The following is a 288,358-nucleotide window of genomic DNA, read 5'->3' as shown; positions in this document are numbered from 1 at the left end:
TTGAAGAACTAAATACACACTAGGAGGAATTAGTTAAAAAACAAAAACTAACCCCAAAGGAAGAAGAAAGAAATAACAAAGATCAGAGCAGAATGAAATGAAATAGAAAATAAGAAAGCACTTGAAAAGATAAACAAAACCAAGAGGTGGTTCTTTGAGAAGATCAATAAAATTGACAAAACCTTAGCTAGATTAACAAAGAAAAAATGAGAGAAGATGAAAATACACAAAATAAGAAATGAGAAAGGATATACTGATATTCTATTCATGAACTATTGTGACTAGTAATTGAAGAAAATGTGGCATTGGTGTGGATAAAGTGGCCATGGTGGCTACTGGGGGTAGGGAGTGGGAGGAAGAGATGTGATGTGGAGGCAATTTCAGGGGTTGGAATTGTCCTGGGGGTGCTGCAGGGACAGTTGCCGGACATTGTATGTCCTCACACGGCCCACTGAGTGGACTGTGGGAGAATGTGGGCTATGGTGTGGACCATTGACCATGAGGTGCAGCGGTGCTCAGAGATGTATTCACCAAGTGCAATGACTGTCTCATGATGATGGAGGAGGTTGTTGTTATGGGGGGAGGAGTAGGGTGAGGGTGGTGGGGGGTATATGGGGACCTCACATTTAATGTAACATTAAAAAATTAAAGACAAAAAAAGTCTAATTTTCCTAAATGAGAATTTAATCATTAACAACTAGCCTATAGCTTAAATAATGTATTTTACCAACCAATTTACTTATTTATCTAATTATTTTCCATTTATTATTTCTTTGTGATTAAACTTAGATTCACTTAAGAAAATACTTTCTGCATGAAGTGTAATGCAAATCAACATTATTCAATAAAATCTTTTAGACACACACAAAAAAAAGAAAGGAGAAAGGAGACATCACCACTGATTCCACAGAAATAAAGAATCTTAAGAGGATACTTTGAACCACCACAACATGGAGCCTAGAGTGTCTACAACTGGAAGCGGGAGGAGTGCATCCAGTACCCATATGGAATCTAAGCCCTCACTTGACATAGATGTGCAATGGACACAACCAATCCAATGTCCACAGAGAAAATGTGGAATGGGTGTGGGAACGGTAGCCATGGTGGCTGCTGGGTGTGGGGAACGGGAGGAAGAGATGAGATGTGGAGGCGTTTTCGGGACGTGGAGTTGTCCTGGATAGTGCTTCACGGACAATTACGGGACATTATAGATCCCCCCAGGGCCCACTGGATGGAACGTGAGAGAGTCTGGGCTATGATGTGGACCATTGACTATGGGGTGCAGTGATGCTCAGAGATGAACTTACCAGGTGCAATGGATGTGTCATGATGATGGGAGAGAGTGTTGCTGTGGGGGGAGTGGGGGGCGGGGGCGGTGGGGTTGAATGGGACCTCATATTTTTCATAATGTAATTTAAAAAAATAAATAAATAAATATTTAAAAAATAATAAATTAAAAAAATAAAAAATAAAAAATAAAAACATTTAAAAAAAGGATACTTTGAAAAACTACATTCCAAAAAAAACAACAATTTAGAGGAAATGGACAAATTCCTAGGAATGCATAAGCAGGCTACATTGACAAAAGAAGAAGTTGACGATCTCAACAAACCAATCACAAGTAAAGAGATAGAATCAGTCATGTGGCATTGGTGTGGAGAAAGTGGCCATGGAGGCTGCTGGGGGTAGGGAGTGGGAGGAAGAGGTGATATGGGGGTGTTTTTGGGACTTGGAGTTATCCTGGGTGGTGCTGTGCGGACAGTTACTGGACATTGTATGTCCTCCCATGGCCCACTGGGTGGACTGTGGGAGAGTGTGGGCTATGATGTGGACCACTGACCATGAGGTGCAGCAGTGCTCAGATATGTATTCACTAAAGGCAATGAATGTCTCATGATGATGGAGGAGGTTGTTGTTATCGGGAGAGGAGTGGGGTGAGGGTGGTGGGGGGTATATGGGGACCTCATATTTTTTTAATGTAACATCCCCCCAGGGCCCACTGGATGGAACATGGGAGAGTGTGGGCTATGGTGTGGACCATTAACTATGAGGTGCAGCGATGCCCAGAGATGTACTTACTAAATGCAATGGATGTGTCATGATGATGGGAGAGAGTGTTGCTGTGGGGGGAGTGGTGGGGTGGGGGTGGTGGGGTTGAATGGGACTTCATATTTTTTGAATGTAATATTTTTTAAAAAATGAATAAAATAAATAAATAAATAAATAAATAAATAAATAAATAAATAAATAAAGACAAAAAAAACCCAAAAACCTCCCAACTAAAAAGAGCCCTGGGCCAGACGGCTTCACAGGTGAATTCTACAAAACATTCCAGAAGGAACTAACACCCATCTTGCTTAAACTCTTCCAAAAAATTGAAACAGAAGGAACATTGCCTAACTCATTCTTTTTTTTAAAGATTTATTTATTTATTTATTTCTCTCCCCTTCCCCCCCACCCTGGTGGTCTGTTCTCTGTGTCTATTTGCTGCATCTTCTTTGTCCACTTCTGTTGTCAGCGGCACAGGAATCTGTTGCTTTTTTTATTGTGTCAGCTCTCCGTGTGTGTGGCACCATTCCTGGGCAGGCTGCACTTTCTTTCGCGCTGGGCAGCTCTCCTTACGGGGTGCAATCCTTGCACGTGTGGCCCCCCCCATGCAGGGACACCTCTGCATGGCACAGCATTCCTTGCGCACATCAGCACTGTGCATGGGCCAGCTCCACACAGGTCAAGGAGGCCCGGGGTTTGAACCATGGAACTCCCATGTGATAGATGGATGCCCTAACCACTGGGCCAAGTCCAAACAAACACACCACAAGAAAGGAAAATTACAGACCAATCTCTCTAATGAACCTTGACACAAAAATCCTCAACAAAATACTTGCTAATTGTATTCAACAACACATTAAACAAATTGTACACCATGACCAAATGGGGTTCATTCCTGGTATGCAAGGATGGTTCAACATAAGAAAATCAATTAATGTAATACACCACATAAATAGATTGAAGGAAAAAAATCACATTATCATATCCATAGATGAAGAAAAAGCATTTGACATATTTCAATAAATTAATTTTTTTAAAAGTAATGATAATATTTGAGGGGCAGAGTAAGGGGCTCCAAAATTCAGCTCATCCTACAGGACAGTTAGTAATCACTAGAGCTAGCTAAAGCACTTGCTTAGGGATCCCAGGAGACCAGAAGAGTATCCCGCAATATCCTTGAAAGAATGGAAGGTGGAGACTGCCCATCTGCAGAAAAGATTCGAGAATACAGCACTCCCACAATGTAGGCCAATGTCCACAGTGCAAGCTGCCTCAGGAGCTATTCCCTGGCTGGAGTTGGGAGTTCCTTTTCTCATAAATGGGGAGGAAGAGATGGTTGTCCACCAACTTCAGGTACTAATTAGTAAACTTGGCTGGCTAAAGTATAATCCTAAGAACAGCTAAAGTTTGAGGTTGTCCATGTTGGAAATAGGCCAGTAGCTGCCATTTTAACTCCACCAACAGCATGAGGGGACTGCCTTCTTTACACCAAGCTCAGATTGCAGCCCTAGCCTAGACTCCAGCCCCACCTCCAGAATGGAAAAAGCTGGGGGGACCTGCACCAGCATCTCTGGGTAACAGCAGGCACTTTTGGACAGCACAGACTAAATAGCTGGACACCTGGGGTTCCATCCCATACTCCAGTAGGATAAGAGAGGAGCTGTGTTTCTTCCATCTCTCCAGGCAACTGCAGACATGTTGAGCCCACACAAACTTGTTTGTTGAGTGCCTTCAGTTCTATCTCCACCCCTGCCACCCCATAGCATAGGAGGGGGCTGGTGTTTCCTCAGCCTCTCAGGGCAACTGCAGGTGCTTTCGGCCTGAGCAAACTCAGCTGTTGGGCACCTGTGGTGGCTCCACTGACACCCACATCCCCGACAAGACAAGAGAAGGACTGTGTTTCCTCAGCCTTTCTGGATAACTGCAGGTACTTTTGGCCTATACACACTGAAGAGTTGGACACCTATAGCTCCGTCCCCACCAAGTAGGAAATGGGGCAAACTGGGTTTCCTCAGCCTTTCCAGGCAATAGCAGGCACTTTGGGCCTATACAGCCTGGACTGGTGGGTACTTGTGAATCCACCCCACCTCTCAATAGAAAAGAAGGGGCGTGGTGTTTCCCTAGCCTTTCTGGACAATGGCAGGCACTTCTGGCTTTCATGGACTGAACTGTTGGGTTCCTGTTTTTCCATCTCCACTACCACCCAGTAGGATAGGAGGGGCCTTGTGTTTCCTCAGCCTTTCTGGGAAATAGCAGGCACTTCCTGCCTGCACAGACTGGACTTTTGGACGCCTGTGGATCCACACCAACCCCTTCATAGGATAGGAGGAGTTTAGTGTCTCCACAGCCTCTCTGGTAAACAACGGATACCTTTAGCCTACAGGAACTGCACTGCTGGGTGCCTGCGGATCCACCCCCACCATGTAATAGGATAGAACGGGGCTGACGCTTCCTCAGTCTCTCCAGGCAATGGCAGCTACTCTCAGTCTACAGGGACTGAACTGTTGGGCAGTCATGGATCCACCCCTGCCACCCAATAGGATAAGAGGGGGTTTGTGTTTCCTCAGCCTCTCAGGGCAACAGCAGGAACCTTTGGCCTACAGGGATTGAACTGTTGGGCATCAGTTGTTCCATTCCCACCCCTGAAGACCAGAAGGGACAGTACTCCCTCAGCCACTCAAGGCAACAGAAGGTATATTTGGCTGTCATCGATTAGAATGTTGGGCACCCCAGAGGGTCCATCCCCACTGCTGGAAGGCGGGTGGCCAGTGCTACATTGGGCTACCTGGGCAACTGTGGGCATTTTGGACCTACAAAGCAGAGATTGCTACCCACACCTGTAGCTCCATCCTCACCTCAGGTAAGGGAAGAAGATGTATGAAGCTTCATCAGTGTATCTAGGCAACTATACACAGTCTTGTCCTACAAAACTTGTATTATTACACACAGAAGTGGCTCTTTCTCAACCAATGGAAGAGGAGAAAGGTGGGAGAAACTTCATCAGTTCCTGAGGCAACAAGGCAGCTTCAGCCTCAACAACTTATAGCACCAACTACATCCTCAACTCCTACTACAAAACCAGTGAGAGAGAAAAGGCAAGAAAGCCCTAAATTTAAGAGAGAAACTACACCCAGAATAAATACAACTAGTAAGCCAGATGTCAAGAACCAACAAAAAATTATGAGCCATACCAAGAAACAGGAAGATATGGCCCAGTTAAGGGAAAAAGATAAGCCTCCAGATGGCATAAAGGATTTGAGACAACTCATCATAGACGTTCAAACACATCTCATTAATAAATTCAATAAGAAGTCTAAAGAGTTAAGGATATTAAGAAGGCACTGGGAGAACAAAGAAGAATTTGAAATCATACATAGAACAATAGCAGATCTTATGGGAATGAAAGGTGGAATAAATGAAATTAAAAATACACTAGAGGGAAGCAGCTGTGGCTCAAGCAATTGAGCTTCCATTTACCATATGGAAGACCTAGATTCAATCCCTGGGGCAAGGAAGGAAGGAAGGGAGGAAGGGAGGGAGGGAGGAAGGGAGAAAGAAAGAGAGAAAGAGAGAAAGAAAGAGAGAAAGAGAGAAAGAAAGAAAGAAAGAGAAAGAAAGAAAGATGGCATCCCATCTCAGACCTATGCAGTACAGAGAGGCTCAGATCCCTTCCCCCATGTGGTAAAACAAGACACCAAAAAGACGATGATGCAACCAGATAGAAAAATAAATACATTAGAATCATATAACAGCAGATTTGAGGAGGCAGAAGGAGAGATCAGTGAGCTTGAAGACACAGCCTCCAAAAGCAAACATACAAAAGAACAGATGAAGAAAAGAATGGAAAAAATTGAACAAGGTCTCAGGGGACTAAATGACAGTAAGAGATATGCAAACATATGTGTCATGGGTGTCCCAGAAGGAGAAGAGAAGGGAAAAGGGGCAGAAGGAATATTTGAAGAAATAATGGTAGAAAATTTCCCAACCCTATTGAAGGACATAGATTTCCATGTCCAAGAAGCACAATGTACTCCCATATGAATATATCTGAATACACCAACTCCAAGAATCAGAATGTCAAATGCCAAAGACAAAGAGTGAATTCTGAAAGCAGCAAGAGAAAAGCAATGCATAACATAAGGGATACCCAATAAGATTAAGTGCTGATTTCTCATCAGAATCCATGGTAGCAAGGAGGCATTGGTATGATATATTTAAGATACTGCAAGAGAAAAGCTTTCAGCTGAGAATCTTATATCCAACAAGAATGTATTTCAATAATGAGGGCAAGTTTAGAATATTCACAGATAAACAGAAACTGAAAGGTTATAACAAAGAGGTTGGCTTTACAAGAAATACTAAAGGGTGTGCTACAATCTGAGAAGAAAAGACAGGGGAGAGAGGCTTGAAAGAGAATCGAGAAATGAAGATTATATCAGTAAAAGTAACTGAAAGTGTCAAAAGAGTGGAGAAAATAAAGTATGACAAATAAAAAGCAAAGGTCAAAATGGGTGAAATAAGAACTGTCCTTACAGTAATAATATTGAATGTTAATGGATTAAACCCCCCAAACAAAAGAGACAGACAGCAGAATGGATAAGAAAATATGAGCCATCTACATGCTGTTCACAAGAGAATCACATTAGACCCAAGGATAAAAACAGATTCAAAGTGAAAGTCTAGAAAAAGATATTCCATGCATGCAGTAACCAAAAAAAAAAAGCCAGAATAGCTATAAACTTAGATGAAATAGACCTTAAAAGGCACTAGTAATGTGCAGTCTGAGGAGGAAATCAAGAAGAATTTCCATTTACATATGTGACTAAATGAATCAGATATTTAAGAATAAACTTAACCAATGCTGTAAAGCACTTGCATTCAGAAAAGTAAAATGCATTGTTAAAAGAAATCAAAAAAGACCCAAATAATTGGAAGAACATTGCACACTCATGGATTGGAAGACTAAATATCATTAAGATGTCAGTTCTACCCAAATTGATATACAGATTCAATGCAATCCCAATAAAAATTCCACCTGCATTTTTTAAATAAATGGAAAACACAATTATCAAAACTATTTGGAAGGGTAAGGAGTCCCAAAGAGCCAGAAATATCTTCAAAAGGAAAAGTAAAGTTGGAGGACTCTCACTTCCAGACTTTAAATCATATTACCTAGCTACAGCGGTAAAAATAGCATTGTATTGGCATAAAGATTAACATATAGACCAATGAAACCATCTTGATGTTTCAGAAACAGACCCTCACATCTATGATCAAGTGATTTTTGACAAACCTGTCAAACCCACCCAGCTTGTAAGAATAGTCTATTCAACAAATGGTGCTGGGAGAACTGGATATCCATAGCCAAAAGAAAGAAAGAGGACCCCTCTCTAATACCTTATATAAAAATTAACTGAAAATTGATAAAAAACCTAAATATAAAAGCAAGAACCATAAAGCTCCTAGAAGAAAATTTAGGAAAACCTCTTCAAGTCCTGGTGGTAGGTGGCAGATTATTAAGAGATAAGAGGAGGGATGAGAAGGACTACTGATGTTTAATGTAGGTAGAAATTTAAATTATCTTTGCTGTAAAAGTATGGACATGTATATAGTTGGTGGTAACACATTATAGTGAGTAGCAGCTTGTTTATAAATGAGAATGTGACTGGAAAGGGTGGTCTAGGTATGTAAATGCCAACTGAAAGAAAACTAGAGAATAATCTAGGGACTGAATAACACAGTGAACCCAGAGGTGGATGAGAATTGTGGTTATGGTACAGATGCAAGAGTGTCCTTTGTGAGCGAGAGCAGATGTACATTGCTATTGCAGGGTGGTGAGACTGTGGAGAAGCATGTGAAAAACACAACTGAAGTGACCTGTAGACTGTGGTTAATAGCAATACTATAATATTCTTGCCTCTATGCCCAAGGTGTACTCTGTTGATATTGGTGGAGTATGGAAAAATTGTGCCAAATGTATGCTATGGACCATGGTTTGTGGTAATAGTCTGATGATAGTATCTCATGATCTGTAAAAATGTTCCACCCACAGCATGGTGTGTTGATGAAGGGGTGTTGTATGGGAGTTCTATGTATGTGCATGAATTGTTTTGTAGGTTCACAACTTCTGTAATAAAAATATATCTTAAAAAAGTAAAAGGGTGGGTTGGGGGGAAAGTACACCAAATGTAAGATATGGACTAGAATTATTAATCAGATTTTGATGATATGCTTTCATAATTTGTAACAGATACCTCACAACAATGCAAGGTGTGGAGGTGAGTTGATGTATGGGACCCCTGTATGATGATATGCATATTTGTTTTGTAAGTTCACAATTTTTACTATATATTTATTGTTTATGTACATTCATGTATTAATGATATAATTCAATAAATTTTTTAAAAATTGAAAAAAAATAATGGGGAATGTCAAAGGATAGAGAAGCCAACAGAAGAGGCTTCCCTTGGCAAATCCAGGGCAATCTGAGTATCAAAACAATGAGAGTATCAGATTAAAATCTAGTGAATAAAATAGGAATTGGTGAGTCCATACTGATATAAATAAAAGAATTTAATTTTTTTAATGGATAGAACATCTAGAGAGATCAATAAGGAAATAGAAGAATTGAACAACATTGTAAGCCAGTTACACCTAACAAACACATATAGAACACCTCACCCAACAGCAGAAGAATACATATTCTTCTCTAGGGCACAATGATCATTCTCCATGGTAGAAGATATGTTAGGTCACAAAACAAGTTCAATATTACTAGCTTTTAGGAAAATTCACATTAAATTGACTATGAGATATCATCTTACACCACATATAATGGCAATTTTAAAAAAACAGAAAACAATAAATGCTGTAGAGGATGTGGAGAAATAGGTATACTCCTTCACTGTTGGTGGGATTGTAAAATGGTGCAGCCTCTGTGGAAGACAGTTTGTTGGTTCCTTAGGAAGCTAAATATAGAATTTCCATATGATCCTTCAGTTCCTCTACTAGGAATATCTCCAGAAGAACAAAAAAATTGTGATACAGATAGACATCTGCACACCGATGACCCAAGTGTCCATCATACAATTAATGAATTTAAAAAATGTGGTATACACATATGATGGAATATTATGCTACAGTAAGAAAAAAATGAAACTGGGACACATACGATAACACAAAAGAATCTTGACATTATGCTAAGTGAAATAAGCCAGACACAAAAGGACAAATAGTGCATGGTCTCACTAATATGAATTAAATATGCAGAATATAGGTTATTAGGAGATAAGAGAAGGGCTGTGAAGGAGTAATGATGCTTAATGTATATAGAAGTTTTAAATAACTTGACTGTAAAAGTGTGGAAATGGATAGAGTCGATGGTAACACATTATAGTAAGGAGCACCTGGTTTATAAATGGGATTGTGGCTGAAAAGGGTAGTCTAAGGATGTAAATGTCAATTGAAAGAAAACTAGAGAATAATCTAGGGACTGAATAACAGTGAACCCAGCTATGGATGAGAATTGTGGTTAGTAATACAAACGCAGGAATGTCCTGTGAACTAGAATGGATGTACATTGCTACTGCAGGGTGGTGGGAATGTGGAGAAGCATGGGGAAATTACAATTAATGTAACCTATGAACTATAATTAACAGCAATACTGTAATATTCTTGCATCAATACCAAAGATATACTGTGCTAATAACAGGGGAGTATGGAAAAAATATGCCAAATGTATGCTATGGACCATAGTTAGTGGTAATAGTCTAATGATATTATCTCATAATCTGTAACAAATATTCCACAACAGTGTGGTATGTTGTCAAAGGGTTGTTGTATGGGAATTCTATACATGTGCATGTGTGTTTCGTAAGTTCACAACTTCCGTAATAAAAATATATTTTTAAAAAGAAAATACTAAATGTTGGTGAGGATTCAGAGAAATTTGACCTCTCATACATGCTAGTGGGAATATAAAATTGTATGACCGCTCTGGAATAATTTGGTAGTTTTTTTAAAAACTAAAAATGAACTTAACATACAACCCAACAATGCTATTCCTGGACATTTATCCCAGAGAAATAAAAACATAAAGTCACAAAAAAATCTGTACAGGCATGTTCATAGCAGCCTCATTCACAATAACCGAAAACTGGAAAGTCTTCAATGGGCCAATGATTAAACAATTGTGGTGCATCTATACCATGGAATAATACTCAGCAATAAAAAGAAATACAATATTGATATACTAAACAATTTAGACAGATCCCAAATTTACTAAGTTGAATGAAAAAAAACTAATTTTTAAAGTTCACATACTGTATAATTCCATTTACATAACATTCAATCAGAGAGTTGGACAAAGTGACTGCCTTCCATGAACCTATACAAATCTTTATAATGACGATGTTAAGGAAATGTATCTATAAATAAAACAAATACAAAAAGCAGTTTTTAGGATGGAAAATGATACTATTAGGGAAGAATCACTAATTTCCCCTTTTTTTGAGGAATGACTTTTCAAAATGGGCTTTTTTTTTGAAAATCAAAAAGTTTTTATTGTCTTTTTTTTAAAGATTTATTTATTTATTTAATTCCACCCCCTCCCCCGATTGTCTGTTTTTGGTGTCTATTTGCTGTGTCTTGTTTCTTTGTCCGCTTCTGTTGTCCTCAGCAGCTCGGGAAGTGTGTGTGGCGCCATTCCTGGGCAGGCTGCACTTCCTTTCCCCGCTGGGCAGCTCTCCTTAGGGGGCGCGCTCCTTGCGCGTGGGGCTCCCTACGCGGGGGATACCTCTGCATGGCACGGCACTCCTTGTGCGCATCAGCACTGTGCATGGGCCAGCTCCACACGGGTCAAGGAGGCCTGGGGTTTGAACAGTGGACCTCCCATGTGGTAGACGGACGCCCTAACCACTGGGCCAAGTCCGTTTCCCTGTTTTGTTTTGTTTTTTTTTTTAAGATACATAGATCACACAAAATGTTACAAAGTTCTCTGCAGAAACACACTTTCCAAGCAGCTGTAGCCTCTTAGTGGCTACATGAACTCATTACGCCTATTCACAATCTTAAATTTGAGAGCAAGAGGCACAGGAGGTCTAAACCAGATATCCCCACAGAGCCACTACCGGACAAAGCTGAAGACTACACCATTTTTCACCCCATTTTAATATCCCTAAAATGAGGGGGACCTTTAGGGTTTGGGGTGGAGGGAAGGATGTCTGCCAGTGCAATGAGGGAACCTAAAAGGCTTCATGCTTAAAAATCCCCTTCCTCTGCTTTATGGTATTTGTATGTTTAAAACGTTTATTGACTGATAAAAATACTATCTGGAAGGAAGGATAACGGGTTTTTAATCAATTAAAACTATATTTAAGTATTTTGGGCAGGATATTTTGTCAGATGTTTCATTCAAGTTTGTTAGTCTGACAAGGGGAAATAATCCAGATTAACAGCCTAGTTCCCTCAGCCATTTTCCTTCCACATGCCCAGGCCTCACACAGGAATATAAAAGGACAATAACTCTTTTAATAACCAGAAAAACAACTGTACCTTTAACAAGCCATAGATGGATTGCAACAAAAGCTATTCATTCGAAAGGAGTTCTCTACCAGTTGCAAACGAAAGGAGTTCTCTACCAGTTGCAAACGGGGGAAAATGAACGATTTGCGGGCAGAAGAACAGTGACTAACCGCCTCAGAATAACGGTCATGGAATAACCGCCAGGGAATAACCGCCTTGCAATAACGGACCCGGAAGCGACTAGAATGACCCCCACCATTCTCACCAGCCGGGGGAGAGGAAGGATCAGCACTTTTTCAGTCAGACATGAAACCACCAGATGGGGCCAGGAGATCAGAGTAGGTACCTTTAGACTTTTGTCAGGGAATTTATCTTCCTAACCTCCAACTCCGGAAGAAAAAATAGACTAATCTTTGCCCACCGCCCACTTGCGCACCCCTGCCTCCAAAACAATGGAAGCGGCTAGTTCCTGATCTTGCCTTACCATGCCTAGCAGCATCCCTGCTCTGCAGTTGCTTCGGGCTTAACATACTACCCGTTTCAAAAGATTGAGTGAGAATTAAATGAGATAATGCACGTAAAACACAGTACCAGGCAAATTCTCAGGTTCACCCCTGCAGAATTAGCAACTCTGGGATAAGGCTTTTCTACTGTTTAAACAAGCTCTCCAGGTGATTCTGGTACATGATATATTGTGAGAATTATTGCTCCAGGAAGAAACCTGCCCACTCATAGCTAACCAAATTTTTATTTTGTTTTAGTTTCATTTTGTCATTATTACAGATCCAATGATTCCGTGGATTGTGAATTATGTTTCCTGCCTGAAATTCTGAAATCATCATTTGTTTATTGAGTCCAGCTATGCCCTCAGTAGCATGGCACATAACAATGAGAAAGAGAAAACCTCTTCAAGATTTACCATGTAGGTGAACCAGAAATAGGAAAAGCTAACTCTACAAGGCCAGATCTAGTCAATGTCAGACAAATTATACAAACAATAAGGAGATCAGAGGCAGGAAAGTTCACAGTTTTAAGAGGGAGGAACCTGACCAGCATGGTCAGTGCCGAGCCAAGCCCACACTTCAAAAATAGCTGTAAATCATTTTCTAAAACAAGGCAGTAGAACCGAATTTAGCTGCCTAAGTAAGCCCCTACCTAAAGGGAAACCCAGACATATTCAAAATTCCACTTTCCTTTAACAGTGCTCCTGAAGTAAAACGTGAAAATATTCATTGCTTTTAAAGGTCTTTTATTTTCTTCCTCCACTCCTTCAGCCGCTTATAGGAAAGGACAGATTTGAGCAATACAGACATAAATACTTAGCAGAAGTCATTATGCAGTATCCTTGCCTAGATGTTCAGAATAGCTATGTACTTTTTACCTTGGTATGGTTAAGTGAAGTTGCTCTAAATGACACTGTGCATTCTTATGGCTGGAAAAATATTCAAGAGACAAAAATGTGGTGTTCTCAAGTGGATTGGCACTCAGTAGACCAAGTCTGATAATCATCAGCATCACTGCCCATTTTTCAAATGGTAACAGTGCCATTACATAAACTAAATTAGGCTGGTTAATTATGAGGCTGGAAGACATTTAGTAGGACTAACAGTGGGACTAAGTGTGCCTAACGCTTAGTGGGACTATTACAGGCAGACAGTGATTTAATGAAAACTAATAGTTCATTTAAATTTCCTTATGTCATTATTCATAATAGTCATTGCAAACATGTCTCATTTTTATTCTTTTTTTTTTTTTAAAGATTTATTTATTTATTTAATTCCCCCCCCCCCCTCCCTTGGTTGTCTGTTCTTGGTGTCTATTTGCTGCGTCTTGTTTCTTTGTCCGCTTCTGTTGTCGTCAGCGGCACGGGAAGTGTGGGCGGCGCCATTCCTGGGCAGGCTGCTCTTTCTTTTCACGCTGGGCGGCTTTCCTCACGGGCGCACTCCTTGCGCGTGGGGCTCCCCCACGCGGGGGACACCCTTGCGTGGCACGGCACTCCTTGCGCGCATCAGCGCTGCGCATGGCCAGCTCCACACGGGTCAAGGAGGCCCGGGGTTTGAACCGCGGACCTCCCATATGGTAGACGGACGCCCTAACCCCTGGGCCAAAGTCCGTTTCCCCTCATTTTTATTCTTAATCACTTTTCATACCAAATAGCAACTGAGAGCATATTAAAAATTTTAATTCCTAGTGTTGTTCACAAATTGGTGTGAAAGAGAAGTTGTTTGGGTGGAATAGACAGGGTTAAAAAATGGAAGGTGTTTGTTAGGAAAAAAATGATGACTAAGGCTTTTGTGTTCAACATCTCTATGGCTCTTAAAGACTAACCTAAGTGCTTACTATTCATACACTAAAGCAGAATATTCCTCCTTTTGACTCCTTGAACATCTTTTCTCTCCTGATCTATTACCACCCCTACCAGTTTGAGAGCCATGGTAGTTTAAAAGAAAGAAGAGGCAGTACATACACAGTAACCTATGACTGAGTCATGTCTGCCTTGATTCTTTCCGTGCATTTTCTTTATTGGCTTCCCATCTAAATACTGCTCATGTCTGCTTCTGGTCATCCTTCAGGATGATAGAATTGGAATCCATGGGAGAGGGCTCTAATCAGCCATAGCAGTTTCCTGTCATTTGAGGATTTGCTAAGATATTTTCCAGACCTAGATCACAGTTGTTCCCTTCTGGGCTGGGAGACATATGAGCTTTTGTGGTATCCTGAGGGATATATGTTTTTGTGCTTGCAGAATACATAAACATTTTCTTTCTTTGCTTCTTATTCCACAGAGATAAACAAGACATGAGCACTCCAACTTTTTAATCATCACAATATCCCCCTGAAAAAAGAGTGGTAAAGGACAAACAGTCCCTCTACTCTGATCTGATCACTATGAACTAACAGGATCAAAATTATGCAGCAGAAGTAAGACTTGCAACCTCAGGAATAATAGGAGAAAGAAGAAATGAAGGTAGAACCAAGAATATGAAACTATATTACTTAGGGGGTCATCTCAACTGATTTTTAATTCAAATGCATTTTTTCACATGCATAAGGTTAAAGTGAAAACATGTCAAGAAAGGACAAAGAGAAGACAAGATGAGACTTGGGCACAGTAAAAGCCATTTGGCTGTGGACTAATGTTTTAAAGCTGTGACTAAACTGAAGGCATCTTAAAGTGTAATGGATAATCCTCTAAAAAATACTGTAGTCCACAATCCAGCACTGGCCAGAATGGAAAAGAATAAGTGAAACTTATGTCCTTTCATGGCTTGAGAAGTCTAAGGATGACTCTATCCCAACTACTTAATCCTCTCTCTGGTTTAATTATTAAGATCAGGGCTTGGTGAGTAAATTAGAGTACTTAGAATCCTAAGAACAGAGCCATAAGCTTTGTGCTGTCACTTTTCTCTATGGAAACAGCAATGTCCTGAAGTAGAAGTTCTCATACCACCTAGTGGTTGAGACTTTATGAGATTATGGAGGGTTGAGGAAAGAACCAACATCTCGGGTCAGACTGGCAGGGTCATCACATCATCTAAACTGATCATAACATCATTCAAAGATCCTAAGCAATAATCTACCCTGATACTACAAAGGTGGGCGCATCCTCTAACTTCTTTTTTTTTCTAAAGAGGGGGTCTTAATGCTATGATTAAACAACAGAAGCTGCTAACGCAGCCCCCCAACTCTCTATTTCCGTTTTATTCAGGCTATCCAGGAAGGGTTTTGAGCAACATTTCTGTTTCTACTTAAATCCAAAGATCTCTTGTCACATAACTGATTCTCTAGTAAGAAACCAAAGAGAAATAGGCTAAGGTGTGAAAATTAAGTTTTGTTTACAAACACAGGTGGTAATTATGTATATGAAAAAAAATTAGACCCCACCAAATTGGTAACTAACATTACTAGATACTTGATGTCTAGCAAAAAGGAAAAGGGGAAAGGAGTTACCAATGGGCTGTGAGCTGGGTAAAATGTAAAATACATATGTGTACTCTCCTAGAGATAACAAAGATTTTTCTTACAGCAGAGATAGTCTGTCATGATTTTGATGTGAAAATGTTACTGAGTTTGCCAAACTGCCACGCCTGTGCTGAGGTTGCTAGGGTTTTGGGCATTGTGACTCAACAAACTCTGCTGTCATACCCCAGGGTCAGAGACAGCAGGAAAAAGCCTGGCCCACCAGTCACGTCTAAACAGCTGACGGGGGTGGCAGCCAGCTGCAGGTGCCCAAGAACTTGGCACTGCCCGGTTCCATCTGAAGGGGCACATCTCCCTTCTGGGTGGCACATTTTCAGCCAAAAAGTCTAAAAGAACTTCATCATCAAGGTAATGAGTTCATAGGTTTTGTTTTTTACAGTTCTTTAAGATTTGGACTAAGAGTGTATCCAAATCTTATGAGGGATCTCTGTCTCCCTCCTTTTTTCTAGGCTAATCATCCCTAGTTCTTAAAAAAAAAAAAAAAGAAACCCAGTCTTCTGACAGTATAGGAAGACTTTTCCTATAACTTTTTCAAGAATTCATAGAGATTCTTGAAGGGAGAGCCCAAAAGATCTTTCGATCTTTCAGGGGGCAGGGATGGCAAAGGGTAGGAGTGTAATATTACCATGTCAAAAGTTAGTCATTAAAGGCTAACTGTTTAAGAAATGTTGAGACAGAAAGGGAGGAAGGGAGGGAGGAACAGGGATAGAAGGAAAGAGAGGTGGCAGGGTGTTGAAAGAAGTCAGAAGAAATTATTTTTCATTCTAAGTAAAATTAAGCTTGATTCTATGAGATCAGGGTCTGGTCTTCCCTCAGACATTGGTCTCTTGATTTTATTTATGCCTGTTAGACTGAGTGTTCTCAGCATTTTAGAAACTTGTTTCATATGTTGAAATCCTACCTGTTTTTTTTTAAGATGACTTGTTATTTAGTCTACTGGCATTGACCTTCGTCTTTTCCAATGGCCCTGAGTAATAAGTGTTACAGCTATTTAAATAATATTATTATATTTAATATATTTAATATTATATTTAATATTTATATTTAATATATTTATATTAAATATATTAAATATTTATATTAAATATTATATTTAAATATTTAAATAATTTCTTTAATGTAATGAGAAACGGTCTAGTTGAACTGGGATTAGCTAGAATTAGAAAGGATGGGAAGAGCTTGGTCCTTTGAAGGTACCCAAGAATGTATAGAGGAAAGTAGAAACAGATGAGAAAATTTAGTAGTAGAGTTGGGTAGATATGAATTGCTAAATTGCTAAATTTAATCCCTACAGTCTCCAGACCCGATTGGGAGGTTGTAAGAGAGGATGGTTGGATGGGAAGAGAACTGATCCTGGAGAAAGGCACACTATTGTTTGTCTATTGGATGGCTGGGAGAGGGATTTCTGATGTCAGAAACTGTCTGACCCCTCTTATCCTTTTAAATTTTCTTCCTAGCCTGTCAGTTTCCTGATGTTCGCCCAAGTCAATATATCCCAATGGTTCCAAATACTTGGTGGTGAGAAATCTAAATTAAAGGAAACTATGGGTTTTGCTAAAAGATAATGATCCGAGCATCACTTGCCTAAGTTCAACCATTTCTCTGTCCTTCCTTTACTGCCCACCCATTAATACCTAGCCTAAACTATATGAATCACAGAGATGGGTTTCAGGAAACTCCCCTCCCCCAGGCAATTTTATCCAAACTAGCCCAGTTTCTAAAAACCATATGTAAGCCTTTTAAATCACTTTTCTTTCTGCTTCCAGATGTCTGATGATATTGACTGGTTACATAGCCGCAGGGGTGTGTGCAAGGTAGATCTCTACAGCCCAACAGGACAACAAGATCAGGACCGTAAAGTGGTAAGATAAAACAGCTAGCCCTATCAAAAATGGAAAGGAATTGGCATGAGTCTCTATAGACATCCTGGGACTGAGCATAGCCTAAGAAGCTGATGTTGAAACTTCTCTAAGCAATCAAAGGTCTGTTGGGGACCAGCATGCTTATATATCACATAGGGACAGATCAAATGAGGGGCAGGGTTAGGCATGTGTAAAGGAAGTGGGGGGGAACAGAGGGATCCTGAGGGGAGGGAGGAGTGGTGGTTGCCTAGTTACTAGCTCCTATTACCTAACATTAGTACATAATAATGTCACCTAGCTACCAGTATATTACAGTAAAGTGGTACCCCTCAGGAGGCCATGATACTTCATGCTTTCTCAAACTTCAAGTCATTTGCATAGTACTTCACATTTTTATCATGTTCGAGTATAGCCCATATTATTAGTTACTTAATGTATATTTTTGCAATCATTTTAAAGTGATTTACATTTAAAAATTTACCCTAAGTAATATTATCCATACTATCACAGATTTGATATTCTGATATGTATTTTTCCTAATGCACAGTACAAAAATGCAACTATTAAACACAGAAATGTTTATCCATGTACTACCTAAAATCTTCTATATCATTAGTAGTAAAAATACCACATTTGGAGAAACCCTTGTATAGTAGGAAAGTGCCCTAAACAGGGAGTCAGGCTACAGGGTAAATGAATTCTAATCCAATCTCCACCTTTGAGTTTAAGTCAATTGGGCAAATCACTTATCTGTTTTCCCAACTGTAAAATGTGGGTATTGTATTTTTTTTCCTTCTTTATTTTTTTTAAATGTTACATTAAAAAGTATGAGGTCCACATATACCCCCCACCCCCTCACCCCGCTCCTCCCACATCAACGACCTCTTTCATCATCGTGGGACATTCATTGCATTTGGTGAATACATTTTGGAGCACTGCTGCACCACATGGATAATGTAGTTTACACTCTCCCTCAGTCCATCCAGTGGGCCATGGTAGGACATACAGTGTCCAGCATCTGTCCCTGCAGTACCACCCAGCACAACTCCAAGTCCTTACAATGCCCCCACATCATATCTCTTCTTCCCTCTCCCTACCCTCAGCAGCTACCGTGGCCACTTTCTCCACATCAATGGTACAATTTCTTCCATTACTGATCACAATATTTCCATAGTAGAATATCAGTAAGGCCACTCTAATCCATACTCTATTCCTCCAGCCTGTAGACCCTGGAATGGTTATGTCCACTCCCCCTCTATATCAAGAGGGGGCATTTTGGGCCTCTCTCCTACAGGTAGGTGATCTCATTTAGGAAATATAGTAATGCTAAGATTCTGTCTGCCTATTAATAATATTGAGCTCACTTTGCTAAAGGTTTACGTGAACTATCTCAGTTAATTCTCACAACAACCCTATGAGGTAGGTGCTATGAACCCCCAGAAAGAGAAAGCAGGGCCTTTTCTCTGGAGTTTTTCTAAATTCACCCTCCTAATTTGATGCAGATATGCTTTGTTGATGTGTCCACCCTAACCGTGGAAGATAAAGATTCAAAGGTGAGTATGCTCTGCTCCGCTCACAGTTGGAACAGGTGGGTGACTGCTGAGGGGATTATCATTGATAGCATGAGGAAGGGAAAGGTTGTGGAAGACAGTGTAAAGGTGAAGGGTACTCAAAGGGAAAGTCATCATTCTCATGAGCCCAAGATTCCTGGTTCTCTTGATGCTAAGTTGCATTTAAGAAGCCACTTTAGTAGATGGTAGTGTTGAAGATAGCATGCCAGGAAAGTGAAGAAAACATCTAAGAGGTTGATATCAACGAAAAATGGTTCTTGAGACTAATGGCTTTGTGAAGGAAGTAGAATTTGTAGGAAAACTTTGTCTCATTCTAAAAAGATTAGCATTAGCATAAATAAAAAGGATAACAGGAGACATCACAATTGTGTTTTATTATTTGAAAAAATTCCATTGAAGTCTGTCATTCATACATGAACATATATAACTAATAAGTGTATAGTAAAAGTTGTGAATTTACAAAAAAAACATGCATATCATCATACAGAATTCCCATACATCACCCCACCACCAACACCTTGTGTTGTTGTGAAACATTTGTTACAAACTGTGAAAAAGCACTGTCAAAATAGTATTACTAATTATAGTCAATATCTTACATTTGGTGTATTTTCCCCCAACCCACCCAGTTATTAAGTCCCTCATTAGTATGATATATTTGTTATAGTTCATGAGAGAACATTCTCATATTTGTTCTGTTAACCACAGTCCATCTTCCACCACAGTATTCATTGTGTTACAGTCTCATGCTTTATACAATCCATTCAAAGTGTATACTCAGTGGCTCTCACTTTCATCGTAGAATTGTGCTGTCATCACCTCAGTCAATTTTAGAATGTTTTCATTACTCCAAAAGTAAAAATCCCATACCCCCTTACACCTCCCCATTGTTGTCCCTTTACTGCAAAAACATTACAATATTTGAAGTGGTAGGGTAGGGGGACAGCTTGGAGAAATCTCAAAAAGCAAGTGTCCAAAAGAATCTTGCCTCATACTTCCATAGGATGCTGCTTGTTCAAGCTCAGGTGGTGACTTAAACCTGGAGAATCTGGAAGAGAAAGAAATTATCGTCATCAAGGATACTGAGAAGCAAGACCAATCTAAGGTATACTTAGCCTCTGAAATTCCACCCCTTCTGATTCCCAAAGTCCAATTCTGAGTCTGAGGACTCTGGGTCAGAAATGATAAGAGGACTATTGTCAAATAGGCCCATAAATATGAATATTATGACATTCTAGAGAACACAAGTCTAAGTTCAGGGAAACAGTACATTCAATGTCCAGGTATCTAATAATGGGACTAATCACAGAGACTCAATACCATCTCCTGAGTCCTGGCATCTATTTCAAACAGAATGTTGCTATTCTGTTTGAATAGCAACAAAGTTATGGGTTAATAAGCAAGCTCCTTTGCGATATTCTTTGCTGACTTGTAATGGACTTCTGTACCCCACATTTCCCAGGGACCAACGAGGAAGAGAGAGGGATGTGGAGTAGAAAGAATACATAATGGCCAAGAATTTGAGAGTCTAGGGCCCCACCTTGTTACCTAAGAGATTACCCACACTGTTGGGTAGCTTAAAGTTAGAAGCAATTACGCTTGCATGCCACTGTCATATACAGAATCTGTTGTATCTATATAAATATCCCAAATTGTATCTGTTATGCCCCTGGTAACCAGAAAGCATTGGAGCACACAAGTTGTGTGCCCTTTCCTATAAGCCTCGAGTGGCTGGTATTGAGACAGACTGACTTTAGAGCAAAAGTGTAAAATATGTCTTATTCTGTGCCCTAGGCTCATAGGCTATAATCAAAGATATCACTTCTGTCCCTAGACACCTTAGGAGTGATAGGAGTGGTCCCCAAGAAAGAAAAAAAATGTTATAAAACATTCTCCATCTATTACTGGTCTGTCCTCCTTCACTAGGCACTATCCATGTACTCTAGAGATTCTTGCCACTCTATTAGAGAATGTAGCAGGACTGCCCAGGATGGAAATTCAATATACCATCCGTTATTGTGTGGGTCTCCATCCACCGCGACAACACCCCATGACCACTTGAACACATTCATATTCCATAGAGGCATGCCCCAGGTGCAGCCCTCCCCACACATTCCCCCACCATGCTGCACCAGTGATCCTCCCCTGCCTCAGTTGCATCCCTCCTGAAATCTAAAACCTCCCCCAAAACAGTCAAAAAATAAAATAGATGAATAAATACAATTTTTTGCATTGTGCCTTTCATCTCCATAAGATCTGTCATCTTTTATGTACATTGACCAATTTCTTCTGTATTTTCCCCCAGTGTCTTTTTTTTTCACTTTGTTTTCCAAGAAGCTTTAGGTTACAGAGAAGTTTTAATATGGAGGAAAGTGTGAGATGGGGAAGTGGTGGGCTATATGGGAATTCCATATATTAAGATTTATCTTTTATTTCTCTCCATCCACCCCATTGTCTGTTGTCTGAGTCCATTCACTGTGTGTTCTTCTGTGTCCACTTGGATTCTTGTCAGTGGCACCGGGAATCTGTGTCCTTTTTTTATTTTTTTGCATCATCTTGCTGCGTCAGCTTTCCGTGTGTGCGGCACCACACCTGGGCAGGCTGCACTTTCTTCATGTAGGATGGCTCTCCTTGAGGGGCTCACTCCTTGTGCATGGGGCTCCCCTATACGGGGGACACCCCTGCTTGGCAGGGCACTCATTGCACACATCAGCACTGCGTGTGGGCCAGCTCACCACACAGGTCAGGAGGTCCCGGGTTTGAACCCTGGACCTCGCATGTGGTATCCGTTGAACCAAATCCACTTCCCACCCTATATTTTTGATGTAACATTTATGTAATATAAAGCTTCTTTAAAAATAAAGAAAAAAAAGATGCAAAAAAACCCCACCAACATTCTCCAAAGATGTGGGGGTTTAATTGAAGGTGGAGGCTAAAATGGCACCTTAAGGGATAAATAATAGCTGGTGTTTATTTTGAAAAGAGCAGCCTGTATTTCCTACACACAATGCAAATCTCCTTGATTGTAACTTAAACCCGTTTGCAAAATGTTAACCTTACTATGAATTTCCAGGAATTCAGAGAAAAGAGAGGAAATGAAGCAATAAAAGGTGGCAAAGAAGGCAATGATACTTCCTTCTTATTGAAAGATATGTACATAGTACATATACACATATACAGATATGGGCATACACATACACAGTCACAGGCACAGATAAACACATGAAATTATACAAAGTGGCACACATATTGGTATATACATTTATTTACATTATCAAAAATAATGTATACAAGCAATGACACATATGCTTGACTACATGTGTCATTAGCAAGCATATGCAGGCATTGATATAACAAACATGTATTGACCTATTCACAATTACTTACGTATGCATATACAAAGATATTCAAAGTATACATAGATGCACTGACATACCCACATGACACGCATGCACATCTATATACACATTGATGCACACAATGCATAAACATACACTCACATGCATTAACACATGCAAGCCTTAATCTAAACAAAGTGACCTAATGGATGGTGGAGATAGCAGCACAAAATTGTGAATGTAATCAACACCATTGAATTGTATGTTTGGATGTGATTAAAAGGGGAAATTTTAGGTTGTGTGTGTTACTAGAATAAAAATTGTTTAAAAACCATAGGACTGTACAACACATTGACCTCTAATGTAAACTATGGACTATAGTTAATAGTCCAATTATGATAGTCTTTCATCAGTTATAACAAAGTTGCCACACTAATGCAAAATGTTAATAATAGGGAAATCTGGGGATATGAGGGAGGGTGGAGTGATATATGGGAACTCAGTATTTTCTGCATGATTTTTCTGTAAACAATTTCTCTATAAAAAAAAATAATAGCCATGCATTCTCAGACATTGGCATACACACATATAAATATACACACACATGCAAAGACATAGAAGGCTATACACGGTCTTGCTGATATAAGATCATAGAAACTTAAAGTGACACATATTCAATAACATACATGCTTGTATGCACCAACAAATATTGACACAAATGCAATGACATATCAACTCATATGCTAACACACATACTCCAATGCCAGAATATGTAACAATGACACACACATTCTCAAGCATTGATAACATAAACGGATGCCCAATTTATTGGCAAAGTCATTAAACAATCACCTATTTACACATATTCATATTTTAGCATACACATTCATTAACGTATTATGTTAATGTGTGAATTCATGGTTTAACATATGTAAAATGCATTTATAGCATCATGGTTCAAATGATTGGATTTATATATTTATGTAAATGAACTCAAAGGGACACATGCTTCTTTACATATTCAAAGATGCTGACATACACACCTCTTTTGACATTCACATACATGTACAAATACACTAATATGTACATATTGGCCTATACAGTAGACATATTCAATATGCATTGACATTAAAAATTCTTATCCAACCTTACATGTAGTCATTCATGTGCACTTATATACACATATGCCCATGCATACACATACTAGGACATTTTCACACATTAGCAATACAGACTGATGCATTCTGTTGAGGTGTGTGTACACATGAATTGATATACTAACATGCATGCATTTGTATATACACAGTCTGGCTTATATACATACATCATTATATACATACATGCACACATACATCAACGCACATGAATCAACACACATTTATGGAGACATACGCAACCTCATAAACATAGATACACCCCTATATGCACAGAAGCATGCACACAACAGACACTGGTGCACATTTTTTGAGGCATATTGAGATAAGCACACATACTCACATGATTTGACAAACATTGATAACACTTGTATATCAGTAAGTGTAGAAATGTAAATATTTATACTGAGCATGATACATAGTTTTAGTTTCTGTCACTTTTAGATTAGAATGTGCATTAATTGATAATGTATGGTTAGTTATACGGTATGTGTTATGATCCCATGCAAATTCTAAAGGGACATGCACCTAATCTGTGCAGTTTAGAAGATTTGTCTTCTTAATAAAATAAGGGAAAGAAGTAGTCTACCCAAATTCTTATGGATAGGTATTCTTTTTTTTAGACGGAGGGATCTGTGTGCCTATTCAAACAAGCTCCCTCTGATCCCATAAGTGTCATCAATTGGCTTCTCAATGATCTCCAGAAGTATGCCTTGGGTTTCCAGCATGCACTGAGTCCCTCAGCCTCTAGTTGTAAACATAAAGTAGGAGACACAGAAGGTGAATATCACAAATTACCCTCTGGGAACTGCTACAGTGTCTATGCTGATCAACTGAACATGGATTACATGGCCAACGCACCTCAAAACCTACATCTAGAAATGACAGCAGCCAAAAACACCAACAATAATCAGAGTCCTTCAACTCCTCCAGCCAAATCTCCTAGCAATCAGAGGGCTGTTATCTCCCCTGATGGAGAATGTTCTATGGATGATCTTTCCTTCTATGTCAACCGGCTATCTTCTCTGGTAATCCAGATGGCCCGTAAGGAAATAAAAGAGAAGTTGGAAGGTGGAAGCAAATGCCTTCATCATTCAATCTACCCTCCCACTGGGGACAAAGGGAAAAACAGCCCCCGCAGTGCAGTGAGCAAAATCGCTTCTGAAATGGCTCATGATGCTGTGGAAGTCACCTCTGCAGAAATGCGGGGCACTGGGGAGGAGGGCAGGGAAGGTGGCCGGAAAACTTTTCTGTATAGTGAATTATCTAACAAGAACAAGAGTGGAGACAAGCAGATGTGCCAGAGAGACAGCAAAGAATTTGCAGATTCTATCAGCAAAGGGCTCATGGTTTATGCAAATCAGGTGGCCTCTGACATGATGGTCTCTGTTATGAAGACCTTGAAAGTGCACAGCTCTGGAAAGCCAATTCCAGCCTGTGTGGTCCTGAAGAGGGTATTGTTGAAGCACACAAAGGAAATTGTGTCTGATTTGATTGATTCCTGCATGAAGAACCTGCATAATATTACTGGGGTCCTGATGACTGACTCCGACTTTGTCTCATCTGTCAAGAGAAATCTGTTCAACCATGGGAAACAAAATGCTGCAGACATCATGGAGGCTATGCTGAAGCGCTTAGTCAGTGCCCTTCTTGGTGAGAAGAAGGACACTAAGTCTCAGTGTCTGTCATATGCATCCTTGAAAGCTGGATCCCATGACCCCAAATGCAAGAACCAGAGTCTTGAATTCTCAGCCATGAAAGCTGAGATGAAGGGGAAAGACAAAGGCAAAATGAAACCAGAACAGTGCAAGTCATTGACCAGTGCTGAGAAAGTCAGTGAACACATTCTCAAGGAGAGCCTGACCATGTGGAATCAAAAGCAAGGAAATCAAGGCAAGATGGCTAGCAAATTATGCCCCAACAGAGAGGAGAAAAAAGAAAAGATCAGCCCTTCCACAGATTCACTGGCAAAGGACCTGATTGTCTCTGCCCTTATGCTGATCCAGTACCATCTAACCCAGCAGGCTAAGGGCAAAGAAGCACTTGAAGAAGACAGTCCTGGTTCTACCATGGGCTATATGGCTCAAAGTGCCCAATATGAAAAGTGTGGAAGTGGCCAAAGTGCCAAAGCACTTTCAATGAAACATCTAGAATCTTCTGGAGCTCCTGGACCATCCACTTCTCTAAAGGAGAATCAACAGCTGGACTCCCAGGAGCTGGATATGTCAAACATTGTTCTAATGCTGATTCAGAAGCTGCTTAGTGAAAGCCCTTTTAACTGTGATGATCTCTCTGAAGGTGAGAATAAGCGTTCTGAACCCAGGACAAACAGAGGAGCTTCCGTGTCCAAGAGACCTGACAGAGGGGAGGAACAATGCCAAGACAATCAAGAACTTGACTTCATTAGTGGGATGAAGCAAGTGAACCGGCAATTTATAGATCAGCTAGTAGAATCTGTGATGAAGCTGTGTCTTATCATGGCAAAGTACAGCAACAATGGGGCAGCCCTTGCTGAGCTGGAAGAGCAAGCTGCCCTGGCAAACAACTCCAATTACCAGGGTAGCAGTTCCAGATGTGGTCATGATGTCATGTTGTCACAGAACTATCAAGACACTCCTGGACCCGAAGTCATTGTCAATAATCAGTGTTCTACAAGTAGCTTGCAGAAGCAGCTCCAGGCTGTCCTGCAGTGGATTGCAGCCTCCCAATTTAATGTACCCATGCTCTACTTCATGGGAGATGATGATGGACAACTGGAGAAGGTAAGCAATGCAACAAGGCACAAGAAAAAAGAGGGTGTAATGGGCAGGGGTGGCATTGTACTTAGAGCACAACATTGGTCCATTTTTTTCAAGTCTATTCTTTACCATGTGCCTCATGAATTACTTTCACCTCTGAAAGAGACACAAAAGTAATGAGGCTCTGGACACCTCAGGCCTTTGAATTTCTGCCAACAGGAGAGGAGAATGAGATCAGATCATTTTCAGTGACCCTTTCAACAAACTTTTTGGTGAAACATTGAGGGGGTAATTTTTAAGTCATATGTTTTGAGATTCAAGGCCCTCAAAGGACTGAAGAGGAAAAAAAGGAAGCTCCTCCTTCCCCCCCTTGAGAGGATAGAAGTTTCAATGGATCCATTTTTTCTTCCCTCTTCCAGAAATTATTTAAACTTAGTCTCTTATTATTTCCCCTATGTTCCTCCTCCAAACTCATGGTAACCACAAAAAAAGCTCAGGTCACAACTAGGAAATGGTAATAGCTTCTTTCTTTCTGTTTTGAGTTTTCCATCAGGGGAGGAAAGTTGCAAAAGGGAAAACACACACCGGACCCTCTACTTTCTTCTCTCCCTCTCTCAATTTTGGATGTGTAGACTAAAGTTCCCCATGTACCCTAACTGGGAACATAGGTTCAGTGCCCACTGCATTCTCACAAATAGTTCAGTCTCCCCAGCAGAGCTAGACCTAGGATTAAGAAAGTAAGGTACCTACCTTGAGTGCATAATTTAAGGAGGGCAATGCAAGTGCCCTGAGAGTGAGTGTCTCCTCAAATTGTATGCCATAGGCACCTCACTTGCCTCACCTTAGTGCTGGCACTACTCCACAGATCCCACAGGGCCCAGCATACCCATAAAACACATGCAAGTTCACTCACTCACGCATACACACACCACAGCTGTGTTTGCTGCATTAGATGGATTCCAGAGAAATCAAATACTGAGCCAAGTATTTTTGGTCCAGGAGCTGAGCCCAGGCAATCCTCCCCACCTCCAATCTCATACTTTTTTAGGGAGATGGGGGAATAGCATCCTCCAGCTTTGACCTAGCAATCAGCACACAAGGATCCAGCATATAGTTAGAAGTATTTATCAATCAAAATTGGTTTTATAGTTTGACTTAAAAGCTCAAAAAATTGGGGAAGGTCAAAGAAGAAGGAAAGCCATGTCAGAGGATCCCGGTCCTGGATATGTGGTATATTTGACTCTAATTCCAGAATCATGGTAGCGGTTGGGGGTAGTTCACTTTGTCCATCTGGGCCCTTTCTCCAAAACCATCAGGCTACTCAGGTTATCTCTGCTCTCTCCACAGCTTCCTGAGGTTTCAGCCAAGGCAGCAGAGAAGGGGTACAGTGTTGGAGATCTTCTTCAAGAGGTCATGAAGTTTGCCAAGGAACGACAACTGGATGAAGCTGTGGGAAACATGGCTAGGAAACAACTGCTAGACTGGCTGCTTGCTAACCTGTGAGCTAACAACTTCTTCAACTCCTCTCCTTCCTCCTCCCGCCAGCAGCGTTCCATCCCAGTTCCAGCACCCCCACCACCAGGCCAGTGAACTACATGCTACATGATGTATTTCCAAATACATGTGAGAAGTTGCACTGTGCAAATACAGGGTGTCCAACAAGCTGGGCAAGAACATGAATAAAAAACCTCAAAAGAATGTTTCATTGTTCTCTTGATCAGATATATCTAAGACAAGGAAGGGGAATGGGTCCAATTCTCAGGACTGGTAAATACAGTGTTGGACTTGTGTCCAGATCTTAACCTAGGTTATTTCCTGAGCATATAAGATACAGGGATGTAACCCATGTTCAAGTCCCTAGATTATCTGTTTTATCCATATAATCTTAATTCACAGTCGATTTAATTTTGCCACCTGTGGCTTTTCTGTTTCTCCCAGAATTGCACAAATAACTTGATAACACACTTTCTAATCTCAAGGGTGCAGTTTCTTAGTCTTTATTAAAAGAGTGTGCAGAAGTACTAGCTTAGACCAAAAACAAGTTGAAGAAAGTATATTACCAATGAGCATTGGCCCCCTTACCACACACCTCGTGTGTGGCTAAATACTATTCAGAACTACTATAAGATCTGATCCTCCCCATGTGTGAATGAGGCTTCCTTAAGTCAGTCCTCTCCATTGATGAGCTTTCATTGTGTTCCACCAGTTTGAAAGAAAAATTTTCTGACAGCCTAAAGCTATAAGATGGTTAATTCTGATTCCCAACATCCCCTTTGGGCTTGCCTACCAAGTGAATTTTGGGACTAGCACTAAGATCCTAGATTTGTTATACACTTCCCAGAAGTTCAGTCAGGATACTAGAATTCATTGCAAATCAGGTAAAGAGTGATTTCAACCCTGTGGCCCTCTTTTAGCTGGTCTGCTTTAGATTTGGTGTGTTCTCCTGGCATACCCTGGCACTCAAGGTGCTGTGACTTAGGTACAACAAGCACAGGATATGGCATCCTTCTGGACTCAAACATCAAAGCTTTCTGCCTCTTACTAGTTGCATCGCCTTTAGTAGTCATCAAGTCTCTGAGACTGTAGACACCGAGCCTGTTTATTCATCTGTGAAATGTAGCTAAAATGTACCCTCACACTGGCTAAGAGGTTAAACTTGAGAATGTGATGTAACAGGCTTTGCACAGGGTGAATCTTGTTACAAATGTAGAAGAGAGAGGAAACTTTACCTCATCAATGCTTTGAGTAGTCAGATACAGGGAAATAAAGGCAGGCCCATTTAAAGCAGGACTTTCTAAACTTCCCAGCCCAGATAAAACTAATCAAACCTTTTCCGTCGCACCCCACCCAATGAAAAGGTTTGGAGTTGAGCCACCACAGATCCTTCCCTTCATCCTTGAAGAAAATCCTTAATAAACAAATCCTGAGGCCTAGACTGCATTTCTGATGACTCAGCCCTGCCTGAGCACAGCTGGGTCTCATAGTACTTTACATCCTTGATTAACTTGGCTCTTGCCTTGTTCCTGATTTTTATTATGAGGCAGCCTTGGGGATTCTTTGGAACATGGAAATCAAGCAAAGGAAGTTATATATTCTGTTAAATTAGGGAGGTTGGGATAAAATGGTCTCTAAGGGCCCTTTCAGTTCTGACATTTGAAGAGTCTAAGAACAAGTTCCTTTTTCATAATTTCTCAGGGAAACTTATATGGATGAGGTAAGTTTGGGGTGAGGAAACTTGATTTTTGCCAGAGCTAACTGACAGAATCGAGCAGAGAAAGGAATGCTTTGGGTCACAAAGAGCCCTGACAAGGGTCTGGAGGAGCTCAATAACCCTGGGGGTTAATTACTGGTGGGTGAGACCCTGACCTTTCACCCCTCTAAATGGAGAAACTATCCCAGGCCTCCTAATAGCAACGTGGCCACGCTCAATGCCAGCAGTTGAAATGGACAAGGACTTCTGCTGAGCTGAGAGCCAGGCATATAGTAGGAAAGGGAGGACAGAGGCAGAAAGAAAAACCGTGATTATCTCCTGGCATATGAGGTGCTTGATATCTCTGGCAGTTTCAGTCTCTCTGAACATCAGACCTCCATTTCAAAAGAAATTTGTGAGCAGAACTTGCCTGAGAGGTTACTAAATCTCCAGGAGGAGGGTGGGGTAAATGAGGCAAGAAGTGCACTTGCCTCTGGTGCAGAATTAAAGGGGGGCTGCCAAAAAAAAAACTTAGTAATCAAGATATAAAAGTTTTAATGCAATAATTTAAAAAATTAAAATCAATGCAAAAAATCCATGAACAAAATACCAAAAATTTTAATTCGAAGCTTTAGTAACTGCCATGCTGAACCATACTGGACCATAAGGCAAAAGGAAAAATCTAATACTGATTTTATGAGAGTAAAGATTTATGGCAGTAACAATATATTTAGAGAATGCATTGCCCTTAAAGCCTATATCAGTACAAAACAGAAACACAATTCATTCTCTGTCTAAAAACCTCAGGACGGGAACAAATAACAAAAAGGCTTAGGAAAGGGAAAATAAAATTTGGAGCAAGGAAAAAACCAAAGGGAGAAAGGAAAAGGAAACAAAGTAAGGCTGATAAACACATAAAGAGTAGCTTCTTGGGAGGAAAAGCAACAAAATTAATAAACCTCTAGCCCACTTACTCAAAAAAAAATAGAAATCTTCAAAGCTTCAATCACTTGTGAGAATGGTGGTATAATGAACTCAATTATTTTTAGTATGCAAAGAGAACTTTATTCTTGGCATGCCAATGGAATGGAAATGTATGCTGTTTACTAAAAATGCAAGATACCCAAACTATCTTCACGAGAAAAAAAAAATGAGGACACCCATATTGTTTCTTTATGCTTTAAAAGAGAAAAGTCTTATTTGCCTAATATAATGGATCAGTAACATTCCATCCATGCTCATAATTTTCAGCACTTTATAAACTATATGAGGGATGGACTGTTGTACAATCCATTTTATGGACAAAGAAGATTTGGGTACTTAAACTTAGCAAGGATAGCATGAAAAGAGAACATTATAAACCAAACCCATTTACCAATATAAATACAAACTTTTAAAATTCATTCTTAACACATTAAAATATGTATCTATTATGACCCCATAGTGTTGATTTGAATAACTCTATGCTCTTATAACACAAAGAAAGCTATCAACACAATTCACATAAGAAACAGAACCATGTAATTATATTAATAGATGCTAAGAAGCCATATAAAAGTTCACATCTTGTTTCAGTTAAATCTTAAAAAACCAGGGGGTAGGACGTTGCAGTGTTTTCTATCTTACTTAACATGAGAATATCTCTCTCTAAACAAAAGCTCTTATTAGATTAACTCGGCTTAAAAACAGACAAGAATGCCCCTGTTAAAATTCTAATTTAAATTCTAAGTTCCATTAATGAAAGAAGAAAAATAAGTTAAATAGAAAAATAGGAGAGACAAATAAAATGCCACTTTTGCAAATGATGTATTTGTACATCATAAGAGTCAAATCCCAAGTACCGGAAGTAATGAATGAGTTTTGCAAAGGTATGAGAAGATTCTTGTGAGCTGTAAGAATTTGCCATGAACTAAAACGGTCCCAGCTGCTTTCTCCCCAGTGCCTCAGAGGCGCACAAAAAGTTGAGCAGTTCTCCTGCACTAAAATCCTTGCAATGTCCGAACATAAACTAAACCTAAAAGAACCAATTGAGTTCCCATATCCTAGAGCCACTCAGCCAGAAAGGAGAGAGTCTATTTACAATAGTCACAATAATACTAAACACTGAGCATTAGGAAGGCAATAGGTGACATTCCCAGTGTTTACTCAGTACCAGACACTGTACTGGGTGATTTAGTCCTTTGAAAATCCTTGAGAGATGGTTTGTTATTTGCTGCATTTTACAGATGAGAATTTCGAGGCTCAGAAAAGTTTAAATGCCTTTTTTCAAGGTCATACAATCAGTAAGTGTGAAAATTGGGATTCAAATCTTGGTTTGTCTCATGTCAAATACTATGCTCTTTCCATTTCATCACACTGTCTTCCTATTAATTCAGAACCCATGTTTATTCTGAAAGCAAAACTGTAAAATATGAATGAGAAAAGGAAAGAAAACAAATAAATAGAAAAATAGACTGTGCTTCTGACTGGGAAAACTAAAGAATTCAACACGTGTTACACAGTGCCAATTAAAATCTTTATGAGGTAATCTCAAAATATCTTCCCCAAGATATTTATTAATTACAATGGGAAAAAATAGTAACTTTACAATGGAGAAACCTGTCAGTCACCACCTAAATTTTAAGATTAACATCAACAGTAATAAGACATACTGATATCATGTATCTCTTTGTATGATGTGATGAGGAAGGCATATCATCTCTGTGGCATTCTTGCCATAACCCCAGTCTAATCATGAGAAACCATTAGACAAACACAGATTGAGGGACAGTCTACAAAATATCTGGCCAGAATTGACCATAAATAGTCATGAGTGAAACATTTTGGGGTGGTGGAAAAGTTCTATATCTTGCCTTAGAAGCAATTTACACAGGTGTATACTCATTAAACTGTACACTTAAAATTGGTGAGCTTTAATTTTTATCTCAATAAAGTTAATTTTAAAATATATTTAAAATTAATAAATACATACAGAAATAAAATTCCCCTTTCACTTCACAAGTTTCTTTACTCTCCTCTTTCCTGAAAGTCTCTAATATAGGAAGTCTTTCTTACTTCAGGCTCTGAGCTACCCTAACTTGCAGCCCAACCTCCTGCTCCTTCCACTTGTCTGTTGTGACTCAGAGTAGGGTCTTAGAAGCCCCCTCTTTATAGAACTTACCTCCCAGATCCAAATTTCATTTCCAAGGTGAAAAGATCTTCAGCTCAACTCTCTCTCAGAACAGCCTTCCTTTACCATCTTATCTCCCACAGTTACTATTTATCATATCACCTAGTTTTGTTTCATTGCACTAACAAATGTATCTTTTTTTTTTTTTTTTTTTTACATTTCATTGCTTATTGTCTCTCTTCTTCCACTAGAATGCTAAATCCAGGAAAGAAGTATCCTCGGTACCCTACACAGCACCTGACACATACTAGCAATTCAATAAATGTCTGTGGAATGAATATAACCATCCACATATTTCAGTGTTCCCTGGTGGGAAAAAAACAGACAAACATTGTATTAGAAAACTTGTAATTAACACTGTGTGATTTTGGCCACATTGCTTAATATGACCAAGTGTCAGTTTCCTTACCTCAAAAAATGGAATGTTAATACCTCTGGAAGTGTTATGCAGATCAAAATGTGCTCTCAAGATGAAAATGTTTGAAAATATGCCTAAATGTACCCATTAATCTTCAATACAAAATAGTAATAATAAAATGTATTGAGCTTTTAATATGTGCCAGACATTCTTCTAAGTGCTTTTCACTGTCATTCAATCCTCCCAGTAACCCTATTAGGTAGGTAATATTATCTCATTTTTCAGATAAGGAAACTTAAGGCCAGAGAGGCTGAGATATGAAGTGGTAAAGTAGGAATTCAAAGATAGATAGTCTAGCTCCAAAGCTTCATAGAACACCAGGTCCTTATCTCTAATGTCACATCTCAGAATAAGTCCTAATAAAATGTAGGTCATTGACATTGGATTAGGCACATCTATGTGGTGACAGGAACATCATCTGAAGAGGGTTGGTTAGTTGATTGAAAGGAACCCAGGCTGTTGGACAGGCTTACGTCTGTAAAAGTTATTGTAGACATAGGCTATGGCCCAGAAGAAGGCTGAAAGCTCTCCCAAGACAGCAGGCATTCCGATAAGAAAGCAGACACAGCTACTGGGACTCACAGACAAAGCAATATCCCCATATGCAGACAGAGGTGATGTGTTAAATGCAGCCTCAACTAAAAGGAACCATGGATACTTGGAGAATTGACTGATTCCAAGGCTGAAGTAGGGAAAGTACAAGATGTATGATGATGTGCATGCTTGTTTTGTAAGTTCACAACTTTTTCTATACACTTATTTATGTATGTTCATGTATAAATGACGTACATAAATAAAGTTTTATTTTTAAAAAAAAGAAAGAAAAATGGTAGGAGAAGTTCCTGGCACCCTTGCTGGCCCCTCCGCCACCCCTTCCCTGTGCAGCGTGGAGCCAGCCTGTGCTCCCATTGTGGGCCCCTGGCACTGTTCCAGAGTATTCCTATAGGCATCTTGGGGTGCCTGTATGTGATTTCACTTGTATGAAGCAATTAGAATAAGCCAATTCATAGATCCAGAAACTAGAATACAGATTGCCAGGAGCCAAGGTGGGGATAGGGAATAGGGAGTTAATGCTTTATTGGTACAGTTTCTTTTTGGGGTGATGGAAATGTTTTGGTAATAGAAAGTGCTGATGGCAGCACAACATTGTGAATGTAACTAACACCACTGAATTACATATTTGAATGTGGTTAAAAGTGGAAATTTTAGACTGAATATTTGTTTCTGGAGTAAAAATTTTTAAAAAGCCCTAATCAGCATAATCAGTGAAACCCAATGTAAACTATGGACTGTATTTAATAATATAATTAAAATAATATTGTTTCATCAATTTTAACAAAGGTACCACACTAATGCAAAGTTTATAATTGGGAAAACTGCGTGTATAAGGGGGTATTTGGAAACTGCACTTTCTGCATGATTTTTCTGTATACTTACAACTTCTCTGATAAAAATAAAAGTAAAACACGCAACCTCTCCAAACAGACAGTGAGTTCGCATTTGCTTGCAAGGTCCAGAGATATTAAGGTTGGGATCGGGAGCAGGAGAGGAGGGAATGAGAGCAAAAGAGTAAGGCTCTACTGGCTGGTGCCCATGCACCCTGGCATGGGAGGGGGCAGTCCCTAATGCTGCCCTACAGTGCTCTGAGAGTCAGAATACATGAGAGGTGGGGAAGTTGGAGGAGGGGTGGGACTCAGGGATATTTGCCAATTGGTAAGAAAGTATTTCAATATTTCAACATGGTTGTACCAGTGCCTAAAGCCTGGATTGGAAATTCTTTACTTTCTCATATCTCTTCCTCAAGCCTCAGGTGCCTGGGAACTGAATTTGAGTTAACATCTAAGGTGAGTACAGCAGAGGAAGGTGTGGAAGGAAGACGGCTCACAAATTACTTCTGGTTCACCCAGCTTTGATCACACTATTATAATGTCTTGTTTATATGCCTGCCTTCCCAGTAAACTATAAATAGCTTGTAATAGATATAATGTACCTCCCACCTACTGGGCAGTCAATCGATGTTTGTTGAGTAACAGCTAATATGTATTGTATGCTTTGTGCACTTTACAGATTCTCTCATCTGATCCTGACAGCACTCCTGTTGGTAGCCCCATTTTACAAATGAGGAAATGAAGGCATAGAGGATAAGAAACTTACCCACACTTAGGAATAAGCAGAGGCAGCCTGATTCTGGAGCCTGTGCCTTTAACTGCTATGCTTTACTTGAGGGCTGATGGGTAGCCATTCCTGTGTAACAATTCAGAGATGAATAAAGCATGGCCTACGGAGACATTTGGCATCTGGAGTATATGCTGTGTGAAAGACAAGTAATGGGTGACAAAGAAAAGTCAGTTGGCATCAGAATATGAAGAGCCTTGTATTTATTTAAAATTTTGGACTTGCTTCTAAGGGCAGTGAGAAACCATTTGAAGGTTTAAACAGGGTCGTGTCAGGGTGATATTTGCCTTCTGAAATGCTCACATGACCTGCTGTAAGAAGGATGGATTGGAAGGACTGCTGCGCTCAACTGTCTTCAGGGTCTTTACTTCCCTTATTTCTGGACATTTCCCTCCCTTCATTTTTTCATTTTTAAAATGCCAGCCCCACTTTTTTGCTGAAGGTCCAAAAGATTAATCTATTCCTAGGTCAAGACATCTCTTAAGAGAGCAGGTGGAGACAGATGGGAGGTGATGGGCTAGAAAACCCCAGCTATGATGAAACCAGTTGAAGGAGAGGGTGGCAGGTTTTCACTTTCTTTCCTGAAGACTGCTTTTTCCCTCATAGCCTGTATTCCACACTCTCACTCCCACCAGAGGTATCAAGATGCCAAGCTCAGTAGACTCCAGACTTGCCCTACCTGACCCCTACAAATGACAAATGAGTGTATTTTCTCTGACCCTGAAATGATTTCACACAATACCTCCCAGAAACTATAAATGCTATCTCAGAATTCTGCAGGCAGGTAAAGCAAAGAAAAACACCCTGACCTGCTAACCTTCCTCTCAGGGGGGTGGACAGGATCTGTCTCCAAGTGATCTTGCTTTTGGAAAAGAAATTCCCCCCATCCTAAATTTCAGGCACCTTTGTGACAGAGTATCTGCTTGAGAAAAGAAGGGGTTTGCCAGGGAAATCTCTGGCACAAAATAGTCCACTTCTGAACCAATAGGACAACTTAGTTCTCCTCATCCTGATGCAAACTCTAGACCAGGCACATGTAGAATAGCATCATACATTTCTATCCTCCTTTGAACACACACTTTGGTTTCCTTCCTACTTCCTTGGCTCTTCCTTTCTAGGCTCTTTCATGGAATCCTTTCTCTGTGCCCATCAGATAAATGTGGAAGTACACCAGGATCTATCTTCAGCTCACTACTCTTCTTACTATCCCCCCTCCCTAACTGCACCTTCTTTGCAGGCCCAGCTGGGACATTGCCAAAGGAACTATTGCCAGGATTGGGATTCTAAAGGGAACCAAGAAACAAAGGAAACAGAAGGTGGATCTAAGATGAAATTTTCACGTTACTTCTTCACCGGGGCCCTGAAACTTTTTAAAGGCAGATCTCCAGGCCCCACCAGGAGAAAGTTCAGGGCCACAGCAAGTCCATGTAAATTTTGAAAACTTTTCCACAAGTGATTTTTCTATTACTCCTTTTTGTTTGGAAAAAGTTCAAACCTACACAAAACTTGTAAGAGTAATATAATGAGCACCCATATACCCTCAACCAGATTCATCAATTTTTAAATTTTGCCACCTTACCTTATCTTGTACACACAACTAATTAAAATGGTTTGTGTATAAATATATACAATTAACATTATATAAAATATTCTTCATTTTGCTGAATATTTGAAATAGTGCAAAATTATGATATTTCATCCTTAAATTCTCCAGTGTGTATCTCCTAGGAACAAGGACATTCTTCCTATACAGTTCATGTACAATTTTCCTTAAATATCCCAATAATGGCCATTATAACTGTTCCCTTCTACCCCTTCCAAAATCCATGAATTGCATTTAATTATCATGTCTCTTTAGTCTCCTTTAATCTAGAACAGTTCCCCAGACATTTTTCTGTAGTCTTTCATGAAATTGACATATATTAAGAGTCCAGGTGCATATTTTTGCATATTTTCCAAGAGATTTTGATCCATAGTCAAGGTTTAGAACAGCTTAAATAGTAGTTGAATTTGGAGAAGTATAATCAGTTGTTGGGGATTGAATCATGTCCCCCACAAAATGCATGTTCAAGTCCCAACACCTGGTCCTGTGTGTGTGTGTACCTATTTGTAAACAGGTACTTTGAAGATGCTATTAGTTAAGGTGTGCCCAAACTGAATGAGGGTGGGCTTTAATCTAATATGACTAAAGTCCTTATAAACAAAGAAAACTGAACACAGAAAGATAAGCCACAGGGAGTAGCCAGAAGCTGGAAGTCAATGGAACCAGTAAAGAAAGAAGACATCGCCATGTGCAGGGCCATGTGATAGAAAAGCCAAGGACCAGGGATCACCAGCAACCAGCACCAGAATGCCTTGCCTTGCTGATACCTCAATTTTGACCCTCTCCTAGTCTTAAAACTGTGCACCAATAAATTCCCATTGTTTAAGCCAACCCATTGTATGGCATTTGTTTCAGCAACTCAGAAAGGAATTCACCACTCAACAAATTAAAGAGCAGGCCTAGGGCCAAAATGGAAATAGCACCAAGGTGAGGAACTGTGTGGAAACTGGAAGGAGGTCAAGATTGAAGTGAGGAAAAGTGGTGAGCTGGGTCAGTTGGACGGCTTAAAAATATAAGGTCATGGTGCTATTAGTCCTACACCTACAAATCCCAAGTATACCCAACAGTTATTTACAATTCGATTTCTTCAATCCTCTCACCAGTCTCCTGTGCCCCAGGCCCTTATATTGAACTTTCCACTGAACGTAGACATTTGAGTATGTACAATGTGTCAGGCACTGTTCTAAGCACATTACATGTATTATCTCTTTTAATCTTCACCACAACAAACCCTCTAGAAGGCAAGATCTATTATTATTCCTGTTGGATGAATGAGGAAAATGAAAAATGAAGTGGAGAGAGGTGGTAACTTGTTCAGGGTCACACAGCTAGTAAATGGTGGCACCAGAATGTGAACCCAGGAAGTTCTGGCTAAAGAGCCCTCACATTAAAAACTTTAATTTATTTAATTTTCATTAAACAAAAATCACTTTTTTCTTTTTGTTTACAATTCTATGCATTTATGTATCTATATATAAATTTATAGATAGATAGATAGATTTATGTAACCACCACAACCACAGTCAACGTACATAAAAGTTTCATCATCCCAAAAACTTCCTCATACCATTCCTTTATAGTCAACCCCCAGGCCCCATTCCTAATCCTTGACAACCACTAATCTCTTCTCCATCACTATAATTTTGTCTTTTTGAGAACATCATATAAATGGAATCATACAGTATATAACCTAATGAAACTGGCTTATTTCATTCAGCATAATGTCTTGGAGAGTCATCCACTTCCTTCTGGCTTCTACTGTTACTGATGAGTAATCCATAATATTTCAAATCATTGTTCTCCTTTAGGTAATACATAATTTTTCTTTGGCTTCTTTCAATACTTTTCCTGTTGTTTCGTTTTAATTTTCAGTAATTTCATTATGTATATGGGTGTGGGTTTCTTTTGGTTTATCCTGTTTAGTGTTTGCTCACATTCTAGAATCTGCAGATTTATGTCTTTAACAAACTTAGAAATTTTCAACCACTATTTTTTCAAATATATTTTTAGGCCCTCATTCCTTCTTGTCTTCTTCTTGGAATCGTATGACATGAGTGTTAGACATTATGTTGTCCCACAGGTCTGAGGCTATGTTCATTTATTTTCAATCATTTTTTTCCTATTGTTCATATTGCATAATTTCTGTTCATTTATCTTCAAGTTCACTAATTCTTTCCTCTGTTACCTCTATTCTGCTATTATGTTCATTTAGCAAGTTTTTTTAAAAATTTCAAATCAGAACTTTTTTATTATAAAAATTCCATTTGGGTCTTCTTCTTATATCTTATTTCCTTGCTGATACTATTTTAAAATTTTGTTTCCAGAGTTTTTGAGATTTCTCATTTGAGCATTTTTAAATTGGCTGCTTTAGAACTCTTTTCAGATAATCCCAGCGTCTGTGTTGTCTCATTGTTAGTATCTGTTGGTTGTTGTTGTTTTTGCCAATATGAGTTGAGATTTTCCTGCTTCTTCATATGTTGAGGAATTTGCATTTATATCCTGGAATTTTTTAATATGATGCTATAAAACTCATATTTCTGAGGCTTGTTCATATACTGTTGAAAATGTTGTTATTTTTTGTTTTTCCTTCTATGGACTGTATTCCCAAGGCCAGTTCAGTTTTCAAAGATTTTTCAGTACTTATCTGGTATTTCCCACATATTCACCAACCAGTGGTCACTCTGGGTCCATGGAGAGAAACCCTTTAGCTCGGTTCTCAAAATCTAGTATGCTAATTAGGATAAAATAATACATGAAGAGATCAAGGTTAAGTCCAAGAGTTAATTCATAAACAGTTTTATGGAGTAATTTACTGAGCTCCTCCCTTTCTACTATCTCCTCAGTACGTTATGGTTCCCTGGGATCCCATTTTTGGTCCTCTGTCTAGAAATAAACCATATCTCTAATTGAGCTGTGTCTGGGTCCAAGTAGGGCAGGGTGGGGGATAGAGAGGGTGGGAGGAACAGAGAGAGACCAAAATAGTGCAATAGAGAAAAATTCAAAGGATTTTGGGCCCTTACTCTTGGAGTTGCAGCTCCACTGAACAGAGAGAAAGTTTCTTCTACTTCAGAGTTTAGGCTTCTCCAGTTTCCCATTCCTGGCTGATATTTTGTCACTGCCATGACTCCAATTGTAGGGATGTCTGGGTCTGGGGCACCAGAGAAAAAGGAATAAAAGAAACTTGGTGATTTCCTCCATTCTTTCTGAGCTGTAAGAGTTCCCTTTTCCACTCCTCAATCCAGAAGTAGAGAATTTCTCATGGATCCCTCTGTCTTCCACAAGAGTGTTCACTCCCAGTTTTCAGACTGTGTTGAGTTCATGCCAGGAGATGCTAGAGGAACAAAAATGGTAAGTTCACTACCAGTCTGGTAGTACTTTTTAAAAAACTTTCTCTCCCCTCCCCCCCACCCCAGTTGCCTGTTCTCTGTGTCTATTTGCTCTGTGTCCTTTGTCCGCTTCTGTTGTTGTCAGCGGCATGGGAATTTGTGTTTCTTTCTGTTGCGTCATCTTGTGGTGTCAGCTCTCCGTGTGGGCGGCACCATTCCTGGGCAGGCTGCACTTTCTTTCGCGCTGGGCGGCTCTCCTTACGGGGTGCACTCCTCGCACGTGGGGCTCCCCTACACGGGGGACACCCCTGTGTGGAATGGCACTCTTTGTGTGCATCAGCACTGCGTGTGGGCCTGCTCCACATGGCTCAAGGAGGCCTGGGGTCTGAACCTGGACCTCCCATATGGTAGACAGACGCCCTAACCACTGGGCCAAGTCTGCTTCCCTGGTAGTACTTTTAATACTAGTGTGTTTCTCTGATCTGCCTGCTGATGTTTACTTTCAGAATTCTTAGATAGTTATCCATGAATTTGCCCCAAGTTTTATAGTCTATTTTAATGGGAGATAAAGGAAGGAATGTGTTTATGCTATCATATCCAGAATTTTTAAATCAGCCTTCACTTTTAAACCCCATGCTGGTATCTCTCTCCACATGCATGTCTCATAGACACTATGAACTTATGTCCCAATAAAATTTCATTACCAATTCACATAGTCTCACCTCCTTCAAATTCCCTATCTTAACCAATGGCACCATCATTTACCCAGTTACCCACACCAGAATCCTGGATTTTGTCCTTAACTCCTCCCTCTCTCTAAAGTCCATATCCAATCATTTATTCAGTCCTTGCTTCTCCCTCTTAATTTCCACTATCTTAGAGTATTCAGGCCTTTATTCTTTATCACCTGGATTAACATAAAATTAAAAGCAGAAAAGTCTAGATGAAACCATGGATTGGGGAAGGACTTTCTAATTATTACACAAACTCAGAAGCCAAAAAAGAAACAAATAAATAAATTACATAAAAAGCAAAAATGCCTGCATAATAACTTTTTCAATTTATATCACAAAGAGATAAATTCTATAACAAAGGGCTCCTACAATTCAACACAAAGTGATTAACAACACTAAAGAGAAATAGGTAAACACTATACATTTCACAGAAAAAAAAATAGTACCTGGTTGGTTTACATTTTAAGTTTTTGTTTTGTTTTTTACTTTATATTATGTATAATTTCAAACATATTCTAAAGCAAACAGAATGATATAATTAACCCATCACCCAGCTTTGACAATCAACCCATGGTCAGTCTTGTTGCATCTAAATCTCCATCCACCTTTCCATTTGCCATATATTTTGTCATTGACTTTATTGAGTTATAATGTATATAAAATATCCATTTAAAGTGTAAAATTCTATGAATTTTGATAGATGTATAATCCATGAAACCACCATCACAAAAATTAAACATTTCCATCACTCCAAAAAGTTTCCTTGTGACTCTTTATAGGCCATCCCTCCCTCTCACCCTGTCTCTGGGCAACCACAGATCTGCCTTTTGTCACTATAGATTAGTCTTCATTTTCTAGATTTTATATAAATGGACTCACATAATGATGTTGATTCATCCCTGTTATTGGATGTATCAATAGTTCTTTCCTTTCACTTTCTGAAACTATTTCTTCATATGGCTGTACAATATTTTATTGATCCAGGAACCTGTTGATGGTCATTTGGGTTGTTTGTACTATTTTGGCTATTATAAATAAAGTTGCTATTAACATTTGTATAAAAGTCTTTGTGTACACACATGTTTTTTATTTGTCTTGGGTAAATATCTAGGAGTGGAATATCTGGATCATATGGTAGGTGTATGTTTAACTTTTTAAGAAACTCTAAAATAATTTTCCAAAATGGTTTCACCATTTAATATTTCCACCAGCAGTTGTAAGGGTTCCAGATGCTTTACATCCTTGCAAACACTTTAGCCAACTCAATTTTTAAAATATGAAAAGATGCTTAACCTCATTCATAACAAAAAAAAATGATAATTAAAAGTATAAGCAGTGAATGACATACTTCAATAAAATTTTATTTTTAAATTAATTTTTTGAAGAATATCACTCATACATAAACATACGTAAACAATAGTGTGTAATAATAGTTGTGAACTTACAAAACAAATATATATAACATCATACAGGACTCTCATAACTTATCCTACCACAAATAACTTGCATTATTGTTAAACCTTTTTAATAATGATTAAAGAGCATTGTCAAAATATTACTACTAACCAAAGTATTTTCCCCCAACCAACTCTATTATTATATCATTTATATATGAACATACATAAACAATTAAGTGTATAGTAAAAGTTGTGAACTTAAAAAGCAAACATGCATAACATCATATAAGGGTTCCATACATCAACCCTCCACCAACACCTTGCATTGTCATGAGACATTTGTTAGAAATTAAGAAAGAATATTGTGAAAATTTACTATTAATCATAGTCCTCATCATACATTTGGTGTTTTTTCCCACAACCCACCCTATTATTATTTTTTAAATATATTTTTTATGACAGAAGTTGCAAACTTATACAACAATCATGAACATATGCAGAATTCCCAAGCAACACCCCTCCATCAACACACCACACTGTGAAGGAACATTTGCTACAGATAAGATAATATCATCTGATTATTGCCATGTCCATAGTGTACGCTTGCTCATATTTTCCATATTGCCTCATTACCAACACAATACATCTTTCGCATAGATGCAAGAATATTATATTATTACTGCTAACCACAGTCCATAGGTCACTCCAGCTGTATTTTTCGATGCTTCTCTACATTCCCACCACCCTGCGATAGACATGACATTTGATCTTGCTCACGAAGGACACTCTAGCATCTGTACCATCAACCACAATTCTCATCCACCTCTTGGTTTACTGTCCTATTCAGTTCCTAGATTATTCTCCAGCATTCTCTCAATTGGGATTTACATAACTAGTCTACCATTTTCAGTCACATCCCCATTTATAAACTAGCTGTTACTCACCGTGTGTTACCATCCCCTCTATCCATTTCCACACTTTTACAGTAAAGCAAATTAAAACTTCTACATACATTAAACATCAGTAATCCACTCAGTCCTCCTCTTATCTCCTTTAAGAATCCACCACCTACCACAAGGTCTTGAAGATATTTTCCTACAATTTATTCTAGAAGTTTTATGGTTCTTGCTTTTACTTTTAGGTTTTTGATCCATTTTGAGTTAATTTTTGGATAGGGTGTGAGATAGGGATCCTCTTTCCTTCTTTCAGCTGTGGATATCCAATTCTTTCAGCACCATTTGTTGAATGGATTTTTCTGCCCAAGCTCTGTGAGTTTGCCAGGCTAGTCAAAAATCACTTGACCATACCTGTGAGGGTCTGTTTCTGAACCATTGATTTGGTTCCATTGGACTATTGTGTCTATCTTTAGGCCAATATCATGCTGCTTTTACCACTATAGCTAGGTAATAAGATTTAAAGTCTGGAGATGAGGGTTTCCTTTCCTTTTTATGATGTTTCTGGCTTTTCAGGACCTCTTACCCTTCCAAATAAATTTGATGATTGTGTTTTCAACTTTTTCTTTAATGCTGGTGGAATTTTTATCTGGATTGCATTGAATCTATACATCAATTTGAGTAGAATTTACATCTTAATGATATTTAGTCTTCCAAGCCATGAGCATGGAATGTTCTTCCAGTTATTTAGGCCTTTTTTTATTTCTTTTAACATTGAGTTGCAGTTTTCTGAATACAAGGGCTTTACATCGTTGGTTAAGTTTATTCCTCTTGAGTTGTAACTGTCATATTTTATTTTCACCACGTTTGACATTTTTAGTTACTTTTATTGATATAATCTTTACTTCTAGACTCTCTTCCAGGCCCTTTCCTCCTGTATTTTCTTTTTCAAGCTCTAGCATACCTTTTACTATTTCCTGAAAATCTGGTCTCTTGTTTGGAAATTCTCTCAGAATATTCTCTTTATCTGTGAATATTCAAATCTCACCCTCAGTTTTGAAAGACAGTCTTGCTGGATATAAGATTCTTGGCTGGAAGTTTATCTCTCGTAGTATCTTAAATATATCAGACCACTGTCCTCTTGCCTCCATGGTTTCTGGTGAGAAATCAGCACTTAATCTTACTGGATATCCCTTAAATGTTATGCATTGCTTTTCTTTTTTTTAATCTTTATTTTTTTAATATTACATTAAAAAATATGAGGTCCCCATATACCCCCAACCCCCTCACCCCACTCCTCCCCCCATAACAACAATCTCCTCCATCATCATGAGACATTCATTGCATTTGGTGAATACATCTCTGAGCACCGCTGTTCTCAGAATTCTCTCTTTGTCTTTGGCATTTGACATTCTGATGAGTATGTGTCTCAGAGTTGGTCTATTCAGATTTTTTCTGACAGGAGTATGCTGTGCTTCTTGGACATGGATATCCATGTCCTTTGTTAGGGTTGGGAAATTTTTTACCATTATTTCTTCAAATATTCCTTCTGCCCCTTTTCACTTCTCTTCTCCTTCTGGGACACCCATGACACATATGTTTGTATGCCTTTTGCTGTCATTTAGTTCCCTCAGACCTTGTTCAATTTTTTCCATTCTTTTCTTTCTTCAAGTTCACCAATCCTTTCTTCTGCCTCCTCTAAGCTGCTATTATATTATTCCAATGTTGTTTTAATTTCATTTATTGCACCTTTCATTCCCATAAGATCTACTATTTTTCTATGTATGCTTTCAAATTCTTCTTTGTGCTCATCCAGTATCTTCTTAATATCCTTAATCTCTTTAGCCATCTCAATGAATTTATTAAGGAGATTTGTTTGAACATCTATGATTAGTTGTATCAACTCCTTTATGGCATCTGAGGCTTATCTTGTTCCTTTAATTGGGCCATAGCTTCCTGTTTATTGGTGTGGATTGTGATTTTTTTGGTGTCTTCACATCTGGCTTACTAGAGTATGTATTGTGAGTGCAGTTTTTCCCTTTAGTTTAGGACTTTTTGCCCTTTCTCCCTTGCTTGTTGTGCAGTAGGAGCCAAGCATGCAGTTGTTACTGTAAGCTGTAGAGGCTTAAGCTGTCCTCATTGCACCTGGGAACCATGAAGCTTCTAACTTTCTCGTTTGCCAGGGATAGGGATAGAGGCACAGCTGTGTGGAATAATCCAAGTCATGCAGGCCTAGACTGTAGTTGCCCAGAGAGCCTTATGAAGCTTCAAACCCCCCTCTCCTCTGCCTGGGATAGGTATGGAGCTGCAGGTGTGGAAAGCAATCTATACAGTGCGGGTCCAAGATGACCGCAGTTGCCCTGGTATACTTCTGATTTTCAATCTGTGCCAGGCACAGTTAACTGCAGTTACCTGGATAGGGAGGTGCAGGGTCTGCCAGCCTCCTCCCTGTCAGTGGTGGGGCTGAAGCCTAGGCCAGAGCTGCAGGCTGATCTGGGTTAAAGAAACTGGTTCTAACAGTCACTGTGATTTTTGGTCAGCCCAGCTTCCCCTCAAAATGGTGGCCACTGGCCTCTTTCCAACTTGGGCTGATTTATACCCCAGCTATTCCCAGGGTTATATCTAACCAGCCAAGTCTACCAATCAATAGCTGAAATTGGTGGCCAACCATCTCTTCTTCCCTTGTTTTCGGGAAATGGAGCTTCCAATTCCAGCCACAGAAAAGCTCCTCTGGCAGCTCATGCCGCCAGAGTAGGATAATCACTGGCCTCCACAGCCAATTACGGCTTGGCTGGTAATTTCCCCAAGAGGCTGGTGCAGGTCCCTGCAGCTTCCTCCCTACTGGAGGTGGCACTTGGGCCTAGGCAGGAGCTGCAATCTGACCTGGATGGAAAGAAGCCGGTCCCCACCAGCACTGAGATTTTCAGTCCACCCCACTTTCCCTCGTGCCAGGCACAGAGTTAAGATGGTGGCTCCCCAGCACTTACTGACTTGGACAGGCTCAAACTTCAGCTATTCTCAGGATTATACTTCAACCTGCCAATTTTACTCACACCAGTAGCTGAAGTTAGTGCCCAACCGTCTCTTTCTCCCCTGTTTTGGGGAAGTGGAGCTTTCAATTCCAGCCACGTAACAGCTCCCCAGGCGGCTTGTGCCTCCAGTGAAGGATGGGCACCAGCTTCTGGGGCGTGGAGCACTCTACTTACGAGTCTTCTCTCCAGGTAGGCAGACTCCTCCTTCCATTCCTTCAGTGTTGCAGGATGCTCTTCTGGTCTTTTGGAGCCCCCAAACATGTGCTTCAGCTAACTCCTGAGAGTTCTGGGTATTTACTGACTGCCCTGTAGCAGGAGCTGACTCTAGGAGCTCCTTCCTTATTCCACTGCCATTTTGCTGATTCTCTCAATAAAATTTTATTTTTTAAAAGAGCCTTCTCTCTGCAACAGTAGGGAAATGAACATTTCTTTTTTATTATTGTCTTTTTAAAAATATATATAAGAGGTTTCCATATACCCCACCCCCACTCCTCCCACATCGACAACCTCTTTCATCATTGTGGACATTCCTTGCGTTTGGTGAATACATTTTGGAGCAGTGCTGTGCCACATGGATTACAGTTTACATTGTAGTTTACACTCTCCCCCAGTCCATTCAGTGCATTATGGCAGGATATATAATGTCCATCATCTATTCCTGAAATATCAGTTAGGACAACTCCAAGTCCCAAAAATGTCCCACATCACATCTCTTTTTCCCTCTCCCTACCCTCAGGAACTACAGTAGCCATTGTCTCCACATCAATGATACAATTTCTTTCATTGCTGGAGTCGCAATTGTTGTTATACCAAGTTCTTTGAGTGAATAAAGAATTTCTTCCAAATATAAAAAAGTACAATGTGACCTAGCAATTCCACATCTAGGAATTTATTCTACAAAAATAGTTTTATACACACACACACACACACACACAAACACATATGCAAGTTTATTTGTTTCATACTTGTTTAAAACAATAACAAAAGATGGGAAATTATGTAAATATCCATTTGTAGGGGATTTGCCAAACAAGTAATAATACCGCCATACAATGGAATACAATGCCTTTGTAAGTAAGAATAAAAGCATTCTTTATGTATGAACATAGAATTATCTTTCAGATCTATTGTTAAGAAAAGCAAGATGCACAATAGTATGGACAGTGTGCTACCATTTGTAAAAAAAAATGTTGGGAAGAATATATGTGTATTTTCTTGTATTTATATATAATGTATACATAAGGAAACTAACAAAACTGACTATTATTTGCTCTCTGACTTGACAGCTGTGTAATAGAAGTGAGAGACAGAGTTTGCTGTATACCTTTTGTCTTTCTGAATTCTGAATCGTGTGAACGTATTGCCCATTTAACAAATTAAATACAATTAGAAGAGAGGGAGAGAGGGTGAGCAATCTACCACTCTGCTCAGGTTAATTATTGCTACAAACAATGCCTGCCCAGAATTTTATCCTCCAATTCTTTTAGAAATGCTGGAAATCCAGATTTTTTTATGTGAAGTTTCTTGATTTTTAAATATTAACTTTTTCACATATTTGAAAAATATCGTGCAGGCCAAAGCAAGCATGTGTGGGGCCAGGTTTGCAGACTTAAGTTGAGTGAAACGGAGAGGTCTGGTCTAAGGTCTGGAATGGGTCCAATGCAGAGGACAAGACACTTTGAAATGTCTCCCATAGATCTGTACAGGGATACCCCATTTTCTTTGGGACCCTGTGGCTTTCAGATAGACTAAGACCGCTCTATCACTTTAGTTCCCCTTATGTCTCCAATCATCAAGCCCCCTTGTTTTGGATTCTTCTATAGACCCAAGCATTCAACTTGCTTTTCTCTCCTTCAGGAGCTGCCAGCCCTCACTCTTTGCCTTGAGCTTCAGCTTTCTCAAGATTGACTAAGGTGTGGGATCTGGGCCTGCAGGTGTCCCTTCTTTGCTGTCCCCAAAGCCAAGAAACCATGGCCTGGACATTCTGATTAATCTGTTATTTTTCATGATTTTCATTCATTCCCCTAAGGGAAACAGAGAGAGATTAACAAAAATCACCAACACAAATTTTGACAAATTTTCCAGAAACTTAAAGTCGTTTAAGTTCTTGTCCCGGTTATTTTGTCTCTGGATCTTTTGCTAGATGCTATCATGAAATTACAGAGGCCTTCTGTTCAATTTTACTCTCAGGATGGAGTTAACTAATCCTCTCATTTGTCTCTGACTGGCTGTGAAAACTTGGACAGCTCATTTAACCTCTGGAGTCTCAGTGCTGTTAACTACTGCCACTCATGATTTGTGAGGTATACAAGAACAATGTCTGCCCTTATGATACTTATGATCTAAAAGGAGACAAAGAAATGCATAAGGCAGTGTATTCTAGGGGCCAAATGAAGGAGCCACCTCACATTGTTGGAGTTTGCAAGAAAGATTGCGGTAGGTCCAGGGGGCTATAGAGCTATGGTTGGACTTAAGTTGAGTGAAAAGGAGAGGTCTTAATTAATCAGAAAGTAAGTAAGAAGAGCATTGGAGGAAGAAAGCAACATGAGAAAAGGTATGGAGGAAGGAATATAAATACTTCCTGGGCATACCTGTGTCTGTAAGTTTTGCCTCTGACATACCATCACCTACAATGATGCCAGCCAGTCTACACCTTGGGCTCCCAAAGCAATCTATTATTCAAAATTAGTTCGTCTGATCACCTGTTTTGGGATTGTGACAGCTACCTCACAGGATGCTAATTTTATAAATAGTCTTATACTGTATTCTGGATATGTTGCATGAATCCAATGGATGTGTACTGAGGTACATGATGGACTGCTGCATAGGTAGGACCTATCCAGAACGATCATTTTTGTAGCAGTATTGCTTTAAATTTTATTTCACAAACACTTATATAGCATTTACTAATGCCAGGCATTATTTTAAGCACTTTAAAATATTAACTCATATTAACTTAAAATATAACTCATATCCTCATATTGACCCCAGGAGTAAGTACTATTATTATCCTCATTTAAGAAATGAGTAAACTGAGGAACAGAGGGGTTAAGTCACTTACTCATGATCATAGAGCTAATAAGCAGCAGAGGTGTGGTTCAATCAGCTTTTATTTATTTTTTTATCAATTGTTGGTTTACAGAAAAATCATGCGGATGAGTACAGTTCCCAAATATCGCCCCCCACACTCACACACAGTTTTCCTTATTATTAACTATTTGGATTAGTGTGGAACCTTTGTTACAAATGATGAAATGATATTATTATAATTATACTTTTAACCATAGTCCAGAGTTTAAAGTACATTTTATTCTTTGTGTTGCACTGTTCTGTGTTGTTGTTTTTTAAATTCTAGTAGATATACTACCTAAAATTTCCTATTTTATCCTCTTTCAAATATACAATTCAGTCGTGCTCATTACATTCAAAATGTTGTGCCAACGTCTCCACCATCCATTACCAAATTTTTCTATCACCCCAAACAGAAACTCCCCATTTCCTTACCCCCCCCCCCCAGGTCCCTGTAACTTGTATTCTACTTTCTGTCTTTGTGAATTTGCATATTCTAACTATTTCATTTTGTGATATCATTCAATATCTGTCCTATTGTATCACGCTTATTTGACTCAACAAGGTTCATCTGTGAACCTTGAAGCATACATGAGAAATTCATTCCTTTTTGCAGCTGAATAATTTGATCAGTTTTAACCATTATGCTCTACTTCCTCTCCCTGCAAAAATCCTGAATGGATGATTGAATTAAAGTCCCTTAAATCCTGTTAAAGACATCCTAAGACCATTCTTTTTTTCTTTTCAATAAACATCTTATTATTTTTTTTTGCAGACGCTTCCTACGCCTTCTGTTTTTCCCAAACATGTGTACATTACTATTAACTAAACTGCAGACTTTATTCGTATTTTACCAGTTTTTCCACTAATGTGTTTTTTCTATTCCAGGATTCAATCCAGGATACTACATTGCATTTAGTTTTAATGTCAACTCAGTCTCCTCTAGTTTGTCACAATTCCTCAGCCATTCCTCGGTTCCCATAACCTTGAAAAGTGCTGGCCAGATATTTTGTAGAATGTCCCTCAATTTGGGTTTGTCTAATATCTTCCTCATGATTAGACTAGGATTATGGGTTTGGGGGAAGAATACCACAAACGATCACATCATATCAAAGGAGTACATAATATGAACATGACTTATCACTGGTGATTTTAACCTTGATCATCTAGCCAAGGTAGTGTTTGTCAGGTTTCTCCACTGTAAAGTTGCTAAATGATTCCACTTCTCTATACATATTGATTAGAAGCAAAGAAGAGAGAACTAAGATCTATCTCCTGAAGGAGGGGAGTATCTAAGTATATGTCAACTCATTCTTTTTTTTTTTAAGATTTATTTATTTATTTTATTTCTCTCCCCTTCCTCCTACTCCCGCCCCAGTTTTCTGTTCTCTGTGTCTGTTTTGCTGCGTGTTCTTGTTTTTGTCCTCTGTTGTTGTCAGCGACACGGGAATTTGTGTTTCTTTCTGTTGCGTCATCTTGTTGTGTCAGCTCTCCGTGTGTGTGGCGCCATTCCTGGGCAGGTTGCACTTTCTTTCGCGCTGGGTGGCTCTCCTTATGGGGTACACTCCTTGCGCGTGGGGCTCCCCCACGCGGGGGACACCCCTGTGTGGCACGGCACTCCTTGCGTGCATCAGCACTGCGCATGGGCCAGCTCCACACGGGTCAAGGAGGCCCGGGGTTTGAACTGCGGGCCTCCCATGTGGTAGACGGACGCCCTAACCACTGGGCCAAGTCTGCTTCCCTCAACTCATTCTGTAAGAAGATTTGTTCCTTCTCCTCCATTTATTTATTTCTTCAATTGTTTATTAATACTAGAGTGGAATAGTGATTTTTATACCTTGGGTTATAATCCAATACTATACTATTTATTAGAAATTATCCTTTTTTCAAATTCATATCCTTACTCTGCCTTTGCAAGTTTATTGGTTTAAAAAACCAGATTTCTTCTTTGTAGTTTTGTTTAAAATAGGGACTACATGTATTAAGTTCTGGTAGAAAATTTGAGGGGTGTGTGTGTGTATACATCCCAATGTATGTGTGTGCACATGCACACATTTAGAACAAATTGAAAATGAGAATTGGCATTTATTAAGTACTTTTTGTGTAGCAGGAGTTGGACTAAACACTTTCCATATACTGTCACATTTATTTCTCCCATTTTACAAATTAGGAAACTGAAGTTTAGTGATGTTAAGTGACTGGACCATGCTTATACAGTATGTGGTGTAATCTTACATAGGAATCCCCTCTGCAAAACCCCCAAGAGTAGATCTCCATCTCTGCTTAAATACTTCTTGTGACAATGAGCTCATTAACTCACAAGGCAGCTCTTCTGTGGTAAGGTTTACTTACTTTACTTCTAGTGAGATTACATTTATCTGGGTAGTGAGATTGGAAGAGGGATAAGGAGATGGTACCATGGGAAGAGCAGAAGATGACAGAGGAGCTGGCAAGAAAAGAAATGCAACTGGAGAGGAAATAGGGACTGAGTCTAGAATGGGGTATCTGGAAACCGATGTGTTTCCCTGGAATTCAGTTATCTGCCAGACTGATAAAGTGTAAGCAGGGAGAGAAAATGTATAGTGACCATCTCATCCCCACCCCATGTCATATCTAACCACTGTTTTCCTCCTCAGGGGATAGCCCTGAGTTATTGTATTACTCCTTTTGCCCGTCTCCAATACATCCATTCTTAGATATAAAATATATTCATTAATTAAATAAACATTTCTGGAGCACCTACTATCTAGACTGGATGGTGTGCGTGTGTGTGTGTGTAGGGGATGGAGAAAGGCCTTTCATTGCTTGTAGTTATTTGAATTAAATTAATTAAAATATGTCTCATTCTTTCTGCCACTGATTTCCTTTTCCTGTCACTTGGCTGAGATGCATCTCTGGTAGGAAAGTACGCAAGGCAGAACTTGCAGCCAAGATGATGGTGTAATAAGGCAAGAAGCAGCCTTAAAGAACTGGGAATGTGGAGAAAATACCCAGTCTGGTTTCTGTGTTTTCATGAAGTCTGGCAGCTTATGGGGGGAGGGGGTTCCCAGACCAAGGAAAGGCTATATCTAGCTAGTTGGCCACCATCCAAGAAGCTGTTAAAATTATTTGACCATATATAAAGTTTATTAAATGGTGCTTTTTCCGCCAAAAGCCTCACTCTGGGCTTGGTAGTTTCAGTTCCTCCTCCTAGAATAATCATGCCACTCCATCCCACCCCAAGATTTGTCTTCTCCTGGACTAGTTTTCCCTGTCTATTTTCGTCTGGGTGGAAGTGGGCGTGAAGGTAGAGAGGACAAGCACTCCACTGGGCTAATATGCTCTATGAGGGTTGCTAAGTGACCCCTGGGGACCCTCTCAGTCCCTACTCCTGCTCCCCAGTGTCAAGGGTCTACAACAGCACCGGCAAGGGTGCCCACACCCAGGGCCCGCCTCCGACTGCGGCTTGCTGCCAGCAGCATTACCCTTCTGCACAGTCTCATCTGCTTGCGGGCTGGAAACTACCAAGGGCCAGAAAAGCCCTGCAACCAAGGCTATTTTGGCGCTACAGATCGCTGCCACCATCTGCCTCTTTGTATTGCAATGTTCATTTCCCAGGTGATCTGAGGCTGCATTCTTGGAGTTCATTAGTTCCTGCAATGACCTTGCTCGCCATCCTCCAAATTTTGCTCCAGAAGGACCTGAGTTTCTGAGCCACCCTTCCTGTGTCCCAAAAGTGAATTCAGAAGGGTCCAGGACCCAAACTTTAGCTTAACTGTGGTCTAGCAGGTGGGTAGCTGTGGCGCTATGTTCATTTGTCATGCCCAGAACTATTACGCTAAAGTGGAGCCTCTGGTGAGTCTGTATTCTCCCACCCCTGAGGCGAAGGACATCGTGTACTGCCACGTTCTGGGAGTGAGCTCTGAGTATGTGGGCCAGAGCTGGAGATAGCGTTGAACCTGGGATCCTCCCAGAAAACGGACTCTGCAGTTCACAATAGCAACTTCATCACTTATCAGTTGTTTAACTCTAGGGCATTTGCCTCACCTTTCTTCATCTCAAGTTCCACTTTATGGGTTCCCAGTAAATGGATATAACAGTTATTAACTCTCAAGGTTGTTGAGAAAATGAAAATTTATTAATAAATGCAAAGTAGTAAGTACATACTGTTATTTTCATTGCGAATGGAAAGAAGGACAAAGGTCTTGGCATTCAAGGGTCTGGTCCGGGCAACAGTTAATTTTGATACAGCCAATGAACATTGTGCATCTGGGGTGTAAGCATTTCTCATGCACTTGCACTTCTCCAAAAATATCCATTCACTTTGTGCTGCAGGATTGTTTTGGTAGACCAGCTGTTTGATGTGCAGGTCCTTTGCATCTATAAATTCATCAGATAGGCTATCTAAAATGTCAGTCATTTTAAAATAGTTTGAAGCAAACTGGATATCATAAGTTTAAACACAGCAGTAATTTAAACTTGTGAAATTGAAATTGGAGTTCAATTAAGTTATGATTTTTGTAAATAAACTGAAAGTCCTACTAACTTGGCTGCCCTATTCTTGTGACAGTTTTTTATTTCTGAAATATTTTTATTACCAAAAACAGAGTCATTTTTTCACTTTCTGAATTTTTGTTGCAGCCTAGATATAACATCAAACAACTCAGGTAGAGGAAGCTCACCCTCTCCAATGATCTTCAAGGTTTTGGAGAAATAGCAAATAAATTTCTGTTTCAAAACAATCCTTTACTCCATTATCATTTTCATTGTATTTCCAAATTAGAGAAGGACATTCTTCTTGTCCCACACTTTTAAGCTACGATTTTATGACAAGCTGACATTTTAACAATTTTGCTGACTGGTAACAATGATGGGTATCTTGAAGGCACATGTCTGAAGAGGTTATTACTTTCTATTTCCATACACTGAAAAATCTCATTAAGTGCTTCTGCGTGTTTTGAAAAAATTGAAAAGTGACCAAAAACTTTCATTGTGAAAGATTCAATATCACAGGTAAGCAAAACACATCCCTGTGTAGCAGTGTTGTATACAAAGTGTAAAGAGCATTTAATAGGTTAAACCTTTTCATTTTCTCTTCTCAGAAGTTTATAGAGTACACAACCAGGAATAAATATCAATGCATTGAATCAAGGAGTGAAAGATATTCTAATATGATAAAAATTAATGTACTGGAAAAAAGCCTGTTAAGTGCTTTTCTTTTTTAACCATCTGATGTTGATTTCTGTATACTACAAATGTAGCTAGACCTTATTCATCTCTAGATCTTTGGTGGTCTTTAGTAGTAATAAGCACATTGGTAATACCCTAATTATCTTCAGCTGGAACAGAAGGCAGGCTTTTCTTTGGGCCAGCCCCTTAGTGTATTTGGCAACCTCAGCTAAAACAGCACAGCCATCATTTGACATCCTACTATACTGGAACCTCACAAAGCAAATTGATTTTCTTTCAAAGACTGCCTTGACTTCAAAGAGATTCAGAATTCTAATTCACTTGCTGCTGCATAAATAAATCATACCTTCAGTTTATTTTAACATAAACCAGAGTGTGACTGCCTCTGAGTTTTCTGTGAGCTTATTTCACTAATGTTTGGTGAAGATTAGAGGCTTTCCATAGTCCTACTTTCCATAGTAGGACAAGGATCTGAAGCCCATCTCTCCTTCCTAATGGTGAAGCATACATTGTAGCAGCATTTACTATGGTCCCTTTCCAGAAATATACCGCAAAAGTGCTTGTTCACGTTGTGCTTTTGTTGGAAGTTTTAATCCTGTAGACTTGTGAGTGTAGTTCTTAATTCTTCATATTGATTATGTGTGTAAGCAAGTCATCACCATATACTAAGGAAGGGTCCTCTTCCCTGTAAATTTCCTACAGATAAGGTTATCTATAAGCACTGAAAAACTCACAACATGCACACTAAATCACAGTGAATACTAATTACACAGGAAGGTAATGCTAGGCATTAGAAGGTGATCATGGGAAACGGACTTTGGCCCAGTGGTTAGGGCGTCCGTCTACCATATGGGAGGTCCGCGGTTCAAACGCCGGGCCTCCTTGACCCGTGTGGAGCTGGCCATGCGCAGCACTGATGCGCGCAAGGAGTGCTGTGCCACGCAGAGGTGTCCCCCGCGTGGGGGAGGTGTCCCCCGCGTGGGGGAGCCCCACGCGCAAGGAGTGCGCCCATGAGGAAAGCCGCCCAGCGTGAAAAGAAAGAGCAGCCTGCCCAGGAATGGCGCCGCCCACACTTCCCGTGCCGCTGATGACAACAGAAGCGGACAAAGAAACAAGACGCAGCAAATAGACACCAAGAACAGACAACCAGGGGAGGGGGGGGAATTAAATAAATAAATAAAATCTTTAAAAAAAAAAAAAAAGAAGGTGATCATATTCAAAATTATAATATTATTTTAAAAACAGAAGCTTAGCTCTTCAGAGACAGTGGAAAGATGTATTAGAATTGCTACAAACACACACAACATGGGCACCCTAAATACTGCTTACAGTGTAATCAGTATGAAGATGAAGTTAATAAGCCTAGGTTAATTGTCTCTTGTGTTATGTGAAAATATCCCTGAGTATAAAACGTTTATGTATTTAATAGATGATGCTTGTTGTGCCATAACTCCAGCAACTTCCTAGAAACTAGTCATTCAGCTGATAAGTTTTTCTGTTGTATTATATGTAAATACCTGAAAAGTAGAATAAATTTGTATTCCTATAAATTCTATGAAATGTGAGGAAGTGCCATTTCTCCTTGTTTATTTTGCTAGTTGAATTGGTTCTCTGTGCTTCATGATATGAATGATCATAATTAGGTTTCTCAAAAAAAAAGTTTATAGAGTTATTGGAATTTTCCAAATTTTGCATTTGAACTGTCTGCTGAATATACAGATGGATGAGCTAAGTCTAGTTTATATTTGGATGAAGTATCAACAATCCTTGGTTTCATGTTTTCTGTCATTTTATGAAAATTGTAATAGAAGTCAACAGGCAATTTGAAATTCCATATTTTAATTAGAGTATCTAAGACCTGGGGGTAACATTTTTTCTTGCCTTGATTCAATGCATCACTTGACATACTCTAGAAAGCATGATCATTGCTAAGATGTGGCAAAATCAATTCCATGCTGCTACCAAAATTTTCCTTTTAGTTAGCCTACAGGACATTTTAGGTAACTTTAGTCAGTTTCATAGACCAATCAAGGCAATAAAATGATAATGCATGTCCTTTCATGTGGTATGCTCTTAGGGGTTGAATTGGGTCACACAGAAAAATATGTTGAAGTCCTAACCTCCAGCACCTCAGAATGTGAACTTATTTGGAAATAGGGTCATTGCAGATGGAATTAGTTAAATTAAGAGGAGGTCATACTGGAGTAGGACAGGCCTCTAACCTAATATGACTGGTGTCCTTATAAGAAGAACACCTTTTCCTCAGAAAAGAGAAGACAGACATGTGGCAAGACAGAGGCAGAGATTGAAATGCTATAGCTGCAAGCCAAGGAACACCAAGGATTGCTGGAAAACCTGCCAGAAACTCAGAAGAGGCAAAGAATGATTCTCCCCTACAGGTTTCAGAAGGAGCATGGGTCTGCTAGCATCATAACTTTGGACTTGTAACCTCCAGAAATGTGAGAGAATAAATTTCTCTTGTTTTAAGCCAACCAGTTTGTAGTACTTTGTTATAGCAGCCCAAGGAAACTAAGACAGTATACTTAATTTAATTCAGTGGTCACTATTTTCAGCTGAGAATTGGTGTCTTTGGGGGAAACTTCTGGTTGATTAGAAGTACTTGCCTATTTCATCATGTACTCATGAGATCCAGTCTCTCTATGTGTTTTAAAATCCCTTGTTCCAACATGCCAAATCCCCAATTTTTCCTCCATATTGTGTAATACGTTCTGTTTTGGTTATTTATTTCTGTAATCCAGTTATATCTATCCTTCCATCTGTCATTAAAATAGCACAGTAGTTTAGTCTTCTTTTTCAGTGATGCTGGCGTTGGTATTGTAATTGTTGGTATTGTTCTTATTTTCGATATCTGAATTCATAGAAAACGTAGTTGCAAAATGTTAAAAGTTAAATTAGTGCTTTCTATCTCTATACAAATCCTAACAGTTGATCCACAGGCAAAGTTGAAGATGAACTGCTAATACTCATGATTATAAAGTACTTAAGTTTCACACTGAAATTGAATCATTCAGAGTGATGCAGTAACAGATGATGCATTATTGTGAACAGCAAATCATGTTGATCAATATTAGCAGAGAGGGATAAAAACAGCCACAGCAGCATGCTGTATCCATTTAACACTAAAAAACTTGTTTTCACCCCCTATTTGGGGGAACACCATAAGGGTTTTGTACTTTTTCCCTAGCTTTTCACACCCATCATCAAAAACTGGGGCTTTTCACATCTCAGGGAGTGGTTTCTCAGAATTCTAGACTTTCAGATCTAAACCTAGAGTGGTCCAGGACAAACCAGAGTAGCTTGCCACCCTAGGTGGTGCTCCGTGAATACTTCTGACCATGTTATATTCCTTTGTCTAGGTGATAGTCACAGGATGTTTTTTTACAATGGTTTTAAGCTGTACATTTATATTTAAGATATTTTTATATATTTGTGTGTTATTTTTCAAATATATATATATTTCAGAAAAAGTTATGTCCTCTGCTTCCCACCTGATAGGTAATTCAAAATAAAAATGACAGTAAACCATAAACTAAATGGAACAAAGTCTAACCAATTTCTGATTTTTCTGATACTTTCTAATGTAAAAATGATTTCAATTGTTATGATGCCTCTACTTTCCTGGTACCCTAATCACACACTTTGTCAATCTATTTGAGGAAATCTGGTATTGCCCCAGATGAATAACATCATGTTAATAGACATTGACAGGCCTTCTAGCCCCAGCCCTGTGTGTCCTCCTGACTTTTTAATTTTTTTTTTATTTTTTGAAGTACTGGAGCCAGGGATTGAATATCGTATGTGGGAAGGTGGTGCTCAACTGCCGAGCCACATCAGCTCCCCAGAGTTGGTTTTTTTTTTTCGTTTGTTTGCTTGTTTGTTTTTAGGAGGCACTGGGAACCAAACCTGGAACCTCCCATGTGGGAAGCAGGTGCTCAACCACTTCAGCCACATCCACTTCCTCCTCCTGCCTTTTATGACTCTTATAGGTAGAGTTACTGGTTCCTCTTCACTACACACTGTGAGTCTCAGTGCTGATCACAATAAATTGGACCTACTTGTTTATTGTTTGTCTCCCAATACTAGACTGAACTCCTCATGAGCCTTGTTCATTCCTGCACCATCAGCACTTTATGGCTAATATTTAGTAAACATTTGTTTAATGCAGGAAGGACTTTAATTGGGTCCAGCTAGCAAAGACACTTCCTGTCTCATGGCCTTCTTGCATCTGCACTATAAACCTGGCCATGTTGGCTAAATCCAGGGGCTGACTCTGACCAACTGACACCATTTGTTTTCTGAGCAGCTACATCATACTAGAATGTAAGCCTAGTATAAAATTCTATTTCTTTAAGACACATTTATTGATGGTCTACTGTATGCTCTGACCTGTGCCTGGAGTATAAAGAAGCAAAACCTAAATTAAAAGCATAATCAAATGCTGACTTTCTGGCAGAGGAAGATTGGCCTATATGAGTCATTTACAGAACCTTCCCATTGATGTTTCCTGGAAATTACTGTTTGGCATCATCTTTCTAGCCAAACAGAGATGAAATGTAGGAGTTGGGTCAATGAATGGAAACATTCAGATCCCAAAGGCATACTATTGGATCATCCTTTCTCTAGTACTCTACTTGCTAGTAATAATAATAGATGTCCCTAAATCAAGAAGCCATAGAGGGTGGAAGTTGAGAGAAATGTACAAGAAAAAGGATGGAGAGACTAGAACCATACAAAAGCAATTCCTAGGATACCAGACCTCAGCAGGACAGAAAAAGAAATCCTAGTTTTGGGTGGAGGGATGACTGCAAAAGTCTAGAAGAAGGCACACATTTTTAGCTTTTTTATTTATTTCTGCTACATGGTCTGGCTCTCCCAACCATAAGAGTTGTGTCAATGGCTTGAAGGGCTTTATTTGGTAAGGGTTTATTTTCAAAGAACAGAATCTTCTCTAGTTAGTTTCAGCAAAAAGATTTATTACAGGGTATTTAAATTGCTCACAGAATTATTAATTGGTATGAAGAAAAATGATGTGTGTTATACTTCCAAGTATGCTTCCAAACCCACACCACAGAACCAGGCTACCTAGGTAGGTGCTACTCCTGCTATGATAAGAACTGCTTGTCAAAAAGGAAGGCAGCATCATAGCTGATAGTTACCGGGCTGCACCATCTCTGCTATGATCTGCACTAGTAAAAGGATGCCTTGGATCCTACCTCTCTCCCCATTTAACTCTGATTCAAATTCAAGTCTTGAGTTAGAACATCTGTTTAGTAGAATTTAAGTCACATCCAGATCCCCAGCTGCAAGGAAGTGTGGGAAAAACATATTTGAGCTTTCCAGTCTCTGAAATACAGGAAGGCACACTATAAGGAGTTGGAATGGATGTTCAGTGAGTCAGTTCACTGGATCTGCCATAGATCCTGACACATGAGATCTGTCAAGGATTACTGAACAAGGATTACTGAATTTAGTCAAGATAATTTCAATTGCAAGTGTTAGCCTCATTCTTCAGCAGGCTATGTTGTCCCTTAGTGGTCAGAAGATAGTTGTTAGTGTCCAGTGCTACAGGTTTCCTTCTCTTTGGCCACTGGAAAAGAGAGAATCTGTGTCTGACCCAGCATTCCCAGCAAAAATTCTGAGGGTGGACCAGCTTATATTGTATGCCCACTCCTGAATCAATCACTGTAGCAAAGTAACTGTTAGGTACTAACTGACCTAGATCAGGGTTAAAATCATATGTAAACAATAAGTTTATAGTAAAAGTTGTGAACTTACAAAACAAACATGCATAACATCATACAGAGGTCCCATACATCGCCCACCAACAACACCTTGAATTGTTGTGAAATATTTGTTATAAATTATTAAAGAAAATCATCAAAACTTTGCTACTAACTATAGACCATATCTTATATTTGTTGTATTTTCCCCCAACCCATCCTATTTTTATTATTTTTAAAATAAAATTTTATTACAAACGTTGTGATCTTACAAAACAGTCATGCACATGTGTAGAATTCCCATACAACACCCCTTTGCAAACTCATCATACTGTGGTGGAATATTTGTTACAGATTATGAAATAATATCATCAGACTATTACCACCTACCATGGTCCATAGCATACATTTGGCACACTTTTTCCATACTCCCCCATTATCAACACAGTACATCTTTGGCATTGATGCAATAATATTACAGTATTGCTGTTAACCACAGTCCATAGGTCACACCAGCTGTATTTTCCCCATACTTCTCCACATTTCTACCACCCTGCAATAGTGATGTACATCTGCTCTCACTCATAGAAAGACACTTGCATCTGTACTATCAACCACAATTCTCATCCACCTCTGGGTTCACTGTGTTATTCAGTCCCTAGATTACTCTCTAGCTTTGTTTCAATTGACATTTACATCCCTAGACTACAATAGGGGATTTTTTGAGGAACAGAAAATTGGTTCCTTGTTTTAAAAATTCAGAAAAGCTCTTATATTCACATGTAATGCACAAATACAGTCTCATTAAAATGCAAATAAAACAAATACAGTGACAATCTCCTCTCCTTGGAACACCATGCCCAGTCCCTGTCACCTCCCCCTATAGGTACATTGCAACACTGTAATTCATATTATAGATGAATCTACAGCTTTTATAACAATTTTCAATTATATCAGTGCATATTGCTATACATACATCATTTGTGCATGAGTGGGAGTGTTTCTCTAGGGTTAATAATGAGAAATGGAATTCCTTGATCAAAGGTTATGTGCTTTTATTTTTTATTTTAATAGTTCCTGCCAAATTACACTTCAGTGTGGCTCCAATATAACACCAGTGCTGTAAGAGAACCCACAGTGCTGTAAGAGAGCCCACACACAGAGCCCACACACCAGCCCACACAAACTGATACACTTCCCTATACTCTAATCAATGGTATTATAAATCTTAATATTGAAACTTAATGGGGATCTCTTTGTTGTGATTTGCCTTTCACTGATTAGTATTGAAATTGAACATCTTTTCGTATGGCTTTTGGACATTTTTATATCCTATTTTGTGAATTGTTGTATCCTTTGTCCATTTTTCAATTGGGGTGTTAGTTTTTCCCTCACTGATTCATAGGATTTCTTCTCAGCATAGCAAAATATTTAATATATGCAGTGATTTTAATTTAAAGGTACATGAATATTTTCAACCTTTTATAAATTCTAAAACTTAGGCAACTTCTGAAACTAAATCCACATAGAATTCTAGTCTAAGTCAGCTATGGTATGGGCATGCACATACAAATATTTCATATACATTAACACTTTTTTCTCAGAGGGCTTCCTTAAACTAGGTCCAAAAATCATGGACTAAACTTCAAGCAAGTTGTTTGTATTAATTTTGAAGGAGACTTTTTAAAGTAAAAATAAGCACATGGTGGGAAGCAGCTGTGGCTCAATCAGGTGGGCTTCCATCTACCATATGGGAGGCCCTGGGTTTGCATCCCAGGGTCTCCTTGTGAGGGCAGGCTGGCTGGTGTACTGCAGAGAGCTGACGGCCCATGCACCACAGAGAGCTGACGGCTGGTGCACCCCGGAGAGTTGATGGCCTGTGTGCTGTAGAAAGCTGGTACAGCAAGATGACACAACAAAAGGAGACAGGCAGATACAGAAGAAGAAAAAAACATGCAGTGAATGGACAAAGAGAAGAGACAGCAAAGAATGGATCAAGCTGCAAGGGGGGAGTAAATAAATAAATAAATCTTTAAAAAAAAATAAGCACACGGGTTGCCACAATTGGCATTACTTATCCCGTCTTTCAAAATACATTTTATATTTTGTGTTAATTTGCACCAATTTTAAAAGTTAACAGCCATTCATTCTTTTTTTATTTTAATTTTTTAATTATTTTTATTTTTATTTATTTCTCTCCCCTCCCCCCCTCCCCACTTGTCTGTTCTCTATGTCCATTTGCTGCATGTTCTTCTTTTTGTCCACTTCTGTTGTTATCAGCAGCACGGGAATCTGTGTCTCTTTGTTGTTGTGTCATCTTGCTGCGTCGGCCCTCCTCGTGTGTGGCGCCATTCCAGGGCAGGCTGAACTTCTTTCGTGCTGGGTGGCTCTCCTTACGGGGTGCACTCCTTGCACGTGGAGCTCCCCTATGTGGGGGACACCCCTGCATGGCATGGCACTCGTTGCACGCATCAGCACTGTACATGGGCCAGGTCCACACAGGTCAAGGAGGCCCAAGGTTTGAACCGCAGACCTCCCATGTGGTAGACAGATGCCCTATCCATTGGGCCAGGTCCGCTTCCCCCTTCATTTTTTGTACTACCCTACCTCAGTAGAGCCTTCTTTCCTACTAGCACTCAAGCTCCCCCCACCATGGCCCTCAGCAGAAAGGAAAAGCAAAACAAAATATGCTGTTGATTTCACCTTATATTCCCCAAAGGCAAAAACAACCGCATTTTTTCCTAATTGAAATCTTACACTAATAAGTTTAGCAAAAAGATGAGTTTCCCAGTCTCTCATTTAACCCATAGTACTGCAGTTCATTTTCTCTTCTCCAAGCAAAATCATATCAAATTACTTATTTTTTAATTGTCTTTTTTAAAAAGATAAATAGATCACATAAAGGATCACCCAAAGGATTCATAATCCAATCTGTAGTAGCACTGCTTCAGAAAGAGTTCTAATGGAAAAAGAAATTACACTAGAAACAAAACTGAGTAATCAGTGATTAAAGTTGTATATCAATAATTGCGTATCCAAATACCTAACTGGGGCCAGGTGGGTAACCTAAATGAATGAAGCCAGTTGGGTGGGCTAGGCTGTGCTGAACTACAGGGCTCAAATCCTATCTAAACAAGGTAGGAACTCATCACCTCCAATTAATTCTTGCTAAGGGCAATATGAGCCTAATGATGTCAAATCTTCCAGTTTTTCAAGGGAAGCCAGATATTTGAACTGGTATGTGAAATCTTCTGATTTGTTAATATTGGCAACTAATTTAAAAGATACTTTAAAATACTGAAAGGGCAGGATGTTGGCAGAGTAAGGAACTCCTAAAGTCAGCTTATGCTACAGGGCAATTCGTAATTACCCAGAGCTACCTAAAGCACCTGTTTAGGGGCTCCAGGAGACCAGAAGAGCATCCTGCAACATCCTTGAAAGAATGGAAGGAGGAGACTTCCCACCTGCAGAGAAGATTCATGAATAGAGCACTCTGCTGAGGCTGGTGCCCATACTCTACTGATGGCACTAGCTGCCTAGAGAGATATTCTGTGACTGTAATAGCAAGCTCCATTTCCCAAAAACAGGGAAGGAAGAGATAGTTGGACACCAACTTCAGCTACTGATTAGTAAATTTGGCTGACTAAAGTATAACCCAAACAAGAGCTAAAGTTTGAACCTGGCAAAGTCTGAAAGAGGCCGGTAACCACCATTTTAACTCCATCCCCAGCATGAGGGGAAGTGGGACTGATTGAAAATCAGAGTGATGGTAGCGACTGGCTTCTTTCCACCCAGATCAGATTGCAGTTCTAGCCTATGCCCCATCTCAACCTGTGGCAAGGAGTAAGCTGGTGGAACCTGCACCAGCATCTCTGGGTAACTGCAAGTACATTCAGCTGGCACAGACTGAATAGTCGGACAACTGGGGCTTCATCCCTGCACCCCAATATGATAGGAGAGGAACTGTGTTTCCTCAACCTCTCTGGGCAACTGTAGGCACTTTCAGCCCACACAAACTGATTTGTTGAACACCTTCAAATCCATCTCCATACCTCCAACACCATAGGAAAGGACGGGGCTGGGATTTCTTTGGCCTTTCTGGGAAACTGCAGACACTTTCAGCCCACATAGACTGGATACTCAGGCACCTATAGCTCCAACTTTGCCTCCCAATAGGATAAGAGGGGAGCTGTGTTTCCTTAGGATCTCTGGGTAACTGCAAGATGCTTTTGGCCCACACAGACTGAATAATTGGACACCTGTAGCTCCAACCCTAGCCCCAAGTAAGGTAGAAGGGGAGGTGTGTTTCCTCAGCTTTTTTGGGCAATGGCAGGCACTTTTGGTCTGCATGGCTTGGATTGGTGGGTACCTATGTATCCACCCATACCACTCAAGAGAATAGGAGGGGTCTAGCGTATTCTCAGCCTCTCCAGAAGAAAGGGCTAAAATCAGTAATCTAACTACACAACCAGAGGAACTATAGAAAGAACAACAAACTAATTCCACAGCAAGTTGAAGGAATGAAATAACGAAGATCCAATCAGTAATAAATGAAATTGAAAACAAAAAAAATAGCAAGAATTAACAAAACCAAAAGTTGGTTCTTTGAGAAGATTAACAAAATTGACAAACCCTTAGATAGACTGACAAAGAGAAGAAGGGAGAAGGTGAAAAAAAATAATAAAAAATGAAAGCAGGGAAAATACTACTGACCCCACAGAAGTAAAAGAGATCATAAGAGGATACTATGAACAATTGTATGCCAACAAACTAGACAATGGAGATGAAATGGAAAAATTCTTAGGAACATACGAATGACTACAATGACCCTGAAAGAAATAGAAATGCTCAGCAAACCAATCACAAGTGAAGAGATTGAAATAGTCATTAAACAACTCCCGAAAATGAAAGCCCAGGACCAGATGGCTTCACAGATGAATTCTACCAAGCATTGAAAGCAGACTTAACACCAATCTAACTCAAACCCTTCCAAAAAATTGAAAAAGAAGGAATGCAGCCAAACTCATTCTTTGAAGCCAATATCACCCTAATACCAAAGTCACATAAAGATATTATGAATAAATAAAATTACAGACCCATTTCCGTAATGAATACTTATGCAAAAATCCTCAAAAAATAATTGCTGATCAAATCCAACAACTCATTCAAAGAAATGTTCATCATGATCAAGTGGGTTTTATAACAGGCATGCAAAGTTGGTTCAACACAAGAAAATCAATCAGTGTAATTCACCACAATGATAAATCAAAGGAGAAAAATTACATGATCATCTCAATTGATACATAAAAGGCATTTAACAAAATATAGCTTTCTTTCTTGATAAAAATATTCCAAAAGATAGGAATTGAAAGAAACTCTCTCAACATGAAAAGGGGCATATATGAAAAACCTATAGCTAATATTATACTGATTGGTGAAAGCCTGAAAACTCCTGTTGAGATCAGGAAAAAGACAACGATGCCCATTGTCACCACTGTTCTTCAATATAGTGCTAGAGGTTCTAGCTAGAACAACCAGATAAGAACAGGAAATAAAAAGGTATCCAAAAGAGAAAGGAAGAAGTAAAACTTTCACTGTCAGCAGATGATATGATCCTATACCTAGGAAGTCCCAAAAAATCTAAAACAAAAGTATTAGAACTAATAAATGAGTTCAGCAGAGTGTCAAGATACAAGAGTAATATGCAAAAATCAATTGTGTTTCTATACACAAGTAATGAGCAATGTGAGGAAGAAGTCAGGAAAAAAATTCCATTTACAATATTGACTAAATGAGTCAAATATGTAGGAATAAACTTAACCAAAGATGTAAAGCATTTGTATTCACAAAACTACAATTCATTGCTAAAAGATATCACAGAAGACCTAAATAAATGGAAGAACATTCCATGGAATACAGATCCAGTAAAATCCCAATAAAAATTCCATAAGCCTTTTCTTTCTTCTTCTTCTTCTCTTTCCCTGACTTTATTTTTTTCCTTTCTTTAAAATTTTTTGAAGTGTGTCAGTCATACATAAGCATACATGAGCAATGCTCTCATAACTCACCTTACCACCAATTACATTGTTGTGAAATATTTTTAATTAATGATGAAAGAGCACCCTCAGAATATTACTACTAACCAAAGTATCTTACATCTGGTGTATTTTCCCCCAACCCACCCAATTATTATTATTGTTATTTTTTATATCATTTGTACATGAACATATGTAAACAATAAGTGTATAGTAAAACTGAACTTACAAAGCAAACATACATAACATCATACAAGAGTCCCATACATCAACCCACCACCAACACCTTGCATTGTTGCAAGACATTTGTTACAAACTGTGAAATGATATTGTCAAAATCTTACTAACTATAGTCCGTATCTTACATTTGGTGTTCTTTTTCCCAAAATCCACCCCATTATTATTTTTTAAATATATTTCTATTATGACGCTGTGATCGTACAAAATAATCATGCACATGCGCAGAATTCCCATACAACACCCCTCCATCAACACACCAAACTGTGGTGGAACATTTGTTACAGATTATGAGATAATATTATCAGACTTTACCACCCACCATGGTCCATAGTGTACATTTGGCACACTTTTTCCATGCTCCCCCATTATCAACACAGTATATCTTTGGCATAGATGCATGAATATTACAGGATTGCTGTTATACACCTGCTCTAGCTCACGAAGGACACTTGCATCTGTATCATCAAGCAAACTTCTCATTCATCTCTGGGTTTATGGTGTTACTAGTCTCTAGATTATTCTCTAGTTTTTGTTTCAGTTGACATTTACATCTCTAGACTACCCTTTCCAGCCACATTTCCATTTATAAACCAGCTGCTACTCACTATAATGTGTTACCATTAACTCTGTACATTTCCACACTTTTACAGTGAAGTTAATCAAAACTTCTATATACATTAAGCATCCGTAGTTCATCTCAGTCCTCCTCTTACATCCTTTAAGAATCCAACACCCACCACCAGGTCTTGAAGATATTTTCCTACATTTTCTTCTAGAAGCTCTATGGTTCTTTCTTTGATATTTAGGTTTTTGATCCATTTTGTTATTTATTTATTTTTATTGTATTTTTTTTTTGAAAATACATAGATCACAAAAAATATTACAATAAAAAATACAAGAGGTTCCCATATACCCCACACCGCACATCCCCAATCCTCCCACATCAACAACCTCCTTCTTCATTGCGGCACATCCATTGCATTTGATGAATACATCTTGGAGCACTGCTGCACCAAATGGATTATAGTTCACATAGTTCACTACCCCCCAATCCATTCATTCAGTGGACTGTGACAGGATATATAATGTCCAGCATCTGTCCCTGCAATATTATTTAGGACAGCTTCGAGTCCTGAAAATGCCCCCACATCACATCTCTTCTTCCCTCTCCCTGCCCTCAGCAACTACCATGGCCACTTTCTTCACATCAGTACTAGTTTCTTCTACTACTAGTCACAATAGTTCTATAGTAAAATACCAATAAGTCCACTCTAATCCACACTTTATTTCTATCCTGTGGACTCTGGGATGGTGATGTCCACTCCACCTATATATTGAGAGGGAGCTTAGATCCCACATGGTTGATGGATGCAATTCTCCTGCTTGGAGTTGTAGGCACTCTTGGTTCCCTGTTGTGGTGCTTACCAACATCACCCCCCTGTTAGCTGACCTGTGTAAGTACAATGAACATTTTGAGTAAATTTTTATATAAGGTGTGAGATAGGGGTCTTCTTTCTTTCTTTTGACTATGAATATCCAGTTCTTCCAGCATCATTTTTTGAATGGACTGTCCTGCCAGAGCTGGGTGAGTTTGACAGGCTTGTCAAAAATCATTTGACCATAGACCAAATTGTTGGTCTGTTTCTGAACCAACAATTTGGTTCCATTGGTCTATGTTCAATGCCAGTATCATACTGTTTTTACCACTGTAGCTAAGTAATATCATTTAAAGTCTGGAAGTGGAAGTCCTCCCGCGTTTCCTTTTTTAAGATATTTTTGGCTATTTAGGATCCCTTACCTTTCCAAATAAATTTGATAATTGTGTTTTCCACTTATCTAAAAAATGCTGTGGAATTTTTATAGGGATTGCATTGAATTTGTATATAAATTTGTGTAGAATTGCTATCTTAATGATATTTAGTCTTCCAATCAATACGCATGGAATGTTCTTCCAATTATTTAGGTCATTTCTGATTTCTTTTTTTTTTAACATTTATTTATTTATCCACCCCCCCCACACACACACCTTGTTGTCTTCTCTCTGTGTCCCTTTGCTGTGTGTTCTTCTGTGTCTGCTTGTCTTCTCTTTCGGTGGCACCAGGAGCCAATCCTGGGAGCTTCCAGAGTGGGAGAGGTGTTCAATCGCTTGTGCCACCTCAGATTCCTGGTCTACTGAGTCTCTTATTGTCTCTCCTCTGTGCCTCTTTTTGTTGTGTCATCCTGCTGCGTCAGCTGTCCACTGGGGCCAGCTTGATGCACAGGCCAGCACTCCACTAGTGCCAGCTCACCGCATGAGCCAGCTTGCCTTCACAGGATGCCCTGGGAATCGAACCCTGGACCTCCAATATGGTAGACAGGAGCCCAAACACCTGAGCCACGTTCACTTCCCCTCTGATTTATTTTGACAATGCATTGTAGTTTCCTTTTTTAAAAAAATTTCATATCTTGTTTTTTATTTTACAACTTATTTTACATAGGCATGTTTAATATCTTTTTTTACTTTTTTATTCTCTTTTTCTGTAAATATACATAGATCACACAAAATGTTACATTAAAAAAAATAAGAGGCTCCCATATACCTTACTCCTCCCACAATCGACAACATCTTTCATGAGCGTGGTATATTCCTTGCATTTGATGTGTACATTTAGGAGCATTGCTACACAACATGGATTATAGTTCATGTTGTAGTTTACACTCTCTCCCAGTTTATTCAGTGGGTTATGTCAGGATATACAATGTCTTGCAATATCTTTGAGGACAACTCCAAGTCCCAACAATGCCCCCGTATCACACCTCTTTTTCCCTCTCCCTGCCTTCCACAACTCCCGCAGCCACTGTCTCCATATCAATGATATAATTTCTTCCATTGTTAGAGTCACAATAATTCTATAGTAAGTCCACTCTAATCCATATTTTATTCCTCCATCCTGAGGACCCTGGGATGGCAAGGTCCACTACACCTCTAAATCTAGAGGGGGCTTAGATCCCACATGGCCGATGGATGGAATTCTCCTGCTTGCAGCTATAGACTCTCTCAGTTCCTTGGTGTGGTGGTTGAACATCCTCACATCCCTATTAGCTGACCTGGGTAAGTCCAACAAACCAGAGAGTAGGTGTTACAACTCTTCTGAGACTCAGGGTCCAGTTGGCACATAGATAGTTCAGAGATTCAAGACTCCTGAGCATATGCCAATGCCACTGCCAGCAACAAGTTCAGTAAAAGTGACAGAACAATCATGTATAGGGAGGACATATCTGAGTCCAACTCCATCACACTCAGGAGCACAAATTCTAAATTAGGGCCCACTCACAAGGCACTGAGTTCCAGAGCAATCTGTCATGACTGTAGGACCTGGGTGTCTCTGTAGCCCTCAGGAGCACCCCTACCTGGGGTTGTATCTACTTTGGCTGTCTCTGAGATCCTGCTGCGATGTGCATAAGTGCAACCCCTCTGATGATACCCGACTCATTTTGAAGTCTCGTAGCCATATGAACTCATTTCTTTTTACCATTTTCCCCTTTTATTCAAGGTCTTTTTCTAGTTGCATCACCAGCTGGTGCTTAGTAGAAATCCCTCAGCACCAGGGGCTCATCTCAGAGAGTCATGTCCTATGCTGGTGGGAAGGTAATGCACTTACATGCTGAGTTTGGCTTAGAGAGTAGCCACATTTGAGCAACATGGAGGCTCTCAGGAGGTAACTCTTAGACACCCTGCAGCTCTAGACCTAGTTGAAATTTCAAACACACAGGCTCATAAGCATAGTCATCCATATCAAGGGCCCATCATTGGGCCATCCTTCTTCACTGGTCTTTGCCCTTGTACTTGGGGGATTGTTGCTGCTCCATTGGGGAGAATAATAGCATTTCCCAGAATGAGAACTCAGCATTCCCTCAATTTTCATGTGATATTCTACACCCTATGTCAATACACAATGAACATATTAACATATCTATAAACCCTGTATGCATACCTTGGAGAACTCCCTCCCACCCATGCATCCCCCATCAATGACACCCCACATTGGTTCTCCTCCCCTGTCATAGTCGAACCTCTGTCTGACCCAAAACTTCTTAAAAAATGAAGTGTAATATATTGCCAAATTCAATTAACAGGAAAATGAAATAGTAATGATAGTTTTAAAGATTAGAAATAGAATGCATTATAATTTAGAAAAGCTAAAATAAAAAGTAAATTGGGGTATTAAAAATTAAAAATATCAATAAATTTTTTTTGCTGTTTTGCCTTTCATCTTTGTAATAGGTGTTGCCCTGTAAGTACAGTGGCAAGGCAATCTCTTCCATTTGTTCCTCAGTGTCTACATCCTTTTTTTTTATAATGCCTTCAAAAAAGTTTTAGGTCACAGTAAAGTCACATATAGAATATAGGGAATTCCCATATACCTAACATTAAACCCTTTTCCCCCTTCCCCAGCAATGATCTTTTTACATGTGTATATTACATTTGCTGCAACTGAGGTACAGATATTGAAACACAGCTGATAACTATGGTTCCATTATGGTTTACATTTTAGACTATACACCTTTATAAATTTTTGGTGATATTTGACATGGCCTGTATCCACATTGCAGGATCATGCAGAGCACTTCCATTTCCTCTTCCAACTATTCAATTCCTCTCTCCCCCTCCCCTTGGGGTCCACAGTGACAACTATGCTTCACTGCTTAAAAGACAAGATTCATAGATAGTTGCAACAATGCTGAGGGCTTGACACACTAGTGTGCCCTCCCCCATTGGGAGGTACCCATGCTCTGGAGAGATACCCTCTCCTCTGTTTGAAAACATCAGGCCTCCCCAGGATAGGCTCATTAACACCTTCCCACTCATTTTATGGGGCTCCACCCTTTGATATATCACACTATGACTTGATGAGTACTCACACACTCCCTAAAAGCCTGCCACAGGTGTACCTTGTGCCAGAAGCCGCCGTCAAACACTTTCCTTACTATATTTTCTAAAGAGTTTTCTCAACTTTATAGTTTGTACCACATACCCGACAATCTCCTGCATTCACTTGCTCCCCCATTCCTCCCCCCAATTCCTTGGACCATCTGACCCATCCTCCCAACCCTATCCCCCTCAAGCCTGAAAAGCCCAACCCAATAGTATCCCTATGCCCCTGTCTTATCCCTTCAGTGCACAACTACTTACTTCCACTTTTTCATGGATTTCACCCATGTGGGCACTGGCTCACAACCTTCCTCTCACCCTATTTCCTGCAAGCCTATCTTCCAGTCTCTAGCTCTCTGAGACAGGTTGATTTGCTTATTCATATCAGAGCAGTCATGTAGTATTTGTCCTTCAATGCCTGGCTTGCTTCACTCAACATAAGGTCCTCAAGATTCATGCATTATAGTTTTCAAAATACAAGTTGTTAAAATCCCTGCCATGGCCCACTGGGTGGACTGGGGGAAAGTGTAAACTACAATGTAAACCATTATCCATGTGGTGCAGCAGTGCTCCAAAATGTATTCACCAAAAGCAACAAATGTCCTGTGATGATGAAAGAGGTTGTTGATTTGGGAGGAGTGGGGTGAAGGGGGTTGGGGGTATGTGGGGATCTCTTACATTTTTTTAATGTAACATTTAAAAAAACAGAGAGAGAAAAAAAATCCTTAGTTAAGTTTATTCCTAATGATTTGATTGTTTTAGTCACTGTTGTAAATGGAATTCTTTTGCCTGACTTCCTCCTTAGATTGTCCATTACTAGTGTCTTTTAAAGTCATTTTATCTGATATAAGTATAGCTACTCTGTTTTTTCTTTTTGTTTTGTTTTGCTTCGTGTTTTTGTTTGTTTGTTTGTTTTTTTGGTTACTGCATGCAAGGAATATCTTTTCCCAGCCTTTCACTTCCAGTCTATTGGTATCTGTAGCAGTTTGATATGGTTATGAATTTCAAAAATAGATGTTGGATTATGCTTGTAATCTGATCTGTACCTGGGCATGATTGAGTTATGATTAGTGTGTTGATAAAAAAAGATAAAAGACATGGCAAAGAACAGAGTTGAGGATTTCTGATGTTGGACTTTTGCTGATGGAGTTTAATGTTGAAGCCTTAAGCTGGAGCCCTGGGAAGTAAGCTCACAGAGGAAAGAGTAGCCAGCCCCAAGAAGAAGCAAGCTCTGGAAAGAAAAGAACCTTGAACACAGAGAGAAGCAAGACCCTGGAAGGGAAGAACCCAGGAAACCTGAACCCTCACAGCCATTGGGAGCCATCTTGATCCAAAACTTAGAAATAGACTTTGGTAATGGAAGTAACTTATGCTTTATGGCCTGGTATCTGTATGTTCCTACCCCAAATAAATACCCTTTATTAAAACCAACCCATTTCTGGTATTTTACATCAGCACCCCTTTAACTGACTAATACAGTATTCTTGGGTCTAATGTGAGTCTCTTGCACACAGTATATAGATGGCTCATATATTCTTATCCATTCTGCCAGTCTGTGTCTTTTGATTGGGGAGTTTAATCCATTAACCATCAATGTTATTATTGTAAAGTCCATTCTTATTTCACCCATTTTGACCTTCAGTTTTATCTATCATATTTTATTTTCATCACTCCTTCGAGACTTTAGTGGATGTTACTGATGTAATCTTCATTTCTAGACTCTCTTCCAAGACTCTTTCTCCTGTCTTTTCTTTTCAGACTGTAGCACACCCTGTAGTATTTTCTGCAAGGCTTGTCTCTTTATTATAAGCTCTCTAAGTTTCTGTTTATCTGTGACTATTCTAAATATCTTCATTTTTAAAAAGACAGTGTTGCCAGATGTAAGATACTTGGCTGGAAGTTTTTCTCTTGCAGTATCTTCAATATATCATACCACTGCCTTCTTGCTACCATGGATTCTGATGAAAAATCAGCGCTTTATCTTATTGTGTATCCCTTATGTTATGCACTGCTTTTTCTTGCTGCTCTTAAAATTTCTTTGGCATTTGACATTCTGATCAGTATGTATCTCAGAGTTGTCGTATTCAGATTTATTCAGATGGGAGTTCATTGTGCTTCTTGGATATGGATATCTATGTCTTTCAATGGGGTTGGGAAATTTTCTACCATTATTTCTTCAAATATTCCTTCTGTCCCTTTTTCCCTTCTTTTCTCCTTCTGGGAAACCCATGACATGTATGTTTGCATGTCTCTTGCTGTTGTTTAGTTCTCTGAGGTCTTGTTCAATTTTTTCCATTCTTTTCTTCATCTGTTCTCTTGCATGTTCACTTTCAGAGGCATTGTCTTCAAGCTCACCAATCCTTTCTTCTGCCTCCTCAAAATGCTGTTATATGGCTCCATTGTATTTTTAATTTCATTTATTGCACCTTTCGTTCCCATAAGAGCTGCTATTTTCCTATGTATGCTTTCAAATTCTTCTTTGTGCTCATCCAATGTCTTCTTAATATCCTTAATCTTTTTAGCCATCCCATTGAATTTATTAAGGAGATTTGTTTGAACATCTATGATTAGTTGTCTCAACTACTTTATGTCATCCATAGGATTATCTTGTTCCTTTACCTAAGCCATATCTTCCTGTTTCTTGATATCAGTTGTAATTTATGGTTCATGTCTTGGCATCTGGCTTACTAGATGTATTTATTCTGGGTACAGTTTCTCTCTTAAATTTAGGCCTTTCTTGCTCTTTCTCCCTTGCTGGTTATGTAGCAGGAGCCAAGGATGTAGTTGGTGTTGTAAGCTGTGGAGACTTAAGCTGCCTGCATTGCCCCAGGAACTGATGAAATTTCTCCCACATTTTTCCTTTGCTAGGGGTAGGGACAGCCACACCCATGTGTAATAATCCAAGTCATGCAGGGCAAGACCATCTGTAGTTGTCTGGAGAGATTGATGCAGCTTCCAACCCCTTCCTCCCCTGTCTGTGGTGGGGATGTAACTGCAGATTTGGGCAGCAATTTATGTCATGGGGGCCCAAAATAACTGCAGTTGACCTGGTAGACTTCCAATTATTCAGTCTGTGCCAGATGAATGTACCTGCATTTACCTGCAGAGGCTGGCACATGTCTCGCCTGTTTCCTCCTTGCCAGAGGTGGCACTGTGACTTCGGCTACAGCTGCAATCCAACCTGGATGGAAAGGAGCCTGTCCCTACAAGCACTGTGATTTTTCAGTTTCCCCAGTTCCCCTTATGATGGTGTCAGAGTTCAAATGGTGGCTACAAGTATCTTTCTGACTTAGGTTCAAACTTTAGCTGTTCTTAGGATTATACTTTAGCTAGCTGAATTTACTAATCAGTAGCCGAAGTTGGTGCCCAATCATCTCTTCCTCCCTTCTTTTTGGGAAATGGACCTTCCAATTCCAGCCACGGAATAGCTCCCAAGGCAGCTTGTTCCAACATTGGAGGAATTGCACTAGCCTTAGTTGCGTGGTGTGCACTACTCAGGAAACTTCTCAGCAGATGGGCAGTTTCCTCCTTCTATTCTTTCAAAGATGTTGCAGGATGATCTTCTGGTCTCCTGGAGCCCCCAGGCAGGTGCTTTAGATAGCTCTGGGTGACTACTAATTGCCCTGTAGCATGATCTGACTCTAGGAGCACCTTACTCTGTAGCCATCTTGCTGGTTGCCTCCACCAGCCTTTTTTTTAATAAATGGAAAATACAATTATCAAATTTCTTTGAAAGGATAAGGGCCCCCCAAAAACCAGAAGCATTCTAAAAAGAAAGAACAAAATTGAAGGACTCTCACTCCTGGACTTTAAATCATGTTACCTAGAGCATGGTAGCGGTATAAAGATAGATATACAGACAAATGGAACTGAATTGATGATTCAGAAAGAGACTTTCACATCTATGGTCAAGTGATTTTTGACAAGGCTGTCAAGCCCATTCAGCTGGGCCAGAACAGTCTACTCAACAAAGGATGTTGGGAGAACTGGATATTCATAACCAAAAAAAAAAAAAAAAGAAAGAGGATCCCTATCTCCCACCTTATACAAAAATTAACTCAAAATAGATGAAAGACCTAAATATAAAAGCTGCAACCATAAAACTCCTAAGAGAAAATGTAGGGAAACATCTTCAAGACTGATGGTAGTTAGTGGATTCTTAAACCTTACACTGAAAGTATGAGCAATGAAAGAAAAAAATGGATAAATGGGACCTCCTCAAACTGAAATACTTTTGTGATCCAAAGAACTTTGTCAAGAAGGTGAAAAGGCAGCCTACTCAATGGGAGAAAATATTTGGAAACCACATACCTGATAAGGGTTTGATTTCCATGTTATGTAACTTTTTATATAACAACTCAACAATAAAAGAACAATTCAATTATAAAATGGGCAAAAGACATAAATAGACATTTCTCCAAAGAGGAAATGCAAATGGCCAAAAAGCAAATTTAAAAATATTCCACATCCCTAGCTACTAGGGAAATGCAAATCAAAACAACAATGGTATATCATCTCACACTTCATAGAATCGCCAGTGTTTAAAAAACAGAAAACAATACATGCTGGAGAGGATGTGGAAAAATAGGAACACTCCTTCCCTCTTGGTGGTAATAGTGGTAATGGAGGTCAACCTTCAGTTTTCATCAATGCCTGGCCCAGGCAATTTACTTTTCACATGGTGGACATCGAGTGCTAAGTCTAGTTCTAAGCCACAGACCCAGGCACCAGCAGGCAGCAGCCAGAGGGATGCCACACCCCTTGCAGGGAGCCCCCATCTATATGTCCCCCCCACTTGCTGCCTACCCACGTATTCCCTGCTGCCTGCCTAAACACTCGACCACTGGCCTGACAGCCCATCCATTGGCCTGTTTACAGGGTGTAAACAAAGCTCTTATCACTTCTTAAAAAAACAAACTTCAGGACCTTTGAAAAGCTGAGTTGAAGAAAGAGTTGAATTGAGTCTGAAGTGCTGATGGGGCTCTAGGCTTATGATCTTCCTCATCCTCAACAGTCACCTACTGCTTCTCCTTTCCCTCCAGAAACTCTGTATCATCCTGCGGATCTGCCCCAGTTCTGTCATCACTTCCTGCTCAACTGGGGGCCTCAAGTCTTGCTGTATCACCTGCACAACTTCACCTACTTAGTGGGGACACTGTGGGTCAACTAGACTGGCAAATACTATGTGTACTCCCACGTTTACTTTCACTTCAGTATCAGGGCTGAGAACAAGGAGCCCTCCCCAGTGGGTCAGCAGCTGATACATTGCATCAACAGTTGCACGGATTACCACCAGCCCTTTCTGCTTCTCAAGGGTATGGCCACCAAGTGCTGGTCATCCACAGTCAAGAATGGCCTATGTACCATACACCAGTAAGGTAGCTTTGAGCTCAGAAGTAGGGCAAGCTCTTCACATCTGCCTCATCCCTCTCTGTGGGCTATATTGATAGGACATCCAATTATTTGGATATTTTCTGACTTTTCTTGTGACCAAGTTCATGACCTGGACATGGGGAGTAACCAGACTGGATCATACTCTTTCTGAGGTGTGAAACCCCAGCATGAGAATGAAAAGAGATCTAGATATTCAGATGCCAGGATCCTCGCCAAGCAACTAGTCCTGACCTTTTGGATGCCCTTCTCCCTCTTCCTCAGAAACTCAATCTATGAGGTCTTTGAAGACCTTCCAAGGTCACCTCTGCCTATGTAGAGACTATGCATCAGAAGGAATAAGGCTGAAGAGAAATCCAAGGATGATGAGAGGCAAGAGACCTGCTCCAGAGGAAGACAACTGACAGCTGCATTCTCTGGGAGTAATTTATGAGACTATTACTCCACTGAGCACTTTCTGTTGGTCCACACCCCGGCAAACAGCATCTGCCTTTTCTCCAGAATATGAAGAGAGTGGAAAAGGTTAACCTGTTGGACAAAGTTGTCATTGTTAAGAGAAGAGAAGAGAAGTGGGTTCTTGCTGCCTCTGAGCTTGATAATTGTGCAGTCCTTTTGTTAGTATCTGTTCCTATTGATTATTTACATCAAATAAATAAGGCCACTGAAAAGACTTTGTCATTCCTTGCCATTTTGTCCTTGCCTACTAGTCTTTCCTAGGAGGACTGAGACTGGTCTTCAAGTTGTAACCATTTCTATTTCCTTCTTTCTTTCCCCTATAATTCTCTCTGGCCCAGGTTTCAACTTGCTTCAGTGGCCCAAGCTTCTCCCTCAGTTTCTTAACTCAGCCTTTTCTCCAGAATATGAATAGAGTGGAGAAGGCTTTGCTGGGACATGGGTCCACTTGGAACTTCACTCAGCCCTCTTATTTGGTCCTTGATGCTCTCCTGGCTCTCCTTAACTTCTTCCCCAGTGAGAAGAATACTGCTCCTATTGTCCTAGGGCTCTCTTGTGAATGATCCAATCATTCAAAACCCAAAGTCCACCACCTACTTAACTTGGCAAGGAGATGGGATGAATAGCAGGTCAATTGTTTAATGGAACTTCCATGTAAGAAAACCATGATAAGAGCTATCCAAAAGTAGAAAAGTGAAAAGGTGATGAATGACTTAAGCACAAGGTCCTAAGGTCACATCCCAATGGCATGGAGTCCCTCTGACATTTGTCATGTAGTATACATTGGGAATGTTGTGGCCATCTGAAAGAGAACAGGTATGCTATGATTTTTTCCTGCCTTTGTGACAGGAAAATTATTCAAATCAAAGTGTGCTACATCCTAGCATGGCATCTTCATGGGTCCTAAATCCTATGGGTTAGGGTGGTTGTTTCCCTGGTGATTCTTCAGTGGGTCAAAGCCTAGACTATAGAGTTAGACCTGTGTTGGATCCCTATCTCTAACCATTTGCTAGTTTTAGGCCCATGGGCAAATCACTTATCCCTCTGTACCTGTTTCTTCTTCTGTAGATTGGGAGCAATGACAGGGTTGTGAATATTAAATGAATACACAAAAATGGCACTGCAACATGAATGAACCTTGAAGACATTGCGTTGAGTAAAATAAGTCAGATATAAAATGGCAAATATTGTATGATCTCACTTATATAAAATAACTAGAATAAGCAAATTTCATAGAGACAGATAGTAGATCATAAGTTACCAGAAGCCAGTGGGGAGGGAAAGGGGAAGTTATTGTTTTAATGGGTGAAGTTTTTTTTGCGGCAATACTACTACCAAATTGTGCAAATGAAAGTGGTTAAAATGGGACATGTTGAGTTTTCTAAATGGTAGCCGTTATTCTTAACAAGAAAAACTAAACTGAATCTTTTGATTAAAGGAGAAAGTATTTAAGTATATATGCTGCATCACCAGGAAGAGAGAGGAGCCACACAGTGAACACCTGTGAACTGGTTATTCCACATTGCTGTTCCCCATAAGAAGGGCTATCATATAATTTATTACCCAAACTGGAACACATTTAAAAGCGAAAAGAGGCTATTCATAATTAGACTATGACCGCAGGTATAAACTGGGTCTGGCACAGGTATAAACTGGGTCTGGCCCAGGACAATGTAAGATGTGTGATCACTCTGCTCACAGGAAATATGGTATTAATGTCATGAAGATGTGGGCTTTAATCCATGGTCTTGTCTCCTAGGAACTTGCCCAAATAATTTTGGCTTTCTGAAACTCAATTCACTCATCTGTAAATCGGGGACATAAAAATCCACTACACAGAATTGTGGGTAAGGATCAAGTTCCTTCAGATTGTATGTAAAGGAACTGGAAGTTACAGGTGCCTAACAAATGTTAGTTGTCTTTCCTCTCCCTTCCCTCTGACCCCACATCAGGCCCATCTAACCAAGCCCAACCTTGCTATGCCAGTAGGATGCTATGCCTCAGAATTCCCCGCTTGCCTCCAGCCTGACAACCCTTGGCCCAGGCCCTGCCCATTCAGAAAGCTCAGTTGTTAGCAATCCAGTCCCTTGGCCTGGCTAAATTAAAAGGAACCTAGTTCCTTTGATCCTTTCTGTCCACATGTGCTTTCAGTTTTAGAAAACATTTTCCCATCCATCATTTCATCATTTTGTCCCAGGAATCACATGAAATACCGGCCCAGGATTTCTCCCACTTGAGTGAATGTATGAGTTTACACTGGTTTACACTATAGTCATGCTGAAAGCCAGTACTTGGTAGATTCTTTTTGATGATTTTAACTGTCCTATTTAAGACCATTCTTGAGTTTCATGGCTATGTGACAGCATGAATATTGATTTTATTTTTAATGAAATTTGTAGTTATTTTTTGATTATCAAACAATACCTGCTCACTGCAGGACATTTAGAAAACACAGGGCAGTGTAGGAAGAAAATAAAAATCTCCTGAAATCCACCATTCAGACACAAGTACTGTTTCCTTCCAGACTTTTAGAGTAGCATGCATAATAGCTATAGTAATAATAGGGAATATTTAGTGTTTACTATCCATTTGCAAGCTCTATACTAAGGGCTTTGCATTTCTTTTTATTTTTTTATTTTTGTTATTTCTCTCCCCTTCCCCCCTGCCCCGGTTGTCTGTTTTCTGTGTCTGTTTGCTGCGTGCTTCTGTTGTTGTCAGCGGCACGGGAATCTGTTTCTTTTTTTTTTTGGTTGCGTCATCTTGTGTCAGCTCTCCGTGTGTGCAGCACCATTCCTGGGTAGGCTGCACTTTCTTTCACGCTGGGCGGCTCTCCGTACGGGGTTCACTCCTTGCACGAGGGGCTCCGCTACGTGGGAGACACCCCTGTGTGGCAGGGCACTCTTTGCACACATCAGCACTGCGCATGGGCCAGCTGCACATGGGTCAAGGAGGTCTGGGGTTTGAACAGTGGACCTCCCATGTTGTAGACGAATGCCCTAACCACTGGGCCAAGTCCGTCGCCCATGCATTTCTTATCTCATTTTAATATTCACAACAACAGTCTGAGGAAGCAGATGTGGCTCAGGTGATAGAGTCCCCGTCTACCATATTGGAGGACCCTAGTTTGATCCCAGGGGCCTCCTGGTGAAAAAGAAGAGAAAGCATGTCTGCATAGTGAACCAGTGCCTGTGTGGAGAGCTGAGTGCCCACACAGTTAGCTGAGTGCCCACATGGTGAGCTGAGTGCCCACGTGGTGAGATGAGTGCCCTCATGGGTGTCTTGTGGTGAGCTGAGTGCCACCCATGCAAGTGCCCACATGTTCAGCCAAGTGCCCACTTGGCAAGCCAAGTGCCCACACAAGTGCTCACATGGTGAGCCAGTGGCTGTGTAGCGAGCCAAGTGCCCATGCAGCAAGTCGAGTGCCGGCGTGGTGAACCAGTGCCCTCGCAAGTGAGTCACACAGCAAAGATGATGACGCAACAAAAGAGAAACAAAGGGGAGTGTCAAGGTGAAGTGCAGCAGAGACCAGGAACTGAGGTGGCCCAACTGACAGGAAACATCTCTCCATATCAGAGGTTCCCAGGATTCAATCCTGGTGAATCCTTGAGGAGAAAGTTGAGAAGGGAAGACAGAAAAGAGAAATAGATACAGAAGATCTCAGAGTGAATGGACACAGACAGCAAAAACAGCATGGCGGGGGAGGGGAAGGGGAAGAAAAACAACAAAAAAATCCACTATGTAGTTCATAGTATAATTTTCTTCATTAAAATGGGTGAATTGAGTCACAGAGAATTTAAGTTACTTGCCCAAAGTTACCACAACTATTGACACTGGAATTTTAGTGCAGAAAATCTGCTTCTGTAGTCCTGATCTTTTTTTTTTTTTTGAGTCCTGATCTTGACCTTTATGCTCAGTGATCATATGTGTTAGATATTTCTTCCTAATGAATAATGCAAAATGTGACTTGAAGCTATGCATTTATCCTTCTTTGCCATACTCGTTACTTTTCACCAGAGCTGCATAATGTCAGATATGTCTCTCCTCTAGAAAAAGGGGTAGAAGCCAGGGACAGGCCTAATATCATGCAAATGGAGAAGGAGAAAAGAGGAAAATGAAGAGTTGAATGAGATAACCTGCAAGCTGAATGCAGCCAGTACCAAGCAGAGTAAACCACAGGAAGCACATTTTCCATGAACTTACAGTCTGCAACAAACACTTTTGGAAGCCATTCTCCAATCTTCTTGCTAATAGAACCCCAACATTGATCAGGTAACAGACTGGGATCTCTTGATCTAAAAAAAAAAAGTGGTTCAGCAGTAGGAGATGAGCCATGATTAGTTTTCAATTACAGCAACCAGTGATTGGCCCCAATTCTGGCCTGTATAAAGAGAGGTCAGCTGGGGAACTTCCAGGAAAGGTTTACCCCTCCACATGATGATCCATTCTGCCTCCCCAAAGTTTTCCCTTTATATCTCATCAGCACCATGAAACTAACAGTCAACAGAGAACATAAAATCCCTGCAACTTTTCAAAAGAGATTATAAACACTACTCAAGCCCATGGTAAAAACCTACAAGGATGGGAGAGGTTGAACAGCCAGAGTACATAGAGGGAGAAGGATTCCAAACAGATGCTAAAGGGCTGAACCAGTGAGCTTTGGCCAGAGGATGAGGTGCAAAAATAAATTCAACTTGGGTATGTGCACACCACCCTTAGGACCAGAAGAATAGAATCTATTACCAAAAAAAAGAGAGAAGAGGTAGCAGACAGCCAGAAACATAAATGGCCATTATTGGGATCATCTACTATTAATATTTTTCAAGATTTTCTCATACATTATCTGTAATGGACATCCTTTGAGGTATCTGCCAGGTCCACAATCCTCCTTCTCTGATAATCAGATGTCTCCCACCAGTAAGGGTGGGATCTTGCCAGCCATGCTGTAATTGTACCTCCTGGGCTAAACTTATTGGGCCATACAGGATCCCTGATCCAAGATAGGACAACCAGATTCATTCCATCCTGGGAATTTGGAACTGAAATTCAAAGTTTCTAGTCAGTCTCCATTGGTCACTTAAACCCTGGACGTGTAAACTCAACAGCAATGGGGAAGCCATATTTATTCAAGTGCATGGAAAAGCAGAGAAGGCAGGGTTGCAAAGAGAGGATTGGAATGGATATGGAAAGACAAAAGATATGGTCTGAGAGAGTGATTAAAAGAAACAGTGAACTGCCCTGATTCTTTGTCTTTCCAATTCATGGCTTTAGTCTCTCTTGAAATATGGCTATACTTACTGACCTTGTATTCCATGTAACTCCGTACATCCTATAATAAACGCTCTTTTTATTTTGTTTTATTTTTCAAAGATTTATTTTTATTTATTTCTCTCCCATTCCCCACCATCCCCCCCAGTTGTCTGCTCTCTGGGACCATGCGCTGCGTGTTCTTCTGTGACCGCTTCTATCCTGATCAGCGGCACCAGGAATCTGCGTCTCATTTTGTTGCATAATCTTGCTGTGTCAGCTCTCTGTGTGTGCGTTGCTATTCCTGGGCAGGCTACACTTTTTTCACGCTGGGCGGCTCTCCTTACGGAACGCACTCCTTGCACATGGGGCTCCCTTACGTAGGGGACACCCCTGCATGGCAGGGCACTACTTGCACACATCAGCACTGTGTGTGGGCCAGTTCATCACATGGGTCATGAGGCCCTGGGTTTGAACCTTGGACCTCCCATGTGGTAGGTGGACGCCCTATCCATTGGGCCAAATCTGCTTGCCACACTCTTTTAAATTAAGCTAGTCAAGTAGGTTTCTGTTGCTAGCAACCAGAAGAGCCTTGGTGAAGGTACTATATCTTCAGACCAAATGTGAAGTCGAGGTTTTATGCTCATTTTACAGATGAAGAAATGAAATACCCTCAGAGATAAGCTGTACGGTATAGCTGAATAGACAATGGTTCATGTTGAGGTATGCCTAAGGCAGGCTGTGTAACCTTGGGAAAGTCACAGAATTTCTCTGGACTCTGAAAAATATCTGTAAATAATCTCTAGATCTCTTGAGTTTCTTGAATTAAAATCCACTTAAAAAAACAGGAATAGCTGAATTGCTTTTTTTCCGATGGAACGTCTCCCATGACAAGCATGTGACTGTATAGGACCATTTTCTGTGCTCCCATAGCCACCTGTGCATACCCATTATAGCCCTTCTAATAGTGTATTGAAATTGCATGTTCACTTGCCTGTTTCCCCACTAGACTGATACCTGGGGAACATTGTTGAGGAGTGACTGGCACACATTGGGTGCTCAATAAATGCATGTTGAGTAAATAAGAGAATGAATGTCAAATTTTGATTTGTTTCTTTCCTGCCTGACTACTTCCTGTCTGAATGTTTCACATGACACAATTAGACTCTAGAAAAACAATGCTTGTAGGTAGAAAAGGACTTCTTCCTAGTCCCCTCCCTCTTTAGAAATGAACCTACCAGTCCCCAGTGTGGGAATCTAGAAGAGAGTAGTAAGGCCAAAGAAGTAGGTAGGTGTCAGAGTACACAGAGATTTGGTAAGCCTTAATGTTAAGAACTTTGGCCTTTATCCTTAAAAGCAGCAGTTTTCAAGATTTGTATCTAAGGACCCCTTTACAGTAAACTCTTAAAAATTATTAAGGACTCCAAAAAGCTTTTGTTTGTGTGGGCTATATCTATTGATATTTTCTATATTAGAGAATAAGCTGAGAAATTTAAAAGTATTTCTTCATTCATTTAAAAATATTAGTAAGCCATTATATATATATTGTCAGTTTACAAAACAATCATGTATAAAATACAGGATTCCCATACATCACCCCACCAAGATTCCCATACACCACCCCACCACCAACACCTTGAATTGTTGTGGAACACTTATTGCAATTGAAGACAGGACTTTTAAAAAAATTGCACTGTTTTTAATAGCAGTTACCTTTGATGCAATTGGTGAAAGATTATTAAAATTAGTTCTCTCAGCCATTAGTTACATTTTGTATATTTTTTCCCATCTACCACCCTATTATTAGCATCTTCTGTTATATAATTCATAAAGCAACATTCTTATACTTGTGCTATTAACTATACTCCATTGCCTACAATAAGGTTCACTGTGTTGTAGAATCCTATGTTTAATCTTTTAATTTTTACTCTAGTAATACATACATCCTAAAGTTTCCCCATTAAACCACGTTCACCCATATAATTCAGTGCTGTTGATTACTCTCACAAAGGTGATACAATCACCACCATCCATTTATAAAACTTTACATTCCCATCAGCAATAAATGAGTGTTCCTATTTCTCTACATCCTCTCCAACACTTGTAGTTTTGTTTTATTTTAATAGTGGCCATTCTCATTGTAGCTTTGATTTGCTTTTCCCTAATAGTGATGATGAACATCTTTTCATGTTTATTATAGACATTTGTATTTCTTCTTTGAGAAATATCTGTTGAAGTTTATTGTCCATTTTTTAATTGGGTTTTTTTAAAAATTTATTGTTGAGTTTTAGGATTTCTTTATATATTCTAAATATTAAACCTTTATCAGATATGTGGTTTCCAAATATTTCTTCCTATTGAGTAGGTTGTCTTTTCACTTTCTTGATCAATTCCTTTGATGTGCAAAAGCTTTTAATTTTTAAAAAAGATTTATTATTTATTTTATTTTATCCCCCACTCCCACCCCAGTTGTCTGTTCTCTGTGTCTATTTGCTGCGTGCTCTTCTTTGTCCGCTTCTGTTGTTGTCAGCGGCATGGGAATCTGTGTTTCTTTTTGCTTGCATCATCTTGTTGTGTCAGCTCTCCGTGTGTGCGGTGCCATTCTTGGGCAGGCTGAACTTTCTTTCACACTGGGCGGTTCCCTTATGGGGGGCACTCCTTCTTACGGGGGGCACTCCTTGCACGTGGGGCTCCCCTACGCAGCAACACCCCTGTGTGGCAGGGCACTCCTTGTGCGCATCAGCACTGCACATGGGCCAGCTCCACACGGGTCAAGGAGGCCCGGGGTTTGAATCTCGGACCTCCCATGTGGTAGATGGATGCCCTAACCACTGGGCCAAGTCTGCTTCCCAAAAGCTTTTAATTTTGAGGATGTTCTATTTATCTATTTTTTTCTTTTGTTGCTTGTGTTTTGGGTGTAAAGTCTAAGAAACCATTGCCTACCACAAGACTTTGAAGATGCTTCCTTAGATTTTCTTCTAGGAATTTTATAGTCCTAGCTCTTATATTTAGGTCTTTGATCCATTTTGAGTTCATTTTTTATATGTTATGTGATAGGGGTCCTCTTTCATTCTTTTGCATATGGATATCAAGTTCTCTCAGCACTATTTGTTGAAGACACTATTCTCTCCCACGTGAGTGGACTTAGCAGCCTTGTCAAAAATCGATTGACCATAGACATGAGGGTCTATTTCTGAACTCTCAATTTGATTCTGTTGCTGAATATATCTATATTTATGCCAGTACCAAACTGTTTTGACCACTGTAACTTTGCAATATGCTTTAAAGTTGAGACATGTGAGTCTCCAACTTCATTTGTTTTTCAAGATATTTTGACTTTTCAGGGCCCCTTACCCTTCCAAATAAATGGGATAATTGGCTTTTCCATTTCCACAAAGTAGGTCATTGGAATTTTATTAACCCCTGAGATGACTCCCTTGCTGTTTGTTTGGGTTTTTTCTTTTTCTTTTTTTTTCTTTTTTCTTTTTTCTGGCTTGTTGTCTGCTTGTTGTCTGTTCATTGTTTTTCTTTAGAAGGCACCAGGAACCAAACACGGGACCTCCCATGTGGGAGGTGGGTGCTCAACTGCTTGTGCCCCATCTGCTCCCAGCCCTTGGAATTTTGATTGGGATTGTGTTAAATCTATAAATCAGTTTGGGTAGAATTGACATCTTAGTGATAATTAGTCTTCCAATCCATGAACACAAATATTCTTCCATTTTCTTTCATTTCTTTTACCATTGTTTTGTAGTTTTCCATGTAAAGTCTTTTATATCCTTGTTTAAATATATTCTTAGTTATTTTATTATTTTTGTTGCTACTGTAAATGGAATTTACAAAAGGATGAATATTGTATGCTTTGCTATTATGAAATAAGTATAATAAGCAAATTCAAGGAGTAAGTCTGTTTTTTGAAAAAGGAATGAAGTATCGATACACACAACAACATGGATGAACTTTGAATACATCATGTTGGATAAAATAAGCTAGACACTAAACAACAAATATTGTATGAGCTCACTGATTTGAAACAATTAGAGTAAGAAAACTCATAGAGTTAGAATCTAGAATATAGGTTACCTGAGTTCCTAATGATGGAAATATTTTGGTAATGGATGGTGGTGATGGTAGCACATTTTGAATGCAATTAAAAGCAGTGAATTGGGGAGCCAATATAGTTCAGTAGTTGAGTGCCAGCTTCTCATAGCAAGGTCCCAGGTTCAATACCCTACCCCCAGTACCTCAAAAAAGAAAAGCAAAAAATAAAAATAACCACTGAATTTACCTGAATGTAATTAAAAGGGGAAAGCTAAGATTTTATGTATGGTAATAGAGTAAAAACATTTTTAAAAATCCGTGGAACAACACTAAACAAACTGAATCCTAAGTTAACCACAGAATTTAGTTAATAGTACTGTTATAAAAATGTGCTTTCATCAACTGTAGCAAATGTTCCCCACCAATGCAAGGTCTTGGTGGTGGGTTGTTATATGGGAATCTTGTATTTTATGCACTATTACTCTGAAAACCCACAACTTGTGTAATAAAATATATATTTATATATAAAGAAGTAAAGGTTATGGGGAAAACAATGAAAGAACAATATGAAAATTTCTCTAGAGAAATAATGGCCTTGAAGAACACAATAACTGAAATGAAAAATTTCTTAGATGGTTACAACAGAAGTTTGGAGGTGGCAGAAGAAAAAATAAATAAACTTAAAGACAAGACAACTGAAATTATATAAGCTGAGAAACAGAAAGATAAAAGAATTTTTAAAAATGTACTGAGCCTAAGAGTCATGTGAGACACTATCAAGTGTACCAGTATACACATTATGTGCATCCCAGAAAGAGAAGAAAGAGAGAAAGGAGTAGAAGGAATATCCAAAGAAAGAATGGCAGAAAGCTTGCCAAATTTAACAAAAGACATAAATATGCACATTCAAATAGTCCAATGAATGTCAAAATTCAAAGAGATAAATTAAAAAAGAACCACATCCAGACTCAGCAATCAAATTGTCCAATGTCAAGATCTAGGAGAGAGTTCTGAAAGCTACAAGAGAAAAGCAGTTATGTACAAGGGAATTCCAATAAGACTAAGTGTTTATTTCTCATCAGAAACCATGGAGGCAAAAAAGCAGTGGTATGAAATATTTAACATGGGGAAAGATTGTCAAATTGTCAATGTATTAGTCAGCCAAAGGGGTGCTGATACAGAATACCAGAAATCGGTTGGTTTTTATAAAGGGTATTTATTTGGGGTAGGAGCTTACAGTGACCAGGCCATAAAGCATAAGTTAATTCCCTCACGGAAGTCTATTTTCACATGTTGAGCAAGACGGCTGCCAACTTCTGAGAGGTTTCAGGCTACCAAGTTTCCTCTGGGCTCAGCTCCTCTGTTTTTTCCACAAGGTCAGCTGTAGACTATGAGGCTCTCTAGGCTTTGCCTCTCTCCACAAGGTCAGCTATAGACTATCGGGTGAACATCTCTGTCTCTCTCCCTGGGGCTCCAACTTAAGACTTCAGCATCAAACTCCAACAATCAAAACTCCAACATTAAGAACCCTCCAACTTTGTCCTTTGCCAAACCAAGGGTGGAGGTTCAATGCCCTACTGGCACAAGAGGTTTAATCAAAAGTTGGAATCAACCCAAATGCCCATCACCAGATGAATGGATAAATAAAATGTGGTATATACATACAATGGAATACTACTCAGCTTTAAGAACGAATACACTACAAACACACGTGAAAACATGGCTGAATCTTGAGAACCTTAGGTTGAGTGAAGCAACCCAGGCATTGAAGGACAAATACTACATGACCTCAATGATATGAAATAAGTAAACCAAGCTGCCTCAGAGAGCTAGAGACTGGATGATAGGCATAAAGGAAATTGGGGGGTAGAGGAAGGATGTAAGCTGACACCTACATGGATGAAATCTATGATAAGCTGGAGGTAAGTATTTGTACAAGCAAGGGATAAAATGGTGGAATAGGATTACCTTTGGGAGGGGCTTTGCTGGCTTGAGGGGAGCTAGGGATGGGAGGATGGGTAATAATGCCCAAGAAATTGGGGGAGGGTGGGGCAACATACGAACGTAGGAGATTGTCAGGTATTTGGTCGAGAGTATAATGCTGAGAAAACTTTTTCAAAAATATAATGAGGAAAGTTACCTGTTTAAGATGCTTAATGGGGATAATGCCACACAGGACAGGCTCCTACGGAGTATGTGCATGCTCGTTTTGCCATAGTGGGTTATAGCATCGGATAGAGAGCCATATAATGAGAGTAAAGGTATACCCACATCCTGGGGAGGACTGATGGTCTCAAATAGAGGGAATTGTATCTCTCAAGAGAAATGGTGGCTCCCAGTGCATTAGGGCAGTTGAGCATGTCAAGCCCTCAACACTGTTGCAAGTATCTCTGAATATGGCCCTTCAAGCAATGAAGATTGACTGTCACTGTGGGCCGTTAGACAAGGGGGAAAAAGGTATTGAATAGATGGAACCAATGTAACTGTGTGGGCAATAGAAGTGTTCCACAAGATTATGCAAGGATGGATATAAGACATGTTAAATTACACCAAAAATATATAGGGGCTGATAGGCTAAAATGTAAATCATAATGTAAAACATAAGGTAACTAAAAATTTAGAAAATTGTATAGTCTAAAATATAAACCACAATGTAAACCCAAATGTTACCTCGTTTGAAAGCTATTGTCTCAATAGCTGTACATCAGTTTCAGTAAATATAGTATGAATATGTAAAAAGATTATTGCTGTGGAAGGGAAAAGGGTTTTATGTTGGATATGTGGGAGTACTGTATATTGTATATATGAATTACTGTGATCTAAAACATTTGAGAAGATAAGCTTAATAATTAGGAAAAAGAAAAGAAAAAGATAGGACATAGACACTGAGGAAAAGACAGAAGTAGTTGCCTTGCTAATTTGCATACAGGGCAACACTTATGGCAGTGATGGAAGGCAAAACATCAAAAATAAAGCTTTTACATTTTGTAATTTTTTGATACCCCAATTTATTTTTACCTTAATTTTTCTGAATTAATATGTATTCTAGGGAAACGGACTTTGGCCCAGTGGTTAGGGCATCCGTCTACCATATGGGAGGTCCGCGGTTCAAACCCCGGGCCTCCTTGACCCGTGTGGAGCTGGCCATGCGCAGTGCTGATGCGCGCAAGGAGTGCCGTGCCACGCAAGGGTGTCCCCCGCGTGGGGGAGCCCCACGCGCAAGGAGTGCGCCTGTGAGGAAAGCCGCCCAGCGTGAAAAGAAAGAGCAGCCTGCCCAGGAATGGCGCCGCCCACACTTCCCGTGCCGCTGACGACAACAGAAGCGGACAAAGAAACAAGACGCAGCAAATAGACACCAAGAACAGACAACCAGGGGAGGAGGGGGGGAAATTAAATAAATAAATAAATCTTTAAAAAAAAATGTATTCTATATCTAACCTTTAACTCATCACTATATTCCATTTTACTATTAATGGAACCTGGCAATATATTGTGCTTCACTTTTGAAGAAGTTTTGGATCACAGAGAGGTTCAACAATGGCAGGGAAGGAATACTGGTGTGGGATGTTATTGACAGGGGACACATGGTTGGCAGGGAGTTCTCCAGGGCATATATCCAGGAGACATAAAAATATTTGGATATTTTTATAGTGTTTACAATTAAAAACAACAACTGAGGGAGTGCTGAGTTCCTAGCCAGGGGAGCTCTATCACAGTCCCTAACTGAACAGCAACTATCCCCCAAGTGCAATGGCAAAGACCAAAAAAGAAGGAAGGTCCAACAATGAGCTCTTGATACTAATGACTATGCGTGTGAGCCTGTGCACCTGAAATAAGAAGAAAGCCTAGAGCTGCAGGTGCCTAAGAGTTACCTCCTGAGAGCATCCGTGTTGCTCAAATGTGGCCAGTCTCGAAGCCAAACTCAGCATGTAAATGTGTTGCCTTCCCTCCAGTGTGGGACAGGACTCCCGGGGATGAGCCTCCCTGGCACTGAGGGATTACTACCAAGTACCAGGTGATGATGTAACTAGAAAATGACATTGAATAAAAGGGTCAACTCGGACCAGCAGAATATCTCAGTCTACATATGATACCAGGAGTTAAAAAGGCTTTTTGACCTGAATAAAAGGGGGAAATGGAAAGAGCAAATGAGTTTATATGGCTATGAGTCTCCAAAAAGAGCCAGGAGGTTATCAGAGGGGTTGCCATTATGCACACCTGAGCAGAGTCCCAGAGACAGATAAAGTAGATACAACCCCAGGTATTGGTTCTTCTGAGGGCTGTGGAGACCCGGAGTTTCTGTGGTCATGGCAGATGGAGTTCAGTGCCATGTCAGTTGGCCCTACTTTGGAGTTTGTGTTTCTGTGTGATGGAGCTGGACTCAGATGAAAATGAGCCCCCATCATATCTCTTCTTTCCTCTTCTTCCTACCCTCAGCAGCTACCATGGCCACTTACCTAAAGCACAAGCAGCTAAAAAAGTGTAGGTAAGTGGCACAGTTTCAAAATTAAAAACTTTTGTTCATCAAAGGACTTTACCATTAAAGTAAAATTACAATCAACACAATGGGAGAAAATATTTGGAAACGACATATCTGATAAGGGTTTAATATCCAGAATATATAAAGGAATCCTTCAACTCAACAATAAAAAGACAAACAACCCAATTAAAAATGGGCAAAAGACTTAAATACACTTTTCTCCAAAGAAGATATAAAAATGGTCAAATAGCACATGAAACGATGCTCAACATATTAGCCATCAAGGAAATTCAAATCACAACCACAATGAAATACCATTTCACACCCACTAGAATGGCTTCTATTAAAAAATGGAAAATTACAAGTTTTAGAGAGTTTGCAGAGAAATAGAAACATTCATTCATTGTTGGTGGGACTGTAAAATGGTGCAACCACTGTAGAAGACAGTTTGGCAGTTCCTCAGAAAGTTAAGTGGAGAATTACCCTATGATGTGGCAATCCCACCTCTAGGTATATACCCAAAATGTTTGAAAGCAGGGACTGGGAACAGATATTTGAACCAGTGTTCATAACAGCATTATTCACAATTGCCAAGAGACAGAAGCAACCCCAAGCATCCATCAATTGGTTAATGGATAAATAAAATGTGCTTATGCAAACAATGGAATATTATTCAACCATAAAAAGAAATGAAGTTTGGTCATGCAACAAAATGAATGAAACTTGAAGACAGCATGTTAAGTGAAATAAGCCAGACACAAAAGGACAAATATGGTATGACCTCCCTGATATGAAATAATTAGAATAAGCAGATCCATCGAGTCAGAATCTAGGATACAGGTTACCAGAGACGGGGATGGTGGTAGGGAATTGGGGAGTTAATGCTTAAATTGCATACACTTTCCATTTATGTTGATTGTAAAGTTTTGTAAACAGATGGTGGTGATGGTGGCACAATATTGTGAATGCAATTAACAGCACTTAATTATATATATGAATGTGGTTAAAAGGGGGAAATTTTAGGTTGTATATATGTTATAGAATAAAAGTTTTAAAAACATAGGACTGTACAACACAGTGAACCCTATTGTAAATGATAGACTATATTTATAAAATTGTTCTTTCTTGAATTGTAACAAATATACCACTGTAAAGTAAGGTATTAATGATATGGTGGTATATGGGAACTCTGTATTTTATGCATGATTTTTCTGTTAAACTACAATTTCTCTTATGAAAAAAAAATTCCAAAAATTGTTGCAGAATCTCAGACTCCACCCCAGAACAGTTGAATCAGAATCTTCATTTTAACAAGGCTTCCATGTTAAATGTTCAGAAGTACTGACCATGGTCTTTGGATTCAGTTTTGTTTTGTTGTTTTGTTTTAGTAAGTTAAGGAAGAAAATGAATTGAAATGTAAATGTAAAATGATTAACGATGAGTGCCAATTTCAGAAATATGCAAAAAAGTGAATCATAGAATTGAGGAAATATGGTGGTTTCATATTCAATTCAAAGTAATATCTATTACTTTTGACGTCCATGATGATGATGACAAGAATGGTTAAATTTAACATTCATTGAGCACTTACTTTTTTTTTTCATGTACCATTCTAACTGCTTTCCAGGTGTTACCTCATTTAACTTTCAAAATAATCTAAGCCTCACAACAAACCTATGTGGCAAGTATTATCGTCATCCCCATTTTACAGTTGAGGAAACTATAAAGCTTTGGTTGTTTAAGTGACTTGCCTAAGTTCACACAGCTAGTAAGATTTTTTTTTCCTTTTTTTAAATTAAATTGTCTTTTTTTAAAGGTACATAGATCACAAAAAAATGTTACATTAAAAAATATAAGAGGTTCCTACATACCCCACACACCACGCCCCCACTCCTCCCACATCAACAACCTCTTCCAAAATTGGGGCACATTCATTGTATTTGGTGAATACATTTTGGAGCACTGCTGCACCACATGGATTATAGTTTACATTGTATTTTACACTCTTCCCCAGTACATTCAGTGGGTTATGGCAGGATATATAATGTCCAACAGCTAGTAATTTTTGAAGCCAAATTTTCAATCCGCATGTCTGACTCCAGAGGTCATAGGCTTAAATCACTACATTGTAGTGCCAGCTGAGATCTCCCTGATCTTCAGAGATTTGGGGAAATCAGATCAAATACCCATTCCATACCCCTCCCACAATTTCTGCAAATTCTCAGGGGATTATGTTCTCATGGTCCTTTCTGCCTGTGGTTTCCCTGTCTCACTTCTTCCCACCCCTACCCAAGCACCCTACATTCCTGCCAACTGCTTGACTCTCCTTCCATTTCCTTCCCTCTGTTTCTTGCTTCTCCCTCCTGCCCTCTTAGAAGCAAAACCAATTCCTTTCTTTGGCTCATATATAACCATTCAATGAGAGAAAGGAAGAAAGGAGGGATGCAGATAGAGTGATATTTATAGATTTGGTGTAGTTCCTATTTTGATGGCTTCTTTTCTGTTTATCTTTGTTAATTACAAAAGCAATACAAGCTTGTAAAAAGAATGCCAATATATAAAAAGTAATGAATGAAAATATTGCTCTAATCATTTTCCCTAATTCTACTCCCTAGAGGTAAGTACAGTCAATTGTTTGGTGTGGATCCTCCCATACGTCAACTGACAATTTTTCTCTATCCCATACTTGGAAAGTTCACTGTTCCCCCCAAGATTTCTATAATCTCATGGTCACTTTTGGCCTGAAGAACCTGCTGTTGCTGAACTATTTTCCGTACCATGTACATCTTACCTCCTGCGGCTGATCTTTTCTTCCTTCTCTGAAGCAAACCCTCCATGACACTCAGTCTCTATCCCTTAATTTTTACAAAAATCAGTCACAGAAAGCATTTGTGTGTGTAGCAGACTTTAATGAGAGCTTGGAGCAGTGGAGGGGAATTGATACTACAGCAAGACAAACCCCTTAACTCTTAATATTTTGTATCCTTGACTTATAGGGAAAATTTCACTATTATTTCTGCCATCTTGCCCAACTCCCCAGGACCTCAATTTCCACATAAGAAAAAGATTATCAAAACAGTTTACTGTAAGTATCTTTTAAAAATAAATTAAATATATATATATTTTTAAAAGATGTTTTCCTGGCAACCTGTACATGTATACAAGCATGCCCACACTCCCATCTTGAGTGTGTACTTTCACTTTATACTAAATTCTCCTGCTACTAAATAAAATATTTTTTCCTAATAAAATCTATCTCTCCCTAGGAGGAACAAATTAATATAACAAATATCCACCCCAGTTATTACATATACAAATATAATTTTTTTACTTTTTTTCCACACAATGGGAGTATATTGTACTAAATTTTCTGTAACTTGCTTCTTTCACTTATCTATAATGACTATCCTTCCATACCAGCCCATACCAATAATTCATGAACTACTCCTATATTGATATATATTTAGATTATATCTACTTTTCCATGGTACATACAATGCTGAGATTAATATGTCTTTACATAAATCTTTGCACATTTGTTTATTTCTGTAAAAATGTTTACCAGAAGAGGAATACCTGGGATAAAGATATGTGAACTTACAGTTGGAAAGATAATGCCCAATTGGCTTTTATAAAGGCCGTATCTATATACATTCCAATCTACAGTGTCTGAGACTATCCCTTTCCTGTACTCTTTCTAACCCTAGATAATCTTTTCTTGATAAAAATCTTTTTTATCTTAAATTATATCTCTTTGATTATGAGTGAAATAATGTTTGTGTGTTTTTATGTGTTTATTGGTCATTTCTGTTGCTTCTGTAATTTCCTTTTAGATTTTTCGCCCACCACCACTCCCCTGCTGTCTTAGTTAACTGCTATAACAAATACCACAGACTGGTTTGTTTAAGCAACAGGAATTTATTCCTCCACAGTTTTGGAGGCTAGAAGTCCAAATTCAAGGTGTCACCAGCAGAATCATGGTTTCTCTGAAGTCTGAAGAGTTTTAATCCATAACTCAATCTCTGTCTAAATCATGTGGCCATCTTTCTCCTTTGGTCTCCTCCTACTCCTGTGTCCAAATTTCTTCTGCTTGTACCGACCCCAGTCATATTGGATTAAGGTCCACCCTGATTCCTTAACGAAAAGGATCTTTGAAGAGTCTATTTACAAAGGAATTCATTATTAGTACTGGGGCTTAATGAACATGTCTTTGTGAGGAACACGATTCAATCCATACCATCTACCATTAGTGTTTTGAACTGCCCCCACCCTCAATTCCTTCTATCTACCTCAGGCTCAAAACCAGGCTCCATAATACACCCCCACCACTAGATACTTCAATTACCTTATATTATTGAAATGTTCTATTTTATCTAGTATACTTCCCATCATTCTTTTTTTTAAAAAATTTATTTATTTTATTTATCCCCCCCCCCCCCCCCCGTTGTCTGCTCTCTGTGTCTATTTGCTGCGTCTTCTTTGTCTGCTTCTGTTGTTGTCAGTGGCATGGGAATCTGTGTTTCTTTTTGTTGCATCATCTTGTTGTGTCAGCTCTCCGTGTGTGCGGCCCCATTCCTGGGCAGGCTGCACTTACTTTCGCGCTGGGCGGCTCTCCTTATGGGGTGCACTCCTTGCGCGTGGGGCTCCCCTACGTGGCAGGGCACTCCTTGCATGCATCAGCACTGCACATGGGCCAGCTCCACACCAGTCAGGGAGGCCTGGGGTTTGAATGGCAGACCTCCCATGTGGTAGACGGACGCCCTAACCACTGGGCCAAGCCCGCTTCCCCCTCCATCATTCTTAATATGCAAAGCAAGCTGCTTTTTTAAAAGTCATCCTTTCAAAGAATATTTAATGAAATGGAAATCAAAATTCTTCAAAAGGTTTGGAAAATACAGAAAGAAAAATGCAACTACAATCCCACCTTTGTGTAACCCATGTGTGTTTTGCTAAAGTTGAAATAACAGTGGGATATAATTTAGTTCCTCACTTTTGGAATTTATCATTGGATTATTAATAACCCTGGGCCTTTTTCACTGACCCAGTGCACCTTTGCTTTCCTCCACTCCCTCAACACAGATCCTAACCTATAGTTTTGGTTCTTTCACTATGCTTTAGTTAAAGGGGAATTAGAATCTGTGACTTAAGGGAGTTACAGATCCATTCCTTCTAACCTGGTCCCCAGAGCCACCATTTCCTCTAATCTTCCCCAGAGATGTTGCAGGTGAAAACATAGTTACTTAGCAGTCACATGGCCTGAGGCAGGTCCACAGAGGTAAAGCTCCTTTAGGCTTGGAGCCAGGGCCTGAAACAGGCTGGAGGTGGCTGGAGATCAGGAAGTCAAAAGCCCAGGAGAGAAATCCTTCTGGCAGAAAAGACATCTGTGGAAAGCAATCTGCTCCGTTAAATGTTAAATGGGAGGGAAAAAAAGAATATAAGGCACTAAAGGCCAACAACATTCCAATTCTATTTGTGTCTGTGTATAAACTGTCATATACAGAAAAATGTAGAAAAGTAATAAGAAGAATTTCACCAAAATGTTAACAGCAATATTGTTGGGTGAGGGAATTATAGATAATATTACTTACCTCACTATAATTTTCTGTATTACCAAGTTTTTTACAATGAACCTACATTTATTTTATAATCATAGCAAAAGGAACACTATAGTTTAAAAAGCAGGTTGTTGTTTCCTATGTGTCCCAATGCTATCTGTTGATCAGTTAAGAAGTGAATGGGTGGCGGGTCTGATCTCTGGATTCTAATAGCTTCATCCAAGGAAGGAATGGGAAGGGATCCATGTATCTATTATATGCCAGGCAGTTTCACACTTAATCTCACAAAATACTCACAACAAACCTGTAAGATAGATGTTTGATTTACCCATTGTATAGCAACAGTAATATTAATTGAGAACTTACCGACTTGTAGGCACAGGGCTGTGCAATTTACATGCATTTGTTCATTTGATCCTAGAAGGCATTATCGCCATTTTACAGATGAAGTAAATAAGGATTAGGGATGCTAAGTGACTGGCTCAAGATTATACAACTAGTAAATGGCAAAGCTAGGATTCCAACACAGTTCTGGTTGATTACAAAGATTGTGCTCTGCAGGGAGGAATAGACATTCTAGCTGTGCCATCAGAGAGGTTTATTCTCCTAGATAACTGAGACTTAGTCAGAATGGACCAGTTGTTTGCATAGGTCCATGACATATGGTCATTCAGGTTATGCAAAGGCATGCATTTTAAAGAGGTGCCATTTGTATCATAAGTATCATGGATTTTTGTTTTGTTTTGTTTTTGGGTTTTTTTCCTGTCTTTATTTATTTTTTTAATATTACATTTAAAAAATATGAGGTCCCCATATACCCCCTCCCTCCTCCCCCAACTCTTCCCCCCATAACAACAATCTCCTCCATCATCATGAGACATTCATTGCATTTGGTGAATACATCTCTGAGCACCGCTGCACCTCATGGTCAATGGTCCACATCATAGCCCACACTCTCCCAGAGTCCACCCAGTGGGCCATGGGAGGACATACAATGTCTGGTGACTGTCCCTGAAGCACCACCCAGGACAACTCCAAGTCCCGAAAATGCCCCCACATTTCATCTCTTCCTCCCATTCCCTACCCCCAGCAGCCACCATGGCCACTTTCTCCACACCAATGCCACATTTTCTTCGATTACTAATCACAATAGTTCATGAATAGAATATCAGTAAGTCCACTCTAATCCATACTCTATTCCTCCATCCTGTGTACCTTGGAATGGTTGTGTCCACTCCACATCTATATCAAGAGGGGCCTTAGATTCCACATGGATGCTGGATGCAATCCTTCTGCTTTCAGCTGTAGGCACTCTTGGCTCCCTGGTGCGGTGGTTGACCTTCTTCAACTCCATGTTAGCTGACATGGAGTATCATGGATTTTTAATAATTTTAATATTACAGCAAGTTTTTGGGAGATAGCAGTAATGTGTTTTGTTTATCAAAATCAGTTGATTGGGAATCAGCTGTGGCTCAACCAATTGGGCTCCTGTCTACCATATGAGAGGCCCTGGGTTTGCTTCCCAGGGCCTCCTTGTGAAGGCAAGCTGGCCTGCAGAGACCCGAAGGCTCACACCTGCAGAGAGTTGGTACAGCAAGATGATGCAACAAATGGAGACAAGCAGATGCAGAAGAATGTGCAGCAAAGCAAGGGAAGGGATAAATAAATAAAATAAATCTTTTTTAAAAAATCACTTGATTACAAAAATTTCCAACAGATGAAAGTGAATTATACTAAAAAGGCAGCACCTTTTACTAATTTACACAAAGTTTCCTTATGGACTAGCAGTAACCTCTATTATGTTCCTCCACTCTGGTGGCCTTGGAGCTTACCTCTGTACAGGTACCTAAGCTTTCTTCCCATTTAAAAAAAATTTTTGATTGTTGAATCAGGTTGACTCAATCTCTTTCCTTCAATACTACCAATTTCTCCTTAAAAGGAAGTCATTCTTTCCACTAACTTGTTAGGACAGCATGAGAACTAGCTTCTGTTTCAGTTATGGCAGAGAAAATCATGTTGACATCTACAGGCTTAAGGCAAGAATTCGGGACATCATAGCTGTAGTACTGGTCACAGGTTCACTGCTCAGACAGAGCTCAAACTCTAACAAACCAACCTTATAGGATCACTTCCAGGTTATCAGCCTATAAGTTGCAGTGACCACCTCACTGCTACCCCTCTTCCCCCTTACCAGAGCCTCCAACAACTGAAATTACAGCTTACTCTCTGCCATCTAGGTTTGGAAGCAGGTCAGGAAAAAGCAGCAGAAAAATCAAGAGGCAAGCCAGGACAGTGGGTCATGGGATCATACCCTGGATCCAGGGATTCTGACATGAGAACCCAAGGTCATAAAGATAATAGTTATTCTGCCCTCACATGTCTTTCAAAATAAAAACAGCACTAAATTAAAAAAGCAAGGGTAAGAAAATCTAACAAAACTTATTTTTCCCAGATGGGTTTGATGCTTTTATGAAATAAACATTAAAATATTTTATTTGTTTTGGTGCCCCTACTTTGTTCATGTCCTGAGCATATGTCTTGTATGCCATTGGATAATCTAGCACTATATGCTCCTGTGATAGTTAATTTCAGGAGTCAATATGACCAGTTATTTGGTCAAGCAAGCACTGGCCTAATAGTTACTGTGAGGGTATTTCATAGATAGATTTAAATCATTAGTTCAATTCTACTGGTTACATCAATAGCTGATTACATCTACAATCAAAAGAGACTGTCTTAAGCAATAAAAGGTATCTCCTCATCCAATCAGTTGGAGGCCTTAGAGCAAGAACTGAGGATTTCAGCAGTCAGAAAGAAGAATTTCTATCTCTACTTCAGCTAGCCAGGTTCTTCTGGGGAAATCAGCATCACCTTCATTGAGTTTCCAACTTGCAGCCTGACTTATGGAACTCAGATTTGGCCAAACCCCATGGATACCTAAGCCAATTCCTCTGTGTGTGTGTGTGTGTGTATGTGTGTGTGTATGTGTGTGTAGAGAGAGAGAGATGATTCTGTTTCTCTGCAGAACCTTAACATAGCTCCCATACCACTTGCTCCACTATTGGGTATACTAATGTCTCAAAGTGAACATCTTGAGAATGTTATATCAGCAGAAACACCACCAGCTTAGACTGAAGGGTACAGAAAGAGGACAAAAGAAAAAATGTCGTTAGACAATTTCCCCTCCCACCCCGCCCAAATCTACAGCTGGCAAAACTACTCAGCTGCAAACACATTCTATCCTTCATGTTAAAGAAAGGATGGCTCCGAGGGCAGAACCTAAGGCCCAGAGGATAGAGTTGAGGGCCACAGGATATTCTCAGGCATTAGAATCTATGGAAGGGGGTACATGTAGCTCAGAAGTTAAGTACCTGCTTTCCATGTATAAGGTCCTGGGTTCAATCCCCGGGTACCTCCTAAAAAAAAATCTAATGGAGCCACACTCCAGACAAGATGGTGGAGTGAGATGCTTCAGGGCTCCATTTCCCTACAGAAGCTTTGAATAACTAGCAAGAACAGGGAGAAACATCTTTCTCAAAGCTCCAGAAAACAGTTAAAGAATTTCAGTAACAGGGCGATTGCCAAATAAAAAAAAAAAACTCTACTTAAAAGCAGTAGGATCTCGGGGAACCTTGTCCATGCTCCTGGGGCAGATCCTTGGTCCTAGTTCCAAGAGGAGTAAAGTAACCTTCGTGCACATACTAGGAGCGTGTATGTCTGGCCTGGTCTGATGATGGCCTGAAGGACTCATCAACCCAGAAATTGTACTGTGTATAGATAGCAGTTCACAGAGTTCTTCTACTGAACATTGTGGGAGAGTAGTCAAGTTGTGCAGCCTGAGGCAAAGGATTGCAGGCTGTTGGATGTACAGTGCAGTGCCTGGGACCATGAGGAAACCATTTTCTAGGGAAGAGGGGTCCTTCGTATCTGTGTAAATGAGGGAACTCCTAAGCCTACATGTGCATACCCAAGAAAAGACACATGTGCAGAAAACATCAGGGAGGCCCCTATTCTTTGGTGTGGAACAATTCTCTAAATTCATGTATGGATAAGCTCTGAAGGAGAGTACTCGTACAGGCTAATCTGCAGAGATTGGAAAAGGTATGCTCTTTTTCTCCATTTTTTTTAATTAGTGTTAGCTCCTGTCATTCAAAGAAAGCTCTGTCATAACACTAGCTGGATACAAGCTTAAGGAACAGATACCTCAAAGTCTAAATTTCAGAGATAAAACTTAAAAATATCAAAACATTCAGGCTTCAACAAAAGTTTATGAAACAATCAAAGAAACAGGAAATGATGACCCAGGCAATGAAGAAGATTAAAGCATTAGAAACCATCAACAAGGAAGAGCAGACATGTAGACCTGGGGCATATGAAAAAATAGTTATTTTTAATATAACAAACTTTATGTCTAAAGAGGTTTTACAATAAAAATTACAACAGCATTTTTTACTGGCTTGGAAAAGCTAATTATGAAATTTATTTGGAAGGGCAAGGGACCTGTAATAGCCAAAAGCATACTGAAAAAGGAAAACGAAATTGGAGGAATCACACTTCCTGACTTTAAAGCATACTACAAAGCTACAGTGGTCAAAACTGCATGGCATTGGCACAAGGATAGACATACTGACCAATGAAACTGAATTGAGAGTTCGGATATAGATCCTCGCATATATAGTCATCTGATATTTGCCAGGGCAACCAAGTCCATTCGCCTGGGACAGAATGGCCTCTTCAACAAATGATACTTGGAGAACTAGATATCCATATCCAAAAGAATGGGAGAGGATCACCATCTCATGTCCCATACAAAAATTAACTCAAGGTGGATCAAAGACCTAAATATAAGAGCCAAGACCATAAAACTCCTAGAAGATAATGTAGGGAAGCATCTATGATATTTTGTAGTAGGAAATGGTTTCATAAACTGTATACCCAAAGGGTGGGCAATGAAAGAAAATACAGATAAATGGGACCTCCTCAAAATTAAAAACTTTTGTGCTTCAAGGTGTTTGTCAAGAAAGTGAAAAGGCAGCATACTAAATGGGAGAAAATATTTGGGAACAACTTCTCCAATAAGGGACTAATATCCAGCACATAAAAGAAATCCTACATCGAAAATAAAAAGACAAACAACCCATTTAAAAACAGGAAAGATATTTGAATAGACACTTGTCTAAAGAGGAAATACAAATGACTAAAAAGCTCATGAAAATGATGCTCAACATCACTAGCTATGAGGGAAATGCAAATAAAAAGTACAATGAGCTATCATCTTACACTTGTTAGACTGACAGGTATTTAAAAAACAGAGAACTACAATTGTTGGAGAGGATGTGAAGGAAAGGGAACCCTCATCCACTGCTAGTGGGGATGTAGAACGGTGCAGCCATTGTGGAGGACAGTTTGGTGTTTCCTCAGGAAGCTAACAATAGAATTGCCATATGATCTAGCAATTCCATTTCTGGGGATATACCCAGAAGAATTGAAAGCAGGAACATGAACAGATATATGCACACCAATGTTCATAATGATATTATTCATTATTGCCAAAAGTTGGAGGCAATCCAAGTGTCCATCAACAGATGAATAGATAAGCAGATTGTGGTTTATACATACAGTGGAATATTACTCAGCTGTAAGAAGGAATGAAGTATTGACACATGCAACAACATGGATGAATCTTGAAGACCTCATGTTGAGGGAAGTAAGCCAGGCACTAAAGGACAAATATTGCATGACCTCACTGATATGACCTAAGCATATTGAACAGACTCAGAGCTAAGTCTGGAAATAGTTATCAGGAGACAGAAAGGAAGTAAAGGGTTGTAAGCCAATGCTCAAGAAGGACAAAACCTATGATAAGGTGGAAGTGGGTAGTTTGGCAGTGGAAGGGGGATGTTGGTGCAAGGGTATGAGGGAGGTCAATGGTGCTGGAATTTGAGAGTGAGCAGGGTAGGGGGTTGGGTTGGACTATCCATGGAACTGGAGGGAGGGCTGGAGGAAGGAACAGATGAATTAGGGATTTGTAGGTCTCTGGTTGAAACTGCAATAGTGGGAATGCTTTTTGCAAGTATGGCAGGGGAGGGTCACTTGTGCAGGGTGTCAGTGGGGGGATATCTGGGATAGGGTGCACTTGGAGCATGCTTCTGTGGAATACAAATGAGTTCATCTTTTCATAGGGTGTAATCTCAGTGGATGGAGACCCACATAATAAACAAGAATATATTGAACTCCCATCCTGGGGAGTCCTGCTACATTCGCAGAAAGAGGGGCAAGAATCTCTCAAGAACATAGGCAGTGCGTAAGAAAAGAAAACAGTCTGGCACATCAAGTCCTCAATATTAATGCATGTTACTATAAACCTTATGTTTCAAAATTTGAAACTTAGTGGTTACCATAGGTTCCAAGGGAAGAGAAAGGGAAGAATAGGTGGAACATAAGACATTTTTAGGGCATTGGAATTGTTCTGCATGATCTTGCAATGACAGATACAGGTCATTATATATTGTGTCAAAACCTATAATAGTGTCCAGTGCAATATGCAAACTATAATGGAAACCATTGACCATAATTATTAACAATGCTTCAGTATTTGTTCATCAAGTGTAACAAATGTACCATACTCATGTAATATGTTATTAATAGGAGAAAATATTAAAGGAGGAGGGACTGGGTTATATAGGAATCCCCTATATTTTCTATGCGCCTGTTCTGTAACCTAAACCTTCTTCGAAAATAAAGTGAAAAAAAAAGACACTGGGGGAACATACAGAAGAAATTGTCAATATACATAAAAGATAACAGATCTTATGGTGATGAAAGGCACAATGCAAAATTTTTTTCTTGAGCTCCTGCCTACCACATAGGAGGTCCCGGGTTTGGTTACCATTGCTTCCTAAAGAAAACAAATGAGCAAATATTGGCAAAACAATGAGCAAACAGACAAGGGAGCCAACTCAGGAGAGCTAATGTGGCTCGAAGATTGAGCACTGGATTCCAGCATACGAGGTCCCAGGTTCAATCTCTGGTCCCAGTACCTAAAACCAAACCAAAACAAAACAAACAAAAAACCCATGAAAGTATACTATACAGTGAACTCTAAGTTAAACCATGGACTATAGTTAATAGTACAATTATGAAAACGTGCTGAAATTCAGGGCTCAACTGGCACATGGCCAGACCAAACATTTAAGTCTCTGGGACATATATATATATTTCAAGTATAGTGCAAATGTGGGAAAGTGTGGGAGGGGGAGAGAAGGGGTCATATGAGAATTCCTTGTATTTTTTATGTAACATTTATGTAATCTAAGGCTTCTTTTAAAAAACTAATTATAAAAAAGTGCTATCATCAATTTTTTTTGCTATCATCAATTATAACAAATGTTCCACACCTACACAAAGTGTTAATAATAGGGTGGTATATGAGAATACTGTACTTTCTGCCTGATTGTTTTGTAAATCCACAACTTCTCTTATAAAGAAAAGAAAAAGAGGCCTAGGTGTCATCCAGACCTGTACCTGAATTCTGCCTCGACAACTTATTATCTGTGTGACCTAGGGCAAGTCACTACTTCCCACCAGCACATAGCTCCTTTTTTCATCTGACATAAAAGGATTTAGTAACAGTATCTACCTTCAAAGATTGCCTTGGGAATTAAAAAAAATAATGGATGTGAAGCATGGAGTCTATTACTTGGAACAGAGCCAACACTCAATGCATGGAACATTATAATGATAATTTTCAGAGGGCTCCTACACTTGCAAGGTGCCAAGGACAAACACCATTTCCTGTACCTGTCCCAGATGCAGGCCAATTAGTCCTCAGAGGGCAACAGCTGATAATGGCATGATGGAGATCTGATACCCATGGTCACCATTTCCTCTAGACAGAGAAAGCCTGGAACTGTCATGCCCAATAAATATTTGATGAAGGAGTACATGAATATCAAGAAAACAAAAACCTCCACTAGACAATAAGCCCTGAGAAGACAAGGACTATATCTGTGTATATCTGTGTTGTTCATCATAATATTCCTAGTACCCAGCACAGTGCCTGAAACAGAAAAGTCTTTATACAGATTCTTACCTACAGTAAATTTTTAATACTAGGTCAACTGTCCAACTTCACTGAGCAGGTTCCTGTTACCCTTATCCCATAAAGTGGTATGGAAATGTCCAGGAAAAACAAGAGCACTGTTATCAGGGTTCTCCAGAGAAACATAACCAACAAAATATGTGTATGTATGTGTATACTACATATTTATTTATTTAAAGGAATTGGCTCATGTGATTGTGGGCTGGCAAGTCCAAATTCTGTAGGGCAGGCTGAATTCAATAGGGCAGGCCAAATTCCACAGGGCAGAGAAATTCCAGTAGGAGTGTTGTTGAACAGTCCGAATTCTCAGGGAAAGCCAGCAGGCTGGAAGCTCAGAGAGGAAGTAGAGTTTGTAAACTTGAGACAAAATTTCTTCTTCTTTCTGAAATCCTCAGTTCTTTGCGCTTAAAGTCTCCAACTGATTGGATGAGGTTCATCCATATTATTGAGGATAATCTCAATCTCAAGTTGTTGTAGATCCTAATCCCATTTGCAAAATACCCCATAGCAACATCAGGGCCAGTAGTTGATCAGACAACTGGACACTATAACCTAGCCAAGCTGACATATAAAATTAACCATCACAAGCCCTTAGCCACCAGATTAGTAGCTAAAAGATCACTGGGGGAAGTCGATGTGGCTCAAGTGATTGAGCTCCCATCTACCACATGGGAGGTCCGTGGTTCAGTTCCTGGTGCCTTCTAAAGAAGACAGCGAGCAGGCGCAATGGGAAGGTGTGACAAGCTGACACAACAACGTGATGCAACAAGACACACAGGAGGAAGAATATAATGAGAGACACAATAAAGCAGGAAACAGAAGTGGCTTAAGCAATTATGCATCTCCCTCCCACATCGGGGTCTGGGTTCAGTTCCCGGTGCCCCCTAAAGAAACAAGAAGAACAGACACAGCTAGTGAAAAAATGAGGGGGTGGGGAGAAATAAATACATAAAATAAATCTTAAAAAAAAGATCATTAGACTTGGAGTGAAACTGAGCTTCAGTCTGTGTTGTAACACTTCCTGCCTCGGAGATACTAAGCAAATCACAACTTTATAACCTTGGTTTCTTATTTTTGCCTATCTCCCAGGGTTTCTGTGAAGTTCAAAGACATCTGTGTAACAACACATTTTTAGTATATCATTGTTAGTGTAGACAGCCACATACTATGTGTATATTTCACTCCCACATACATACAGCCATATCTGTTGGTATTCATTCACATGCAAGGGAGTTTTTATTTTGTAACTGGAAAGAGAAAGAGGAGCTATATTGAATGACAAAGAGGAAAAGAATACAAATGATGTTTTCAAGCTGGGTGACGTCTGTGGTAAGGGTTTGCCAAGTGGCTCTGCAGGCTTCAGATGTGGACAGGTGGGAGTTGGAGCAGGAGGGAAAGAAGTGGGTGCATCCCTCGACAAGAATAGCTGACAAAGAGGTGGAACATAGGACATTTTTAGGGCATTGGAATTGAGTGTAAACCACAAAGTAAACTATAGAACTTGGTTAGTAGCAAGCTTCAATATTTATTCATCAATTGTGACAAATGTATCAAACAATTTTAAGATGTTATTAATAGGAGAAGATGTGGGAGGGGGAGTGGGGTATATGGGAATCCCTTTTACTTTACTTTTCTGTAATCTAAAATCTCTTTAAAAATAGTTTATTTTATATTTATTACAAAGAATAGTTGACAGATTGGTTTGAGGGTACCTGGAATGCCCTAATTTAGTGGTGCACTCAGAGTATCAGAAGTAGAAATAATTGGGAAACATTTTCATGGGAGATGACATGTCAAAATTCTGCTATTATTCAAGTGGGGGCTTCCAAGTCAAAACACTGTGGACTTAGGGAAAAATTTTGACACAAAAGGACAAATACTGTATGATTGTGCTATTATGAACGAAATATATTGCATGAACTCATGGAGTTAACAACTAGACTATAGGTCACCAGAAAATAGAATTAGGGTAGGGAAAGAAAAGCTGAGGGTTAATCTGTGCAGAACTGGTAAAAAGTTGTTTGTAAATCCTTGGAAATGAAGGTGAAATCACATCATGGCTTTTGTAATTAGCAGTCTTATTACATGGATATGACTGGTTGAAAGGGAAAGTCTAAAGACGTATATTATTAGAAGGAAAGCTTAAAAATGTAAAATGGGACTGTATAACATAGTGAAACCTCATGTAAAATATAAATTTGGGTAATATTGCATATATGACTGTTTTTACAAAATATAAATACAAATAAACTAGAGAGAGAAACAGAACAACAGCTATGTACAGCAGGGGAAGAATAGAAATTGAGAGATGAGCTTTTGTTTTAAAAAAATTATTATGATTGGAATAATGAATTTGCTCTGATAATGATTGAAATGATGAATTTATAACTATGTGATTACACCAGATAGATTGTACACTTTGGATCAATCAGATGCTTTATTAATATGTATCAATAAAATATTGATTTGCTAAAAAAGAAAAGACTGCTGACTTGTAAATCATTCTTAACTATTTTGGATTGCCATCCAAGGAATGGATCTGGTTTTTCCTTTCATTGGATGCCCATTGCCTAGTACAGTACATGGCACCAAGTAGGCGCTCAATAAATACTGGTTGATTAATGGACTGTTCTCATAAACTCGATTAGCCCTCAGAACCAAGTGAATAACAAGAAAGTTTGTAGAGCTAATTTGTAAAGTCCAATTTTCATACCCAGCTTCAATTAAACATCTCAATAGTCCAGTAAGGCAGGTTTTATCATCATGCCCATTTTACAGATGAGGTTACTGAGGTTCAGAGAGGTGCAGTCATGTGCCTAAAATCACATGACAAATATTAATAAATTGCAGAGCCTGAAATAAAGATGCTCTACGCCATCACCTATAAAATGTTGGACTAAGATGGTAATAATCAGATTGTGACTTGTAATATAAAACATGAGAATCACTTATGGGTGGCAAAGTAAGTGTGGTGTTCCTAGAAGGTGGCATATATCCAGGTAAAAGACACATCTTCAGGCAGGAAACAGGAACTAAGAAGACAAGCTTTACACAGCCAGCCAGCTAATTCAACAAATACTCCATTTTCTGAGGTTCTGCTCTGTGCCCAGTTACTGTGCTTGGTGCTTGGGATACAACAGTGAACAAGAAGTGGGACAATGTGTTCTCTCGGGTGGTGGTAGGTGCTGATGGTACCTACCATGTACAAGATTGATAAGGCTTTAGGGTGGGACAAAGCCTACAATACCCTTAACAGAGTTTTCCAAATAGTTTCTCCAAATAGTAGTGCAAGACCTGGTACCAAATTGTCCAGGAATCTGTATTTGGATATCCATTTCAAATGATGCTGATGCATAGTTGGGTTTGGGAGCCACCGCTAAGGTAAGTCAGATGATCTTATTGCACATCAAATTGGTTTCCTTTTAAATTTTTATTTCCCATTTTAAGTTTTTAAGTGTACACTTCAATATTATCCCTGAGCTTTCAGTATGAAAATTCTACCTTTCTTTTTTTATCCTTAATGGAAGATTGTTAATATATTACCATACACTACTGTCCATAATTTGCTTTGGTTGTACTTTTTAAAACAAGAAAATACACTAAGTGAAAGAAACTAGATAAAAGGTGCTACATATTCTTTGGCTCACCTATAAAAATACAAATACAAATAAATTAGGGAGACAGAAACAGAATAGCATCTATGTACAGCAGGGGATAGAGAGATAGAGGTGATTATTAATGGGTAGGTTTTTAAAATAATTATTGGAGTAATAAAAATGCTCTAATAATGATTGACATGATGAATGCACAACTATATGATTATACTAAATACCACTGATTGTGCACTTTGGATGGACTGTATGCTTCATATTTATCAATAAAATAGATTTTAAAAACATCAACAAAAATTTTAGCTTCATCTCAGCTGTGCTTTAGAGGGCATAGTCTCAAAGCCAAACTCTGCATGTAAATGCAATACCTTCACCCCAGCGTGGGACATGACACCCAGGGATGAACCTCCCTGGCACCGAGGGATCACTACCAAGTACCAGCTGATGACGTAACTAGAAAATGACCTTAAATTAAAGGTTCAACGCGGATCAGGAGAATATCCCTGTCTACATATAATAACAGGAGTTAAAAATGCTGTTTGACCTAAGTAAGGGGGAAATGGAAAAGACAAATGAGTTCATATGGCTATGAGTTTCTAAAAAAAAGAGTCTGGAGGTTGTCAGAAGGATCGCCCTTATGCACACCTGAGCAGAGTCTTAGAGACAGATAAAGTAGATACAACCCCAGATATTTGTCCTTTTGAGGGCTAAAGAGACCCACAGGTTCTATGGTCATGGCAGATGGGGTTCACTGCCATGCCAGTTGGCCCTTCTTTGGTGCTGGTGTTTCTGCGTGATGGAGCTGGACTCAGATGGGATCTCTTTTCACAAGACTTTCATGCTACTTTGCTGGAATTGTAGTTGGTGCTGGGGCTTAAGATATATCTAGGGGATTTGAATCTCTGGACTGACAATATGATAGCCAGGCCCTAAGCCTCAACAGACTTCAGCTCCTACACTCTGATTTATTGGACTTACCCCACTCAGCTAACATGGAGTTGAAGAATGTCAACCACCACACCATGGAGCCTAGAGTGCCTACAACTGAAAGCAGGAGGATTGCATCCAGTATCCATGTGGAATCTAAGCCCCGTCTTGACATAGATGTGGAATGGACTCAACCAAGCCAAGGTCCACAGGAAGGAGGAATACAGTAAGGATCAGAGTGGACTTACTGATATTCTATTCATGAACTATTGTGGTTAATAATCAAGAAAATGTGACATTGATGTGGAAAAAGTGGCCATGGTGGCTGCTGGGTGCGGGGAATGGGAGGAAGAGATGTGGAGGCATTCTCGGGACTTGGAATTGTCCTGGGTGGTGCCCCAGAGACAATTGCCGGATGTTGTATGCCCTCCCATGGCCCACTGGATGGAACGTGGGAAAGTGTGCGCTATGGTGTGGAACACGGGACATAGGGTGCAGCGATGCCCGGAGATGTACTCACCAGATGCAATGGATGTGACATGATGATGGGGGAGAGTGTTACTGTGGGGGGAGTGGTGGCGAATGGGGACCTCATATTTTTTAATGTAATATCTTTTTTAAAAAATGAATAAATTGAGTAGAATTTGGAAAAAAAAAAAACAGGGATGATCTCAGCCTCATCACTCCGCCCTAGGTAAAAGGACTGGTAATCAGAAAACATGCCTCAAGGCTAAGGAGAACAGTCATAATGTGAGGTCCAGAGCCCCTTATCAAGGAGAGACTCTCACTTCAAAGTCAATCTTAGAGATTCTTGATTTTGTTTTATCAAATAAGTCAGCAAATCCTTTAGAGTAAGCCTTGAATCCAGGAACTCTTGTTCCAAACCCTATGCTTTTTCCATTCTACCTGAGCTGCGCAGCCTCCTGGATCAAGATCCTAAAATGGTCTATTTAGAGACACTAGTAGTGGGCAATGTGTATAGACACAAAATCTCTCAACAGGCCTAAAGGAACCCAAAAGTGGCTTTCTCTTACCCTGAATGTTGCTCTCTGCTCAGTGATATTATTAGAGTAAGAGCTTTTTATTTATACCACTTGAGCATTTCTTATTCCACATTCTAGTTAACAGCTGAAGGAGACTATTCTTTCTCTGAAGAAGGCATAGAGTGCAGGCAATGGGCCTTGGGAACTCCCAAGAAGGGCAAGGTAGGAGCTTGGGAGACCCGGAGTTAGAGCTAGAGTGCAAAGGTCAGGAGCTGATGATCCCTGAGTAACAGGTGACCATACTCCTAGGTTTGTCTTAGATAGTCCCAGTTTATGCCTGTTGTCGCTGGGTGTGTCCTAGTGATATAATAAATTTTATGACCACCTTACTGAGGAACCCTCTGTGAGAAACCCTCTGAAGTGACATATAAATTAAAGAAGGGTTGGGGGAGGTAATGGAATATGCAGACATTTCCTTTTCATACCTCTATGGAACATGGAAAACTGAGTAAAGCTGTACTTTGAAGTATGGCTCTCTCGATCTATTTCTGCATCTCATTCCCTCCCCCCACCCACTCTCCCTCTTCTTTTATTAGCCAGACACAATGGAAAGTCAGTTTACCATGTGTCCAAGTTACTTGTGTTTTTTTGAGGTACGGGGGACTGGAGATTGAACCCGGGTTCAATAAGGCCCTGTCTTATTTTTATCTGGGATGCTGGCTTGGAAAAGAAACTTCGTCATTTGGACTCCAGGGCAATAAGCTCCTTAAAGACAGAGAATGCCATGTGATTGAATTTTTCGGAAACAATAAAAGCATAAAGTTTATTATATATAAAAAAAGAGTATCTAATAAACTAAGAAATACGTCATTGAATTTTGTATTCCTAGCATCTGGCTGTATGAATTAATGATTCTTGCCCTGCCTACCCCCTCAAACACACCTCTTTGTGATCAAACCTTAGCCATATCAGTATTTTAATAATTGCTGACATCTGGTGGTAATTTCCAGGTTTTCCTGAGAAAACCTGGCAGCTCTGAGTCTTACACAGAATAGTCATGGCACTCTATCTAATTCATATTCACATCAAGTTATTGATAGCTGGTAAATGATGCATTTTTTTTCTCACAAGCTATTTAGATTAGAGTCAGGGAGGGTGGTATTATGAGTGGGGCACAGGAAAATGATAACATCAAGAACTGGAATTTCTCTGTAGAATTTCAGGTCTATGAGAATTATTTTTACACAGAGATGGCTTTCCTGAAATGATATCAAGTAGGCCAAAAGCATTAAAGTTCTTGGTAGCAACAAGATGTCAAGTTAACAGCAGGGTAGATGGGATCAAATGTCAATTAGAGAAATTCTTAAATGAAAAAGTTGGGGAGCAGATGCGGCTCAAGCAGTTGAGTACCCACCTCCCACATTCCCATGTGGAGGGAAACTGGGTTCAGTTTCCAGTGCCTCCTCAAAAATTAAACAATAAACAGCAAACAAAACAGACGAAAAAACCACCTCAGGGAAATCAATGTGGCTCAGTGGGTTGAGTGCCAGCCTCCTGCGTACACAGTCCTGGGTTCAATCCCCAGTCCCCCGTACCTCAAAAAAAAACACAAGTAACTTGGACACATGGTAAACTAACTTTCCATTGTGTCTGGCTAATAAAAGAAGAGGGAGAATGGGTGGGGGGAGGGAATGAGATGCAGAAATAGATCGAGAGAGCCATACTTCAAAGTATAGCTTTACTCTGTTTTCCATGTTCCATAGAGGTATGAAAAGGAAATGTCTGCATATTCCATTACCTCCCCCAACCCCTTCTTTAATTTATATGTCACTTCAGAGGGTTTCTCACAGAAGACAGTTTAATACCAACACATCATTAAAAGGAAACTAAAACCCTAGTATTCATTTGAAGAACATTTTAATCACCCAGCATAATTCTTGTAAGAAGTAACTGTAGGCAACAGGTCTGTCAAATCTCATGATCATATACTCATTAGAAGTTTGAGTATACCAGGTAATCACCAATGTATTAATGTGGGCTATGGGTGGCAGGCTCTTTGTCTCTTCAGAGGTAACCTAAACTAACTGTGACTTGTGGGTGTGGGATAATGAAAGGTTGCAGTCCTGCCCTTGGTGAGCAGGAGACAGTTTAACAATGCAAGGTCTATAAACTTTAGGTATTCAGGGGAAATGCAAAGTAAATATGCTAAAAGCTTATCGAATGCCTGAGGTCCATGCTAAAAGCTTACTAAGATGTGGAAATATATGCTAATTCAAGCCTATTGAGAACTGAAACAAAAGGACCATTTGGCCTTTCCTCTCTGTATAAAAGGGACTAAAAAATCTTGTTCGGGGCTCGGGATTCAAACAGAAAGTTCCCGAGTCCGGCCGGCCGTCAATAAACCATTTTTCCTTCTCAAAATCATTCTTGAGTCCTGGCCTCTCTATACTCAAGTAATTGAACTCTCAAATTCTACAACAGTATGAGACAGGAACATTTAAGTAGCCGTAATGAGTGAGGTATCTAGGTATCCGGAATCTCTCAGAAAACATAAGCTGCCCTTCATTTGTCTCCTTATGGTAAAAAATATTACCAAATTTGTAAATGTAAAAACACCTAGGTCGTTAATGAATCTTTTTATAAGCCTGCCAGTATAGGTTTGAATTTCTTTTTACATTATCGTCCCCATTCCCTCCCTCCCATCCCTATACTTCTATAATCAGAAATCAATGGCTACAAAGTTTAGGGTCTTCAGAAACACACCAGAAACCAGATTGGATAAGGTTGTGCTTTATTTATTACATGCATAATTACAAATCTGTGCTAAGTGAAAATGTGTGAAGCAATGGCGACCTGGGTTTAAGCCACACAAAGAAAGGGCTGGACGATCCATTGACCGTTCTTCCAATGTCCATTCCATTGCCTTTAACATGATTGTTTCCATTTCTTACAACTTACATAGCACTTAATTGTCAAAGTACTTTCCATTCATTGTCTCTGTTTACCCTCACAACAACCCTGTGAGGTAGGTAGAGCAATTAGCATTATCCCCATTTTGCATATGGGAACACTGAGGCACAGAGCGGTTAAGATCTTGAGGCTAGTTAGTAGAAGCATAGGGAATAGCAACCAGGTTTCCTAACTCCCCAGTTCATGTTTTCCTTTTTAGACTATGTCGCTATGTATGACCAGGGAGCAGAATGAAGTGAAGAATGAGCCACAGCTTTGGTTCAGGCTGTGCCTATGAACAAGGACCAACACATATCTAAAAGTTAGAATAAAATTAAGAAACCATGGCTAAAGGGTTGGTGACACTCAAATAATTGCTCTGAATAGCTCAGCACCAAGCTTCCTGTGGAAAATCAGGCTATATCAGCTTTGGTTGAAACCAGCTTCTGGATGCTCAGTTATTGCTGATGTCTATATATTAGCTTTAGGTGAATATTTACCAACTTTCAGTAACTAAAATGTCCAGCCAGACAGGTTTTCTTTGGCTACTGCAGTTGGAGCCAGTCCTACAAATAAGTTAATTACAGAGATAATCAAATGGTGGCCCATGGAATGAAACCTGGCCCCTCTGGCCCTCCTGGCCTCACTGGCTCATCCAAGAGGTGATACTTTCCCATGGCCAGCACTGATTGGAGAGAGGTAAAAGCAGGAGGTTGACCTTGGTCAAATGAAGAAGAGTCACCATCATGACATTAGTATGTCATCCTTAGGTGACATGAGCAGGGTACTGTCGTGCCCAACTCCTTTCTGGCCTGTAAGGAGCATAGCTTCCAAAGACAGTTTAAGAGAACAAAATATTAAACACATAATTTCTATCCAGAATGAACTGAATTCTTGATCATTATACAGTCCCAAAGGACCAAACATATAATAAAAAAATACTTATTAAAAAAAAAACCGGAGTGCTAAAAAGTCAAGAAAATGGGAGAAAGCAGCAGAAAGGGCAAAGTGAAATGGAGAAGGAGAAAGAAGAACTCTTGAAGGGTAGTAGATTTTAAGGTACACTGATTAAAATGAACCTGAAAAACTTGATAAAAAGATCTCAGGCCACTTTCTCTTCCCCATTTTGCCAGATGGCATTTCTCTTACCAAATCCTAGACTGCCTCTGAATTTCAACAGATTTTGACTAGTAGATAAGGTTTAGCAATGAATACTTCATGTATCTTCTTTGAGATGCTGAAGCTTCCTGACAACTGTCATCGGATTTAGCACCTTAAGGCAGAGCAAAGGCCCATGGCCTCTTCAACTCAGAAGTATCTTCCATTCTCTATTTTCAGAGCAATCCTCCCTCTCTCCCAAGATCCACATGCAAAACGGTACGCTTGTAATAACTGAGAGAAATTTGGATTTAGGAAATAGGAGAGGTGTGTGTGTGTTTGTGTGTGTAGAGGCAGAATATTTTTTAAAGCCTCATATTTTAAAACAATCATATGATGTCTATCCTTAAAAGGTCAAACTTGAGGCAAATGAGTGTGCAAAGAGCCCGAAGACCCTTTGGCAGGAACTTAAGAGGTAGGAATTTATGAATGCAGGATTGGGCTAGGCGACCTTGGATAGGTACTATCCAAGAATCTCAAACTCTGCACATCATATACTTTCCATCTTTTTTGGGTAATTTGGCAAAATCTGACTACACAGTGGAAAAATCTATTTTGTTCCCTAAAACACTTCAAAACTTTGCCCAGATCCAGATGTTTAGAAATGAGAATGTGGCCAGCAAACATTTGGGGTGTAACTTAACCCACTATTCCAAGAACTTCTCTCCCTGGAGCAAACAACCAAAATTGAAGCAAAGTTCAGTGATCAGGACAGAGGTCCACTACACTGACAACCTCAAGTTTTTTAACCAACTAGCTCCTTGACTTCTGACATGAGAAACACTCACCTTTTCCTTTTTGATATACAATAAGTACATACTAGATAGTCTAAAAATATAATGAACTAAAAAATAATTTGTTATCAAAATTAAAGACAATCCACCTAAAGCTTATCATTTAGGCAATGGCAGTAGAGGCTATACTCCTTCATGAGCAGATGTTTGGGGACAACCCTCTCCAAAAAGTAGACTAGCCTCAAGCCAAATACTGCTTTTGGCCTCTCCTAGGCTTGGAAAGGCTGGTCTTTGGGATACTTGACTTTTTCCTCCCTTGGAGGCACATGACTAAGTAGTTTACAAATGCTGGGATATATGACTTGGGCATGGAAAGGCCTCCTCCCACCATCTCACACAAAATCAGGTTTACCAGGGCTTTTTCACTGCCATAACTTTTAATTCCTTCTCTAAAGGGAGCCCCGTCAATCCCAGAGGTGAACACTTAACCTCAGACCACATTATTTAGATTTCTATTTTTAGAAGGATTCAGTGTTCTACATATCCCACTTACTTTCTAAATTCTTCATTTTCCCCAGGTTTGTCAAGAGTTTGACATTCTGTATAACACTAAGAAAAATGCTCACTGCTTTCTCTAACCTGAGTAATTCACATTTGATTCTAATAGGTAAACCAGTTCCTTCTAACATAGAGTAGATCAGTCATCACTAAGTATTTTGGCAATATAAAACAAACTGACCATTTCAAATTCTCAACATTGTCTTCATGATCATTATTAAAAATTACTTCAAAAATTGCGCCTTGTGATTTATTAAAAAAAACAAAACAAAAGACACTGTGGAGTTATGACCTAATCACAGCAGATAATTTAGATAGTTATTAAAACATAGAGCAATGCTTACGTTCCATAATGGGCTCTCTTATACTTTTTAAAAACATATATTTGCTCTCCTCATACCTGATATGGACTCATAAGTTCTTGGTTCTAAATTACTTTGCAGCCTTAGATCATACTAAGTCCCCATTACTTTATCATTCTCACATCCTAGCAGAATTGAAGACCCACTAGAGAAATTCATACTGTGCTCTGCTCTTCCTGAAAAGAGTTCAGATTCAGCCTTTGGTGCCAAAACAACTGACTTGCTTTGCAGTTCAATCATCAAATTAATTGTTTGCTCTGCCAATTGGCAAATTTAAATAGTCAATGTCAGATTATTCACCAGAGGATATCTATTTTGCAAATTACACCATCCCTACTCCACAGCTGGGCTGAGCCTGAAGGAAACTGGGGCCAGGGAAAGAGAAGAGAGTCAGAAAACACATCTCTGGCAAAACATCCAAATAGAAATAATCTTTAAAGTAGCCATTATTTTGCATTATCAGTCCTCTGCTTCTTCCCTCCAATCATCATGCATTAACTGTTTTGGTTTCTTTTATTCTTTAAATTGAAAACCTGAAGATACAAGAAATAGCAGTTAGACTTTTACAAACCTATAGACTCTCATTCTTTTCATGGCTGGATATATACTGGATACTTTTCTGTAGAAACTCTCAATTTTCTTGAAGCACTTAATGCATCCTAAATAAATCATTCCCCTCTTGGTCTGGCTATTTTCTTTTTTAATATCAAAATAGATGAGTCTCAACTCATATTCATTTTTAAATCACAAATTATCTAGTCTTTGTTACTGAGGTATGTGGTCATTTGATGCTACTGACAGACCTCCCTATACTTGTTTTGTTAGGTAAGTATGTCCAACTGCTGAATTAGCAATGGAGGAAAAAACATTTTTCTGTACCTCAAGACAAGAAACTCGGTATCACAGTGCTGAGCTAGCAGCATAGCAGGGAGCTCTAGCCACAATCAGCCAACCACTGAGTCAAACTATAGGTTTGGACACACAAAGGACACCACACACTACAGCGACTTGTAGCATATGACCTACAAGGATTCCTGAGAAACTGAGGTTAATGAATGAGATTTATCAGAAGTGAGGTATTAAAGGGATATTGTCATTCTTTAGAGGGCCATTCAGTACTTAGCATCTAGAAAGTATTTCTTGGCACAGTGTTATCCAATTTCTTGAATATATTCTCTGAAGTAGCACCTTAACACTGGCTCATCTGTTTAAAATCAAGAACAGAACCTAGAAGAAACACAAGGGCAGACTAGTTTGACACCTTCCATATCCCTGCTGCGCTATGAAATATGACCAAACCTTTCACTGTCATCAAATACTAGAAATACTAACATTTCCTATTTTGAAAACTTTAGTGGAAAAACATGGTTAATAAGATAGGAAATGAACCAGAAATACGCAGATAAGAATTTTGATTTCTACACAATATACAGGGTATACAGAGGGTTGTCAGGCAAATAGTCTCATCTCACATGAGGAAATTCATTGGTAATAAAGGGAACAAAACATAGTTACCGAGCCATGACTGATATAATGTATCCTAGTAAGTTTTTTTCTTTTCATTGAAATACTAGAGTAATATACTTAGAAAGAGAAACTCTTATGATTGCCTTGATATCTTAAAGATAAAAATCAAAATAAGCTTTGTCTACCCAGGTTGGTTTAACAAAAGAATTTCAGATTTTGTGAAGATAAGAACCAAACTGGAGGGAAGTGGATTTGGCTCAACTGATAGAGCATCCGCCTACCATATGGGAGGTCCAGAGTTCAAACCTGGGGTCTCCTTGACCTGTGTGGAGCTGGTCCACACGCAGTGCTGATGCGCGCAAGGAGTGCTGTGCCACGCAGGGGTATCCCCTGCGTAGAGGAGCCCCACGCACAAGGAGTGCACCCTATAAGGAGAGCTGCCCAATGTGTAAAAAGTGCAGTCTGCCCAGGAGAGGCGCTGCGCACACGGAGAGCTGATGCAACAAAAAGAGACACAGATTCCTAGTGCCGCTGACAAGATTGCAAGCAGACACAGAAGAACACATAGTGAATGACAGAGAGAGCAGACCACGGCGGGGGAGGGGGGGAGGGAGAAATAAAATAAAAAATAAATCTTAAAAAAAAAAAAAACCAAGAACCAAACCAGAGATAAAATTCCTAGTATACAGGATCAGCAACTTTTAAAATGTATTATTATACTGAGGTGTTGGGGGGTCACAAGGATATGCTAAGTGACTACTGATTCTGGGTTAGAAGGATGGGAAGAAGTACCAGAAACAAAGTGTGTAAAATGATAAAGGATAAACTCTCACCCCTGGCAGTAAAGCCTTACTGCTCTGAGCATGTAGTGAGGAAATGGAGGCAGGGCAGCAGCAATTGGGTCACACTGCAAAGAAAATAGCTGCGTGTCACCTCTGGTCCATGTGCCATAAGGTCATTGATTTTTGGCTTACAATTTAACTAGCCCTGGGAGTTATTCTTGGTAATCTGAATGATTAACCAGGCACAGTCCTCAATCCCAAAGAAAGGATTCATTACTGAGGGGTGGAAAGGGGAAAAGAATAGAGTGGGGATAACTATGTGGATAAAACTATAGAAAATGAAATAGTGGTAGGAATGATGGTGGTGGCTCTGTACTCTCACCATGTGTCCCTATAGTGAGATGTTTTTACTGCAGTAAAGGTGGTATGAAATTGAAACAGGCACCTTTTCAATTGGATACAAGCACCTTTGGTGTTACCAGGCCTTGTCCACACCCCTGGGTCTTAGGTTGGCTCTGCATTTTATTTAGAATTATAAGGAGCCTGAAGGGAGTCACAGCTGCCTATCCTGTTCCAACACCTTGCATATATCTAAAAGTACCCCAAGCCTAATTCAAGCTCATGGGAACAACACTGGCCTGCTATATATACTTAATGTTTGGAGGAGGCATGAGTGTCCAGTTAGTTTAGTATTGGTGGTCTTTACAAAGGAATGCATGAGAATGCAGATGCAGCTCTGGATCTTCCCTGGTTTACCCGTAAGCAGTCAAGAATTGGTTCCTTTTACTATTCTTACATATTCCAGAAGCCTAAAGCACCATCATTCATGGAGGTGGCATCTGGGCAAGAGGATTAGTTAGGATATCACAAAAATGTAAAATTCCTAATCACTGATTTTGCCTAGAACTTTACTAATCATTCATTTTGAGGAAGGTAGAATGCAATCATTCCTTGCTACTAACAAATTCATGGCAAAGTCTTTGTCTACTAGCTAACAAAGACCATATGGAAAATTACCCTTTTTGCAGATAAGAAGAAAGCTCTATAACTTATCTTTGTGCACTTCAAAAGAGTACCAGGAAAAAGCAAGCCTATAAAAGTCAACCTCTCTACATTTGTTTAGAGGAGATTAACCAAAGCAGCAATTCTTATAATCAGAAATTAAAATAAACATATACATACAAACAAACTAATAATGCTAAATATTGTAACAGGAATAAGATAACATTTGAATTGAATCTTCACAGTCTAGAAAACACCAATGCAACTTTCCTTCTGGCTTTCCTTTCTGGGTTTGGGAAAGCAAAGCCCCTTGTTTGTACTTCATCTTCCACCAATAACAGAGCTCCAAAAAGTGACTTTTAATGAGTTTCCTGAAAGGCTATAGGTCAGGATGGTTGGAATTCTTCTTGCATAGTTTTCAGTGATTGCATATTGGCTAACAATTACATTTTAAATTTTAAAAAATCTAAAAAGAAAGAGAAGTAGAAGTAAACCATAGCAATCTTCTTTTACTCTTTTGTGAAACCTTCCTAATGCAATGTCATAGAAACTTAACTGTATTTTCTCCTAAAGAGAAGATTAATTTCCAGAGATTATGTAGTACAACTCGTTAACTTGTAGGAAAGAGTCAACACTAATATAACTTCATCACTCAAATATGGGAGTGTGTTTTGGGTACCCAGTTTAAAAAAATGTATCCATGGTCTGCAATGTCCTTCCTGTTATAAATCCATTACAACACTGTGATTTTAGTTAAAGAGAATGGAATCAGGATCTTGGTTGGCCATCTGTGCTATATGCTTTAACACATCCTTTTTGGTAATGATTCCAAGCAGTCGTCTAAAAAACAAAACACAATACAACAAAACAAAAATAAAACTGCAGTTAAAATAGCATTCCCAAAGGTGACACTGTTCCTCCTTAGTCCTTTTCAACTTTGTTTTTGAACACTATCTGCACGTACAGAATGATGAGATAATAGGACTAGATTAAATATATCAGGCCAATGGGACAATGCATAGGTCCCTAAACATGCTTTAAGTATTTCTACCTCTAAGTCTTACATCATGTAATTTCCTCAGGTTTAAATATTCTTCTCTACATTTATGACTCTTACTTATCCTTTGTAGCCCAGTTCAAATGCCCCACTTCCAGAATACTTTCCCTGATCCTATAAACCAGCAGTAACTGTGCCTTCCATCTAGCAAAGCACTTAAAATTTTTTTGTATGTGTATGTGTGCTTTTTCTGTAGCACTTGTCCTATTTGCTATAATCACTGTGTATTCTTAGCTTCCCTACAATACTGTATACTCCTTTAGAACAGAAAAGGGTCTTATTCACTTTTGTCTCTAACCAGAATTTAGTGGAATGCCTTCTTACAGGAAGTAGGGATTCAGTTTGAGCAAACCAGTTAGTGAAAATCCCCTTACTGATTTAAATCCTGTAAGAGATCTGTTAAACCACTTAGAAATTTCAAAATATTGAATTAGCATACCATGCTTGGGGGAAGAATCCATACCTCTCCTCAACTTCCTCTCTTTTCCAATAAAAAGAGCAGGGCTTCCTTTTAGATAACAAATACACCAGAAAGGAAAGAGCTTAGGCTTTGGGAGCTAGACTTGTAATTAAAGCTTACCTCTTTTATTTAACTGGGGGTCCTTGTGCAAATCATTAAACCTCACTGCAACTTGGTTTTCTCATCCTCAAATAATAACAACAAGGGTACTGAAAGGATCAAGTGCTATACATATACTATTTAATACCACTATAATTTCAGTGCTGCTTGTTCATAAGAATATAGCTGTTTCTTTTTGGCGGGGAGAACTGAGTTATTTATAATGTGCAAGCAACAGTTCATATCTCTCCAATACACTTTCTTCCCCACATTTCCCTTCTCTCAATTATCATGATGCAAGAGACATATCCAATCTTTGTCTCTGAGCTTCAAAAAGACCTATAATTGTTACTAGTGGTCATTTCGGTTGGATGCTCCTTACATTCTTTCTCTACATTCTCTTTTCTCCCATTCTCCCACAATTCAATTGGCCTTCACCCAAGAGTTTTCTCACCCATTGTGTGTCACCAGGCATTGCCGCAGCCCCAGCTTGCGGAAGATATCTACTACAATCTCCATGGGCGTAAGGTCAGTCACAGTGAAAGGGCTGAGATCCAGGATGTTCCGGAGCTTTAGGGTGGGTGGAGTGTACGGTGGCACTGGAGGAGAATGCTCAGTGAAATAAATGATGGAAGTGCTCACAACCCCATCCTGTTTCTTCCGAGCATTTTCTATTTGAAAAGTGGAGAGGGGGGAAAAAGTTGAAAACAGAAGTGCTAATTCTATCCTTCTGGCCCCTAACCAGTTCCCTCTTCCCTCTCTCTCCTCCAATTTCGCACGTTTATTTATTTCCATACTAGATTCTATTATCCCCTTTCTGAAATCCTTACCAATTGAAATAATGAGATCTCTTCGGAGGACAAAACCCACAAGTCTTTGGGACTCCCGGGATACCACCACTGGGAAGCCACTATAAGTGGTTTCATTGATTATGGTCTCTACATCCTCCACAGTCATACTATCCTGAGTAAGGACAGTCAGCAAAGGGTCATTTCTCCGGGGTTTCATCACATCCATTGCCAGGGTCTTATGAGCAAACTCTTCTTTGGCTTCAAGAAAGGGGTATCCATTGAGACGGATGTGGGCATCATAAATGCCCTCCCGCCCAAGAGCATCTGCCACCCATTTGCTTGTCATGGCTGCAGCCATTAGAGGCACAATGTATTCCAAGCCACCGGTTAGTTCAAACATTATGACAACAAGAGAAACAGTCATCCGAGTCACCCCGCCTGTAAAGCAATAAAACAGGTTATTGAAGGCAGGCAAAGTATAGGGTTCATTACAATTACTAGCCTGTCAGAGGCTCCATCCAGAAAATTTACTTATCAGAAACAATTACTGTAATGGAGTCTCACACATAACCACAGACCCCAGCAACTGCATTAAAGTAAGGTTCCAGTGTACATGATTCAGAGTTCTCAAAATAAGATCTACAAAACTACAACTACGAGATGACTTCTTGATTTTTCATTTTTCTATTGCTTTTTTTCTAATCATAAAAGTAATACATGCCCACTGTGGAAAGCTGAGAAAAGTATATAAAAGAAAATAATTATTATCCATAAGCTCACTGCCTAGAAATAAGCACAGTAAATGTTTTGAACTATTTTCTTCAAGGTTGTTTCTATGCAAACATGTATATTTTTATACAGGTGAGATCATATTATTTGTTAAATTCCATGCTTTTCTCAACTTTATGCTGGGAAAATTTCCCACATTATTAGAAATATATCTGACTTATTTAAAGAGGAATGTAGATATGTATAGTAAAGAATCCTTTCTTAAAGCACTTCAAAAAGGGCCAACTAAATGAGAAACTGATGGTCATTTTAAAAATCTGCAGTTACTTGTGTTTAATATCACTCGACTTTATGTCACCGAGGTAGCAACTTCTTTGAAATCAATGCAAACACATACTCACCTAAGCATGCTGCAGCTCCCACCATTGCATAAAGGCCAGGTGTAATACAGTCAGCACCTTGACTACACCAGCTATTGAAAATGGCCCAGTCATGGTGGTAATAAGCCAGCTGTTCCATTCCTACTCCTAAAAGTCGGCCCACTATAGCACCAACAGCCATGCTAGGGATAAAGAGGCCAGAAGGGATCTACAAAGGAACAGCAATATATGGTTAATGAGAAATTATGTCATGGCTTGGCATATGATAAGGGCAATAGGATTGTCCCTCTGCAAAGCAAACAGGCCAATGACCATTTAACTATGCACTATGCTAGCAACTGGCTGTAAGATTTGTGTAACACTACAGTGACTAGAGGTTCTCTGGGACGTGCAGGCAAGCATAACCACAAAGCAGCTTACCCTGATTCGGGGTCCATTAGGCAAGAGCCTGAACTCCCCAGACCAACACAGAACTGGAGGCAGAAACTAAGCCTTTCCCAAAGAAAAAGGAAAATAGGTGGAGTTTCTCATATATGCAAACATTTCCCCCAATGTTGAAATCTTATCAACAACAACAGCTACCCTTTATTGACCATCTATCATGTTCTGTATTAGATGCTCTACCTACAAGATTTCATCAGTTCTTTACAACAACCCTTGGGGACAGGCACTATTATTCCCAAATCACAGAGAAGTAACCTAAGGTTAAGAGGTTAAGTAATTCACCCAAGGTCAAGTTTTAGCAAATCCTGATACTGTGTTTTAAATGCAATGCTCATAAACCACTCTCATGTCAAATCTTAACCCATTGCTCACATAAAAAGGATGGCAGTTGAGGTTTCAGTTTAAAGTTTAAAAAGCAGTGTAAAGAAAGACTAAGCAAAATTTTAAAATGAGATAATGACAACTATTGCATGGCTATCTAAAAAGGAACCCATATCTATCTCCCTACTCTTTTTCTTGACTCCTAAGATGCATAATAGTGAATTCTAAGTTTTCTGTGGTAAGAGAAGGAAATGGTGACAGGATATTGAAAAAGTCAGATTCTTTAAAGATAGCTTGCACTAGATTTTGGAATGCACTAGATTTTGAATCTGGGTGGGTCTAATGGTCTACAAATTCATTTTAAACAAAGAATGACGCCACAAGATGCAGATTAATTCAAGAAGCAATGCAAAACTTTTTAGACTCTACATCCTATACCTTTGTTGAGGGGGTGGATGACATCATCTCGGAAATGACAATAACAACTAAAGTGAGTTGCTGTGCCTTATTTTCTAGTTTGAATCTCAGTTTCCTTGAGAATAGAAGGAAGTAACTTGGTAGTGGGGTGTTAAAGATAAGAAACAAAAACCTAAGAAGGGAGGAGTTAATGCTCAACTGGTATAGTCTGTTTAGGGTGATGGAAAAGCTTTGGTGATGGATGGTGGTGACAGTAGCACAACATTGTGAATATATTTCACACTACTGAATTATATATTTGAAAGTGGTTAAAATGATTAATATGAGTAGTGTGTGTGTGTGTGTGTACCAGGAATAGAACTCTACAACACAAAGAATGAGCCCCAATGTAAATGATGGGTTATAGTTAATAATATAAGGTTTCATCAATTGTAACAAAGGTACCACACTTAATGCAAAGTGTAAATAATAGGAAACTGGAGGGCAGGGGATATGGGAACTCTGTACTTTCTACATGATTTATAAACCTACAACCACTCTAATAAAAAAATTTAAAAAAATTAAAAATTTAAAAACTAGGAGGAGGAAAATACTTAATCAGTTTTACTTTCTGGTTTCTTCTGAAACATGGAAGTGATAATTGGTACTGAAAGTAAAGCATGCAGGCCTGATATTTGCTTTTAAAAGTTAAATACTAATTTTAGATCACCTCTCAAGTAGATACTCAGTTCTTGACAATTGAGCTTTGATATTAACTATCAAAATATGTTTAGAAATATATTAGGTTTATCCACATGGAATTGCTATTTTAGTGGTCAAAATGATAGAATACTGAAAACTTTATTTGGTTCGCCCTAATATTTTGCTTTGTCAAATACTGTTTCAATATGAAATGCACTGGAATATATACCTCATCATCCTTTTTGAAAGGCAAAAATGTCTTCTAAAGAAGAGAGAAAACATTTCTACCTAAATTCTCCTCACTGAGGTTTGCATTTGATCTAAAACTAGGCCTGGAAAATATGAGGTAGAGGTACAATTGTCCAGGAAGTTATGAGAACATGTGGGTAAAAAGGCTATTTGGGGTAGAGAAATAATGTTTGGTGCAGCTGAAAGCTCCACATGGCTACCAGGATTGTATAACTTGGTTTTTCCCTCCCAAACCTATAACATATATCCATCGAGTCCAAAAGATCCACACCTTCATGCCAAAGGTGAATATTGTGATGACAATTTTCAGGATGAGCGTCAAAGCCAGCTGCCACATAGCACTGTAGACTCCCACACCAGCAGGTCTGTCAGGCAGTTCACTTCCCTTGCTTGTGTTGAAATAATTCTCATAATCACAGAGCTTGGAGGAGTCCAGAAGGCCACAGTCATTAAATAGTTCAGAAATTAGCTCACTTGTGCTCATACGGGTATATTCATTGGGAAAAGACAAGATGGCAGTGATGGCTGTCACAACAAGTACCTCTATGACAGGAAACTTGCCCAACTGAGTGGTCTTACGCTTCCGACACCAGACAATATTTGCGCGAATGAACAAAGCTCCCCATAGACCACCAAATATGCCGAGTAGAATGAATGGCACAAGCTCAAAGAGATGCCATGGTGTGTGAAACTCCACATAAAATAGAACCAGGCGGCTGTTGCCAAAAGGATTGATGGAGCGTAGAGTAAATGCTGCCACCAAGGCAGCAAAGAACGAACGCCACAACGTTTTAAGTGGAAAATAGTAGCTGACCTATAGAGAAAGGGTGAGAAAGAAAACTCAGTCAATAGGCAGAAACCATTTTGGGGGAAAAGTTTGTGCTGGGAGAATTAGAGTTGAGGATGAAAACTGCCCATAGATTTCTAGAGTTCCACGGTGAAGCACTGAGTTGGGCAGAGAGACAATGTACATATATCATGGGCCAATATTCCCGACACGAAATCATTCACATGCTCGACAGACAGTTAAAAGCAGTTACCTCTTCTAGGCTGAATAATACTCCACCGATAGGTGCCCCAAAGGCTACAGATACACCAGCTGCTGCTGCAGCTGACAAGACCTACAATCCAAAATTCACAATTAGTAATAGGATAATGCTACTTTCCTACCTTCAACCACATTTTTCAAATGAATGTTAGTGGCTGCTAAACACAAAAAAAATCTTTACATGCTCCATATCAAGTTTACAAAAAAATTAAGTGCATTTATATTCACCTTGAGAGCAAACATTGTATATAGATACTGAATTTGGAACACACTTAGTCACATGCTTCAAGAGGTAAGCAAGAGGCCTTTTCCTTTGTAATTAATTTAGGCATATACTTTATTCCAAATTATGTCCCCCATCCCCAATATACCCAAAATGGTAACAGAATTTGAGTTTGTGGACCTATTTACCACCTAAATGGAGCACTCACAGTGATATATTTTCATAGCCTTTTGTAAAAGAAGGCTTTTTCAATGAGATTTTAAAGACAGTTCTAAGAATACAAAACTGAAGTTACATTTGGCTCACAGCTAATCAGGAGCTGCAAATTCTGAAATATTCACACAATAAGTATTTAGGGTTTCTTGTACTATGTGTCCTACTCCATGTCCAGTGACCTACGGAAACAGAAATAGGAAGGCAGTTAGAAACAAAGTTGAAGATAGATTTTGAGGGGAAGAGAAGACCTACATATGTTTAGGTGTGGCCAGAAAAGGGGCTAGAAAAGAGAGGAAGAGGAAGAAGGGGTCAGAGTGAGAGAATAATGGGCCTAAAGAGGGGGGTACAGAGCCCAAGTGAGCTTACAAATATATTTAGAGAGCCAACCTTTGTATGTATCTATGCAGATACATGGAAAATGCACATAACAAATGCTAATAATTGCAAACAAAACCAAAATTAAGAGAAGTATAGAGTCCTTTCTCTATACTTCTGCTTGCTGTGGACAGATATATGATTGGGCTACTAAGGAAATGTTTTAAGGAGAAAGTTGGACGAAATTTAAAATATTGAATAAAAGGGCTCTTGGCAAAATAAGTAGGAAGGTTTCTCCCAGAGGAAAATGAAGGGAAGAAAGGAGTGAGAACTAAATTCAGCCAACATGGAACTTGTGAAAGGGGAATTCAGTGATTATGTTTAGGATGAATTATGAGGGGGAAGTAAAAATCAGGTTGCCTAGTTTGCCTTAATTTTATATTGAAGAATGGAGTCTGCCCATACCCTTCCTTTTCAAATCTCTATTTTACTTTCAACCATCTGCCTACTTTGAGAAAGTTGTTGGACACTAAAGGGTTGCTGCTGTTGGGGAGAACAACAGGAAAAAATAACTGGAAAATCTAAATAAACAAAATGATATAATAAACTAAAGATTCCGATATTCATGAGTCTAATTAGAGAAATAAGAAATCTGTACAGAGAAACAGTCAACTTAAACCCCCATCTCATTTTTAAAGAAATTATTAGAACAAAAATGCCAGTTTTATGGAATGCAAGTAATTGGCCATCTACGCTTTCAAATTCACCTTCCATCCATGTAAACACAGTAACAATCAACAATTTACTAAACTCTTGTCCATTAAAATGGCCTTTAAACCCTTTAACCTCTACTATACGCCATTCCTGTTTAACCAGCTCACCAATTTAATACTATCTTTATGTTCTTCTACCATACAACAGCAGAACAATGACTCAGAGTTCCCTCTCCCCTGGTAGCCTTCTTCTCCTTTCTAACTGTGCCAGGAACTTCCTCTCTTAGACTACCAAATTTATTTCATATTTGAAATTTAAGCATGTTTGAGTTTCCTTCTGGATCTTGTGGTTAGTTATTTTTCAGAATAAATTTCTAGGTTCCAGTCTGGTGAAAAATCCTTTTTAATGAAATGACCTTGGTCTTGACCCATTCCATATGGGTTTTCTTGGTAATTCAAGAAAAGTAGAGCAAGAATCATGATTTTCATAAGTTCTTAATTCTAGCAGGACAAAGTAATCAACAACTTGGACCATTAAAAAAGAAGTTCTTCATCCTCAAAATAATGTACATTAACAACTGCATAAAGACATCCTGTGGTGTGACATAAGTCAGTTACAAAAGGACAGATATTATAGTGTGATCTCACTGATAAGAAATAATTAAAATAAGCAAACTCATAAAAGTCAGAAACTAGAATATAGGTTACCAGAGGCTGAGTGGGGGTAGGGAATGGAGAGTTAATGCTTAAATTGTACAGCTTCTGTTTGGGGTGATGTAAAAGGTTTAGTAATGGATGGTGATGATGTTAACAAAACATTGTAAATGTAATTACCAGCAACTGAATTAAACATTTGAATGTGGCTAAAAGAGGAAATTTTAGGTTGAATATGTATATGTTGCTAGAATAAAAATGAAAAAAATAAACCATAGGTCTGTACACCACAAACAGGGAACTCTAATGTAAACTATGACCTACAGTTAATAGTACAATTATAAAAATGTTCTCTCATCAGCTGCAATAAATATACCACACTAATGTAAGGAGTTAATGGTGTTGGAAGGGTATGGGAATTCTTTATTTCTTGCTTTATTTTTCTGTAAACCTACAGGTTTTCTAATTAAAAATTTATATTAAAAAATTCTTCATTCTCAGAGTAATGTACATTAACAACTGCATAAACATGAGAAAAACTAGAAATGCTGCAGTGGGCCTAATTTAGTGGGGTTGAGGCAGAAAGCAGAGAGATATCCAACGGTGAGTGTGATGATTAATTTCATGTGTCAGCTTGGCTAGGTTATGGTGTCCAGTTTTTGGTCAAATAAGCACTGGCCTGACTATAACTGTGAGGATATTTCCTGGATTTAAATTGTTAGTCAGTTGACTGCATCTATTGCTGATTACATCTACAATCAACAGAGAAGATTGCCTTCAGCACCTGGAGAAGTCTCATCCAATCAGTTAAAAACCTTAAAGGGAGAACTGATGATTTCTGCAGTCAGAAAGAGGAATTTCTATCTCTACTCCAGGCAGCCAGTTTCTCTTGGGGAATTCATCATCACCTTCATTGAGTTTCCAACTTCCGGCCTGCCCTACAGAATTTGGACTTGCCAATCCCCATGGTGGCATGAGCCAATTCCTATAATAAAACTCTTAATCTTCACATATATATGTATATTCTGTAGGTTCTGTTTCTCTGGAGAATGCTAATACATGGAAACTAATTCAGTGTGGCATCAGGCAGAAATAAAAAAAAGCATCTGAAACACAAAGGCATCTGAAATATACAGCATATATATTTATTTGACAAGAATAAGCAAGTTCTTAAAAAATATGTTTTTATAGTTTATTTTATATTAGAAAGACATATTTGAATAGAATTATATACAATAAAAAGTTAAAGTTCTTACTTCTTCATTACTACCTCATGTCCCCACTTTCCAGAGGTAGCCACTTTTTAATAGTCTGAGGTATAAATTCACTTCTGAGTGAATTTCTAACTGCATATATATACAGCTTTAAAAGCACTAATTATACTATACACATCATTCATAAATTGGCTCTTAAAACTTAATAGCATTGTATAGCATAATGCCATGTCAGTATGCATAGAGCTATCTCATTGTTTTTAATGGCTGCATAGTATTCCAAAGCATAGACAGAATATTGTTTATTCAATCAGTCCCCTATTGATAGACATTCAGAGTGTTTCTTTACCACTACACTGACAAATGCTATACTGACTACCCTATACATCCACTTTTATGCATGCAGATGCTAGGATGTCTGTAGAATAAATCCCTAGAAATAGAATTTCTAAACCACAGGGTATTTGCATTAATATTGCTACAATCCCCAAATTGTTGTCCCTAAGATTGTGCCATTTATACCCTCACCAACAATGAGTATATCAAGGCTATTTATTTATTACCTCTCTGCGTTTGGCTTCATTCTTCCTGTATTTGTTGAAGCAGTGGCACAGTATATTTCCACAGCAGCAAGCCACATGCACTAGGGGGCCCTCTTTGCCCAGGCTCAAGCCAGATGACACTGCCAGCACCAATGTGATCGTTTTGATAATCAGGGTCCATTTACCCAAATAGCCTCTAATAATGAAACCACTCAAGATCGTTTTTATCTGTTGGTCAAACACAGAGAGATTGGGTACAGACTAAGCAAGGAAACAAGACTAAGAGGCAATAATTTGGACTTCAATATAGAAACTATACTTTTTGAACAAGCAGCATACAAATATTTTGTCTTACATTGATCCCAGTGTGAGAGGAAGCCCTGGAGCTCAAGAAAACAAAAACTGTCCTTCAAATTTTCATGTTCCTTTTTTTCCCCCTTCTCCCACCTCCCTTCCCCTTCCCTCCCTCCCTTCCTTCTTGCCATGTGACTATAAGAATGTATGGGAAGGTGGAGAGGTATAGCCTTGATTCTCTGCCAAAGAAAGCTGTTACTATTACTTGGTCAGGAAATAGAAAGGGGTAAGCTCATCCCAGTTACCTGAAATCTTGGTGGTTGCAGTCACTGTCAAGGACTCTAAATTAAAAATAGTTAGAAATAGGGTTTTAACCTCCTCTCCTCATTCTAGCCCAATCCCATTGTGGGAAATGTAACAGTTTTCTGTTCTAACAAAGTTGATAATACCACTACCAAAAAGTAGAGTGTGAAGCCAAACTCTTGGGATCTATACCAGGAGCTTCTTGGGTAAGGAGTGAGGGAGGTCTTCAGAAGGCTGGTTCAATATGAACCCTCAAGAGACTAAGAATCAATTTCTTTAATTCCAGATAGGCCAGACTGGCTGGAAGGAGAAGACTTCAGGAGAGAACTAGAGGGGCCCTAGACTACCTCAGGATCTAGTCCTAATACTCAAATTGCAGCATATGATAGAATACCTACTAAAAGATTTTAACCAAAAAGTATTTATTATTGGTACAATTTATAAACCATTTTAGTGACTCACCTCAGGGATTCCAGAACCACAGGCATAAGGTGCAAACACCTTGACAAGATACACGGCAAGGAAGGCAAATAGAAGAGCCCAAAGGACATACATGAAATAATTGACTATGTAGGCAAAGGCTCCCTGGAAAAAAAAGAAAGCAGCTTATTTTAGCCTGGACATCCATAGTGATGCACGTACCACTTCTGAGTAGTGGGTTTGTCAGGAAAGGAAATCATCAGACCAACATTAAATCACTCAAGAGGTTCCTTAGCCAAGCAACTAATGAAACGCTGCCACTCCACTTGCTACTGAAAATGAAACACTTTGCTATACACCCAGAGCAAATTTACAAAGGATTCTAAGGATGGAAAAAGAGGTAGAGAAAACTGAAAACTGTAAACAAAATTCACTTCCTATATGAGTTTTTTGATAGGTTTTGCAGTCAAATATATATTACTTCACATCAATTTTGTCGAGTCCTAACAGCCTTTTTACTGGAATGGCTGAAACTTGGCTACACATTTGAAACATGGACAGGCTCTAAAGCTCCATTAAATTCACCTTTGACTACCTACCTCAGTGTCAAATTCTCACAGGAGGTTATATTTACTAAAATTCCTGTTTTTTTTTCTTAAAATACACAACTAAGCTCTCTAGAGATCAACTACATTTTTGAGAGAATTTTGCTGCTGCATACTCAGCCTGGATCACAAAACAAAACCAGCTAGTAGCCAGATATTCTAAGAAATAAAATGGCAATGGCTACTTTCAAAGTGGAGAGAATATGTTAGTGAGACTATTCTCTTATGATAATGAAATGTGCCCCCAAAAAAATCTAGCTTGATCCCTAATAAGGATTCACCATCATTAAAGAGCTCGCAAATAGTCATTTCTTATTTTTTAAAAATCAATTTTGAACATTAGGAGACTATGTTTGTTGGTGGAAATATTAAGAGCCCAAACTCACTCAAATTACATGAAATGCAAAACCCAATGGACTTTTGACTTTATAAAACATCATTAAAATAATTCCTTGACCTAGACAAGGAGAACCAGAAAGCTCAGTTCTTTTCTGAGTTATTATTTTGACACAGGTTTACCATTATCCTAATTCCTCAGAAAAATAAAGTCCCTCTTAGTCCCTAAAGAGACAATTGCTATCTCCCTGTCTTTCAAATGTAGTTAAGGAGGAAGGGGACTCTGCAGGTAAGAGATAAGAGAGAGAAAAAAGGAAAGTAATTGAAACCGCCCAGAGACACAACTCCTTGAAACCTAGAAGAATATTCTCCCAGGCAAGGCATTCATTCATAAAAAGGAGACCCAGAGCATTGTGTCACTCAAGAACAAATCTCAAGCTCCAGTTGGAAAGTTACTGTTGAAACACTCACACACACACAGCTATAAAGTGGTAGCACAAGGGAGCATTATGGTAACGGAACAATTTTACATCTTGATTGGGGTAGCAGTTACATGAATCTACACGTGATAAAATTGCATAGAACCACACACACACACACACACACGCATACATACAAACACCAAGTGCAGATTAAACTGGTAAAACCTTGATAAGCTCAGGATTTTATCAATGTCAATTTCCTGGTTGTGATACTGTATTTTCATTATGCAAGATGCTACCATTGCGGGTAGCTTGGGTGAGGGTATGTGAGGCCTTCTTGTACAAAAATTTTTGCAACCATCTGTGACTCTCTACTTACTTAAAAAAAAGTTTTCAAAAAAGTAAGGGAATGATACACACACAGACTCACCCTAAGTTCCAGGGCTTCTCAAACTTTTTTACCCAAGTACTCCTAATCTAGGAGAGTGAATAGAGACATCAGGGTAAGGGGTGGGGGTACCCAGGAGCAGAGCTGAAACAGAGATCATGTTTTATCTTAACAAACATGGAAATCTTGCATTCCATTTTTAATGACTGTTTACATTTAATTTTTGAACAAAAATTTCCTCCAAATATTCAGGCAAAATTGATGTTCTGGGAAGGCATCTCATATTTATCCTGTAGTGTCACCTATCTTCTGGCAAGTTGACTTTAGCCCATTTTGAGAAGCATTGACCTAAGCTATTACATACACATAGCAAATATCTATTTACCCCTTTTACTGAAATTTTTCCCCAACTCAATATCCACGGTCACATATGTACACAAACACTCCTATTTCTGACTTTATTTTTTCCCTACACCTTCCCTTGACTTAGAATCTGTGTATGTGTCTGTGTGTTATAAGCCACCTCAAATTGTTTGTGGACCAAACAGGGTATAAAAATAAAATTTAAAAATACTAATTAAGAAAAAAGGAACAAAAATCAAAGCAAAAATAAAGAAATAAAAATACTAACTAAATACATATCCCAGTCCTGCCCCCCTCATTTCACCAACAGAATAAGTAGTGAGTTGAGATTGTAACTGTTTTAGTTGGTGGAAGTGAGAGTGGAACTGGGAGGTGAGAGAGGATTTTTTGTTTTGTTTTGTTTTTGTTTGGAGTGGGAAAGATATAACATACAACTCAATGGTAATAGAAAGGTAAGGAAGTGAAAAACAGTTTTTTTTTGCAGAAAAACATGCTAGAAGATGAGGACAAATGAAAATATTGATTTGTTCTCAAGATAGGTCTATAGGTAATTTTATTTCTGGGTTTCTAATATTTTGACATGCAATGTGTCATGATTTTTAATGCCTTAATGCAATGCCTCAGAGAAAAATCACTTTTAGAGTTAATAAAGGAATTCTTAACCCACTCCACCCTTTTGTTAGAAATTATAGCTTACCTGTTGTGTGCCTGTGACATTTCTCCTGAAATGATTAAGCAAGGATAAATTCAGCCACACTGTGTACTAACAACTAGAAGAAACACCATGCTTGTTTAAAACAAAAAGTTTAAGTCAGTGTGTAAGAATAAAATGACTCCACATGTCAGAAGGGATGGAAACTGGGCTGCACTTAAACCACAGAGGAAGGCAACTGCACTGGCTTCCCTTTTTTTGAAAAGGAAAATAGAGGGAAATTTCACAACTTGCCAAGAGTTCAATCTAAGAAATGAAATAAATATCAGAGTAAAGTTCAGTGGTTCAGAAATCTTCACTACATGTTACCTCATCTGTGCTGATGATAATTTGGGACCAGCTATTCCACTCTGGGCATTTGTCTCTCTCTTCAAACGTGACATGGTCAGAGTTCCAGCAGCAATGCTCATGGTTAAACCAGAATCCCCCTGTGCATATACCTTCTTTTAAGTCTGTCATCCAATGAGCTGAGATGTCTATCAAGCCAGCTAAGGAACCTGATTTACAGAGGGGGGAAGGCCAAAGTTAAACTCAATTTCCGAACCTTTCTTCTTTGGTAATCAGAATAAGCTTTGTCAGAGAAAACAAGGGAAAAGGAATCAAAATAATAGACAAGTTATACTTTTAGACTTTCCATTTCCATCTGCAACTTCTTTTCTAACTGTCTGCTTGATTTTCACTTATCCCTGCATTAAACACATCTGTAGAATGTCTATGTAAAAGAAAATTAGGGAAAAGAAAAGTGGTTGAATATAGGAGATTTGTCTTTAAGCTGAACTGACTTGGAAATTATGTATACTGATAAAGACAGCAAAGTTTATTAAAGATTATTTTATTCTCATTATATACATAAAATTAAGAAAACGTGACTCATCCACATTAATGATGTTATACTGTACTTATTTATGATGGCTTGGAACAGGGAGCTGATAATAGCAGGGTTTTTGCTTCATGGACAAGGGAGTTTGAGCAAAAGCAGGAAAGCATTCTAGGCCAAGAGAACTGAATGTATACAAACACAAAGCTGTGATGTGCATGAGCACTTATGTTGTAGCCTCTGAAGCCTTCTGAACCTTTTACTAGGACATGAACATTCTGAAGTTTTCTTCGAGAGGAGCAAACAATTAAACAAGAACATTTACAAAAAGAAAACAATGAGGAAATGAATAGTGAATTGAAGACCTAAGTGTTATAGCTAATAGACTGGTAGGGTTAAGATTAATAATAGTAATTTAGATTGTGGCCTTCTCATCACTGCTGTTGCCCAGATGAAGAAACTCTACATAAAGAAATTAAGTGGCCCAGAATCGTGCTTCAGGGAAATAGTAAAGACCTCATAAAATGCACAGCCCCTAAATCCCCAGACTGTTCCTACACTCAGACACACTGCTTCTATTGTTGTTCTCCTATGCTTAAAAACAAAATACCCCGTGTGCATGAAAAAAATATTCATTGACCACCTAGTGACAATGAATACACAAAAATGTGGAGGATATTATACTTACATTCCAACAGGCTGGAGACCCTGTCATGTATATGCTTTGATAGGTGCCAAAAGTGTTAAGCACAGGTTATTTACATACTTTAATAACATATTTGAATCTAATACTTTTGATACCTACTTTTTGGCCATTCCAGCTCTCAGTCATCTTTTCCTTCTAATTTTTATTGCCTCGATTCAGAAAATAAACATGATTTTATATAGTCTGGCTTGTTCTCTTGTTGCTTCACATATGCAATTCATATTTTAACTCACACTGGTATCCTCAATCCTATCCCCACCTACTTCTATAATACTTCTTATTCCAATTGGCTCTTTGTTTTCTGGTTACAAATTTTATCAGGTTTCTTCCAACCTAAGGAATATAATGTGTTCCCTTGTCCTTGTCATCATTTTAAGCTTTTGTCCCTTTTCTCCTTCCTATGACTAACAAATATTTCCAAAATTTGTACCTCCCCTTGAGACCTGGCCCCTAACATTTACCTGAGATGGTTTTTCAGTGCCATTCGCATCTTCCTAACTGGTAAACTGTATAACCTTTTCCCAGTCATCTTCCTCTTCAACCTCTCTGTAATATTTGGCATTACAGACCACTCAGTCTATTATTAGCTAGCTCCATACTTGGCCACACCATTTTCTCTCTCCTGTGAGAGCCAGAAGGGGGAAGAGTTATCAGCCTACCCCTGGAGCTGGCAAACTATGGCCTGAAGGCCAAATTCTGCCTGCCACCTATGTTTGTATATGAAATTTTACTGGATCACTGCCATGCTCATTGGTTTACCTATCATCTAAGGCTGCTTTCATGCTACTTGACAGAATTAAGTGGGTACAACGAAGACCATTTAACCCCCAAGGCCTAAAATATTTATTAAACTGGACCTTTACCAAAAAAGTTCATTGATGCCCCACCCTAGACATTTTTGAAAAGCCAGCTATGGATGGGTCATTTCTCATCTGCTATAAATCATTTTATACTTCATGGCTCATGAATCATTACCTCTGAGTAACAACAGCATCAGTAACAACTGGGGACCATGCTAAGTGCTATGTGCACTGCCTCTCTAATCCTCACAATAAACTTGTAATACCAGTATTCTTTTTTTTTTTTAAGATTTTTTTGTTTGTTTCCCACCCTCTTCCCCTACACCCACCCTGCTGTTTTTGCTGTGTGCATTGTCTTCTCTTCTCATTTTCTCTTCTCTAGGATTCACTGGGATTCAATCCTAGAGACCTCTGATGGGGAGAGTTACCCTGTCAATTGAGCCACCTCAGTTCCTGGTTTCTGCTGCACTTCACCTTGACTCTCTCCCTGTCTCTCTTTTGATCCATCATCATCTTGCTGCATGACTCCCTTGTGCGGGTCACTGGCTCACCACGCTGGCACTCGTGCAGGCACTGGCTTACTGCACGGGCACTGGCTTGCCACTCGGGCACGCTTTCTCTTCTTTTTCACCAGGAGGCCCCAGGGATCGAACCCAGGTCCTCCCATATGGTAAATGGAAGCTCTATCACTTGAGCCACATTCACTTCCCTGTATTCCCTTATTATCCCTCTTTTACAGAGCAGTAAACTAAAGCTTTCAAAGGTTATGAAAGTTGCCAAAATTTGCAAAACTAGCAAATGATAGAGCTGGGATTCAAATTCAGGCAGCCTAAAATGAGAGCCTGTACTAACTGGTCATTTTATACCACCTAACTCTTATTTTAGCTCAATATCTGAGATATTCTTTGGCCCCATCTTTTAATGCTATATGGACACAACTCTTAGCATCTCTTCCTGGAATCCTTAGCTTTCTGCTTCTCCCATGGGAATTTGTGTTAAAGCTATATTTGCATAGCAAGTATACTATTTTTAGTTAGATTCTATATTATTTGGAGTAGCTTGGGAAGTTGACAGAGATTATAAGAAAAGGTAGTACTATCCCACTTCTAAACTACCATGAAAGAATAAGATAATAAGCTCCTTCCTTAAGGGTATGAGCCATATCTTACATGCCTTTCTGTGCCACCTCGTGTGAGAGTAGAAGTCTAAAAAACATTTAAAATAATTTCTTAGGAAATTCTGTTCTACAACTTTGCTCTTAAACTCCTTACAGTCTGTATTAAAAATCAACTGTCTCCTCCAGGGGAGCAGATGTAGCTCAAGTGATTGAGCACCTGCTTCCTAGATATGAGGTTCTGGGTTCAATCCTCAGTACTTCCTAAAAAAATAAATCAACTCTCCAAGAGAAGGGTTCTTTTTTAAGATAGGCGCAGAAGTACAGTGATAAAAACACCTTAAAAGAGATACAATATTTTATAGCTTACAAAATGTTTTAAAATATATTTACTCATTTCACCTCATTTATTCCGATGGGGGAACTGAGCTTCTAAAAGGGTCACCAGCAATTCATTTCAGGTAGGGAAATAGCAAAACACAGCATTCAGCTCAGTTCATGATATGTGGGTGGGGGTGGGGGTGCACACCACAATCTTAGGAGACTTGTTTTAAAAGCTAATAAGTGTTTGTTTACCATACCTGAAAAAAGTCCAATAAGTAGCATCAACAACCAGCCAGAAAAAGCATCACTCACACTGTGAATTAAGGCCCGTGTTGACTCTTTGCTTTTATTGGTAATCTAGAGAGAAATGAAAAAACATTGTCATTGCATCCTCCACACACACCCTTCCTTTTTCATCTCAAAATTGCTCAGTAAAGATACACAAAGACACATCACCTGGGAATGAAAACCAATTTGGAGTTACTTCTCAAATGATCGGCAACTCAACAAATTTCACCAAGAACTCTGAGGTTTATTGAAGATTTAGGTAGTAATTTCTTAGAGTGCCAACCTGTTTTATTTATTGGTTTATTTCTGCCCTGGACATCGCATATTGCAAGGATGGGCTCTAGACTCAAAGGAATAGTTTGTTTTCCAAAGAATAAAACAACCATAGGCTAGGTTTATTTAAGTGGTGAAAGTATAATTTGAGGTTTGTTCTCTACTTGGTGCTGTGCTTTGACCTTGACCCAACAAACCCCTAATTGTATACTGATCATAGATACTAAGTGGTATCAGGGATGCTTTTCAAAAAAACTGTTGGAAATATCTGAGGCTACTGGGAGGTGCAGAAAGTTTTACCTTTTAAGTCCCAGCCTTGTTGATTTAACCTTTCAGTTCCCAAATGTTTAAAGCCAAACATTCTGACAGCTTTGTCACTGGTACTGCCCCTTCTCTGTATCTCTGCTTTTTTATCCTTGAAACTGTGACTTAGCTACCTCAAATTCACCTATAGAATATCACGAATAATAAAAAGCATTATAAATTTCTTAAAGCAGTAAAAAATTCATTTTCACAAATGACTAAGTTTCCACTTTCATTCTTGCCCGTGACATTATTTCCATTCTGATAAGTTAATGACAAAAAAGTCCCTTTTGAACATTTTATAAACACACTTTAAAACGGTTTTGATTTATTAGTAATGGGCATAATTTGTCTCAGAGGCAATCATTAATGGGAAATGTGCTCATCATTATAGGTGTCTTTTTCACAATTTAAATAACCATATTGAATATGCTACTGATGACAAACTGAACTCTAAGTTACAGATAGAAATTCTAAAGCTAGCAAGATTCTAGATTCTAAAGCCTGCCTGCTGAATTGATATGACAGAAAGAATATGTGTGCTCCCAAATAGCAGAAGTCATAAGAAAAACATAAAATGTTTTCTAGAGATCATCTTTTTTATTTGTGATATGGAAATTTCAGTGCAATTATCACAAATCCAAGGATTAGGAGGAATTACTCAAAACCTGTACTTTGGACAACCTGGCTTCTGGGTTCAGGCAGTCATGAGAAAACCAATTAGGAGGTGGGAAAGGCATAAGAATGCAAAGTGATCTAAAATTGCTAGGGAGATTCACTTGGCTCCGAGAGGAGGAAATTAAGAACTCAGGAGAGAATGGGGTCCACCTTAAAAATCAAATTTTAAAATTGTAGTCAAAACAGAAATAGTAAGAAAGGAGCTGGTGACCTAGCTTTTTTTCCCCACAGTAATATAAAATGAAACAGTCAATTTTAATCAAATTCTCCAAAATTAATATCCAATATGTTGTTTCTAAAATGTATGTCACACTTTATACAATGATGTTATTATTTCTTCTTCTTTCTATTGTCTTTTTCACCTTTTTTAAAAACAGTTCTTCAGTAGAAGCTGGAGTCTTGGTTACCCAGTTAGGAGCCTCTGACCTATACTATTCTAATTAAGTTTCTTCTCAATATTCACGGCCAACATCTGGCTTCTAAACAAAAGGCTTTTGGGAAGCAGACATGGCTCAACTGATAGAGCATCTGCCTACCACATGGAGGGTCCAAGGTTCAATCCCCAGGACCTCCTGACCCATGTGGTAAGCTGGCCTACACACAGCGCTGCCACATGCAAGAAATGCCGTGCTATGCTGGGGCACCCCCACGTAGGGGTGCCCCACGTGCAAGAAGTGCACCCTGCAAGGAGAGCTGCCCCACATGAAAAAAGTACAGCCCGCCCAGGAGTGGCGCTGCACATACAGAGAGGTGACGCAGCAAGATGACGCAACAAAAAAGAGATGCAGTTTCCTAGTTCTGCCAGATAATGCAAGTGGACGCAGAAGAACACAAAGCAAATGAACACAGAGAACAGACAATGGCGGGGAAGGGGAGACAAATAAATAAAATAAATCTTTTAAAATACACACAAAAGGCTTTTGGTCTTCTCAATCACTTGCTGACAGGGTGAAACTGCATTGCTACCCATAAACACATTACCTAATTTAGAATTAATCATTTCTAATGAAATTCACAATCCACCTTTCAGCTTCCTCTGGAGTCAGCTTATTTGCCAATATATTAATGTTGATACATTAATGGATGCAATAAAAAGTCTCAAATATGAAGAGGCGAGAATTGTCAATGAAATTCTCAAGACAAGCCACAAAGAAGAAGTCATTCACAAGAACTGATTCACATGCTCAACTTTTTCTGAGCCCCATCAAAATCAAAGTTAACATATAAGCCTTCAACAAATGCTCTAATTGGATCTTTATATGTGTAAGACTCCTGTTGAATAACTTTAACTAGATCTTTTAGCACCTGCCGGCATTTTCGAACACCTTTGTTTGTTATGACAGCTGTAGTCAAATAGCAGAGAATATGAGGACACACTGTCTGGATTGCATTAAGATACTGTGTCTGGTAAAAGAAGAGATCAATAATATAATCATGGCCTTTGGGGTGGTTGAAGAAAACAAACTGAGACCAATGAATGAGCCATGTTTCCTGCCAAAGAGACCAGAGTGGAGAACTCACAGAATTATTATCTATGGTCTGTTTTAATCATATAAGGTCTTCCATGTCTACATCTCAATTTTGCATTAATATTTCAGAGGCTAGTTTCCCCCAGAGTGAACTCAGAGCATTTCTATCTATTGCTGGAACCAACACTCTAAAAAAGTAAAGATACTCTGCTGCTCCTGAGTAATTTTCACATTCATATTGGAATTTTACATACCTGTAGAGTGTCTAAATATTCCTGCCTAAAACCATGTTTGTCATCCAGGTAGTCAAACAGCATCTGACCATCCTTGGTTGACTGCATTTGCCTGGTAGTTTCAGGATCTTCAAACATCTTCACAATTGGTTCTGTTTCTGCCTGAAGCTCTTTCAGTTGTGCAACAACGTTAGTTCTTTTTTCTCTCAAGCATGAGGAATATCATCAGAATAAAGGTTTTTGTATACATCCATAGCAAAGTCTACCATGTTTGTATCACTAAGAAGATCCAGTTTTCCTTGTAAATAATTGTAGGGTGACATAGCTTTTTAATGTGGTCTGCATACAGTCCTTACTCAAATAAGAATGTCTGTCTTACTGATTTAAATGATACACAGCAATAAGTTAAAGGCAAATGATCTTAGCAGAGTGCTCTGAGAAGTTTTTATAGCAATGAGTATCATCTATCTATCACATCAAATTAAGGTCCTTAATTTGAATTTGATTGGTCTTACAGTTTTGTTTGGGTTGATTGTATAAATTTGCCTTAGTTTTATGGTTGTACAAGAACTAAAATTACAAAGTGTTTATCCTGTATGCTTCAGTAAACATTAGGCTCTAAGAAATTTTTTTTATTCCTTTCAAAGGAAACAAAAATTTTTCATTTTAAAAACCCTGCTTCAAAGGAAAAAACATAAAAGGAGGATGAAATGGGGTGGAAGAGCTTTCAAATTTATTCTGGTTCCCCTGCCCCCAAATTTGATTTCACGTATCTGCATATGCATTTATATCCATTTCAGGGCTGTAGCCACTTGCTACAGAAAGATATATATATATTTAATCTTAGAAAAAAATCATATACAAAATTCTTTAAAATATTAATATAAATTCAAAAGAAAAGCCCTGAAAAAAAAAAAGAAAAGCCCTGCATTGACAATAGAAACCAGATTCAGCCACAATCAGCGCTGAAGAAAGGAAAGTATATAAAGAATATTTATCTTCAGCTACTTCCCCTGGTACGCAATAACACTTACTCATGTACCATCTTTCAGCTTACCTCTCGGTGCCTATCCCTATCTCGAGACTTCTCTCTCACCCAGTCGATTGTATTGAAATCTTCATAGGTTCCCACACCAGGGATCGGCTCCTCCAAGAAATCCATCATCCTATTTGCAGAACCTATTCCTCCACCATTGTATGACTTGTTCTCTGTATTGAACAGGAAACAGATGTTAGTACTTCAGACTTTCTAACATTCTTAATACCTCCTTCCTGAGCACCAAACAGTGAGCCCTTAAACTACCAGATGACTATAGTCAAGGTGTGTTGATAAAGCAATAAAATCACCTGGTGGCAACATCCATCACATTCACAGGTTTCTGTGGTCTAGGCACAAAATGATGAGGGTCTTAAGGAAGCGTGAATATAAAAGGACAGATGAGAGTGACAGTACAGATGAGAATTGACAGGAGTTGCTGTACAATGGGAAAGGAATTTTTCAAAGCAAAAGACAGGAACTTGGAGCAGCTGAGGTATTTCAGTTTCTGTTATGGGAGACAAAAAGGGTCACAGGTCTTTGCAAACATGTCACATAAAGGACCATTTTACATTTCTGGGGAGTAATTCAACCCTATGAGGCTACTTTTACCTGACTGGAGTCTCCAAAAAAAAACCTGTCGCCCTCTTCAAAAGTTAAGCTGGGGAAGCAGATGTGGCTCAAGCAGTTGGGTACCTGCCTACCACACAGGAGGTCCCGCGTTTGGTTCCTAGTGCCTCCTAAAGATGATGAGCAAAACAGTGAGCTGATGCAATGGGCTGGTGCAGCAAGCTGACACAATCAGCTGAAACAAGATGATGCAACAAGCAGACACAACAAGGAAACACAATTAGAGACATAACAAGCAGGGAGCAGAGGCGGCTCAAGTGATTGGGGACCTCTCTCCCACATGGGAGGTCCTGGGTTTGGTTCCCAGTGCCTCCTAAAATAAAGACGACAAGCAGACAGCAAGCACAAACAATGAGGCAGGGGTGGGGGGGATAAATAAAAATAAATATTTTTTTTAAAAAAAGTTAAGCTGGCTGGAATGTAAAAATTTCCTTTCAATAGCTTTAAAAGTTTGATCCCTGATATAATGAGCTTGTAGAAACTATCACATCAGTTCATGATTATTAATATTTACTTTTAATTTTTTTATTTTTTTCCAAATTCTACTCAATTTATTCATTTTTTTAAAAGATATTACATTCAAAAAATATGAGGTCCCCATTCACCCCCACCGCCCCCAACCCACCACTCCCCCCACAGTAACACTCTCCCCCATCATCATGTCACATCCATTGCGTCTGGTGAGTACATCTCCGGGCATCGCTGCACCCCATGTCCCGTGTTCCACACCATAGCCCACACTTTCCCACGTTCCATCCAGTGGGCCATGGGAGGACATACAACGTCCGGCAATTGTCCCTGGAGCACCACCCAGGACAACTCCAAGTCCCGAGAGTGCCTCCACATGAATAGAGATTTAAAGAACTGTGCACAGCTCAGTGATGAAATGTCCTCTGAACCTTCAGCTGGAAGAAACATTTCATTCTCCCAATCACAGCTCTTTATCCATGTTACTTTTAGCACTTCTCTTATAATTACTTATGCCTTACCAAACTTTCTAGATATAAACAGTTTGAGGGCCAGCCCTATATCTGATTCATCATTGTCTTCTCTACAGTATCTAGCATGTATCCAAGACTCAGTAACTATCTGCTGAACAGAAGTGTGTTTGATGAATTTTGAGGATGAGGGAGAGGTATTCAAACTCAGAAGATGTACTCACTCAAGGTTAGTATTGTTTCACAAACTTGTTCTAAATACTTCTGTAACAGTGTCTGATGTAGCAATATTTTGCTATTAAACACAAAATGTAAAACAATACTGAGTCATTTATACAAAAGCACACTGGGGAAAATGCGGAGTAATGCCATCATTTAACGCAACCAGCCAAAGCTCACATTCCCAGCACCAACCTTGGCAGGGTCAAAGCTTCATCCAGACTGCTTGGCAATGAATCCCTCTGCAGAGGAGGCCAAAGTATGTCTGAACAGATCCCCCTCCTGTCATCTGCATTCCCACCTTCACACTAAACTCCTAAAAGACAACTTCAGCGCTCTCATAGGGTAAGTTTGAATTACCACCCCAAGCTGTACCTGGTTACAAATTTTAAGTCTTCTGAATACCTAATTCAGTATTGTGAACAAGCAATGCACACATTTGAAAGGAAAAACTCTGCAGAATCCAAATCATATTGGGGGTGGGGCGGGATGTAGAGTAGAGGAGGTAAACAAGTTAATCTTAAAACCGGAAACCAAAGTCCTTTCCATAGCTTCAAGCATACCTTGCTAAAAAATGGTTGGCTGCTGAATCACCAGCCCAGCATTTCCTATCAGGTCTAGTGTCATACTGATAAAGATTAATGCTGGTGTGCTGTTGAGAGCTTGAAGGGGGAAAGCCGGCTAGGAAATGAAGGCAGAAAGAGAATAAAGTATATAATGAGGGGGAGCCAGTGTATCTCAGTGGTTGAGTACCAGCTTCCTACATATGAGGTCCCAGGTTCAGTCCCTTGCCCTGGTACCTCAAAAAGAAAAAAAAGTATATAAAGGGTAAAAAAACAAGCTGTTTCAATTCTTTAGTTAAACGTGGACGAGAACACAGGACACCAAACAACCAGAAATTTAATTTATTTTTTTAAGTAGGTTAATGATTCCATTGAATTTGCTCTGGTTTAAGATATCTCCTTCTAGGATTTTGTGAAATTGATTTTAAAAAGCCGATAGCTTTTTAAATGTTACACCATATATCAAATGAGGCCCCTAGCGCTAAGGATATTAAGACAAAATAAAGACCTGCAACAGCTTCCTAAGAGGAAAGAAAGAATCCCATTACATCACTAGGTAACATGAGCACTGCATCATCCTTCTTTGTAGTTAGTCTCCTAGTACAAATGCAAATCGTAATCCTCTGGCAGCTCTAAAAGAGGGAGCAGTGATTAGAATCCTACAACATTCTGCTTGTGATTATCCAGATCCCTTTCTCCCTGGGGTCACGCTGCCTCCCCCCGGTAGGGCTAAAGTCTGCTTACCTTCAATCACAGCTTTCTTTTTTTTGCCTCAAGGAAGAAATAACCTTGGCAGCCCGCATTTGATCATTTAGGTTGAGGAGCTTTTTTAGAGAAAGACACCAGATAGGAACGTGTTAGAAGAGCACTTGCTGCATTCTCTGCCTTTCACAGGAACAAACGCCACCTAAAGAACCACCAGTGTTCCCTGGCGGTCAGAATGTGATGTCACTGTTGGAATCACGTGACCAGACCCTTGGACCAGCCTTGGAGAAAGCACGGGTTTTTAACTGAGCACAGAAGCCTTAAAGATATAGATTCATTTAAACAAATGCTGTCAAACTGAAGACAGTTGGGACAGTTCAGAAAATTGGGGTCCAGACAAGTTTTAGTCTTCAGATCTCGTTTAACAGAAAGTCTATGAAGGCAAAGTGAAGGCAAAGTGGAAAGACCCAAAGGCATCTATAGTTACAGGAATCCTAAGTAAAAAGGGAGAGAAGCAAATATAGAAAAGGCTTTTTAAAAAATGCACTAGATAGCAAAAACGTGGATAAAATCTCACAAACAACAATACTGAGGGAAGAAGCCAGACAGAGAAAGAGTACATAACATTATGAGTCTATTCATGTATTGTTTTAGAGTACAAATGTAAGTGATTATATTACAAAGGAAAGCAAGAAAATGACAAAATAGTAGTTACACACAGGCGAGGGCTGTGACCTGGAAGGAGAAGGTAGGGGGAGGGGAGGGGCTTCTAAAAGGCTGGTACTTTTTCTTGATCTGGGTGGTGATTACTTGAGTGTTTGCTTTATAATTATTCTTTAAAAATGTACACATGTGTTTTATGTCTTTCTTCTATATATACATATAATTAAACAAAAGAATTGTGAAAAATTGAACTGCTTATCAACTTACTACACTAGGTCAGTTCTTAAATAGCACATAGTAACTTTGAAAGCCCAGAATAAGGTCAAGAAAATGAACTGTTTTTCACTAGTAGTTAGCTACCCAAAGCAACTTCAAATTCGATATTCATTAATCCAACTTGGGTAGCAATAGCTATTTTGGCTGTGAAAAAGTCACACACAAAAAATCTGCATTGCTTTAAGGCAAATCTTATGCCAAAGGCTATTTTTAAAGCACGTCTTAATTGTGTAACAAGGCTAGTCTGGTAAGTAGAATAAAATTGCCATTTCCCAACACCTTAAGTAAATCTACAAGACACCCACTGTTAAATATTAACCCAGCCACAGTGTGCTTCAATAATCAGACACCAAATGTAAGGTTTGAAATGTTGTGATTAAGGCCTGATGCATTGTGAAATGGTACAACAAAACCGCATGAGGAGAAGATACAGCTCAAGTGGTTGAGCACCTATTTCCTATGTATGAGGTCCTGGGTTCAATCTCTGGTACCTCCTAAAAAAAACCATGAAATATGAAGCATTTCATAAAACCCGTATGCAACAGACCATCATTGTTATCTCACTCTCTTGGTAAACTAATCCATCATTAATGAGAATTAAAATGAAGTGGCAATTAATAGTATTAAATGACAAACTACAGTGTTGTAAAAAGCAAAGCTATCTGTGGCCCAAGTATGACTGTCTTATGTGATTAAAATTTTAGGAAAACAATGTACATTTTACTCAGAGGATAACATGCCCAACCTCATAAGCCCCCTTTAAAGTCCTTCTTCATAATAGGATTTTCTCTGAAGTATCTTCGAACCACTGCAGAATTCCTTTACGTTATCTAATAAGACTTATATTATCTTACTAGATGATTTTACATTTCCTGGCAGATCATTTTGGATACTTAATAAAGGCACAGCTCGTTGAAGTACAGTGACTAAATCTGCATACCTGGGACCAGGTTAATAATTTTTCATTAAAGTCCATGTATTTTTCAAATGTTATATTAATGTTTCTGAGGAGAGACTTCTTTATTTCATAAAAAGGTAATTCCTTTGAGCACTAGAGGGCTGGTAGCTAACGTAGAGTCCTCATGCTAAAATGAGATCTAATTACAATTTAGGTTAAAAAATGAGGCATTGGGGAAGTGGATGTGGCTCAACAGATAGAGCGTCTGCCTACTGTATAAGAAGCCCAAGGGTTCAATACCCAGGGCCTCCTGACTTGTGTGGTGAGCTGGCTCACACGCAGTGCTGCTGCGTGCAAGGAGTGCCGGCCCATGAAGGGATGCCCCCACATAAGAGTGCCCCCCGCCCCATGCAAGGAATGGCCCCTGTGCAAGGAGAGCTGCCCCGTGTGAAATGCAGCCTGCCCAGGAGTGGTGCCACACACGCGGAGAGCTGACGCAGCAACAACAAAAAGAGACACAGATACCCAGTGCCACCTGATGAGAATACTAGCAGACACAGAAGAACACACAGCAAATGGACACAGAGAGCAGACAACGGGAGTGGGGGTGGGGGAAAATAAATAAATAAATAAACCTTTAAAAAAATGAGGCATTGGTATTCAGAGTTTGATGTATACTTCTCTCTTTTCTATCTCCCTCCCTCATTCCCTTCTCTGTTGAATTTGAAATGCCTGGCATACATTTATTATACAGACTGACAGATGTAGGTCAAATGATATCCTGAAAAGAAGACAAAGAAAAACTTACCAATTTTTAATACATACTATGATAAAACACAATAATGTAGTGGACCCAACAGAGTCATCATTCTAACACAGATCTGACTAAATGCTTTTCCAATTTCTAAATAAAATTTCTAAATAAAATTCTAAATGCAATTCCAATTTTAAAATGTCAGTAGCTCCTACAGCAAAGTTTTTTAAACTTTTATAGTACATGAAGTCCTCTTAATGGACATTTGACATGCATGGGCCGGTAACTTTAAAATAGTCATCATAATTTTTAGAATAGGAAAAACAAAATATTTAAAAATGTATAATAACGATGTTGATAATGAAATTGCTACTATTATAGGATTCATCAATGAGAGGGATTAAATCGTTTGCTCTTCCACCAATGTATCTATATCTGGTTTAAGGGCAAACAGCTTAAGCTGTGGGTCATATTTCACATCCAGATGGTTTCTTTTTTCCAGCATTTTAAAATTTAGTAGAAAGAAAGAGTACACTCATAAAACATAGATGTCATTGGCAGATCTTTTTCTACCCATTCAGGACCAACTACTGTGGTATAAACAAAGTAATAAAATGCAAAAGGCTTTCAAAAATCAGCCTATTAAAAATAAAGCTTTGAGTGCACAAATGTTCTGCCAAGAAAGGCAGAGCAAAATTAAGCAATGAGATTGGGGGGTACTTAGACCAGAGTTTTGCCTCTATAACACACAAAAAAAATTACTAGGTTTTGAAAGCATAGTGAACCCTAATTCACCTGTAAAACAATTTAGAGTTCTAACAGGGAAATAATTCAAGTTAAAGCATATTTAGATCTCAACTAGAATGATAGAAGAAATGCCCCCAAAGAGGCTAATTTGCATTGCCTGAATCCAGGGAAAAAATATAGTAAACTATTCAGAAAAGAAGTCAATATTGAAACAGCTTTCTCTGTAGTTACATTGAGGTCTAAAACTTACCAATGGTGCTTGAGAAAAATGCTGCTTGAATGACAAGGCATGTAAGTGAATGCACTTAACCTATTACTCATTATGGAAACCACTTTCTCATTTTTTTCCTAAAAAATCATGTTTAAAACTAGAAAACTCCTTAAAATACAAGAAAATAAATTCCAACTTGAGACTGTTTATTTCAATCCCTCACCAATATGCTATTATAAATTTACCTGGGGAGCTGAACAGTAACTGATTAAGTGAACTAGTTAAACACTAACCAAACCACAAGGGAAAAGAAGATAGAAAGAAACCTCATGCATAGAATCTGTACTGTGTTAGTTGTATCACAGCTGTATGAGGGCACACTTATAGGCAACAGCCTAAAGAAAAAAAATAAGCACTAAAAGGTTACTAGTACGTATCATAGGACTTGATTTCAGTTTCTATATATTGTAATTTTACAAGACTGAAACCACATCTACAAAAATTTCAACACTATGCCCAGTGGATATTATCCTGTGGTCATTTAAATTTTACCTTCATTCAACAGCAAATACTGACAGCCTATGATATGCCACTTTTAAATTCTAAATATGCACCCCCTTACCTTTCCTTATTGGTCTATCCATCCATTCTAGGTCTCCCAATAAGTGATGAACCCTTTCACATTCCGTATCACCTATATGTTTGAGAATATATTATAGCTGAAACTCTAATCATTAGTCAACATTGCTAGGATACCAAATTGTGCCACCATTTTACTTCCTTTTTGCTTTCCTACTTACCCAATCCCACTGACTGAAAAGCAAACCCAGGGACTGAAGAGTTGATGTAGCTCTCCCATCTAAGCCCTGAATAAGATCATCGACCATGTTATGCTTAAAGTACTATCTTAGTTTGGCCCCTGGGACACTTATTCAGATCAGGCCTGTCTTGTGTATTCAAATATTTTGAATACCAGTCCTGCACTCATTTCATTTAGGAATTGAACTTTAAAGTATCTTAAGAGGTAGAAAGATCAGCTAAGAAGAAACTCACTATCAACTGCAGCACTTATATGATACATAAATACATTCCCACCATTAAAGATCCAAACAATACACATGCATATAAAATACAAAAGCCTCCCACTTCCCACCCCAAAGACAACTAACAAAAATAATTCAATATGATCCTTTCAGTTCTTTTTCTATCCAGTTACACATATATGTGCAGACTTATAAAAACACAAAACCAAATTACACTTATATTTTGTGATATGCTTTTTTCACATACTATATCTGAGAGATTTTTCCATTTCAGTGCACATAACCAAGAGAATCTCACCTGCATGAGGATATTGGCTTGATATCTGCAGGCTCCTACTTGACTAGAATGCCACAGAAACCAAAGTGAATTGGGAAAAAAAATGCACTAGATTTGACAAAGTTGCTGAGACGGTTGGCTGTATAAAGAAAAAAGTTCTTTGCTCCATTACTTGCTTTTCATTCTTTCCTCCTCAAATTTATACATATATGAGATTGACAAGAGGATTAAGGAATGAAACAAATGAGGAGGCTCTGCCCTAAAATATACATTACATACCACAGTGTTGGGAAACCTTTTGGGTAGCATGATTCTGCTTAATAACTTGCAATTATTGTTTTAGAAGGAGTAATTCTCCAATTCTACCCTTAGTCTTTTCTCTATTAATCTCCAAGAGGAAGTTGGGAACGAGAAATTAGCAATTATTCTTCTAGGGAAAAAACTTCAAGAGGGGAAACACCAGTTAGGAGATTTTACATGGACAGAAAATACGTTTAAAAAAATACATCTAAGAACTGCTTTTAAAGAAACACTTATACCTGAACCCAACAATTCATGTTATTAATTGCAGCACTATTTGTACCAGAAAAAAACTGGGAACAATGAAACAGCCCATTAAAATGAGAATAGTGCAAAGAATGAAGCTTAACTGTACTGTACTGGAATGGAAAAATCTCCCAGGGATATTATGTGAAAAAAAGCACATCACACACAAAAAATTAGAATTGTTTTTCCTTGCAGATTTTTTTTTTGAGGTACTGGGGATTGAACCCGGACTTTGTATGTGGGAAGCCAACACTCAACCACTGAGCCACATTGGCTCCCCTGAATTGGTTTTTTCATTTGTCTGCTTGTTGTTTCCTTTTTTGTTTTAAGGCACTGGGTACCTAACCCAGGAACTGCCATGTGGGAAGCAGGGCCTCAACCACTTGAGACACATTCACTCCCCTGGATTTTTAAAAATATACTTTTATTACAGAAGTTCTAAACTTACAAAATAATCATGCACATGTGCAGAATTCCCATACAACAACCCTTCACCAACACATCACAACATTGTAGAACATTTGTTACAGATTATGAAATAATATCATCAGACTATTACCACTAACTATGGTCCATAGCATATATTTGGCATATTTTTTCCATATCCCCCTATTATTAACATAGTAAATCTTTGGCATTGATGCAAGATTATTACAGTATTGCTATTAACTACATTCCATAGGTTAGACTAATTGCATTTTCCCATACTTTTCCACATTCCCATCACCCTGAAATAGTGACATACATCCACTGTAGTTCACAGAGACATTCTTGCATTTGTACTATTAACCACAATTCTCATCTACCTCTGAGTTCAATGTGAAGGGACTCTAAAATATTATTTTTCCTCTAACAATGGACCAAAGTGGTTTAACTAACTGAAAAATCTATGAGTAACTCCCACATTCAGCTCCTACAAGTTATGAGCTTGGAAGCCCTCACTTCTACCCAGCCTTACAACAAGAAAGAGCTGGACAAACTGAAAATCAGTGATAATTTTTGGACCCATCTGAGAAGAGAGGCTGCAAGGTAAACGGCCACCAGAAATCTGAAGAGACAGGCTTAAATCACCAGAGACACGGCTAAAATCAGCTTACCTGGAACAACAGCCGCTGAAGCCACAAACTGGTAAGAACACTTAAATGACAACTTTAACGAATCACTGAAGGCTGAGGGTAGACTAGCTGGAGAATGAGAAACTCTTGGGAACTGTAGTCTTAGGTAGGCCCCCACACATTCATGGGCTTCACCTTCAGGAGCCTCACCAGGAGCCTCACCAGATCCAAGAAAGAAGCTCTCCTGCCCTGGTCAGGGGAGGGGAAGAATAATCATTGTGAAATATCCCTGGAGCCTGCTCCATAACAAAGGCCTATGCTCCAGGGGAAAATACTTTCCCTGTACCTTATCCCAGGCGGAGAAGGGCATTCCTCCCATTCCAGCCCCCTCTAGCCTTCTCGTCTCACCCAAGAGGAAAAAGAAACATAGTCAAGGCAGGTCAGGACTGCAAGGAAATAGATTTGGAATGTTACAGTCAAGGCAAGGAGTAGGAGGCAGGGAGAAGAAAAAGCTATACCACCGGAGAAACATTTGTGAAGGTGACACAGGCACACTAAAAGACTAAAATTTAATCAGAAGGTTATAAAATATCCTCCCAGTCCCAAGAATAATGGCTCCCCTGTAACTCTTTAAGAGCTCCAATTCAGAATCTTTTCAGATGTCGTATTTAAGGAAGATCAAAACCAAGAGGAGAGGGAAACGGATGTGGCTCAACTGACAGAGCGTCCACCTACCATACAGGAGGTCCAGGGTTCAGTACCCAGGGTCTCCTGACCCACGTGGTGAGCTCGCCCATGCACAATGCTGCCACGCGCAAGGAGTGCCATGCCACGCAGGGGTGCTCCTCACACAGTGGAGCCCCATGTGTAAGGAGTGTGCCCTGCAAGGAGAGCCATCCCACATGAAAAAATTGCAGCCCACCCAGGAGTGGTGCCGCAGCAAGATGACACAACAAAAAGAGACACAGATTCCTGGTGCTGCTGACAAGAATGCAAGTGGATGCAGAAGAACACACAGCAAATGGACACAGAGAACAGACAACTGGGGGGGGGGGCAGGTAAGGGGAGAGAAATAAATTTTTAAAAAATAAATTTTTAAAAAATCAAGAGGAGATAAAAACAAAAAGAGGAAATCTGTACCCTCTGGCAAGTGATAGCTACACCAAACAAGAAGCAGTCAAACTCTTAATCAGTTTGCTATAAATCCTAACACAATGGAATTAAACTAGAAACTCATAAAAGAGAGATAGCTGGAAAATCCCCACTTATCTGGAAATGAAACACCATACTTCTAAATAATCCATGGGCCAAAGTCTCAAGAAAGAAATATTTTGAACTAAATGAATATGAAAATCCAAAATACCAAAATCTGTGGATGCAGTAAAAGCAGTGCTTAGAGGGAAATATATAGCATTATTACTACAAAAAAGCATTTACTAGAAAAGGAAAAAGATCCAAAATCTATAACCTAAGCTTCTTCCTTAGGAAACAAGAAAAAAGAATAATGTAAGCAAAAGAAAACATAAAAACTAGAGGACAAATCAATGAAATTGGAAACAGGAAAACAGTAGAGAAAATCAACCAAACTAAAATGCAGATTCTTTGAAAGGATCAATAAAATTGATAAACTGCTGACCAGGTTAACCAAGAAAAAAAGCAATGACACAACCAATATCAGAAAGGAAGGAGAGGTCATTAATACTGATCCCATGGAGATTAAAAGGATAACAAAGAAATACTATAAACAACTCTATATACACAAATAAATGGAATAATTTATTGAAAACTACCAAAACTCACACGAAGAGAAATCAGAAAACCTGAAAGAGACTTAATATTATTCAATCAATAAGTAATATCTTCTTTAAAAAATCTTCTTTAAAAAAGCACAAGGTCCAGATGTTTCTGTAGTGAAGTTTACCAAACATTTAAGGAAGAAATTATACCAATTTTCCACAATCTCATCCAGAAAACAGAAGAGGGAACACTTCCTAATTCATACTGAGACCAGTATTACCCTAATATAACAACCAGATAAAGACATTACAAGAAAGGAAAACTACAAATATCTCTCATGAACATAGACATAAAAATATTAGCAAATCGAACCCAATAATATAAAAAGAATTATATACCATGAAAGACCGAAAAGTTTCCTGTTGAGATCAGGGACAAGACAAGGATGCCCACCGACACCACTGTTTTTCAATACAGTGCTAGATGTTCTAGCTAGAGCAATTAGGCAAGAAAAAGAAATAAAAGGCATCCAAATCAAAAAGGAACAAGCAAAACTTTCACTATTCACAGGTGATATGATCCTATACCTAGAACATCCCCAAATCTCTACAACTAAGCTGTTAGAGCTAATAACTGATTTCAGTATAGAGTCAGGATACAAGATCAATACACAAAAAATCAGTGGTGTTTCTATATACTAGTAAAGCACAATCTGAAGAGGAAGTCAGGAAAAAGATTTCATTTACAATAGCCACTAAAAGAATCAAACATTTTAGAAAAAAAATTTAACCAAGTATGTAAAGCACTTGTATTCAAAAAACTACAATGCATTGCTAAAAGAAATTTGAAAAGACCTAAATACTTGGAAGAATATTCCATGCTCATGGATTGGAAGACTAAATATCATTAAGATGACAATTCTACCCAAATGAATACACAGATTCAATGCAATCCTGATAAAAATTTCACCAGCCTTTTAAAAACAAATGGAAAACAAAATTATCAATTTTATTTGGAAGGGAAAGGGGCCCTAAATAGCCAGAAACATCTTAAAAAGGAAAAGTAAAGTTGGAGGACTCTCACTTCCAGACTTTAAATCATATTACCTAGCTACAGTGGTATAAACAGCATTGTATTGGCATAAAGATAGATACATAGACCAATGGAACCAAATTGATGGTTCAGAAAAAGACCCTTACATCTATCATCAAGCGATTTTTAACAAGCCTGTCAAAACCACCCATCTGGGTAAGAACATTCAATTACCCATCTGGGTAAAAACAATAGGTAAGCCTATTCAACAAATGGTGCTGGGAGAACTGGATATCCATAGCCAAAAGAAAGAAAGAGGATAACACCCTATACAAAAATTAACTCAAAGTGGATCAAAGGCCTAAATATAAAAGCTAGAACCATAGAACTCATAGAAGAAAATGTAGGAAAGTATCAAGACCTGGTGGTAGGTGATGCATTCTTAAACCTTATACTGAGAAGCACTAGCAACAAAAGAAAACATGGATAAATGGGCCCTCCTCAAACTTAAACATTTTTGCGATTCAAAGTACTTCATCAAGAAAGTGAAAAGTCAGCCCACTTTATGGGAGAAAATATTTGAAAACCACATATCAGATAAGAGTTTGATTTCTGTACTATATAAAGAGATCATACAACTCAACAATAAAAGAATAAGTAATCCAATTTTTAAAAATGGGCAAAAGACTTAAATAGGTATTTCTCCAAGAGGAAACACAAATGGCCAAAAAACACATGAAAAAAATGTTCAATATCACTAGCTATTAGGGAAATGCAAAGCAAAACAACAATGAGATATCATCTCACACCACAGAGAATGGCCATTATTAAAAACACAGAAAACAGTAAGTGCTGCAGAGGATGTAAAGAAGTAGAAACACTCCTTCACTGTTGGCGGGATTGTAAAATGTTGTAGCATCTATGGAAGAAAGTTTGGCAGTTCCTTAAGAAGCTAAATACAGAACCACCATATGATCCAGCAATTCCTCTACTAGGAATATATCCAGAAGAACTGAAAACTGTGACATGGACAGACATCTGCACACAGATGTTCATAGCGGCATTTTTCACAATTGCCAAAAGATGGAAACAACTCCAGTGTCCATCAACCAATGAATGGATAAACAAAATGTGGTATATGCATACAATGGAATACTATGCTGCAGTAAGAATTAATTAAATTGGGACACATATGACAGCATGAATGAATCTTGAAGACATTAATGCTAAATGAAGAAAGCCAGATGCAAAAGGACAAATAGTGTATGGTCTCACTGATATGAACTAAATACACAGAATAAATGCACGGAGTTAGAACCTAGAGTACAGGCTATTAGGAGAGAAGAGGAGGGCTCTGAAGGAGCACTGATGTATGTAGAAGTCTTCATTAACTTGACTGTAAATGTGTGGAAATGGACAGAGTTGGTGGTAACACATAGTGAGTAGCAGCTGGTTTATAAATGGGATTGTGGCTGAAAAGGTAGTCTAGGGGTATAAATGTCAACTGAAAGAAAGCAAGAGAATAATCTAAGGACTGAATAACTCAGCGAACTCAGAGATGGAAGAGAATTGTGGTTAATAGTACAAATGCAAGGATGTCCTGTGAACTTAGAACAGATACATGTCACTATTGCTGGGAGGTGGGAATGTGGATAAGTATGGGGAAAGTACAATTAATGTAACCTATGCACTATAGTTAATAGAAATACTGTAATATTCTTACATCAATGCCAAAGATGTTCAGTGTTGATAATAGGAAGGTATGAAAAAAATATGCTATATATATGACATAGACTATAGTTAGTGGTAATAGTCTGATGATAACATTTCACAATCTGTAACAAATGTTCCCCAATGGTGTAGTATGTTGGTGAAGGATTGTGTATCGGAATTCTACACATGCACATGTGCATGATTGTTTTGTAAGTTCACAGCTTCTGTAATAAAAATATATTTAAAAATATAAATAAATAAAATAAAATCCACCCACAAAAAAAAAGAATTATACAGCACTACCAGGTGGGATTTATTCTCTGTATGCAAGGATGGTTCAACATTTGAAAAAGCAGTATAATCCACCATATCAATAGGGTAAAAAAGAAAAATCATTTGATCATATCAGTAGATACAGAAAAAGCATGTGACAAAATCCAATACCCATTCATGATTAAAACTCTCAGAAAATTAGGAATTAAGGGGGATTTTCTCAACTTAATAAAATATCTAACAAAAATCTACAGCTAACATCATACTTCATGGTGAGAAACTGAATGCTTTCCCTCTAAGACTGAGAACAAGATATGGATGTCCTCCCTCACTACTGTTATTCAACATCATATTGGAAGTCCTAGCTAGTGATAGACAAGAAAAGGAAATAAAAGGCACACAGATAGGAAAGAAAGTAATGAAACTGTCTTTTTCTCCACAAATGACATGATCATCTATGTAGAAAATCTTAAAGAATCTACATAAAAAACAAACAAACAAACAAAAAACAAACCCTGGAATGGGTATAGCAAAATGGCAGGATATAAGGTCAATATATAAAGCCAATTGCTTTCCTTATACCAGCAATGAAAAACTGGAATTTGAAATTAAAAAAAAAACTTCCCAACTTGACCTATATGTTCAATACAATCCCATTCAAAACTCCAGCAAGCTGTTTTGTAGATATCAATAAACTAAATTCAATGTTTCTATGGAAAAGCAAAAGACATAGGATAGCCAATACAATACCAAAGAAGAGACTCACAATACCCAATTTCTACATTTACTATAAATATAAAGCTACAGTAATTAAGACAGCATGATATTGTCAAAAGAAAAATATATAGACCAAGAGAACAGAACGGAAAACCCAGATATAGTACCACACAAATATGGTCAACTGATCTTTGACAAAGGCCCAAAGACAATTCAACGGAGAAAGGATAGTATTTTCAACCACTGGTGCTACAATTGGAGTGATGTATGTTAAAAAGTAAACCTAGATAGAGATCTTATACTTTTCATAAAAATTAACTGAAATGGATCATAAACCAAAATGTAAAATGCAAAACTGAAAAACTTCCAGAAGAAAACATAGGAATAAATTTATATTACCTTGGGTTTGATAATGAATTTTGAGATAAGAGATGATCCAGTAAAGAAAAGGTCAGTTTCTCATTAAAATTTAAATTTTGCAAGGGCCCAAATTCAAGGCTTGCCTCACCTTGCCATGATACCAGGCAGCCAGGAACTGGTGGGTCTAGCGGGCAAAGGTGGTCTTTGCAGCATTGCCCAGCTGGGACAGTGCAGAGCCAGGCCAGCGGGATTGCAGGAAGGGCTGAAGGAGGGATGGCTCCCCAAACCAGGTCGACAGTGGGGCAAAGGGCGCGACACTGGTCTGGGACCCTTAGATGGAGGGTTTGAGGAGCGGGTGAAGCTGAAGCTGAGTGTCGGGGCATAATATGTAGGCCAGGACCCCCATATTTGACTGAAGGATTACAGGACGTATGGGGAGCCCATGCTTGATGGATGTTTGACATGTAATAAAGGAATCTCAATGTGGATAGGAATGACCAAGGCAGCAAGAGGAACCCTAAGTTAACGGTGAGGGTGGGATCCCACAGGGCCACTTTACTGCCAGGCTGACAGAGTTCCCAAAGACAAACAGACTCTGCAAAAAAGACTCTGATTTTTCCTGTTTCTATATTTGAAAGTATCGGTTTATTTTGGAACAGCATTATCAAGCTTGAACAAATGAAAGTATAAACATTTAAAATATTTTAATTTTGCTCTGTGAAAGACACTGTTAAGAGATTGAAAAGACAAGGCACAGTCTAGGAGAAAATATTTGCAAAGCATGTATCTGATAAAGGACTTGTATACAAAATACAAAGGACTCTTAAAGGTCAACAAAAACAAAACAAACAATCCAATTTAAAAATGGGTGAAAGATCTGAACAATGGCCTCACCACAGAGGATATACAGATGGAAAACTGAATTTTGTACTTAGAGGTGGTTAAAATGGGAAATTTTGAGTTGTCTATAAAAACTTTTAAATTATTTAATTAATAATAAAAAGAAGATATACAGATGGAAAATAAGCATATGAAAAGATGCTCAATATCATTTGTCCATGGAAAGGCAAGTTAAAACAATGAGATACCACTACACACTTATTAGAATGGTTGAAATCCAAAAAACTGACAATACCAATTGCTCATGAGAAAGCAGAGTAACAGAAACTTTCACATTCACTTCTGGTAGGAATGTAAAATGATACCATCACTTTGGAAGCAGTTTGGTTGGCTTTTTCATTTTGTTTTATTTTATAAAACTAAAGTCTTACCAATGATCCAGCAGGTGAATTACCAGATATTTGCTCAAGTGATTTGAATACTTACGATTGCACAAAAAATAGCAAATGAATGTTTACAGCAAATATATTCGCAATTACTCAAAACAGTAAGCAACCAAGATAGACTTCAATAGATGAGTGTATAAGCCAATTATGGTACATCCATACAGTGGAATACTATTCAACAGTAAGAAGGAATGCACTAGCAAGCCACACAAAGAAACTGATGAATCTTAAAAGCATATTTTTTTCAAAAAGGTCAAATATTATGTAATTCCACTTTTATGAAACATGTAGAAGCAGCAAATTCATAGAGACAGAAAGTACATTAGAAGTTTCCAGGGGCTGGGGGAGGGGAATAGGGAGGTTTTTTTTTTTAAGATTTATTTTTATTTATTTATCCCTCCCTCATTGTTTGCACTCGCTGTCTGCCCTCTGTGTCCATTCACTGTGTGCTCTCTTATGCCTGGTCATCTTCTCTTTAGGAGACACTGGGAACCAAACCTGGGGCCTCCCATGTGGGAGAGAGGGGCTCAATTGCTTGAGCCACCTCAGCTCCCTGCTTTGTTGTTTATTGTGTCTCTCATTGTTTCCTCTTTGTGTCTCCTTGTTGCACCATCTTGTTGCAACATCTTGTTATGTCAGCTCATAGTGCCAGCTCACCACACCAAACCTCCCCATCAAGCCAGCTCACTGTCCTGCTCATCTTCTCCAGGAGACACCAAGAACCAAACCCAGGACCTCCCATGTGATAGGCAAGAGCTCAATTGCTTGAACCACATCTGCTTCACAGAGAGTTATTGCTTACTGGGGACAGAGTTTCTGGGGATGAAAAAGTATTGGAAATAGTAGGATGGTTGCACAATATTATCAATGCAATTAATGCCACTGATTGTACTTTTAAAAATGGTCAAAATAGTAATTAATTTTTGTTAGATTAATTTTGCCACAATAATTTTTTTTAAAAGAGCTAGTGTAGCTCAGTGGTTGAATGCTGGATTCCCACATATGAGGCCCTAGGTTCAATCACCAGCCCCAGTACCTCCAAAAAAAAAAAAACCCAGAATGCCTTACAACTTCCTGAAATTGAGTAAAATCAGATGCATGGGGGACTTGGATTAGGAATCCAGCACTTCCTGTGAATATATGTGCTCAGTTTAATAATCTAAATTTGTCTTCATGAAGTAAGGGTCACTCAATATGTCATGGACAATATAAAGTGAACAAGTTAGGGCACCCATGGTCTAACCAGGATAAGTGGGTGTACTCTCACTGACTGAAGGGCATGGTTGTGAACTTACCAAAGGACTCTATTATAAAAAAGAACACTCAAAATAGTTGAGTTTTTTTAAAAAACATATTCCAGAAACTTCTTCATATGGCACAAATGGCCAGATGTCATGTAATGAAATACAGTCAATCCTCATTATTTGTGTATTGTATTTGCCCATTCGTGCCTACTTTTTAAAATGTATTCGTAATCCCATATCAATACTTGCAGTGGTACTTTCACCGTCATTCATGAACATGGGCAGAACAGAGAAAAATTTGAGTCTTCTGACATACTATTCCCGGCTGGGACAGAAGTGACACCTCAGAGTTGTTGCTGCCTGGAAGAAGGGCTGGGATTCCTCACTCACACTCTTCAGTGAGGATATCAATTCTCAGGTCTTGCCTGTTTTCTGAATGTGTGGAAGAGCTTCAGGTGCTGCAGAAGCAAAATATGCTGCACTCAGGAGCAGGTAGAGCCCATTTCCCACAAACAGTGGAATTACATGCTCCTTCTTCAGAGGACCTGGCTTCTCCAGAGTTCTGCAGGTGCCAGCTCTGAGTACTAGCTCATATCTGGAAACTGAGAGGGTGTCAGGCCCTGGCCCCCATCCATGAGGCACCGCATTTCTAGCATCTCTGTTGCTGATGCTAGCTCCATCCTGGAAGTCAGACCCGGATATCTGTGGGCTGGCCATTTTGGTATAGCATTTTCTGTTCCCATGAGGGAAGGTGTGGTTTGCAGGGCCTGGAAGGTGAAGGCCAGTGTGCTCAGCCAGCTCCTTCCAGATGTGCCTGTATCCAGAAAGAACCAGGGAGGTGCAGAGCCAGCCCCAGGGGCCTTTCTGGAGGCCCATCAGGGGAGAGATCTGCGAGATCTGCCACTGTTAGGGCTGCCAACGTTGCCATGGGCCAAAATAAAGGTCCAAGGAGAGTTCAAGAGCAGAAACCCCATCCCAAGCAAGTTGGTGGAGACTCCAGTGGGTGGGGTGGGGAGGAAGCCAAGGCATGCCTCAGACCCAGGACATGGGGCTGCCCGGGCTAGGCCACGTTGACTGGGTCCTGGGGCCACAGGGGCTCAGCCCAGGTCTGGCCTGTGGCCACAGGTGCCAGGCTCAGGAGCACTCACTGCAGGGTGAGGGGTAGTGGGTCAAGTGCCCTTGCCAGGCCCAGAGTCCTTAATTGCTCACCCACCCGTGGGTCAGTCTCTGTGGGTGCCTACAGGCAGCCTCTTAAATGCATGTTAAGTGAAAGAAGCCAGTCTGAAAGGGCTACGTATTGTATTATTCCATTTATATGACATTCTGGAGAGGGCAGATTTATAAGGACAGTAAACAAATTGGTGGTTGCTAGGAGGGATGGGGGGCAGGGATTCAAGAGGTAAAGTACAGAGGATTTGGGGGGTGGTAAAACTGCTCTGTATGATTATTAGTTATGGTGGACACATGACACTATGCATTTCTCAAAACCCTTAGAACTTTACAGTACCAAGCATAAACCTTAAAGTATAAAAACTTTAAAAACTCACTTAGAAGGGTAACAACCAGCAAGATGGTGGAAGAGTAAGGAGCTCCTAGAGTCAGCTTGTGCTACAGGGCACTTAGTAATGACCCAGACCTATCTAAAGCACCTGTTTGGGGGGTCCAGGAGACCAGAAGAGCATTCTGCAACATTCTTGAAAGAATGTAAGGAGGAGACTGCCTATCTGCAGAAAAGATTCATAAGTAGAGTGTTCCACGCCACAGAGGAAGATGCCCATATCCACTGGAGGCACAAGCCACCTTGGGAGCTATTCTGCAGCTGGAATTGGAAGCTCTGCTTTCCAAAAATGGGGGAGGAAGAGACAATTGGGCCCCAACATCAGCTACTGATAGTAAATTCAGTGGGGTAAAGTATAATCCTAAGAACAGCTAAAGTTTGAACCAGTCCAAGTCAGAAAGAGACAGGTAGCTGCCATTTTAACTCTGCCACTGGAACAAGGGGAAACGGGGTAGATTGAAAATCAGTGTGCTGGTAGGGACTGGCTTCTTTCCACCAAAATCAGACTGCAACTCTAGCCTAAGCCCCAGCTGACCTGCACTAGCCTCTCTGAGAAAATAAAGGCCACCCCACAGAGGCTGGTGATCATCCTACTCTGGTGGCACAAGCCCCATCAGGAGCTGTTCTGTGGTTCGACTTGGAAGCTACATTTCCCAAAAACAGCAGAGGAAGAGACAGTTGGCCACACTCTTCAGCTACTGATTAGTAAATTAGCCCGGCTAAAGTATAACCTTAAGAACAGCTAAAGTTCGAACCTGTCCAAGTCTGAAAGAAGTCATTTTTACTCCACCCCCAGTATGAGGGGAAGCCAGGCTGACTAAAAATCACAGTGATGGTAAGGACAGCTTCTTTTACCCAGATGGTCCTGCAGCCCTAGCCTAGGGCTTCAGCTCCACCTTAGCAGGGAGGAAGCTGGCAGTCCCTGCACCAACCTCTCCAAGTAACTGCAGGTATATTCAGCTGGCACAGACTGAAAGTTGGAAGTCTACCAGGGCAACTGCAGTCATTGTGGACCCACACAGTATAGATTGCTGCCCAAGCCTGCAGCTCCATCCCCACCCCCCAGGCAGGGGAGAAAGTGGCATTATGCTTCACCAGTCTCTCTGGGCAACTGCAGTCTAGGCCTGCATGACTTGGATGATTATACAAGGCTGTGGCTCTGTCCCTACCCATGGCAAAGGAGAAAGTAAGAAAAACTTCTTTGGTCCCTGGGGCAATGCAGGTAGCTTGAGCCTCTACAGCTTACAGAACCAACAATATCCTTGGCTTCTACTACACAGCAGCAAGGGAGAAACGGCAAGGAAAGCCCTACACTAAAGAGAGAAACTGCACCCAGAATAAATACATCTAGTAAGCCAGATGCTGAGACACCAGTAAAAAATTACAATCTATGCCAATAAACAGGAATATATGGCCTAGTCAAAGGGACAAGATAAGCCTACAGATGACATAAAGGAGTTGAGACAACTAATCACATATGTTCAAACAAATCTCCTTAATAAATTCAATGAGATGGCTAAAGAGATGAAGGATATCAAGAAAACATTGAATGAGCACAAAGAAGAATTTAAAAGCATACATAGAAAAATAGCAGATCTTATGGGAATGAAAGAGCAATAATTGAAATTATAAATACACTGGAGTCTTATAATAGATTTGAGGAAGCAGAAGAAATGACTGGTAAGCTTGAATAAATGACCTCCAAAAATGAACATACAAAAGAACAGATGAAGAAAAGAATGGAAAAAATTGAACAAGGTCTCAGGGAACTAAACGACAGCAAGAGACATGTAAACATATGTGTCATGGGTCTCCAAGAAGGAGAAGAGAAGGGAAAAGGGGCACAAGGAATATCTGAAGAAATAATGGTAGAAAATTTCCCAACTCTATTGAAGGACATGGATATCCATGTCCAAGAAGCACAACCTACTCCCATCTGAATAAATCCAAAAAGACCAACTCTGAGACTCATACTAATCAGAATATCAAATGCCAAAGACAATGAGAGAATTCTGAGAGCAGCAAGAGAAAAGCAATGCATAACGTATAAGGGATACCCAATAAGATTAAGTGTTGATTTCTCACCAGAAAGCATGAATGCAAAAAGACAACAGTATGATACATCTAAGATACTGCAAGAGAAAACTCTCCAGCCAAGAATCTTATATCTCACAAGACTGTCATTCACAAATGAGGGTGAGTTTAGAATATTCACAGATAAAACAGGAAACTGAGAGAGTTTGTAACCAAGAGACTGGCTTTGCAGGAAATACTAAGGGGTGTGCTACAATCTGAAAAGAAAAGACAGGAGAGAGAGGCTTGGAAGAGAGTCCAGAAATGAAGATTTTATCAGTAAAAGTAACTAAAAATCTCAAAAGTGTGGTGAAAATAAAATATGACAGATAAAACCCAAAGGTCAAAATGGGTGAAATAAGAACTGCCTTTACAGTAATAACTTTGAATGTTAATGGATTAAACTCCCCAGTAAAAAGACACAGAGTGGCAGAATGGATAAGAAAATATAAGCCACCTATAGGCTGCAAGAGACTCACCTTAGACCTAAGGATACCAAAAGACTGAAAGTGAAAGGCTGGAAAAAGATATTCCACGCATGCAATAACAACAACAACAAAAAAGCACAACAAAAAACACACACACACAAAAACTGTAGTAGTATACTTAAATCAGATGAAATAGGCTTTAAAAGACACTAGTAATATGCAATCTGAGGAGGAAGTCAGTAAAAAATTCCATTTATAATAGCAACTAAAAGAATCAAATATTTAGGAATAAACTTAACAATGTAAAGCTCTTTGGTTCAGAAAACTATAACCATTGTTAAAAGAAATCAGAAAAAGACCTAAATAATTGGAAGAACATTCCATGCTCATGGATTGGAAGACTACATATCATTAAGATGTTAATTCTACCCAAAGTGATATGCAAATTCAATGCAATACCAATAAAAATTCCACCAGCATTGTTAAAATAAATGGAAAACATGATTATCAAATCTATTTAGAAGAGTAAGGGGTCCTGAATAGCCAGAAACATCTTAAAAAGGAAAAGTGAAGTTGGAGGACTCTCACTTCCAGACTTTAAAGCATATTATCTGGCTACAGTGGTAAAAACAGCATGTTACTGGCACAGACAGACACACAGACCAATGGGACCAAATTAATGGCTCACAAACCCTCACATCTATAGGTCAAGTGATTTTTGACAAGCCTGTCAAACCCACCCAGCTCGGGTAGAACAGTTCATTCAACAAATGATGCTAAGAGAACTGGATATCCATAGCCAAAGAAGGAAAGTGGACCCTAGCTCATACCTTATACAAAAATTAACTCAAAAATGGATCAAAAACCTAAATATGAAAGTAAGAACAATAAAGTTTCTGGAAGAAAATATAGGAAAATATCTTCAAGACCAGGTGGATTCTTGAAGGAGATAAGAAGAGGAATGAGATGGACTACTGAAGTTTAATGTATGTAGAAGTTTTAATTACATTTATTGTAAAAGTGTGGAAATGTATTGTTGATGGTAACATACTAGTGAGTAACAGTAGGTTTATAAATTGGAATGTGGCTAAAAAGGGTAGTCTAGGGATGTAAATGCCAAATGAAAGAAAGCTAGAGAATAACCTAGGAACTGATTAACACAATAAACCCAGAGGTGGATGAGAATTCTGGTTGATGGTACAGATGCAATAGTGTCCTTGGTGAGGTGAGAATGTAGAGAAGCATGGGGAAAATACTACTGGAGTGACTGATGAACTGTGGTTAACAATAATAATCTAATATTCATATATCTACACCAAAAGACATACTGTGTTGATTACGGACAGTATGGAAAAGGTGTGCTAAATGTATGCTATGGACCTGTCAATAGTCTGAGGATATTATCTCATAATCTGTAACAAATGTTCCACCACAGCGTGGTGTGTTGATGGAGGGGTATTGTATGGGAATTCTGTACATGTGTTTGACTGTTTTGTAAGTTTACAACTTCTGTATTAAAAATTTATTTTAAAAATAATAATAGGGTGGGTTAGGGGGAAAAATAAACCAAATATAAGATAAGGATTATAGTTAGTAGTAAGATTTTAATGATATCCTTTAATCATTTGTAACAAATGTCTTACAACAATGCAAGATGTTGGTAATAGACCCCTGTATGATGTTACACGTTTGCTTTGTAAGTTCAAAACTATTACTATATACTAATTGCTTATGTATGTTTATGTATGGATGATATACTTAAATACATTTTTTAAAATTAAAAAAAATCTCTTAGGGCATCAGAGATCCCAGAACAGAACACAGAATATGAAAAAAGAATCTAGCTGAATTAAAAATATATGAAACTGGGAGCGGATGTGGCTGAAGCAGTTGAGTGCCTGCTTCCCACATGGGAGGTCCCAGGTTTGGTTCCTGGTGCCTCCTAAAGAGAAAAAAAAAGTATATGAAACAACCTCATTGAAAGAGGTAGGGGGAAAAGTGCTAACCCAAGTAACTTTGTTACTTTGGAAATAAGCAGAATCTTAAGACTAAAGGCAAAAAGAACTGTGCATAAACACTATATTGTAGCTGATATATATTTTTTTCCCATGGGGGCATGAGTTCATAATTCTGAAACCACTCCACATGTATACTGGAACTGAACAATTAAATAAATAGATGGTAGATGATGTGAGCCAGGTTTTTCACTATTGGAGTGAGGGATTATAGACAGGAAGGGAAAGAAGCTAGAATGGTCCATGTGGAAATGGATTAAGAATTAGAGACATCCATATGATTTCATGTTTAGTTCAATATAGGTAACAGATGGTTACATATAGGTGTATTTATAGATAAGTGCATATGCAAGGATTAGTATATATATATATATTTTCTTGCTCTGTTGGCTCATGGAGCCTAGAAGCAACAATACCTATTAGGAACAAGCATACCTAGCACCCAGATCTTGGTTTTAACACCATTCTTCAATAAAAAGGAACCAGGGTTCTTGGAAAACTGGCTGATTCCAGGACGGGGGCAGGAAATATACTATGAACCTGGAGCATCTTGTAGTGCCAGAAAGAAGGTAGGAAGTACGAAGAATAAAAATAAAAAAAAACATCTCCCAGAGATGGGGGTATGATAAAGAAACACAGGAACCAACTGAAAGTTCCCAGTGGTCAAAGTGGAACAACTTCAGCAACAAAATAGTAATGAATTATAACTCAAAGTATAAAGTAAATTTTAGTCCATACTGATACATATAAGCAATTGAATAAAAATAAACAAGAGACATTAGACAAATCTCCCATGCAGAAGAATTCTAAATAATTTCCGCAGATACTTCATCCTTAAGGAGATAAGAGCATAATTCCTTAGTCCTTAAGTGCAGGCTGTGCATAGTGACTTCCTTTTGAGAGCACAGTAATGGAAAGGAGGGGAAAAAAGACTCACTTTATAGTAGGAAAAACCTAACAAATACCACCTCAGCCAGGTGATCAAGGTTAATATCAATCTGGTAAGTCATGTTGATAGTATGTACCCCTAATATGATGTAATGAAAATGGCACCTTACCTCTGTGTTCTTCCTCTCAAAAACGCATAACCCCAGCCTAATCATGTTGACAAGCATCAGACAAATTTCAATAGGGGGCATTCTACAAAATACCTAACCAATACTCCTTTAAATTGGCAAGATAAGAAAAACAAGGAAAAACTGAGAAAATTTCACAGCCAAGAGAAGGCTAAAGAGACATGAAAACTAAATGTAATGTGGTATCCTGGATGGGACACAAGGTAAAAACTAAATAAATCTGAATAAAATATAGACTTTAGTTAATATAAAAATAAGTGGGGAAAATATTTTATGACAGAAAGTCTAAAATCTAACCAGCCATCTTCCTATTAAATAATTTAAAGGAAGCCTTTAAAGCCTGTGTGCAAAAAGGCTCAGCATACAAAACTGTGGGGTGGAGTAGGTGTAGCTCAGCAGTAGGAGTTCCTGGGTTCAATCCCTGATACCTCATAAAAAATTTTTTTTCTATCTGAAGGAAAACTGATTTTTGCAGTGTAGCAGAATAAACAGAACTAAATGTTTTGCAATTTACTTGGTAGATTCCATGTACCATCATGTTTTGCATTCTCTTCTTTTTTTGAAAATCAAACTGGGACCTCATATGTGGGAAGCCAGCAATCAACCACTGAGCCACACTGGCTCCGATTTTTTTCATTCCGTCACACTTGAAAATTAGGAATCTCTTTTCTTCGAAATTGAGAGGGGACTTAGATATTGGGAAGTTATGTCAAGGCTTGGCAAGGAGTAGTATGGGCACATTCTGACATGACAGGGGGAATACACTCTTAAGCTTTGAAGTCATCCAAGACTCTTTTCTCTTTTATTCTCCTTATCTAATTGGTCCTATAAATTCCTCTGAAATCCCTCCAGAATTTATTATTACTTCTTCTCTATTCCCATTATCTTAATAAGGCCTTTTCCTCTTTTTCCTAGAGAAAAATAAGTTTAACTGGCCTCCCAGGAGCCAACCTACTCTACCTCTCTGATTATCCCCCACACTTCCCATCACGTCTCTATCTAAAGCACAATCTGATCCTATCATTCCTCTGCTTTTAAATCATTTGATGATTCCTTGGCTACATGGTAAGATCCAAAAGCATTCACAATCTGGATCCCACCTAGATTTCTAACTAGATCTCTACCCTCATCCCCTGCTGTCCTCTTTCCTGCTCCAGCTGTCACCACCATTCCCACCAGGATGCCTTCAACCTCAGACATGCAAATTGTGTTCCATGAATATAAAAGGCTCTCTCATGCTGCTGTACCTTTATCTTTATTGCTCCCTCTGCCAGAAAAGTCTCCTCATTCCACAGTTAGGGAATAGCAAGGCACACTAGGTAGAAAGACAAGTTGGTGAGAGAAAGAAGGAACTTGAAGAGCATTAATAAAACAGTACTGTGCTGGGTTCCTATCTGGGGCTCCATAAATAATGAATGAATGAATGAATAAATGAATGAATGAACAACTGAATGAATGAACGACTGAATGAATTACTGACCATGAAGTCTAGGCTACAGAGGCAGGCAAGTGAAAACAGATGGACTATGAGAATAGCTCTGAATCCTTTTTTTCTGTTACGCAAACCCTTTTTCTATTTTCCTCCCCCTCTATTTCTTTTAGAGTCCCATGTTTATGTTTCTTCTAATTTATAGACTACTATTACACTACCTCAGAAGCATTTAACCATGCCATGCATAATTTATTTATTCATTCCTCATAAATCAATCCCTCTAGCCATCTGGAAAACAAGAAACACTTTTACTGCCTTTCAAGCTCCTTTTAACCAATCTTTTTAGGACATGTTGTTGTGCCTGGTACAAAACATAGGATTTTATGCACAGTTTTCCACTGAATATCAAGGGCTTTCTGACTTTTTTTCTGTTGTTGTTGTCTATACTAAGAAATCCCATGTAGAAATATTAAATAAGAACAATTAAAAAGCAAAGCAAGAAAATTATATCACTACCAATTGCAGTAAGGGGACTGATTTTCATGTGTAGCTCATGGAAACCAGCCTCATTATTTTATGGCCATACCTTGTAAACCACAGCAATAATTCTCCTGTTAAGACTAGCGAAAAGTGCCAAAGGACTAATCATGTAAAAACACATTCTACAATCATAGGCAACGTCAAAATCTTGTTCTGCCACAATTTCTGTAGTCTATTAAATGGGAATAATGGATACCCACTTGCTCCAAATCATCTACTGAGGGCAACATAAAACACAAAAAGTACTTTGGTGGCATAGATCCTATATGAAATAATTTTCTATTAGAAGCAATGATGATAACTAAATTAAACCCCTCTGGTTTAGCCTGAAGCCTGAAGTGGAGGTAGCCAGTTTAAGTTTACAGACATCCTAACTGGCCACTTCACCAGCCAGTGATTGGTATAAATGATTCACTAGGATTATTATTATACTAAGTGGAAGTGATACATGAACACATTTCCCTTTTAAAGATGTATAATACCAAACCATGACTACTTTTCTTCTACAAACTTTAAATTCAGGAGCTAGCTCCTATTGTCACTTTCCTGACACAAATTCCTGGGCATATTTCTTAGTTTTTATCCTTTTTTTATCCTGTGCTTCTCATATTGATATATCGTTTCCAAGTGGTGTCATCTCAGACAGGCCTTCCCTGACTTTCCTAAGTAAAGTCTTATTCCACAGTTATTTTCTATTGTCATTCAGTTAATTTCCTTCCTAGTACTTATCACCATGGGCATTTTAACTAGGTAATGTGTCTATTTTCTTATCCATTGCCTTTCCCAACTAGCCTCTAAGTTCCAGATCAATTTGGACCCTATCTGTCTTAATCCTACCATTGTATCCCAGTGCCTGGTTCATAGCAGGTGTTCAACAATTATTTACTGAAGGAATGGGTGAAGGAGTTTTTTCCTCATAGTTAGGTTAATTCAAACTTCTTAGCATGACATTCAATCCCACAATGTATCTATTAGGGCTTATATTCTGCTATTTTATACCTCTGTATATTCTGTCTGTTGATATCTCTGTAAAAGCTTTCCCTCTGCCTGGAATGCTCTTCCTCCTCCCAAATAACTCATCTCTCAATGCCCTTCTCGAGTGCACTTTTTCTGTGAAAACTTCTCCAAACCCCTACAAAGACACACACAGAAACACAAAATGCTTTCTCTGCTAAGTTTTTATAGCACTTATAATAGAGGGTATGGCAATAACAATAATGACAACTAACATTTTATGGAGCACTTAACTCTATTCGAGGTACTTTATGTGTATTATCTCATTTAATCCACACAACTCTAAGAGGCAAATACTACCATAAGGACTTAAATATCTGTTTAGCTAGCTAGATTCAACTTCATAAAGACAGGGGTGCTGTCTTAAAGCCTTACTAATTCCTAAAACCTAGAAAAGTATCTGCCATGTCATATGCTTTTAATATGAATTGGCCAAATAAAATTCTGACAGAAGTCCTTGTCCTCTGACTTTCCTTGAAAATGACAATCCCAATCAATTGAGAACCAGACAGCAGTACTAATGTAATTATACAAATTTAATCTTAAAGTGGTACAGTCCTTTCTTAAGTACATGAAACCCAAGTCATAAAGGAAAAGGGTGATAGACCTGGCTATATAAAGATTTAAAGTACTTATCAATACAAAGATAAAAAAAGACCAATCAAAATGGAAACAAATATATTCAACCTACATCAGACAAGGGGTTATTAATAATAATATGAAGGGTTTCTATAAATAATAAGACAATCAGACAAGAAAGTAGGGAAAATCATATAACAGAAAATGTCCAGAAAAAGAAATTAAAAATCAATAAACAATTCAAATACACTCCATCCTTATTAAATAAAAAATGAAAATTAAAACAGTCATGAGATTTATTTATATCTATTATATTGGTAAGGATAAAAAGGAACAATAATATTCAGCACTAGTTAAGTTGTGAGGAAATAAGCACTCTCATACACCTATGCTACAGAAAAGCTCTCATCTACTTTTTATACACACACATACACATACACATACACACAGACATTCCAGATTTTTCATTGCAGGTTTGTAACAGCAAAGATTGGAAACAAATGAAATGTATATCAATAGAAGGTTGGTTAAATTAACTATGACACAGCCATACCATGAAATTGTATGCAGTCATTGAAAAGAATGGCATAACTGGGTAACCAGATACTATATAATGGGATTTTTTTTCCCTTTAGAGATGTATTTCAATTCATAAAAAAATAAAAATGGAAAAGGGTTTGAACAGATGTTTCACCAAAGAGTATATAAGGATGGCAAATAAACACATGAACTAATGTTCAACATCATTAACCATTAGGGAAATGCAAATTAAAACCATGATGAGACAATAATACACACTTATTAGAATGGCTAAAATAGGGAAACGGACTTTGGCCCAGTGGTTAGGGCGTCCATCTACCATATGGGAGGTCCGCGGTTCAAACCCCGGGCCTCCTTGACCCGTGTGGAGCTGGCCATGCGCAGTGCTGATGCGTGCAAGGAGTGCCCTGCCACGCAAGGGTGTCCCCCGCGTGGGGGAGCCCCACGCGCAAGGAGTGCACCCATAAGGAGAGCCGCCCAGCGTGAAAAGAAAGAGCAACCTGCCGAGGAATGGCGCCGCCCACACTTCCCGTGCCGCTGACGACAACAGAAGCGGACAAAGAAACAAGACGCAGCAAATAGACACCAAGAACAGACAACCAGGGGAGGGGGGGGGAAATTAAATAAATAAATAAATCTTAAAAAAAAAAAAAAAAAAGAATGGCTAAAATAAAAATTACTGACTTTGCCAAGGGGTGTCTAGGACATGAAGCAAGTAGGACAACTCATACATTGCTGGTTCAAATTATAAAATGGTACCACCACTCTGGAAACAGTTTGGCAGTTTCTTATGAAGTTAAACATACATTTACCATTGTCCCAGCAATCCCACCCTAGGCTATACTACTCAGCAAGGAATGACACATTCAACAACTTAATGACTCTCCATGGCATTAGGCTGAGTCAAAGAAGTCAGTCTCAAAAGGTAAGATATCATATGATTCCATGTATGTGACATTATCAAAATGAAAAAAACTACAGGAACAGAATAGCTAGTGGTTGCCAGGGGTTGGGGTGGAGGAGAGTCTGACTGCAATGGCAGTAGGATGAAGGCATACAAGGCCTTTCAGGCCTTACAATGCTCTGTAGTGGCAGTTATAAGAATCTATGCATATATTAAAACTCAGAGGACTGTATACCAGGAAAAAAATGAATTTTACTGTATATAAATTTAAAATAAAAATAAAAAGATAAATTGTCATTAGCCACAATAATACCTTCTATTTCTCGGTCTAAGGGAGGAACATCATCTCTCATGGAGAAATCCATAGGTGTTCCTGGAATGTCCATCAAGTCTTCATCACTGGTACTGCTCTGGAAGCTACTGAAACTTCCTTGCCAAAAGCCTCTATTATCCATGGCTCCTATGCAGAAAGAAAAATATATGGCTTATTACAACAACCTCCAAGCCTCTTATTACTTAATCTTAGGCCTTCCTTCATGCTCTTACATCGACAATTTAGACTTATGAACTACTTAATATACTCAGTTACCCTCTAGCTTTACCGAGTAATGTAGAGTAATGTAACTCTAGCTTTACCGTGTAATTAATAACAGTTTTTGAAAACCATACAAATAAGCACAAAACCAGTTTAGGGAGTGTGTATAAAAATTAGGGGAATTCTCAAGTAATCAATTTAAATATAAACTAGACGCCAGTGCTGAGAAATGTGCTGGCATTTGGTAATTCGGAGAAACATTATCATGTGCCTCTGACTTTCCCAGAGATGCTAACATAACGTAGACGCACAGGCATATGGGATGATTAAATCAAGGGTAAAAGAAGCATTTTGTGTCATTCAATGCTATTCTCTGCTCAGTAATTTGAAATTAAAGATAAAAGAATTTTCTATATCCTAATTGTAAGTCTTCAGATTATAATTTTTACTCAAAAGTACACACACTAGCATTATGTCCAACCTTACCTTACCTAGTCTTATGCTCCCCTTCTCCCTCCCCCAATTTTTTTTTCATGAAATCTTGGTCAAGATTCAAGGTTAGTAAAGTTTTATTGGATTAGGCAAATAATATTTCTCTTAAGGTATTCCAATTCTTAGGAACTTCTTGCTCCAGGCTGTCAGAAGTATGTGTGACAAGTATGGAAGAAACCAAACAGGATAAACTAACAGATCTGAAAACTTGGAATCATAGCAGATAAATTAAATATTTTAAACATGAAGGAGAAAGAATCATCACTTACCAGGTACTTATCATTTTCTAAGCACTGGGCTATATGCTTAAAATGAATTCTTTCATTTCATATTTACAACATTCCTATACTGTGACATGATCACTACCAGGGCAAATGAGGAAATGGAAGCTCAAAAAGTTCTAGTAACTTGCCCAAGATTACACAGTTAATGTTTAAAAAATGTTAGGCTTCAAATCATATGCTCATTTTCACAATACCTCACTTGTGATAAAGACACCAACCTGAATGAAATTAGAAAAACAGATATTTTTAAAATTATGTTGGATTTAAAGGCCAGATGAGCTAAATAATGAGTGGCAAAAATTTGGCAGTTATCAACATTAATATGATGGCTGAAACCAAGAGAACAGATACTTTTCCAATGGAAACGTTTCTTTCTTTTAAGGATAAAGGTGAATATAAACACAAGAAATGCATTCTGAATATTCTTCTTTAGTGTGCTCAAACAGCTTGAAGTCTGTATTGATGTGAACTAAATAGCAAGTTATTACACTGAAACATTATCAAGTTGTTCAAGTAGGGAAGGGGACAAATTTACCCAAGGTACTAATAATGTACAAAATCATTGACCATAAAACCATTTTTCTCAACTTCAAAAACTCTCAGCTCACTGTGTGAATCAAATGGGTCCTTGAAAGTCGACTAAGAATCCTTTATCTGCAACTTCAGCTGAGCTCCTTTGCTGCTCACCAAATCCTTTATCCTTGCTGGGCTTCTTCCCCTTCTCTATCTTGCTTCCTTTACTCCCTGTCTCCTGAGAGTGCTCCCTCAACAACGTACTTACACAAAATGTCCTGTCTCAGCTTCTGCTTCTTGGAAACCTAATCTGAAAAAGGATGGTTAGCAGTTTTTTTTTCCTATTACGAGCAACACACAGGAAACCTTGAACCTCCCTGTCTTCCCTCTTGTCTTCCAGGAAGAATGGCCTTTTTTCTTTAAGAAAAAAAAATAGAGGTCCTCCTCTTTGCTCTGGGTCTTAGCTCCTACTGGACCAAAATAACAGGTCCTTCCCAGCCTTAAACTGTTTTAATCAAATCTAAGATCTCTAGCTTTCATCTTTTCCTCAAGTTCCAGCCCTGAATTCCCAACAACTCCACAAGACACTTCTGTTATTTCAAACTCAACAAGAGGAAAACGAAAAACAATGGAAATAAAAACCTAAACACATACAACAAAATCCAAACAAGACATGTTCCCTGCCCCCACACCCCCTCCCATCTACTTCCCCTTTTTAATAGCAGGCAGTGTCAGGGTCAATATTTACAATTAACATTTGTCAAACTCTGGGATTTGCTATATTCAGTGAACCTATACCTATAAAAAGCACTCAATCTCAAGAGTAGGCACTCTGGGTTTCTAGAAATCTTAATTGAAAACAAGCACCATCTTAGTGGATGAGAAGAGCTGAAGTTAATAAGGTAGCATAACTCAGGAACTTTTCTTTCATTTTAAATTTGTTAGGGCCCATGGGTTCCATACTGTGTGTAACACTGAAAGTAGGCAAGAAAATTTGTAAAGTGATGCAGAATCCTTCCCCACTGCTCCTTGTTTAATTCAGGAAATGATTTAAAATACATGGTTCCAGCAACTCTACATTAACCACACAAATCATAGGAAGAAAAAGTATGAGGAGTCCAAAAATAATTTATGTTTGGCTTTGGAATGTGTCCTGTAGTCATTTTTCAGATGAGTGTACCTATTGTTCTGGGAATTCATTAAAACAAATAATGCACTACATGATGAAGACCCAACAAAGGGGAAGCTGGAAAACGTTTCAGCTTCCCCATAGGGACCTTAAGATCTCCTTCCTGTAACCCACTGACACAGAACAATGCAGCTGAATTGGGCTGCCGCATTTCAAACATTTCTTGAAGCAGCTATTTTGCCTACTGGATTATAAAATAATTCCTTAATAAATGCATAGAAAGAAAGGGTCAGCAAAAGAGAATTAGAAGAAGTCAATCAATTAAGTAAAAGAGATTCTATAAATAATAGTTCAAACAAAGGAAATAAATACATTCAGTAAAACTGAAAATGACATTTACCCATGGATAACCCATTCCGATACAGGCTTTGGTTTCACTTTGCAGATATAAAACTGTTCAAGGGGAAATGTTACAGCCTCAAAGGAAAATAATGAGGAAAAATTTTAAGTTTCTTAAAGCTGAGATTTGAACCCACATCTATGCTCTTTCCATAACACCTTGGGCCTTCACTATGGCATATTAGTCCAGAGAATTGAATGGCACGTCTGTAATAAGCCCAGCCTCTAGACGGTCACAAGGTTGAGGTCTTAGAAATTAAAAGATAATTGTTTTAAATAGGCATTCATTAATTTATTTAAATATAAAAATGCCTAACCCACTATATGTTAACATTAACATTTTCTGGGAAAAAAACTATATTCTCAAAAAAAATCAGTAAGAAGAGGAGCATTGTTTTACATTTTTGCAAATCACTTTCATGCCAGGCTTAATAGAGGACAGCTAGATTCTGTCCATCAGATAGATATAAGAGCAGTGACATCATCACATGTCACACAGCCTTTGGAAAACTGCAGGAAAACTGTATTAGGGAGGAAATGAGAGTGAAATCGGCAAATAATGCCTTAAAATCAATAAGCAAATAGTTTTGATCTTGCTGACCCCCTGAAAGGTCAGCTGTACCTAGACCACACTTTGAGAATTCCTGAACTAGAGAAAGAACACAGCAGAGAGAAACTATACTTGGGCAACACCCACTATCAGCAAGAAAGAAGGAGAGGACAAACCAGTCAGAAAAGACTGTGCTGACAGCTGTGAAAATGAACAAATGACAAACTGTAACATTTTCTACAGATTTTTTTCCCAAAGGAATTATAGCCTTTATATGAGATTGTTCAAATCACTAAAATTTTATCTCAACATACAAACAGGTAAAAGACATTAGCATATAATTTATAAAAGAAAAGAAAAACCATGGCTTTAAATGCTAAAAGAAATTAAAATAAAAATAATAATATTCCATCTTCCCTCAGCAGACTAGCTTTTCCTTGATTTTATCTCAGAGATTCTTCAGAGATTCTCTTATACAGGTGGTTCAAGAAACTGATATGATGACTTGAGATGAGTGCTGAAGGAATAAGGATAAGAGCCTACCAGACCTGACAAAGACTATACTAAGAAAGTTATCAATCACTTTCACTTTGGAAAGAGATGTAAAAATCTCATATAAATTTTAACAAATTGAATATAGCATCACACTGAAAGATTTATCTACTATAAAAAGGAGGGTTTATTCCAGAAATGCAAGATTGGTATCACAAGGGAACTGATGTCTTGGTATCATAAGGGAACTGTCAACGTAATTTATCAAATTAACAGATAAAATTTAAAAACCCATACTATCTCAACAGATGTCAAGAACTGATTTTTAAAATTTACATTTAGTCTGGATTAAAATTCTTAAAATATTCCATTTGAAGGATTTCTTTCTTGACTTGATCTAGAATATTTACATTAAAACCAAAGAAGCAAAATATCATTCCTCTTCATAAAGGAGGGCAGGGATGCTTCCTGTTGCCAATAATATTTAGCATGATACAGCAAAACTTTAAAAGGGAAAAAAGTGAGGAATGTATATAGGCATGGAAGAAATACAATATCCCTTATCCTATATACCTCTAAGAATATCAACTAAAAATAACTGAAGATAAATTCAGAAATTATAAGGTAAGTCTACAAAAAGAACACTGCCTTCCTATGTACTACCATAGAACTAGAAAATTCAATGATAAAAGAATGTATTTATGATAGAGACCTAAATCATAAATTAGTAAATCAAGGTTTCACTCAAAACACAGCATTACTTCATTTTGGAAGAGGAGAAAAAAGGAAGACATACATCGACAGAGATATAGTATGCCCTTAGTTAGCAAGTCTAACTGCAACAAGAAATAGATCCTATTTTGAATTGTAGTACATCTATATGTTAATTTAAAATCCCCATGGGATCCTTTATATAACTTGACTGACTGATAGTGAAATTCAATTACAAAAATAAACAGACAAGGATATTAGTGTATATATTTTCTTAAATGTAAATTTGGCAAACTTATCCTTGGAAGGTTTAGTCTTCTGCAATGAAACAATCACAGAAACCTTATGGAGGGAAGCAGATGTGGCTCAAGCAATTGTGCTCCTTCCTATCACACAGGAGGTCCCTGATTTAGCTCCCAGTGCCTCCTAAAGAAGATAGCAAGCTGGCACGATGGGCAGACGCAGCAAGCTGATGCAACAAGATGATGCAACAAGAGACACAAGAAGAAAAACATAATGAGAGACACACAAAGCAGGGAATAGAGGTGGAGCAAGCGATTAGGCACCTCCCTCCCACACTGGAGGTCCCAGGTTCGGTTCCTGGTGCCTCCTAAAGAAACAAGGAAGATGAACGGATGCAGCAAGTGTAAACAATGAGGGAATGGGTAGAAATAAATAAATAAAATGTAAATAAATCTTTAAAAAAAACTTTGTGGAAGGGAGTGGGTGTAGCTCAGTGGTTGAGCACCTGCTTCTCATGTGCAAGGTCCCATGTTCAATCCCCAAGACCCTCTTTAAAAAGAACCTTAGGGAAGGTCAAATACCAATAAATGTTTTTTCTACAGGAACCTCAAAAAAAGAATAACTTTATAGAGTTGGATTAATAATAGAGATTCTAGCAGTGGATCCAAACTATTATAAGAATTTAGTTGATAAACCAGAAGCAACACAAATACAAGGAAAAAAATCACTTTTTAATAAATAGTTGAGGGACTGCTTGATACCAGAATGAAGAAGAATATAGAATTATAGCATATACCATATGGCAATAAATTCCAGATGTTTTTTTAATTGGTAAAAAAGAAAACAATGGCATACCTACCCTAGATGTGGAAAATAGATAACACTTCTGATTATGGAAAGAGATGAGATAAATTCTTTAATAAAGAAACAAATTTTGTATTAGGGAATGTATGCGTCAAATTGAAGTGAAAGGAATAGAAAGGGAAAATATCAGTGTCATCACCGATAAAAGTAATAGAAAAGATGAATGCAAATAGGCAAGTAAAAATTAAAGGAGATGGGGAGCAAGTATAGTTCAGTGGTTCAGTGCCTGCTTTGCATGTATGAGGTGCTGGGTTCAATCCCTGGTACCTCCTTAAAAATAAATAAATAAATAAAAATGAATAAATAAATAAGTAAATAAATAAATGCTTCTTACAAAGTAGACTGAAAGGGTACTTTACACATAAGGAAGTTTTGACTCTCAAAAATCATCCTGTGGAATACGATCTGTCTAGTACATAAAGAAGTCATTTTAGACCAATGGTTCTCAAACTTTAGCATGCCTCAGAATCACCTGGAGGGCTTAGTTAAAACACAGATTGCTGGTCCTCATCCCCAAAGTTTCTGATCTCATAGGTTGGGAATGAGGCCCAAGAATCTGTATTTCTAAGAAGTTACCAGGGAAAGCTTCAAGGGATATACAAAATCAGAAAAATAAGAGTAAGGCTGAGCTATAACCAAAATGAGATTTTTGGGTAAAGCAAAAGTTAAGGAGTATGTATTAACCTGAATCTTTTCTGTAGAGCATATGAAAAGTTAGGAGAGAAAGACCAAGAGTCAAAATGTATATGTCTCAATGGTTTAAGGAGTTGAGAAAGTAGACTGAAAAGTAGTGCCTGTCTCTATCTCTCACCATTACTTAGAATATTGTATTGTTGAGTTGAAAATCATAAATTTGTTAATGGGCAATGGAAAAGCACTACAAAAAAGTAGAAATTAATAGATCAGCCTGGTTGAAGTGGACAGTAATTAGCTATGTGAGAAGACTGCAAGGTAAAAACAGGAAAGGTAGTCTGAGGCCAGAGGATAGACAGGCTAGAAATGCTAGGCTAAATTTGAGTTCTCAAACCACCCCTCCATCTCGCCTCTTAAAGATTAATGGCAGCGGGGAGTGGATGTGACTCAAGTGGTTAAGCACTCTCCTCCCACATGGGCAGTCCTGGGTTCAGTTCCTGATGCCTCCTGAAGAAAATAAAAACAAACAACAAGCAAACCAAATGATAAAACCAACTCAGGGAAGCCGATGAGGCTCAGTGGTTGAGCGCTGGCTTTCCACATACAAGGTCCCAGGTTCAATTCCCAGGCCCAAGTACCTCAAAAAAAAAAAAAAAAAGGTTAATGGCAGGGAGCTTAACTCATTGGGCTGTCCCCTCATTTTCAGAAGACAAAGTTGTTGCTGATATGCTACTCTGAACTCTGAGATAACATTCTTCTGCCTCTCTCTACACTCAAGGGACTTGGAGTTGTCCTGGATGATATTGCAGGGTCAGATGCAGGACCTTATATATCCTGCCATAACCCACTGAATGGACTGGGGGAGAGTGTAAACTATAATGTAAACTGTAATCCATGCTGTGTAGCAGTGCTCCAAAATGTATTCACCAAACGCAATGAATGTGCCACACTGATGAAAGAGGTTGTTGATGTGGGAGTGGGGTGGGTTGTGGAGTATATGGGAACCTCTTATATTTTTTAATGTAACATTTTGTATGATCTATGTATCTTTAAAAAAAAAGACAATAAAAATTTTGCTAAAATAAAAAAAAGTAAATGGAGTGAAGCAGATGTAGCTCAAGTGATTGAGCTCCTACCTACCACATGGGAGGTCCTGGATTCGGTACCCAGTGCCTCCTGGAGAAGACAAGCAAGACAGCAGCTGGCACAACAGACGGCTCAGCGAGCTGACACAATAAGATGATGCAACAAGGAGACATAAAGAGGAAAGACAATGAGAGACACAACAAACCAGGGAGCTGAGGTGGTTCAAGCGATTGAGAACTTCTCTTCCACACAGGAAGTCCCAGGTTCGATTCCCAGTGCCTCCTAAAGAGAAGATGAGTAGACACAGAGAACACACAGCAAATGGACACAGAGAGCAGACAGCAAGGGGAAATAATGAGGGAGGAAATAAATCAATAAAATAAATTTTTAAAGAAAAAAAATAAGGTACCTAATAAGAGTTTCTAAAAAACTTCTCTATGTGCCCACTAGACCAAATTAGTCTATTATGTTCACTGCTGTATTTCTTGCAGCCAGGATAGCACCTGGCACATAGTAAATGTTCCCTAAATAACTGCTGAAGGAATGAGTGAATCTAAAGGAAGGGATGCAAAGATGTAACAGTTCTCCCATATGATAAAAATACATACTGTTCCATGTACACAAGATGGTACATTTAGAAAGCCTGGCCGCTACATGTAATAAATATGAGAGAGGGAGGAGATCAGAAAGCTCAAGTACCTGAACAGTGTGTATACATCCATGTACAAGTACCTCCACTTACTTGCAATGAGAAGGCTCACCCAGACACACCAGCCAGGTGTGCATGTATGCCTAACAGGCAATAAAGCAATCTAATCTTCTATGTGCTTTCAATAGTCTGAAAAAAATACTCACCTTCTGTGTACAGGAAGGAATAAAAGGAAGGCTCATTTCCTAGCACACTGAGAATACAGACACAATAATAATAAAGATGTTTATTCTCACATAAGCCCACTAGATGGTAAAGGCACTGCATCTTTAACACACAGAAAATAATAAATAATTATCAAAGAATAAAACAAAAAAATGGGAGAGAAAAGTGATCTAAGGGCACTTTGCACTTCTCTATATCAGACAAGGCTCACTAAGAATCCTTATACTGGAGCACTGAATAGAGAAAACACTCGTGTCTGGTTACCAAGGATTGTACAATGGGAGAAGAGCAGAACATGGGGTATCTGCACTCCCTATGTGAGAGAGATATACAGAGATTGGAGACATAGACAGAAATAGAACGAGAGTGACAGAGACAGTATATTTACATGTGACCACAGGAAGGTAATATAAAGATATAAAGGGTTCTCATTCCCATCCTGTAAATGGTGTGCATATATGATCAGCAATAAGGGCTCCATGGTCTTCACCACCACCACTCCCAATTCAAAAAGTCTTTGGTAGGCAGCTTAAGGAAGTGCACTGTCCTGCATGCTGGGCATGGGAGATGAGGGACAGTTTATGAGCTCAAACTCCCATACATCCTGTAAGGGTGAAGCTTCTTCACGAATGTGTGAAACCTCTCTGTTCTCACAGGGCAGGGAAAGGGTGGGGACAGCACTCTGTGGAGGGAGGAGAGGAGGCTCACTCTTTGGTACTCCCAACATTTGTGCCTTTCTGCACTGAGGATGCAGGGGTCATGGGTCCTAAAGGTGCCCACCAGAGAGCACATCCTGTGATAATTTTGCCTGCCTTGTCCATCACTGCATCCCCAACACTCAACACAGTACCTGAGTTTCAACACAGTAGAAACTCAGTACAAACTTCGGAAGGCAAGAGGGGAGACATACCAGCACTTAGTCCTTCTATACGTAGAACAGAAGGAGTCCTTGACCAGAGACAATACTTGAGACAGCACTCACACCTAGACTGAAAGGAAGTGAGGGAAGAAGCAGATCAGAAGGTTCCAGTTCCTGCCCACCATCCTGTGTATGGAAGGTGAGAGAGGAATGAAGAGAAAGTTCATTCTCTAGTGCTCTGAGCACCTGGGTATGAAGATATTATGTTAACAAGGGCATTTATTCTAGGACATTCACAATCCCCTGGACAGAAAGCCTGAAAACTTTATTCTCTTCTCCTTTGCTCCCCCAGCACCCACCAGTCACTCAACGAATATCACAGTGAAGAAAGGAAGGAGGAAAGGGTGATGCATAGGCTCTCTGTTCTTCTCGATGCAGTCGAGCTCACCCTCTCTGAATCCTTGCCTAGGTGCATTGCATTGAGATAGCACTAGCACCCAGATAGCAAGGATTAGAGAGGGGGAACAGGGAAGAAGGCTCAGACACTTGCAGCATTCAATGTGGAGAAGGTTTTCTGTTACACAGGTCTGTATGAAAGGAAGAACTTTGAGAATTCTTGCAACTTTGTGTGTATTGGGAGGTCTTAATAAAAATTCCATTCTGTGGCCCACCAAAACCCAGCACATGCAGGGATATTAAAGTGACAAGGAAGTCTATTTTCCTACATATATTCTTTGAGGGGAAAGACCAAGTCTACCTTGTGTACTACCATATGCCATTGCCCAACACAACTTAGTACATAACAAGTGCTCATTAAATACTTGTGGAAGGGAGGGAGGAAGGGGAAGGAAGAAGGGAGAGGTGATTCACAGGTATTTTATCCTTCTATATGCAGTAAAAGGTCCCCACTTAAAGAGTCACAGAGTAGATGTTTTGCATGACGATAGCACTCACATCTAAGTATATGGGGTAGGGATGGAGAGAAGCAGAGCAGAAGGCTTAGGATGAACACAGTACATGCACGTGCAAGGATACCCACATCTACATGAAAGGATAAAGGGAAGCCTAGTTTCTGTTACCCTGAGCTCTGCAAGCATTGTCATTATGAGAAAGTTGATTCTTTGTCAGCCCACAAGACTGTAAGGCTGGCATCCCTCACTGATTTGCTCAAACATCAGGAACTCAGTAAATCTGTTAAAAGGATGTTTTAGTTTCTAAAGGCTGTCAATTCAATATACCAGAAATGGGTTGGGTTTTATAGTGCAAATTTATTAGGTTTAAAGCTTACAGTTTCAGGGAGCAGATGTGGCTCAAGTGGTTGAGTGCCTGTTTCCCACATGGCCACATGGGAGGTCCCGGGTTGGGTTCCCGGTGCCTCCTATAAAAACAAAACAAAACAAAAAAACAAACAAGAAGCAAACAAATGAAAAAAACAACTCAGGGCACTGATGTGACTCAGTGGCTGAATGCCAACTTCCTACATGGGTCCAATCCCTGACCCTGGTACCTCCAAAAAAAAGCTTGCAGTTCTGAGGCTGTGAAAATGTTCAAGTCAAGCCATGATCAAAGATGCTGTCTCACCAAAGGTCAGCTGATGGCAATCCTGGACTCCTAACACATGGTAAGACACAATAGCAGTTCTGCTGGTCTGGGTCTCTCCTCTTCCTCTAGGCTAACTTCTTCCCTGACCTCACCTATGGGTGATCAGGCATATGGCTCTTCCCTTCCAGAGCTTCTTGGGGTTTCTCCATCACTGCTGTGAGTCCTCCATTTATAAAGAACCCCAACAAGAGGACCAAGTCTCACCCTGGGTCCTGCAATCCAATAAAAGGTCTTCAAATGAAGCAATCCAATCCAAAGGGTCCCAAGCCCACAAGAATGGATTAACTTTAAAAACATGCTTTTCTCATAACAAGGATAAATGAATGAATGGATGGAGAGACCGAAATACACACATAAATGACTGACTGAAAGAATGAGCAAAAGAAAGAGAAGTGCTGTACGTAGACAAGACTCACAATCTTGTATCCTCACACAACCCCACTGCACCGATAAGGCAGTATTCATGCCTCGGTTCCAAGGACAGGTGAGGGGGAGCAGAAATCAAGGTCCAGGCACAGGTACTCCATGCATGCATCTGAGTGAGTGTAAAAGGGAAGGTCACACTCTTGCAGATATATGTAATTAATAAGAAGGCCCCTCACCTACCTTTCAGTTTTGTGCAGAAATGTGTTTATCTACACACATGTATGTGTATGCATGCACAGAGGGAACGTGAGTGTGCAGAGAATGAAAAGGCTCAACTCCTGGCACACCGTGTATGTCTGTTTTCTAGGCCTGGGGGAGTTCATTCACTACATACCTCTACTAGACTGGATGCCCTATAAAGAGAAGCTCTGTCTCTTATTCAGTAGGATACTCCTAGCACAGAGCATGGTACCTAAAAAGCAATCAATATGTTCTCACTGAATGATTGAATATGAGCATGTTTGGCAGAAGGCTCATGAAGGCAAGGCTCACCCTCCTGTAATCCATGCACACAGGAGGTGTTTTTGAGAAATCACAACTCCGATATGCAATGGGTATGGGAGGAGGAGCAGTTCATTCTTCTGCACACCAAATATGTGTTTAAAATGTTAAGTGCATGCCCAGAGCAGAAATGATAAGGCTCTTCCCTATACAGTCTTTGTTGTGTATTCATTTAACCTCTTATGTTCTCCAAGTGTATGGTTATGGGGGATATGTACCCCTACCACAGCCTGCATGCCCATAGCAATGGGGATGTACATGGAGGAATGGGGAGGCTCATTACTCTTCCACCCTTATAAACTAAGTCTCTTGAGGAATGAGACCTCACCTGACTTGCTTGGCACTTACCCCAAATCAATGATTCTCAAACTTGAACAATCATCAGAATCATCAGATCGTTGTGGTTTCTGATTTAGGAGGTCAGGGCTGGGGCCTAAGAATTTGCATTTCTAACAAGTTCCCAGGTGATACTGATGCTGCTGATACGGGGACCACACTTGGAGAACCACTGCTCTACATGGATATGATGGTTAAGCTATTGAGTGAACTCAGCCAGGTAATTGTGCCCAGTTGTTTGGTCAAGCAAATACTGGGCTAACTGTAATCAAGGGCATTTATGGACTTTAGTCACCATTGACTTTACTACAGTGAGAAATCATAGATAGCTGATTACAATTACATGAGTCAGGAAGATTGCCATCAGCAATGAGTGACACTTTACCCAATCAATTGAAAAGTGGCCATGGTGGCTGCTGGGGGTAGGGAGTGGAAGGAAGAGATGTGATGTGGGGGCGTTCTGGGGACTTGGATTTGTCCTGGGTGGTGCTGCAGGGACAGTTACTGGACATTGTATGTCCTCCCATGGCCCACTGGGTGGACTGTGGGAGAGTGTGGGCTATGATGTGGACCATTGACCATGAGGTGCAGTGGTGCTCAGAGATGTATTCACCAAATGCAATGAATGTCTCATGATGATTGAGGAGGTTGTTGTTATGGGGGTAGGAGTGGGGTGAGGGGGGTGGAGAGTATATGGGGACCTCATATTTTTTTAATGTAACATTAAAAAAATAAATAAAGACCAAAAGAAGGAAGTGATTTCAGCATTGAGAGAAAATTTCCCAGCTCGTCTTTGGACAGCCAGCATCTAGAACTCGTCAAGAACATTCATTGGACTTTCATTGGAGCTCCTGGTTTCAGCCTGCCTGTGGAACCTGGACTTGTGCATCCCCATGGTTGCGTGAGAGACTCTGATAAATCTCTTACTATCAACAGATGTCCCTTGTTGATTCTCTTTCCCTAGAGAACCCTGACTAATACAACGGACATTAAAAAAATAAAAGAATAGGAGTGTGTAATGGAAACACATTCTACTCTTTTAAATATGGATGAGACTCACTCTTAGAGTTTTTGTACATTAGCAATGGACTGGAATGACATTTATGCCCAAGTACCAAGAACGAGAGAGAGGGTACTGAACAGAAGGCTTAGGCATCTTTAAATCTAGCATGTATATCTGTGTTGGCATTTGTGTGTTTACAAAGAAACATCACTCTCCTGCTCACAGATGAGTAGCCTATTCTTGCACAAAGGTTAAGAGCAGTGTCTCTTCTATACATGCATGTGTGAGATTTCACTCAAGCTCTGGCTGTGGGAGGAGGGTGTAAAAGCTCACTGTCTTGTCCACCAGATATGGGAGAAAGAGAGCTGCTAATGAGGTTCATTAGCCTCTGCACATGGGGGCTGCAGCTCTGTATACCGGATGACACACCTTCTGGGTTTCTATATCTGAGTGCTGGGGGGGGGAGGGGTGTGTGTGTGTGTGTGTGTGTAGTGTAGGTAATGGGAAGGCTTACTCTCTGGCATATGTGTATATATGAATAATGAGGAAGTGCTGGTGTGTGTGTGTGTGTGTATGTAGGTAATGGGAAGGCTTACTCTCTGGCATATGTGTATATATGAATAATGAGGAAGGCTGAAACTTATTCTCTTAAACATGCCCACTAGACATGTGAGGACAGAGTCTGTGGTTCATCTTGTTCAATATGTCTGTCCCTGACTGGCGCATGACAGGAGATCCATCCTTAATTGTTAGAGCCATGAATGAAGGGGTAAGAGGTTGTGTTGTGTGTGCAGGTGCTCTGTACCTACAGAAGAGGCTCATTGTTTCCATGCTTAGCCAGGTGCACTGCATTGAGACAGCACTTGAACCCAGGTACTAAGAATATGGGGGGGAGGGAACTCACTTTTCTGCATACAGTGTGTCTGCTTGTGACTGTACAGAAAGGGAAAGAAAAGGAACTCTCCTGAACACAGGTGGGTGAGAGCAGCAGTAAGAAGCCGTCCCTCACTGAATCAACAGCTATGGGAGAATTAAGAAAGCTGATTGATCTGCATGCTGGAGATGGGTGAGGGGCAGCACAATAGGCTCCATCTCCTGCCCTCCCTGTAATGGGATTCAGTGCATGCAAGTCCATGTCACTGGATGTGTTTGAGTGTATGGGGTGGGAGGGTGTTGAGAAATCTCACTCTAGCATAACCTACACAGGTTCAAGTATATGCACAATGGGGTAATAAGGCACATACAGGTCTACTCACTCTTTGGAACAGCTGCCTATTATTCCACAGCATTTACGTGTCAGAGCATGTTTAATCATCCCCTACCAGAACATAAGCTCCAGAAGTGTGATGACCTGGTCGATTTTGATCCTTACTACATCCTCTGTGACCAACATGGTGCCTGGCATCTAGCAGACATTCAAATATTGGTGAGAGGAAGGGAAAGGGGGAGAGAGCTGATGTCAGGAGTTCTGTCCTTTTAAACATAGACAAGGCTCCTTCCCAACAAGGGCTGTGAAGCAAGACAGAACTCGCACCTAAGTGGAAAGAAGGCTGAGTGAGTGAGCAGGTCGGAGAGCTCAGGTACCTGCACACTCAGTGGGTATGTATCTGTTTGTAACCAGATGAACCCTTCCCCTGCATATGGAACATCTATATGGGATTTAACTGAGGTTTAGAAGATTCTCTTACATACTTCTATGTAAGAGCAGGATGTATGTGTGTGTGTGTATGGGGCAGAGAGTGGGTTGTAATATCTCAATCTGTGGTACACCCACCCTCAAAGCAGGCAGGCATAATGGGTGAGAAGGAAGTCCATTCTTCTCCCTGTACCATAAGCTCCATGAGGGAAATGACCAGATGTGTTTCACTCCCTTCTGTGCCAAGTGCCCAGCACGGCACCTGGAAGAGAGTAGGTACTCTATAGAAACTGTTGAAAGGAGGTAAGGAGGATGTAAAGGTGCTCTGTCCTGTATGAAGATAAAGCGCCCCCTCTCTGAATCCTTGCCCAGGTGCATTGCATTCAAAAAAGCACTCTCACCCAGGTAGCAAGGATTAGAGAGGAGGAGCTAGAGCAGAAGATTCAGGCACCTGCACACCTTGTATGTATGTTTAACCAGAAGGTGCACTGGTCTTGTCCAGTGCCTTCACCTAGGATTGAACTGAAATAAAGACAAGGTTCTCCTACACACACTAGTAGGAGTGGAAATGAGAAGTCTTGTGTGTGAGTTGGAGGGTGGGTAGTGAAGTACATGCAGGAGCAATGGGTGATCATGGAGGAGGGCAGGGACCTAGTCTGTCTTGTTTACTCCTGTGTGCCCAACACCCAGAACACCACTCAATAAATATTATTTGTGGAAGGAAAGAATTAAAGAGGGGCAGAGAAAGGAAGGCATGCGGGTAAGCAGTAAGCAAATGAAGTGATGTGCAGATCCCCTCTGTCCTTACCATATGGAATTCCTGCCCAGGTGCACTGCATTAAGAAAGCACTCATGTTCAGATGCTAAAGATTAGGGAGCAGGAGTAGATCAGAAGGCTCTGGCACCTGCATGCTGTGTGTGTGCACATGCACATATTTAACCATTCCCATTCATGCAAAGCATCAACATGTACATTTAATAAGACTGATATATCTACCCACGGTGTGTGTACATATTCATTTGCATGCACAAGGTCACAAGGACACTTTTCTACAGAAATTCTGAATATGTAATGTGAATGATATATTTTTCAGATTGTACATGAGCATCTGTATGTGTTGAAAGTGTCGGAGGGGTAACAAAGGCTGGGACAATCTGTATATGTGGACTCACATGTGCATGCATATGTTGGAGGATGATGCAGTAAAAGGAGGACACTTTATTCCCTTTAGCAAGTTGGGAATAAAGACAATGCTCATGCTATGACACACATATAAGCCTGCCCACTGGGAATGATAACATGCATTCTCCCATAGGTTCCTCCCATAGGACCCAGGGACTAGGACTCTAGGCCAAGGACCTTGTCTATCTTCTTCATCACTCCAACTCTAACACTCAACACAAGGTATCTAGTAGCAAACTCAAATATTTGAAAGTTGGGAAGGTGGAAGAGGTGAGGTACAGGTACTCTGTCCTTCTACATGCAGACAAGGCTCAGCCTCTTGAATCCTTGAATAGGTGTGTTGCATTGAAACAGCACTCACACCTAGGTTCCAAGGATTTGAGAGGGGGAGCAGACATGAAGGCTCAGGCACCTGCTCTTACTCAAGTGTGTGTAGCAGTAACAGTCTTGGTCTCATGTATACTGCATTATTTGAATGGCTGTACAGAGAAGTAGAAAATATTCTCTTATATATAGTTCTGTATGAGACCAGAAATGAGAAGAGTTGTGCTTTTGCAGGTGTTACTGGTAGTAAGAAGTCCACTCTGAGGGGAGCCAATGTATCTCAGTGGTGGAGTGCTGGCTTCCCACATACAAGGTCCTGGGTTCAAGTACCTCAAAAAAAAAGTCCACTCTGTGGACCACCCACTCTCAAGGCATGTAGGCATAATGGCTGATGAGGAATTCCATTCTTCTTCTTCAACAGTAAATTCCATGAGGGCAGAAATCAGGCATATCTTGTTTACTCATTGCCGAACATAGTCAATATGTATAGAAGAGGTGATCAAGAAACATTTATGGGGAAGTGGATTTGGCTCAATTGATAGAGCATCCACCTACCATATAGGAGGTCCAGGGTTCAAACCCAGGGCTCCCTGGCCCGTGTGGTGAGTTGGCCCATGCACAGTGCTGATGCGCATAAGGAGTGCCCTGCCACGCAGGGGTGTCCCCCACATAAGGGAGCCCCACACACAAGGAGTGCACCCCACCAGGAGAGCCACCCCACATGAAAAAAGTGCAGCCAGTCCAGGACTGGCACTGCACACACGGAGAGCTGACACAGCAAGATGATGCAACAAAAAGAGACACAGAGTCCCGGTGCTGCTGGCAAGAATGCAAGCAGACACAGAAGAACACACAGCGAATGGACAGAGCAGACAATGGCGGGGGGTGGGGGAAGGGGAGAGAAATAAATAAAAAATAAATCTTTAAAAAAAAGAAACACTCATGGAATGGAGGAAAGGAGGATGAAAAGGTGCTCTCTCTGTCCTATGTGAAGATGAAACTCTCGCTCTCCGAATCCTTGCCCAGGTGCATTGCATTCAGACAGCACTCTCACCCAGGTAGCAAGGATTAGAGAGAGGGAGCACAGCAGAAGGCCCACATGTGTTTAATAAGAAGGTTCACTCTTCTTCATGCAGGATACTTACTTGTGATGATACAGAAGAGAAGGTTTTCACGCTTTGCATTAAAGACGTCTAATTGAGCACAGATTTTTGTCTGCTCTCTCGGACAACAACAACAAAAAGGCATGAATCTACAAGGACAAAGAGACTGGGAAGAGAAGTGAGTGTGAAAGGACAGAGAGAGAGAGAATGACTATGGGATAACAAGGCTCAGCATCCCACACATCCTTTGTGTAAAGATGTAACAAGACAACAGTATAGTTTAGTGCAAATGTTCTCAAACTTTAACATGCATTAGACCATCTGGAGGGCTTGTTAAAATACAGGCTACTGGGTTTCTAATTCAGTATGTCTGGGATAGGGCCCAAGAATTTGCATTTCTATTAAGTTCCCAAGTGATGCTGATGTTCCTGGTTCTTGGACCACTTCTGGAGAGCCATGGATGTAGTGAAAAAACCAAGAACTTTGGATATGGTGTGTGAATAAAATGCTTAAAATAACCACCACCACTAAGCATGAACCTGGGTGTCCACAAACCTTGGTTTAAATCTAGGCTCCACCAAAAATGAGCTTAGAGAATCTACTGAATTTTCCCAAGGCCTGGAAAATGGGAACAATAATGCCTAACTCTCAGTGGTGCCAAGAAAATGAACTAGTTTAAAAATAAATATAAAGTGGAGCAGAATACCTGACACATAGGTATCATTATTTTTACTTCTTACCCTCCATTTATATGTATGTGTTTGAATAAATGTACATTTTTCAAGGGGGGGTTTACACCCTTGCATTCAAGGGACATATGAGAAGAAAGAGGTCTGAATATCTACAAGTATAAGTAACAACATGGGGGGAATGAATAGACTCATTCTTTTGAATCCTCATGTGCTATGAGATGATGAATCTCCCTCTCTTTCAATATCACAACAGTCAGTGTGATAGGGTTTTTTTTTGTTTTTTTGTTCTTGTTTTTTTTTGTTTCTGTGTTTTGTTGTTTTTAGGAAGTACTGGGAATTGAACCCAGGACCTTATACATGGGAAGCAGGCGCTCAACCACTGAGCTATATCCATTCCCCAGAATGACAGTTTTAAAACAAAGGCATATAAAATCCCTGTGTAAAAATGAACTCATGATATATTTTACCTGAAAACAAGGCAAAACATTTTTTTTGGTTCTGTTCATTGAAGAAGCCTAAAAACAATGACCAATCCAGAGGCAGTGAGCACCCCTGGTGCCCAGAATATGGCCTCTAAATACTACATCCAACCAAGAGGAACCAAGGATTCTTGAAGCTATGGCAGATTCCAGGTCTCGGCCAGGAGATATATGAGATGAGCCTAGAACATCTTTCATACCGGATAGCAGAGAAGTTATCAAATAACTACTGGGGCCTTGTCAAAAGGACTCAGGGGCCAATTTGAAGGAGTTCACTCTGGCTAAAGATGGGATATTTGACCTTCAATAAGTTTAAGAAATGTAATAGACTGAAATATCAAATATATTTAAACCCATGTGTTTTTCATAAGGTGTTTTTATTCTCTGTGGAGGATACCAGTGAACAAACACATTATTTTGAATAATGATAAATAAAGAGAAGGAATCAGGCATTTACATTGCCTTTCCTTTAAAATCTGTATCACTGCATAATCAAATAGTAAATGAGGGGAAGTTTTTCTTTATGGAAGTGTTACAGTATATAAATGAAGAGAGAATAATAGAATTAGAATATCATATTTTGAGACCCCTAATGTAATCATGTATTTAAGAACTGAGCAACAATGGTGGCTAACATCACAGAGAGATAACCAGTCATTATGACCAACCTCCTGATGGAAGTGGCTCTACACCACCACCACCACCCCAAAACCAAGCCCAAATCTGATCAGCCTCCTAGAACCAACTATATATTTATAGGAAATACAAACTGGGAAAAGGAACATATAAACTACATCACAAGAATGCACTCAGCAAATCCCAGATTGTGGAAAACCATATAGGTCAAATGGTCCAGCTTCTTCTAATAAATAAATAACAAGGAAAGAAAAAAATAGATGGGGGAGAGGAGTTACAATTTAAACAATTAAAATATCTATCCACAAATGCAAATTGTGGACTTTATTTTGTTCCTAATTTATGATATTTGGGGGAGAACTAGAAATTTGAACAATGGATATTTGATACTAAGGAATTATTCATTATTTTTAAGTGTGATAATGGCATTATACTTGTATTTTTTAAAAAGTCCTTATCTTTTAAAGATACATACTAACCATTTGCTTTCCCGCTACTCCATTGTATCTTACTACTTACATCCCCTCTGCTCCTGCCACAACGGCAGGAGTCATTGTGGTTCTTTGAACACATTGGGCCTTCTGTGATTGCTCTATATGATACTGAAACTTCTCCACCACCATCCCCACTGTCACTGCCCCCCCCTTCTTTTCCCTTCCCTGCTTTATTATTCTCCAGAGCACTTGTCACCAATTGAAACACTATGATTTTACTTACTCATTTTATTCACTGCCTGTCTCCCCTACTAGGGCAGGGATTCTTGTCTCTTTTGATCACTGATGGATCCCTGGTGCATAGAAGAGTGCCCAAACACATATTAGATGCTCAGTAAATATCTGTTGAATGAATGAATGACTCACTGAATGAATCAGCTGCAAATCCTGAGTCTGGGAAGAGAATAGAGAAAACTCACACTCTTGACTCATGTCTGAGAGAATGTCTAAGAAGACATCTCCACACACCCTTTATGCACATAAGTGTGCATGTGGGAATGTATGGATAGTGAGGAAATTCCACTTCCTGCACCTTAAACAGTGTGTTACTGTATGTGCATATTTCCATACATAATAAGGAACAGATTCAATTTCCCTCACGCCTTGAGTTTCTGAAAATTAGCTAGAAAGCTCACTTTCCATCAAGCAACATGTATGGGAATCCTGAGAAGGCTCTCTCTCCTCCACTAGGTGCTGGCAGGGCAGGAAAAGTTCAGAGACTCCTGTTCCTTCTAGTCTGTGCCTGCCCTGAGTGTGAGGGCCTGTGCTTTGTACAAGAGTAAGGTAAGAGAAGGCTCCTTCTCCTGCAATGTCTATGTACAACTGAGATGGGAGAAAGGAAACAGGGCAAAGGGTCATTCTTTTTTTCACTGCCTTGTGTGTGTTTGTAATTTTGTGAAGGTGTGTGCACACATGCACAAGAGAGCAAGGAAAGCTGAGGCTCACCATCCTGCAAACCCTGCACGTGGGAGGGGTTTCCTGAAAGCTCACCCTCCACCATGCAAGGGATGTGAGAGAGGGAGCAGGGGAAAGTCTCACTCTCTTGGCACCGCGTGTGAGTACACTCTAGGAAGCATGGTGTACCAAGAAGGGGGTTACACACAGGCATCGAGGGGCACGCATGGAGAGCAGTGGGTGGTGTTAATGGCATTTGCACATGTCCCACACCAAGGGCATGCGAGAGAAGGGCTACAACAAGACCTCCATCCCCTTCAGTGTAATATGTGTCTGTGCTCAGCATTGATGCACTGGAGAGGAGGAGAAGGCTCTCTCTCCTGCAAGCCTTGGGTGTGGGAGGGTAATTAAGATGCCCACAGTCCTACACTCAAGGCATGTAAGAGAGAAAGCATGTCAGGAGGTTCACTGTGTATATGTGAGTGTGGTGTGTGTCCCAGAAACCCTGGATAGGTATGTATGTGACTGTGTCCCAGGCATGCTGTAATGAGAAGATATGTTTGTGTATATGTTCACATATGTACCTTCAAGAATGTTCATTGTCCACTTCTGATGGTCTTTCTTCTCATTTTTCCTCCTATCTTCTTTTTTCCCACCCCCAACACCAATATGGTGTATATTATTTGGAGGGTACTGTTCTAAGTGCTTTTCAGACATTAACTCATTTCATTATCACAAAATATCAATGAGGTAATGATCATTATCCCTATATCACAGATGAAACAATACCAGACCATGCATAAAGGACACATGACAAGAAATCTCAGAATCGTGCATGCTGGTGATTAGAAAGAAGATCCAACAAAAGCAGCTCAATCTCCTGCCCTCTGTATGCATGAGTGTGTGTGAGTATATGGAAGTGTGTGTGTGAGCACAAGAAGGCTCACTTTCCTACACACTCTGCACACTGGAATACTGGAGGGGAAAATGAGAATGTCTGTACTGTACTGTGCAAGGCATATGAGAGTGCCTCATTCTCCTTCATGCTGTGTAGGTGTGGGGAGGAGTGGTTGTGAGCATGAGGTGAAGCAGATCCGGGTTGTATGTGTGTGCTAGATGTAAAAGGAAAGTTAATTCTCCAGCAAACACTGCATGTGGCAGGTGTCAAAGTCCATAATCCTGCTATAAGACATGAAAAAATAGGGTGCAAGGATGGGAAGATGGAACACAAAAGTGTCAGAGGGAGAGAGAAGGTGATCACCTTGCTAATAGGGTTCATTTGGTTCCAAATCAGAGGAGGAACATTCAAAGTATAGAATTCTGTAGGCAAAAGATGTGAGAAAGAGACTAGAACAGCAGCCTTATTCAATCATATGTGGGGAGCATGTGCAAAATGCTGAGGCTTCCTCTCCTGCATGCTGGCAGAAAGCACAACCTCCATCAGGCAAAAGATCTGAGCAAAGGAGCCACTGAGATGATTCACTCTCCTGAAGGTATGTGCACGCCTGTGTGTGCATGTGTGGGTGTGCATCAAGCAAGGGGCAGAAAGAACCTGGAGTGAATGAGTCACAGGCAGGCAGATGAACCAAAAAAATGTCAGGGTCTGGGGTAATAAATGGTTTTCCTGCATGCCTGGGTCCTGTACTACATATGTGTAGTTGTGGCTAGAAGGCAGGCGAGAGAGCTGTAATAAGTATCCCTTTTGCTCAAGCCATGTGCTGGGGGGGGGGGGGCGGTGTTAGGGTGAAGCTGAGTGTGGGAAAGGAACAGTGAGAGAAAAGAGGAAAAAGCCAAACCAAAAACATGAGACAGAAAAAGAAAGGGAGGAAGTGTAAGAGGAAGGTTTGCTCTCCTGCCAGCCCAGGAATGAGTTGGATTCAGGTGGTAGCATCGGAGGAGATGATATGTGGCCATATCAAAGATGGTCAGATTCAGAATATATTTTGAAAGTAGAGCTAACAAGAATTGTTGATGGTTTGGAACTGAGGGTGGAAGAAAAATAAGTATCAAGGATGGATCCAAAGATTTTAGCCTATTAAAATCCTGTGCATCCTTGACCTGAGCAACTGGGGAATGCCATTTACTGAGTTGGAGAACACTAAGGGAAGAGTAGGGCTTTTTTTCAGGCAGGGGGAGGGGAGGCAATCAGGACCTCAGTCTTGGATATGTCTTAAGTTTGAGATGCTTATTAGATATGACATCCAAGTGCAGATGTCAAGTAAACAGATGGAATTCAGGGGACAGGTCCAGACTGGGGATATAAATACGGTAGTCATCCAAATAGAATGGTATTTAGAGCCACAGGACAAGATGAGAACATCTGAGGAGTGATGAAAAGTAGAAAACAGAAGTCCCAAATCTGAGCCCTACATCACTCTAATGTTTAAAATTCAGGAAGATGAAGAATCGTCATCAAAAGTGACTGAGAAAGAGAGGCTAGTGAGGTAAAAGGACAACCAAGAGTGTGGAAATCTGGAAACCAGGTAAAGAAAGTATCTCGAGACAGAGAGCATGAACAACTGTGCTGCTGATCTGTCAAGTAAAATGACTGGGTGCTGTGAAGGGCATTAGGGATCTTGACAAGAGTAATTTTAGTGGTGTGATGAAGGTTAAAGCCTTGACTGGAGGCTGTTCAGGAGAGAATGAGAAAAAAAGAAACAAGAGACAGAGTAGAATCAACTCCTTCAAGGAGGTTTGTTTTTTTCCCCTCTAAAGAGGAACATAGAAATGGGCAGAAACTGGAGGAGCTTTGGTGATCAAGGGAGGAGGGAATACCTTTTATTTTTATTATTATATTTTAGATGGGAGATGTTGCAGCATATTTAAATATGGATGCAAACGATCCAGTATAAAGAGTACAAGTGATGCAGTAAACAGAGGGGGATGGGATCTAGTACGCAAGTGGGAGAATTGGCCTTGGCTATGTGTGCAGACAGTTCATCTATTATAACAGGTAGAGGAGCAGAACATTTCAGCACACATGCAGATAACTGGGTAGATGTGGTGGGAGCTTTGAAAGTTCCCTTATTATTGCTTCCATTTTCTCAGTGAAGTAAGAAGCAAGGTGAGTATCTGAGAGTGAGGAAGAAGAAAGGGAGGTGACAGTGGAGGTCTGAAGAGAGAGGAAGATGTATGAAATAGTTATCCAAGACAGAACTTCCCTCAAATTTTCATACAGTGACACAGCAACTTAGTTGTTTTCATCTAGCCATCATCAGGATAGATGGCTAGGAGTGAGGAGTTGAGAGAGCTTATTTAAGTATTAATCTCATTACACCTATCATCTTGCTCAATTCTGACAACCCTATGAGGTAGATGCTATTATTTATCCCATTTACATATTGCAGAAATGGAGACACAAAGAGAATAAGTCACTTGTCCAGGATAACAATGCTAGTAAGTGATCAAGTCAGGATTCTACCACAGGTACTTTGACTGCATATACAGTGGGCCTAGCCACCAAACCCCAGAGCTATGTGTGTGAGAGCTGAAGGTAATAAGGACCCATTCTCTGGCATAACCTGGAAACACATCTATGTGGGGCAAGGGAGGGAATTGAAAAAAGAAGGACCAAGCTCCTGTTATAAATGCATACATGGGCGCACACAGAGAAAGGAGTAGTAAGGAGGTTGACACTGTAGCCCAGGGCACTATGCATTGAGAGGCTGAAATAACAAGGTAAATTTTACTTTAGTTTACACCATGAATGGGGCGAGGTGGGGTGCCAGCACTAGAAGGTTGACAATCCTGCATGCTGGAAGAAATGGGACAGCCCTGTTGTCTCTCTTACAAGCATACAACATGTGCATGTGTGTGAGAGAAAGAACGAAGGGGAGCAAGCCTCCTGCAAACCCTTCAAGTGGGAGGGGGGATGGGAAAACACACACTTCAACCAGCAGAGCACATGAGCGAGGGAACATATCAGCAGAGGCTCACTCTCCCTCACTCCATGTGCATGTGCATGCCTATATGCGTGTGTGTGGGTTAGGGGAAGCATATTTTTAAAAAAACACACATAGTCCTGAATACTCAGAATGAGAAAGATGGGCCAGCTCAAGAGACTTGCACCCCTGCATATATAGTATGGGTGGGATGAGGGTAGGTTGGTAAAGAGAAGAAGCAGAGACAGGGCAGATATAAAAAGAATATACTGGTGAATTCTGTAAAAAAAGTTTTTTCTTAAGATTTTTGTAATTTTAATTTATTTATTGTGTGTTATTTAAAAGACATAGTCACCCCACCTTCCTCCTAAATGAGTGTATATCTTCTAGATCCTTATGTCTTTTTGCTGTAATTTAATGCTCCAATTTATCATCCCTAATAGTGTCTTTATGTTAGATTTGTCATTTTGGGTGCCGGAGAAGTGTATCTATTTTAAATAAATCTGTTTTATTGTGGCTTATGTAGCGTTCTATAAAATTTTTCAAACATCATAAATATTCAGGGAAGTGGATTTGCACAACAGATAGGGCGTCCACCTACCACATGGGAGGTCCGCGGTTCAAACCCCGGGACTCCTTGATCCATGTGGAGCTGGCCTATGTGCAGTGCTGATGCGCGCAAGGAGTGCCCTGCCACGCAGGGGTGTCCCCCGCGTAGGGGAGCCCCACACGCAAGGAGTGTGCCTCGTAAGGAGAGTCGCCCTGCATGAAGAAAGTGCAGCCTGCCCAGGAGTGGTGCCACACACATGGAGAGCTGATGCAGCAAGATGACTTAACAAAACGAGACACAGATTCTGGGTGCTGCGGACAAGAATACAAGCGGACACAGAAGAACACACAGTGAATGAACACAGAGAGCAGACAACTGGGGGGGACGAGGAGGGGAGAGAAATAAATTAAAAATCTTAAAAAAAATATTCACAGCATTTCTTATGGAAATAATGATCATTTGAACGCTGTTCCACACCCTCTGAAACAACAAAAACACAAAGGGTTTCTACCAAGAAAGTAAATTTATTACCTGTATGATAACGTGCGCATATTTTTCCTGAGATGTCAGTTACTTGACAACACTAATCATAGTTTAAAGAGCCAAACATATATTCACCTTGATGCTTTTTCTCTAATCTTCAATCTTGTTGGCAAACATTATAGCTTAGAAGTTGCCCACCATCCTTGAAGGATAAACTCCTGTTTCCAATCTTATTTTTTTTCATTAATTAGAGGGGCTGTTATTTTTTTTCCCTCAACACATGCCACCATACAAGGCAACTGGGCACACTAACACTCAAAAGGACTCTTCTCCATCACACACTGTGTTGCACACATGTACATGTGTACACATGGGAATGCATATGTGCCTGTGAGAGAGCCAGATTTTTTTTTTAAGTACACTATCCTTTCAAGGCATGTATGTGGGAAGGGTACTGAGAAGGCATGCTGGGTTTGAGAAACAGGGCACAGCTTTGAAAGCTTGCAGTTTGGCAAACCTGGTGTGTGGGAGGGGGACTGAGACAGCTCCCTCCCCAACATACAAGGCATGTGAGACAAAACAGGCCAAAAGTCTCATTCTCCCTCACATACAGAGAGCGTACATGCATATAGGTAAGAGAAGGCATGGAGTAATAAGTAGCCTCATTCTCTTTAGCCATGGGCGTGTTGGTGGTGGGGTGGGATGTGGGACAGGTCTCCTTATCATAAAGCTCATTTCTGTTTAACCATGCAGATGAGAAAGGCATTAAGAAATATCGGCCCTGCGTGCTGGGTCAGAGAAAAAGAACACAGCTCAGAAAGCTCCTTCTCATGCACAACCTTTATGTGTGTGTGTGCATGTATGTGTTGGTAGGTGAGGGCGGGGACAGGCACTGGAAAGTTCACTCTCCTGTAATCTCTGTACATGGGAGTGGGTTTGAAAAAGCTCACACTCTATCATGCAAGGCAAATGAGAGAATGAATGGGTCAGATGCCTCCTACCATGTGCAGATGCACACACATGTAGAAGAAAGGCTCAACTTTTCCGGTGGTGAGGACCTCACCACGAGGACATGCCTCTCACAAAGGACCTCCTTCATCCCTCTCCAGAAGAGGAGAAAACACAAGAAGAAGCGCCTGGTGCGGAGCCCCAATTCCTACTTCCTGGATGTAAAATGCCCACGATGCTATAAAATCACCATAGTCTTTAGCCATGAACAAACAGTAGTTTGTGTATTGGTTGCTCCACTGTCCTCTGCCAACCTACTGGAGGAAAAGCAAGGCTTACAGAAGGATGCCCCCTCAGACAGAAGCAGCACTAAAAGCACCCTGAAGGAAGATGAGTGGGATACCATCCCAATAAACATTTTGGATACATCCTGGGGGAAAAAAAATCCTTGTGCCCAGCAAACCCTGGGTTGTGGTCAGGAACAGGAAGTTATGAGAAGCAAAGTAACCAGAGAGCTGAAGGCAACTCACTGGCAAACCCTGCGTATGGGAGCAGAATTTGGAAACTGCACACTCCTACAGTCAAAGAATACAGAAGAATGATGGAATCAGAAGGTTCCTTTTCTCTGGTACTCTGTGCGTAAGAGTGTGAGTGTGTGTGTGTGTGTGTGTGTGTGTGTGTATGCATGAGGGAGAGACATGGAGAGGCTGGTTTGCCTGCAGACCTGAAGTATGAGAGGGGGGCTGAGAAAATGTACACTCTGACATTTAAGGCAGGTAAGAAAGTGGGTGTGCTTGTAGGTCTGAGGCGAGAAAGCTCATTTACCTGCACTTTTTATGCATGCATCTGATCATGAGAAGATTCATTCTATAGCACTCTCCACAGGTACATGAAGATTAGCCATATAATGGCAGGAGCGGTGATAGTGGTGGGAGCATAAAAAGGGTCAGGCACATATTTCTGTGCGTGTATAAACAGAAATATGCAAAGGGAAAATGGGGCTTATGCCCCAATCCACCTCCTACATTTGTGCTGAGTTTGTACAGGGTAGTCCCAGCTTTGGAATTCCTGGTTCAACCATTTAATAGCTATGCATACCCTCCCTATGCCTGCAATCCCTCATCTATAGAAAGGGGATTGTAGTTGCACCTGATTCTTAGGGTTGTTGTAAAGATTAATAGGGACAACATAACAAGTGCCTAGCTCAGTGCCTGGTATACTGTAAGTGCTAAATAAATGTTAACTATCGTTGTTGGCATCAGTAGCAGCAAAATGGGCCTCTCTAGAGAAATGATACTCAATCCCATAATTGTCCCTGACCACAACTGTTTATAGTCTCTCTTATTTGGGGTCAAAAGGGAGCTGCTAAGGAGTAGTTAGTCCCAGACTTTACCATGTGCTCAACAACCTGAGGCTAAGAGAGAGAGAAAGATGACAGACACAGAGGTAGAGTCTTCTTCAATTTAAAAAATGTCCCTTATTATAATTTTTTAAGAAGAAAGTGGCAAAATGAATTGGAAACTGAGATGGCTATATGTATGCACTCAGGAGGTGAGTGAGGGGATACTGAGGTAAAGTATGAAGGGTGGGGACTGTATCAAGGGACAAGTGGGAGGCAAGATAAAATTATAAGTTAATGGAACATTTAATAGCATCTGGAGTCAACAAAATACTAAAAGGAGACATATGTTTGGTGCTTGATACGTATAATGTAGCTGCTGTCCTCAACTTGCTTCAAGTCTTTACATCAATTAAGAGTCCTATAAAAACTTCTCTAAGATCCATCCAACTCTGAGATTTTATGACACAGTTGAGGACAGATAAAATGAAATGTTGAACTAATGACACAAGGCATTAGATACAAAATGCAATAATTTAAGAGAGGAGATACATGGCTACAGACTGGATGGGTTGGAGTGAACAGAAACAAAGAGGATGGGAAGGACTTAGGTCGAGAGGAAGAGGAGTGGAGGAGGTTATTCCAGAAGGTAGGGAGGAAGATATGTAAAGGTGCTACCTAAGAGTCCTCAAATAAACCAGTTTGGCTAGAGTGGAGAAGAGGATGAATAAGCCCAAGGCCATGCCGTAGTCCCTATATTCTGCAATAATAAGTTGGAATATCAGTGGGGTGAGCATATCACTTTATAAGAGGGAATTTTAGGTGCTTCACTGACATCGTTTCTCATAATTAGGGTTTTGCCCAACTCTTATTTATACAAAGTTATTGCTTGGGTTGAGCCTAAAATAGATACTTTCATTTTTAAAATGAGCTGATATAAAGGAAGACAGCAAATATAAATGGATTTGAAGATCATACAGCCACTACACAAATGACTGGGATGGCTGCAAAACAGTGTTAGAGGCCATGGAGAGTTAGCAAAGTTTGAAAAACTGGAGAGTAAAATGCCTCTTCAGGAAGTTTAATTCAGGAGCAAGTGAAAATACCGACTGGCACTAGGGAAATCAGTTTAAAAGCTCACCTCTCACAGCCCACAGAAAAGAGAATTCAGGAGGTCCTGAACTAGGCAGAGCAGAGATGAGAAAAGAAAGGAAGTGATCTGGGGGGAGGGAGGGGGAGGGATTCAGCAGCTTTCTGGAGCAGGACTTGGCAACTCATTCTATGTGGCATTTTATAAAGATTAATCTTGTAACAATGTTGAGCATGAGGGTTGAATGAGGGAGGTAGCTGGGCCTCTGTGAATGAGATGAACATGAGGGACCCTTCAAAGAATCTACGGAATTTAGGAGATTAAGCTGGCACTTGATTACATCAGAAATGCCAAGAATTCCAACATTAACTCACAGACAGATAATGGCTTGGGCTAATAATAAGGTATTTGGATTTATAGCATCCTTCACTGAAATGGTCATGTTTGACTGCCAGGCACCAAACAATGGAATGCTGTATGCTGCACAAATACCAAGGCATTTCATATACTTTGGCTAGTCTTAAGCCTGGGCAAGCAACCTCTCCTGCGCTGGTGTTCCCAGCATGAAACACTAATATTTTCCTCATTTCCCAACCCCTCTAGCTCTAAAGCCAAGATATAACCGTTGAGTGAATTTTATTTTATTGCTCAAGGGAAATTTAATCAAAAACCGACAACTTGGAAGGACCTTACTCATGAGCTCAAGCCCCCCTCTAAAAACAGACACAGTTACACCATTCATTTGATACATAAACTTATTGCGTCTTACAACTTGCAGGACTAGCAGAATGAATGGATTCATTATCTCCTCATTTAAGCTTTACTTACAAGCTGTCAAGTCTTCACACTCCACATTTCTTCCAATAACCCACTCTAAGAATGCCTCTCCTCTGAATAGCTTGTATAGCATGCCTTGCATTGCGCCTTATCTCCCCTGACTGGAAGAAACAGATTTTGACATCACTTGGAGGCCTCAGATACAGGGTAGAAGTTCCAGAACTATTTGCGAAATATATCTGTTTGCTTTGAGGTTACGTACAGCTGCTCCCATTCTGCCTAAAGTAGTGCCATTTCAAGGGCTCCAAAATGACTTATCAGTAGCTATATTCTAATTAGTTTTCCTTCACCATTATTGAGCAAGAAAATAGGGATAAAACACCTTGCTAAATTCAGGAAGATTTCAAGGTGTGTCGGGTTTAAGGATACATAGGACAACCTTCAGTCACTTTTCTTCTGCCTAACCACCCACCCAAGGTGTGGTAACTACTAGGTGTGGTGACAAATACTGTCTACGCCTCACTCTGTAATTCTAAAATGTAAATTTACAAATAAATCTTCATCTGAATTTAAGTCCAAGAGACAAGATATACTCAACTGAAGTTAACCTTTATTCTCTCAATGGGCTGAAAAAGAAAAATAATATTAAGCAATTTGGGGACCTGGATTCTGGTTCCAACCCCTTTACTGACTCAATCTGGGGCTGAAGAACAAATAACACCTCTGCATCTTAGTTGCTTCAGACCTGAACTTGTTATGAACAAACATTTGTTTCAGGGAAAAAAAGTCTGCAGAAACTTTGTTGGAGAACTCACCCAATCTTTAAGTTCTGTATTCTACTGTACACATTAAAGAGAATATGCATAAACCTTTCTGTTGTGCTTGTCCCTAGGGTTCATGAGTAAAATTCTTCTAGAAATATGTACCCTCTTGGAATTGGGTGTAAGAGCGAATATGAGTATATAAAATTTTGCACTATTGTAGGTTGCCTTATAGTGAGGCTCCAACTTTACAAGGTAAAAGGGCTTAATATAATAAACTAGAATTTAACACAGCTAGAAGGACTTTTTTTTAAACCTCCTATTCTCCTTGATCTCGTTTTAATATTATATGATATTAGATGACTCCCTAATTCTTGAAATGCTCCTGTCATAGTTTCTATTATATTATACACCATTCCAGTTTTCCTACCTTTCTAACCCCTCCTTGTTTTCCATCTTTGCTGTCACCTCCTCCTTCTCCAAAGTTCCTACTAAGTGTGTCCATTCCCCAAGGATACACCTTCAGCTTTCTGATCATCTCTCTCTCTGAATTCTATTATGGGCATCAGACATCATAATCTCAAATAAATTCCCAATTGTACATATCTACTCCTGCTCTCCCAGTCTAGGTACATCATATTTAAAACCATTATCAGAAAACAATAAATTTAACACCTAAAAACATACCTAAAGCTAAACTCGTTACCTTTTCCCAAAGCAAATTCCCCTTCCCAATTTCCTGCAGTCACTATTGCTATTTTGATCTAATTTAAGATGTTAATTATCTTTGTTCCCTTTTCCTTTACTCCCTGTATTTAATTTGTTACCAAGTCCAAAAAATTCTTACTTCAAACAGTTCATACTTTTCCCTTATTTTCTATCCCCACTGTTCCCATTAAAGTACCAGCCCTGATGGCTTTACATTTTTCATTGTTACTCATCTCCAAACCTGTTCCTTACTGTTGACCACATTCAATCTCAGACTTTTCTGCCCTGTTTTCCAGATACTTCACAGTCTGACTCCTCTTTTGTAGTCAAGCCAGTTTCCTTATGGTTAGTCCCCTACCCTCCACCCAACCAGATTTGTGTTACTGGACCAGACTGAACTGCCACATCTCCTTTCTACACATCCAAATGCTAGCTGTCTTCACAGGCCCAGCTCAAGTCTTAATTCTTCCTTGATACTTTCCTTTTTCTAACCTACCACTGGACAATGCTACTCACTACCTGATTATGTTCTCATTCTCCACACACACAACCATTGTTTCCTGAAGAATAAGCACAAGAGAAGCAGGGTCTATACCATGTTTCTGTCATATCCTCCTCCACAGTATTAGACACACAATAGATATTCAAGAAATGTTTGTTATGTTCAAACTATATTGTTTAATTTTTAAACCTGTGCTCTTATTTCTCTTCTCAGTGATCACATATTGAATCAAGAAGAGCCCACCACAGTCATGGCACTCAACTAAATCTTCTGGCAACAAACTAAGGTTGCTCCCTCCCCCTTCAGAATTTAACACATAAAAAACAAACATCATATGATACTAAAAGTCCACAATTTTAGAATTTTAGTAACAACAGACCACCAAATCCAGCTAGAAACTTCCCTGAGGTATGAAAACTGCTTTTTCCCCCCTGCATCCAGGTTAAACAAAGTCCTTAAATAAAAAGGCAAAGACAACCGGAAACCCTTCCTCTCCAGGTCTCTGGGGTAAACAAGGCTCCCAGGCTGACCTTGGTGGTAGAGAAGGTGGGTGTGGGGAGGAAATAATAAATGCCTAGAATCTAGAGCTCAAGCCAAGGGAGGAAGAGACCCAAATCCATGGGGGCCCAGAACATCTTTTGCAACTGCCAGTTCATAGGCGTCTCACTTCCTAACTTTTCTTGTAGAGTCTCAAATCTGTTTAAACTATTTATTGCTTATCCTGTCCACCATCATTCTCCAAGTAACAAGTCCTCCCTAGTTATCTAAAGGAAACAACAGCACCCATCTCCAACGTTGATATAGTCTGCCTAACAGTAACTGAAAAGCTACATTTTTGTGGGCCAGCAGAACTTAATTAGCTACTTTATTAACCAAGAAAAAATTATAGCTCTACATATATGCAAACCTTGATAGTTTCAATACATCTCTTAATTAATCATAAGGCCAAGCAAATTACATGGGTTAGAAGCAACCTGAAAAAGTTTCCGTCCTACCTCAAGGTTAATGCATCACCAAGTTAAAAAAAAAAAAAGTATTGCAAAAGAAAAAAATAAAACAATGAGAACACTTGGCACATTGTTCCAGAAAATAATTATTAGTTTAGTTGCAATAGACTTTAGCACTATGGTTATTTTTTTTCTCCTTGACTCAAACTATAAATGGAATAAGTATTTCTTCTTTTTCCGTTTTAAATTTCTAAACAGAGGTCTTAAAGATTCTGCCAGTGATGCACCTGGGATAGAACTGGGAATTTTAATGTGGATACTGATAAAATGCCAACTCTACAAACCACATATACATAGGCCTTTAAGAAGAAAATGGGCAGTTTTCCCAGCCACAAGTACCTTATGAGGGTTGACATAAAATATTATGTCAGAATTCATCTTTTGAAATCTCAAAGAAAACAGTACTAGCAGAAAAATGGGAAGATGGGAACAACTTTGTAATTTTCCCAAATTGAAATTGGGAGGTGAAAAAAAAAGGAAGAGAGAGAGAACCTTTTGCAGATTCTATGGCATAAATCAAGATGTAGCCACCAACTCGTAAATTTACCATTAAAGCACAACTAAATATAACTCAAAACACCTGGAAAACTTTTTTTTTTTAAAAAAAAGGAAGTGAAAGACCCTATAGATTCAGGCAGCTGTCAGAATTTGTGCTGCCAGACAGATGGCGTCAATGTGCTCAGTACAATGAGACAAGTCAAAAGTCAAAGGCTTAATTCATTCAACTGAGCAGCACCTTCGCACATGGATTACTATTTACACTTCATAAAGTACACTCCCACTAACACCATAGGTTTAAGAAACCATCATTGCCACACTGATGAAAGAACTTGGTGATGTGGGAGGAGTGGGGGTGGGGTGGGGAGTGGGGGTAATATGGGATCCTCTTATATTTTTTAATGTAATATTTTGTATGATCTATGTATCTTTAAAAAAAAATAAAATCTATTAAAAATATTTTTAAAAAAGAAAGTTACGGTACAGCAGAAAACATACCTTAGAGGAGTGCACATGAGAAGCTACATCCCTACTCATATCAGTTTCACTCTTTTGTATGGTTTGTCTTGAAGGTGGTGAGAAATATAGTTTATTTATGAAAAAGAAAAAGAAACCATCATGAGAACTGTGAAAGAAAGGAAAGAAAGTTCCCAGTCAAATTCCCACCATCCTTGGTTACACTAGTGTGTTTGCTTTATGATAAATCACTGAGTTGTAACTTTGGATTTTTGAGTGTGTGTTAAATTTTAATAGAAAAGTATAAAAACTTCCCAGCATCCTTTGGCTAAACTAGTATTATCATTACATGCCTTGCTGTAAAAATGCTTAAATGGCAAAGCATTCAATTTAGAATCCATTTATTTGGAATAGACTCAGTGATTGAAATGAGTAAATTTAACTGCTTGTAGCATACTGATGCAGTGACAATAAGAACCAATCCTGCATCTAAATGTATAAAGGAGAAATCATCAATAAAGGGGTGTGTGCAGACTGGGCCAATTAACCGTAAACAGGCAAATTTAGCAATTTCCAAATTAGGGGAAACTTAACAGGAATTTAAAGCTTCCTCTAACCTCTAAGGAAAAAAACATTGCATGCTGTGTGTATGTGTTTTATTTAGGTAAATGGAAATCAATTTTGAAATTTCACAACATTCTTTACAAGTAAAATCCCATAAATCATAAAATCAGGAGGAAATGCCTATGAAAAGCTCAGCTCCCCACCCAAACTTGTGCCACAGTCAATCCCATATAGTGGCCAAAAGGTTACCTAATGGGCCAATATTGGGAAGTGAGTAGTCTGTGTGTGCCCAGATTATAAGCAGTCTATTTAATATGCTTCTGAAATACACGTTTTAATGAAGGTCCTACTATGTTATTATGGAAGACCCATTTTACACCCTTAAAGATCTCAGGCTACTTCAGAAGGCAGGGAGTAAGCAATACTATTAGAGATGGCGCAATTAAAGAAAAATAAAACATATTGTGTAATCAAGCACTAAGCCAATTGGCATCAAATGTAAGTAAAGCAGCAGGATTTCAAGGAAGGGATATATTCAGTACAGCTAAGTACAGGTGCAGGGGTGATGGGAGGCCCTGAAGTGGGACGAGAGGGTAGACACAGCCTGGGCCTTCTAGCCTGGGCAGGTTAAGATTGCTGAAAAAGAGAAAGAGCATTCCAGGCTAGGGCAGGCACAGTCTAAGCAAAGGTCAAGGCAGTGTGAATCAGCAGGAAGTAGAGCAGTCCTGCTCAGAAATGTGGTTCAAGGCCTGCTGCCAGTCCACAAACTCTTTATTACCAGTGTTCAATGAGATAAGTACAAAAATTGAGAAAAAAGCCTTTAGAAACTCTCAGAGCTATTTGAGAGAGTGATTTTATATCTGGTTACTCTACTAATAAAAACTGAAGTTTTTATTTTGTATATCTTTTTTTTTTTTTAAGCAGGTACCAGGGATTGAACCCAGTACTGAGGCAGGCTAGTTTAGGGAATAAAAGGACCAATCAGGGACCTCGCAGAAAATCCAGCTGTGAAACACGTGGCCAAGGAGACCCTCCATGAGGGAAAGACCCCACAAAATGACTTCTGGAAGACCCTTGTGAGAATTCCCCATGTGGAATGGGATTTCATCCGGGATCAAGGAAAAGCCCTGGATATTCTCAAGCCGCCTTGCCACTAGGCCCCTGGAGGGAATTGATGAGTGGGGTAACCAATCAAAACAGCAAACAGCTAGGACTCCTCCCCTGAACATTAACAAGGGATAGGGTAATTAATGGTTTAAAAAGCAAGCACAGAAGCTAAATCATCCCTTTTTTACCCTTCCTTGTTGCACCCTTTCTCTCCCTGCCTGGACCAGCACACAAGCAGACCTGAGGACTTGCAACCTATAATGGGGACTTGTAGTTTGTAAATCAGCCCTTGTTGCCGTTTTTCACCCTTTTTCCTCTCTTTGCCTGGACCAGCCCACAAGTATACCTGGAACCCATAATCTGTTATTTTCTCTCATTTCTATTCTCTCATTTTCTTAATAAACTACTGGCCTAACTAAACTGGCTTGTACTTAAATTCTTTTTTGTAACAGCCAAGAACTTAAGAGAAAATTTGGCAACAGTACCTTGTACATGGGAAGCAGGTGCTCAAACTACTGAGCTTTACCACTCCCTTGTATGTCTTTTTAATTTCATTCTTTTAATTATTTCATTGTATTTTGCAAAAGTATCAATCCAAGTTAAAAATAAGTTAAAACACCAGCTCTTTCAGCACAGCTACTTTGAGAGACACCGGTCCAGGACATCTGACTCAAGGGGGTAAGGGATGTAATGTAGGGGAGCTGTGGGAGGTAAGGGTAGATAAATGAAGTGAAGTGAAATTACAAAGGCCTTGAAATCCAAGCACTTGGAAGAATTTATACTTGAAACAAGAAGCACTGGAAAGCCATCGTAGGTTCATGAATCAGGAAGTGACATGAAGAAAGCAGTTATTTTATAGGGCAGAGTCTGGCAGCAGTTTGTTGAGTTTGAATGGAAGGGAGATCAATCTCTCAGAAAATGAAGGGATTAGAGTAATTTGAAAATAAAGTGAGGAAGGTAAACTTGAATCACCAGTGGCTTGGGGTGATGGACAATAGGCAATAGCTCTGTAGAAAAAGGGGCAAAGCTTAGATACACAGGCTACCTGGGGATGGAAAAGGAAGAACAAGAACTCCAAGGTTTCTTGCTAGAGGCCAGACACAAAAGGACCTGGCTGCTGTTGGGTATGAAAGCGGATAAACCCAAAGGCTGAGAGCCTCACCTGCAGCAGATGGCAAGTAAAGACAGAATAGCAAGGAATGTGGGGGACCCAAAACACTGAATTACTTGGAGGATAGAGGTTTTATTTCTGGGGGCTATGGTGGGGTAGGGGGTAAAACCGTGAGAAACAGGAAAGGTCTAGAAAAGTAACCCTTTAAATACTGAGATTATATATCTGTACCTCATCAAATCTGTATATTGTTTCTACACTGAAATTCCTTTGCACTACAGTTAGAATGCATGTTAAAATGGCCACCTGCTGAGGACATGGGGGAGAGGGGTCTTTCTGGAAAGGTCAAAAGAGCAATGCATCTCTAGACCTCCCTTTCACAGGTAACAGACTATTACCCATGATTTAACCTAACAGAACCTAATTAAGATGCCCTCTGTTTAGGGTCTTCCAGGAAGAATGTTTTATTATGCCATGAAAATACCCTCATGTAAAGTTTACAATTATAACACCCACTGGTCTGATAATATTCAGTTGGTGGTACATAAAGACTTCCGAGGGTATTTTATATGAAGGTCAGTGATTTCCACCCCCCTTGCCATACTTGTACCTGTTAGGGGGTGATTTTATAGATTTAATAAGCAGCATTTAATAGACTGCTTTTATAGAGGGTCAATGCTGTTATTAATCAGGAATTTTCCAAAAGGACATACAGACTATTTTTTCCTAGATTCTGGTTAAGAGAGGCCTTACCCGATAAGATAACATCTATCTTGTCTAAGAAATGCATAACTTACCCTTCAAAGGGGCTATGGAAGATAAGGAAGGACCTAAGGGTAGGGAAGGACTAACAACAACTCTGACAAGGTTTAGAAGATAAGGAAAGTCTCTTTGACTGCAGCCTCCAAAAAGATTACACTTGTAGAAATTCAAATAATCAGGGATGGCAATGGACTTTGGCCAATGAAATATTTAAGAACATATGGTGGGGTGGGGTGCCTATGTCATTTAAAAAATGTGCTGGCAAAAGAAGCTGGTTCCCTCATCAGCACTCAGGCTTTTGGCTTATTCTACGCCTGTGTTAACTGTTCCTACCCGGGCCTTATATTTTTCCTTACTACATTATCTTCTGTTTTTGAAGACTGTCAAGTCCAGCAGCCTCTTCTGAAAAAGGATAAATACACATTCCTTAGACTAGCATTTTCTAAACTGTAAATTACAAAATACTTGGTTCTGTAAGATGTTACCACATGTTCCTTTTAAAATATATATATGATTGGCCCATGATCAAATAAGTTTTGTAAATATACAAACGTACTAGAGGCTGAGAAGGCTTGCAGTAAAGTTTTCACCTAACTCATCATTTTGGAAATAACCAGAAATCCTTTTTCCCCTCTCATAATGCTTATGAACGTCATGAGGAATGTTTTCTGTAGAAATCGCTGCCTAAGCACAATATTTTTAAAGCAGTATTTAAAATAAAACTAAATGAAGAGCAGTAGGTCACTAGGACAAAATTAAAAGATTCATATTAAGTTTTTGGAAAAAATATATTATTACTATATCTTTGTTAAGCTTCTATTATGTTAACCACAAATAAAATGTTTCAGATGCAAATGAATGAGGTGGAAGTATGGCAGGGGTAATTTTATTTTAAAAAAGCAAAATATTTTAAAAGTCACTAACATTGTATCAAAATTCATTTTATATTCTTTAACTATATTTACTTTCCCCAAAATACTTTTCATACTTTTCATTTTTATTCCTGACTATGAGGGAGAGCATTTTCCAAAAGAATAGGGAAATGTGGCAGAAAGCAGCAGCTAGGATATAAATTTTGCCATAAATAATCCATTCACAGATAAAGGGTACTTGACTAAAGATATATTTTAAACCTTACAAATATATATTGATGATTTTAGCATTACATATAATTGTATTTTTAAATGCTAGGATGCAGAGAAAGTACTCTGGAAAACAGCATGATTGGTCAATTTGCTTTAGGAAAAAAACTTCTATGTGATGCAGGTTAGTATAGTGAAAGAGGGAAGCAACTGGGACCTGGCAGAGGACATGGCCGGCAGAGGACATGGTCACAAGACTCCACCTAGAAACCTGAAGGGAAGGCGGCTACTAAAGACCAAAGCTGGAAAGATCTCGGGAGACCCTGGCCACGAGATCCCATTTGGAACTCTTTCCGGGGTCAAGGGGAAGCCCTGGATACCTTCAAATTAAGGTCTCACCATTGGCACCCTGAGAGCTAACAGGTGGAGCAACCAATCAGAACAGCAAACAGCTGGGACCCCTCCTCAACATTAGGAAAAAGGAGGAGGCCAAGTCCGCTTCCCAAGGTCAGACTTCTAAAAGGCCTAACCTTGAGCACCATGCCGGCACCTCACCCTGCAGCACACCTGCAAACTATGTCTCAGATTGTGTACTGTTTTTCTTTTCTTGTTTCTTAATAAACTCTATACTCCCTTGCCTATCCTATAGTATGTCCTTAAATTCTTTTATGTGACATAAGCCAAAAAACTAGAAGCCCAGTACCCAGAGTGTTCCACTACCATATAGACTACTAAATTTTGAGATAGTTTATTAGATCTGCTTGTAGAGAAGGAAGGTAGATTTGTAAGTATTTTCTTCAATAATTGACACCTTACTTCTAAATTAAAAATGAGAAAGAATGAAAAATTAAAGCATAAATGCAAAGGGGAATTCTTAATTGTCCTTAAAAGTTCACCACATGTTGATATGGTAAATAGCACTTCTGCTAACCTGAAGATTAAAAGACCCAAAGTTGTTTATTATTTTTTAATTAAAAAAAAACAAACAAGGGAAGCAGATGTGGCTCAAGCACATATAGGAGCCTACCGTCTACCGTATAGGAGGTCCAGGGTTCGATGCCCAGGCAAGCTGGCCCATGTGGCGAATTGGCCCACGCAGAGTGCTGGCCTGCATGGAGTGTTGGCCTGCCCAGAGTACTGCCCCGCGCATGAGTGCTGGCCCATGCAGAGAGCTGGCGCAGCAAGATGACGCAACAAAAAGAGACACAGAGGAGACATAATAAGAGACACAACAGATCAGGGAGCTGAGGTGACTCAAGAGAATAATTGCTTCTCTCCCACTCTGGAAGGCCCCAAGATCCGTTCCCAGAGCTTCCTAATGAGAATACAAGCAGACACAGAAGAACACACAGTGACTGGACACAGAGAGCAGACAACCAGGGGGTGGGGATTAATAAATAAATAAACCTTAAAAAAATACAAGCAAATTCTTTCACATATTTGGCTAAGGAAGGAGCAATTTATTTTCATGTCCTAGAAAAGAAATTCCATGTATATGTTTTTTTCTTTTTAAAATCAATTGTATTGATACCTATTAATAAAGCATCACGTGTTTTTAATGTAATAGTAATTGTTCATAAATAGACACATGACTGTAAGTGAGCTATACAAGCAGCCAAACATCTAGGAAAATGGCAAAACAACAGCTCTCTTAACACTGATCATATCAGCCTTATTTTTTATTCTGGAAGGATAACAAGTATTATTAATAAAAAAATAATCAAGATAGGACTCAATTACTATGATTTTTTTTAAAAAAGCAAACCAGACCCAATAAAAAATTTTTGCAATACTAAAAGTAGATAAGCAAAATTACAAGGATACAGTGAAAACAGCAGCAATTATGATAGCATATGAAAGACCACAAGAAAAACAGAGTAAGAGGGACAGCATGATAAGTACAAACGAAAAACTATAGTTCTCTGGTAATCATTAGATGTTAGAAATTTTAAAAACAACAACAATGTATCCAGCAATAAGAAATTGAGAAACATAATGAATTAAGGAATTAAGTCTTTCTTTTCACATCATTGAAGCATTCTCAAATCTACTAGAAAGTGAACTTTAAAAGGAAAAAAGTTAATTGCTAAGTGAAAAATGTAAGATAATTATAATGCTAGATTTTATGCAGTAAATATTATAAAAATAATTACAGATTGAATTAAACAAAACCAATCCTAACTGGACATAAAACTACCTGTTGAATATGGGTACTTGCTTTAAGCTTGATAATACAAATAAAGGTAAGACATTATTCACAGAATGTAAAAAAAAAGGAAAATTTAAGCCAAAAACAAGGACACTATAAAATGATAAAGGCACCAAAAATGATTTTTTAAAAAGTACCCAGTAAGTAAAAGAAAACCTAATGATTTTTCAATAAATTAAAAACTGACAAATTCAACATGACAGAGACAAACACAATCCTAGTTAGAGAACTGTTCCACTATCCAAATAGAGTAATCAAATTAGCAACAAAAATGACAATAAAAGAATTCATTATATGTTAACAAAATAATCAGTACAATATAATAATCATAAGATTTATCATGAGGTTCAAGTGGAAATTTGGGGGGAAAAGTTTGTTTTCAAAATAATTTATCACAAACTCAAACACAAATGTGAATATGGCAAATATAAAAATGCTGAATTTTACACAGCACAGGGCAGTAAAATACAAAATGGGATAAAGAACACAATCCAACCACATGAAAATTGTAAAACTATATATTTCTCAAATGACAACTAAATGAAGAAAGTTAGGGTCTATTTAAAATACAAACAGTGCATCAAATTATATCCATAGTTCCAAATGCCTATAACAAGGGGCAATTTGAAAAACTAATAAAATTGATAAATCTGCTGGTAAAATTAAACAAAAGGAAAAGCACCCAAATTATTGACTTCAAAGATACATAGTTAATGCAAAACCAAGTTTTAAATTATTTTCATTTATTTATTTTTTAGGTACCAGGGCAAGAGATTGAACCTGGGACCTCATATTTGGGTAGCCAATGCTGAACCACTAGCCACATTGGCGTTGGTTCCCCTGAGTTAGTCTTTTTCATTTATTTCCTTGAACAAATTGTTTGTCTGTTTGGTTTTTTTTAGTAGTCACCAGGAACCCAACCCAGGACCTCACATGTGGGAAGGAGGGCCTCAACTGCCTGTGCCTCATGTGCTCCCTGATCTGAATTATTAAGAAATTCCATGTGCAAATGTTAATCGTGAAATGAATATCCTCTCAGAAAAAAAAAACAAGAGTCTAATGTGAAATAAAATAGACCAAAGCAATATGTAACATTATTAACAAACTTCAAAAGAAACAAAAAAGCACTTAACTCCTTAAATAATAAGTGAACAAAAATTCCATTCTACAAATGGTTCCTAAAAGTATATTATCAAATTCATTTTTATGAATTAAATGTCATCTTTTTTAAAATTTTTTTATTTTGTTTTTTAGTTTTTTTCTCTCCCCTTCCCCATCCCCCTCCCCCAGTTGTCTGCTCTCTGTGTCCATTTACTGTGTGTTCTTCTGTATCCACTTGTATTGTCAGTGGCACCCAGAATCTGTCTCATTTTGTTGCGTTATCTTGCTGAGTCAGCTCTCCATGTGTGCAGCACCATTCCTGGGCATGCTGCACTTTTTTTTTTTTTTTTGTGCTGGGCGGCTCTCCTTGAGGGGCGCACTCCTTGTGCATGGGGCTCCCCTATGCAGCACTCCTTGCCCACATCAGCACTGCGCATGGGCCAGCTCACCACAGGGGTCAGGAGGCCCTGGGTTTGAACCTTGGACCTCCCATGTGGTAGGCAGACGCCCCATCTGTAGGGCCAAATCCGCTTCCCCTAAATGACAACTTGATTTCTAAACTTGACTAGTGGTTAAAACTCAAAAGGAAAATTATACATTGGCCTGCTTTATGAATATAAATGCAAAATTCTAACTAAAATTTTAGCAAACTATACACCAACACTTCAAAAGAACTGTTCATCAAGGTCAGTTGGGTTTTAGTCTGAAATACAAGGCTGATCTTAAATAAGTACAATGGTTCACAAGGAAAATAGTAAAAATAAAATGAAGTGAATAAAAATGGAAAAGATTTTGAAAAATCAACATTCATTTCTGATTTTAAAAGTAGGACTGTCTTTTTCTTTTTTAAAAGATTATTATGGTAACATATACACAACGAAATATTTCCCATTTTAACCACTTTCAACTACACAATTCAGTGGTGCTAATTACAATCACAATGTTGTGCTACCATCACACCATCCATTAAGAAGGATTTTCTTTTAATATTATAAATATGTCTGGAAGAAAGATATATTATTTTAAGGGAGACATATTAGTGGTATGCATGTTTAAAAAAAAAAAAGAAAAAAAGAAGAAAAGAGAAACCCCACAAAGATATCTAGTCACCATCCTTAATGAAACATGTTGGAAAATTTGGTCATTGTAATTAAGTATGAAAAATAAATGAGAGTGAGTAATAGGAGAGAGAAAATTAAAACAACACTATTTGTATACCATACAGTTACATACCCTGAAAGACCAAGGTATTCAAGAAACAGAATTAAAAATAATGAGTTCAACGAAGGGGTAAATTACAAGAAAAAAACAAAAATCCCATTCCCATTCCAATAATAAACATCTACCAAATACAAGCAGGAGGGCAGAAATCCTTTATACCACAGCAACAACCACCAAAAAATGTATTAACTTGAGAATTTTCCTCAGTGGGCATATATATAGTGTGGGAACTAAATATGTCAAAGATGACACAATTTAATACAATGCAGAAAGCTTAGGTCTTCATTTGAACTTGCATAGTTGCCGAAGTCTATCAATTTTATTTCTGTAATGTGACAATATGACGAACTAAAAACCTTGCTATCTAAATATAAAAGGCAATGCCCATGTTCCTCAGAACAAGAGACCACAGGTGGAATGAATGAAATGTATCACAGGTAAATGCTTATGAAGTGTCTTATTTGCCTGTTATTACTAAAAAATAATGATGAAACCAAATAACTGTGGTGTTATACAAGTATTAAAGACACTCAAGACACTGGTGACTATATTGCCAACAAATACCAACAACTATTTTGACCCAGTATTCTTAGTTCACAGAACAAGTACCCTCTCAAAAAGATAGCTCCTTTCACATCTAAAAGGGTACCTTGTACAAAAGATGTTTGTTGCTGCAATATTCATAATATTTTTTAGAATCCCAGAGATATGTTTATGCTAATTAAGACATAGCATTTACTTCAATCCCTTATTCATTGAGCATTCACTTCAAGGGATATGCACATGGACAAAATATCCATCTCTGATCTCAAGTAATTTACATAATATTATTTAATTTACCCATTATATTAAATATTTGTACTATGTTGATATGTGGAAATGAACATAGAAAATAATGTTCGTTGAAAAAGCCTAACAATAAAAAAAACTATGTACTTACTGATAAAAGCAATGTGAAAATATTTTCTCTTTCTCCACATACACAAATGTATACAAATGAGAGAGAAGAACATGTAGGAAAGTGAACAGTAATATAAATAGGCAGTATTTTTAATTTGTGGAATAGTTTTCTATACATGCGCACAAACTTGCACTGCAACTTTTACAATACTTTTAAAAGCAAACTTTGGCATTATTTGCTTCTAATTTAGAGCTGTATTTTTTAGAAGGGATCAGGCTTTCTGTATACACAACTCAGTATACCCCTCTTTTTTCCTCTCCTCTGTTTCAATTTTAACATAAAACTGAACTACTTCTGGTAAATTACTTGAATAGGAGGTCTTATATTCCCTGCACCTATTTTAAAACCAGATGAATGGACATGTTATATTTCCTTAGTTTTTTTAAGTTGCTTTTATCCCTTTCTGACCCTTAATTGAATTCTTTCAGAGACTCAATGGCCCTTGATAGAAAAAGAAAAAAATTTCCTCCAACTTATTCTATGTGATCCTATTTTTTAGGATATAAAAAGAAATCTTGAAAATAGGTATTAAACAGGTTTCCTATGGGAGGGGAGAAGAGAGCACCTCTACACTTATGCTATCCTTGGCCCTTCAAGACATTCAAAGGAATTTCATAACATTTATTCTTAAAACTTCCAGCTTAATTCTTTTCCTAAATATCACCTGTATTAAAAACAATGTTTCCTTTCTGCTGCTGCCCTGAAAAATAGCCCAAAAGTAGCAGGGCAAAAACAGTAAAAGAAATGAGCATGAGCAATGATGGCAGTCAAAGGGGAAAAAAAGAGGAACTGACACTAACGCCAGGATAATTCCGTTAGAAGCATTACAAAGCCTTAAGACTGAGAGGTAACATACACTGGAGTCAAGGACTTAGACTAATTTACTTAATGATGCCACTGATAGTTTGATGAATTAAATCCTGAGAACATTTATTATATTGGTTTCTGCTTCATATTTAGCTTGAACAAAATTAATGTAGTCCAAATGCATTCTTCTCTGTGTTCTTTTTCTAGTCTCTCAAAGCTCAACAGCTGCTGCTCTCTGGCTGCTAGTAATAGAAAGGAATGAATTTAGTAATAATATTTGGATTTAAGCCCTGAATCTTGAAAGGCTTGACTTTTGCACTTAAAACTGTCATTTAAAAAATAAGTAAATGAATAGAATGAAAATGTGCCAAGACTTGACAAACTAAAGCTGAGGCATGGAAAAATGAAATTAAAACACCCATGATGTCGTTCCATGCAATATCGAGATGCAGTTTTATCATTATTTTTTTGGTGAAGTGTAGCATAAGGATTGCATTTCCAGATTGAAAAGTAGAGCAAGAAGTGCATAAGGCTCAGAAATGGAAGAATGCATTAACCATGAAATCAGAAATTAGAATAGGATTCAAGCAACCTCAGTTATGTGAGAGAATTGATAGTGGAAAAAAGAACTCACACATTGTCTTTGAATTACAGTGTGAGAAATGATGGCTCATTGGGGAAAGGAACTTTTAATGAATGCTATTGGAGAATCCTTATATTAAAATTGATTCCGGATGAGTCAAGGATTGAAGTTTTGTTTTTTTTAAATTATGAAAAACAGTAAGAAAATGGAATAATGCATTTATACCCAGTGTCTGAGAATTTTATTAATACCCAAAGCAAAAGAAGAAATTCTCACCCATGGGCAATGAATATGTCTAAATAAAAAGCATTCTTGTACATTTTTAAAAATCACAAAGTTTAAAAGCAAAGCAATATAATAAAAGTAGCCATAATTTTGATGGGGAAGAACTTAATATAGAAAATAGAAAGGTCTGATATAACATGATCATGTTAAAAATGCTTTTCTCTGGATAAGTGTCTAAAAGATATAAAAATATTATGCCAATAGGTAAGAAACACTGAAAAGTGCTCAGCCTCATCAGCAATTAAAGAACTGTATAACTATTTACTTCCTAAAAAATAATGTTACATCCATATTTTGTTATAAAAAAAACAATACCAGGTTTTAGCTTACTATTCACTCTAGATGAAATCATCAAAGCAACAAATCCTGGAAGAAAATCCATATTTTTAGTCACTGGCAATTTCCATGTACCACTGGGACAACTTTGTAACTTTTAAGACATGATTTTACCATTTCGGTTTCTTTTCAGATTTTGCTTTTCATTTAAAATTCATTTATGCCTAATCTATGTTTAGGAATCATTCATAAATTTCTTCCCATTTTATCTCTGCCACAAAGAGAAACTGCTTTTAGAAATTCAGGTGAAAATGAATGTTTCCAATCACAAGTTCAGTTACTGATAGTTTTTGTATATTTTATGGTGATTTTACATTTAAAACAGACTTTTAAAAAAGCATTTTGGGCTGTTTTAAATTATGTTGCTCCAATAAAGTCTGTATTATAAGGAGAAACGAAGCTTTCAACAGGGTTAGAGGAATGGCTGAACTTTTTTGAGCATTCCTGAAAATGGTATTAGATTTTAAATATTAACACTACTAAGGAGACAGATACAAACCCATAATTCAACATTTCAATAATCATAGAAATAATCTTTAATCTTAGACACATTAGACAGTACTAGACCTTTTATATGACTAATATTTATAAAAGGAAAGCTGTTTCAATATAAAATTATAGGGAAAAAAGAAAGTGACAAAACATATCTAAATAAATAAAGCAGGCAGACAAGCTGAATTTTTGTTTTAAAAAAATCACCTGAGGAGAGCGGATGTTGCTCAGTGGTTGAGCACCTGCTTCCCATGTACAAGGTCCTGGGTTCAATCCCTGGTGCCTCCTTAAAAAAAAAAAAATCACCTAAAAGCTTATTTACTGCTGGAGGTCACATTCTAAAATTCATGAAAACGCTGCCTGACACACAGAGAAGGTATGACTGGCTAAAAATGAACAGAAATTATTAAAGGTATGTAAAAAAGCTTCAAAACTACCCAGTGGTACACAAAACTGAGTAATATGGTGAGAATTGTGGGCAAGTTCATTCTTTCAGACAAATCATCTGCTTCCCAAATGCTTTAGAATCAATCAAACTCTGGTATATTAGTGAAGGTCTAAAATCAAGCCATTACAAATGATAAATGGGTGGGGCACATAATAGGGGGTTCTAGGAGAGGCAGGCTATGGGCAAAACATTAATAAAATATAGAACACAAACTTTTTTTTGGTAAAAATGACAAAGATAAAAAAAGATTACAGAGCTGCATAAATAGTTGGTAGGTTGTGGGAAAGATACTGCCCTTTTTGCTTTTAAGTTATTTCTGTATTCAACAAAGGAAAAAAATAGTATCGTCAGTCTATTTTCTCTTGTTTCAGAGAATGAAGTCCCTCTCATCCTCTCCAAAGTTCGTCCCCTGACCTGTGTTTTGATTATCTTTTTCCTCACCTTTTTGGGGGCTTGTGCTTCATCTGTCTTCTCTGGACTTCTATATCTTCAGTATTCCTTTCCCATCAGTTTATAGCTATGATCCACTCTTCCCATTTAAAACAAAACCACAAACACTTCTTTAATCTTGCTAGCCCTTCCAGTAACCCCCACCCCACCCTTCTACACACACTTTGCTCCTACCTTTATCATCCCACATTGTGTTTTTTTTTTTCAGTCTACCCCTTTGGGAGATTCTACAGGCCAACCCTACACCCTCAACATATTATATTCACTAAATTAAAGGGCACATTTAAAATATATTAAGTAGGGGGTTAGGGTCAAGGAATATTGTAGACAGAGGAAATCTTAGACATAGTCTAATCTAGCACTTTTTTTTCCTTATAAAGAAACTGAGGCTCGGTGCCTTGTTACAAACAATGGCTAGCACAAAATGAGCACAGACTGTACCAAGTAAGTGCTTTATGTGCATCCCCTCATAAAGTCTCAGTACAATCCCCACATAATAGTTTAAAAAAAATTGACCCAGAGGAATTAAGTAATTAAGGTATACACAGAACTGGCTACATAATTTGCAAGGTCCAAGGTTAAATGAAAATGCTGGACCTCTTTTTTAAAAATTATTAAGAATTTCAAGATGGTGACAACAGAGCATTACCAAGCACACACATGACCATGAAGTCGATCCTGGGTATAGAGTTAGTAAAAGTGGCAGAGCTATAGCTTAAACCCTACTTCCCTCAGATCTCAAAGTCCTTGCATTTAGCCATTACCTTATTCTATCTCCAGAGAAATTTAAGAGACTAGCTTACCCAAGTTCACACCGCTGATTTTCAGAGATAAAATTCAAACCCAGGCACCTTGACTCTAGTTGTCCATGTTGACAAAAGCCCCTTTTGTTCCCTGTCCCTTCTACAGATGATTGAGACCAGCTAGTGGAGGGCAAGTGGAGAGAAGCGTTCAACATGACAGCTGAATGTGATTGCTGCTGCTGCTGGCCAGTCCCTCCCTACCACCTGCTCCACTACTATAAAATCAGTCTTTGTACATCCTAGGCTACTTGGAAAAGAGAAGATGCTAGGAGACACGAGGACTTTTTTTTTTAATTTAATTTTATTTTCTCTCTTTATTTTATTTTATTTTTAAATGTCACATTTGAAAAATATAAGAGGTCCCATATACACCCCACCCCCCACCCCACTCCTCCCACATCAACAACCTCTTCCATCATTGTGGCACATCCACTGCACCTGGCGAATACATTCTGGAGCACCGCTGCACCACATGGACAGTGGTCTACATTGTAGTACACACTCTCCCCCAGTCTACCCAGTGGGCCATGGCAGGACACACAATGTGCAGCATCTGTCCCTGCAGCACCACCCAGGACAACTCCAAATCCTGAAAATGCCCCCACATCATATCTCTTCTTCCCTCTCCCTACCCTCAGCAGCTACCATGGCCACTTTCTCCACATCAATGCTACAATTTCTTCCATTACTAATCACAATAGTTCCATAGTAGAATATCAGTGAGTCCATCCTAATCCACACTCTATTCCTCCATCCTCTGGACCCTGCGATGGTTATGTCCCCTCCACCTCTATGTCGAGAGGGGACTTAGATTCCACATGGATGATAGATACAATTTTCCTGCTTGCAGCTGTAGGCACTCTTGGCTCCCTGGTGTGGTGGTTGACCATTTTTTATCTCCCCCCACAACAGATCTTCTACGGGTAGAGTATGGACACAGATATTTTGAAAGAATCCCTTTGTTGCCCTTATGTACAACCTTGAGCTGTGACCACTGCTTTAGTCTAGTAAGGGATGTATGAAGAAGTCTCAGATACCTCCAGGAATCCAATGACATGAGGCAACTATATTGCTGTGGAAATTACACTAGACCTGGAGTAAAACATGCCAGGTTTAAGAATTCTAGCCTGGATACTTATTTGCTGTCTGACTCCAGTCAGGCGTTTTTTCTTCCTTGAGGCTCAGTTTCCTCACCTATAAACTGTGGATGATACCATTGATTTCACTGGGTCATGAAGTGTGCTTAAAGTTTCACTGCACTGTCTGACACACATATTCATAAAGTTTAAGAGAGGAAAGGTCTCTAATACACAATAACTGCTTTTTAATTTATATTCATTGTTACAGAACATGTTCCTAACATCCCACCCTGACCCAATAAAAATCATCTTTAGAGCCAGGTGCTAGGAAAACAACCCAAATAAAATCCAGGAAATATACAAGGTGGCTCTGAGAAACCATGTTTGGTATCTACTATTTATGACACAAGCTTTTTCCTCTACAAGAGATCTTTTCTTTCACCTTGTCTTAATTATATCCTTGATTTTTTTGATGAGGCTTAAAAAACATTTTGCCCTTAAGTTGGTTTCACTTATTATTTTCTTCCCAGAGAACCAAAATTAGCTTAAGTGCACCTGCCTTACTTTTCCTACAATCTCAAATTCCACCACACAATCCTCCCCCAAACAGAACAAACTGACAGTGGGATCAAGTTTACTTTTGCTGCCATAGCAAAATGCTGCCCACTGTTCTGTCATAACCTTTGGAAACTCCTTGCTTATTTATTTTGACAGCAAAGCACTCCACTGTAAAAATAGTTATGTACATAGACAAAGCCTGGAAGAGAACACAAAAATAATAAGAGCTGCTGTGTTATGAGGCATGATACTGGCAAGTTATTTGCACAAGTCTAATCTTAAATATAAAATTTTAAAAAGTTATTTTGCACAGATTACTGCAAACTAAATGCTACTTTCACACTCCTCCTCCCTGCTCAAACCTGTCACTACTTAAAAGTCATTATCCTCATCTCGCTCCATTTCAGAAGCCTTGTTCTATTAATGGCAGTCTCCACTCCCTTTGCTTAGTTCTCATATTTAGCAACTCTTCAGGAATATGATGCCAATGACCACTTCATCCTGGAAACCATCACTTGGCTTTTTCTAACATTATTCTTGACCACTCCCACTCTGGCTTCTCATGGGGTTCTGGCGTTGGCTCTATTACTGTAGCAGTTTGATATGGTTCATGAATTCCAAAAAGAAATATTGGATTATATTTGTAAACTGGTCTTTACCTCTGGGTATATTAGAGTGTACTGGATTCAGAGGTTTTACTTTTACTTGATTAAATAATGACTATGGCTTTGATTGGGCCACGTCAGTAGGACATTGAGTCTCCACCCCTTGGTGGACAGGGACTCACAGAGAAACTGCACGGCAGAGAAGAGAGGTCGGAGACTTGAGCTGGAGCCCCAGGGAGTAAGCACACAGAGTAGCTTGGTTGTGAGGTAAGAGAAGTAAGCTCTAAGAAGAGAGGAACCCTGATCCCAGAGAGAAGCAAGCCCCAGGAAGAGAGGAACCCAGGAAGAGAGGAACCCAGGAAGCCTGAACCCTGGCGGACATCAGGAGCCATCTTGCTCCAACACACTGCAAAAGACTTTAAGGAGGGAAGTAACTTATGCTTTATGGCCTGGTAACTATAAGCTTCTACCCCAAATAAATACCCTTTATAAAAACCAACCAATTTCTGGTATTCTGCATCAGCACCCATTTGGCTGACTAATACAGTTAACAACTAGCTTTTTTACTTTAGGAGTAGTTCCCAAACATGAGCCTGCATCAAAATCACCTGGAAGGTGTTAGTAATAGCGCTATATATGGGAACTCTACTTTATGCGTGATTTTTCTGTAAACCTACAACCTCTCTAATAAAAAAGAAAAGAGTGCTGGGCCCTACCCCCTGGAGTTTCTGCTTCAGTTGGTTTGGGGTAGGACCTTAGAATTTACATTTCTAACCAGCTTCCAGGTGATGCTGCCACTGCTGGTCCAGGGACCACACTGTTTAAATAAATGCTTTAGATAAGAGAGTTGAACAGATTAGACAATGGTTTCTCAAACTGCAGCACTACTGACATTTTGGACTGGTAATTCATTGTTGTGGGGGGCTACCTTGTACATTATAAGATGTTTAGCAGCATCCCTGATCAATACTCACTAGATGTCAGTAGCACCCACTCCGCAGTTGTGACAACCCGAAAGAATGATGGGGAATCAGATGTGGCTCAAGTAGTTGGGAGCCCACCTCCCACATGGAAGGTCCCAAGTTCGGTTCCTGGTGTCTCCCAAAGAAGGCAAGCAGACACAGTGAGCGCACACAGCAAGCAGACACGGTGAACAGAGAGTGAGCACAATGAGCAGACAGACTGGGGAGCCATGGAGAGGGAAATAAAAGAAATAAATCTTTTAAAAAAATAAATGGGTTTAATACAACCTCACAAGGTGGTTACAGGGTTAAATGTGAAGTACCTAGCACTTCAATATTATTCAATAAATGTTTCCTTTGTACTCACAGCATCCTTTCTGCTATTTTTAATTATTCTGTACTTGTCATCTCCCCTAGCCCACTATAAGAGTCTCAAAGGAAACCTTTTTTTAACTTTTTATTGTATGTAAAAATTATAAAACCTCACTCTACAAAATTAAAATTTGGAAAAATCATAGTAAATTAGAAAGAATAAGAGAAAAAAGTCTGCTATGAACAGGGGGAAAAAGTGTTAAGATTGTGGCATAATTCTTTTTTTTAAATTTTATTTCTTATCCCTCCATTGTTTGTGCTCACTGTCTGCTCTCTGTGTCCATTTGTGATGTGTTCGTCTTTTTTCTTCTCAAGAGGCTCTGGGAACCAAACCTGGGACCTCCCATGTGGGAGGGAGGTGTCCAATGCCTTGAGCCACATCCACTCCCCACTTGTTGTGTCTCTCATTGTGTTTCCTTTTTGTGTCTCTTTGTTGTGTCAACTCATTGTGTCATCTTTTTGCATCAGCTTGCCACACCAGCCCACTGTGTCAGTTCACTGTCTTGCTTATCTTTCTTTAGGAGGTAAGAGGAACTGAACCTGGAACCTCCCACATGGTAGGCAGGTGCCCAACTGCTTGAGGCACATCCGCTTCCCCATCGTTCTTTATAGTTGTTTTTCTGAGCATTTAAAAATTACATAATTGAGATATTAGCTATATACAATTTTGTTTCTTTGCCTCACTTAATATAAAACAAGATCCATTTTCTGATTTGCCTTTGCATCTCATTGCAAGGCTTTTGAGATTTACAGTGTTCTGCCTCACTATTCAAAGTGTGGTCCCCACCTGGCCCCACCTGGGAGCTTGTTGAAAAAACTGAATCTAGGTTGCACTTCAGACCAGTTGAGTCAGAATCTGAATTGTAACAAGATCTCAAGGTGATGGACATGCACCTTAAAGTTTGAGAAACTCTCCTCCAGAGCACTGACTCTTGGCACCTTCACAATCCTGGGTCTCATTCTCTCCTCACTAGTCTCTTTGGAAATGCCCATGAATTGTTGCCATGAGCAATGCCAGAGAGGACGTCTCTATAGCCAGACAATTTCTCTTTAGTCAAAGTCAGCAGTCTTCAGAATGAGATATACAATATAGCCTACTGGGACCTAGGAAAAAAATAATCAGAATTTTCTTTGCCATTTCTGTGGTTGCTTTTTTTCATATCTATATCTCCTTTTGAAAAAAACAGCTTTGGGGAAGTGGACTTGGCCCAATGGAATGGGTATCTGCCTACCACATGGAAGGTCCATGGTTCAAACCCCAGGCCTCCTTGACCCGTGTGGAACTGGCCCATGCGCAGTGCTGATGCGTGCAAGGAGTGCCATGCCACACAGGGGTGTCCCCCACGTAGGGGTGCCCCACACGCAAGGAGTGTGCCCCGTAAGGAGAGCCACCCAGCATGAAAGAAAGTGCAGCCTGCCCAAGGATGGCGCCACATACATGGAAAGCTGACATAACAAGATGAGGCAACAAAAAGAAACAAGATTCCCGGTGCCGCTGATAAGGATAGAAGCGGTCACAGAAGAACACACAGCAAATGGACACAGAGAGCAGACAACTGGGGCGGGGGGGAAGGGGAGAGAAATTTTTTTTAAAACCAGCTTTATCGAGACATAATTCACATATTCACAAGGTTGTGCAATCATCACCACAATCTAATTTCAGCACATCTGTGTCCTACCAAAAAAGAAAGCCCCTACCCATTAGCTGTCAACACCCCCCAACCCCAACCCCAGAAAATCACTTATCGACTTTCTCTATATATAGATCTACCTATTCTGAACAGTTCATATAAATGGAATCACACAATATGTGGCCTTTTGTGCCTGGTTTCTTTCACCTAGAATAATGTTTTCAAAGTCCATTCATGTTTATAGCATGTATCAGTACTTCATTCCCTTTTATTGCTGGATAGTAACTTACTGTATGGATATATCACGTTTTATCCATTCAATAGTTGATGGATATTTACAGTTTACATATTTTTGTATTGTGAATAATACTACTATGAACATTTGTGTACAAGTTTTTTGGCAGGAATATGTTTTCATCTCTTTGCTGTGTTCCTTGATTACCATAAAGGTCATACACACATTAAGAGAAAAAGAGAAGTAAGTGTGGCTCTTGGAGGGAATGAAATTTTTATTTCTTCTTTGACTTCCCATGTTATCCTTCTCTGTCCCCATTTTATTGACCTTTCTATTTAGCTTTTCACTGGTCTTGCTGCCATTTTAACTACCTGCCTCTTATTTCTGCCAAGCTAATCTTTCCAACATGCTGTTTTCATCCTGGCCTTTCAGTAAGTTCTTTGACCTCTTCTCTAATACTCCAGTAGCCACAGTGGCAGGATTTGGGACCTTCTGTAATTTGGCCTGCTACTGTCTTTCTAGCCAGCAGTATTTGATACTGATTTCTAGTAAGACTGCTTCATTCTCATCAAGTCAGGTTCCTTACAATCCATTTCACAAACCAGGTCATTTTCTACCTCCTCCTGATGGCTGAAGCTCCTCCTGCATCTATCTTTCTAATTAAATTCTCCCAATTGCCAAGGGTCAAGTCAGCTTTATTCATCTCTTAATGGCTTTATTTTTTCTTTTGAGGCACCAAGGACTGGGGATTGAACCCAGGACTTTGTTTGTGGGAAGCTGGGGCTCAACCACTAAGCCACATCGATTTCCCTGAATTGGTTCCCTCATTTGTTTCACTTCATGTTTGCTTTTTCCAGGAGATACCAGGAATCAAGCCCGGGACCTCCCATGTGGGAGGCAGGAGTGCAACTGCTTGAGCCACACCCGCTCCCCTCTTAATGGCTTTTTTAAAAAAATAAGCTTTATTAAGTGAGCTTTTTTTTAAGATTTTTATTTTTTTTATTTCTCTCCCTTTCCCCCTGCCCCCCCCCAGTTGTCAGCTCTCTGTGTCCATTCACTGTGTGTTCTTCTGTGTCTGCCTGCATTCTTGTCAGGGGCACCAGGAATCTGTGTCTCTTTTTATTGCATCATCTTGCTGCGTCAGCTCTCTGTGTGTGCAGCGCCACTCCTGGGCAGGCTGCACTTCTTTTGCACGGGTCGGCTCTCCTTATAGGGCACATTCCTTGCATGTGGGGCTCCTCTACGCGGGGGAAACCCCTGCGTGGCATGGCACTCCTTGCCTGCATTAGCACTGCGCATGGGCCAACTCATCGCACGGGTCAGGAGGCCCTAGGTTTGAACTCTGGACCGCCCATGTGGTAGGCGGACACTTTATCTATTGAGCCAAATCCACTTCCCCTTAATGACTTCTATTGATGTTCCTTTCCCCTAACTTGCTAAAGGTACTTTTATAATCCATACTATTCTTTTACAGTTAAATATATACTACTTTCCTTTGGATTGTTTATCTTTGTTTTATTGACTCAATAGGATTTTAAATACTTTGAGAATTGTGTCTTATAACTTCTAATATCTCTTCAACCTTGAGTTGCCTATGGTGCAAGGCAAATCAGCGACTGGGTATACCAAAACTGGAATTTAAGCCTTCATTTACTAGTGATATGAACATCAAGTCTCAATTTCCTTATTTGCAAAATTACAGTAGAGTAGCACATTACAAATAGCATCAGACTCTAATCAGTTAGAAGACCATGTGTTCAACTATCACCCCACTCCATTCCAAAGCTCCACCCTATCCCTAATTTTTCCCCTTTGATTAGCTAACGTGACCTCCAGCAAGTCTTCACCATTCTAGGCACTATCCACTTCATCTGTAATATGAACATAAATATGTGCCCTTCTGATGTAGGAGCAATTTTCCTTTCAGTTTTATTTTTATAAGCATTGAAGCAAAGCCCAGTTACAAGAGTAGCAAAACTGTTGAAACACAAGTGAACCTTGAAAGCAAATGAAATTTACAAGAGAAGTAATCTGACACATTGGACAGAAAGCATAGTTGTTGTGTTATGTAGTTTTCTTCTAAAAAGAAGAAACGTCTGTTTGGAGTCCAGAGACCTGACTTGAATCTGGATCTGTTTTGTGCTGGCTCTGTGATTTATGGTAGGTAATTCACTTAGCCTGTCTAAGCAAGATACATGATACTCTGCTGCTATTTTTATTTTTATTTTTTAAGGTACCGGGACCAGGGATTGAACCTGGGACCTTGTATGTGGGAGGCCAGCACTCAACCACTGAGCCACATCAGGTCTCTGAGTTGGCTCCCTCCTCTATTTGCTCATTGTTTGTCTGTTCATTGTTTTTGCTCCTTGTCTGTATTTTGTTTTTCTTTAGGAGGAATCAGGAACCGAACCTGAGACCTCCCATGTGGAAGGCAGTGATTCAACTGCTTGAGCCACTTTTGCTCCCTGCTCAGTTTTTTTCCCTTGTTATCTGCTCATTGTTTTTTTTTTCCTCATTATCTGCAGATTGTTTGTTTTCGTTAGGAGCCACTGGGACTGCCCATGTGGGAGGCAAACACTCAATTGCTTGAGCCACATCTACTCCCGTTTCACTGCTATTTTGACAGTGCCATTTTAATGGTGTAGACTTTTTGGCATGCAGCATGCAAAGGACATTATCAAGAATTTTTAGGAACAGCAGAAACTACTACTTTTTGACCCTAGAAAAACCACTAAGCTTTTAGCTTTTAACAACATTAATAGGTAATATGTATAACTTTCACCCTCATCCCATCCCTTTGGATCACAAGGAATAGGTATTTTGTAATATAGCCTTACATAATTATAAACTGCATGATAGTGGTGCCAATATTCTCATCATAAAGAAAAAGGGACAAATGAAACTCAGAAATAAAGTGGGATGAGATTAAACTAGATTCCTTGTATTCTGCATGTCAAAATAGCTCTGGTTTTGAAAGAGCCTGCATTGCTTTGAATGTCAGTTTCCTCATGTGTATGATAAAAAGTACTATCAGTGAAAATGCTCTTTAATCTGTAAAGCACCACACAAATGTTGCATCACACAGTCAAATCATTTCTGGGAATGTAAGGGGGATAATTTTGAGAGGAAGAAGGAAAAAGGCGGTTAGAATTCCTTTTTCCTACTTTGCTTAAAGGGAGGTTTAGGAAATGACTCTCAGAAACTTCCAAATCTATATGTTGGAAGCATCTGGCACAGTGTTTAGAATTATAAGATTTTAAATTGCTTTAAAATTCATGAAGTAGAAAAGTCACATATATATAGATGGCTAAGAGCTTACTTGATATGGAAAGAGTATAAGCTTTGGGGTCAGAAATCCTAGGGTTAAAAGGCCCAGATCTCACACTTACTAAGGTTTATGATCTTTAATAAATTCCTCAGTGTTTCTTCATATTTGATATGAAGAAAATATATATACCTATGTCACAAGACAGTGGGGGGATCAGCTGAGCTGATATAGTGAAAGCACTTTGTCAAACTCTAGACTTTCCCAAATGTTTTGAGTGCACGTCTATAATTAGAAAAACATTTGAGCATGTACTCCTGTGTATGTACCACTGTATTCATATTATATACAATATATGTACATAATATATAGAGGGAGAAGCATGAGATGATACCTAAGATAAAATTTCTGTGGTTTCTATACTAGATTAGATAAATAATCAATGTTAAATTTAGTGAAATGAATAACTGCACTGTGATTATGCACGAGAATAACTCTATTCCTAAGAAATACATACTCAAGAAATGGCCATGATGCTTGTAATTTACACTCAGGTGGTTGACAGAATATGTATACATACACATGCAAACACACAGAGCATGTAAATGATAAAGCAAATGGGGTAAAATGTTAACAATAGGTGAAAGTGAGTAAAAGGTATAAGGGTGGTGTTCTTTGCACTAATTATTTTGCAATATTTTCTATAAATTTGAGATTATTTCCAAATAATTGTTTAATTAGAAGTTTTAATCATTGAATGGATCTTCTGGAATTACAGAGTAAGGAACTCAGCAAACAATGTCCCCAGTAAAACAATTTAACTAGTGAAAAAAATGTTTCAATCTTTTAAAATCCCTGGAAATTTTCTGAAGGGAATATGGCAAATGGGAAAAGAACTATCAAGAAAATCTACTAAATCTCAGAAAGAACCATGAAAGTAAGTGGCATTTGAGCCACAGCCCACTTTTTACACCCACACCCAACTCTGGGTTACTGAGGCTGTAACCTGGTACTCTATGCCACAGAAGAGAAAAATACACAGACTTCTCAAGCACACATGGAACATTCTCCAGGACAGATCATATTTTCAGCCATAAAATAAGCCTCAGGAAATTTAAAAGGATTGAAATCACACAAAATATGTTTTCTGACTATAGTGGAGCGAAATTAGAAATCAATGGCAGAAAGGAACTTAGGGAATTCACAAATATGTGGTAATTAAACATGTCCCTAAATAATCAAAAAATAAATCACAAGGGAAATTAGAAAATGAAAACACAACATACCAAAATTTATGAACTAAAGCAGTGCTCAGAGAGAAATGTATACCTATATTAAAAAAAGAAGAAAAATCAATACACTAACCTTCCATAAGACTCTAGAAAAAGAGTATACTAAAACCAAAGGGAGCAGAAGGAAGGAAATAATAAAGATTAAAGTGGAAAAAATGAAATTGACAAAGCTTTAGCTGAACTGACCAAGACAAACAAAGAGAAAACTCAAATTATCAAAGTCAAGAATGAGAGAGGGGCCATCTCTACAGATCTTAAAGCAGGGGTTCTTAACAAGGGGTCAGTGAGCTTTAAATGAAATTCAAAGAAACATTATTCTTGTGGGGATGTGTTGGTGCAGGTGCGATATATTTATTAAATGATACACAGTATAGTGCGGACTTAGTAAGGGTCCGTGGTTTTCACATGACTGGAAAAGGGGTCCATAGAACAAAAAAGGTTAAGAACCCCTGCCTTAAAGAAATAAAATAGAGCATAAAGTAATCCTAGGAACACCTGTATGCCAACAAATTAGATTACTTCATTAAAATGAACAAAGTACTACAAAGACACAAACTACTGAAATTGGTTCAAAAAAAAGAAAGAAAGAAAAAAGAAAATCTGAATAGACCTGTAACAAGTAAAGAGATTCAATTAGTAACTTTAAAACTTCCTGTAAAGAAAAGCTCAAGCACAAATGGCTTCACTGGTGAATTATATAAAGCACCTAAAGAATTAACAACAATCCATCACAACTCTTCCAAATATAGATGAGAAAGGAACAATTCCAAGTTCATTCTATGAAATTGGTATTGCCTTGATACCAAAACCAGACAAAGACACAGCATCACAGTAAAAACAAAGCTACAAACCAATATCTCTTAGGAATACAGACATAGAATTCCCCAAGAATATATAAGCAAACCAATTCCAGTATACATAAAAACTGTTATATACTGTGACCACATGGAATTTTTCCCAAGGATGCAAGGTTGGCTTAATAACTGAAAATCAATTAATGTCATAAACCATTTTGATAGAATAAAGGGAAAGAACTACATGATCATCTCAATAGCATAAATACCATTTTGCAAAATTCAACACCTTTTCATGATAAAGACACTCAACAAACTATGAACAGAAGAGAACTCTTCATATTGGTTAGAAGCCATCCATGAAAAACCCACAACTAACATCATACTTAATGGTAAAAAACTGAATGCTTTTCCCATAAGATCACAAACAAGACAAGGATGTACACTCTTGCTACTTCAATCCCACAGTGTACTGAAGGTTCTAGCCAGAGCAATGAAAATAAATAAAATGGCATCCAAATGGAAAGGAAGAAATAAAGCTACCTCTATCCAAAGATGGTATAATCCTATACACAGAAAATCCTAAGGAATCCACTAAAGAACTATCAGAACTAATAAGTTTGGTAACACTGCAGGATAAAAGACCAACACACAAAAATCAATTGTATTTCTATATATTTAAAACAAAGAATCTGAAAATGAAATTAAGAAAACAATTCAATTTACAATAGCATTAAAAAGAGTACAAGACTTAGGAATAAATTTAACACAAAAAAGTACAAAACTTACCCTAAAGACTACAAAACATTGGTAAAAGAAATTAAAGATGACTTACATAAATGGAAAGATATCTCATGGCCGATAGTAACAAATGGTATTACAACAGACAAAGTGCTAGACAATGTGGCAGTATGAGATTATTTTATGAATCCCAAAAAGAGAAAGATTATGTTTGTAAACTAATCTGTTCCTCTGGGTGTAAAACACTTTGATTGCATTAAATTCAGCAAAGGGGCCTTTGATTAGATTACCTATTAAGATTGCTGTAGGGCTTTTTATTGGACTAGGTCACTGAGGTGTGACTCAGGTTGAGTCCCAAACCCCTTGCTGGGTGGAATATAAACAGACTCACATGGAGAAGGAAAGAGGGAGCTGGCATGTTTCCTTCTGTATCTGAAAGAGAGGACTGCTTAAGCATGACGCTCCCAAGAGGCTGGGCCTACAGAGCAGCTCAAGAGGAGACCAGCCCTGCTATATGACTGACAGCTTACAGCTGAACTTGGGAAGAGAGCAGACCAGCCAGAGACTGATATAGAAGACAGGGAAAGAGACAACCCCTTTGCCAGCTTGCAGATGAAATCAGGAAGAAAGCAGAGAAGTTGAGCCTGAGAGAGGATGGCAGAGATCAGGCAGAGATTACCCGCCATCTTGCATCAACATGTGGCAGCTGACTTTGATGAGAAAGCACCTCTTATGGTGCCTCAAGTTGGTCTTCACAGCCTTGGAACTGTAAGCTTCTACCCCAAATAAATATAAAAGGCCATAAAAGCCAACACATTTCTGGCACTTTAGGTATTTATGTTCCTCCTCCTTTCTAGACCAGTTTTATGTTACCATGTAGGCCACCTGTTGCCATGATCTCTCTTCTTCTTAAATCCTAATCAAACTTTCCCCAAACCATAAACTTCACTGAGATGAGAGATCAATAAATGTAAGCCTTCTTGTTCTTTCTCTCTCTAGTCTCAAAAGAAGGGCTATTTTTCCAATATGATTTGTTCATTCTTGCTTCCATCTGACTTTGAAAACCTGGGTAGAAAACAGAAGATTTAAGAGGCATATGGAAACTTTTTATCTCTTCTTCCTGTGGAAAGTCATGACTTTTGATTAGAAAGGAGAATATGGAAATGACTATCTTGACACTTAGATGATGACAAAGAATAGGACATGGTTTTCTACTTCATCACTCAAGATCTCAGAATGATGGACTTCTGCAAGGGATGGAGGAAAATTCACAAAGACCAGGAAGAACTGATTTCACTGGAGTTTCCCTAACATGATTTAACAGGGTACTGGTAATAAAGTCACTGGGGCACTTAAAACAACAGAAAGCAGATATGATCTCAGTTATCATCATCAAGACCTAGGGAGATAGTATCTGATGTTAGATCATAGAAGGCAGTAAATAGAGTATAGTGGTTACACAGAGGTGCTTTGAAGCCAGCTGACAGGAGTTCAATGTCCTGTGCCACCTCTCACTTGCTGTGTGATCTTGGTCAAGATGCTTGTATATTCTGAACCTTAATTGGCTCATCTGTAATATGGGTATTAGAGGGAAATGGATGTGGCTTAAGTGACAGGGCTTCCACCTACCATATGGGAGGACCCAGGTTCGATCTCTGGGGCCTCCTGGTAAAAAAGAAAACCAGAAAGTGTGCCTGTGCAGCAAGCCAGTGCCCATGTGGAGAGCCGAGTTCTACACAGCAAGCCAAGTGCCTGCACAGCAAAGGCGAACTGAGTGCCCACATGACTGCCCACATGGCGAGCTGAGTGTCCACGTGAGTGCCCATGTGGTGAGCCGAGTGCCTGCACAGCAAGGTGAGTGCCCACATGCCGAACCGAGTGCCCGCATGAGTGTCCATGTGGCAAGTCAGTGCCCACACAGTGAGCCAGTGCCCACACAAGTGAATCACAGAGCAAGATGATGATGCGACAAAAAGAGAGAAGGGGAGAGTCAAGGTGAAGCACAGCAGAAACCAGGAACTGAGGTGGCACAAGTGCCAGAGAATCTCTCTCCACATCAGCGGTCCCCAGGATCTAATCCTGGTGAATCCTAGAGGAGAAAAACGAGAAGAGAAGAGAGGACAAAAAGAGAAACAAATACAGAAGATCACACAGAGAATGGTCACAGACAGCAAAAACAGCAGGGCAGAGGGAGGGGGAAGGGGGAAATATATAGATATTAGAATTCTTACTTCATTAAGTTGTTATGAAGAGTAAACATTATAATTCAGTTGAATGTCTAGCACAGTATATGGCACAGACTAAGAATCCAAAAAGTGGCTACTATCATCACCACCACACCACCACCACCAACACACACGCATCAACATCATTACTGCACCACCACCACCACCACCATCACCATCATCATCATCCTCATTATCATCATTTGTAATAAAAAAAAAAAAGTAGTTTCTTATAGAATTCAATAAACCAGAGGTAGAAACATGGTGAATAACTTGGTTGATCATCAAAGCAAAGAGAAAGAAGTGATGCTGTTACAGATTACCCTATCAACTTTCCTGGCACTAAAGAAAGGTATAGTACTGAATTCAGTACCTCTCAGGTCAGATTTAGCAGAGGGAAGGGTACAGAATCCAGATTTCATGAGATGAAAACTGAAAGATGAGCAAGTATAGATGGCTCTTTCAAGAAATTTTAAAGTAAAATCCCAAGTAAAAGAAGTATTCTTGGATATGTTTGCAGGCAGAAGAGAAAGAGCTCTTTGAGAAAAACACTAAAGATACAAGAGAGAGAAAAGAGATGATTAATGGAACAGAGTCTTAGAGGAGGCATCACAGGATAGGTAAAAAGAAAGACAAGGTTAACCTTGGAAAAGATGATACAAAAAGAAGAAAGATAAAATGAGCTATGGAAATACATGTTTGAAGGGAAAGAGAGAATTTGTGGCCAATGGGATCTGTGTTTTCAGAGAAGTATGTAACTAGATTATCTGCTGAGGGGAGTTGGGAGTAGGGAGTATTAAATTAGAGAGCCAGAAGGGAGTGGTAAGAAAATGGAACAGTTGCTGTGGGAAATTGGAAAAGGAACCAACTAGGAATGTGTAAAAAAGGATTAGTGAGCAGCCATTAAGGATCCAGCTGTGGTCAGAAATCACAGTTTGGTCATGGATATAATTAGCATGGTGAGGCGATTTTCCCTAGTACTACTCAGTGACCTGGGAACAGGATAGAAGAAAACAGATGCTAACGTCCATCTAAGCTTGAGGATTGGCAGGGCAGGTGCAGTGGAACAAGAGGGATATGAGGGAACTGAGGATACTGGTGGGAATTAATATCAAATGGCTGGTGGGTAGAAGTGGGGGTGGGAAATGGTTGACTTGGTAGGAAAGAAAGTAGAAGCAGGAAAGAGCTAAAAGCCAGAGAGAAAAGATAATGAAATAGATGTGCTGGTGAGGTTCTCTGAGAATAAGGGAATAGTGGAGGTGGAACAATAGAGGCTGTAGTTGAAAGACTGAAATTTGGAGTTTGAAATATCAAAAGCAGAATAGTTACAGATGGTAACAAGGCCCGAAATGTGGTCATATAAAGAGGTTTCTGGAATAGAGTGAAAATGAAGGTCATATTATTGGAGATGAGGGAAATAGGGGCACTTGGCAATGTATGGAGTTGTCTAGGATGATGCCAGAATTCAGGGTAGCATAGAAGACTAAGCTAGGTGCCAGTGGCCTCAAAAAATGTAAACAAGTAACCCAGGGATTGGCCTATGTCAATGAGGAGAGTAGGTATAAAATTCGACACGTGTCAAAGAATAGGGAAATAGAAAATTGTTGAACAACATTCTGGCACTAGAAGCTAGGAAAATGCTAGCTCTGACATTGAGGAATTATGAGAGAGAGAGAAGCTTCCATTTAAGAAGGAAGTGAAGAAAATACGTCATCAAGGGAAAGAGTTCCAGAAAATGGTTGAGAATTATATGGAAAGGAGTTCTGGAGGGCACAGGAGATCCAGGAAAGGAGTGTCAGCCAGGAAACAACATGCCTATGAAAATGGAAGGGCTGTGATGAGTATATAAGAGGGAAATTTCATCCTTTAGAATGCTGAGGAAGCAACTAGAGGAACTCCAACTCTGTAACTAATTTTAACCAAGAAAGAAAAACTGATTGGTAAAGTAGAAGTAAAAGAAACTAGGAAATATGACCCTGTCATCTTAAGTACAGACAGATAATGACCAAGGGGAAAAATGCTAAGTACAAAGATATTCCCCAGATATTGGAAATGAAGATTTCTACAAGAGACTAGTTATTCTTAAGTGGACTATTGTTTAAGAGAAATAAAAAAGTTTAAAAATGTTATCAGTCCCATTTGTTAAAAATTTTTCATAACATGCAAGGTTTTGGTGGTAGGGTGATGTATGGGAGCCCTGTATAATGTTATGCATGTTTGTTTTGTAAGTTCACAACTTTTACTATGCACTTGCTGTTTATGTATGTTCATGTATGAATGATATACTTCAATAAATTTTTTAAATGAAAAAAAAAGTTATCAGTCCCCTAAGATCTTGAAGGGGAAAAAAAGGAGAAATGACTAAAGAAAACAATGTAGCTACACTGGAAACACTTCGTTGGTAGGCTACGGAAGTAATGTAGCTATAGAGCTTAGATTTTTCAAGATAAGATCATCTACCCTAAGTAGAAGATATCTATGAACAGGTGATAGAGAGAGAGAGAAAGAGAGCATGCACAAGTATGCAAGCAAGAACACAAGTGGAATGACTCAGTTCCCATTTATATTTCATCTTAAACAGTAGGGATAATTTTCAAATTGTAAATCCACAGCACAAGCATGAATAGGCATTCATGAAAGCCTAACAGATGCTACAACATCATCAAGCATTTCAAAATTAATTTGGGTCTGTATGTCCAGATAAAGGATATCCTATGCTACTGAGACAACTTACATTCCTGTTCTAGAAGCCACTACTAGGTAAATTCTGAAAACTCATGGCAGACTGGAAAGGTGAAGACTAGTTTAGCAACTAACACCCCAATTTTCAAAACCCAGGACATTTCTGAAACATATCAAAAATAAACACTGCTGATCTGGATGAAAAAAAAATCCACAATGGATTATTAAACTGATGGTGGTGAGCAATGACCAGGTTGTAGGAATGGCAGATCAAGGTAATGGCACTGACTAAGCATTTCTGAGTTTCAGTAAGTTATGAAAGATATTTTTTCCTATGGAATAAGTTCACATGACACAGTGAAATGGGCCCTGGAATAATATAGGTAGGTTGAGTTATGATCAGCTGGAATAACCTTAATAAAAAAGAATGCTAATGGAATACTATTTAGCAATAAAAACAAATGAACTATTGACAAACCTATTTATATACATTATTTCATGAATGTTATATAATTCATGATGTTATATAACATTATATAATTCAATAATTATAGAATATAACATTATTTCATGAATATTATATAACATTCATGTTAACACAATAATACAATTATACAGATGACAAAAAAATTAGTAGTTGCCAGGGGTTCGGGATGGGGAAGGGTATGGCAATAAAGGAGTGGTGGGGATTGAATCATGTCACCCACAAAAGGCATTTTCATGTCCCGGGGTCCTGTGGGTGTGAACTTACTTGTAAGTAAGACCACTGAAGATGTTATTAGTTAAGATGTACCCAAAGTGAATGAGGGTAGGCCTTCATCCAATATGACTGAAGTCCTTCTAAGCAAAGGAAATTAGATACAGAAAGAGAAACCATGAGGAACAGCCAGAAGCTAGAAGTCAGAGGAACCCAGAAAAGCAAGGAAAAGATGACACCATGTACAATGCCATGTGACAGAAAAGCTAAAGGACCCCAAAGACTGCTGGCCAGCCAGAAGAGGAACCAAGTCTTCTAGCCTCTGAAACTATGGGCCAATAAATTCCTGTTGTAAGCCAACCCATTGTATGCTATTTGTTTTAGCAGCCAGGGAACTAAAACAAGGGGTAACACAAAGGAGTCTTGTGGTGATGACAGAGTTAAGTATCTTGATTGTGGTGATGGTTACAGGAAACTACACCATGGAATAAAACTGTTTAGTGCTATGCGCATATTTACAATCTCAATAAGTTCTAAGGACTGTACCAATGTCAATTTCTTCGTTTTGATTATGTGATAGTTGTGTGAGATACTAGCACTGGGGGAGGCGGGAAGAAGGGTGCACAGGACCCTCCTGTACATTTCTTTACAATCACCTCTGAATCTATAATTATTTAAAAATAAAAGGTTTTTTAAAGGATAATAATCCAAGGACCAATAACAACCTCAAAAAAGGAGATCTAGTAGCATGATTCAGGGCTCTATATTTGATACTACTGAAATACCATGTTGAACCCAATGAGTTAGAGAAGACAAAGAAAGCATGTTAATCAAATTTATGAATTATTAAAACATGGCAGGCTGAATTAAGGGCTTAAATGTAACAGAGATAAAGGTAGAACCCACCATTGTATCCCTAGCATATAGCATAGTGCCTGGCATATAGTAGAGGACTCAAAAAAATATTTCAAGAATAAGTGAAAACAAGTTTTTAAAAATTAAAAAGTTTTAATGGGAAAGGGACTATAGCAAGGGAGTGATACTATTCCCACAAATTGACACAATGTTACATTTCATTAATAAAATATGTATTTTTAAGGGAGGACAGAGGTATATATTATATTGTCACTGAACTCTGCAGTAGTCAGGCTGCATATACATATAGGATCAAATTCAAGTCCTGGGGGCCATATTTTAAAGGAAACATGAATAAATTAGAATAATCCCAAGTCAAGTAACTAGGATAGCTAAGGATCTAGAAATCTAGTGAAGAACACTACAAAAACCAAGATGTTTGGTCTGGAAAAGGTAAGATGTGGAAGGGACAGATTAAATCGGCGGTTCTTAACCAGGGGTCCTGGGGTCTGTGGAAAGATTTCAGGAGGTCTGTGAGATTGAATTGAAAAAAAAATCAACTCATTCTCTTTATTTTCTCTGACTTCTAACTGAAATCTAGCATTTCCTTCACTTATGAATGTATGAAATAAATTACAGTAGTATTCATTTCATATCACATTATAGTTGTTACATATCTCAAAAAATTGGGTACGCTCATCCGTACTTCAAAATTATGCTAGTCATTAGACCCAACTAGTTCAGTGTCATAAAATTATCTGCAGCTACATTCTGAGAAGGAGACCATGGTTTTCACCTGACTGGCAAAGTGGTCCATAGAACAAAAGAGGTTAAGAACCCTTGGATTAGATAGTAATTATAATGTGGACCATGATATAATAATAATACTAAATACTTCATTGTAGGTAACAAGGCACTTAACAATTTACAATGTGCTTTCCTATTCATGTCCTTAATGGTCCAATATCCAAAGGGCTGGCAAATGGGGGAAAAGGATTTTTCTGTGCCGCTACAATGGTTAGAATTTACAAAAAGACAGATTTCAACTCAATAGAAGGAAGGATTTTCAAATCCTTCATTCCAATCTTCATGACAATGGAAGAGGGACAATAAAAGCAATGAGAATGTGCTAGGAGCCTTTGCTCAAGTACTATACATAATCTGACATAATCATCACCACAGCTCTGAGGTGGGTACTATTTTTCCCATTTTACAGACAAGAGAACTAAAGCATAATTACTTTCCCAAGCCCATAACCACAGGTAGTCCAGCAACAGAGCAAGGATTCAAACTTGGGCAGTCCCATTCCAAGCTACTACTTGTGGGGCAACTGAAATGATCACCCAGTAAGGTCACCAGAGGTTGAACAGACCGCTAGCCTGAGTGGAAGACTAAACTACATCAAATATAAGATAAGAGGGTTCTAGGAATCTTGGGTGACAGGCTGTTTTGGGATTCAAAACTCAAAGCAGGGCCCTTCTGTAAGTGGCTCCAGTTTACAACTAATATTAGTTCTAAGGCCCTAAAGCAGGTTGTTTCAGAGTGAAGGCAACAGCGTAAGGCCCTAAGATTAAAGGCATGCCTTTGAAATAGTGGTACAGTTCAATATACATTCAGTGCAATTTTGGTGTTCCCCAAATTTGCAACAATTTGAAGATCTAATATAAGAGTACTGTCATCATAATTGAATCACAAAAGTATCTAATATTTCCTATTCTACCCCCTTCCCTCATCAGCATATATGTCAACATATATCAAAATAGCAAAGTTTATTACAGCTTGACAGTTTTAATTAACAAATTCACTCAGTTCTAAACACATACATTGAGATTTCTACCTCCGGGGAAATAGAGCGGTAGGATTTTCCTTCATTAAAGATGAAACAAAAAGAAAACCTGCCACACTGAAAGTCATTTTTTTAAGGAAGTATCAGGGTTTAAACCCAGAATCTTGTACAAGCGAAGTTCCACCCACTCAAAAGTCATTATAATAGCTTCTAGGCCAAACTGTCTTTGGAGTATACAGTACATCATTAAAAGTAGAGGCAATCTATAAAATATTGAATCAAATATAGGTGTATTTCTGAAAAATAAGCTGGGCAGTGGAAAATGCACTAAGGCATCAGAATAAGCAACCTGTATTTTAAAAAAACAGCTAAATTATCTCAGACGTTTGCCAGTGGCTATGCTTATGGCATCTCATGGTGGGGGAGGGGGTTGTGAGTGAGCTATTTAAAACACAAGGCTAATCAGAAGCCTTAAAATAAAAACCATACGGATTTATTATTTTAAAATATACCAATCATGGGAAGCGGACTTGGCCCAATGGATAGGGCATCTGCCTACCACATGGGAGGTCCGTGGTTCAAACCCCCGGCCTCCTTGACCCGTGTGGCCCTGGCCCACGTGCAGTGCTGATGCGCGCTAGGAGTGCCCTGCCACACAGGGGTGTCCCCCGCGGAGGGGAGCCTCACGTGCAAGGAGTGCGCCCCGTAAGGAGAGCCACCCAGCGCGAAAGAAAGTGCAGCCTGCCCAGGAATGGCGCCACACACAGGGAGAGCTGACACAGCAAGATGACACAACAAAAAGAAACACAGATTCCCGGTGCCACTGATAAGGATAGAAGTGGTCACAGAAGAGCACACAGCAAATGCAAACAGAGCAGACAACTGGGGAGGGGGAGGGGAGAGAAATAAAATTTTTAAAAATACCAATCCTGTCAAATATGAGTACTTTCTTGGGTTTCTACAGATATTTGCTTTCCCATCCTTAGGGTTCTGGCTGTATATTAATGCACAGAGTTTGTGACTGATGGCTATAGAGTTTTGATTGTTTTAGTTTTATCAACAGAGTCCATGGCCAGCATGCAGCACAAGGACAAGGTCCACACTGATCATAAGGACAATAACCTGGAAAGTGCAGTTAGCAGGGTGAAATGGTGGCAGTGGTGGTGGAGTCTCTTATTTAATTAATCAGAGACTCTGAGAGGTTAAGTAACCTGCCCTACATACCATATAAGGGTAAATTAGTAACAGACCCCAGAGTCGAACCCAGGTCTGAATGGTTCAAAGAAATAAGCACTAGCCAGTCATAAGAAATAGCTTTGCCACTAGCCAGCCCAGTGATTCTGGATAAATTATAACCTAAGGCTCAATTTCCTCATCTAATTCAAGATTTAAATGTAATTAAATCATAAATATTACTATGAGAAACATGACATATGCATGGCCAGAGGTAAGAATATAAATCTAGGCTCACAATATTACCCCTTTTTTCCTCTCCGCACCCCTTCCCCCTTCCTACATGGCTAGGGATATTGGGCATACATGTGTAGACTAGCCAATTCACACAGCCCACATCCAAGCTCTACCCACCATACAACCATTCCTCCTGCCAAACAACCACCCACTAGACCTAGAAGAACTCATACCTATAGCACAGCTACCCTCCTTGAGAGTTTAGGACCTGGTAACCGGACTTTGCAGGTCCTGTAGTTTGAGCAAGGAATTTTAGGCTTCCAAGAACCTGAGGTATGGTCTAGAAGGGATAAACAAGGTTCTGGGTGGACACATCTCCTTGTCCTGTGGTGAGAGATGCTGCCAGGAGAGAGTCAAGGAGGAAATCTCTACAGTGCTAGGCCCAGAGCATGGACTTTGACTGCCCAGCTCCAAGGACAGGTCAGAAAGGCCAAATTAGATCACTATTTATATACTCTCATAGATGGGTAAGGCCTTTAAAAGAAAAATAATAAAATATAAATCATAAAGAAAAGGCCAATAATCTGGAATATATAAAAATGTAAAACTTATGGACATTAAAAACAAATTCATTGTAAAGTCAATATCAAAACTGGGAAGAAATACGTACAACATTATGACAAAGAGTTACTGTCCTTTACATTTAATAACTTATAAATCAATAAGAATGTAACTACCAATAAGGAACTATCAATAACATAAGCATATGAAGAAAGTTCAACATTTAATTCACTAGTAATTAAAGAAATAAACTACAAGAAGTCTTTTTGGACTTATCAAGTTGACAAATATTTTCCAAATGATAATACACAAGATTGGTAAGAGTTCAGTAAACTACTGGTGAAAGTGCAAAGTGATCAACCATTACCTCGTAACTATCCAATTACACTTTATGTAATTTATACTGAAGAAACAGTTAAGTATCTGAACAAAGATCTAACTATGAGGATGTTCATTGCAGCACTGGTAATGGTAAGGAACAATTGGAAATAAGCTTAATGACTGAAAAGAGGGGATTTTTAAAACTCAATTTTACTGATATACATAATAAAGAAAAGACCAAAAAGACCTACCTCTACCTCTTAATAATCACCTCTCAATCTCTCTATCCTTCCCCTGCTGTACATAGCTACTATTCTGTTTCCATCTAAATAATTTGTATTTATATTTTGTATAGATGGAGTCAAACAGTATGTAGTACCTTTTGCCTAGTTTCTTTCACTTAGTATATTTCCTTTTTTAAAACCCATAATGGAAGATTATTACTATATTACTATACACTACTGTCCATAGTTTGCTTTGGTTGTATTTTTGCCCAATATTAACATCTTGTAACTTTAACATACATTGGTTTAGTTACAAGAGGGTATTTGATAAATAAATCATATAAAAATGTTCATGATGTAAATATGAAAAGCTTTTCATAAAAAGCTTATAAAATGATATATATATAAAATTATATATAAATGGTATAACTTATTTTATTGTTGTTACAGACATATATATACATACATTTAATTTTATTGTTGTTACATACATATATACACATACACAAGAACTGGAAGGCTATGTATAAGGGTGTTAAAAGGGTTCTCTTTTTAAATTTGGGATGTTAAAATTTTTCTTTGTATCTTATTTGTATTTTCTATTTTTTAAAAAAACTGGTTATAACAAACATATAGCACTTTTTCTTCTAAAGAGAAGAGACAGATTATCATCTCTGACTAAGGGATTTATCTGTAAGAGTACCACCTTTGTACCTTTAACATTTTAGGATTCTGTGAAAGGAAAAACCAATTAACTGTATGATATCCTCCAGATAGCAAGAGTCACTGCAACATCTTCTAAAAATAGAGTATATTGGTTCACCAGGGCTGCTATAAAAAAGTACCATAAAGTGAGTAGCTTAAAAACAGACCATTTCTTCTCTCACAGTTCTGGAGGCTGGATGTATGAAATCAAGGTGTCAGCAGGGCCATGCTCCCTCTGAAGGTTCTAGGGAAGAAATCTTCCTTGCCTTTTCCAGCTTCTGGGGGTCCTAGGCATACCTTAGCTTGTGGCAGCATGACTCCAATCTATGGCTCTGTCTTCACATGGCTGCCTTCTCCCTGTCCATCTTCACATGGTGTTCTCCTCTCTCTTTCTCTGTGTCCTCTCCTCTTCTTATAAAGACACGGGTCATATGGGATTTAGGGCCTACACAAATTCAACATGACTTCATCTTACCTTGATTACATCTGCAAAGACCCCATTTCCAAGTAAGGTCACATTCACAGGTACCAGAGATTAAGACTTCAACACAACTTTTAAGGAGACACAATTCAACCCATAACATGGGACAAAATACTTTTAGCATAAACAAACAAAAGCAGCCACTCTCCAAGTACAGAAGGAAGAGATCCCCCTACTTAAAGCTATAGAGTTCTTTTCTTTCTGGATTTTATCTTAAAGACAATATTCTTTACTTTTTTCAAAGTTATTTTTTCAATGCCAAACGACTTCCACACAAAACCAAAACCAATCAATTTGTTGTACAATTGGTCCTGGAAGGAGAACTGAACACAGTTGTGTTGGTAGGAGGGAAGGGTGCATTTTTCCCCCACTTTCCCATTTAAAGGTAGAGAAGCTCCTGTTAGAGTAGCATTCTTGGCCTCTTTCTGTCCCCTTTCTTACTCCTCCCCGTGGAGAGGGCTATAATTATTTGCTTAAGAGATCACGCATCAGTTTATAAGAAGAAACGCACATTAAATCTAAATTTCAAGATTGACCCATTTCAACCACAGTTTAAAAACAATTTATCTGCCTGTCCTCCCATCTATACATAACTAGAAACACATGCACAGGCACCATCTATGTGTTTAATCAACACTTGTTGCCTGGCTAATCCAGGGAATCAGATATCAAAAGACTTAGATAAGTAGGCAGTTCCATGATTAGAAACTTGCATGTGCATGTGAAAAAGGGATCTGATGAGGAAGGCATATCAACACAAATGGGTCCTAAAATAATCCACCTTTCAATGTATCTGACCTCTCTCCATTTCATGCCACACAGGGCTTCCATTTGGTAAGCAGAAAATCATGTCAGCTCAGTGACCTGTCACCTAGTTCTGCATGTCCCTTTGAGCAGGGACATCTATTAAAATCCCACCTATCTTTCTCCAACCAACTCAAAATGTTGCCTTCTTCCCAAACCTTCCACCCTCTCCCTAGCTGCAGATCACTTCTTGTTCCCCTAAGATTCTAAGTTATTTGCTTCTACCACTTATCATATATTAATTCCAAAAAGTCATGCCCATACATGTACTTTTACCAGATTATAAGCTCTTCGATGGCAAGGCCCAAGTCACTGACATTTATATGAGCCACAGCTTCAATACACTGTTTTACACAGTTATTTGATAGATGTGTATAGGACTAATACTCCAGAATTTACATAAGTTGAAAATAAACATCCTCCTCCCTCCTTACCACTTACTGAAGCAAGCATTGGAGAATAGGCCTAATATCCACCTGAGAGACTTAATGGCCACACAGCAAACTTTGGCTCAATTATTTAATATTTTTACTTTCGTGGCTTTTTTTAGTCTATGTGTATATTAGGGTGAAATATAACCCACACCCAGGAGCTGGCTTGGTAAAACTCTCTAGAGCAGTGCTACCTAATGGAATTATAAAATGTGAGCTACATATATAATTTAAAATTTTCTAGAAGCCACATTAAGTAAAAAGAAACAAAATAAAATTAAGTAACATTTGATTTAATCAAAAATATTAACATTTCAACATGTAATCAATATAAAAATTACCAATGTGATATTTTACATTTCTTTTATCATACTAAATCTTTTAAGTCTGGTATGCACATTTCAATTCAGACCAGTCACATTTCCAATGCTCAGCACAGCTCTAAAGACTGAAAATCCAGAATCAAAAACCAGACCAAACTACTTATTAGCTATGAAAGCTAATTACGTAATCTCTCTGTGCCACAGTTCCCTTAATTACAAAATGGGGATAGTAACAACATTTACCTTATTGCACTGTATTGAGGTTTAATAATATAATATGTATAAAGGGCTTATGGGAGTTCCTGGCAAATTATAAGGGCCCAATAAATGTAAACCACCACTACCACCACCACCATCTGTCCATCCATCCATTAACTACAGGAAGAACTGAGCTAAAAGGCTAAGTGTATTGCCCAAATCCATAAAGCAGATCAATGCCAGGTTCTATACCCTGTTTTCTAATAGAAGTCTATTAAACAGTAGACTGGGAAGCTGGAAGCAATGGAAAATCATATACTTTACCCATTTAAAATCCAAAGTGCTAGCCAAATGGAGTTTGGGGGAAAGTCCAAAAGGCAAGATTCTTCAAAATGATAGCTTAGAGAAATGCCATCCAGCTGTGTTACACTTGCAATCCCTTTATCCCATGATTTCCTTTAAGCTCTGTCTCCCATTTGCTATAAATATTTAATCCCATAACTCCTTATGTTTTACTCTGCATCATTTTGGGGTATTTTTGTTGCTTTGGGGGGATAAATTACTAGTGAGGTTGAATATTATTGCATAAATTTGCAAAATGTCCAACACCTAAAGCCATCCTATCTTTGGCATACTTGATTATGCTCTTCAGGAGACTCAAAGAAGAGATTGTTACTCCAAGAAGCAATAGCAGAATTAAAGGAACACTGGGTTAGGAAATAAGGAATTTGATTTCTGGGTCTGGGTCTATGACTAAATCATGACATGACTTTGAGCAAGCCACTGAGCTATATTTCATTTTAAGAAAAGGTCATGGATGGTATTTAGAATTGAGAATTAAAATGGAGTAAAACAGAGCAAAAATTAAAGATAAAACTGCAACAGGTCTTATTATTCTTGTTTATATATATTTAAATGTTCTGGCAATAATGAAAAAATGGACACTGACAAAATTTTGGAATAATATGCTTTAATACCCAAATAATTAAAACCCCTAGAAAAGCAAATAAATGTTCATCTACCTGATATTTATTGCTGCTATCACTGAAATTCAAATAATCATCACATCCTCCAGCCACAAGGTTAGGAAGGCAGCATTATAAACCCAAAAGGGCAACAATTATAAGCTCCATGTATCTCTCCCCTGCCCCATAATCTACGGATCAAGGTTTCTCAACTTTGGCACTACTGACAAATTGGACCTGATAATTCTTGGTTGTGTGGGGCTGTCCTGTGCACCACAGGAAGTTTAGCAGCTTCCCTGGCTGCTACCCATTGATGCCAGTAATACACAAAGCACACACATACACAGTTGTGGCAGCCAAAAATGTCCCCAGATATTACCAAATGTACCCTGAGGGGCAAAACTGCCCCAAGTTGAGAACCATTATAACGAATCCACTACCATCACTACCCTAAATTCCTTTGGAATTAAGTTTATAAAGAGACCTGCAATTTCTGGACCCTCACTGCTGATAACATAGTTTCATGAATACAAAATGCAATAATCACCTTACATTGGCGATCTGGATTCTCAAAAGGCATAACCTTTCTAGTTAATTTGCATTTAATACACACATAGTAGAAATTATTTTTACAAAATGCCCCATTACACTGCAGATCTTATCCAAATTATTTTTTCAGAGCCAAAACCATGTTTTCACCCATATGGTGATTCTTGTAGCTAACATTTTAGATTAAGATTTTTACATTTTAGAGCCCATGATATATTCCTCTAATGTTAGCATCCTGGCTTTAATTAACTGACTACCACCCTATTCTCCTCTATCAAGTTCTCATGCTTTTTCTTACCCACCTAACTGCTTACCAGTCTGGTTCCCAATAACTAGGCTCTACACCCAGGCACCATTTTTTAATCTACATTTTTGACAGAGGCTTGTTGTGTTGTCTTGAACCTGTGCATATAAGCAAATTGGGAACAAGTGCCAATGAGTAACATAAAATAACAGAATCCATCAAACATATACAAAGTATCTATTCTTTAATGCCATGGGGACACAAAAAGGAATAAATAAGAGCATGAAGGATCTACAGAATTTTAGAATGAAAAGTATTTTAGTATTATACATCAACCATATGCCCAAAGTCATTCAGCTAGTTAATTTGACATGTTGGTAGTGGAGAATTCAAGAAAGGGTATCCATGGGAGAGAGTGTTGCTGTGGGGGGAGTGGTGGGGTGGGGGCGGTGGGGTTGAATGGGACCTCATATTTTTTTAATGTAATATTTTTAAAAAATGAATTAAAAATTAATAAAAATTTTTAAAAAGAGAAAAAAACAAAAAAAAGGGTATCCTGACTGTAACTATAGATGAAAACTAGAGTTTACAACTAAATTCATAGACTTGAGGACCAATCTAGAAAAGAAAACACCAAACTGGTAATATAGTGGTTACCTCGGAGGAGAAAGTTAGAAGGAGACTTTCACTTTTTACTCTAGATATTTTATAGTGTTTTGTAAAGTGAACTTGTAATCATGTTACTATTATTAAAACCCATAAAAGGTAAATCTAGGAGAGTAGATGAAATTGTAGAGGAAGTGAGTACAAAAGAGAGAACATACAAAGAGCTCAGCACCCCCAAACATAGACATAATTAAGGAGCAGAAGGAAGCAAGGGCAAAGAAGAAGCAGTGGGAGAGGCAGAAAGAGAATTAGAAGAGTACAATTCTTTGGCCAATGGAGGGAAGTTTCAAAAAGGAATTGCAACTCCTACCCTCTGGTTTATTGGACTTACCCCAGCCAGCTAACAGGGAAGTGAAGAAGGTCAACCACCACACCAGGGAGCCAAGAGTGCCTACAACTGCAAGCAGGAGAATTGTATCCATCATCCATGTGGAATCTAAGCCCCCGCCTGATGTAGAGGGGGACTGGATATAACCATCCCATGATCCACAGGATGGAGGACTACAGTATGGATTAGAGTAGACTTACTGGTATTCTGCTGGGGAACTATTGTGATTAGTAAGGAAAGAAATTGTAGTATTGATGTGGAGAAAGTGGCCAAGGTAGCTGCTGAGGGTAGGGAGAGGGAAGAAGAGATATGATGTGGGGGCATTTTCAGGATTTGGAGTTGTCCTGGGTGGTGCTGCAGGGACAGATGCTGGACACTGTGTGTCCTGCCATGGCCCACTGGGTGGACTAGGGGAGAGAGGAGACTATAATATAGACCACTGTCCTGTGGCGCCGCAGTGCTCGAAAATGTATACACCAGGTGCAGTGAATGTGCCACAATGATAGAAGAGGTTGTTGATGTGGGAAGAGATGGGTGGGGGGGTGGGGGGTATATGGGAACCTCATATTTTTTTAATGTAACATTTAAAAGAAAATAAAGAAAAAAAACCCAAATGATATGGAAAGCAATCATGATAGAAATTTTAAAAATAAAAAAGCAAAAAATATATAAAAGGAATTGAACAGTCAACAGAACTAAATTCTTTAGAAAAGCCATGAGTGTAAGAACCAAGAAAAGGAAACAAAGAGAGAAGGGAGAGAAACAAAATGGCAGAACAGAATTTAGACCTGAAAGAGACTTCTGAAAAATCATAACCTCCCTATATCATGCCCCTCAATCTTTGAGGAAACTGAGGCCCAGAAAAGTTAAGTGGCTGGCTAGATAGATATTGGTTGCTAGATGGCTCAGCAAAGGGAAGCCAGAACATGTTTATGGATAATCTAGTGAATTGGTCCAGTGAAAAGGAAGAAAATAAAGTTAGAAGTAAAGGGAAATAATTGGATAAGTAGTACCTGAGAAAGACAAGAAGAGATGGGACTGAAGGCAGAAATAGACAAAAATATTACTACTTTTTACCTGAGACTCAATAACTTGATTTTTTTTCTTGTTTAGGTTATTAGGTTAGTTCAGGGGAATATCTTAGACAGAGTACCTGGATTCCCTCCAGAATTCCATCCTCAGCACATCTCTCCTCTCAAAACTGTACACACTCACTAGGCTTCATTGACTTGAAGGATTTCCACATCTCTATTCCAGCCCAACCCTCTCTCCTAAGTCCCAAACCCAGATAAGATGATCATCTCTACTTGAATATCTGATAGATACCCCAAAGGAAATCACCATCTCTACCACCTTGTCTCAGTGAATGATTCTAGGTAAATTATTGAATATCATCTCTCATTATATCTATGTAGGCAAAAGGAAAAAGTTTAATATGGATGACTGCAGTTTTAGTCATAGCTGTTAGAGCTGCTTTACCCAATAAGTGTTCATTAATGGATTAATGGTAAACAGATCTAAGCCAAGTGTAGCTGACTGACTTAAGGGTGATCCCCTCTCCCCAATAATGCTCACATCCTGGTGTTCATGCCATTGTATAATCCCCTCCCCTTGAGTATGGGCAGAACCTGTGACTAGATTCTAATCAACAGAATATGGCAAAGAATGTCACTCCTGTGATTCAGTTATGATATACATATGATATGATATGATATGATATGATATGATATGATATGATATGCATATGACTGTTTCTTGTTAGCATGAGAAACTTCATCCCTTGCTGGCTTTCAAGAAGAGTACGCCACAATGATGGGGGAGGTTGTTGGTGTGGGAGGAGTGGGGTGGGGAGGTGGGGGTATACGGGAACCTCTTATAGTTTTTAATGTAACATTTTTTATGTGATGCATATATCTTCAAAAAATACAATTTAAAAAATGATGATGGGGTGGGGAGTGGGTTATATGGTAACCTCTGATGTTTTTTGTTTATGTTTTTAATGTAACGTTCCTTGTGATCTATTAACTTTAATTTTAAAAAACATAGGGAAAATAAATAAATAAATGGCTTGTATATGGAAAGAAAAAAAAAAAGAAACTGCCATATTGTGAGAGGGTCATATGTAAGGAACTGCATTAAGAACTAAATTCTGTGAACAATCACTTAAGCTTGAAGAGGACCCTGGGCCTCAGATGAGACTACAGTCCCAGCTGACACCTCAACTGCAGCCTAAATGATCCTCAGTAGTCTCTTTCAGGTCTAAATTCTGTTCTGCCATTTTATTTCTCTTTCTCCTCTCTTTGTTGCTTTCTTTCAGTTCTTACTCTCATGGCCTCACAAAAGAATTCGGTTCTGTTGGCTAATTCATGCCTGGATTCAATAATAAACATGTTGTTTTGAGCCACTAAGTTTGTGGTTAATTTAATATGCAGCAATAGAAAACTAATACATCAAGTAATATAGTATTATTTACTGGGATAAAATTATGTATGAAATATGTATGTTCCTAGAGCTAAAACTAACAAGATGAGCAAGAGATGAAAATTTAACTACATTAATGTTTAAGTAAATGCTGAGAGAGAAAGGTCCTTGTAAAAAATAAAAGGAAGTATAATGTACAAAAGGAAAAACAGTCCTATTGTGTCTTAGGAAGTGGTAAAATCAATAAATATCTCCTGGGTACCTCAATTTAAGGCATTAGGAGGGACAGAGAGAAGGATAAACTATGTTCCTGTTCCTCAAGGCTCCTCCACTCTATTTGAGGAGCTAGGATATATATATGAGTTAAATCATAATGAAGAATTTAAATAACAGCTTATGCCAATATTAGAAAAGGTGTTATAAAGCTGCATTAAAATTTATCTGGCAGTTAGTTAAAGGCAATAACAGAAGCAGGAATTCAGAAAAGGGAGATAGTAACTCATTATTAATATTATTTCTGCCAATATGATATAAAAAAATTAGAGTATTCAACCTTGGTGTTCAATTTCAAATTACTGAGCATGAGCACTCAAATTCTGAAAATATATAGGTAAAAAAGCACTTAGACAATCTGTAGTATTTCAGAAGCTTTTGTAGTGGCAGATACCACTACACTTTACAGATGAGAAAATCTGAGTGAAGGGGGATTAAAGGATTTGTTCATGATTACAGATCAATTAGTCAAATGTACTGAAGAAACAGACATTCTCTGAGTCTAGTATGCTAATGAAAATGCACATCGCCTTTCCAGGTTATAACAGCTACTTCTGGTTAACATAATGTTTCACTAAAATAATTTGAAATCCCGAGTCCTCCTTTGCTATTCTCCTTCCAAAATTGATCAGCAGTAAAATTTTATCATTTCTTCCTTTGTGATGTCTCTCACATTTGACCCTTCCTTTAAATCCCCAAAGTCAATTATATCTAGGCTCTCATAATGTTCCATCTGAATCTTTTTCAGCTATCTCCTAACACATCTCCCCAAGTCTCATCCTTCTCTTTCCAATCTGCCTGCATAATTCTGACCATGAAAGCTCTCTGGCTCAAAGCCCTTCAACTGCTCTCCATTACCTACAGAATGAAGCATGGACCTCTTAGTTTTGAAGTCAGAGTTGGACTCAAATCCTAGCTCCACCACTTCCTTGCTAAGTGATTTAGGGTCAATGGCAACCTTCATGCGCCTCATTTTTTTCTTCATTTGTTAAATAGGGATAATACCAATTGCCTCACATGGGTAAGATGACCAATGTGTCCTTGCTGTCCTTCATTCCTTGTTTATGCCTGTCCCATAAGATTAGCTCTCCACTTCACTCACAAAATGTTCTAGTTTGACAAAAAATAAATTTGGCCAACAAAAGGTTGTTATGAGGATTTAATGAGATAATGTATATGAATATAATAAATATGGCATAATACTTTCTTTTCTAGTTCCCTCAAATGTATCTTGTACTTTGCTACCTGAAATCATATCTCCAAGTGGAGAAGACCCTACCCCTACTACATTGTCTACCTCAAATACCACTTTCTCACCATCTAATTCCTATGAATTAGGAACTTGTATCTAGCACTAGTTTAGATTATGGTTATTTTTGTACATGTTTTAACTTCCTTAGAGATTAACTTTTTGGAAGACAGTGTTTACTTCTGTTTCCTCTCAGCTCTATACATGGTACCTACTAGTGTCTTGCACACAGAAGATACTCACCAAATTAATTACCATTAGAAAGAACAAAGATTTTGTCTACAGAATTGCATTTTACTTATCCATAGGTTATTTATTCAAGCCTTCTGCTTTTCCTGCTCCATTGAAACAATTCACTTGCTCATTAGTATTACAGCAAGGGTACTCTAATAGGAAGTTTCCTTCTTCCAACTTTTTCCAATTGTTGCAGGGAGAGGTATTCTTAAAGCTATCGTCCTAGGAATAAAGAGTAGCTAAGAACCAGACTGCCTTGGAATCTAGTCTCTACCACTTACAAGCTCGGCATATTAACCAACCATTTGAGACTTCAGCTTTCTACCTTCTACTGTAAAGATTAAATTGGTTATTGTGAAGATTAAATGAGATGACCCATGTAAAGCACTTAGAAAAAGCACATGGTAAGTATGCAATAAATGATAGCTATCATTCTTCTCTTTCTCCACCTCAGTCAAATCGAAACACTTATTTATGGAGTGAAGAACTGAGGCAACATCATCTGCACAGGGCAACCAATTACAGGGTCTCAGTACACACAAAGTACAGTCCAACCACAGCTCAGGGTCTTCTCTGAATGCCTTTCTAGGATGTCTGGTTTCTTTTCCCAATTCTTCCCTCCTTCCTCCATACTGGGGCCATTTCTAACAACTTCTCTGATCACTTATTTGATTTTCTAAGCATTACTTCCAGGTACAGGTTCAACCCCAACCCATGCTCCTTATGCCCTCTAGTTCCCAAAACAAGAAAAATCTCTCACACATAGCACTCTTTATGATTCTGGTCCTTCTACTCCTATCTACGTACTGAAATTACTTAGCCTTTCTCACAATTTTTCACATTACTCCAGTCTCTGTCATCTGCCCAATTTAAATGCCTTTGTCCATCAATTTTCTCTAGTAAAACCTCTATTGCTTCTTAATCTGTGAAGTTTTTTACTACCCGTCTCCTGGCTAAAATTCTAACTACTGGAGATCTAGGGACATTTAACACGGGATAGTTATTCTTGTCTCTAAACACACACAATTGGGTGAAGGAAGCAATCGTTACACCAGATCGAGAGGACATTCAAATGGATCCTTTCTCATCTTGAATTTCAGGCAAAAGCCCTCTTTTTGGGGGAAAGTGGGCGAAAACAAACCTAAAGAATTTGAAAATTTAATTTAATCAAAACATTATTAGGGAAACGGACTTTGGCCCAGTGGTTAGGGCGTCCGTCTACCATATGGGAGGTCCGCGGTTCAAGCCCTGGGCCTCCTTGACCCGTGTGGAGCTGGCCATGCGCAGTGCTGATGCGCGCAAGGAGTGCCGCGCCATGCAGGGTGTCCCCCGCGTAGGGGAGCCCCACGCGCAAGGAGTGCGCCCATAAGGAGAGCCGCCCAGCGCGAAGGAGGGAGCAGCCTGCCGAGGAATGGCGCCACCCACACTTCCCGTGCCGCTGATGACAACAGAAGCGGACAAAGAAACAAGAAACAAGACACAGCAAAAAGACACAGAAAACAGACAACCGGCGGAGGGGAGGGGAATTAAATAAATAAAAATAAATCTTAAAAAAAAAAAAAAAAAAAAAACATTATTATGTGAACAATAGGCAACTTACATCTTCTCTTCAAATATAAACTATACCTGCATTTCTCCTCAGTTCCTTAAGCAAAAATCTCAACTGTAACCTAGCATTCACTTACATTATTTAAACAAGTTGAACAACAACAACAGCTATTTATCCAGATACTGAGACACTTAATTTTTTAAATCGTGGTCTGGAATACAATTATTACGCAATTTAGGTGTTAAAATGCCCAGAGACCAAAACTAATGACATAGTTAAAACTGTTTCATTGAAAAATAAAATAAAATCATGATTTTTACCTAATTTAATCTTATTTTTCATATCATAACTTTAAAAATTTCTTTAAAAGATACTTAGATTACATGAATGTTACATAAAAAATGTAGGGGATTCCCATATGTTCTACTCCCTAACCCTCCCACACTTACATTAACAACATCCTTCGTTAGTGTAGTACATTTGCTACAATTGATAAACCCATATTGGAGCACTGCCACTAAGTGTGGATTATAGTTTACAGTATAGTTTAAACTCTTTCCTGCACAATTTTGTACGTTATGACAAGACATATAATGGCCTGTATCTGTCATTGCGATGTCATTCAGGACAACTCCAATGTCCTGAAAATACTCCCATATTATACCTATTTTTCCCTCTCTCCCCTCAGAACCTCCAGTGGCCACTATCTCCACATCAACGATAAAAGTTCTTCCATTGCTAGGATAACAATAAGTCTATAGTAGAATAACACAGTAAGTCTATTCTAGTCCATCGTTTATTCCCCAATCCTGAGTATTCTGGGATGGTGATGCCCACTTTGCTCTAAATGAGAGGGGGCTTAGATCCCATGAGGCAGATGGATGGGACTATCTTGCTTGCAGTTGCAGACTCTGTTCCTTGGGATGATCACTGTTAATCATTATTTCCTTGTTATTTGTCCTGGGTGAGTCCAATGAACTGGAGAGTAGGTGTTGCAACTCTGTTGAGATTCAGGGCCCAACTGGCACATGGGAAGCCCAAAGATTTAAGTCTCTTGGACATAAACCAATTAACTCTAGTACTAACTATAAGTTCAAACAGAAGAGGCAGAAGAGCCATGTGAGGGAAACTACAACTGAGTCTAACTCTGTCGCAAAAGGGAGCATAAATTTCAAAGTAAGGCCCACAGGCAGGGTGCCGAACTCCTGAGCTGTCTGCACTGCCTATAGTGTCTGGATGTCTCCAGAACCCTCAGGAGTCCTGCTATTTGAGGCAATATTTACTGTGGCTGTCAATGGTATCCTGCTGAGACGTGCATAAGCATAACCTCTAGAATGACCTCCCCCTTCACTTTGAAGTCTCTTAGCCAAATAAATTCATTTGTCTTTTCCCCTTTTGGTCAAGGTCTTTTTGCAGTTGCATCATAGCATAACTTTTAACAAAGCAACAATATCTCCCCCAGCCCTTTAGGCATGATAATTCCTTATTAGCTTGTGGAGGCCCTTGATTTTCCCAGATTTCTGTCCTTCAGACCTAACAGCTCACCTCAACCACTATTACATCTGTTATTTCTTGGTATGAACTATTAGTGTCAAAAAAAAGAATCTATAATAAAATCTGCAATTTTTATTTAATTTTACTATTTAAAGGTATTTTGGCTTACTGTAAACAAGTCAAACAGATAACAGGTAATGGATTCTTGTGTGTCATTCCAGAAATCTTCTATGCATATGTAAGGATACATATATACAAACTCACATCTATCTATCCTGCAGTACCTCCCTTCTTTTTGTACAGATAGAATTACAAAATACATATTGTTCTGCACCTTCTTTGCTGCTTAAAATGTGTCTTAGACATCACTCCTTGTCATGTATATATACATCTACCTCATTCATTTTAATGAAATGCACAGCATTTCATAGTGTGTACATACCATAATTACAATAATCACTCTCCCAGGAAAGACAGTAAGATTGTCAATAGTGAAAAGATGGCAAAAATGATGCAACCAACATCCTTGTAATGAGTGACCTTTACACAGTTCCTTTTTAGAACAGATACACTGGGTAAAAAGATGTACACATTTTACTTTTTTTTTAAGGAGGTACATATTTTATGTATTTGTGCTGTTCATTACCTCTTCTCAGCAAGATACCAACTTCACTAGGAAAGAAATCTTCACTCAAATGCTCATTGAGTATCCTGAGTACCTAGCACATAGTAGGTATTCAATAAACACTTGAACTGCAAAATGGGGCCTGCTCACCTTTTGTGGGTCTTCCTGGGAGTTCAGGTGGAAAAATCTCTTCTTCTTGTACACTTGCTTCATTTCAGTCCCCAATCGTGCCCTCAGGCAGTCCACCAGGATCCATGTGTTGTGGTGGTTGCAGCCTGCCAGGCAGGTGACCTTCAATCCTGAGATGCTCATGGCCCCTGAGACTAGCCAAACGATGTCACACAGCCCTGGTCTCTGAAGGTCATGATGTTTTCCTGTACCAGCACAGAGCCACTGGCTGATCTAGCAGTTCCCAGTTCCTATGGACCTGGCTATTGACTTGCTGGGTACTCAGGGCTCACAGTCAGGGTCCCAGGCCCCACCAGTCAGGGTCCCCCAGGCCAAATGGTCAGAATCTGGTGGTCTCCTGCCTGGCCTCGCCCCACCTTGTCACATTTTACATTTTGATAAGAACTTCTAAGCTGCCCTTTAAATGGGCTCTACAAATTTACTCTCCCACCAAAAGTATACAGAAGAGGGCTTTTAAATCAATCATTTGGTCTGATGTTCCTGCAGCTCGAAAAGGAATTAAAACATTTAACACACAAAAATAGCAAAGCACTGATTATTTTACATCTTTTTAAAACAGTCTAGAGAGCCAAGTGCCACAGCTGGTGGCAGCCACACCCTGCTGTAATTAGCCTTGCCCTGCTCCAAATGCAATTTCATAGGGTGTTATTTCTCAGAAAAAAAGTCCAGCTCTTATATAATGAATTCTTTAGGTTTAGAGATTTATTAAGTGAATGCAAAGTAGAAGAGAAACCTATATTTTTCCTGGCAACACCACCCATAATTATCTCTAACACCTGGAGTGCTATATAATGGTGGGATATATGGTAGTTTCTACTTGTCCATAATTAGTTAAGACATTGGTCTAACTAGGAATTAGGAATGGAGACACACTTAGAATACTGAACACCTCCGTACATCAGCATATTCATGACATGGGATGATCTGATTTTTCTAGTTTAACAGAGAATCAGGGTTTACTTGTTTTCCAGTGATGGTAAACCTCTGTAGGCATCACTGTATAGAATCTAGTGAAGCACATTCAGAAAAACATTTAACACTTTATATTATTGCAAAGCACCTTAGCATAAGTTACATTATTTGACCTTCACAGCAATCCTGATAGAAAGTCAAGGCAGTTATTGCTCATTAGACAAAGACTCAATGAGCTCTCTCTGCTAGGTCTTTGGTATACCACAATAAATGAGTCACTCCCTGCTTATTCACCGGTCACTGTCTATCCAATCTATCTGCAAGGCACTTATGATACTTGTTAACATGGCCTTCAAAACCCTGTATGATCTACTCCCTGCACACCCTTCCAATTTCATTCTATGGCCTTTTATATATCATTCACCATAGGTCAGCCACATCATCCAGGTTCTTGCTCACATCAAGGATTTCCACTTTATTTCCTTCGTCTGGAATGTTCTTCCCTCAACTCTTCATCAGGAAAACGCCTATTCACCTTTTAGATCTCAAGTGAACTTGTCACCTCTTTCCAACCCCCTTCCCCTAATAAATTGCACTCCAACTCCCTCACAAGACTATAAGCCTTAGAAGGGTAAGGATCATGACTTTTGTGTTCATTGAGCTAACCCCAGCACCTACCCACACATTGCCTGGCATGTAGCAGACATGAGTGAAAAAAAGTATTGAACAAATACAGCCAATGCACTCGAGGTATATATAATATAGTAAGGAAATACACAAAGAGGGAAAGGCTAATTTTACCAGAGGGTGGGGGAGGTTTCAGGAAAGACTACATAAAAGAGACAACCCTTGATTTGATGGTTCAAAGATGAGTAAGTGTTTGCCAGAAATGCTATCTACCAAAATGGTCTAGGCCACTACAGGTGGACTGGAGGTGGGGGACAACAAAGAATGTAGTGCCTCTCAGATGTTTGGCTTTGATATCTGATTGGATGCTGGTACAATTATTCAATAACATGTAAGGGGATTAGGTTCTACTACTACTACTACCGCTACTACTACTACTACTACTACTACTACTACTACTACTACTACTATTTATTGCCAGGGCACAGAACCCAAAAAGAAAGCCTTGCCAGAGTTTGAGAATTGAATGGCAGTAATTCCCCTGCATTCCTGTCTCTCATCACTCTCAAACTAAATAGTACCTGAGAATGTTCACTGCTGAGTCACAGATGGCCACAAGTCAAGCTAGGCCATCTGCAGAAGGTAGGCAAGTGGAAGGACCAAAAGTCTTGGTATAGACAGGGTCAGGGCAGGTGGGGTTTCTTTATATCTGAACACATTTTTTGGCCAGAAGATGTCAATAATGTAATGTAATGTGCTTATATTTTTGTGGGGAAGGGAGGAAAGGGGAGGGGAGAGGGAAACTCAATGCCCAGAGTAACTCATGCTCTATTGAATGGTCCCTGCCTTGGATTTAATTATAATTGCTCTATGTTGCAATTCTATGTTGCTCTATGTTCCTCACAGAAGCAGTCTAGGCAGAAATTCTAAATAAAGACAGTAAAATGCTACCTAATATCTGAATGGTATTGGGATGAAAAGTATCAAAATATGACATTAATAAGGGGGTTACCTCATACTATTAACTCTTCAACAGTTTCTCTGGTCTGACCACAGGCCTATAAAAACCTAGGCCATTAACAGAAAGTTGGAGGAATTGGAAGAAAAATCTGACATTTGTTGCCAACCACAGTGACACTTCCTTGTCTTCCTCCCCCCACCCCAACATACACAGAGAACATTACATGAAACAGGAAGTTTTGAATCATAATTCTGGTTAAAACATGAGAATCTATAATTTACTTCAAAAATGCTAACATAGTGACAGGGGGGAAAAAGTACACTCTCAAAGTCTAAATGAAAAAAAATTCTTTGGGAAAAAAAAAACCTGTACAAAGTAGCAACAAAGCAGAGTAAGAAAAGACTAACATTTAGCAGAAAGTTATAAGATACTCAAACCTAGCGTGGGCAGTGCAATGCAGTAGGGTTATATAGGTAGACTGACAGAGAGCTAGACAGCATTAATTATTGCAGCATTGATTATCAGGAGATCCAGGGGCTAGCCCTGGTTCTATGTACCAGGTAACAGCTGTATGACCTAGAAGCAGTCTCACTGGGCTTCAGTTTCTTCCTTTGCAATGTGAGATGTTTGAACTACATCACCCTTAAAGATCCTTTCCAGGGAAGTGGATGTAGCTCAAGAGGCTGAGCACCTGCTTCCCATGTACGAGGTCCTGGGTTCGATACCCAGTACCCCCTAAAAAAAAAAAAGAAAAGATCCTTTTCAGTTTTAAAAACACCCCTTTAACAGCATATCTAATTTTATTTTTAGGCCACAATTATACAGTTAGAGCAGCTATTATGGGCTAAGCATCTTAGTGATCATCTCATTCTCATATGCAACCTTGTGATATAAATATTATCATATTGTCTTACATATTTAATTGCAAAGATCAATATTTGTCAGTGCCTAACAAGTGCGAGGCACTTTTCAAAGGCCTATATATGTGTGCACTAACTCATTTCATACTCCTAATAATCCCATGAATAAGTATTATTATTATTATTAACCTCATTTTACAGATGAGAAGGGTGAGGCACAAAGAGATTAATTAACTTGCCCAAAGTCACATAGCTAATAGTGACAGAGACAGGATATAGACCCAAGGAGTCTGTCTCCAGAGTTTGTGCTCTTTGCCACTACACTTTACCTCAAAATGAGGCAGTAGAGGCTTTCAGTCAGAATTTAGGTAACTTTGACTATCAAATGGCAGGGCCTGGGTTCAAACCCAGGTGTATCAGACACCAAGGCTCATGCTCCTTCCAGAATTGTATGCTTGGTGAAAAAAAAATGGCTAGCTCTTAAGGAATAACTTTATGAAAGTTGGTTTTGTTTACCCTCTATTCATTGCTTTTCATTAGAACCCAAATCAGGCAGAGATGAAGAATTCACTTCTTGAGTGCTTGGCTGGAGGTAAGACATTGTGCCAAATATCAGGAAAAACAAAAAACGGGGCTGTGCTTCTTTATTCCTACTTTACTCTTATTTTCATTTGAGAGTTATGCAGATACTAATGTTTTCCGTCTATAGACAAGACCAGATGACTTTTCCTAGGTGATAGTAGTTCAGTTATTAAGCCACACAGCTACCCAGATTTCACACTGAACCTCTGTCATGAATTCACTGACTGTTTTGTGGTGCTCTCTCTTGGCTCCCCATATGTTGGCTAAATCAACAGAGTGTTTACAAATACACTATGGTGTGCTAAGAAAAAAATCTGCAAAGTTGAAATATATATTTCCTTCTGGATTTGAAGCCAACTATTTGCATCACTGCAACTATTCATTTTATTACAATTTCGTCTGCCTTATTTTGGGAAAAGTGCTTCTTACAAAAGGGCAGCTGTAAAATACAGAGACCCCTCCCTGTAACAACTACTTGCTTTTTTCTTAAAGTGAAAGAATGGTTGGGATCCAAGCAATCAAAGCAGTAGATGGAAAAATCAGGAGCATCTCCAAGTTATTTTCAGGAAATAGAGCAACAAAATGCAAAGCTAAAACTTCCAATTAAGGAAGTCTTCTAATAACTATAGCTTGGCTCATGTATGACCACCCCCTCCTCCTTGAGTGGAAAAGCATGACTTACTACTGAAAACCAATGACTCTACTATAATAAACACCTTAGAAACATAGTTTTGAATCACATCTGTCTACCTGCAAAGCTCAGGGGTTGAAGGAATTCCTCTGCCTTTTTTCATGCTTACCCCAACATAGTCTGCCACCTCACCTTATTATATAATCTCCACATTAGAATAAGTTTAATTTCCCACTTTTTGTACAATCTCCCCATCCCCACTCTCACTCCCAAAGGAGTTTTTAGAGTCAATAGGAGACATCCAAAAATTACAAGAGTACTTGAGGAAGTATTAACAGGAATTAACTGTCTAACCAAACTCTCAGAGGCTTAGTTTGTTTTGTTTTGTTTTTTATTTGGAGGGTGGAGAGGTGCGCAGAGTGGCTGAAACAGTTGGCCAGAAGCCTATACACTTCACTTCTTGTTCAAGGCACTCATTCAGAATCTACTAACTCTTATTTCATATCTCATTTTAAAAGAATTTTTCTAGTTTTAAAAGCAATATTCACTATAAAATTTGGAAAATAAAAGTATAAAAAAGTGTAACTTTGAATCATTTCCTTTCTTACTGTATTTATCTGTATAGTCATAGACATATGAATAACATATAAACACACAAAGATACATAAACATGAACTTGAATTTTAAAAATACAGAAATAGGGTAATTCCATATTTTTTTCTTTTTCCATTAAATCACATGTGGGCATGCAAAAATTTACTTACATTCCCTTTCATGGAAACTATGTCTTCAGTTTTTCACTATTAAAAATACCTTAGTATATAAAATTGTGTACATATCTCTATTTCCTTCAGAAATTATACTTTTTAAAATTAACAGGTTATCCACATTATTTACTGAAAACTGGAAGAAACAGATAAGCAAAAATAAAGTCAACTGTAATTTCTTTCTTTTTAAATATCCTCTCAGACCTTCTTTTATATAATATATACATGACACAGTCACATATATTAAAATATATTAAAGTGGATTCATACAGCTACTAATAAAAACAATATTAATAATAGTTACCATGTATTGCATGCTTACCATGCTACCATGTAATTTTCTCATTTAATCCTCCCAACAACCTTATGGATTAGCTCAGTGGTTCCCAAACTTATTTGCACATTGGAATCACCTGGGAAGCTCCAGAAATACTGATAGCCCCCACATCACATCTCTTCTTCCCTCTCCCTGCCCTCAGCAACAACCGGGGCCACTGTCTCCACATCAGTGATATAATTTCTTCCATTGCTAGAGTCACAATAGTTCTATAGTAGAATACCAGTAAGTCCACTTTGATCCATATTTTATTCCTCCATCCTGTGGACCCTAGGATGGTGATGTCCATTCCACCACTAAATCAAGATGGGGCTTATATACCCCTTGGTTGATGGATGTGATTCTCCTGCTTGCAGCTGTAGGCACACTCGATTCCGTGGTGTAGTGGTTGACCACCTTCACCTTCCTGTTAGCTGACCTGGGTAAGTCCAACAAACTGGAGAGCAGGAGTTGCAACTCTGCTGAGGCTCAGGGCCCAGTGCCAAACACAGGGACTTGGAGTTGTCCTAAATGATACTGCAGGGACAGATGCTGGACATTATATATCCTGCCATAACCCACTGAATGGACTGGGGGAGAGTGTAAACTACAATGTAAACTGTAATCCATACGGTGCAGCAGTGCTCCAAAATGTATTCACCAAATACAATGAATGTGCCACAAAGATGAAAGAGGTTATTGATGTGGGAGGAGTGGGGGGAGGTATATGGGAACCTCTTATATTTTTTAATGTAACATATTTTGTGATCTATGTATCTTTTTTAAAAAGACAATTAAAAAATAATTTTAAAAATACTGATAGCTATGGCCCTTCCCCAGAGAGTATGACTTAACTGGTCTGGGCTGAGGCCTGGGCTTTGAAATTTTCAAAAGATCTCTAGGTGATTCTAATGGACATACAACTAGGAAACTACTGGATCAGCTACCATTTTACCCCTATTTTACTGATGTGGAAATCGAGGAACAATAAAGGTAAGTAACATACACAACATTACACAGATGATGAAGCTGGGATTTGAATCCAGGTCTAAACACAGAGCCCATACTTTTAATAATTGATAATTTGGAATCTACTTCCTCCCCCCCCATTTAACATTGTTTCATGAACCTATTCTATGTTAATAAGTATAACTCTGCATTATCATTTTAAATAACTATAGTATCCCATAGTATAGATGATCATAATACCTGTGTTTTCAACTTTTTCTCATTTATAAAATGCTAAAATTAATATCCTTGTTGATACAACTTTGTGCACACAAATATTGCCTTTGGATAAATTCCAAGAAAAGGCATTGCTGGGTAAAAAGGTAAACAATATTTTAAATCCCTTTTTTTTCCTCTCACTTTATTTTTTTTTTAAATGTTACATTCAAAAAATATAAGAGGTCCCCACATACCTCCCACCCCCCTCACCCCACTTCTCCCACATCAACAACCTCTGTCATCATCATGGAACATTCATTGCACTTGGTGAATACATTTTGGAGCACTGCTGCACTACATGGATAATAGTTTACATTGTAGTTTACACTCTCCCCCAGGCCAATGGCAGGACATACATTGTCCAGCATCTGTCCCTGCATACTACCAAGCACCAAGAAAAAGTCCTTGAATAAAAGGGTCAACTCAGACCAGCAGAATATCTCAGCCTTCATGTAATATCAGGTGTTAACTGCTTTTTGACTTTGGATAAAAGGGGGAAACGGAAAGGACAAATGAGTTATATGGCTATGAGTCTTTAAAAAAGAGTCGGGAGGTCATCAGAGGGGTCACACTTACACACACCTCAGCAGGCTCCCAGAGACAGCCAAAGTACATACAACCCCAGGTACTGGTTCTCCTGAGGGCTACAGAGACCCACAGGTTTTATGGTCATGGCAGATGGCTCTGGAGTTCAGTGCCATGTCAGTTGGCCCTACTTTGGAGTTCGTGTTCCTGAGTGTGATGGAGTTGGACTCACATCTGACCTTTCTACACATGCCTCTTCTGTCACTTTTACTGGACCTGTGGTTGGCGCCGGGATTGGTGTATACTCAGGAGACCTGAATCTCTGGACTGTCCATGTGACAGCCAGGCCCTGAGCCTCAGCAGACTTGCAACTCCTCTGGTTTTTTAAAAAATCTTTTGATAAGTATTGCCAAATTGACATTCCCACTAAATGTGTATGAGAATGCCTGCTTACTTGGATCCATGCCAACACTGAACTTTGGTTATTACTTTATATCTTTGCAAATTATGTTGGAGAAAATGGTATGCCATTTAAATTCCCCTTTCTTTGATTACTACCAAGACAGTACATTTTTCATGTTTATTGGCCATTTGGATTTCTTTTATGAATTTTCCTACTCCCATCCATTGTACATTTTTCTAGTAAAACGCCTTTATTTTTCTTATTGCTCTATAAGTCTTTATGTATTAAAGATAATGAGTCTTTTTGCAATTGCTCCTGGTTTTCTCATTAACTTTATTTATGGTTTTGTGCAGAAATTTAATTTTTTATATATAGTCTCTTATTTTACTTTTTCTTTATTATTCTACCTTTGATATTATGCATACAAATATCTTCCCTACCCCATTTATATACTCCTATATATTTTTTTTTTAGTTTTCTTAACTTTTTATCATTCTTATTTTTAACTTTTAACATTTAACTCTTCATTGCAGCAGTTCCCAATCAGGACTGCACATCAGAATTGCCTACAGCGCTTCTTTAAATGCTCAAGTCTTAAGACTGAATCACAATTTGTATTGGGGTAGATGGGGCCTGAGCAGGAATATTTTTGAAAGCACCATGGATAGTTCTGATGTGTCCCCCTCCTTTATTAAGAAACACTATTTTAATCCTTCTAAATTTATGTTGGTGTCAATTTTTTTCCCAAATTAACTATTACTTCAGCACATTTCTTAAATAAATCATATCTCCACTAATTCAAAAGGCTGCCTTTATCCTAGCTGGTAAACTCCATGGGAGCAGAGACAATACCTATTTTTACTAACCATTGCATCTCAAGGGTCCAGCATAGTTCCTGATGCACAATTTGGTATTGAATAAATAAGTAACCACCCAACAACACTTCTCCAACCTCGCCCCACTCCAAACTGCCTAGCCTTCTCTTCAATATTTTCTTGACTACTGGACCAATAAAACTGATGTTATTAATGACCCTGACTTATCAAGAATATTAATTTATGCCCGGTACACTGTTTAAAGTGTCCAGGAAACATATTAGAGATGCATCAAATGAAGTCAAAATAATAATGTTGGCTGGGCATGTTTATTCTGTAAATTTACAACTTTTACTATACACTTACTATTTCTGTATGGTCATGTATGATATACTTCAATAAAATTTCATTTTAAAAAAAGAAGTATAAGAATTCTGATCAAATTCTTCATGGAGGAACTATTACTCCACAGTCAGAACGAAACAGCAATGACCCAAATGACCCAAGAGACTCAGGATATTTGGGTTCCTCCAGCTCTTAGAATCCTTCAACTAGCTCCAGAGACTGACTTGGAAGCTTCCTTGAACTGAGGATGAAATATACCCACATCTTCCCTTTTCACCAGCCTGTGGAAAGAAAACTGGAATAAGGAGTCAGGAAACTTGGGTTTTAGTCATGTCACTACTCTCACCCATGAGCCATTTGACCTTGGGCACATTACTTAACCTGTAGGGGTTGGGCTAGATGTTTTCTAAGGATCCCTTAAGGTCTAAACATCTACTTGAAGACCCAAACAGACTACACAAGGCATGATTTCCAGAGACGATCTGAATTACCTCCATAGAACAAGGTCCCAGTCCCACTCCAGGTTGTAAGAAAATAATGATAACAACAAGAACTATTGGGAAGCGGACTTGGCCCAGTGGTTAGGGCATCCGTCTACCACATGGGAGGTCCACGGTTCAAACCCCAGGCCTCCTTGACCCATGTGGAGCTGGCCCACATGCAGTGCTGATGCACACAAGGAGTGCCCTGCCACACAGGGGTGTCCCCACATAGGGGAGCCCCACGCACAAGGAGTGCACCCCGTAAGGAAAGCCGCCCAGTGCAAAAGAAAGTGCAGCCTGCCTAGGAATGGCACTGCACACACAGAGAGCTGACACAACAAGATGACGCAACAAGAAACATAGATTCCCATGCCGCTGACAATAGAAGCGGACAAAGAAGAACACGCAGCAAATAGACACAGAAAACAGACAACTGGGGGGGGGGGGGAAGGGGAGAGAAATAAAATAAATAAATAAATCTTTAAAAAAAAAACAAGAACTATTGCTAAACTTTACTGAGCAATCATTATATGCTAGAAAATATTCTAAATGTCATAATAATAATAATGGTACACACTGATATGGCACTTACTATGTTCCAAGAGCTTTGCACATATTAATTCATCTTCACAACAACCCTATAAGGTGAGTTCTATTATTATCCCCATGTTACAGGGGGAGGAAACTGAGATACAGAGTAGTTGAGTGACTTGCCCAAGTCTCACAGCTACCAAGTGATAGAACCAAGAGACTGGAACCCAGGCCCACACTGTTAAATACTATCCTAATACTGCCTCCAAATGGTCATTTTACTAAGCTTGTCACTTCAGAGGTTGCACAAAACAAGGAACAAGCTGCAGTTATCCAAAAAGCTTACTCATATGAAATATTCCCCTCTTCACTAAGACTAGATAAATGAGATTTTACTCTAATTTAATTTTAAACAGATCAGAGTTCAGGGCCTGAGTTTGCAAAACCTATCATTCATTAAGAAAACATGACATTTTCATTTAAAATTGTCATCCATTCAAAGGTTTTTATTATGAAATAACACAATTAACTATTAATGACATTTTCATTAAATAAATATAAAAAGAAAAAATGCAAGCTCTTTCTGTATACTTTAGTTCCCCTCCTATACAAACTCCAGTTCCATACTTTCAAAACTGTCTTTGACCCAGGATACTTTAGTCTCTGGACTGGCCATGTGCCAGCTGGGCCCTGAGTCTCAGCAAAGTTGCAACTCCTACTCTCCAGTTCGTTGGACTTGTACAGGTCGGCTGACAGGGAGGTGAAGATGGTCAACCACCACACCTGGGCACCGAGAGTGCCTACAACTCCAAGCAGGAGAATGGCATCCCTCATCCATGTGGGATCTAAGCCCCCTCTCAATATAGTGGTGGAGTGGACATCACCATCCCGGGGGCCACAAGATGGAGGAATAGAGTATGGCTTAGAGTGGACTTACTGGTGTTCTGCTGGGGAACTATTGTGATTAGTAATGGAAGGAATTGTAGCAGTGATGTGGAGAAAGTGGCCATGGTAGCTGACGAGGGTAGGGAGAGGAAAGAAGAATATGACGTGGGGGCATTTTCAGGACTTGGAGTTGTCCTGGGTGGTACTGCAGGGACAGATACTGGATATTGTACGTCCTGCCATGGCCCACTAAGTGGACTGGGGGAGAGTATAAACTACAATGTAATTTTTTTTAATGATTCCGTGCATGTCTATTGGAAAGCCATTGCCATTAGATCAAGTAAAAATCCTCAACTGCGTCAGCCTCACTGGAAATACTGACTGGTGGAGCTGACAAATACTATTTCTACTTAAGCCATCAAGACTGGGGAGTACAAAGTGAAGAGACAGCTGTGATTCCACAATCTCAGGTTTGGGGCAAAGGGAAAAAACAGACAAAAAATCCCAAAACAACTGTCATAAAAATGTCTTCTGTCAGAATCCACATTCATGAGCTTTTTCTGGGGATTCAATTAGAAACAAATGTTTCTGTCCTATAGCCAGTGATTTGACTGTGGTGTCTGTCTTTCTCTCCTTTCCTAAACTGGAAACAATATACATTTTTTAACTTGCCAAGTCGTTCTTTCCCTTGATTTTTTCTTTCCCACTAGTGTGTGATCCACCTAATCATACAGACGAGCCGTCACTGGTGAACGCGAAGCGGGCGTTTTCCTACCTTGAATGCGATTGGAAAAGGAAAGGCCCTCGACTTAAGCAGCTCAGAAAAAACCCTTCTCATCAGTGTGTCATGCCCCCTTCTCACTCTTGGCTCTTTCTATCCACTTCCCCAAATGACTGACTTCTAACGGGGGTGGGAAGAAAGGGGAGCAGCAGGCCGGCCGCGCGCCTCTGGCAAGACCTGCCAGGATCCCCCTCGGCAAACCGCGCCCCCTTTTCCATCCATCCGTTTTTTCACAAAATGTGCTGATTCTTGGGGAGGAGTCTTTCAGGTTGATTTAGGTCTGCATTTTCAAGCCGTCTGTGCGGAAAACCTAAAACCGAGTGGAGAGGATCAGGGCCGTCGGTGCCCTGGGCCATCTTTGCTCCGTAGTTGAGATTTGCGAGCCGGCTCCGGGCGAGCTGGCTTTGGAAGCTGGTGTCAGCACACCGTGCTGTAGCTCCCACACACCCCTACACCCCGTGAATCCAACCACCCCGCCCAGGGCTTTAGAGGCCTTGGAGTAAACTATGGAGGAGCGTATTGGGCTCACGGAGGTCACGCATCGTGCCCCGGGGGAGGGAGGCGCGCAGGGGCCCGCGCGGTCACTCCCCAGGTCACCGTCCCGGCCTGCGGCCGCAGCGCTGATGTCACAGCCAGTGCACATCCCCGAGGGGATGTCAAGGAAAGTTGGTGTCTCTTCACCTGCGTCAACTTTCAAAGTCAAAAGAAGCAGGCTTTGAAACGGGCTGCAGTAGCGAGCGGCCCCCCACGTTCCCCGCGCCCTGGGCGCCTGCCGCGTGCGGGGCTGACGCGGGCTCTTCCCCCTCCTCTGCCTGTTTCATCCCCTTCACCTTTTCTCTGAGGTTTAGAGACGACAGACACCACTGCTGACTTTCCGCAGCCTTCTCCTCGGTGTCGGTGGTCCGCGTGAGCATTTGCATGTAAGAGGTACACTAAGTTCGAGAGTGAACTCCTTAGTTCTAGTGCTGGCCTTTTCACGCACAAATCCCTTAACCTCTCGGCCGAAGTGGGTGGACTCCAAGGTCCCTTGGAGATCTCACGTTGAAGAGTTATTTTCTCTACTACAAACTCTTACAAATGGCCAAGGGAAGGGAACCCATATTACATTTCTTTGGAATCCATGGTCTCCTTTTCATTCATGGAAATGAGAGTCCAAGCCAGGGCTGGCCAAACTCCAGTGTGCATTTGAATCAGCTGGGAATCTTCTTAAAATGTGGATTCCGATCCAGGTCTGAGATGGGGTGGAGGTTTTCCCATTCCGACAGCTTTCAGGGGAGGTCACCAGCCTGTTCCTACATCAGGCCCAGCAGTTGCTCTGTTTTGCTCACCACTGGGTCCCTAGCACAGACCTGGCTCAGGGTGCACAGTACTGGCAATGTTTGAATAAATGAATCAAGTTGGGTGTTCATATCGAAGGGTCAGTGACAGACTGCTAGTTTTTCGGCCGGAGCTCACTCTTGCCATCTCCCATGGACAGCACTGGAAGCCTCTGGAGAGACAGCTGACCCCTTGCCTCATGGATCCTGTGCTGTTGTGGGGAGCAAGAGGCAGGTCAGGGACCCAGGAGAGCCTCCGGTGGGGACAGGGCATCTCCCTACCGCCGCTGCTCCCTGTCCCGGCTCCAACCTATGATCAAGGGGCCGTTTCTCTCAAGTTGCCCACAGTACATTCTCTTTCCACTTTAAGTTTGTCCTACATACCCATTTCGACCATTAGAGATGACTGTTTTTTTTTGGTGGTGGGGTGAGGAGGGTTTCACGCAGGGGGAGTGTGGTTCCAAAATCACACTTTTGTGGAAGGAGCACTTGTGTGAGAGTCAAAATAGATGGGTCCAGTTCCGGCTGGCCATGAACTAAGGGAGTGAATGCAGGTCAGTTAAATCCTCATGCAGTGCAACAGTGCTCCAAAATGTATTCACCAAATGCAATGAATGTGCCACAATGATGAAAGAGGTTGTTGATGCGGGGAGTAGGGGAGTGGGGAGTGTGGGGGTATGTAGGAACCTCTTATATTTTTTAATATAACATTTTTGTGTGATCTATGTACCTTAAAAAGACAATTTAATTTTTTTAAAATGTCTTTTAAATGTCAGCTTGACAGCCCACAAGTGTCTCAAACAAAAGAGGTCAATGCAAACTCACTACACTAACTTCCCACCGTCCCCTCCTTTCAGATTTCTCATCTCAGTGAAGGGTACCACCAGTCCCCAAGCACCTAAACTGGGAGTCAATCCAGACTCAGTTTCCCCCACACCAAGTCACAGAACATTTCTAGAATTCACCCTCTTCTCTCTATCCTTGCTGCCCTTGCTTCTGCTCAGACCTCCATCATTTCTTCCCTTAAATCAGGGGTTCTTAACCTTTTTTGTTCCACGATCCCCTTACTAAGTCTACACTATACTGTGTATTATTTAATAAATATATCACACCCACACCAACACATCCCCATAAGAATATTTTTTAAATTCAATTCAAGCTCAAGGACCCCTTGTTAAGAACCCCTTGTTAAATCACTATACCAGAAACTTCCCAATTGGTCTCCCTGCTTTCATTGCCTCCAGACCCAATCTCACCTCAATGCTGCTGCCACCAAAGTAATCTTTCTAAAACAAAATCTGATTGCATTACTTCCCTGTTTAGAATGGTTGTCTTCAGGATCAAGTGTAAAATCCTTCCTAGAGCATATAAGGTTCTTTCTTATCTGGCCTCTGACAACCTTCCCTGCTTTATCTGAGGTTGTCTCTCACTAGGCAAGTAGAGCAACTTGGAAGATCCCAAACAATGTTATATGTCTGCCCAGAATGCAGTTCTCTCATATTTTTAGACAAGCTCAAAACTCAAGGGTTCATCATTCATCTGAACTTCCATCATATTTTGCACCTCTCCCTATTATTTTCCTTATTCAAGGTAATACAATTATTTGTTTGTATGTCTGCCTTTCCCCTAAGAAAAAAGCCTCCAGGTTCTACATTTTATTTATCTTTGTATCCCGTTTGCTGGATAGAAGGAAGTCTCAGAATGTAAGCAGGAGTGTCCAAATTACTCTTGATAAATGTCCATTGGGTGAGTCAACGCCAGTATAGAGGCCAAGTCCCATTTCAACAAATACCTTTAAATTGACAACCTCATACATAAAAAATACTTGTTACATTCGCATGCCTATACATTTTTAAAAACGACCAATATGACAAGACATTTATGTGTGTTTTTGACAAGACATTTTAAAAGGATATATTAGTTGAACAACAAACCTACCTGTTGAATATACGTATCCAACTATTTCTGCTCAATCTAAGTAGTCCTTAGATTTTGTGGATCAAAAACCAACTTGGGTAGTGATTGTCTATCATTTTTTAAACCCACACCCCCTTTTGATAAAGATAAAATCCTACACACCCCTGGAGACTCTGATACTCTTTCGAGGAGCACAATCTTCAACCCCACTAAAACTTAAAAATAAACTTTTAATGTGATAGGTTCACAGGAAATGTAACTCCACCAGCCAAGATGTTAAGCTTTACTTTCGAGTAGTTCATTTTATTAAAACAGTCATTTTTCCTTGATTCACCAAATATAAACATTATAATATTAAATGTGCTTTTACAAACTGCATAAGTCCCAAGAAAGTCTTTGAGAAGAGGAAGCCAGAGAGGTACTGACATCTGTCTCCCGAATCTTTGAGAATCTTATGATAAAAATGTACCGGAAAGAAAATGAAAAACACATATATGAAAAAATAGCCTCCCTTTCCTCACATATCACTCTACAAGTACATGTTTAAATGAAGAAAGCTATTTTAAAAATACTCTGGCACTAAATTTTCCTACTACTTGTCTCCAACCCTCCACCCCCACTTTAAAATATTTTGAACTTCTAGCTAGCAGCAGCTTCTTTTAAATTAATGTGCTTTGTCCCTGTCAAGACATAGTTAAATTAAAGAAACAGTTGGCTGCCTGCCACTGGCTTAGGGGGGTGGGTTAGGGGTGAAAGATAGAGAAGGAGGAAAAACCAGTTAGAGAAATACAAGTGCTAATTTCTTACCCTGCCACATGGCCATCTTGATTCTATCTTTTCCCACACAGGGGCTGCAGACTCAGAGTTTCCCAGAGCACCCCAGTTTTGTAGGGAGACTTCTATGGGGTATAGACAGAACAGCAGCTGAGTGGTCCTGCTTTCTGGAAGATGCTAAAGCCCCAAACCTAAAAATGCAAAAAAAGAAAAATGAATACCTAAAGGAATATATACATTTCAAATTCTTGAAAATAATCGCCTGCCCCTCTCTAAATCTCTCTTTCAAAGATGCAGGCATGGACAGTGTCACATTTCCCCCTACACAGCAATGAATTGCTGAAGAAAGAGAGAATCAGGAAATCTAGAGTTAGTTAACTTTGCCACTCAGTGCAGCATGATTCTGCGTTAATCGATGAATCTTCAGATGTCAAAGTTAGAGTGGTTAGAGGTGATTACCATTAAGTGTCTTACCTATCTTGAACTTCCATGCTTTGGGGAATGAAGAGTAGTATAATATTCAATCCCCTATGCAACCCCTAAAATATCCAACTTGACACTAAATAATCAGTAGAAAGGAGAGAAAACTTTGTGAATACTTAAAGTTTTAAAATACATCGGGAAAAAAATGAAGGGAAGCATAAGAAAAATTAAGAGTGATGGCCTTTGGGTGGTTGTTCTTTTTCTCCACTTCATTATACTTTCCCATTCTTGGCAAATTTCCTAAAGTAAACATACATTGCTTTTATCAGGGGGGGAAATGAGCCAAGTAAAGAGAAAAATGTAAAAACAGAATACCAATTTAAGTAAAACCAAATTAACTCAGCTAATTCCTGTTTTTAAAACTGCAAATCCAATCTTAGGACAACGCTTTTTACAAGACTATGAAAGGAGACAGTGATGGGAGAAAAAGTGAGCTATTTGTCCTTTAGCTTGTTTGAGAGGTTTAATATATTAAACACTTTGCTTGTCCATTTAAATAAGTTCTTAGTTAATGAATTGGCCTCCCTTATTTAGCATACAAGCCAATTTGTTTTTCTAAGAAAGAGTCCTCATCTTTTTGAACTGGTGAACATCAAAGTAGGTTGCTATTACCATAATGTTTATACAGCTAACACCTCTAGACTCCAAGTGAAAGCGCTGAAGCACAAACACTGAAGAGGAATACTAATTTTGAGAATCATCATTTTTGGCCTTCTTTAATGACCTTTTTTTTTTAAGGACAAAGGGGATAATGTGCATGCTAGTCCTGAAAATATTGATAGACTAAAGACAATTCTTTGATTATGGAAAGGCTCGCAAAGTCCAGGAAAACTAGAAACTCATCTAATACCAGGATGAATTCACCAGGAAAAAGCGCTCCAGTGACTTATCTGGAATTTGGGACAGTTTGTTTTGCTTTGTCTTTTTTTCTCCTATTTTGCATGCAGTTAAGAAGTAACGAAACAAGCCTCGTTGCACAAGGCGAAACCGAACATCTCTGAAGTTAAACCCGGGTAGTTGCTAATAAATACATGAAAATTATATAAAGCGGATTCTTAGTGGCTTTTTTTCATAATGCTCCAAACATCTGGATTTCCCTCAATCGGGGAAGCTTTCACTGACGTTATGACACAGACGCACACAAACGCACACAATTTCACTTGGAACTTCAGGAAACTGATTTGTTCTGCACTATTAATAAAGGTAAATACACGTAAATATAAAGATAAAGCTTTCCCTTACGGGTAAAGGGCAAGCCTCGAAAGCTTGGAGAGATCCATCTACGCGCGTTAAGTGGGATAAGGAAAACGCACAGCAACTACTTTTCCGAAAGTTAGGACTTGACTTCGCGAAGACCAACACAAACCTGCGAGTCCAGAGCAGGAGAGCGAATAAGAGGGCCTCCACAGAGCTTTACCAGCAAAAATCCACCCGGCCCCAGTCCTGGAAAGAGAACACAGACGACAAACCTCTCACATTCAAAACCCGGGCGGGCTTGGCGCCGCTCGCGAAAAACTTCGCTCCGGCAACTCAGCGACCCTTTCTCGGAGAGCAGAGTTAGGCTCCCGGGAAGATGCCGCCCCACACTGGCTAGAACTAGCCTGTCTAACTCCACCAAGTGCCAGGCAGGGGCGGCCGGGCACGGGGATCCCCGTTTCCGAGCCAGCAGGGGAGCGCTTCCCCTGTTGCTGCGCTTAGGGGTGCCCAGGGCGTTGGGCCGGGGTCTGGCGGCGCCGCGAAGAAACTGTTGGGGAAAGGACAGCCCATTTGTCTTTACCTGTCACTGAGGTCAGGAGCGGCTGGGTCGGTGCCCACCGCCGGCGGACAGAGCGTTCAGTCCGCTCCGGCGTGCTGGACACCAAACTGAGCGAGCGCCCCACGTCGCCCGCAGAGCTTCATTCACAGAACCCAGCCAGGGAGGAGGGGGAGCGGAGCGGGCGCTCGGCTCATGTGACAGGCACCTCGCAAGTCCCAGCTAAGCACAGCTGCCGTCTGCGCATGCGTGACACGGCCGGCCATCACCCAACACCTCCGCCAAGTTGGGGAGGGGATTGATGCCAGGGAGGAGGAGGCCCGGCCGAGAGCTCGGGAGAGAAGGTGCTGGGAGGAGTTTCGGCGTGCGCAACCGCAGAAGGTCGGCTCTGTCCGCTGCCATATTTAACGTGGGCTGGGCGGATCCTAAGCCCGTGGTGGGCGTGTCACTTGTGTTTTGAAAAAGAAAAGCTCAATGCTATTTCCACGTTTGTACCCTGCAGCGCCTTCTTTGAGTTTGTCCTTAAGAATAAAGCTGTTCATCATGAGCTGCTGGCCCACCGTAGTAGTTTGTAGTAGAAATATAGTATTAGTAACATTAGCTCGCGTATTTTGAGCCTCTCGTGCCCAGGCACTGTCTTATGTCCTTAATTTTTTCATGCTCATGATATCATAGGGTACGTACTATTATTTCTCCATCTTTATTCATAAGAAAACAGAAAGGTTACGTAACTTGTCCAAAGTACGTAATAGTAATAGTAGAAACAGTGATAAAATAGAGTGATGCTTGTAACAGCCAATTTGATCCTCACAGCAAAACTGGAAAGTATGTACGGCATACTTTCCCCATTTTAATAAATACAAAACAGGTTTAGAAAAACGAAAGTCACAGTATTAGTAAGTGGTAGAACTGGGACTCCAACCTAAATCTGACTCCAAAACGCTTGCCCTAGGATTGGAAGAAACAGCACCTCATTTTATGGAAGAGAAACCTTAGGCCAATTGGAATGCATTGACTTGCTTAAGGTGATCCAGCTTATTAGTTAGGGGCAGGACTGAAACTGGAATCCATATAATCAATCCAGGGAATCTAACTAGAACCCAAGTACTCTAATTTAAGTAAATTGCCATAAACATTTTTGAATACCTACTTTGTGCAAGATCAGTGCTAAGGCATTAAAAAAAACAACAACCCTATATCCTAGTCCTATCAGTTGTAGGAATAAATCTTGTAGTCCTACAAAGTCAGGCTTCTTGACCCATTGCAGTGAAGGAGATAGCACACCAGAGAAACCATGGGTGTCTTGCCAAAAAGGGAAAAAGGTATATTTTGGGAAAAAGTGGAGTTTAGGTGAGTTTTAAATGAGGCAGTGTTTTAGTAAAGGTCAAGCAGGCCTGTGTGTAAAGGGGTCACCATCAGGTCTGGACTTCAAAGTGAACCCAGAGTCCTGTTTCCTTGGGAACCACAAAGTAAAGATAGATGTGGAATGTTGTGCCCAGATACCGCCTATCTGAAGCTCTTCACCTGGGTTGGAAATCAAGGCTGCTTTTCTATGTCTAAGAGACTTATGACCCCCAGACAAGTATGGAATGTTTTTATGCTTACTGATATGATTTCAAGCAGCAAAGTTTCTGATAGTCTACAATTTTAGAGAACAAAATTTTTCAGTGATTAAAAAAGCAGTAGTCACTCAAAGAGTTATCATTTTACAGCTGCAGCATGTCTTTGGAAGAAATATTGTTCCCTGTTAAATTTGCAGCTGCCTCTATCTGTTATTCTACACTGATGAATGACCAAGTGTATTTTACTTTCTCAGTCCAAGCTAATTTTTACTTTCTTACCTGATCGTAGTCTGTCCCTTCTTTCAGGCACTCATAGTGTGTATGTGGGTGGGGGGAGGGGAAATAATCACAAATAACTAGAAAAAATCTAGGGTTATTTCAACAAAAAAAAGTCAAACAACCAAACTAAAAATAGGCAAAAGACCTCAATAGACATTTCTTCAAAGAAGATATATAAATGACCAATAAGTACATGAAAAGATGCTCAGCATTATTGGTCATCAGGGAAATGTAAATCAAAACACAGTGAGATACAGTTTCACACCCACTGCGATGGCTATTATTCAAAAAAGAAGAAAATAACAATTGTTGACTAGGATGTGGAGAAATAGAAACCCTTATAAATTGTTAATGGCACTGTAAAATGGTGCACTGTGGAAATCAGTTTGGTAGTTCCTCAGAAAGTTGAAAATAGAATTTACCATATGATCTGGCAATTCGACTTCTTGGTATATACCTCAAAGAATTGAAAGCAGGGACCTGAATACATATTTTTACACCACTACTCATAGCAGCATTATTCACAAAAGCCAAACGATGGAAGCACCTGAAGTGTCTATCAACAGAAGAATGGAGAAACAAAATGAGATATATGCATACAATGGAATATTATTCAGCATTAAAAAGAAATGAAGTCCTACAATTATTTAAAAAATATTTTTTAAAAAGAAATGAAGTCCTGATGCATGCTACAACACAACTGAACCTTGAAGACATCACATTGAGCCAGACATAAAAGAACAAATATTTTTTAATGAATTACCTAGAAGAAGCAAATATCATAGTGACAAATAATAGATTATAGGTAACTAGGGTCTTGGGGTGAATTATTGCTTAATGGATGTACAGTTTCTGTTTGAGGTGATGAAAAAGTCAGGGTAATGGATATTGGTGATGGCAACACAATATCGGGAATGAAATTAATCCTACTGAAGTATACAGTTGAAAGTGGTTAAAATGGAAATTTTTGAGTTGTATATATGTTACTACAATAAAAACATATTTAAAAGTATGAGATACTACCTCATACCCACTAGAATTACTATTATTTTAAAAAGAAAATAAGAAGTGTTGATGAGTATGCAGGGGAATAGGAACTCTAGTACATTGTTGGTGGAAATGTAAGATTGTGCAGCCACTGTGGAAAACAACAAGCAAATATTGACAGTTTGTAGGGAGAAATAGACAGTTCTACATTAGTAGTATGTGACTTCGGTAAACTACTTTCAATAATGGATAGAACATCTAGACAGAACATCAGTAAAGAAATTGAAGACCTGAACCTTAATATAAACCAACTAGACCTAACAGACATGTATAGAACACTTCACCCAACATCAACATAATATACTTCTTCCCTAATGTACATGGATCATTCTCCAGGATAAATTATGTTAGGTCACAAAACAAGTCTCCATAAACTCAAAAATATTGAAATCAGATAATGTATGTTCTCTGACCACAATGGAATGAAGTTAAAAATCCATAACAGAGGGAAAGCTGGAAAATTCACAAATACATGGAAATTAAACAATGTACTCTTAAACAACCAATAAGTCAAAGAAGAAATCTCAAGGGAAATAACTTGAGGTGAATGAAAATGAAAGTAAAACATACCAAAACTTTTGGGATGCAGCAAAGGCAGCACCAAGTAGGAAATTCATAGCTCTAAATGCTTATATTAAAAAAGTGGAGAAGAACTGATGTGGCTCAAGCGGTTGAGCACCTTCCCACATAGGAAGTCCCAGGTTTGGTTCCCAATGCCTCCTAATATAACAAAGACAAACAGCAAGCAAACAAATGAAAAGAAACAAATCAGGGGAGGAGATGTGGCTCAGTGGTTGAGCGCTGGCTTCCCACATATGAGGTCCAAGGTTTGATGCCAGCCCCACTGCCTCAAAAAAAAAAAAAAAGAAAGATGTGAAATCAAAGACTTAACCTCAAAGAAGTAGGGTCTAGGTAAAGAAGAGGAAACTAAACCCAGAGCAAGTAGAAAGAAGGAAATAACAAAGATTAGAGTGAGAGCAATGAAATAGAGAATAAAAAAAACAATAAAAGGAATCAATGAAATAAAAAAGTTGTTCTTTGAAAAGATCAATAAAATCAACAAAACTTTACTTAGACTGACAAGGAAAAAAGGAGGACTCAAATAACTAAAATGACAAATGAAAGGCTGGCCATTACTACCAACTCCACAGAAATATGAAGTATTATAAGAGGATACTATAAACAACATACCAAAAAATTAGGTAACCTAGAAGAAGTAGACAAATTCCTAGAAACACACAAACTACTTACACTGACTCAGGGAGAAACAGAAAATCCCAATAGACCAGTAAGAAGTAAGGAGATTGAATCAGTAATCAAAACCTCCCAACAAAATAAAATGGGACTACAGAATGGTGAGTCATTGCTCAATCTAGGCAGAATCTATGGTAAGGTGGAGGGTGGCAGTTTGGCAGTGAATGGCAGCTATGTGTGTGTGAGAATGGGATTGATGATTCTGGAGTGTGAGTGTGAGCAGGGTTTGGGGGAGATGGGTTGGGCCATCCATGGAGTTGGCAGGAGGGCTGGAGGAAGGAAGATGTGAACTCTGGGGAGGATGTGCACTGTGGCTTAGAATACAATTGTGGGAGTGTAATTTTGGTATCTATGCCAGGGGAGGGTTACCAATGCAGGGTGTCTGTGTTGAGGGGATGTGTGGGGAAAGGTGCACCTGGGGCAGGCCTCTATAGAATATGAATGTATTTAAGTTATTGCAGGCTATCTTTATGAGTGGAGACCCACACAATAACCAACAAAATATTAAACTCCTATCCTGGGGAGTCTTGCTATGTTCTCAAAAAGAGTGGCAAGGATCATGAGAGTACATAGGCAGGACTTAACAAAAGGAAAACAGACCAATATGCCAAGCCTATGATATTAATGTTTGTACTTATGAACCTTGTTCTTGTAAAACTGAAACTTAGCCTAATAATAACTGTTGCCTAAGAATTACCTCCTGAAAACCTCCTTGTTATTAAAATTTGGCCTCTCTCTAAGCCAAACTCAGCAAATAAGCGCACTACCTTCCCCCCACCCAGCATGGGACATGACTCCTGGGGATGAACCACCCTGGCACCGAAGGATTTTTTTAAGACCAAACACCAACTAATGATGCATCTGGAAAAAGACCTTGACTAAAGTGGGAAACATTCAGTACAAAAGAGTTTCTATGGCTAAAAGGTTTCAAAGTGAGCTGGAAGAGCATTTCAGAGGTTATGCTTATGCACATCTCAGGAAGATCTCACTAACTGTGACAGAGGTGCTCCTGAGGGCTCTAGAGCCATCTAGACACTATAGGCAAGACACACAACTCCATGAAATCAGCACCCCATCATTGGCTCTTACCTTAGAATATATGATAATATATTTCCCCAATATAATGCAAATTCATTTATAATTTGCCTACACATGATTCTTCAATGCCATTTATTTATTTATTTATTTATTTAGAGATACCAGGAGGCAAGGGATTGAACCCGGGACCTTGTATGTGGGAAGTTGGCACTCAACCACTGAGCCACATCAGTTTCCCTGAATTAGGTTCTTTTTTTTTTTTGCTTGTTTGTTTTTGTTTTTTCAGGAGGCATCAATAATCAAACCTGGGACCTCCTATGTGGGTGGTGGGTGCTCAACCACTTGAGTCACATCCATTCCAACCCCTTTTATTTTTATTTTTTTAGGTCAAAGACCACAGATTGAACCCAGGACCTCGTATATGGGAAGCCAGCACTCAACTGCTGAGCCACATGGGCTTCCCTGAGTTGATTTTTCTGTTTGGTTATCTTGTTGTTTTGTTTTTGTTTTTGTATTTTTTAGGAGTAACTGGGAATCGAACATAGGACCTCCCATGTGGGAAGCAGGCGTTCAACTGCTTGAGTGATATCCGCTACCCAACCCATTTTATTTGAACCTACAATTAGCACTATGCATTAAACATATATCCTAGAGACTTAAATCTTCAGCCTGCTCACATACCAGTTGAACCCTGAATCTTAGCAGAGTTGCTGCCAACGCCTACTCTCCAGTTCATCAGACTTGCTCATGACAACTAACAAAATGATAATGATGGATAGCCCCACCCAAAAAAAACCAGAATATCTACAACTGCTAGCAAAACAGTTCCTTCCATCTGCCCCATAAGATATAAGACCCCTCTCAATCTGAAGCAGAGTAGGCATCACCATCCCCAAATCCTCCAGATGCAAGAACGAACAAACGTAAGTGTGGGAATACAATCATGGACCAAAGGAGACTTATTATTGTTGTTGTAATAGAAGAACTTGTAACACTAATATAATGATAGTGGTACCAGAAATTCTGTGGGGAGGGGGAGGAAAGAAGAGGTGGAGCATGGGGCATTTTTAGGGCATTGGAATTGTTCTGCATGATGTTGAAATGATGGATACAGACCATTATGTATTTGGCCAAATTCTATAAAACTGTACAGTCAAAAGTATAAAATATAATGTAACTATAGACCTTGGTTAGTAGCAATGCTTCAACATTTGTTCATCAAGTGTAAGAAATGTATCACAATGATGTAAGATGTTACTAATAAGGGGAAATGTAGTGGGGGAGGGGGGATATATGGGAATCCCCTATACTTTTTCTTTTAGGTACCAGGCCAGTTATTGAACCCAGGACCTCATTATGGGAAGCCATTGCAGAAACACTGAGCCACATCAGCTCCCCTGAGTTGTTTTGTTTTGTTTTGTTTTTTTCATTTATTTGCGTGTTGTTTTCGTGTGTGGTTTTTTAAAAATATTTTTTTATTTATTTTTAAAAGATACTTAGATTACATAAAATATTACATAAAAAATATAAGTGATTCCCATATGTCCCAGGCCCCACTCCTCCCACTTTTCCACACATTAACAACTCCTTTCATTGGCATGGTACATTGATTGCAATTGGTGAACACATTTTGGAGCATTGCCACATTTGGTTTACATTGTACTTTACATTCTCTCCCATTCAATTCTGTAGGTTATAGCAGGATATATAATGGCCTGTAACTGTCTTTGCAATCTCACTCAGGACAATTCCAAGAAGTGAAAATTCCCTCTTTTTCCCTCTCCCTGACTTCAGCACCTCCAGTGGCCACTGTTTCCATATCAATGATATAATTTCTTCCATTGCTTAGACTCACAATAAGTCTATACTAGAATACCAGTAAGTCCACTCTAGTCCATATTTTATTCCCCAATCCTGAGGATTCTGGGATGGTGATGCCCACTCCATCTCTAATTGAGAGGGGGCTTCAATCCCATATGGCTGATGGATGGAACTCTCTTGCTTGCAGTTGTAGACTCTCTAGGTTCCTTGGTGAAGTGGTTGTCCATCCTCACCTCCTTGTTAGTTGTTCTGAGTAAGTCCAACCAACTGGAGAACAGGTGTTGCAACTCCATTGAGTCTCAGAGCCCAGCTGGCACATGGACAGCCCAGAGATTGAAGTCTCTTGGATATCCACCTACCAACTCCAGCACAAATTATAGGATCGGATAAAAGGAACAGAAGAGTCATGTGTAGAGAAGTCACAACTGAGTCCAACTCTGTCACACTCAGGTACACAAACTCCAAAGTAGTGTCCACTGGTGAGGCACCAAACTCTAGAGCTGTCTGCCATGACTGTAGGACCTGGATGTCTCCAGAGCCCTCAGGAGCCCCAGTATTTGGGGCAGTATCTACTTTGGCTGTCTATGAAATCCTGCAGAGATATGCATAAGTGTTACCTATCTGATGACCTCCCGACTCACTTTGAAGTCTCTTAGACATATAAATTCATTTGTCTTTACCATTTCCCCCTTTTAGTCAAGGTCTTTCTCCAGTTGCATCACCAGCCAGTGTTTCATACTAATCCCTCGGTGCCAGGGAGGCTCATCCCCAGGAGTCATGTCCCACGCTGCAGGGGAAGGTAGTGCATTTATATGCTGAGTTTGGCTTAAAGAGTAGGCACATTTGAGTAATATGGAGGCTCTCAGGAGGTAAGTCTTAGGCAACTTATGACACTAGGCTAAGTTACAATTTCAAGAGCAAAAGGCTCATAAACACAGTCATCAATTTCAAGGACCATCAATAGACCATCCTTCACTAGTCATTGCCCCTATACTTGGGGGATTGTTGCTGTTCCATTAAAGAATGTGGCAAAACACCCCAGGATGGTAATTCAATATACTTTAGGTTGTTGTGTGAATTTCTACCCACTGTGTCAATGTCCCATGAACATTTGAACATATTTATATACATTTTATGTTTGTCCAGTTGACTTTTCCCAGGTATGCAAGGGTGGTTCAACATAAGAAAATCAATTTGTGTAATACACCACATTAAAAGAATTAAGGAGGAAATTGACACAGAAAAAGCATTTAACAAAAATCCTTCTTGGAAAAAAAACTCACTCTGAAAAACAGGATTACAATATGATAAATGACATATATGAAAATCCCACACCTAACCTCATACTTAATGATGAAAAACTGAAAGCTTTCCCTCTCAGATCAAGGAACAAGACAAGGATACCCAGTGTCACCACTGTTATTCAACTTTGTATTGGAAGTTCTAGCCAGAGTAATTAGGCAAGAAAAAGAAATCGAAGTTGTGCAAATTGGAAAAGAAGAAGTAAAACTTTCACTGTAGATGGCATGACCTGAATAATCCACAACAAAGCTACTAGAGATAAATGAACTCAGCAAAGTTGGGGGGGTTGGATAAAAGATTAACATGCAAAAATCAGTAGTGTTTCTATACACAAGCAATAAATAGTTTGCAGAGAAAATGAAGGGAAAAAATTCCACTTAAAATAGCAACTAAAAAAATCAAGCATCTAGAAATAAATATAGCCAAGGATATAAAGGAATTACACATGGAAAATTAGAAAATATTGCTAAAATAAATAAAGAAGACCTAAATAAATGGAAGATTATTGTATGCTCATGGGTTAGAAGACAAAATATCATTAAGATATCAATCCTACCCAAAGCAATTTACAGTTTCAACACAGTCCCAATCAAAATTCAACAGCCTTCTTTCCAAAAATATAAATGCCAATCATTAAATGTATTTGGAAGGTTAAGGGGCCCCAAATAGTCAAAGCCATCTTCAAAAAGAAAAATTATATAAGACTTACACTTCCTGATCTTAAAACTTATTACAAGGGAAAGAAGCAACCAGATGGCATCAGTTTAAGAGTGTACTCACTATCTCTCTTGAAAAAAAAATGAATGAGTGGGGGCAAAATCCTGCCTGAGTGGGCTGTGCTGGGAGCCCACAGAGCAGGAGGCTTCAGGGCATCAATCTGGAGACAGCTGAACAAATGTAAATTGCTCAAGGTGCTGTTGGTTTGTTTCTTGTTTGCTATGCTTCCTCTTCCTTAATTTCTGCTTTTATGTGAATACCGATTTTGTCTAACAATACTATCTCTTTTCCTTCCTTCATCTTTATATCTTCTGCTTTCTGTTGTTGTTCTTACATCCCACCACTCTTTGTTTACGCCTCAATTGTTCTGGTTTTTTATTCTATCATGTCTATTCTTTTCTCTTTCTTAAATTAACTTTTTTTCTTTTTTCCCCTCCTTTTCTCTTTCCCTCTCTCCCCATCATTCTGACATTTTAATTTATTCTATTTATTTTTCTCAGTTTGGTTTTCCATTTCACTGTAGGTACTCCACATTTTTAGTCCTATTACTCTAAACAGTGTACAGGAGTTAATATTCATTTTCCTAGGTCTTATATATTTCCTCTTCTAACTTTTACTATGATTTTTACTATTATCCTTTTTCTTTTCTTACCTTTTTCACTTTCTACCTAATCTTTTTCCTTCAAGGGAACATAGAAAACAGGAAGGATATAGAACAAGAATAACAAAGTGTCAAAGAGAAAACTTAACACACACACACAAAACAGCAGCTAAATAAAACCGTAGAGTAGAGAAAGACACGAAAAATGAACAAACCCATCAAGATAAAAAGATGACCAGACAGTAACAAAAAATTACAAACCATACCAAGAAGCAGGAAGACATGGCCCAGTCCAATGAAAAAACTGAAAACCGGGAAGACACGCAAAACATCAAACAACTAATCAAAGCTGTCCAAACAAATATCATGAATCAACTTAATGAAGTGAAGGAAGAGATTAAGTATATTAAGAAGACAATGGGGGAAGCAGGTTTGGCTCAACTGACAGAGCATCCACCTACCACATGGGAGTTCCAGGGTTCAAACACATGCAGAGCTGATGCACACAAGGAATTCTGTGCCATGCAGGGGTGTCCCCCATGTAGGGGAACCCCACACACAAGGAGTGCACCCTGTAAGGAGAGACACCCTGCGCAAAAAAAAAAAAAAGCGCAGCCTCACACCAAAAGCACAAACAGCAAAAGAACAAATAGATAAATGGAATTTCCTCAAAATTAAAGCCTTCGGCACCTCAAAAGAGTTTGTCAAGAAAGTGAACAGAGAACCTACAATATGGGAGAAAATATTTGGTAACCACATATCTGATTGGAGACTTTAATCCTGCATATATAAAGAACTCCTATATCTCGAAAATGAAAAGACAAACAACCCATTTAAAAAATGTAAAAAAGATTTGAACAGACGTTTCTCCAAAGAAGAAATAAAAATAGCCAAAAAGCACAAGAAAAAATGCTCAAAATCACTAGCTATTAGAGAAATGCAAAACAACGAATTACCATCTTACTCCCATGAAGACTGAGAAAAAGGACACAAACCTATATATGCACACCAGTGTTCACAGCAGCACTATTCACTATTACCAAAAGTTGGAATCAACCAAAATGCCCATCAACAGATGAATGGATAAAAAAAATGTGGTACATACAGTCAATGGAATAATACTCAGCTATAAGAACAAATACATACAAACACATGTGATAACATGGATGAATCTTGAGGACCTTGTGTAGACTGAAGCAACACAGGCATTGAAGGACAAATCCTACATGACCTCTCTGATATGAAATAAGTAAACCAAGCTGTTTCAGAGAGCTAGAGACTAAATGATAGGCTTAAAGGGAGATGGGTGGTAGAGGAAGGTTGCAAGCTGACACCTACATGGGTGAAATCTATGACAACCTGAAGGTAAGTATTTGTAGAGGGAAAGGATAAAATGGAGACATAGGGATAGCTTTGGGTGGTGATTTGCAGACTTGAGGGGGTCTAGGGATGGGAAGATGGGTCAGATGGTCCAAGAAATTGGGGGGAGAGTGGGGGGAACATTTGAATATAGGAGATGGTCAGGTATGTGCTTGAAATTATAATGTAGAGCAAACTCTTTAGAAAATATAATAAGGAAGGTTTCCTATTTAAGATGCTTAAGGGGGGCATCTGACACAGGGCAAGCTTCTAGGGAGTATGTGAGTGCTCATTTTGTCATGGTGGGTTATATCATTGGGTGGAGACCCATACAATCAGAGTGAAGGTATACCCACGTCATGGGGAAGATTGATGTTCTCAAACAGAGGGAATTTTATCTCTCAAGAGACTTGGTAGCCTCCAATGGGTTAGGGGAGTTGAGTATGTCAAGCCCTCAACATTGTTGCAAGTATCTCTGAATATGGTCCCTCAAGGAATGAAGATTGATTGTCACTGTGGGCCCTGAGGGGAGGGGGAAAGAAGTATTGAATAGATGGAATCAGTGGAACTGTGGGGCAATATAATGCTCCTCAAGGTCATGCAACGATGCATATAGGACATGTTAAATTACACCAAAAACTTATAAAACTCTATAGGCTAAAATGTAAACCATAATGTAAAATATAAGATAGCTAAAAGTTTAGAAAATTGTATAGTCTAAAATATAAAACATAATGTAAACCCAAATGGAACCATGTTTGAAAGCTATCATCTCAATATCTGTACATCAGCTGCAGCCAACATAATATGAACATGTAAAAAGATTTTTGTTTGGCAAGGGACAAAGGGTTTGATGTTGGATTTGTGGGAGTACCATATATTGTATGCGTGAATTACTGTGATCTAAAACTTATGTGAAGACAAACTTAATAATTAGGAAAATAAAAAGAAAGGATGTAGACACTGAGGAAGAAATGGAAGAAATTGCCTTGCCACTGTACATGCAGGGTAACACCTGTAGCACTGATGAAAGGCAAAACGTCAAAAACAAAGCTTTTTCATTTTTTCATTTTTTGATACCCCAATTTATTTTTCCTTTATTTAATTTTTCTAAATTAGTATGTATTCTATATCTCACCTTTAAACCCATCACTACATTCCATTTTACTATTAATGGAAACTGGCAATATATTGGGCTTCCTTTATAAAGGAGTTTTAGACCACAGAGAGGTTCAACTATGGCAGGGGATGAACAGGGGTGTGGGGTGTTATTGATAGGGGGCACATGGTTTGAGGGAGTTCTCCAGGGCATGTATACAGGGTGCATAAAAATGTTTGGATATTTTCATAGTGGTTTCAGTTAAAAATGACAACTCTGGGAGTGCTGAGTTACTAGCCAGGGTAGCTCTATCACATTCCCCAGTGGAACAGCAACAATTCCCCAAGTGCAATGGCAAAGACCAATAAAGACAGATGGTCCAGCAATGAGCCCTTGATACTGATTGCTATGATTATGAGCCTGTGTGCCTGAAATATGAATTAGGCCTAGAGCTGCAGGGTGCCTAAGAGTTACCTCCTGAGAGCCTCCATGTTGCTCATATGTGGCCATTCTCTAAGCCAAACTCAGCATGTAAATGCATTACCTTCCCCTCAGCATGGGACATGACTCCCGGGGATGAGCCTCCCCAGCACCAAGGGATTACTACCAAGCACCAGGTGATGATGTAACTAGAAAAAGTCCTTGAATAAAAGGGTCAACTCAGACCAGCAGGATATCTCAGCCTACATGTAATATCAGGTGTTAAAAACTGCTTTTTGACTTTGGATAAAAGGGGGAAATGGAAAGGACAAATTAGTTTATATGGCTATGAGTCTCCAAAAAAGAGTCGGGAGGTCATCAGAGGGGTAACACTTATGCATGCCTCAGCAGGGTACCAGAGACAGCCAAGGCAGATGGAAACCCAGGTGTTGGTTCCTCTGAGGGCTACAGAGGCCGACAGGATCTATGGTGGTGGCAGATGGCTCTGGAATTCAGGGCAATGTCAGCTGGCCCTACTTTGGATGTTCTGTTCCCGAGTGTGATGGAGTTGGACTCAGATATGACCTTCCTACACATGCCTCATCTGTTACTTTTACCAGACCTGTGGTTGGCGTTGGAGTTGGTGTATACTCAGGATACCTGAATCTCTGGGCTCTCCATGTGACAGCCAGACCCTGAACCTCAGAAGACTTGCAACTCCTACCCTCTGGTTTATTGGACTTACCCCAGCTAGCTAACCGGGTGGTGAAGAAGATCAACCACCACACCAGGGAGCCAAGAGTGCCTACAACTGCAAGCAGGAGAATTGCATCCATCATCCATGTGGAATCTAAGCCCCTTCTTGATGTAGAGGGACACTGGACATAACCATCCCAGGGTCCAGAGGATGGAGGAATAGAGTATGGATTAGAGTGGGCTTACTGGTGTCTGCTGTGGAACTATTGTGGTTAGTAATAGGAGAAAGTGTAGCACTGATGTGGAAAAATTGGCCACGGTAGCTGCTGAGGGTAGGAAGAGGGAAGAAGTGATCTGATGTGGGGCCATTTTCAGGATTTGGAGTTGTCCTGGGTGGTACTGCAGGGGCATTGTATGTCCTGCCATGTCCTACTGGGTGGACTAAGGGAGAGTGTAAACTACAGGGAAAACCATTATCCATGTGGTTCACCAGTACGTCAAAATGTATTCACCAAATGGACAAATTTCCATGATGATGAAAGAGGTTATTGATGTGAGGGTGGTGGTGAGTATTTGGGGACCTCATATCTTTTTAATGTAACATTTTAAAAAAATAAAGAGAGAGAGAAGAAAAGCACCGCCTCCCCAGGAGTGGTCCTGCACACATGGAGAGCTGATGCAGCAAGATGACGCAACAGAAAGAGACACAGATCCCCTGTACCACTGACAAGAATGCAAGCAGGCACAAAGGACACACAATGAATAGACACATAGAGCAGACGATGGGAGGAGGGCAGGGGGAAGGGGAGATAAATAAAAAATAAATAAATCTTTTTTAAAAAGAAGAAGATATTGGGAGAACATACTGAAAAAATCATAAACAGAAGTAAAAAGATAATGTAGGGAAGCGGCTGTGACTCAATTGATTGAGCTCCCACCTACCATATGGGAGGCCCTGAGTTCATGTCCCAGGGCCTCCTTGTGAAGGCAAGCTGGCCCACACCCCCAGAAAACTGAAGGCCTGCCACCACCTAGAGGTGGCACAGCAAGTTGATTCAACAAAGGGAGATAAGCAGACACAGAAGAATGCACAGCGAATGGACACAGAGAGCAGACAGCAAGCAAGCTGTGGGGAGGGGATAATTTTTTTTAAAGTCTTTAAAAAAAAAAGATAATGGATATGATGGTCATGAATGGCACAATCCAATAAATAAAAAACACACTGGAAGCACATAAAAGCAGATTTGAACAGGCAGAGAAATGAACTAGTGATGTGGAAGACAGTGCATCTGAAATCAAACAGATAGATCAAAAGATAGAAAAAATCCAGCAGGGACTTAGGGATTTGAATAACAA

General features: G+C 39.3%; 2 protein-coding genes and 1 pseudogene across 7 annotated transcripts; 1 reads left to right on the top strand and 2 right to left on the bottom strand.

The window, feature by feature from the left end:
- Nucleotides 1-15,021: 15,021 nt before the first annotated feature.
- Nucleotides 15,022-27,913, top strand: AKAP4 (A-kinase anchoring protein 4). Of its 2 annotated transcripts, none has more exons than XM_058292382.2 (6): nucleotides 15,022-15,167; nucleotides 17,319-17,414; nucleotides 18,917-18,967; nucleotides 19,989-20,090; nucleotides 24,101-26,239; nucleotides 27,563-27,913. In XM_058292382.2, exons 2-6 carry the CDS (start codon nucleotides 17,319-17,321, stop codon nucleotides 27,716-27,718), a joined length of 2,544 nt encoding a protein of 847 aa, XP_058148365.1. In that variant the 5' UTR covers nucleotides 15,022-15,167; the 3' UTR covers nucleotides 27,719-27,913. The 2 variants fall into 2 exon arrangements, with proteins under 2 accessions (XP_058148365.1, XP_012383210.2); XM_012527756.3 differs by lacking the exon at nucleotides 15,022-15,167 and adding an exon at nucleotides 15,775-15,900.
- Nucleotides 27,914-112,875: 84,962 nt separating this feature from the next.
- CLCN5 (chloride voltage-gated channel 5) lies at nucleotides 112,876-274,044 on the bottom strand. 5 transcript variants are annotated; one of them, XM_004465032.4, is made up of 15 exons: nucleotides 273,832-274,044; nucleotides 273,421-273,497; nucleotides 271,605-271,762; nucleotides 171,910-172,056; nucleotides 141,572-141,723; nucleotides 137,528-137,627; nucleotides 133,819-134,006; nucleotides 130,726-130,848; nucleotides 129,688-129,894; nucleotides 125,782-125,862; nucleotides 125,013-125,555; nucleotides 122,651-122,837; nucleotides 121,560-121,958; nucleotides 121,184-121,400; nucleotides 112,876-119,953 (listed from the first exon to the last, which is right to left on the bottom strand). In XM_004465032.4, the coding sequence occupies exons 3-15, from the start codon at nucleotides 271,618-271,620 to the stop codon at nucleotides 119,863-119,865; spliced, it is 2,451 nt and encodes an 816-aa protein (XP_004465089.1). In that variant the 5' UTR covers nucleotides 271,621-271,762; nucleotides 273,421-273,497; nucleotides 273,832-274,044; the 3' UTR covers nucleotides 112,876-119,862. The 5 variants fall into 5 exon arrangements, with proteins under 5 accessions (XP_004465089.1, XP_023446476.1, XP_071069490.1 ...); XM_023590708.3 differs by lacking the exon at nucleotides 273,421-273,497 and having other exon boundaries at nucleotides 273,832-274,035; XM_071213389.1 differs by lacking the exon at nucleotides 273,832-274,044 and having other exon boundaries at nucleotides 273,421-273,814.
- On the bottom strand, nucleotides 139,633-140,943 carry LOC111765709 (eukaryotic translation initiation factor 3 subunit E pseudogene; annotated as a pseudogene).
- Nucleotides 274,045-288,358: the final 14,314 nt, after the last annotated feature.

The sequence above is a fragment of the Dasypus novemcinctus genome, chromosome X (genome assembly GCF_030445035.2).
Source record: "Dasypus novemcinctus isolate mDasNov1 chromosome X, mDasNov1.1.hap2, whole genome shotgun sequence".
In the NCBI taxonomy this organism is placed as follows: domain Eukaryota; kingdom Metazoa; phylum Chordata; class Mammalia; order Cingulata; family Dasypodidae; genus Dasypus; species Dasypus novemcinctus.
This window is presented reverse-complemented; position numbering and strand designations above follow the sequence as displayed.

Bases quoted from the DNA above. Each gene is read 5' to 3' on its own strand.
- CLCN5 (XM_004465032.4), bottom strand. The intron at 121,959-122,650 runs GTGAGTATGTGT...ATTGCTTTACAG, and splicing joins GGGAGCTGCAGCATGCTTAG to GCGGGGTGACTCGGATGACT. The intron at 119,954-121,183 runs GTGAGAAAACTC...TTTGTTTTTTAG, and splicing joins TGCCTGGTGACACACAATGG to ACGACTGCTTGGAATCATTA.
- AKAP4 (XM_058292382.2), top strand. From the start codon at position 17,319: ATGTCTGATGATATTGACTGGTTACATAGCCGCAGGGGTGTGTGCAAG. The intron at 17,415-18,916 runs GTAAGATAAAAC...AATTTGATGCAG, and splicing joins AAGATCAGGACCGTAAAGTG to ATATGCTTTGTTGATGTGTC. The intron at 26,240-27,562 runs GTAAGCAATGCA...CTCTCTCCACAG, and splicing joins ATGATGGACAACTGGAGAAG to CTTCCTGAGGTTTCAGCCAA.